We start from the raw sequence: 288,358 nt of genomic DNA, 5'->3' as shown, positions 1-288,358 counted from the left end.
GAAACATGATGTAGCCTAAGGTACTTCTACCCACATTCAAAGTTTCCATTGCCATGTTGAGTCACCAGCAAGGTTATTTTTTACATAAATTGTGATGTTCTCTCATTCATGGCACTTTCAATCCCTAGCAAAATACTGGATGAAACAATTGATTTTTGTAGTTAGGGCAATATTTGGGATCATTAAAAGCACTCTGCAATTTCCAAATGCAATCCAACCTATTGCTCTATATACTCTGTATCTATATGTATCTATGTGTAATATTTGTCCAAGATGCTAATGGACTAATTCAATTGGCTGTCATTCAACTTCATTTCACAATATGGATATTTGCAAATCCATCTTTTTTTGTATTGTTTTTTCTGCGTGATCTAATAGGCTTTTCACTTGTGAGCAGTCCAGATCTCATAGAAGAGGACCTATAAACTTTCAGACTGACACAATTGATGCAATGTCCTCATACAAGAGTGTCTAGGGAATTTTGTCATTCACTAAGAATGTTTCTTCGATTTGGACTTATCACAAGACATTACTCATGACAGTGGAAAATACCTTTGATGAGTGTATGCCTCCATATTTTTGCCTCACTTGATAACAGTTGGGTTAAGGACTCGACGGATTCATGATAAGAATCAGTAAATAAAGTTATTTCTTTTGTCTTTCTCAAGAAGTCATGTGTGATCTTAACATATGCATGGGCTACATCTTATTGGACGAGAGCTTTTACAGCTTCCTTTTAATATACTGACAAAGGGTTGCTTTTCTTTTTTAAATCAATGAACAATAGACAGAATTGGTTCTACATGCCTCTCAGGCTATTTTCTGACTGTGGAGATGTCCCCCGTGTAAAATCATCCATGGATACCTGACTATTCCCTTTTTCATATTTTCAGTAAGGTTATACTTGATGAATATATAAGCAACTCTTCAAAGATGGACAGTGATTTAGACTCATAATTAACCAGAAGGAAGAAAATTTTCAGGTTCATTTTTGGTACACTGGAAAAAGCTTTTAGTATTTCAATGATAGTACTTTCCAAACTATACATTCTGTTGAGTAAAGAAATATGGAGTGAGGAGTTGGGGGGAGTGCTTTTATATTGCTCCACTGATGCTACATTGCTGAGAACAAAGAAACACTCTGATATCAGAAGTGTCAAAACTGTAGCTGACCCAAAGAGAAATAGAAAGGCATTTGAATGGCTGGATATAAACAGACTATGGCAATTTGACAACATACCAATAATTCAAGTCATTTGTTAAATGCCTACTATTTCCCAGGAACTGGAGATCTCATAATTGACATACATATATACATATATAATGTATATATTGTATGATATATTTTATTATTATATAATGTGTTATATTTATATTTATATCCAGAAAAGGAGGCAGCTGAGTTATGTGGCAATAAATAACAATAATAAGAGCTAGCATTTATATAGTACCTACTATGGGTCAGACTCTATGCCAAGTACTTTACAAATATAATCTCATTTGATCCTCACAACAACTCTGGAAGATAGATATGATTGTTATCCCCATTTTATGGTTGAGGAAACTGAGGTTAAGTGGCTTGCCCAAGGTCACACAACTAGTATGTGTCTGAGATCAGATTTGAACTCTGGACTTTCTGACTTCAGGCCCAGTGCTCTATCCACTGTGTCATTTAGTTGCATCCTGAAAAGAGTAAGGAAGAACAGATGGACTATTCTAGCATTGTATTTCTGTCCACAAAATATTTAAAAGACTGGTGGATGGCTTCCAGCATAGTGAGTGGGTCATTATGAAAACACATGAGCAAGTCATACAGGATGAAAGGGAATAGATGAGTTGCAATCAGCCTTGGAGGAAAGAGTTCTTATACCAATGAGATGAGGATACTGAAGTGATGAGCTAAGTTAAGCACTAGAGTTGTCCAAAAATGGAATAAACTGCCTTGAGAGGTTTTGACTTCCTGATCATGGTCGGGTTTCATTTAAAGGCTGGGTGACCACTTATTTGGAAACACTGCAGGCAGGATTAATACTTTGGGTGGGTGTTGGGTGGGTGTTGGGTGGGTGGGGTGTCAGCCTAAATGACCTCTGTAACTTTTTCCAGCTCTAGTATATGACTGATTTTATTGGTAGAAGTAAAAAGAGGATTCCCTCCCATTCAAGCAGTGGATAAAAAAAAGTTCAAATTTTGTCTGTTTATATATTCAGTCAGAACTTTCATAAGGGAGATGGTTGTTGTTGTTGTTCAGTTGTATCCAACTCTTTGGGACCACATTTGCAGTTTTCTTGGCAAAGATACTGGAGTAGTTCGCCATTTCCTCCTCCAGCTCATTTTACAGATCAGGAAACTGAAGCAGACAGAGTTAAGTGACTTGTCTAGGGTCACACAGCTAATAACTGTCTGAAGGTAGATTTGAACTCAGGTCCTATGGACTCCAGGCCCAGCATTCTACCCACTGTATCACCTGGAAGAAAGCAGCTAAAAAGAAGAGAAAACTCTTTCCTTGAAGAACCCACCATTATTACCCATTGGTAATTAACTAAAGTCATCAGAGAAAGTAACATAGTACAATCAAAGGGTTACTGGATTTGGAGCCAGAGAAACTAGGTTCAGATGCTGGTTCTGTACTTATAAAATGTGACCTTTGGCAAGCCATGACTTCTCTGTGCCTTATTTCTTCATCTTAAAGTGGAGGAATTGTAATAGATGTCCTCTAAGCTTCCTTCTAGTTAGAGCTCTGCATCTGTAATACTAAAATCCAATAAAATTATAAGTGACTAGTATTGTTGACCAAAAATATCTTTTTGAAAAATTGTCAGTCTGTTTACTTTTCCATTGGCCAGGAACACATTTGGGAGTTGGGGGTGGGGAGCAGTACTCAAGCTGTCTGAAAAATCACATTTGTCCTGGTTCACATACAATTGAATTCTTTAGGCAGTTGGCTGACAGAACACTGATATCCCAGGCTGTCCTTAAGAGGATTTTAAAGAAGGTCATTTTATTTACCCAATGATTTTTTTTTTTAATGAGAAACCTATCTTTCAAAAGAGCTGGGTCATGTCAGAAGTGTCATGTTTCACGAGTCAATGACCACAAAGACTCAAAATATAATTCTTCATATAATTAGTCTGACATTAAAAGGTACGATAGTCTGGAAGACCAAGAAAGTTATGGAGGGAAGCTACTGAAAGAGCAAAGCAAAACTTGTGGCCACAGAACAACCAGCAGAAGAGTAAAATAAGAGAAATGTGAGAAATGCAGAACTGTTCAACTGTCCCTGCAGCTTCCCTCCAACATGACAGAGAGCACAGATGGACAAGGGATTAATGTCCCGCTGTAAGCCCAAGGCCACCAGGTCAGGGCCCTACAGTAAAACCAAACCGTCTTTTATGAAGAAAAGCAAATGTCCTGCTGCAAGCCCAAGGCCACCAGGCCAGGGCCCTACAGTAAGAACAAGCCGTCTTTTATAAAGAAAAGCAAATGCTGTAAGCCAAAGGCATCCATGTGTGAGCACTACCAAAAGACACGGCTGGTTGCCACGTTAGTTTTTAAAACTGGCATTTAAAATCACTCAAACAGATGGAAGAAAATTATGCAATAAAAAGTTGACATTTGATTCTACTCTGTATGTTTGTTAAGTTAATTCTTATTATCTCACACTGAGATTAGTACTGAATGACGATCAGATTGTGACAGTTTGTAGTTCATGGGAGGATTATATCAATTCCAAGGGCCAAATGGAGACTAAATGATGCTTCAGTAGGTAACAATCCCAAGTACGTAATTACATGAAGAGGTTCCAAGGATGACATAAATGGCAAGGGCAACATTTACGGAAGGAAATATGAAAATACCTGAAGCACTTCAGTTTTATTTATAGGAATAAAAAGTCGCATTGGCATAGACTGTCAGGGTTGATGTAAAGGAAAGAAGAGAATAATTAGTAGTTCCATTTTTACCAATGAAGAAATTGAGACACAGAAAGTTTAAATAGCCTCATAGTCACAAAGATGATAAGCATCAGGGACAAATTCTCCTCTATAACCCTACTTCCCTTGTGCCATGCAACTCTGCAAGGCATTGCCTAATATGTGTATTTTTGTATTTTGGATACTGTTTTATTGGAGTGAAGAATTTTGAGACCTCCAGGACACTCTCCTTCCTTCCTCAATGGGTTCAGTGTGTGACTCACAGTCTTTCCTCCCCAACACCTGGCCTCCTACTAGGGAATTTTACCATCCATTTGATATTTCTTCAATCATCCTAACTTCCCACTTACTCGTTTCTCGTGATCTACTCCTCCATAAAACCCCAGCTATACAGAGAGAGTGATATCTTTGATGTTTCTATTAACCACAAGTGTTCCACTTTCATGTTCATGAACTCTGAAATTCTTTCAATTGTTCATCTGATGTCATTCTGCTCTTCCTGTCTTGCAACTCTATACCCTGTACTTTGTCTTCACCAAGACCTTCAACCCTTCTGTTCATCAAATTTTCTCCAAGTCATTATCCTAATATTAACTATACACGCTTCCCTTTTTCATCTTGACCCTTTTGATGAACCAGTTGAACTCTATACTGTCTTCTCTCAAGTTTCTTGCCCCTGTATCCTACTTAAGATCTTGCTACAGCAAATCTCAGACTTGGGATCCTTCCTTCCTTCCTTCCTTCCTTCCTTCCTTCCTTCCTTCCTTCCTTCCTTCCTTCCTTCCTTCCTTCCTTCCTTCCTTCCTTCCTTTCTTCCTTCCATCCTTCCTTCCCTCCCTCCTTCCTTCCTTCCTTCCTTCCTACCTTTCTTTCTTTCTTTCTTCCTTCCTTCCTTTCTTTCTTTCTTTCTTTCTTTCTTTCTTTCTTTCTTTCTTTCGGGGGGGAAGGTCAATTAGGGTTAAGTGACTTGCCCATGGTTACACAGCTAGTAAGTGTCAAGTGTCTGAGGTCAAATTTGAACTCAGGTCCTCCTGAATCCAGGGCCGGTGCTTTATCCACTGCACCACCTACCTGCCTGCCCCACTTGGGTTACTTTCACTTCTGAATTTCCGAGCTGCTGAACAAAGCTGGAAAAAAATCATGAAGCCATGCTGACTGGGTCTACTATAAGTTTTTGTTATATTATCTCTAGTAGGCTCTCTCAATGGCAAGGCAATCCTTTTATATCTTCTTAATTAATTCACTATCCCTCCTACCATGGCAGCTTTTATATACCTTTCATCCCTCCACAAGCTACTCATGGTTCCCTGTCCTCCCATCCTCCCTGCTGAGAACTTTTAATCCTATTTCACTGACAACATTGAGGCCCACAGATAAGAGTCCCTTATTTTTTCCTCCTCTTCATCACACATCACTTAGATGCTTTCTGCTGCTATTTCCTCATTCACCCATCTTTTGTAATGAAGTGGCCTTTCTACTTGCAAAGGTAACCCCTCTACATGGCCAAGTGATCCTATTTCATCCCATCACCAACAGATTGCTCCCTCTACAATCCCTTCTCTCTTGCTAATCTTCAATCTCTCTCTGGCTACTAAGTACTTTCCCACCACTGACAAACATACCTGTGTCTCTTCCATCCTTTTTTTTTTTTTTTGGTGGGGAAATGAGGGTTAAGTGACTTGCCCAGGGTCACACAGCTAGTAAGTGCCAAGTGTCTGAGGCGGATTTGAACTAAGGTCCTCCTGAATCCAGGGCCAGTGCTTTATCCACTGTGCCACCTAGCTGCCCCAGTCTCTTCTATTCTTAAAAGAACTTCATTTGATCTAACTATCCCTTCTAGTTTTCATATTATATCTCTCCTCCCTTTTGTGGTTAATTTCCTTAAGAAGATCATCTACAAATACATTGCTCCACTTCCTTTCCTCTCACTCTCTTCTTAACTCTCTGCAGCTGACTTCCAACTTCATCATTCAACTGAAATTGCTCTCTTTAAAGTTCCCAATTATCTCTTAGTTGCCAAATCAAATGGCCCTTTTTGACTTCTCTGCAATTTGTGAAACTGTCAATTACCCTCTTATTGATAATCTCTTCTTTCTAGGTTTTCCAAACATTGCTCTCTCCTAATCCTCTTTCTACCACCTGTCAAACTACTTCTTCTTGGTCTCCTTTCCTGAATCTTCCATCCTGTCCCTGTATATGTAAATGTATATGTATATGTATATGTATATGTATATGTATATGTATATGTATATGTATATGTGTGTGTGTATGTGTATGTGTATGTGTATATGTATATGTATATGTATGTGTATGTGTATGTGTATGTGTATGTGTATGTGTATGTGTATGTGTATGTGTATATATTTATATATATATATATACAGGAATATTTATATATTTTTATCATTATGGTGAAGATGATGATTGGTGATCCCATTAGCTCTCATGGATTCAATAAAGATCTCTATATTAATGATTCCAGATCTATTTTGTCCTATAGACATCATAAACTCAATAAGTTTTCAGTGAACTCTTTATCTTTCCCCATGCCTTTTCCTTTTCCTATCCCACTATTTAGTACCACTGGCTATCCTCTGTCACCCTAGTTCACAATTTAGGAACTATACTCAACTCTTCACTCTCTCAGTCTTGATAACCCGTCAGTGGTACATAGTCCTTTCTTAATAGTTCAGCGAATCATAGAATTTGAGAATTAGAAGGGACCTTGGGGGGTTTTTAGTCTTTCCTAAATTGAACAGATTCTCATTTTAACATAAAAGAGAAATGTACATATGCTGAACAAATGAAGACCTCTCAGGATGAGGCTACGTCTTGAGACAATCTTATTCTACTTTTGTACAACTTAAATATGAGAAAGTTTAGTTTTGCTTTGCTTTAATTTGTTTTGTTTTCCTGAAGTCAAGCTTTAACTTGACTCTTTTTAACTTTCACTTAGTATCCTCTGGACCAAACACAAAGTCAATCATTCTTCTACTTGAACGTCCTTCAATATTGGAGTGAGCTATAAATATCTTCGCTGAATTCATTCAATTTATTATCCTGGAGAGTTGCTATGCCCAGTCCCAGGTGAGGAATAAAACTAAATGGGTGGTTGCCTTAATTAGAAGCTTTTTAAGACCAGCCTTTGGCCATTAAGCATCTATTAAAGCATAGTCAAGAGAGAACACATGGAGTTCAGAAAGTTTAAGAAGAAGCCTATCTACCCTAGGGTTCTTTTCTTTCCCTACTGCCACCACGAGGTTCCAGCCACATTAAAAGACAGAACCAGGGAGCCAGCCTTACTTCCTATTTCCTGCTTCCCTCCTGAAGAGGCAGTCTTTCAAACTGATTGGTTAGATTGGTTCGCTGGTCTCATTGTTGAATTCAAAGCCTTTAGTTTCTGAGAACAAAACCCTATTTAGGGCCAGCCAGGTGTGGTTTCAATTTAATTAACTTTAAGTAGGTTCTCAGTCAGTCTCACTTAATTCAATCAATTCTAAATCAATCTCCAGGTGGGACTTTTGGATGTCTGCCAAATCCCATTATTTATTTTCTCACACTCTCCAAAATGCATTACTTCATAGCCAGCCCTATTATGAGCCTCTCTGATTAGCCCAACTGGCTCTTTTTTGGTTTTTTTTTTTTTTGTTGTTGGTTTTTTTGTTTTTTAGTGAGGCAATTGGGGTTAAGTGACTTGCCCAGGGTCACACAGCTAATAAGTGTTAAGTGTCTGAGGTCGGATTTGAACTCAGGTACTCCTGACTCCAGGGCCGATGCTCTATCCACTGCGCCACCTAGCTGCCCCCCAACTGGCTCTTAAACAGTGTTCCAAAGTTTTGCTTGCTCACAATCCCCAGATATAGCTTTCAAGAATCCAGTATCCTATCATAATGGGACATGAAAGGGAGACTATAGCTATATAAAATTCCAAAACAAATATCTTTTATAAATCAGCGGGGAAGTCATTATCTTTCCTATCAACCTGGATCCTTTTTTATGCTCCTCCATTCTGGCAGTATCATCAGGGTATCAAGCTTCCTTTTTAAATCTCCTATGTTAAGTAGTCACCAATGACTTTTTATAATCTTTGTACACACAAGCTCTTATGGATATATTCGCTATATTGGGAAGAATAAGAGGATTAGTGAATCAGGAAAATGCAGAACAGGGTTGCTACTCATGGTAGATGGAACAATGATAGTTGAAAATAAGGGAAGGCAGCTTTATTTGCTTGCGTTTTCTCTGCCACCTTTGTATTGGAAAGAGAAAACTAAGCTAATTAAAGGTCAATTGATACCTAAGATGAGTGAGAAAATAGTAAGAGAACATTTAACTGCCCTTGGTGAATTCAAATCACTCAGTTTGGATAAAAAAGACCATTAAATAATGAAAGAAATGGAAGATATGATTGATGAATCACCGGCAATGATATTACAAAGTTTGAAGCAAATAGGAGTAGTACTGCTAAATCAGTGGAGAGAACATGTTAATCCAATTTTTAAAAGGGAAATTAAGTAATACATCAAGCTAGAGGCCAAGGAACGTTGATTCCTGAGAAAGTTCTGAAGTAGAAGAAGAAGGAAGAAAGAAAGAAGAAGCTAATATTTATAAAGAACTTACTATGTGTTGGGGCAGCTAGCTGGCACAGGGGATAGAGCACTAGCCCTGAATTCAGGAGGACCTGAGTTCAAATCCAGCCTCAGACCCTTGACACTTACTAGCTGTGTGACCCTGGTCAAGTCACTTAACCCCATTGCCTCACCCAAAAAAAAAAAAAAAAGAACTATGTGTCAGACTCTGTGCTAAGCATGTCACAATTTGATCCTCATAACAACCCTTGGAGATAGGTGCTATTACCCCCATTATACAGAAGAGGAAACTGAAGCAAACAGAGGTTAAGTGACTTGCCCTTGGTCACATAGATGGTAATTGTCTGATGCCACACTTGAACTCAAGTCTCTTCAGACTAGTGATTTATCCATTGTGTTATCTAGTTAATATCTCTACATAGTTAACATAGAGAATCAGCCAAACTAGTTTCATTATTTGGACTGATAGCTTCAGGGGAATGCTATAGATATTTTCTCCCTAGATTTTAGCAAAATGTTTGCTAAAACATTTCATGGTATTCTTGTGGAAAAGTTAGAGAGCTGTGGTCTTGAAGGTAATGCAAGGTAAAGGAATTCATACATGATTGGAGGAGCCATGACTAAATAGCAATTTAGCTAGAAAAAAAGATCTAGGGGAAAAAAATCTGGGAGTTATAGTGACTGCTAATTCAATGTTAGGCCACAATGTGGTACAGCAGTCAAAAATGCTAATCCAATTAAGGCATTTATTAAGGTAGGTATACTTTCCAGAATAGGGAGGTCATGTTTATAGTCCTGCTCTATCTGCTGCCCTGGCCAAATCAAACCTGGAGCATTGTGTTTAGTTATGTGTATAGCCAGTTGGTGCAATGAATAGAGTGCAAGTGTGGATCAGGAGACTCATCTTCCTGAATTTGAGTCTAGCCTCAGATACTTACTAATTGTGTGACTTTGGGAATTCACTTAACTCTGTTTCTCCTCAGTTTCCTAATCTGGAAAATTGCAATCACTCTAGTATCTTCACTAAGAAAACCACCAAATGGGGTCATGAAAGAGTCAAACATGACTGAAAAAAACTGAACAAAATGGGTACAATTATTTCAGTAGATTCATTAATAGAGAGCATCCAGACAATATCATCCAAATTTATGATAGGCTTTTGGGCCCATGGTATATAAGGATCAGTTGAAAAAACTAGTTCTCCTGAACTTCAGACTTAAGGAACATGGATAGATATCTTCTAGTATTTGAAGGATTGTCGTATGGAGTGAAGGAATTAGATTTGTTCTGTTTATCTCTGACGGGCAATGAGCAGAAGCATGGACAAGTTCCAAATAAGTAGATTTAGACTTTAGTAAGGGAAAAAACCAACCAAACAAAACAACTTCCTAATAATTAGAAGTATAACCAATGTATGAAGTGCCACCTCCAAGGCATAGTACATTCCCTCTTATTTTATGTCTTTAAGCAGAAGCTGGAGGAACCCTTGTCAAATGTCTTAGGGCAAAGATTCCTTTCAAGTATGGTTTGGCTGCTTAAGTTCCTTGTAACGCCCAAATTCTGTGATCCTGTGAATCCACTTCAGGTGCAGAAATACTCAGAACTAATATTCTCTCAACATTGACTCTTGAGAGCCCCCAGAACATTCCTGGTACAGACTAGTAACTCTTCCTTCATGATATAACCAGTTACCTTCTTCCTTATCCTCAGTGAAGTTTAAGCAGTCTTTGCAGAAAGCCTCACTACTTTCCACAGAAACAATTCCCTTCCCAGTGTGAAAAAAAGACCCGCAAAGTCTTGCCATAATCAGGCTGCATGCAAGCCAAGAGGGGTAACCCTCTCCACTCTCTTGGACACTTAGGTCTGGCCTGCCCATGATAGAAATATAGATATGATAGCGCAGCGATCAACGTTATCATCAATGATTCAAACAATGAGAAAACCAAAACATCTTCCACCTGAGCCAAGTAGGTCTTAGCCAGGATTTTCCACTCATTAAGGGACATGTAACCAAACTGTTATGTTTGCAGGTTTTATTATATAGAATTTCCGTTTAGAGGGATTTATTAATAAAGGTTTCAATATAATGAGGAATCACTATAACCTCCTTGAGATCAAGAATAATTTCTTATCCTCTTATCATATGCCCATGATGCATACATGTAGGGAAATCTTCATACATTGATATTGATTGATGTATGTGATCATAGGATTTATATAGGATTTCTACCTAGTCTCTTATATTCATATAATATATTATGATTTGGGTTTTCACCTATACTCCTCTATCCTGAAGCCAGTGCAGAGCTCCAGAGATTTTTCAAAGGATTTCTCCTGTGTTTGTATGGCAATTCCAAGGTCTAGTATGCACCTCCTCTTTATGTCTATTTCTCAGAATCCTAGCTTCCTTCAAGGCACAGATCAGATGCCATTTTCACTGATACTTATATTCACTTCCCTCCAGTTGTTACCAGTCTCTCCTTGTTGAAATTACTGTCTAATCTTTTATATATTACCTGTGTTTGATTACTCATGTACATACTGTTCGCCATCTCCTTGCCACTTGAGCCCCATTAAGCTGCTTCAGAGGAGGGACTCTCTTTTTTTATATTTGTATCATCAGGATAAAGCACAATGTGGCATATAGTAGGTACTTAATAAATGATTGGTGAATTGGATATATATATGTATATGTATATATATATATATATATATATATATATATATATATATAATATTATGTGTGTGTGTGTGTGTGTGTGTAAAACTACTAGAAACTACAGGAGGCTCCAGCACTGAGGGAAAGACAAGAATGGGCTGGGCTCTGAGTATACTAAGGGCTGAAAGAATGCAAGTTGCTCCATGGTTGGTATTGTCCTCTTTTTGGGGGTCTTACTATGCTTAGCATATGTCCTGGAAAATAGTAAGTATTTGATAAATGTGTTGAATGAATGAAAATATAAATGAATGTAATAAAAAACAACACTCAAATTCAATGAATCTTTGGGACATTTGCAGAACCTCTCAACCAGTTTGGGTTAGGTTTCATGAGAGAGTTTATGAGGGTTGACCTTTCAGTTTTCATTGTTCTTTTATCCTCATCATCCCCACCCCAGACCCCACTGTGACTAGGGTCTTTACAAGTTGAGTGGCATGACACAAGGCTGGGAGTAACTCAGATTGTCAGGCCCTGTAGCACAAAAGGGAAAAAGAAAGGGAAAGGAATACCTTGAAAGGGGAAAAAAACACACTCTGACTATATCCCAACACATCTGTGGGACAAGTGACACAGTCATCTCAGGCTGGGTCCAAAGCTAATAGTGGACAAGTGAAAAATTCTATAAATCAGTTGTGCTGTCAAAATAATGCCTAATGAATGCACTCTCCTCCCCCATACATGAACATTGAATTGATTTTTTTTCCAATGTCATGTAGACAAAGACTTACTGGATGTTCTTCACATAGGTGGCAATAGTAAAATTCCTGATGATTTGGTTCATGCACTAGCCAGCTAAACCCTAACAAACCTGATATTTGGCATGGTGAGAAAGGCAGGCCAGAATGGAAACCGGTCATTAGATGAACATCTTTGAAAGCTAGGGATATGAATCACAATTTAAATATTTCCACAAAAACCTGTGGAAGCTCACAAAAAAAGCATCTGAATACATTAATTGTGTTTGTCATCTTAATAAATTCCTCATTAAAAAACCTGTCACAAACTCGCTGCTCCAGTCTCCTCTTTGGACATTTCCCAGTCTCAGCATGTAAATTTTTCCCTTGCACATCTGCTAGGAAAATGCAATTAGTTAAGCCCATATGTTTCAGGGGAGCATGAAAATTGAAACAGCCAGAAAAGACCATGAAGCCCAACAAATATATCCTTATCGTCTCCCAGTTTTTATTTTTCTGTGGCCCTTAACTTATCCTCCTCATCATCATCCTCCTGTCTTGCATAGTCTTACCATTTCCAAAGTCTTTAGTGACCTTTCCCAGCAGGTGCTGTAGCCATTAAATGGTGAGGTCACTGAAAGTAGGGAGAGCATACATATGCGTGATTCTGGTGGTAGTGGTCCTTTATAGACTTCCCATTACTGTCCTGCATGTCTTAACTGATTCCAGGAAGAACAACAGGTTGTTGGGGGGGAGAAACCTCAGTCAGACAAATAGCCTTGCCTTTCCAACTTACTCTGTCCATCTAGAGGCTATTCAGAGCCCAAACATGTCTAGGGATAGAGAGCTCGATTGTGAATAGGCCCAGGAATACCTGATAAGGCTTCAGGTCATGCAGGCTTCAAAAGCTATTGTGGGAGGAGGCAGAGTCTAGGATCATTCTGGGGTCTTTCTGGCTTTTAGGGTCAGTTAGGAGAGTTCTAGGATTTCCTTACAAAACTATAGGGACAATACCAAATCTCATCCAATGAGGATAAAAACCCTGAGGTTAAACGCAGGGCTGAAGATCTAGCTTCTCCTTGTTGTTGTTCAGTCATTTTTCAGTCATGTCTTACTATTTCTGAGCTTATTTGGAGTTCTCTTGGCAAAGATACTGGACCAGTTTACTATTTCCTTCTCCCATTTATTTTACAGATGAGGAAACCAAGGCAAATAGGGTTAAATGACTTGCCCAAGGTCACACAGCTAATAAGTGTCTTGGCCGTATTTGAACTCAGCAGCCTATTACAATAGTCCAGGAATGAGGTAATGAGGACCTAGACTTACTAGAGTGGTGTTCGTGTCAGAGGAGAAGAGGAATAAATAAGAGATGTTGCAAAGGTGAAATAGACAGGCCTTGACAACAGCTTAATTATGGAGGTGGTAGTAAGAGGGAGTGAGGTATACAGAATGACTCTAAGATTTCAAGCTTGAGTTGCCTTCTACAATAATAGGGAATATAGGGAGTGGAGGCAGTTTTAGAGGGAAAGATGAGTTTCATTTTTACACATATTAGATTCAAATGTCAACATCCAGGCTAGGGCAGCTAGGTGGTGCAGTAGATAAAGCAACGGCTCTGGATTCAGGAGGACCTGAGTTCAAATTTGACCTCAGACACTTAACATTTACTAGCTGTGCGACCTTTGGTAAGTCACTTAACCCTCATTGCCCCACACACATGCAAAAAATTTTAATTAAAATTTTTTAAAAAGATGTCAACATCCAGTTCCAGATGTCTAAAAAGCTGTTGGAGATATGAGATTGAAGCTGAGCAGAGTTTGGGGGCAAGATAGATCTGAGGATCATCAGCATACAGAGATAATAATTAAATCCATAGGAGCTGATGAGGTCACCAAGTGAAGTGGTATAGAAGGAGAAGAGAAGGGGGCTCAAGACAGAGGGCATTGGGGCAGCTAGGTGGCGCAGTGGATAGAGCACCAGCCCTGGAGTCAGGAGTACCTGAGTTAAAATCTGGCTTCAGACACTTAACACTTACTAGCTGTGTGACCCTGGGCAAGTCACTTAACCCCAATTGCCTCACTAAAAAAACAGAAAAAACAAACAAACAAACAAAAAAAAGACAGAGGGCATGATTTGGAAGAGGACCCAAGAAAGGAGACAAGGAGCAGTCAGATGGGTTGGAGAAGAACCAGGAATGAGTGATCAGCAATCTCAAAGGATGTAGAGAGGTCAAGGAGAAGGAAGACTGAAAGAAGCCACTGGATATGGAAACTAAGAGATCCTTAATAACTTTGGAGAGAGCAGTGTCAGTGGAGTAATAAGGTTAGAAACTGGGTAAGAAGAGAGTGAGAAGAGAGACAGTAGAGACACTTATTGTAGATGGTCTTTTCAAGTAGAAGAGATATAGGATGACAGATAGCAGGGATGGAAGGATCAAGTGGGGGGTTGTTTTTTTTCAGGATGGGGGAGACATAGGCATATTTGTAGGCAGTAGGAAATGAGCCAGTAGTAGGGAGGAGGATTGAAAATAAATGAAAGAGTGGAGATGGCAGAAGAGACAATCAATTAGAGGAGATGGAATGGAATAGGATTTCTTGAAGAAGTAGAGGGGTTATCCTTGGCGAGGAGTAAAGTCATTTCATCATGTGAGATGGGATAAGGAGGAAAAATGGAACACTCAATTTGAATGATAGGAAGTGAGAGGAGAAAGAGTTCACAGTGAATGACTCCAATTTTATCTGTAAAACACACAGCAGGTCTCTCAGCTGAGAGAATAAGGTTGGGGAAGGGGAACCAAGGGAGTTTTGAGAAGGGATGAATAGGTTTGGAAGAGCTATTGTGGAGAGTGAGTTAAAAAGGGAGGTATAGTAGGATTGCCTAGCAGCAGTGAGGGTCCAGTTGAGGTTTTGTAATATCATTTTTTAGTGGACCCAGTTAGAGTAGAGGTATGATTTTCTCAAACTTAGTTCAGCAGCATATACATAGGAGTAAAGTTGAGTAATAGCAGGAATGTTCTAAGGCTGAGTCTGGGGTGAGTGTAATCAGAGATCTGATATGGAGGCTAGAGATTAAAGAGAGGAAGACAGTATAGAGTTTGAATGGTTTGCTTTGGGTCAAGATGAGGAGAAGAGGACAGAGTGGCTACAACAGGGGAGATGGCTTGGGAGAGAATTGAGGGGTCAAGGGATTAGTGGTCACAGTGAGGATAAGAAGTAGGGTTTTGAAAGGGAAGGCAGGGGGAGAAGTGAAAAGCCAATAGATTATGGTTAGATTAGGGGATTTCAGAAATGTTGAATATGGAGATAGTACATTTATGGGAAAGATCAAGGAAATGACCATTTTTTGTTGTGGCTGAGGTAGTGTGAAGAAGTAGCTCATAGGAACTGAGTGGTTAGGATATTTGAGAGAGAATTAATATATATGAGAGCACGAGTTGGGGAGGAGAGGAAAAATGTGAGTCATCTACTCACTGAGGAAAGAAGAGGAGTGAAATGGGGTTGTATAAACAACAGCTACCAAAATTTTGATTGGGTGATAGATATGAAAAGCATGGACCTCAAGGGAAGAGATTACTGAGTCATCAGTACTGAGTATCAGAAGGAGGAGAACCTGGAATTGACATTGGGGAACAAGGATTATTCTAATTTCAACTCCAACAGGAATCCCCTCTACAAAATTTGTAACAAAAGACCATCCAGAATTTCTTTGAAGATCTCTAATGTAGGGAACCCAGGGGCTTATTCCATATTTGTATAGTTCTAAGTGTTATGAAGGTTTTTTTCCCCTTTGTTTTTCCTGCCCTCCCAGATATGGGTTGTAATCCCCAGTAAAACGTAAACTCCATGAGGGGCTCATGGAGCTTAGGAACTATTTAACTGTTGCATTTGTTTCCTCCATGACTACCATATAGCAGATCTTAAATAAATGCTTACTGATTACTTGATTGATTACTGCAAGCCCAAGACTATTTCTATAAAATCAAGCAATCAATAAACATTTAATAAGGACTTACTGCATGCCAGGTCCTGTGCTAAGCACAAAAAGAGGAAAAAGACAGTCCCTGCCCTCAGAGAGCAGCGCAAGTAGGTGCACAGTGGATAGAGCACTAGACTTGGAATCAAAAAAACTCGTGAGTTCAAATCTGGCCTCAGACACATTAGCTGTGTGTCACTAGGCAAATCATTTTACCCTGTTTGCCTCAGTTTCTCATCTGCAAAATGAGCTGGAGAAGTAAATGGCAAACCATTCTAGTATCTTTGCCACAAAAAATCCCAAATGGGGTCACTAAGAGTCAGATAAAGACTGAAATGACTGAATAGCAGCCTTCAAAGAGCATACAATCTAAATCCACCCATTTCTCCTTGCTCTGTCAGGAAGAAAAAATCCAACACTTCTAGTCCTTCGAATATATAAAAATAATTGCTAGCACCTCTCTTCCCAACCTCCCACCCCTAATATATGAACACACAGATATCTCTAGGTTAAATACCCCCAGGTTTTCAACTAGTTTTCCCAAAGCCTTTCACCACCCTAGTTACAATTCTTTGGATGTGAAAGTCATTCAAATGTGTTTTTCTTTTTCTGTTAGGGCTTTACTTTTAGTATGGAAAAACAGTTTGGATATATTGTCTGTCCTTAGAGGCCTCAAAGTAAAATAAAACTGAATGCCACAACTTTCTTAATAGATTGTTGTAGTGTTTAAGGAAATCCTTCCTATGTCTAATCATTAATTCTATAATTTAAACAAACCTTATTTTGTAATGAATATCACATGTATATACTTATCAATATAAACAATCCTCACTCAATATAACAAACCAGTCCTGCATGAATGAACCAGAACCATCATCTTCCTTATAACCCAACAGAGAATTGAAGGTCTGTATGACACAAGAAAGCCATTTATTTGTGCTTTCTCCCTGACCATTTTTACAAGGGACTGAATAGAAATCACAAATGTGGGGACCCACTTTAGGTGTCACTACTGGATTGATAATACAATCCATTTTCTCCCTTCATTTTCAATCTCTGAGTTGACTCTTCATTCTTCATTTCAAATTAAGTACTTCAAATTCACTATTCCATCTTCACAATTCTGATTTTCTTGTCCTTTTTTCACTTTGTTGTGATTTTCTACCATATGGCCCATTAAGTCCAATATCCATCTGTCTATTCTAGACACAGGTAAGAATGTTTCTTCATTTGTGGGGTCACATCCAGAATGGAAGATACAAACATACATACACACATACATGTATGCATATATGTGCATATATGTATACAGTCATGCATATATGCTTTTGGAAACTTACTATAAACATATCCCAGAATAAGAAGCCAGAAAGTCTCTCCAAGATTTGCTTTTTCTGCACAATGGCTGCCAAACCCTGGCTGGAAACAGGGCTAGTGTTTTGGGGAGGGGGGGTATTGGGGGGATGTGGGGGAAATTATTACTGGGAATCTTGGGCTTACCTCCTCTCAGGTGGCAATTTATATCTGGTTGGTATCAGTGGTGGTAAGGATGTCAGACCCATTTTCCATAAATGTTGCTAGCTCTGTGATGACTATGAGGTTGGAAATAGGGTTAATGATCTTGGGATACTGTTATCAGGGCTCACATGTTCATGGTCCTGGGCAGTTTCCATCAGGGTTTGAGGGAAGGTGATGGTCAAGGTAGTGGCAGTCATTTGACTCACCTGGTCATTGTTATGTTGGATGCAACAAAAAAACAGAAAATACTACAAATCATAGCTTAATTTATTGCTTTGTTGATTTTCTAGACTTAAAAAATGATGGGAAAGGGGCGGCTAGGTGGCGCAGTGGATAAAGCACCAGCCCTGGATTCAGGAGTACCTGAGTTCAAATCCGGCCTCAGACAATTGACACTTACTAACTGTGTGACCCTGGGCAAGTCACTTAACCCCCATTGCCCCGCAAAAAACCAAAACAAACAAACAAAAAAATGATGGGAAAATGTTAACAATTCAGATTAAAAATAAAAGTGGGTGTGTTTTCCTAAAGATCCAGTTGTTACACATTTACCAATGCACCCTTTCACCTGGTACATACCACCTTCTAGGGAGCAGCTAGGTGGCACAGTGGATAGAACACTGGCCCTGAAGTTGGGTGCACCTGAGTTCAAGTCTCACCTCAGACATTTACTAGCTCTGTGACCTTGTGTAAGTCACTTAACCTCAATTGCCTTAAACATCCAGGTTCATCTCCAGTCATCTTGATAATGTATATTGCCACTGGACCCAGATGGCTCTGGAAGAGAGAATGAGGTTGGTGACTTTTCACAGCCCTGCCTCACTTAAATCCAATTCAGTACAAGTCATGACATCACCTCCTGATGTCATTGTTCTCTTTGAGAACAGAGGACAAACAACAACTTTCTATTTTTCTGTCAGGATACATTGCTACTTCAGCTAGGTTGGTTTGCCTGCCCTGCCAGTGTTAGTTGGTCAGCAATTTGTGGAAATGGTAGGGAAGATAGCAAACCATTATTTCATTGAGCTTGAAACCCATGAATGGTGGCTATAGGGGCCAGCGTGGAAGCAGGATTGGGGATTATAGTAATGCCTGCTATTCATACAAGACATTTGTATTGTTATAGCTGGGTTTTCTAAGATATTTTTAAAGGTTATAGGATAGTTTCTTTTTTAAAATAATAAAGTTATTTAAAGTTTTGAGTTATCAATTTTATTCTTCCTTCCCTCCCTCCTCTCTCCCCTCTCTGAGATGGTGAGCAATCAGATATAGGTGATACATATGCAATTATGTAAAACATTTCCATATTAGTCATTTTGTATAAGGAAACTTGAATAAAAGAAAAACCTGAAAGTGAAAAATAGCATGTTTCAGTCTGTTCCACCAATATCAATTCTTTCTTTGGAGGTGGATAGTATACTTTATCATTAGTCCTTTGGGATTGTCATGTATCATCATAAGTCATTCACAGTTCTTCATCAAACAATATTGCTGTCACCTTATACAATGTTCTCCGGGTTCTGCACACTTCATTATACATCAGTTCATATTAGCTTTTCCAGGCCTTTCGGAAATCATACTGTTTGTAATTTTCTTGGGGGCACAATACTATTCCAGCACAATCATATACCACAGTTTATTTAGTTATTACCCAATTGATGGGCAATCTTTTGATTTCCAATTCTTAGCCACCACAAAAAGAGCCACTATAAATATGTTTTATACAAATAGATCTTTTTCTCTTTGGGGGGAATATGTTTGGGATATAAACTTAGCAGTAGTATCTCTTGGATCAAAGGGTATGCACAGTTTTATAACCCTTTGGGCATAGTTCCAAAGTGTTCTCCAGAATGATTGGATCCATTCACAACTCCGCCAACAGTAGATTAGTGTCTCAGTTTTCCCACATCCCCTCCAACTTCCATATTTCCTGTTTTGCTATATTTTCTACTCTGATAGGTGTGAGGTAATACCGCAGAATTGTTTTAATTTGCATTTCTCTGATTAATGGTGAGAGTATTGTTTCTTATGACTATAGATAACTTTGATTTCTTTGTTGGAAAACTGCATGTTCATATTCATTGAACATTTATCAAGTGGAGAGATTGGACAGTTTCAAAATGAGTATCCTACCAAAAATGCATTTAGGATAATCTCTGAAAGATTGAATGATCCAAGTTCTCCCCTTACTGAGGAACTTACCCTTCTATCCACTCTCACACCACCAGCAGATGATGCCAAGAACTACCAGGGAATACCAGATACTCAAGCAAAAGATATACAGATTCATGTATACTTCCTTGGATATTCATCTGCCTATTGCCACACTAGGGGAGAAATAGAAATATGACTTAGAGAAGTTTCCCACCCAGAAGATGCAGTAAACCTTCCTAAGACCCATAGGCTCACCTCAGTATGAATCTTGGTTTGCAAAAAAGCAAAGCCACCTAAAGGCACTGGCATAAGTCATCTTGATTGTGGGCCAGCCACCAGTAACAAATCATTTCCATAATTTTTATTAAAATGTCTCACTTATGACAGTAGGTGATTCTGGATGGCTCAAAGCCTATTCATGTAAAGCATAAGCACTAGCAGGGGTCCATCATACTAGAAAGTTTTTGAATGTGGTTCTAGAGACAGACTGACTAATAGACTACCCAAGGACCAACGGAAGTAAGTACAGAAACACCTGCCACTAGTTTGGCTAGTAGACTGCATTTTTTTTTGTAATTACTATTACACAAAAAGGTGCTGTGTTCAAATCTTATGATCATCAAGACAGTAATGACCATTTGTAGCAGAAAGTACTTTTTTATAAAGGTGTTAGAAAATGATTAAGGAGGATGAGAGTCATGCTTCCCGTATGATAAGGAGGCATCAGCAAGGCCTCTGAGAAGCTGACACTTAGAAGGTAAATGTCCAGTATCATGGATGAAATCTGAATATGGGTTTTACCACTCCAACTAAGGTAGTTCCTTTTATTTAGACCACCCTTGGATATGCAATCTAGAGAGTCATATAAGTCATGTCAGCAGTTGCTTGAGAGTTCAGTGACAGGCAAAAATGCATCTTGGGTGTTACAGATATGGGAGTTCCATTACACAAGTACAGTCAGTGGCCAATATCTGGTTGAATATGTGTTGTGTATAGTTCCTTTGGCTGATTTCAGACAGTAATTGCTATCACATCTAGAATGTGTGTGTGCATACATGTATGTGTGTGTGTGTGTGTGTGTGAGAGAGAGAGAGAGAGAGAGAAATGGGCTTTTGGGTGCTATCTTTTCATGTAGTCTTTCACAAATTCTGTCTCTTACAATGACATCCTAAGAAGAGAGAAAGATAAAAGATGTTCTCCCCTCTTTTGTGTCCCCTTTCCTTCACAGAGTGCTGGTAGAGTCTTACCGGGCATTAAGAAACATAGTTTTTAGATCATGTATAAATATTAATTAATTTATTGATAGTCTAATGAGATCTTTGTCCAGTAACCCAAAGAATTGGCATATTATGGGAAGAACTGAATCATGTCAATACGGACATCATCATGACAAATGAAAGTGAAAAACAAAAACAAAAAAAGAATTACAGCCAAGGGGAAGAATGACTCAGAGGTTTTTCTTGGAGAAGTAAATAAAGGCACTGTGGAAGTAGCTTTATTGTGCTTCCAAAGGCAATATGAAACATCATGTCATGGGATACTTAATTATCTTTTGTGTAGGGATTATGATAAGCATAAGCAAAAAAAAATCACCATAGACATAATTGTATCTTCTCTATTGCAGGGGATGAAGAGACAGAACAACTCTAGTAACAAATAATAAGAGCATCCAAAGTATATCTACATATACTTTAATACTTAATGATTTTGAAATGCAAAGCTGGCCATAAGGATGGATAAGTAAAAGCCTGTTTGAAATTGGCTCAAATTTAAGAAATAAAGTCCAAGAGCCTATGAGCTAGTCATAAGTCTCACACAAATGAATGTTGAATACTTTTTTCAATAACTAAGTCAGAAGGTGCTGAACATGGTAAGCACTGAAAAGACTTCCCTCTCTCTCTCTCTCTCTCTCTCTCTCTCTCTCTCTCTCTCTCTCTCTCTCTCTCTCACACACACACACACACACACACACACACACACACACACACACACACACACACACACACACACCTGACTATACCTTAGTAGACAGGAAAGAACTGGTTACTGATATGAGAATAATATCTGTGTAACCTCTACTCCAACTAATTTATTTTGTTTTGTTTTGTTTAGTGAGGCAATTGGAGTTAAGTGACTTGTCCAGGGTCACACAGCTAGTAAGTGTTAAGTGACTGAGGCTGGATTTGAACTCAGGTACTCCTGACTCCAGGGCCGGTGCTCTATCCACTGTGCCACCTAGCTGCCCCTACTCTAACTAATTTAACCACAAAAGACCAAGACAGATGCAATGAAAGAATCAACCAATAAAAATATTGAATATGTATAATTAGTACATAATGTATTTTTTGAGGAATAATGCCTTTTGATCATTGGATAGAGAAAATGATGCCTCATTAAAAATATCTTATAATTGGTTAAATCAAAGCCATCTCTGATCAAGTGTAAAACAAAGAAAGCCAGTTCATAATTGCTCCTTCCAGAAGGAGAAGTGGAAGATCTCCAGTGAAGTCCCTAATAGGGAATAGATTCCACCTACCTTGAAGGAATCATGTGAGTTCTGAATGTATCTCTGAGCCATTAGAGTTCCCACCAGTAACTGGATGACTTTAATAGATAGCCCAGTCGACTGGAGAGTGGCAGCTACAGGGATCATGACCTCTCATAATAAGAGAAAAGTTCTGGCTATGGACCCTAAAATGGCAAGAACTCTTGGAGCTCAGCAGAGAAAAACACCTAATGGTAATTTCAAGAGTGTTCTACAAAAGGAAAAAAGTGCTCCTAATAACCAGGAGCTATTTGTCACCTCTGTTCTCTACATATATATTTTCCTATCATTGTATTGAATTTGAGCCTAATTTCCCCATGGATCTTGAATGCATAGGAGGACAGCGAGCCACAGGTTTGGGGTGAATATTTTCTAATACCATTCTCAATAAATTGACATCTCCTGGCTAACTGATGAAAGGAATTATACTCGTTTGGACTCATCAGTGAAAGACTAGAAACCCTAACCCCTCCTGGTTAGCTAATAGAATGCAAAAGCATTTACCTTCTAGTTACCCCAACATACAAGCACAAATGAGGTTGGAGGAGTAAAACCAGAGGGAAATGTTACCTCGTAATCAACTTTCTGTGTGCAGCCAGATGACTGACTTCTTAAAGATCAAAAATACCACAAAATCTGATCGAAAATTCATGTTAAGAAGACCCTGATTACAATTCCAATAGTCATCAAATGGACCATTCAAAAAGCAATTTATGACTAAAAGAAAAGAAAAAGAAATGACAAAATGACCTTAATGATTTTAATTTCCTGCCTAAACTCAACAAATACAAAACTAATGCAATAATGAGTCTAAAAGGGGAAAAAATACCTTAGCTAGTATCTTGTCCTCTAGGAAAAACAAATAGTAATCAAGAAAACTTTGATGTAGAATACAAATTCATTTTTTCAACATTATGAAATTAGATGGAAGGATATTATGAACTGTATTGTCTCAAAACAGTAAAAAGCAGTGTGAAAGAAAACTAGTCAGCAGAAAATTTCAATTAACACTCAGTTAAGCTATATCATCCTAAGAGCATTCTGGCTATAAAAGATGATAAAACCGGAAGGAGGAAAACAGAGACCGTAAATAGAACAGATATGTAAGGATTTCTACAACTATTTACATAATTAACAATAGGCAAATTCATTTATGGTATGTGAGAAAACAAATAGCACCTATAAAATTGGAGAAAGTGGTTATACTAGATGAAATTCTCATAGTGAAAGTATGTGCCTGGGTTACACAATCTTGAAACCACCTCATTTTTGGCATTTAAAATCCTTCAAATATAGCTTTCATACATATTCTATATTATTTCCCCTTTAAGCATTCATCTAAGATGAGTGGGAAAGAGAAAGTTGCCATTGTTTCTGTCAATCTCTCTCTATCACCTCTCATCATGATGAAGCATGAAATTTAGTTTTAAAAGATTAAATATCCACTTATGGGGCTAAATCTGTAGGGCATGTGATTACTACTTAGTCCCATACATAGCTACTATCTTTCTGCCAAATATACCTAAACATTTTCACACTAAGCTCCCTAAAATAAAGGTTCCCTCTTCCATTAGTGGCATTGTTCAACCTGCTGATTACATATGGTATTCCAGTACCTGATGCATTACAGACATGTAGGGTTGTAGCGGGAAGGCCAACCCACATGGGCCAAGAAAAGCCTTCCTCTCCAACCATCCCTGGAAAAAAAGATAGTAAAATGTCCTCTCCTCAGAAGTGGGGACCATGCTGTGGTAAGGACAGATGCAGTCCTCTATAATGCCCATTCTTGCTGGATCACAATGTGAATAATTATTGCCTTCCATTACAGTAATCTATGCCCTCAACATGTTTAACACCTGTCCAAATCTTCCCAGAATAAATGGGAGAATAGTTGATAGTTGCTATTGTTTTTGTTAGAGTCTGCTAAGATGTTCACCATTAGGTAATTTTACCCCCACTGATTGAGGATTGAGTTTACTTTGGAAATATTATATATATATGTATATATATATATATATCTGAGGACAAATTTACAGCACATATATCATTACTTAGATCCCTTCTTCAATTAAAATTTTGTCTTGATTCCTGAGCAGTATATATATAACATACATACACACTATATATACTATATATGTGTGTATATATATACACACACAGACATACACAGACTATATATACTATATATAGCATGTATGTATATATATATACATACACACACACACACACATATGTAGGACCTCACCACAGACCACAGAAGAGCCAAAGGGAAATTGACACACTACAGACTCCTATGTGACTGTTTTCTTGGGGTAGAGTAACCAGGGTCACAACCAATAACACCACCACTAGAGAAGAACACCATCACTAGAGAAGAGAGGGAAAGGCCTTGAGATCATGTCACATAAATATTATTTCAAGGAACTTGTGTTATTTATCTTAAAGGAGGGAAAATTTGGGGTGGGTTGGGGTGAGGGCCACTATTGCTGTCTTCAAATATCTTGTAGAGTTTGAGTCAGATGTCCTCTGAGATCCCTAAAGGGGAAATACCATAGAATAACTGAAAGTTTCTCATAAGCTTACCCACTGTCTAGTCTTTCATGTTTTCATATACTGCACAGAAATTTGGATAAGGGGTAGCACTACCTGACCAGGGTATAGAATAGATAGCTGTATTGAGGAGGCAGAAATACTAATTAAATCTGAATTGAATCCCTGATGCTCTAGTCTGGCCATGTCAATTTCATACTCACTTAACTCCAATGGTTCCCAGACCCTCCACGATCAAATAGAAAATCTTCTATTTGGCAGACAAAATCCTTCATAACATACTCCTCCACTCTCTTTCCAATCGTCTTATATTGTACATACTCCCTCCCCACCAAAACATGTACTCTATAACCCAGAACCACTGGTCTCCCTTGTGATTCCCTCAAACAAGATGCTTCATCTTCTGACAACATTTTATTAACTGTTCCCCATGCATGGAATGTTCTTTCTCCTTTTCTCTGCATCTTGCTTGCCTTGCTTTCTGCAAGTCCCAGCTAACATCCCACCTTCTACAGGAAACCTTAATTGATTTCCCATACTTCTCATTCCTTCTGTCTGTTGATTATCTCCAACATATTTTATATAGCTTGTTTGTACATAGTCGCTTGCTTGATGTCTCCCCCATTAGACTATAAGATCCTTTAGAGCAGGGACTGTCTTTTGTCCTTCATATTTACAGCTGTTAGCACAATGACTGAAACAGTAGGCACTAAATAAATGTGTCTTAACTGATAGTACATCCTTGGGTGAACTTGTGCTTTTTTGCTAACAGTCATTCCATGGAGCCTGGTCACAGCTGAACTATTCTTTGGGGAAAGGGGTGATATCAGAATCACTTAGGAATTATTTACCTCTAATTTTACTATTTTCATCCCAATATTTTTTCTATTTTAATGTATGTTCATTAACTGTTCTCATATTATGGGTAGAGACATGGACTTGGTCTATGATTTCATTGGTAAAGGAAATTCCTAGGTGAGGAATTCCCTCCATCAATATGTCAGAATAATCTCTGAAAATTATAGTCTTGATGGTTGCCTTGAATGTTGAGAGGTTGAATAACTTTACCAGGGTACAATATGTCAGAGTGTATGTGTCAGAGGTAAGACTTGAACCCAGATCTTTCTGACTTCAAAATTCTCTATGAAATATCCCATGCTGGCTTTTATCAGTATAGGTAAAGCTTTTATTACCTGATCTTTAAAGTTCTCAGAAAACTTAGTGAAACAAAAAAAGAACTAAGACAGGTGATATGCCAGCTAAAACAAATTATAATCCTTTAAAATACCTTCTCATTGATTTCCTAATCTGTGTGAACCTAGAATTGAGTGACATACTTATTGTAACTCATGTAAGGACTCATTACTCATACATACTCTTCTCTGGTCCACAGTCCCAGCTGAGGTTCTTCACTCCTACTCATTACTCACACTCACTTCCATTATATACTGCCAAATTGTTAGTAATTCCGTGGCCTCTGCCAACATCCTCTATCATTTTGTGAGTGTGTGTTTGATTTAAGTAAAACTGCATGGGATTATATGAGAGCCTGACCAACACATAGAAAGACCATGGTGAAACTGCCCAAGGTGTGACAGATGTGACAGGCCATAACATCTAGGTAAGCCTTGGAAACCTTATTTGAAAGTCTAATATCTGGTCTACTCAAGGGTGGTAGGCAGTTGGTGAAATCTTGAGCAGCATTATGCAATTGACACCATGAAATTACCCCCAAATTAATTCAGGCAGATGTACAGAAAGGACACCAGCAGCTTTGTTTCCCTGTTTCCTCTGTTCATTTCCCCACAATAAACATCATTGCTCATGATCCAGACTAATTACACAGCTCTCAAACATTAAAGGAAACTCCATTTTCATCCCATTTCTAACACACTGCACACTGCTGCTTCCCCCTTTAATGCCTGGATTCCTTCTCTTCTGAGGACCCCAGGCTGCATTTCCACTTCTTTCTTCAGCTTCCTTCAAAAACAAAAGGGATTCTTTCCACATATCCTCTCGTCCTCATTTCACTTAGGGTTAATCTTAAGGCAAATCCTAATTATAGGGATTTAATGTTCTTTCCAAACTGGCTATTTTAAGACCTGTTTACAAGATCCCAATCTGAAGCATCATTCAAAAGCAGCTTGAACTGATTGCCTCCTTTTTTGAGCGAGAGAGAGAGAACATCTAACAGCAGACTATCCATTTGTAGCAGGTTCATCTGCCCTATAATTAAGGCACCATTGCAGGCCTGCTCCAAATACACTGCTGCTATAGGAAAACAGCTGAGGTTCTTGAGAGAAGTCAGAATATGTTCTCCAAGCACTTCATCCAACATTTTTTTTTCTAAACATCATCAGATTGGTTACAGTACTGAATTTGGAGAGTAAGAAACAGTGATGATACAGCATCCTTTAGTCACATATGTCTTTTGTGAAGTCAGTATACCATCTTTCCTACCAACACGATCACTTGAAAATCTACCTAGTAACTACATCTCATCAGTACCTTTTGCCCCTCTGACTGGACCCTGGAGGGGACTGGAGGGGAGAGCCATAGGCTCCAGGGCATCTATTTAATATGGGAGCTTAGCACAATATTTTTGCCCATTTCCCACCAGCTACATTGCTTTTGGACTTCTCTGTAACTCTCCAATATGCCCCTTTCTCCCCACCCCTTTTCAGCTTCCTTTTGCCTGTCATCTTCCCCCTATTAGATTGTAAACTCCTTGAGGGCAGGAACTGTCTTTGTTTTTATTCGTATGTGTATCTTTTGTGCTAGGTACATGTTATGTCACTTCCGTACATGGTTAGCCAAACAGGAATGTTGTTTTTTTAATGATTCTAATTTGGCACTAAATGATATCTGAGCTCCGAGCAGCAAAGGATAGTATCCAGGTTCTTATTGAGGTATTTATCATTCAATAACGCTATATGCCAACACTTAACACAGTGCCTGGTGCATCGTAACTGCCAAATAAGTCTTTACTGACTGACTCTCAAAAATGGCTTAGTCAACCTTCTCTAAATGAAAAAAAAAATAATAATGTTGTTGAATGAGAACTGCCTCAACATGGATACTATTCTCTGATTCATTGAGCTCAGGTGGCATTTAGTGCCAAATCACAGTCATTTGGGGGGAGGGGGGGAGGAGGAATGAGGGTTAAGTAAGTTGCCCAGGGTCATACAGTTAATAAGCATGAAGTGTCTGAGGCCAAATTTGAACTCAGGTCCTCCTGAATCCAGGGCTAGTACTTTATCCATTGTGCCACCTAGCTGCCCCATCACAGTCATTTTTTAGCAGAAATTCATTTCTGTTTCACCAACCATGCATGTAACTAATATAATATTCATTTTATTTAAGAACCAAGAAAACGCTCCAGAGCCTGGATGTTTTAATGTCTGTAATGTTCCAAAGGACCTAAGGCTTCCTATTGGTTCAGGGTACAGGTTCTTAAAAAAGAAATGAATCATAAATTTAGAAGACACATAATAGAGAATTTAATCTAATCCTCTCATTTAAGAGATGTGGAAACTGAGGCCCAGAGGTGTTAAATGACTTGGCCAAAGTCACACATGTAGAGTCAAAATCTGAATCATCCAGTACTCTGTAAATGGTACCATGGGCACCAGGGATAAATTTAGGGACATAGTCTTCATCAAATGAATTCTAAGGAAGCAAATGAAGAATGTTCTAAGTCAAGTTTGGCTTCTTGCCATCTGAAAGAACATCAGTAAACTAAAGGACTAGAATTGGCAACTAAGAGCATGAAGACTAGAAATCAAGAAAATCACAGAAGTGGACCTGGGTTATGTTGAACCTGAAGAACTTTGGGCAGGGGATTCATGATAGGTATTTTCAAGCCTTTGAAAGGTGGTCATATGAAATGGGATTAAACTTGCTCTACTTGGCCCCAAAAGGAGGAACTAAGAGCAATCTGGAGAAGTTACAGAAAGGCAGATGTCCATTTAATGAATGTAAAGAAACATGTCCTAATAATTAGAACTATCCACAAGGGAAATGAGCCTCAGAAGGTATCCCCATCAGTAAAGTTTTTCAATCATAGACCAGATGACCATTTGGTGAATACATTGTAGAAGCTAGCCTTATTTGGAAAAAAAAAAAATGGACTTGATGAGCTCTGAGGACATTTCTACTAACTCCCTCATATACCCAAGGTGTGCTGGTAAATGTTTCACAACCAGCTGGAGAACACGTTGTATGATTAATATTTTTCCATTGCTTTTTAAAATTTAGACAATCAAGAAAATAATAAAGCCCTGATTTGTTAGTGTTTGCCAATTTCAGAGGTGTGAATGCTGACATTAAAAATTTAACAATTGTCTCCCAGAAATGAGAATCATGTCTCCAAGTCTTCATTATTAAAGATAGAGATAGATAGATAGATAGATAGATAGATAGATAGATAGATAGATAGATAGATAGATAGATAGATAGATAGATAGATAGATAGATGCTTTTTGTTTTCACATTTTGCTTTTTTCTGGATACCACCCCATACAGAGAGAGACAGGGAGACACACACAGAGAGAGAATGTGGGCCCCGGAACTAAAGCTTCTTTAAAGTGTTAATATGAATGTATGGATCACCTAGATTTGATGGAACTGCCTTATACTCCAAATGGATTTTATGAGACCCTAGATTAATAGGAGCAAAATGCCTTTTGCTCAAATACTTCACCCTGAAGCCAGACAGTCCCTTTTCACTTTCCTCAAGAGAATAAACAAACTTAAATGCCCCTTTGAGATTCCTTTTCACTATCTTCTTTCCCCAAGAAAGTAAATAGATCTTATTGTTCTCCGGATCAACTATCTAGACCTCCTACTCTTAGATAAAGCCCTTCCCGTTTCCACATAATCTAACCATAGCGTCTGCTTTAAGTTGAGCTGTTAAACTGATTTGTATTGTTTAACTTATTTACATTTATGGTATTTGCTTTGGGTTGATTTGTATCATGCTAATGAAGTTAACTTGTAACCCGGGAGCAAAGAAACCTTAAATACCCTTAGGAAGAGGGAGTCTTTGAGCCCTTTTGGGAAGGGTCTTCAGCATAATCATGCTATATTTCTTCTTGGGACAAAATAAATTGATATTATGTTTTTTCTCTCTGTCTCTGATCTGATTTTTCCTGTAGGAGAGACATTATGTTCTCTGATCTGTTTTGTTCATAGGACAGGTATAGAAACAAATTGTAGGAGATATTATAAAATGGATTTCTTTGATCTGTTTATTATTATTTTTGTAGGAGACAGGCAAATAAAACATATTTAATTTTTGACAGAAGAAAAAGCAGCCAGACAGTGATTGTGTATAATGATGTATAAAATGTTATGTCCTTGTGGTTCCCCACCTTGAGAGTAAGGGAGGTATGTTTCACTATTTCTTCTCTTGAACCATTATCTGTTTTTCATTTGCTTAGGGTGAAACTTCCTTTTTAATGATGTTTTCATTTACATATAATAGGGGCCTGAGTGGCATTCTGGGATTTATAATTGAGGAGGAAATATTACCTCAAAATCCTCAGATTTTGAGCCAGAGAGGCCACTTCAGTCAGACCTAGGAGTTTTAAAAAGAGACACACATTCTGAAAGAAATCAAACACAGAGAAATGTGGGGACTACAAGAATAACAGCAAAATCAACTGTGGGGACAATCTTCAGCACCATAAAAGACTTTAAAAATTGAGCTGGAAAGAATTACTGACACCGAGACAATGGGTGAAAGGAGAAGCTCAAAAGGAGAGATGAGCTGGAACAGAGAAGGGAGTGAATGAAGTGGGTCATTGTCCACTTGAATCACATTGAAAAAGAGAACTATTATCAAAACTATCAGTTATCCTTCGCTCTTTAATAACAGAGGGAAGTTAAAAAAAAAAAGGAAGCTATTCCCTAACTTCTCTTCCCCATGCTTCTCTAGAAATGAATACTATAATATACTCTGCATCTATATTATATATAGATGTGATCTATATAGAGATATGATCTATTTGTGCTCTATATAAATCATATATAAAATATAGATTTAAAATATGAAGAGGCCTGGGTTTATGTGGAGATATATGAAAAAAAATTAGTTAAGGCAGGGAGCTAAAGCTCTGAATGTAAGGAATTTTCCTAAGTGGGGGCTCTGAGCTATTAAGACTAGATTAATAATTATTCATTTGACAATAATTCCATAGAACAGCAGAGAAAAGTGTTGTGGGGTTGGGACATAAACTGGCCAGCTAAACTAAAAGACAGACACACCTTGAGAAGTAAGGGAGATAATCCTATTAGGTGTGGCTGTTGCCCGGTCCACACCAGGGGACAGAGATAACTCCAGAAATCAGAACAACCACCCCTCACTTGACTTCTCCCAACCCACCCCAATAAGGGCTCAGGTGATCACCCCATCTATCATCTATAAAAGCTTTTGCCTTTCTCCTATTTGAGGAGATAGGTATCTCAGAGAATGTCTCTCTGAACCATCTCACCTTGAGAGAAGTCTTTGACTTTTCTCTCAGTCGTTTTCTCTAGCATCTCAATAACGACTATTTTATTCTAATTGAATTTGTGTGAAAGAGGGTGTAATTCTTTAAAAACGAATATCTAAGGGGCAGCTGGGTGGTGCAGTGGATGGAGCACCAGCCCTGGAGTCGGGAGTACCTGAGTTCAAATCTGGCCTCAGACACTTAACACTTACTAGCTGTGTGACCCTGGGCAAGTCACTTAACCCCAATTGCCTCACAAAAAACAAACAAACAAACAAAAAAGGAATACCTAAGGACCCCCACCACCAATTTTCCCGTGACAAAAGAAGTAGGTGAACCTTTGGTCCTTTATATTTCCCCCAAGCTAATAATAAATTAATGTTGCAACAAAGTGTTTAATTAAATCTCTAGTCTCTGATGCATAAAAAGAAGGGAAACTGGATGAAGATGGGTAAGAACTGGGTGACAAAGACTGGTTGATTCAATTCCAACCTTAACAGAAAGTAGTGAATGCCACTTTATTGTACCCATTGGGTGCATTTTTCTGATTCTTTTTAGGATTATAAAATCATAGATTTGAATTTAAAAGTACCTAAGCAATCATCTAGTCAATCATTCAATGAGCAAATATGTAAGTGTTTACTATGTGTAAAACACTAGAGTAGGTGCTGGGAATATAAATTTAAAAAGTATAATAGTCCCTACCCACAAGGAGCTTTCATTCTAGTTTGATCCCTTCATTTTACAGATAAAAATGAGAGTTATTTAACCATGTGTCAAGGCTTAAGTGGCCTTATCTAAAAGTAGAGGTGCTTGTCCATTGACTAATTCCAAAAGAAGCTACAAAGCTACATACCTACCATACCCAAGGACTCTCTTCCACCCTCTAGAAACCCCAACTCCAAAGATTTAGATGACTCTAGCTCAGGTTAGCTCTGGGGTTTGGTTTTTTTTTTTTTTTTTTTTTTGGTTTTTGGTTTGTTTGTTTGTTTGTTTTTTGGCAGTGTATTGTAAGAACTGGGCCACTTATCAACTTTTGTTTTTTTGTTCCTTCCTAGACAAAGAACATGTGAATTAATGTGATTTCTAATCTGTACAGTTGTACATAATTTATTAGTGAGGAAATCGTGGGTGGAGGAGGGGGGTATCTACTCTGCAAACACATTTCAAAGGGTAACAAAAGTCAAAAAGATAGAGAGGACAGCTCACTGCTGAGACAGGCTTTGGGAACCCCCTGCTGGCTCAGTCAGAGGAAATTGACCCTCTTACTTCATTTGAGTAGCAGCTGCAGAATACAGATTAAAAACTTCTCCCCAGGCAATACTAGTTTAAAATATTCATCCCTCCCCCCCCCACCCCCCATAATGCCAAGCTTTGGCTGAACTGCCATCTCAATGCTTTGAAAGACCCAAACATTCCACCTTCAGAGCTGAGCTTGTTCAAAAATTCTCAGGCAATGAGGTGACAAATGCTGGCAAGGTACACGGGAAAGGTTTTCTTTAGTGCCTCAAGACCTGTCTGCCATTAGTGAGGAGGATGAGGATGAAATTGAAATAGAAGATTCTGTCCCTACTTTAAGTTTTGGGGATCCTTCCCTGAATTTCTGCAAAGACACATTTGGGGACAGAAAGATCGATCACTTTACTTCAGTAACAGATCTTTGTTGAATGAAGGCCCTAATATAAAATTAGAGAGGAAATCTCACCTGCTTTATTAACTGCAGCAGCACCAGACTGAATAAAAGGGGACAATCTAAACGAGAAAAAAATATATCAAACCTACTGTGAGTTATATATGAATAACAAAACCGGTGGAGAATCCTTGAAGTGCAGGCCTGAGAAAATTGGCCTGGAAGATGACAAAAGCAGAGCTTTGAAGTGTATTGGGGATCTAGTTATGACCTTCCAGGTAGAAAAATAATTATAATTATCACACCCAGTACTTGCGATTGTCAAAAATTAAATATCATTTTTATTTGCCTGCCTCCTACAAAAAATAATAAACAGAGCAGAGAAATCAATTTTATAATATATCCTACAATTTGTTTCCATACCTGTCCTCCTATGAACAAAACAGATCAGAGAATATAATGTCTCCTACAGGAAAAAACAGATCAGAGACAGACAGGAAAAACATAATACCAATTTATTTTTGTCCCAAGGAGAAATAAGCATGATCATGCTGGAGACCCCTTTCAAAGGAGCTCAAAGACTCTTTCTAAGGGTATTTAAGGTTTCTTTGCTCACTGCTTACAGGGTAATTTCATTAGCATGCTACTAATCAACACAAAGCAAATACTTTATTATTTTTTAAATTATGAAAGTATTTTATTATTTTCCAGTTACATGTAGAGATAGTTTTCAACATTTGTTTTTATAAGCTTTCTAGTTTCAAAATTTTTCCCTCCCTCCCCCCCTCCCCAAGACAGCAAGTAATTTGATATAGGTTATATATGTACAATAACATTAAACATATTTCTGCATTAGTAATGTTATAAGAGAAGAATCAGAGCAAAAAGGAAAAACCTTAAAAGAGAAAAAGAACAGCACCAAAACCAAAAGAAATAATATGGTTCAATCTGCATCCATATTCCACAGTTTGTTTTGTTTTTGTTTTTGTTTTTTCCTGGATTTGGAGAGCCTATTCCATCATGACTCCTTTGGAATTATTTTTGCCCTCCCCATCTAGGTCTCTGTCTCTTTGTCTCTGTTCCTTTCATTTTCCATCTCTCCCTAGATATTGGTTGTGTCTCTACTACTGACAAACATACCCAGATCTCTCTAGTCCTTAAAAATATACCTGTAGAATTTTCTTAAGCCATAATCCTGTATCTCCTTCATTTCAAAAGCCAAACTTCTGAGGGGGCAATGTTTTTCTTACTTGTTACCCACACTTCTTTCCTCTAATTTATTACCAAACCCCTTGCAACCATTTATTTCTTCTACAGCCTTGGCAACCTAGGTTTCAACCTTTTCTCTCAACTAAAATTATTTCTCTGCAAAGGCACCAAATGATTTCTCAATTGTCAAAGCTAACAGCCTTTTCTCAATCTTTATCATTCTTGACCTCTTTAGATTTCACACTTTTGACCACTAATCTCCTATACATACTCTCTTCTCTACTATGTATTTTCATGATTTAGTGAAATTGCTTACTCTTGGTCCTCCCCCTATCTGTCTTCCTGCTCCTTCTTGGTTACCTTTGTTAAATGATCACATATATTCTGCTTCCTAAATATGGATACATCCTAGGGCTCTGCCTGGACCCTTTTCTCTCTATACACACTCTCTCAGGTACTTCAATATGTAATGATTGGAGTGACACCACCTGCTGGAGAGTTACTGTAGGAAAGCTCTGCCATAAGGAGAAGGCATCTGAAGGCAAGCCATGCGGATTTTCCTTGGTGTCAGGAAGTGAGGTTTGCTCGTGGGTACTGTCTATCAAAGCTACCAGCCAATTACCTTGGAGCTGTGTGTGCGTGTGGACGAGAGGTTCCCAGTTTCACAGGAGGCCGGTGGGAGGAAGAAAGGGCAAGATTGGCTCTCTCGCTCTCTTTCGTCAGGACACTTGTGAAGAGTGAAGCAGAAATGCAGGCTTCCTGAGATAGATAGCTGAATCTAGGCCTCTTTCTCTCTCTCTCTTCACCAAATTCTTATTCTCCTTAATAAATGCTTAAAAGTCTAAACTCTTGCTAAAGCTTCTAATTTATTGGCGACTACTCATTAGATATTTTAGACAGACTAGCTAGAATTTTAGCCCCTTACAAATACATTCAATGTCTTCAATTACCACTTCCATAAAGAAATCTCTGTACCTGTAGGCATCTCAATTCAATGTGTCCAAAGCATAAATCTTTATCTTTGTGCTTAATTCTACCCTCTCTTTCTAATTTATTTCTGTCATTGGTATCATTAGTCTTCTAATCACCCAGTTCACAACCTTAGTACCTTCCTAGAGACATCCCTCTACCTCAATTATTCAATTGGTTGCCAATTGTAGTAAATTCTATTACTTCTCTCCACTTTCAAGACCAACCTCCTAGTTTAGATTCAAATCTCTTCTGACCTGGACTATTTTTAGTGCTTCCTAATTCATCCTCTTGAGTCCAGTCTTTTGCTTAGTCATTTTTTTTCAGTCATATCTGACTCTTCTTGACCACATTTGGAGTTTCCTTGGCAAAGATGCTAGAGTGGTTTGACATTTCCTTTTGCAGCTCATTTTATTGGTGAAGAAACTGAGGCAAACAGGGTTAGGTGACTTGCCCAGGGTCACATAGCTGGTAAGTGTCGCAGGCCAGATTTTAACCCAGGAAGATGAGACTCCCTGACATTAGGCCTGACACTCTAACCATTATGGCACCCAGCTGTTTAATTTCAGTCTTTCTCTTCTTCAATTGACATGGCTGAAAAGTGAAATTTGTAAAGCATTAGTCTGACCAGGTCACTACCATGCTCAAAAAGATTCATTGGCTCACTATTACCTCTATTATCATAAGAAACTCCTCTACTTAGCATTTAAGCCTCCATAATCTGGCTCTAGGAAAAAAAAACTTTAAATAAGATAGATACCTATAAATTGATGCAAATTGGAATTGAACAAATCATAGTCTATGAATGTAAGGGACTTTTATAGCACCATAAGAAATAATGAATATTATGCATTCTCAGAAAATGGAATTCTTCATTTGATCTGATGAAGGGTGAAATGAGGAGAAAAATTTATTTGACAATATCAATAATAATGTGAGGGGAAAGATCTGGGAGTTTTAGTGGACTTCTATCTCAATATGAGTCAGCAGCGTGATGGAGCAGCCAAAAAAAAAATCTGCATTAAGGTAAACATAACTCAGAATAAGGAGGTAAGAGTTCTACTGTGCTTTGCCCTCATTAGACCTTATCTGGAGTATTGTGTGCAACACTAGGCACCACAGATAAAATGTTGTAATTGCATTGTTGAGTTCAACAAACTTAAAAAAAACTAGATGGAACAAAAGATCACAGCTTACTATGAAATACTCTTTTTTGTTCTCCATTTTTTAATGTTTGTGTATGTTGATGATTGTTATGTTAATAATAATAAGGAAAAAAATTATGCCATTTCATATGCCAATATAAAAATGCCAAAAGGAAAAAATGCCATTGGTAAACTGGAGAATTCCAGAGGAGGGTAATCAGGATGGTAAAGAGCCTTGATTTCCTAATAATAACAGCCAGCACTTATGTGGGGCTTACTATGTGCCAGGCACTATGCTAAGTATTTTACAAATATTATTTAATTTGATCTTTACAATCCTGGGAGGTTGGTGCTATTATTATCTTCATTTTACAGTTGAAAAAACTGAGGCAAACAGAGCCCGGGCTCAAATAATAAATAAGTATATGAGGTCAGATCTGAATTTAGTTCTTCTTGAGTCCAGGTCCAGTGCTCTACCCACTGGACCACCTGGATGTCTATGTCCACAACATATGAAAATTGGCTAAAGGAAATTGGCATGTTTAGCTTGGAGAATGGAAGGATTGGGCCGGGGGGGGGGTGGGGGAGGTGGGGAGGGGAAGATTATAGTTGTCTTCAAGTAAGGAATGTCATGGAGAGAGAAGAAATTCGACTTGTTCTGTTTGGTCGAGAAGGTAGAACAGGGAGTAATGAGTTGAGGTTGCCAAAGAGCCATTTAAGACTCAACTTCAATTAGAAATCGTCTAAAACTATGGTTGTCCAAAAGGAAAAGTTCTACCTCTAAACATAGTGGATTTTCTCTCCATGGAGTAGTTTTCCCCTCTGGGCAATGAGGGTTAAGTGACTTGCCCAGGGTCACACAACTAGTAATGGTCAAATGTTTGAGTCTGGATTTGAACTCAGTTCCTCCTGAATCCAGGGCTGGTGCTTTATCCACTGTGCCACCTAGCTGCCCCCATGGAGTTCTTCAAGTAGAAGTTAGATAACCACTTGCTGACTATGTCCTCATGGGGATTCCTCTTAGGTATGGTCTGGTTTAAATGACTGTTGAAGTCCTTCCAACATTCACTCAAATTCTATGATCCTGTGAATGCACTTAAATAATCTGAGTCACTCAGAAGTGTTTTTCTTTACCCTCTATACAGAAAAAAAAATCAATGGATGAAGGCTTAGCATGCAACTCATGATATGCTGGTGGATTGATAGCCTATAGCTCTGGTCCATTGGGAATGATATTTCAAGTCATACACAGCAAGAGACAACAAGCAAGGCTGAGGTTTGCCAAAGGAGGAGAATATGCTGAAATGCTCAAAATGATTGAGCAGTTTCCCAAATGCATTTGGAAAAACTCCTCACTTTCTTCCCGAAAGACCCATCTTTTTTAATAATGACATTCTTTCAATGATGCTATATGTCCACAAAAATCATGATATAAAACAGTATCTGGAGAATTAAAGCTGCAATTTAAAGGTCAACAGAGAATTACATGATAAGCATAAATATGATATAATACGTTACTAATGAAGCAAAGTAGAAGATACTGTCACAAGACTTATATGCAGAAAAATAGGTGTATTGGTCAAATAGTAAAGTTGAGGGGGCAGCTAGGTTGCACAGTGGATAAAGCACCAGCCCTGGATTCAGGAGGACCTGAGTTCAAATACAGTCTTAGACACCTAACACTTACTAGCTATGTGACCTTGGGCAAGTCATTTAACCTTCATTGCCCCACAAAAAAAAATAATACACATATACAAATTCATAGTAAGGGTGAGAAGTTACAGTTTATGCTTCATTTGTAGCTATGTAATGACAATGAGGAAGGTCCATAGCACATTGAGTAGACCTCATAATAGGATGCGCATAAGGGGAATGAATGAAAGAGCACCCGCATCAAATAAATCATTTGTTTTTATTGTTGTTCAATCATGTCCATCTCTTCACGATCCCATTTGGGTTTCCTTGGCATAGATGCTGGAGTGGTTTGCTATTTCCTTTTCCAACTCATTTTCCAGGTGAAAAACTGAGGCAAACAGGATTAAGTGACTTTCCCAGGGTCACACAGCTATTACCTGTCCAAAGTCTGATTTGAACTCAGGAAGATAAGTCTTCAAGCTTAGTACTCTATACACTGTGCCACTTAGCTTCTCTAAGGAAATCATAGAACCATCCAAATGCTGATGGATCCTAACACTCTACACTGAATCTTTTGTTTTGTTTTTGGTGGGGCAATGAGGATTAAGTGACTTGTCCAGGGTCACACAGCTAGTGTCAAGTGTCTGAGGCAGGATTTAGACTCAGGTCCTCCTGAATCTAGGGTCTGGTGTTTTATCCACTGTGCCACCTAGCTGCCCCCAGTCTATACTGAATCTTATTGTTCTATAGCTGATAAGCGTTAATGATGGTCTAAGGTACAACACAGATCATTTTCATCACAACCAAGGCAGGAGCTTTTAAATGGGTTTAATTTAGGTTTTTGTTTGTTTTCTTTTCTTTTATTGTAGAAGAAGTCAATGGTGACTCTAAGCAAAAACCTAATCTGCCTGCCCCTATGATGCTACTCAATGTGCCTTGCAAGAAGGCAGTCCTCCCCAGACTTTAGTGTATGTACAGGTCACCCAGCATGAGGTGGGAAAAGCTGTGTATTCATGAGAAGTATTAAATAGGCATGTCAATCATCCTGATCATACATGACAGCTTGCAAGCCACAGCTTTCCAAGTGACAAATAAAGTATTCCTATAGCAGCTCTCATTTCAGCATACTTTTTGCTACAATTCCTAAGATATAAATTTCCTCACTAAAGCAATTTATATGAAAGGGAAGCATTGGAATGCTTGAACAGCAAATAGGATGACAAGAAATTGTGATATTTCTTGAAGTAAATCTATATACTTTGGACTTTATTTTTTTTCCAAAGTGGCATTTAAATATTTATTTTAATATTATTCTTGAGCAGCTATTTTTTTTTTGTTTTAGTTTTGTGGGGCAATAAGGGTTAAGTGACTTGCCCAGGGTCACACAGCTAGTAAGTGTCAAGTGTATGATACCGGATTTGAACTCAGGTCCTCCTGAATCCAGGGCCAGTGCTTTATCCACTGCGTCACCCAGCTACTTGGGTTAGTTTTGTTTTTCACTGTCAGCATAAATTTCATCACCCTGTTAGCTATGGAGAAATAAAGGTAAGAGAGGATGAAGGCCACAGTCCTTTTTTTATTGTAGAAACTAAGCTATATTTTACAAATATATTCTAATATTTATCGAAAGATCACAGCTTTAGATACAGAGAGGGCCTTCGAAGTCATTTAGTTCAACTTTCATCTTTTACAATTGACTAAATTGTGGCTAGAAAAAGTTAAATAGGAATAGTTAAATAGGAAGAGGGCTGAACTAGGATTTGAAACCAATACCTCTGAGTCCAAATCCAGCATTTTTCCCGTTGCTTCACTCTTTCTCCCAACTTTTGTGGCATTGTACTGTGATCTGACTAAATCCTAAACTGGGGGTTTCAACAGCACACTCTTTGTCTTCATCTAAATTTCTCACTGCCTGTGGATACCAATGAAATGCACAGACTATCTTATCACTTATCCTTCACTTTCTCTATATGACCATCCCACTGGGATTTCTGGTCATACAACTCTCTGATGACATCCTTTTGTGTGTGTGTGTTTCTCTCATGCAAATATTTGTTGGTAATGTATAATTGGTGACATGCCAAACATGAATCTTTCCATGGCCCTTTGGGTGACCTTCAAATTTAGTACTTTGGAGACTTTACCATGATGCCAAGGCATTGAATTAATAAGCCTTTGGCAACCACAAAAAGTGCCACTGTGGATATTTTGCAGGAATGTTGCCATTAAATAGTTAGCAATTTGTTTCTGGGAGAAACAAGAGTTTATTAAATGGACCAAATGATTTTCCAAAAGTGAAACAATGTACTGTCTTCTTTCAAGTAATTACTGGCCCCTGCTCATTGCCCATCTACAATGTCTGTTCAAGATATATGTATTGATGGAACAACTTTATGAGTTGCCCCTCCAACACACATCATAGTTTTGACAATAGACATTCATTACCTCTTTAGTTTTTATTTTTCCTGTGTAGATAGTTAAGTTGAACTCATTTAAATAATTATATAAGGGAATGGCTGAAAAGGTTTTGGTATGTGATTGTGATGGACTACTATTGTGCTATAAGAAATAACAAGATCAATGATTTTTAGAAAAACGTGGAAAGACTTGCATGAAATAATGAAGAGCAAAATGAGCAAAAACCAAGAGAACATTGTATATAGTAATAGCAATATTGCTTTAAGAACAACTTTGAACAAATAAGTTATTTTGACTATTATAAATACCCAAATTAACTCTAAAGAACATATGAAGGAAGATGCTATCTGCATCCAGAGAAAGAACTGATATGTAGAAGTATATATAGAATAATTTTACAGATGTATGTATGTGCAGGTATACATACACATACATATACATATAAACATACACACATATATCTATATATCTGTGTGTCACATATTTGCATTCAATGATAGCTATCTCTAGGGTTGTGGGGAAGAAAAAACAGAAATTTACATGATAATTTTATTGTATATTTGAAAAGAAGAGCAAGTTGTACATAGATTTGCAGTTTCGTGTGCAGTCATCTTTTTATAGTATTATGTTACAGAAATGCTTGTTTTATTCCATAAATTGAAAATATTTTAAATAATAACAAACATTTTTATTTAAAGTTTTGAGTTCCAAATTCTATCCCTCCTTCCTTCCCTCCCCCTTTGTCTCTGAGGCAGTGAGCAATCAGATATAGGTTATACATGCACAGTTATGTAAAACATTACCATATTAGTCATTTTGTATAATAAAACTTGAATAAAAGAAAATTAAAAATAACATGCTTCAGTCTGTGTTCAATCAATATCAGTTCTTTCTTTGGAGGTGGATAGTATGCTTCATCATTAATCCTTCATCATTAATCCTTTGGGGTTATCTGGGGTTGTTATATTGCTGAAAATAGTCAAATCATTCACAGACACACACACACACACACAAACACACACACATATATTTGGGGGGGGGCAGGGTAATGAGGGTTAAGTGACTTGCCCAGGATCACACAGCTAGTAAGTGTCAAGTGTCTCAGACCGGATTTAAACTCAGGTCCTCCTGAACCCAGGGCTGTCCACCGTGCCACCTAGCTGCCCCCTTTGTCAAACAATATTGCTGTCACTGTGGACAACGTTCTCCTGGTTCTACTCACTTCACTATACATCAGTTCATAAAAATCTTTCCAAGCTGTTCTGAAATCATCCTGCTTGTCATTTCTTATAGCACAATAATATTCCATCACCATCAGATACCACAGTTTATTTAGCCATTCCCTATTTGATGGGCAATCCTTTGATTTCCAATTCTTAGCCATCACAAAAACAAGCTGCTATAAGTACTTTTTTACAAATAGCTCTTTTTGCCTTTATTAAAATAAAATGTAATGCTTGTTCAAAATATTATAGAACTTTTTAGGAGGCAGCATTGCCTTGTAGATAAAAAAAAAAATCAGTCTTGAAGCCAGGAAGACCTAGGTTCAAATTCAAAACCTGACACTTACTGGCTGACCCTAATCAAATGTACTAACCTCTCAATGCCCCAGTGGTGTCACACTCAAATTGAAATGGTGGCCACTAATTTATAAGGATTTATAGAGGCTTCATGTTGACTTTTAAAATGAATATTATCTATTGTTTATTTTTATTTATTTTATTAAATATTTCCCAATTACATTTTAATTTGTCTTGGGATGCACTCAGGAGTATTGTGGGACATATGGCATTTGAGGTCACCGGTCTAGGCAATTTTCTAACACTAAAATGCAAAGAAGGGAGAGTGAGTTTATTCACCTGGGAGTTCCTTTTAATTAATGAAAGAATAGGTCTGGTCCCCATCCATCCCCATGTTTAACACAATCATCACAATGTCATATGCAAATAGAAGCATCTAGAAGACTGCCTATCTACAGCAAAACCCTCTTCAATGTGAACTTTGCTGGTTTAAGAGCGGTATTCCACAGCCTCAAACCAAATGAATGTATAGTCTATGATGGCATTGAGCACTTTGACTGGGTTATAGAATTACTCAATCAAACATCCAAACTATATGTGAACAAACCCAAAGAACCTCTATTAAATCAATTAATCAATGGTATAACTCAGACATGACAAAGTCTATAATCAATTTGGAAAGAGTGAAGTGTTTTACAGTCATCAATTACCCTTGACTTGATACTTTCCAATTTCAGAGGTGTTACAATATTTAACAGTTGACTCTCCTGAGCCAGTTCAAACTGTATCCAACATACCTCTCCCTAGGTCCTAGTTTCTTTGCAATAGAAAACTCCTAATAGTAAACTTCCTTTACTATCACATAGCAATCAGCATCTGCTATATAATTGTTAGTTCTAGAGAGTTGCTTCTTAAGGCACTAAGGGTTAGGTGTTTTGCCCAGGTGCCCAGGAAGTAAGAAGCAGAGCTAGGAATTGAAGTAGACCTTCCTACTTCCAAAGCTGACTATCTCCACAACACTAAACTGCTATCATACCTTCCACATGGCAGGTGCTTTAATAAATGAATGTTGATTAAATTAAGCTTTCATTTTAATTGACTTATAGATCACTGATCTTGCTGTTACTGTCATGCCCCACTCTTGCTATCAACTTGCCTTTTTCTCAACTCAGATGTCACCTCCTACATGTTTTTTTTTCTTAATCCTGTTAGTTGCCCATGCAGTATTTGAACCCAGGACTTTTTTTTTTTTTGGTGAGGCAATTGAGATTAAGTGACTTGCCCAGGGTCATACAGCTAGTAAGTGTTAAGTGTCCGAGACTGGGATTTGAACCCAGGATCTCCTGAGTCCAGGGCCAATGCTCTATCTACTGTGCCACCTAGCTGCCCCGAACCCAGGACTTCTTAAGCACAAGTCTATCCACTATACAATTCTCCCTCTAAATATAGAAAGGGTTTTCTAAAATTTTGCTGAATTTAATTGACAAATGAATGTCTCCCCTTGGTTTCCTATTGAAATAAATGATCGTTAAGGTCATTTCCAGATCTTAGGCTCTGAGGTTGACACCAGCCTGGGGAATGGGGCTCTTCAACACTAATGCACAATTCCCTGTCTGTTTCACTGCCATTCCACATGTGTGACACAATTAAATATTCAGTTGGGCTCTGCATTATTTTCTGATCTCCTAACAACTGGGTGTCAAATTTCTCCATGCACCACCACCCACTCACAACAAGATTAGACATCAGCTTCTTTGTTATCCATTTCTATTAAAGATTTCTGAAAGCTAAGAGGAATAAATTAGCCACACTGCATCTGTAACAATATGTATGTCACCATCTGACTGCTTGTGATAGTTTGCTGGTCATATGGCAATCCATATCAAAAGAAAACCTGCTTTTGTTATCTTAAAAGGATGACCAGAAACAACAAGGCATACACACTTATCTTTTGAAGGTACTATAAATTCATATTTCATTATAAAATGGAATGTGTAACTTTATCAAAACAATTAACAAGCAATAAAATAATTATTTCATATCCCAATGTTAATCACATAAAACTATAGTTTTAAGGAATTTCACTTGCCAAAATATATTTTTTCTTCTTCTGTCTCCATTGACACATAGCTCATATAGAGACTTCCTACCTTATTGTTTTTTCTGAAATTCTCTCATTGAAGGTAATGAATTCAGGAAGTACACATGAGATTATTAGGGTACCATTGGATTTAGAGTTGGAAAAGACTTTAAACAAGGAATTTATTCAATGACAGCTACTAGAAAAATGTAGAAATCACCATAAATTTGACGCTCTGGAGAAAGGACATTAAATATGCTTTTTAACACATGATTATCATTTCACTTATGCTGGTTCCTCAGGGACAGTGAATCCCAGGTCAGGTGGCAGGGAAAATTATAATCATTTGGTCGTCAGTCAAGGACTTCCAAGAGCTATTTGGATTTGAATCAGTTCAGGATTTGAGATCTTCAGCTAGCCAAAAATTTCCAAAACACCTGCAGCTTGTTGAGAGTGGTCATTACATACTTCTTTATGCCTCTTTGAGTTCTGAGTACTGTAAGCTGATGAGTTACTATGACTACGATTTTCATTTGTTCTTAAGACAAAAACAAAAAGTTGGCATTTCTCCATGCTTGCACTTGGCTTTGAACCAATCAAAGCAGACTCATAATTAATAACAGAGAGATGCAAGAGGTATATTTATGAGTAGACATTTTACACTGAAAAAAATAGAAATGTTTCCACAAGTAAATCAACCCAGGCATAAGGGGCACAAAGAACATAGGGAATGGATGAATCAGTCTTTTTCAGTCAGACAAATACCTCCATGATGATATCTTGGTTTTCAACAATCAAACAAAAAATATATATTTGACCTCAAGGGTGTTGAGGCATGAAAACTCACTGTTTATCATTTAGAATACAAGTCAGTAAAATATTTCATCCCATATATTTATGACAAGCCTATGCAAGAAGAAACTTCCTTTGGTACAGAGAAATGTGCCTCTATGGAGCAAGGGGGCTTTCTGAATATTAACTGTTTTCCAAAAGTACTTATTACAAGCAGAAAGAAAGAAGAAATAGTCATACTGGGTTCACAACTGGTCAGTCATTAGCCATGAGGGCAATTTGTTGTGGTTCTTGGGGGGTTAAGACAAATATTTTCTAATCTGCTAATCTATCATTGTCCTTGGTGGTCCCAAGCAGGGTGATCTCTGTCTATGTTTTGGTAATCCTTATACAAGAACTATGGCCACAACAACAAAAAGGTAAAATACAAAAGGAAGATGTAACTGTCCATTTACACTTGGAAAAGAGTCTTAATCTAAAGTGGTATTGCTCATATCCAGAAAAGGACAAATACAGTATCATCTTTGTCATAAAAGGCTTAGAACTATGTACATAATAAATGGAAAATGATTATTAGTAGTCTATAAAAATATATTGTAAAACCATTTTAAGTTTTAAATACTCTAATACTTTTTTTATCCATTAATAGATATACCAGGGACAAGCACTACAGGACAAAGAGTTGGACTTAGAAGAGGCAGAAGACTTAGAAGAAATGCAAAGGGCAGCTAGGTGGCACAGTGGATAGAGCACAGGCCCTGAAGTCAGGAGGACCTGAGTTCAAATCCTTCCTCAGACACTTGATACTTACTAGCTGTGCGTGACCCTGGGCTAGTCACTTAACCCCAATGCCTCACCAAAAATAATTAAATAAATAAATAAATAAACAAACAAACAAAATAAATAAATGAAAATGCAAAGCTGCTTTAGTAACCTCCAGACTTCTCGCAGAAATAAAAACCCATCCATTTAGCACCAGTATTCTAACACTGCTGCCATGTGGTTGCAAGTGATCAAACACTGAAGTCTTAAATAATTAAAAATGAGTTTCACAGAGAGGGCACTGAGTTGTGGGTGGCCAGCAACATAGAAAAACCATGAAACTTTGAAAAATTCAAATACAGTTTAAATTAGAAAATGTAAGCATCATACCACTACTAGGTATGATATCCTGAAGAGAGCAAAGAAAGGGAAAAAGGACCTGTTACAAAAATATTTATCTTTTTTGTGGTAGCAAAGAATTGAAATCAAGGGGATTCTCATCCATTGGGGGAATGGCTGACCAAGGTGTGGTATATGATTGTGTTGGAATACTATTTTGTAATTAGAAAGAATGAACAGGATGCTTTCAGAAAAACCTGGAAAGACTTATATGAACTCATGCAAAGTGAAGTAAGCAGAACCAGGAGAATATTGTACTCAGTAACTGATAGCATAAGGATTATCAACTGTGAAAGACTTGGCTATTCTGATCAAGACAATGATCCAAGACAATTCCAAAGGACCCATGTGAAAAATGCTCTCCACCTCCAAAGAGAGATAACTGATGAACTCTGAGTGAATATTGAAGCAAAGTTTTAAAATTTTTCTTTATTTTTCTTGTTTTATTTTTTGTATGTTTTCTCTTGCAGCATGGCTAATATGGAAATATGTTTTGCATGATTTCAAAAAAAAGAGAGGGGGCAGCTAGGTGGTGCAGTGGATAAAGCACTGGCCCTGGATTCAGGAGTTCCTGAGTTCAAATCTGGCCTCAGACACTTGACACTTACTAGCTGTGTGACCCTGGGCAAGTCACTTAACCCCCATTGCCCTCCAAAAAAAAAAAAAAAAGAAAAGAAAAATTATGTTACCCTGTTAATGTTTTTCACCCATATTTTGAAAGACAATCAATTTGGATTGTCATTACAAAGATGAAGGCCACTTAGAGAAAATAGTTTGTATAATGGGTTGCTAGAGGAGGGAGATGATGAAACTCCCCATGAAACATGAGAAAGACTGTTGTGCTTGCCTCCAGAAAGTATGATAATGAGTAATAGAAGTATTCTGCTCTGTAATGGGCAGATGCAGGTGCATGTACAGATGTTCTGGGGGCCAGTTCCATTTTGCTAACCACATAACAAGGAGACAAATTTTTAATTATCTGTTTAGCCAGATTTGAGGAGAGCTTAAAAGGCATTAGTACTATATTTTCCAGATAAAAAGAGTTTGGCAGATTGTTTTATCTCTTAATTTGTGAGAGTAATTTGGGTAATACAGATATGACTTATTTTTTTCTACATTGGATAGAGTTCACCTGTAAAGTCATCTGATCTAGGTTCATCCCTATCTGCTCTTGGTAATTATCTTCATACCTGGTTCAATTTTGTTTTCTGAGGTTGGTTAATAAAACATATCTTGTTCTGTTTCAAGTTCTCATATTTGGGAATATTTTTTTTTATTTTTGTAGTTAATCTGTTTCTTTTATATTCTAAGTTTTGTTGTCAAATAACTGCATATAATTACCCCATATTTTTAATTAAGTACATAGGAATTGGGTGACTATGGGGAGTCCCCTAATCTCATTGAACCTTGGTTCCTTCACCTATAAAATGGATTTAAATAGATGACCTTTAACCTCTTCCAGCTCTAAACTAGGATCAAAGGTTTGTTGTGTTTTTTTTCATATATGAATGTCAGCTTCCTACTTACATTATAAATATTTATAGGCAAAAGTTGGTTTTAATACTTTGTATACAGTATTGCATAGTGCCTAGCTCAGTTTTGTTCAATTCAATTTATTCAATGCCTATCTTATCAACAAACACTGTGTTAGACTCTGTAAATACAAAAACAAAAGTGAAACAGTCCCTGCCCTCACAGAACTTGATTTTAACTGAATTGTTCAATAAATATTTGTCCATTTATTAGAAGGTGAATTTATAATTCTTAAAGTGAGTTGTCCTCTAGGGGTTACTCAGCCTTAGAAGAAACTTGCTGCTCTAGGGTCAAAAAGTATATGTGTATAGTTAAATCAGCAGCATTTGTTTTTATGATAACCCAGAAATGTACTAAAAATATCGTTAGAGAAAAGAGATTTTGAAAATGAATAGTGACTTATCTGAGCTGGCTGATTTATTTACTGTGATTTATTTTTATTGCTGAGATAGTGAAGCTAAGATGTGCAAACAAAATTCCCAAGAGTAGTTCTGAAATATTTTAGGACTCACTTAGAAAGGGTAATCCACCCTGAAGACAAGGACAATTTAATTCCTGGATTATTCACTTCAGGAAAGTATCCTGGACAGAATATGTCACTTCATTTATATACAAGATTATAAATGTTTCCTCAGCAAAGCCTTCAGCTTAATGCTAGTCATGTCTATAATTTATTCACAATGAAATATGAATCTATGAATTATATGAATATAAAGAAGAATGTGATCCAAATGACACAGAGATCTATCCTAGTAAGTAGAGGACATGTATTTTGACTAAAAATATAAAAATATAAGAAAAGATATGTCAAGCAGTCTTCAACAGGAAGAATCAACAGAAGAGGAACATAGAAAATAATAGAACTAATGACCTACCATGACAAAAAAATAAAAGGTTTGGTTTTTACCTTTGTACCCTTTGCACCCCAAAGAGTGCCTTATATGTAGAGGTATAGCTATTATTTCATTGTTATAGAGACTGACTCCTAAGTGAGGAAATACAGGTTGACAACTTTTCTGCCATTAGAGAATTGTTGAGAATATTGAGATGTTAAGTGATTTCCCCATGATCACACAAGCCAGCATGTTTCCCAAGTGGGACCTGAACCCCAGTCTTCCTGGTTTGGATGCTAGGAATTTTTCATTACTCCAAAGTGCCCTGTCCATAAAAGGCATTAGCTAAATTGAATTGATTTGGGTACAAATTTTCCCCTCATACTTTCTTCTCATCCTTTCAAATGACTATGTGTGTGTGTGTGTGTGTGTGTGTGTGTGTGTGTGTGTGTGTGTGTGTGTGTGATGGCAGTAAGATTCCTATGAAGAATTATTTTAATCCTGAAATATCTAATTGGGCAAGATTTATATTAATAATGAGAATAGGTATCCTCAAATTCTCCTTTGGAATTTTTTTCCCTAAGGACGATGTGTATTTCTCATGTGGCTACCACAGAAATGACAAAGCATATATCAAAGAGGGTTTTTATTGAGAAACAAAGGTTAGTACTTTTAAAAAATCTTCATTGGATTTCTTCATTGGATAGTTCCATATAGCAACATTTCAAAAGATCTTCCAATCTATTGTCATCATATGCCATAAAAAGATATTTGTGGGGAGGAAGGTGGCACAAAGTGACCTAGGATACCAGATAACTAAATGCATGTCTGGAGGAGGCCCTATATTGTCAAAGATAGCATATTTGCTGGAAAAACAAATATCCAAATGAGGGGGCTAATAAATGGGGAAAGAAATGTAGTTATCTTAAACAGTGTTTAGCCTAGGTCCCATCCTTCTGCTTACATTCTGTTCTTCTTTAGTCTTGCAATGGAAGGCTCTTAGAAATGATACTTGGAGGGTGGAGCCAAGATGATGGAGGAGATGCTGTGACTCCCACAAGCTCCAGAAAAACCCATCCACTCACTCCCAAATAATGTGGAAAAAAAAAAAGAAATGATACTTACCCATTTATTATCAACTCAAGTGGGTTTTGGAATAAGCCTACCATTTCTACTTGCTAGATCAACCGACCTAATAATAAAACAATCCACAAATGACTCCCTCTACAAAGAATCTTCTATAATCAGCAGTCATCTTGACTTAGCAGAGGAGATAGTCAATCTGACTTCTTGGGTCATTTCTCTTCTAATTCCTGCCATTCACCTGCTTCTAAAAGATTGTTTGGCTGACTGTACCTTTAAGAGACAAAGGGGCAAGATAAATCCTCTGAAACATAAAAAAGAAATTATTACATATTGTGTGCCTTAAAATTTAAAAGTGGTTAATTAAAATTCCATGGCTAATTTTTGTGTGTGTGCTGTTTTAGCCTTTCATGTTGCAAATTCTAAGATGAAAAATATGCTATCAAAGCCCATGAAAGCTAATAAGAAGTAAATCTTTTTGTCTGTTTATATGAGAATTGAGATGTTTTCCATTGAAGGATGACCATTTTAATTTTACCTTTCTTTTCCCCAAATATCAGAATAACAAATTGTAATCCTCAGTATGGCAAGCCAAAATATGAGTAGCAGGAAAAATCAACATGGCAACAAAAAGAAAACAGACATTCACCAAGATGTTGTTGTCCAAAAGGCACCTAAGAGTTTGTGTCAAAGTTTTTATGTTTTCATTTTAATCAGAGAAAAAGAAGATAATATATGGTTATATGGGGGAGATAGGGTTATGCCCTCTGCATCCCTAAGCACTATGGCATCAGTGACCCATTTTTCACAGTCTATAATATTTTTTAAAAGAATAAGCTGGAGGAAATTTGGCATACTGGGTAGAGGGCCAGTCTCAGAGTTGGGGAGACCTAGGTGAGGGTTCAGCAACTGACAGAGAATTCTTGGTTACAGATTGTCTTGGGCTCAAATGATTCCCATAATCTACCATCACAGGGCATACTCATTTTTTGTTTGTTTTCATAGATTATACTAAAAGATACCTAGAGGTAGAGAAAAGTTGAAAATCTCTAGATATCCCTGAACAATCAGTAATACTCAACATAGTTCCCCTGTCCAAGGAATGTCCCACTTTCCCCTCTGCCCCAAGGATGGGTCATCCTGTTCACACAGAATAGGACTTCTGTTAAAGCTAAAGTCTCTACATGCAGCTCAGATGGAAGTAGCTAAGCAAAAGATTACAGACTTGTTCTTGTATCCGGAAAGATACCTTTAAACCCAAGGCAGCCTCCTAATGACTAAGCATATGTGACAGTGGCTCTGAGTCACAGAATCATAGAATGAGAGTTGGAAGGGACCTCAGAGGCCATGTCATCCTTAACCAAGGTCATATTGATGGTAAGCACCAAGGGGAAGGAAGAAGAGGAAATGCCTCCCCCTTCCAAATGCCAAATGAGACAGCAAGCAGAGAGCTGGACAGTAATGGGGAGGGGGAATTCTGATGACCTTTATGCTTAATTCAGTCAAGGATGGCACCCAAATGTAAATTTGGAGGGATCATTTGAAATCTACCTATTGGACAGGAGCTCTTGGGAAGTCAGGAAGCACATCAGGATTCTAATTCCAAACACAGACATAGACTGAACAATATCTGAATACAGTAGGTAGAGCCTATATCCCCTCCACAATTACTCTATAAACACACAATATATCTTATCGAGTACTCTTTGGGGAATTGAAGGTTTAAATTAGTGTCATTTTGTGAGCCAAGGTCAGAACAGAAAGATGGACAGACATTTTTAGATACTAGGCAAGGCATCTAACCAGGAGAGTGGACACAGAGTCTGACAGTGAAGCCCAAGAGAGGGCCCGCCACTATATAATTATGCAGGGAGCAAGAACAGGTGCCAACTGACAACTCCATTTTTCATACCACATTTCCAATGGGGCCCTTGGAGGGAACCTGTTCTTAGGGATGGTGAACCAGGACAAGGAACTAAACAAATATGAACTTTAACATTGTAATAAGTGAAGCTGATACATGTGTCCCCTCAAAAGCCTAATATCTTCAGGAATGAAGAAATGACTAATATAAAATAAAAGAATCAATATCAGGATGACCTGGGGTCAATTCCTGCCCTTGCCGTTTTGGGTATGTGTCCCTAGTCAAGTCCCTTACCTCTTGATCCCCTAGTGAACTCTCTAAGACAAATAAGTTGCAGAGACATGCTAACCTTCATTGATAGAGGCGGTTTTCTAATCTGGGAGTTTCTTGAACTAATTAAATCACTGGTAGAGCACCTATCCTTTATCCTAGCTAGTCCAGATAATTCCTAGAATTTAGTGAGTTTATATGCTAGTTTGCAGTAAAGGAGCACAAAAACAACTAGTATGATTTAACTCTGAACTACACACACGTGCTGATAAACACATACATACATTTATAAATGCATACACATACACATATACATATATGCATAATAGTAGTTTTTTAAAAATTCCTGTGCTATGCTCAGTTAGATGTTGGTCAAAGGGAACAAAAGTATACTGATTAAAAAGGAAATCAGTGCTGGTATTTAAAATGTGTCTCACTAGCTGTGTGCCCCTGGGCAAGTCACTTAACCCTCATTGCCCCACAAAAAAGGGGGAAATATGTATGTATATATATATATGCATATATATACATATATATATATATATAAATGTGTCTCAGATAGTTTTGGAATTGTATTGTAGCTGTTGCAGATATCATAACTGGTGTCTTTAATGCCCCATTGTGTACATCAAGAATTTGTGACCCAGAGATTAACTGAGTAGCTCAGGATTTTAGATGCCAAAATGTTTGAAACCCAATTTCCTTTCTACTTTCCTTTTTCTAACAAGGTGATCAGCAGGATTCCCATCATCTGTTTTACTACATCATCCTCAGAGTTTGGCATTCATGCTATAGTTTCATGGAGAGAGCTAAGTCATGGCAGAAGGACTTTCATTTTGGGATGATGCAATGATCTTTTATTGGCTCCTATGGCTATAGGACTCTGAGATGCCTTGTAGAGCCAACGATTTTTATCAATATTTCCCTTCTCTAACAGCTCAGTCCTCCCTTTGTTCCACAAAGATGTTCAGGCAATGCCATGGTTGTTCTAAACTTTCAATTCCAGACCCTTAGCGTCTTTGAGATAGCATCTTCTTTTTATACAGATTGCTTAGGATATGACTCCATCTCTCACCAAATAACTTTGTTTGGTTCAAGCAAGAGCGGGAAAAGGGGTGGGGAAGGAAGGTGGCAAGAAGGTGGTGAGTGGCTGAATGGGAGGTGACACATGGTCTGGTTGGTCTGAGGTGATTTAAATATAGTATAGTGAGAGAATTCGAGAATAGGGAGAGCTTTCACAGGAGTTTGGCTGGGAAATCAAGGAGAGACTTTGGGTGATAGCTTGAAGATCTACCCCAACATACTAAAGGCCTCCCTCTGGGTCATTTAATATTCTGATTCTGGGGGTACGAGGATGATACTCGTGTTATCCGTCTAGTATCATTTGCTTTTGTTACACTGTTATCTCACCATCTTTTTTAGTAAGACATTTCCTATATGATGTTATTTATATGACAACTTTTGTGTATTTCCCAACCACATGTACCAATACAAATTGATTAAAAGCCCAAATGGGATGAAGATATCAATGCTGAAATAAATGGCTGTTGTTGTATCTTTAGTGTTACCATGCCAGGTTTTTCATTTAGGAAGGAACAACAGAATTGCTTAGTGGGTCACTTTATTTTCTAGCTAGATGGTCCAGATCACTGTGAGAATTTAGTGAATTGATATGCTAGTTTGCGGTGAGGGATCACAAAAACAGTAGGCATGGTTCATCTCTGAACTTTGCTTTAATCATTAGCACTCACAGAAAACTTAAAATTCAGATCTTGCCCAGGAGCCTGCCCTGGAGCTGATCATTTCATTACAATCAGAGCTGGACAAGAATGCAAAATCAGAGCTGCTGTCCTCATTGCTAGGCTGGTGCAATGATTTCATATCTGAGTCAATAATCTGCTAAATGGTTCATGGAGTTAAGTAATGCAACACACTTGTGTGATGATTCAAATTTCCCCACTCCCCCAGCCTGCATGTAATCTAGATGCCCTCTTGCTATTTTCTTGCACCTGAGGGCAGATGTTCATGATGAGGTGAGAGAACATTCATGTCATAGGAATTCTTCAGAGACTAGTACCCCAAACATAATATAGCAATGAGTTGTCGATCAGCTCTGCTAAGAAGGTATATTGATACTGAATTCTCATCCAGTCTCATTATCCAAATGACTTTCTCAAAGAGTCACTAGGAAAATGTCAATTGAATGAAATATTCTAACAATAAGTTATCAAGGACTGTGCTGTGCTTACTAATGATCTAGGTGGCACAGTGAATAGAGTTCCAGGCTTGGAGTCAAGAAGACTCATCTTCCTGACTGCAAATCTGGCCTTAGACACTTACTGGCTGTGTGACCCTGTGCAAGTCAGTTAACCCCATTTGCCTCAGTTTTCTCATCTGTAAAATGACTGGAGAAGGAAATGGCAAACCTCTCCAGTATCTTTGCTGAGAAAACCCCAATTGGGGTCACGAAGGGTTGGACATGACTGAAAAATGACTAGTAGATAGTCTTATTTCTCCTCTGAAGAAGCTCCCACTCTAAAATGTACATACATGAAACTAGAGAATATTAGAAAGGACTCGATACATCAATAAGATCAGATCTATCAATATGGTGGCAAAAAAACTTCTTGAAGAATGTCTTTTGCCTGGATTATTATATACAGTTGGATAGAGATCCCATCGAACTAGTTTTCTAAGTACTTATATCTTGGACATGCATCATAGATGGACAATAAGCTGGGCCTAGAATTCAATAGGGAGAAGAAAGAGAACTAGACCATAGGCAGCTAGGTGTTACATTGAATAATGTTGGGCTTAGAGTAAGGAAACCCCAAACTGGAATCCTACCAGCTTCTGGACCCTACTAATAGCAAGGGTTATTTCCTTATTCTCTTCAAATTCCTGGTGGTATACTTAATGAGTTATGTGGTCTTGGGCAAATCACTTGCCTTTTCTCAGCTTTGGCTTCCCCATCTGTAATTTGGGATAATTTTAGCACCTACTTCATGGAATTATTATGACTATCAAAGGAGATCACCTTAAAAGCACTTTGCAAACCTTGACGTGGTATAAAAATGCTAGCTGATCTTATTATTTGGGTAAGGTGTAAAGTAACTTTGAAAAATCTCAAGTGCATTTCTGAAATAAAAACCCATTTTTTTAAACAACAATAATCTTTGGTGATGCTGTCTATGTGGCTAAAAAATGATAGAGTAGAATACTCTTTAAAGAAGAAAAAGTATAGTCATTGTAAGAACAAAAGAGAGGTGAAAGCTGAGCAGAGATAGATTATAGCATACTGGAAACAAGATATGTTCAAGATATATCCAGCTATAGAGATGAAGAAGGCAGGCTCTTCATGTATCACAATTAAGGAATAACAGATGGATAAACTGTGTTAAAAGCCTCCTGTGTGTTGGATGGATAACCAGGTGGAGAAATCAAGGAAGTAAATGAATATAAGGTATAACAGATGAGAGAGGTAGGTGGATTGTAATCTATACCTTAGAAGGGAGTACCATGCTGTTTTCTCATTATTCTCCTTTTAATGTGGCTGTGTCTGACTCTTTGTGACCCAATTTGGGGTTTTCTTGGAAGAGATGCAAGAGTTGTTTACCATTTCCTTCTCCAGATCATTTTACAGATAAGAAAACTGAGACAAACAGGGTAAAGTGACTTTCCCAGAGTCATACGTCTAGTATGAGACCAGATTCAAAGTTAGGAAGATGAGTCTACCTGACTCCAGGCTGAGTTTTATACACTGCATCACGTAGCTGCCCTGTGCCACATAGCTAGGTGCTATGGTAACAGCTAGATAGCTCATTGGATAGAGTGTCAAGCCTGGATTCAGGAAGACCTGAGTTTAAATCAGTATCTTTGCCAAGAAAAGCCCCAATGAGGTCATGAAGAGTTAGAGACTGCCACATAAGAAGAGAGAGGAGGAGGAAGAGGAAGAAGAGAAGATTAATAATTAGAAGTTAAATGTGCAAAGCAATTTGCATATCTTCTTCCATATGACCTTAGAATGTATTACTGTCCCCATTTTATAGATAAGGAAATTGAGGCATACATTAAATGATTTGCCCAAGTTAACAAAGCTAGTATCTGAGGTTAGATTTGAACTCAGGTCCTCCTCACCCCAAATTCAGTACAGTATCCACTGTACCACCTTCCTTCAAATACCTAAGTGTCACAAATACTATAGGCTGAATCCTATTCTTTTGGGCACAGCTAGTTGATGAGCACTAATATTATCTTTTAGGGTAGCCAGGTGACACAGTGGATAAAATATTCATCCTGGGAGTCAGGAAGCCTCATTTTCCCGAGTTCAAATCTGGCCTCGGACACTTACTATTTGTGGGACCGTGGGCAAGTCACTTAACCCTGTGTGTTTAAGTTTCCTCACGTATAAAATGAGCTGGAGAAAGAAATGGCAAATCATTCCAGTATTTTTTTTTTTTTTTGCGGGGCAATAAGGGTTAAGTGACTTGTCCAGAGTCACACAGCTAATAAGTGTCAAGCGTCTGAAGCCGGATTTGAACTCAGGTACTCCTGAATCCACGGCTGGTGCTTTATCTACTGCGCCACCTAGGTGCCCCCCTCTCATTCCAGTATTTTTACTAAGAATACTCCAAAGGAGTCATGAAAAATAGGACGAGTGAACAACATTACTAAGGTAACTAGAATTGGAATGTTAAATGTCTTGTCCAAAGAGGCATGATTAGAAAGTAGTAGACAAGGGGCAGCTAGGTGGCGCAGTGGATAAAGCACCGGCCATGGATTCAGGAGGACCTGTGTTCAAATTTGGCCTCAATCACTTGACACTAGCTGTGATACCCCTGGGCAAGTCACTTAACCCTCATTGCCTTGCCAAAAAAAAAAAAAAGAAAGTAGTAGACAACCACCTTCCACTATACTGTACTACCTATTCTATAAAAAAAAAGAATAAAATGATTTGGCAAAGTATTTGCAGACTAAGTACTAAGATAATACATATGGACACTAAATTTATGGACAACTAAAGTGTTTTTCTATATTTGATATCTTGAATGTTTTGTTTCAAATCGTAGTTAAATGAGTATAAGTTCAAATTACTATAATTCTTTCTTTTTATCCCTCCTCCCAAATATCCCATTGCCAGTTTATACCCTCTTCTTTTTCTCCCTTATTCTCTTTTAAATGAATTTAGGGGGGCAGCTAGGTGATTCAGTGGATAAAACATTAGCCCTGGATTCAGGAGGACCTGAGTTCAAATCCAAATTCGGAAACTTGACACTTAGTAGGTGTGCGACTCTGGGCAAGTTACTTAACCCTCACTGCCCCACACACGCAAAAAAAAAGTTTACTGATTATTATGTCAGTCTATTAGTCTTTATTTTCACTATTATATATCTCCTCTAATTTTCAAGACTTCTTTTTTTAATTTGTTGTTACATATTTATTGATTGTCTCACTTTTTAAAAATTGTATGCATAGGCCATTAGTACTTTTTTGCTATTTTCTTAATGTTTTTTGACATAAAGTTGTTTCATAGGATACATTTTGCTGCTTCCTATTAATTCTAAGATGTCTCATTATAATACTTTTAACACAGTTAATTGTTGTTTCCATGATTTCCTTTGACCAATTCAAGTTTTCAATACTTAGTTCTCTTTAATTTCAATATTATTTTGCTTATGTTCTCTTTAACTCTTCTTCAAATAAGGCAAATTATTATGTCATGATTTCTCAACAATCTGGCCTCTTTTATTTTAGTGAGGGTGTTTAATGCATTTATAGTTATGGTTACAACTGTTAAGCTCATATTTTCTTTTACTTACTTATTTTGATTATTTATTCATTTAAATTTTTTCATTTTATTATTCATTTCTTTTTTAAAATTCACTTTTAAGTTAGCCCTAATTCAGTAGTTTGTTGTACTTACAATATTTTTATTCCAGACTCCTTCCATAGATTCCCCATTCATCTACCTCATTCAAAATACTACTAAGAGAAACTGCATATATGTAATTTTTTGAAAGCTAATATTTTGCTTTATGATTGTTGATAGCCTTTAGTGATGTGTATTTGTTACTGTTAACTAAATTCAGAAAAAAATCTAGCCATCAAATTAAGATAGAGCTTCCTACAAAATATTTTAATTGACTTCTATATGGGGTATCAATTTAGAATTATTCCTATTCTTTTGACTCTCCCTAGAAGTATTCAGATAGAGGCTCTCTCTTTATTGCTCCAATGGTTTTGAAAGAATGTGATATTTTAAATAAAATAGTCTTTCATAGTACTAAAAATACAAAATCATTAGTTTGAATTCTAGGAAGTTTTTTTGCAGTTCAATTTCATTTAGCTTTTAAAATGTTCCTTTCAATTAAAATGATTGTTTCAGATGCCCAGCTCATTTCTACTTTCTTTTGAAATAACTACATTAACTAAATGAAAAAAATAAAATTATTTATATTTGTTTCAAGTTTACATTTTTTCAGAAATGCCAAAGCCTTGTTTAGCCAAAAATATTTTATGCAAACTTTCTCCTTCACTTTTGAAATATGACATTCTAAGTTTTTGTTTAGTCATCTTTTCAGTCATATCTGACTCTTCCTGACCCCTTTTTAAAAGAGGGATTTCTTGACAAAGATACTGGAGTAATTTGCCATTTCTTTCTCCAGATTATTTGAGAGATGGGGAAACTGAGGCAGATGAGGGCAAGTGACTTGCTCAGGGTCACATAGCTAGTGTCTGAGGCCACATTTGAACTCAGGTCTTCCTGACTCCAGGTCCCATACTTTATCCACTACACCACCTACTTGCCCCATTCTAAGTATACTTTATCATACATGAGGAAGGCGGAATATTATTCTTTGACTTTTGAGCTTTCTCTTAGCTACTTAATATGTTTATTATTTCATGTGGAACCTCTGGACTTTGACAGATATAAATGGTTGAATTTCTCCATGTTGATATCATGTGGATTCCATTTTTCTGTATTTATCTTCTGTTTTCTACTACTTCCAGGAAAAAAAAATCATTATTTTAAAAAATAATGTGTTTGGAATGTTTATTTCATCTTTTTTTTTAGGAAGAACTATATATATTATATCATATCTGTGCATTCAAGCTCAATCTTCTTGGCTTATAGAGTTCATGTGTGTTTTTCTAATCTTGTTGCCATTTGCTTTCATTTAATTAGTATTTTTTCATATCTGCTGGATTTTTTAGGTCTAAATCTATTCTTTTTTCAAAATCTCAACTTTTTTTGCTCTTTTATTTATCTAATTTCTTCTTTGGAAATCTAATTTCTCCCTTTATCTTAATTTTTCATTAGTCTTCTGGGACATTCCAGAAGTTCATCTGTTGTTCTAGCATCCTCTCCATTACATGTGTAACGATTGGAATGACGCCACCTGCTGGAGACTTACTGTAGAAGAGTTCTGCCCATGAAACGAAGGTCTTTGAGGGCAAGACCAGGAGTCTTTTCTTTGGCGTCAGGAAGTGATGCGGGTTAGTGGGAGGAGGAAGGAAGAGACTGGCGCTCGGTCTCGCTCTCTTTCCTGAGGACGCTGGTGGAGAGGGGAGCTAGAAATGTGCTCTCCCTTTAATAGATAGGAATCTAGGCCTTTTCTTCTCTCTTTACCAAATTCTTATTCTCCTTAATAAATGCTTAAAAGTCTAACTCTTGCTAAAGCTTATAATTTATTGGCGACCACTCATTAGATATTTTAGACAGTTTAGCTAGAATTTTAGCCTTTAACACATGGTATTTGTTGTTGACTTCTCTATTAACAGATTGTCCTTCTATTATCTCCACTCTCTCACTAATCTTCAATCATTTCTTGTCTACTGCCTGCTTCCATCCTGCCTATACCGGTGTCTTCTTCATCTTCAAAAAATTCTCAATCGATCTATCAATCCCTGCTGGCTTGCTATCATTCAATATCTCTCTTCATTTTCACGATTCAATTCTTTGAAAAGGAAGTCTATAATTAATGCTTTTGCTTTCTTTTCTCTCACTTCTTTTTAAGTCTGAAATCTTATTTCCCAAACTCATCAGTTCAAAATAACTACTGCCTTCAAGTAACTATCATCTCTTAATTGACAACTGTACTGGTCTTTCCTTACACAGCTTTCCTAGTTCTCCTCATCCCTCTGACCATTTTTTTTTCTTAGCTTCTTTTGCTGGTATAGGATTAGGAAGAATAATATTCCTTCTTTGCTCTTTATCCAGGTCACATCTGCTAACTGTGGGTGTCCCCTAAGGCTATATATATAGAGAGAGGAAACTACATGATATATATATATATATATATATATATATATATATATATATATATATATATATATATCATGTAGTTTCCTCTCTTTTCCTTCTATACTGTTTCACTTGGTGATCTCATTAGCTACCATGGATTCAATGCTTATCTCTATGGAGATGATCCCTAGATCTATTTATCCAATACTAACTCTCCCCTGCTTTCTAGTCTTGTATCTCTGCCTATTGACCTATAGGTTCCACAGAAATCTAATTAATATGTCAAAAATTGAGCTCATTATCTTTCACCCCATATTTTCCCTCTTCCTAATTTTTCTGTATGTTCTTGTCATGCTAATAAGGGTTGAATTCATACAAAAACTCTTGATCTAGCTTCCTTCAGGAGGCTCCCTCCCTTTTGTATCACCTATTACTGGATGCTTGTTGTTTAAGAAAACTACTCAAAGTACAAATGCTTGCCATTTTAGTTACATAAAGCAATTCGAATTCTAGGGTTTTTTTTTCCTTCTAATTACTTTCCTCTCAGGAATCACCTTTTATCATAACTCTTCTGGGGCTTAGCACAGTGCTCTATGTATGGTAAGGCTTTAAATATATTTTAAAGGAAGTAGTAAATCTTAATATGCAGCAAGATCAAGTAACCAAGATTAGCTTTTCACATTAGATATATCCACCCGTCAGTAGTCACATGTATACTGTTCAATAAGTCTGTGTAAATAAAATGATCAACTAATTCAGTTTCTTGATGTAACTGAAAAATTAATATAAACTAATCAAAATGAAAGAATACTTCAAAGTACATAATATGCAATTACTAAAATAAAATCTATTTTTAATTGTGAAGGTACAACAAAAAAGTGTGAGTTTGGTGTAAGAAAAATTTCAGTTAAAACTTCCTATTGTTCTAAGCCTATCTTGTTTTGTTTAGTTTTTTAAGAAGCTTATTATATCACACAGTTATCCAAACTACTAAGACGGCCACTTTTCATCTTATTAGAGCCATGTAATACTTCTTAACATGTCACCATAAAAATACATTATCAAAGAAACAGATTCTTTTGAGAAATATCAAGGAAATAAAAAAATGAGCATTCCCAGTACACTTGTTAACTCATGCTTAATTCATGAACAGGCTACACCACAGTACTGTCAGGTTGCGAATGTGGCATCAAGATAGTAAAAATCCTGAACAGAGAGCTACTGAATGCATCATAAACATCAGATCACACAGATTGTAAATTCTGAAAGATACTATCCAGGTTCCCAGTTTAATTTAATGCCACAGAACCTTCAGTAATGTCAACATCAGGACTTTCTGAGAAAGGCATATTTATTTAATTGGGATAACAGGGAAAGAAATAACATTGATTTCCTTCGTCAATGTAAGAAGGTCTAAGAGGGAAAAAAACACACACACGAAAAATAAAATTCCATTATTGGCACATCTTTTCCAAACCAAGGCAAATGTTGGCATAATCTTCCGATGAAAGTGAAGTTGTACAGTTTAGATAACCTTCTAGGAAAATTAAGGCTATCTTTTTGGTAATATTTCCCATCTCTAAATTCACCCAAAAGATAGAAAGTAATACTGATATTTAGATAGCACTTTAAATGCACTCTCAAAATTGATATGCCCAACAACCCTGGTATGTTGGTACTAGTTGTTATAATTCTTAATTCCCAGGGTGGATGATAGAATCACATAGTTAGCACTCAAAGGGATTTTAGAAGACATCTAGTACAATCCCTTCGTTTTACAGATGAATGATCTGAGGCTCATAGAAGTTTCAATGGTCACGTAGGAAATAAGTATCAGAAATAAAATGCAGACTGAGGTCTCACTTCACTCCAGGTCCTTTGTTCATTTAGTTAATCTTTCAGTCCTTCAAGTAATGCACACACAATAAAATTGTTCAATATCATACAAAGCATCCGTAGAGTAAACATATCTGAAATACATCCAGATTGCAGATATGAACTATCCATGAAATTCAGGCATTTCTTATTAAACTTTTTTATTCAATGGAGCCTTTACAATAAAATGTCATATCCCAGTTTGAGAATTTTTGAGAAAACAATTACTGTATGCAAATACTTACAGACAAAAATTTTGGAATAAATGAATTGAAACTAAGCAATATATATGTATACCATGATCAAAATGCAGGTGAGAACACTGGAGTACCTGAGTTTTCAAATTATTGGCTTTCCAGATGCAGTGACCACATTTTGACCCCGTTATATTAAATGCAGCCCACCCAAAAAGAATGTCTTTGGTTGGTAGGCACTATATCACCAAAGCTTAGGCAAAAAGTCCTTAGGTATGCTCAAAGTTTATCTTCAGATGTTTCTTCCAGATGATGGTCAGTTTGAGTTGTAAGGAAGGATTCCCATGTGGCAAGGCACTTTGAAAAAAGAAAACACACAGAGGTAAGATGTGTTATCCTTTCTTTAATATTGACAGAAACAACACTAGTTGATAAATGTTAAATTTCACCTAATTTACTCACTCATCTAATCTGGAAACCTTGCAATGCTTTTGACTATTCCTTCTCCCCTCACATTCACTCAGCCAATTCTGTTTTCATAATATCTCCTCCCTCTTCTTCATCTTACCTCCTTAGTTCAGGCCCTCATCCCCTCTCCCGTCCCTACAGCTTTAGTCTCTATCCTTTTTAATCTATTCTACTTCTTGATGGCATATCAATCTCCTTAAATGCTGGCTTTCTTCAAGTCCTTAGCCTGCTTTAAAAAAAAAAAAATTGACCTCCACTTGAGTCATTCATTGGTGCAGTGAACAGACTGCTGGACCTCAGAAACTTATAAGCTGTGAGACTCTGGGCAGGTTAACCTTTGGTTCCCTCAGTTTTCTCACCTGTATAAGGGGGATAATTATAGCATGTACCTCCTAGTGTTGTCGAGAATGAGAATCAAATGAGATAATGATTTTTAAGTTCTTAATAAAGCACATTGTAGATGCTTAAAAATGCTTATTTCCTTCTCTGGCTAGGAAATAAAATCCCCACTCCTTAGCCTGGCATTCAAAACCTTGCATAATCTGAACTCCAACCTATCTTTCTACCCTGTCCTATGCTATTCTCTTTCATATGTCATATAGTCTTGTTAAATTGAAATATTCACCACTCCCTGAAAACATTGTCTACCTACCTCCTTGCATTTGTCTGTACTCTTATTAATACATGGAATTCTCTCCTCTTTCATCTCTACCTGTTAAAAACAGGCTCCCAAAAAAGCCTACCTCCTCCACTCAATATTTCCCCATTCTTTTTGTCCCATCTTCCTTGTACACTGACCCAAAGATGACAAAAATGGGAACAGTGATGTTGGAAGAGTTGTTGAAGAACAGATACATGAATGCATTGTTGGTATAGCTGTGAATCAGCAGAACCATTCTGGAAAGCTGTTTGGAATTATAGAAATAAAGTGTCAAAAATGTTCCTACCTTTCCACCCAGAGAGTCCTGTAATAAGCATATAACTGAAAGAGGTAATTGATAAAAAGAAGGTATGTTCTATTCAGTAAAATATTTATAGAAACACTTTTTATGGTAGCATATAATTGGAAATAAATGTCTATTAGCCAAGGAAGAATAGCTAAATAAATTGTATAAGAAACCACAAATATGATTAATAGAGAAAAGTGTGAGAAGATTTACATGAATTGATGCAAAATGAATTCAATAGACCGCAAAACAGTGATACTGACTACAGCAATAGAAATGGAAAACAACAACAAAAAACAACAGAAAAATGAGTTACAAAATAGTAAAGAAAACCATGGTCCCAAAGAAAAGATATGACAAAACACATATTCTACCTTCCCAATAGAGAATTTCAGATTGAAACAGAATCTTAGGGGCAGCTAGGTGGTGCAGTGGATAGAGCACCAACCCTGGAGTAAGGAGGACCCGAGTTCAAATTCAGCCTCAGACACTTGACAACTTACTAACTGTGTGATCCTGGACAAGTCATTTAACCCCAATTGCCTCACCAAAAAAAAAAAAAAAAAGAATGAAGGAAACAGAATCTTAGAGGTTAAAGGAGATAAAAGTAATTTTAAAAAAGATCAGTCCTGAGAAAAATCAGGTTACTTATTCAAGGTCAGAATCCCAGACACATTTGATTCCATATAGAATCTAGTGTTCATACCACTTGTACTCAAACATTCTGTTTCACTATCAGTGTCTTCTGCTACCCAACTAGGATAACTGGTCATAAGTGTAAGGACAAATAAAATTTTAAAAGCTCAATATAAATGCATTTTAAGTTAATTCTATTGGGATTTTATTCTGACAGATTCAAGAATATTTTAGCCAAAAGGAAAATTTATCAGTGCAGTTTGGAGCAAAGAAAGTTTTAACAACAACAAAAAAACTCAAAGTTCATGAATTTTATTTAAATAGAAGAGAAAGGGGCAGCTAGGTGGTGCAGTGGATAGAGCACTGCCCCCGAATTCAGGAGGACCTGAGTTCAAATCTGGTCTCAGATATTTGACACTTACTAGCTCTGTGACCCTGGGCAAGTCACTTAACCCAAATTGCCTCACCAAAAAATAAATAAATAAATAGAAGAGAGACAGGAAAACTCAGAGGAAAGGGATAAGGTGGGTAATACTTAAAATTTATTTTCTCCTTTTTGGTTTCTCTAAGTTTCTAATCCCTGTGAAGTGTGTTGAGTAAGCAAGCAAAAGATGTACACAATGTTCCACTTGGAGGAGCCAGCTAGTGATCTTATATCTCCCTCCTAAGTTGGCTGTTTATAACACTCTAGTGCTTGGAGATAATTTTAGTCGAATTTAGTTTCAAATGCGGCACCCGAATATCATTTAGTAAACCCTGCATTAATCCCTTACAAATACCCCAACCCCAAACATTTCAGATTTCTTTGTGGTTTGAGGTCCAGAAATCTGAGCATGAAATTTATGGAAATGTATCAAATTTAGACAACTGGAATTTGGGATAAGGCACAGGGATTTAGAACTGAAAGTTGTTTTTTTTTAACTTCATACAATCAATCTGGTACAAAGCAATTTAATTGATTTTTAAAAATTGAGTAGGAATATATAGAACATGTACACATATAAGGCACCAGTGGATATGATGCTGGACCTAAAGTCAGGAAGATATGAGTTCAAATCCAGTCTCAGCCATTTATTAGCCATTTAACCTGGTTCTGCCTCAGCTCCTTCAGCTGTCAAATGGGGATCATAACAGTACCTTCCTCCTAGGGTTGTGAGGATATTTGTAAATTGCTTTGCAAACCAACTTTAAAGGGCTATTATTTAAAAAAAAATTTTAATTTTTAATTTTTTGCAGGGCAATGAAGGTTAAGTGACTTGCCCAGGGTCACATAGCTAGTAAGTGTCAAATGTCTGAGGCCAGATTTGAACTCAGGCCCTCCTGAATCCAGGGCCAGTGCTTTATCCACTGCGCCACCTAGCTGTCCAAAAGGGCTATTAAATGGATAAAGAGGTAAATATATCCATATTTATATAAACAGCTCCATTATAGAAAAAACCAGTATAACCCTACAGGCTCAAATGTACATGGCTTCTGTAATCTCCCCAAAAGCACTGAGGGACAATTGTATGCTTGCTTTTGCAAACCTTTGGAATCACTTTTAAATTTTTAAGTATTATTTGAAAAGTTCTTTCATTTAATTCACTTGGTAATTCTTATTGAGGTGCCTTTGCTTACTTTACCATGCATGGAATGTACTTCTTCCTCACTTCTGCTTCTTAGAAGCCCTAATTTCCTTCAAACCTCAGTTCAAACATTATCTCCTACATGAGGCCTTCCTTGATCCCTGCCAAACTGTTATATATTTCTTTTTTCTTTTCTTTTCTTTTCTTTTTTACAGGGCAATGAGGGATAATTGACTTGCCCAGGGTCACACAGCTACTAAATATCAAGTGTCTGATGCCGAATTTGAACTCTGGTCCTCCTGAATCCAGGACTAGTGCTTTATCCGCTGCGCCACCTAGCTGCCCCCTCAGTATATACATTTATATGGGAACATTTTGGCTCACTAATAGGATGAAAGCTACTTGAGGAGAGAGACTGTTTCCTTTCCTGCTCCTGTATCCATCCCCTGAGCCTGCCTGGCACAAACTATATATTTAATGAATGCTTGTTAAATGAATGTTTTTTTGATAAAGTAATTACTTTTCTTTCCTGTATGTATCCTATGGAAATATCATTTGGTGACAGTGGAAAAAGCAGAAAGAAATTGGGAATAATACATAGTGAAGTTTAACAAATAAATCTTCATAAAGGTTTAGCAAATATAACTGCTTTGAAGGCCTCAAGTTAATATTTTGAATTCTGGTTTGGGAGAATTATTTTTTGTTATTTTATTTCCCCCCTAAAGTATCTGTTAACTCCCTCTTTTATAAGTATGTATATACATATATATACATACATATACATACATATATTCATTTATTTATTTAAGAACTTTTTTTTTTTTTGCAGGGAGAAAGGTAATTTAGAACTCTGGCCCTGAAATGGGGAATATGAGAAAGAGTGTTCCCATGAGGGCTTGAGCAAATGTTGTTAGTCAACTACCATGGTGAATGAGAAAGAACAAGGTCTTACTTGCTATCTCTGTCTACCTAATTCCTCACTACCCCAACCACATGAAGTTCCTTTAAACAGCTATAAGAAAATGGAAAAAAAATTACACTTATTTTAGGAAAAGAAATACCTCATATAAAATTCCTCCTGCCCCCAGTGATTTTCCAATAAAAAAAGAAAAAATAAGGAAGATTGAAAATGTTTTTTTTTTAATAAGAATTGGAACAACTTTCAAAAAGTTTATAAATGCAAGCAATTAACTCTGCCAAATGACTAATGAGTAAGCTACTGGTTAGCTTAGGAGTAATAAGCCATTATTTTAAGAGATCTTTAAATAAATAAAAGTAAAATATAAAATCCTGCTTATGTAGAATTATATTGAAGAAGGGCTGCCTATACCAAAGAGAGCATTCAATAATGCTTTAGACTATATGACCTTTAAAGTTTCAACCAACTCTAAAACTGATTTTTTTGAAAGATAGGCTCACTCAAGATCACATGGCTAGATAAGTGGAATTCACATCCAATTTTTCTACCTCTAAATTCCTTATTCCTATCCTTTCTAAGTGGGTTCTATTGATTTACCCTTTGGGAGTACTAAACCTCCAGGATTCAGCTTTGTCTACAAGGTTAACTGCTTGGGTACTTTAACTTACATATAAGAACCCAAAGATAATTTAATATCCTTCCTTACTTCCTAAGCCACTCAGGTAGTAAGTGGAACCACAACTTGAAGCCTCCCCCTATAAAGTATGTTCTAGACTGGCTGTTTCTCATAGAAATCTGAGGAAATCAAGTGGTTCTAACATATCCTTTGAACAGTCAGCTCTGGGAAGGCCCAAGAAGGAAGCAAGATGTTCCCAGAAATCCAGGCAAGTCAAAAGATCATCCATCTCTGCTTCAATCTTCTGAAAAATTTAAGCTCGGTTCAGATGTGACTCACAGGGAGAGTGGTAAGGTGTGGGGTTCTGTATAAATATCTAACTTGGCTCAGGTGTCTCCAGCTTAATCCTGCTGCTCAAACTAGGGGAGTTCAAAGAAGCACCCCTCCAAAGCTGATCCCTGCATATGACTCAAAGTTTACCCTAGTTATCCATCACTTGTTGAGTAGAGATCATACTTTTAGCAAGGTTTGAATGGGGGTATTCACTTTGAGTCACTTTCCTAGGGATGGTAATCCAATACTTAGGGACCCATGTTCCATTTCTAAGTTTACCCATGTATGGTTGTAATAATCACTCAAACAACAAGCATTTATTAAGCACCACAAACATTATTAACTGTTGGTATTATGGTAATGAGGACACAAAAACACAACAGCTCCTGTCCTCAAGGAAGCTGCATTTTATGGGGGCTAAGGAGGCTGAGTATTTTGGTAAGATCAGGAATGGTTTCTTATAGGTGGTGGCAGAAGTGAGGAGGGAATGCATTCTATAGAGCCTGGGCAAAGACCTCAAAGTGGGACATATAATATTGTATGTAAGCAAAAGCAAATAAGGCCATTTGGCTAGAATGAAGAGTGCACAAAATATTGTGATATGTAATAAACCTGGAAGAGTAGGCTAGAGCAGAGTGTGAAGAGTTTTAAAGGCAGAACAGAGGAGCATGACATTGAACAGGTAACATAGAAACTCAAAGCTTTAAGATTAAAATGTTGTGGAGAAAACAGGCTATATAAATATACAATATACAATTGTTTCCACAGGGACCTGTGACTTAATAAGCTTATGGGATTCCCTCTTCCAACCTAAGTCCTACAGATTTTCTTGAGGCACAAAAATGATTAAGTGACTTTCCTGGAGTCACATGTGTCAGAGGTGGATCCAAATGCAGGTCTTTCTCATTTTAAGCTCAGTGCTCTATCCACTAAGCAATGCTACCTCTACACATATACAAGTTATACTGGTAAGGGACATGTTACAAAACAAAATAATCCACATTCAAATATAATACATAAAGTTTCATTAGTCATACATGCCTCTCCAGCCACAGCTATACACAAGAAAGCAAACAGCATCAGTGACATCACTCTTAAATTTCAAAGGGCAGAAGTATTAGTAGGGGTTTAACACCAAAATCATTGGCACTTTTCTTCAGAAAGTTAATCCAATAGCTAACAGAATTACTGACATACAAAGTTCAAAGATTCTTGCAAACCTCCCAAAAGGAAACACAAGATTTACTTGTTGAACTGGTTTGACTTGCTCACTTAACTTGGCCAGTCCTCTTACAAGTCACATAGTTCCTCAGCCCTCTGGTATCATGGTACAGTGGAGAGCGTACTCACTTTTGAGTCAGAGGTCCTGTATTCAAAATCTACCTATAATACTTATGACTCATGTGACCTTGTGCAAGTCACAACCTTAGGTCTCAGTTTCCTCATCTATAAAATGAGTGGATTGGACTAGATAGTCTCTGTGATTCTTACTGACCTTAGACTAATGATTCTATGAATCTTTTGAATGGAAAAATAAGAGGCAGCAGGTAAAACCTCAAGAAAGGGACTAAGTGACATCACAGAGACGAGGTGACAAGTATAAACAGACAAATTCAAGATATTTGTTGTTCTATTTCAAACAAAAAATTCAATAATAAAATGATTTTCTGAAATTACAATTTGAATTCTTCAATAAGGTTTCACATAATTCTTAATATTTGTTATTTATAAAATCACAGAAGCACAATTCTGCTTCTTCCTTTTCCTAACTGTTACACATTAGATAGAAGATTTGATAAATAAACCACACCAATGCAAAAGCAGGGCTCTGTAGCTCAGGCTCTCATTTTTTTCTGAATTTGAAATATGAACAGTCAGTGATTTATTTCAAGTAGAGTCTAGAGTCACAAAGTATGAAAAGTCAACACAACCAGCAAGCTCAATTTCTCTCTTTTACATTTAATGTATGCTTGTTCACTAATATTTTTGTATCAAGCCTATAGTGAATAATGGCATCTTCTTTTTAAATCACACAGTCCTGGATCAACAAAACCATAAGTTTGGTGACATTTTTTTTTTGGTGTGTGTGTGGGGGGAGTGGGCAATGAGGGTTAAGTGACTTGCCCAGGGTCACACAGCTAGTAAGAAGTGTCGAGTGTCTGAGGCCACATTTGTACTCAGGTCCTCCTGAATCCAGGGCCAGTGCTTTATCCACTGTGCCACCTAACTGCCCCCAAGAAAACCTTATGTTTGACAAAATTAAAATAATAAATGACAAGATTTAACATCCTTATATAAGTTCAGTCGAGACACTTTGGGTATTAATCTTGATATTATCATGTTGGAAAATCATCCCTTTGGCACTATACAGTAAATGCAAAAACAAAAATTAACTAAAAAACCAAAAACTGTTCTATCCAATCCCTAGGGGGCGGGGGGAGATAAGGTGTGGAAAATAATCACAAATTCAAGCTAACAAACATTAAATTCATAAATCACAAAACAGCTAGCTTCCTTCTCAATTCTCTTACCCTTCCTAAGATACTAAATTTAAAGATGGAAGTAAACGTGGAAGTCATTTCAGTTCATTTTGTTCATTTTATAGATGAAAAACTGAGTCACAAAAGGGTTAAGTGACTTGCTCAAGCCCATAAGTATAGAGGACCTGGCTTGTACCAGGCTATCTAACTGTCCATTGAGGGCAAAAACCTGAGACATTTTGAAGGACAATACTAGGATACTTCTAGGTGTTTGTGATCTCATGCATATGGGTACTCTCTCTATTAGTGTGGATTGGATAGAATAGGAAGAGGCCTGGATTTGAATTTAAGGGGTGTAGATTAATAATATGACTTTCCTATTTTACCATTTGCTTTCTCTGGTCCTCATTCATAAAAAGAAAGGACTGGGTTAGATGACCTCTTAGGTACCTTTCAGTTCTAAATCTATGACCACTATGATTCTCCTCCTATGAGATTCTTGTCTGTGTCCATACATAAATCCTCCACAGAAGTTCTTTTCAATGCATCAGACAGAGTCCATCCTCTGGGTCTGTTAATATTTGAGGGGATACCAGTGCATTGCTTAGGGCAATAAATTAAATAAAAAGGGCTCTTGAGATTAAGGGGCTGAATAAGGGAATCGAGAGAAATGGGGTAAAAGGAAAAGCAAAAGATATTTTGGATGTAAAAGCCTAAAAACATGGAAAGCTTGCTTAGAAAATGACATTTTGACTTCAAAATTAAGTTGATAATTTAAAAAGTAAGCTATTATTACTTCGGCATAAGTGCCGAAGCATTGCAGGTAAGAAGAAAGTACTGTATAAGTTCTAGAAATACTTTTTGTGACAGGGCAGTGACGATCCTTCAACATATATTTACTGATAAAGTGATGCCAAGAGAGGAAGAAGGATGGTAGAGTTGGTTGGTTGGTTGTCCTTCATTCTTGAAGAGGACCAAAATAACAACATCAGTATATTAGAGTCAAGTTGCAGTGTGTCCAACTGTGGCTGGTCAGACCAATACAAGCTTGGAATGCTCTACCACAAGTTGGACACAAATAATCCATGTGAACATTTAGTGTGAACATTTGGTGCACCTTGTGTTTCCTTTGAGGTACTTCAATTCTACTTTGTTCATAGAGCACAGCACCTTCTCTGATGGGGGCATGACATGCTGGATGACCCTCTACCAGTGTCTCCCATGTCATGTAATCAATTCCAAAATTATTTCTTTTCTTTCTTTGGGGGTGGGGGGGTGAGGCAATGAGGGTTAAGTGACTTGCCCAGGGTCACACAGCTAGTAAGTGTCAAGTGTCTGAGGCTGGATTTGAACTAAGGTCCTCCTGACCCCAGGGCTCATGCTCTATCCACTGTGTCACCTAGCTGCCCCCCAATTCCAAAATTCTTAAGAGAGTCCTTGAGACTGGTCTTATATCACTTTTTCTGACCACCATGTGAGCACTTGTCTTCTGTTAGTACTCCATAAAATAGTCTTTTAGGGAAGTATATGTTTGCACTCCTGAGTTTCACTTTCTGCAGTACAGTTTGAATGCCTGGCAGTTTAATTCGAGAGAGGACCTCAGTGTCTACTCTTATTTCTGCTATTAATAACTGTGGGCATGTCACATGGTACTTAAAATTCTCCGTTCGCACTCAGTGCCCATATTCATTCTGAAGCCAACCATGGTTGTTTTTATCTTTGTAACATCTCTCCTATATACCCCCTTCTCTTCACAGACAGAGGGACCACCCTGGTCCATGTCCTCATCACCTTTCTCTAGTGTTTAAAGGCCTTCATAACCTGGTCCCTTCTAACCTTTGGAATTTTTTTATTCTTTCCTCCTATCAAGTGTACTCTACACTCCAGATACATTAGCCTTTGTGCTGTTCCTCGCACAGAACCCTCTTTCTCCTCTTCGCCTTTGCACCGGCTGTCCTCCATGCCTGGATTGCTTTCCTTCCTCATCTCTGTCCCCTGGATTTCCTGGCTTTCTTCAAACTCAGTTCAAATCCTACCTTCTGCAGGTCTCCCCCATCTTGCTTTTAGATTCTTCCCTCTGTGATTACTTCCTATTTATGATCTATACATCTTGCATGTTTACAGTAACTTGTAGGCTGTCACCTTCATTAGAATGTGAGTACCTTGAGACCAGAAACCATATTTTTGCCTTTCTTTGTATTCTCAGTACTTAGCATAGTGCCTGGCACATAGTAAGCACTTAAATAAATGCTTCTTAATTGATTAATAATCTTTCTGAGCTTCAGTTTCCTTTACAGAAAAAATGACATGAATACTAGATGATATTTAAATCCCTTTACAAGTTTAAATCTTATGATTAGTTATAATTATGACAAAATTAGTGTCTAGGTTGGCAGGGGAGTTATACTGTTATACTATTTTCACCCTGATTAGGGGATGCAAGGGAAATGAGGAACTCTGGCATCAATTCTAGTTAACTCTGGCTTTCCACCTTGGTTGGTAGATTAAAAATTTGTATGGAGAAGCATAAAAAATACTAATTTCTAGAGTCTTCCTGCTGTACTAAGTGCCAAATGGCACAGATTTTGCCATAAATTTTCTTATTTTAAAAAACTAAGCAGGTCAGCGCTACACAATAAACACTGGAAAATTATAAACATCCTAGAAAAGGCATACTGGAGAAGCTCTAAATGAATGGTTTTCAATGGAGACATGGTACGTGCATTAAAGAGGGAAGGGGGGAGGGCCAATTCTGTCATTAACGAGGCTGGCAACCTAAGAAGCTTGCTTCTGGAAGCCTATTCCCTTTTCTCTACAAAGGGGTTGGGCTAGATGACCTCCAAGCTCCCCCTAAGGCACTATGATTTCTGAGTATTATTTTATTTAACCAGGAGGACAGCAAGCACAGAAACTTGTCAATTGGTTCCCTATGCTTGAAAAATTCTTAAAGGTAGCAAATAACCACAAATCCACATCACTTTACACCCTGAAAGATTCTTAAGGACAACAATCCAGCCATACATTTTCATATTTCCCACAGTGCCTTCCCTGATGAAGGAGTCTAGTGTAATGATTGGAATGACGCCACCTGCTGGAGATGTACTGTAGAAAAGCTCCGCCGTGAGGTGAAGGTCTCTGAGGGCAGGACCATGCGTCTTTTCTTTGGCGGCAGGAAGTGACGTTTGCTTGTGGAAGGAAGAAAGGGGAGCCTGGCGCTCAGACTCTCTCTTTTTCCTGAGGACTCGAGTGGAGAAAGGAGCTAGAAATGCATTCTCCCTTTAATAGATAGATGAATGTAGGCCTTTCTCTCTCTCTCTCTCTCTCTTTTCCAAATTCTTATTCTCCTTAATAAATGCTTAAAAGTCTAACTCTTGCTAAAGCTTATAATTCATTGGCGACCACTTGTTAGAGATTTTAGATAGCATAACGAGAATTTTAGCCCCCTAACACTAGGATTCTGTGAATCACTGGACAATATGAACAAGACTAAACAGAACTATGCCATTACTATATTTGTTATTCATTCCATTTTTAAATGATGTTTTCCTGTCTCAGTTTTTCTTTCCCAATCCACAATTTCTCTTCTGATAACTTACTATGGCATGGTAGTAGTAATGAGTTCTCAGAGAATTCCCAAAAGATTATTTCAGCAGAAAATAAGTTCCAGAAGCTTTTACTAGAATGGCTTAAAGTGTAAGTAGTCTTTAAAATGTTTCAATAAAAAAAGAAATCCTTTCTGTTTCTTTCTCCACAATTTTCCTAAATACCCACCCTGAAGGTTCTCCCTATGGTTCCAAAGTTTCCTTACATGAGTACAACTTCTTACTATAGAAAGCTAACACCTTACCCACCACCACTTTTTAGCTATCTTGTTTCTTTCTTTCTTTTTTTTTTGCAGGGAAATGAAGATTAAGTGACTTGCCCAGGGTCACACAGCTAGTTAAGTGTCAAGTGTCTGAGGCTGGATTTGAACTCAGGTCCTCCTGAATCCAAGGTCACCTGAATCCACTGTGCCACCTAGCTGTCCCTATCTTGTTTCTTTTGAATAAGTTATATGAAACCAGAAGTATGCGTGGTGTGGTTGTAGATTTCTTTCCACCATGTCTCAGAGATATCTATGAGTTCAAATTTGTCTCCTCACACTAGGACTTTCTCTAATATTTCCCCCTTAAACTTTAAGCATTTGTATACAGACATCTGAAGTCATGGGCTTTATGACTAGTTCCTTTCTTGGAGTTTGTGTGAACTTGGGTGTGTTCTATTCCTTAATCTTCCTTCATTCTATATGCTGTTGTTTAGTCAATTTTTCAGTTGTACCCAACTCTTCATGACCCCATTTGAGGTTCTCTTGGTAAAGATACTGGAGTGATTTGCCATTTGCCAAGGAAAGTGTAGGCAAATTACTTTAGAAAACAGTTTTGAGTTCAGAAGGATGATAGGGAAGAATGCCATTCATCTTTTCAAAGAGGTGATGGACTAAAGGGACAGAATGTGACACACATTTTCAGATTTGCCTTATATTCATTTGTTTTCTTTGGTTATATTTACTTGATATTTTATTGGGGAATCAGATATAGGCATTATGAGAGATGGAAAAAAAAGAACATTACTAAAACACAAACAGCAGGAAAAAAAGTTTAGAAAGGACACAAACGGATGGGATAAATTTCTTACTATCATGCTAAATTCAATATACAATAGCTAAATTATACATTAAGTTTATGTACAAATCTTTTTGTCTTCTGCATATTGAGAAGTATATGTTTGTTGATGATTGTTAAATTCATAATAAATAAGATGTTAAAAAGAAAATAGCCATTTATAACTCAGTAATATTTTTTTTAAGTTATGACTGAATTAACTTTAATTCAGAAAAAAAAACTACTATGGAAAAACAACCTCCCTAATACTGCAGAAGTCCAAATTTACACTTCATAATTTTGAAAGATTATATTATATAGACACAATTCCAGAAAGTCATCTGTTGTTTTGTAATTAAAAATACTAACATCACAAAAATAACTTGGAGTAGAATTTGGATCACATTCTTAGTCTAAAAAGTACTACTTTGTCCCACTCTGTCAAGGCTGGATATGAGAAAGGTTTGCACATATAACAATGCCAGTACACTTAGAAGAATGATTACATCAGAGTACAATCCTCAAAATGTCTTATTGGCTCTAGACGCCACCTTGTGGTCACTATCTACAATTTTGCATCTATGAAGCAAATTAGGAGGCACTCGTTAAATTGGGAAGTACCATCCATAGCTGACACTTATAATATTCTGTCATTTAAAATAAATTTTTGTACATGATCTGAAAAATTGCAAAGGTATGTTTCCATTTTGGTGGCAACTGTATATAATCTTAGGCTATTTTCTTTTCTTTTTACAAAGTCAATTAAGCTTAGGGATTATTTTACAATTACTGTGATATAGTCACAGAAGAAGCAGTAGTAATCTTATATTTTTAGTGCATACAATTTTTCAAAGTACTTTCATATATTATCACATTTTATCCTTCAGTACTTCAAAAGATTAGTGTTTTCATTTCAATTTTTTAAAAGCCATCCTGATAGAAATGCTAGTTTTCCACCATGCTTAATTCAGACATAAATTACTAGTATATTCTTATTACAAATGTAAACAAAATTTGCAGTTAGCTAGAAAAATAGATCACAATTTCTCCTTAAAGAGTTGGTTTTATTATGTGCCCCAGGACAAACATTTCAGGAAAGATCTAAGATGTTGGGGGTCAAGAGAATTGAAGGGATCCATACTTTTCCATATATCACAAAATAAATATTAAGAACCAGCATGGAATTGTAAAGCATGTATAAACAAAAGTTGAGAACTATCTTTACATGTAATGGAAAAAATAAAATATCTCATTAAAAAATAAAAAAAAATGAATAAAGATTTCTCTCCATATGTACTATCAATTTTATATTGACTTTGAAGGAGAGTGACCATAGCAAAGAATTCAAGTCTTACTGTGCTTTAAATTACATCATTATAAAGTAAATTCTGTCCAGTAAAAAAAAAAAAAAAAAAAAAAAGAACCAGCATGGAGAAGAAAAAAGAATACAGATAAAAATAGAAACCAACGAAATTAAAAAATAAAGAGAGTATGAATAGTTTGTCTTTAAAAAAATAATGGAATGCAAATAAGCAGCTAAAATAAGAGATGGGAAAACTATTACCAAAAAAAGATGTCCTTAAAAGAAAGCATTAAGTAGGAATTGGCAGTGTTAAGAATCACATGACCAAACGAAAGTCCTTAAAATAGAAATTTTTACAAATCAGAAAGGAAATTGAGAATCAAAAGATGTGAGGGGAGATATGAGCAGAATAAGTGACAAAAAATGACTAATAAAATATTTGATGGCAGGTCTTAGCTATGTCATCTTTCAGGGCTTATGATTAACATAAGCAAAACAACAACAACAACAAAAAACCACTGAGAACTTATTCAACAGCAATAGTATATCATGAATATTTTCCTTAAAAAAGAGAGGTAAAAGGCACTAGACATGGCAAGTAGAACACAAGTTAAACTAAATTCAGATATACTAGAAATCACTGGTTACTGGTGGAGGACTCATTTCAGAATCTGATGATGGAATTTCAAAGAGGGAAGATACTAGAAGAATGGGAAAAAACATGAGTGTTGTCATTATAAAAAGGCATTTGAAAAGAGATTGATAACTGCAATATATCTAATTTCTCTCTATAATATCTTTTACTGTAAAGGATCTACACATAGACAAGGGTATACTTGATGAAAATATGAAAAAAATAGTTTGATGTTTGTTTTTCAGTCATTTTCAGTTTTGTCTAACTCTTAATAACCCTGCTTGGGGTTTTCTTGGCAAAGATACTGGAGTGATTTGCCATTCCTTCTCCAGCTTATTTTACAAATGAGGAAACTGAGGCAAATAGGGTTAAATGACTTGCTCAGGGTCACAAAGCTAGTAAGTGTCTGAAGCTATATTTGAACTCATGATGAATCTTCCTGAATCTAAGCCCAGTGGTCTATCTACTGTGCCACCTAGCTGCCCTTCATAAACATTTTTTTTTTAAGTTAGATCTTCAGTTACATAATGGACTGAAAGTTATAGAGAACATAATTTTTTTTTTTGCGGGGCAGTTGGGGTTAAGTGACTTGCCCAGGGTCACACAGCTAGTAAGTGTTAAGTGTCTGAGGCCAGATCTGAACTCAGGTACTCCTGAATCCATGGCCGGTGCTCTATCTACTGTGCCATCTAGCTGCCCCGAGAACATAATATTTTAATAGATTTATTGTTTATTGATTATAAAAAGCTCTAATCCTAAAAAGTGTGTCCATGAATCTCAGCTTAAGTTCACATAAGGTTTTTTTGTATGTATAATGTGAAATATCTTTGTTGAGTGATTCTCTGATTATTAATTTTAGATGTGGTATTAAGCAGGGGGATACATGCTTACCAAAGAGTATTAGCCATTCTCACAAAGGATTTCCTGAATAGAATTCTAAAAGAAGAGGGAATCCCTGTAGATAGCAGGGGATTTGAAGGAAGAAGAGAGGCTCCAGATGCTCCTATATATGGATTACATCAAGTGCCAAAACATTACAAGGCCTTCATTATAAGATCCAGATCCACCCCAAAGAGAACAGCTTAAAAAGACACAAAAGAAAAAGAATTAATGAAGAATGTCAATTATCAAGATTATTGGGGGGCAGCTAGGTGCCGCAGTGGATAAAGCACCAGCCCTGGATTCAGGAGTTCCTGAGTTCAAATCCGGCCTCCGACACTTGACACTTACTAGTGGTGTGACCTTGGGCAAGTCACTTAACCCCCATTGCCCCGCAAAAAAAAAAAAAAAATCAAGGTTATTCCATGTAGTTGGTTGGCAGTGAATTATTTTATCAGTACAAATATCTTAGAGAGGCACTGTAGATATATGATGAGTTTGGTTCAGAAATAAATAAGACTAGACTCAGCAAGACAGCATTTGAGAAACTGGACATTTTCAATGATCCTGAACTGTTCACAGACACATAAAGCCATCTTTTTTTTAATTTAATTTTTTTTTTGGTGGGTCAATGAGGGTTAAGTGACTTGCCCAGGGTCACACAGCTAGTAAGTATCAGGTGTCTGAGGCTGGATTTGAACTCAGGTTCTCCTGAATCCAGGGCCAGTGCTTTAGCCACTGTGCCACCTAACTGCCCCCATAAAGCCATCTTTTAAAAGAGCATTTGGCTAGGGAAGCTATATGGCTAAAAAAAACATATCCCCAAAGAATCAAATAACAAGGGAGAAAGTCATGATGGGTGTAAATAGGTTGTAGTACATTAGCAATGAAGGATAATGCAAAAATACAACTCTCTCTCTCTCTCTCTCTCTCTCTCTCTCTCTCTCTCACACACACACACACACACACACACACACACACACACACACAAAAACACAAACATAAACACACATAAACACACACACACCAGAAATATAGGTATGTAGGGGAAAGAGTATGCACATGGATGAATTCACAGATACACAGAATACAAAATATTTAATACTTCAAAATACTTCTGATAATATCAGGGTCATTACTTTTCATTGAAACCCCCCAAAATCAGCAATAACAACTAATCATCTAGTGACCAACCATCTAGTGATAAGGCTGTACAAAGTCACTTGGGCTGGTACTCTTTCACCTTACATGATATTCAAAAAAGCAGAGATGTAATCATGATTACAAAAAAGTCAACAGTAAAAATAGACATGGCTAAAAGAGAAGAGCAAAGAAACTAGATTTTGCTTAAAGGCAACATACATAATTAAATAATATCTGTGCACCAAATGGCATTACTTAAAGTAAAAGCCACTTGAATTACAGGGAGAAATAGGCACAAAACTATTTCAGTTGACTACTGCAATGTGTCTTTTTCTTACTAAGACAAATCTAATCTAACGATAAACAGGAAAGAAGTTAAGAAATTGAATAGAAATTTAGGAAAAATAAATATGATAAGACTTCTGGTGACTGCTACGGCATCACATTTTAAATCTGAGAGATCTTTAGGTTTCAAGATTGTTTGGGATTTTAAAAAAATGTTCTTGTAAACAACATATTTTTGCATTCTACTTTTTAACCCACTCTGTTACCTCTGTTTTATGTAGAGTATGTCCATTCACATTCATAGATATGATTATAAATTGTACTTCTCCCATTGTCCTTTTCTTTTATAATTTCACCCTCCTTTCTACTGACAACTTTACAAAGAAAAAGGGTTGGTAAAGAAAGGCTAGGATCAACATCAATAAGCTATAATTGAAGTAGTCTAATCCATTCCTTTGTCCCTCCTCTCTTTATCTAGCCTAGACCCCAATCATTGATTCTTATACTTTTTTTTTTTTTTTTGCAGGGCAAAGAGGGTTAAGTGACTTGCCCAGGGTCACACAGCTAGTAAGTGTCAAGTGTCTGAGGTCGGATTTGAACTCAGGTGCTCCTGAATCCAGGGCCCGTGCTTTATCTACTGTGCCACCTAGCTGCCCCGATTCTTATACTTTTTACCCCTCTCCTTTTAATATTTCCTTTATCATCTATTTTCTATCCTTTTGATCTATCCCACTCCTGGCTAAAGTTTGAATTGTGACTATACTCCTCTTAAATCCTCTTCTTTCTTTCCCTGTCTCTATTGAAATTAATTAATTTCGATACTATACTCTGTGTGTGTGTGTGTGTGTGTGTGTGTGTGTGTGTGTGTGTGTGTATTCAACCGTCTTTTGCCTGATTCAGAGAAGAGTAACGTTTATGAGATGGTCACTTTCAAACTCCCCCAACTTTTCCATATTGGTATATTCTTCTTCTGGCATACTCTGATTATAAGAACTCTCAAGGTCCTTGCTAGTCTTTCTCATTTCTTCCCACTTGTGTTCCATCTTCTTTTAAACAAAAAAGAACAAAATCACCACCACTCTCTCTAATCTTGTGTTATTTTCCTTTATTCTTTCTATGACCCTTGAAGATGCTGAGCCTATGAAGTGACATAACTTTTCTCAACCTAATAGAATATATATACTCCATTTAACCCCCTTCTAATCACTTGAATAAGTTTACCCCTTGGTCTTTTTTGTCTCCAGTGCTGAATTTGAAAGATTCTACTTAATCTTTTTTTTTAAATTATAAAACCTTGAAAATCCTTGATGCTATTAAATATCCCTCCTCAAACCCATAAATTATACTCATTTTTGCAGAATAATTTATTCAAAGCCTTTTTTTCTTGTGCTTTTGGAATATTATATTCCAAGATTTCTTCTCCTTTAAAGTATAGTCTTAGGTGATTCTGTCACTTCCAGGTACCTGCATTATTTTTTTTTTCTGGTTCTTTGACTTGGAAGTTTGACGTTTTGGCCACGACATTCCTGGATATTTTAAAGTTAGGATTTGCTTTCAAGAGCTGACAAATAGATTTGTTACATTTTCACCTTGCTCTCTGCTTCTAAAATATCTAAGAACTTTTCTTTCATGGTTTCTTGGATATGGTATCTAGGCTTTTTGTTTGGTCTGATATACATCTATTTTTAAAAGTTAATTGCTTTGATAGCAGATCCCTCAAATGTTCTAATTTTCAGTTTTTTTCCTTTGCTCTAATAGTCCTTGTCATATTGAATTGGAGTTCTATCTGTTCACTTGATTTTGGTTTTTTAGATCTCCTACAACTTGTAGGAGACTTTACACTTCATTCGACCTATTGGAATAGTCCTTTGAAATGAACTCTATAATGTTCATGGCCCTGAAAACTTCATCATCAGGAAACACATTATACTGGGAAATTGCATCAGTCTAGATACTCATACCTCATCATTACCCTCAGTATATCTGATTGGAGGGCAGAGTAAAGTACTCTTCCCAAAACTTCCATTTAAAGAAAGTTCACAGACCCCATTATGATCATGCTCAGTAGTCCCCTTCCCCAATTTTCTGTCTTTCCTTTTTTTTTTTGCCTTTTCCCATTAGAAAGTGAGCTCCTTGGAGCAGCAAGGGGTAGAAGTGAATAGAGCACCAGCACAGGAGTTAGGAGGACCTGAGTTCAAATCTTGCCTCAGACAGTTGCTGTGTGACCCTGGACAAGCCACTTAACCCTGATTATCTCCTCGAAAAAGATAAATAAAGTGAGCTCCTTGAAAGTAGATGCCCTTTCTTTTTGTATTTTTATTCTTAGCACTTATCACAGTGCCTGGCACATGTTGTGCAGGCATTCAATTCCGTCTAATTCTTCATGATCCCATGGGTTTTCTGGGTAAAGATACTAGAGTGGTTTGCCATTTCTTTCTCCAGTGGATTAGGCAAAGGTTAAATGACTTGCCCAGGATCATACAGCTAGTGAATGTCTGAGGCCACATCTGAACTCAGGTCTTCCTGATTCCAGGCCCAGCACTCTATACACTAACCACTTAGCTGACTCTGAGGCAAAAGGAGATTTAAGTGACTTAACCGAAACTATGCTACAATCCTGGTTTCTGATGCTATCTCTCAGTTTCCTGACAGAGTTGCTACTATTGATGCCAATTCTGCTTCCTCCTTTTTCAATCTCCCACTAGGGAGTCTTGCTGCAGTCCTGATAGGCCTCAGCCATATAGAGGAAATCCTTCTGGTCTCAGGATTCCAAGAGGACTCCCCAGTACAAACTGGGCATCTCTTCTGCTAGCTCTTTGTCTTCTGCTATGATTCCAGCAGGAGTACTGGCTTCAGGCCTTTCTTTCTGGGGGCCCTGAGGCTACCCTGGGGATAGCTATGACCCCTGCTGCACCTTCAACCACTGTCCCTCCAGCTTCTGGCCCTGTTTATAGGAGATTCTGCTGTCCTCAGGTCCCTAATTCATGGACTTTGGGTCCTAATTGCCAGAGATCAGTGTGGCTTTTTGCTAACTGGATCATCCCGGCTCAAAATGACTTCAGGTTTCTAACCACCTCTTGTACAGTCTTTGACTGTAAGGAGAAACTCACTGCTGTTTCTCTTTGATCTTGCTGGTCATTGTTTCAGTTGGTGGCCTTTTTCATATTTATTGGGGTACTTATTAGGATACACTTCTCTAACGTCTTTCATGCTACCATCTTGGCTGGAAGTTACCATTTTTTCCAGACACTAGTCCAGGAAACCTTTGACGATATGTGGCAAGGAAATATTACAGATGATGGTATAGAGAAACAAATATTGAATGTATAATCAAAGGACCTGGATATGAATCTTGGTTCTGTTCACTCTGTGAACTTAGAAGGTAATTTTAAAGTGCCAAATGAAGCTCAGCTATTAACATAATTAATAAATATAATGCTCACTTTAGGGAAATCACATGCCCTCAGTGATTTTAAACAATAGAGTCAAGCCTAAGTAGGAGGTGGGAAGGGCAAACTCTTACCCACACTAATTTATGATACGTAATTACTTGGGCACCAAACAGACTGAAAGAATCAATGTGTACAGCTAGGTACAATATCTTCCTAGAGTCCCAGTTCTGCCTGTAATTAGAATCTTATGCAGCTCACGACTCACATCTATAATCTGATTTTCCTCTCTGCCACTTAGATATTAAAATCTGACATTCTAATTAAGCCATGAACATTCTGTTTAGTGTGAGGAAATGCAAGGACAAATGGTTGGGTCCCATTTCATCTCTTGCTTTAACAATAGGAATTTCTTTTTCACCTTATTTACATATAAAAATCAGGTTTCTCAATATGAATTTGATTGAATTACAAAGGAAATGGGAAGACTGGGAAATATTCAACTTCCCTGTCTGGGATATTTTGAACTTAATAGAGAAGAGCAGATTGTCCATGTTGATGCCTTGCAGACTTAACAAAAAAAAAATTAATAAGATTTGATTATTTAAGGGAAATGTCTTTGCAATTATGCCTTCCTAGAGTGATATAACAAACAACTTTAGCACTATCTATGAAGGTAATAACCAATAAATAACTTTAAAATATGAGTTTTGATGGTCTCTGAAGTTGGAGTTAAAAACAAAGAAAAATATTCCTACTAATTTACAACTGCAAAACTCAAGACACCTCATATTTTTATGAAGGTTTAAAGGATCATTGGGGAAGGTAGCTTAAAATTATGTATACAGAAGCTGCTGGAAATAACAAAAGAGCTACATAACATAATATTATTGGATCAATTGTTAAGGAATCTAACAATTCCAAAGAGGGGAAAATAAATGTATATGGATGATAAATGCACATACTCATATAAAGTATGCTCTAATATTCTACACTTCTACTGATAGAAAGCAGATATAACAGGGTTTTTATATGCATTTTATATAATAATATATGCATAAACAATAATAGTCCAACCTTACCTTTGAACATTTTTTTTTCAGGGCAATGAGGGTTAAGTGACTTACCCAGGGTCACATAGCTAGTAAGTGTCAAGTGTCTGAGGTTGGGTTTGAACTCAGGTCCTCCTGAGTCCAGGCCAGTGCTTTATCCACTCTGCCACCTAGCTGCCCCTGAATAATTATTTTTTTAACGAAGCATTTTCACGCAAATTATCTCATTCCATTTTCCCCAAAACACTGTGAAATGGGATAAGTGGGTGGCACTGTCTTCACTTAATGGATGAGGAAAAAAGCCAGTCCACTGACTTGCCCAAAGCTACCACAGCTAAGTGGCAAATCAAGGACTGGAAGGTAGATCTTATTCATTTTCAGTACAAACTCTTTCCATCATGTCAGCTAAATTCAAAAAGAGTCAATGAGTCATAGTGGAAAGAGTCCTCAGCTTGGAGTCTAGAAACCTAGGTTCAAATCCCCCATCCCTAAACCTTTGTAGCTGTGTGACCCTGGGCAAATCACTTAATCTTTATCTTGATGTGTATCCCAGAGCCAGCCACTTCATGGGGGGGAGAGGGGGGAAGGCAATGAGGGTTAAGTGACTTACCCAGGGTCAAACAGCAAGTAAGTATCAAGTGTCTGAGGCTGTATTTGACCTCAGGTCCTCCTGAATCCAGGGCCAGTGCTTTATCCATTTCACCACCTAGCTGCCTACCAGCTACTTCATCTTAATCTTAATTCGCCAGAAGCAGCCCTAGGACTTATCTACTAAGTCACAAGTTTTCCACCTGTATCCAAAGTGCCCCTATCATCTGGAAAATCCCATGATGATCCTTTGCATATTCAAGTAATGATGGTCAACTATTAGCATAAAGGATTGTGATGATACAAATTGTTTATTCGACTCAAATATTTTAAATTATTTTATTGCTAGAGACATTTTAGATATTTATGCTTAAGGATTAAAAAAACCTAATTAAATGAATATTAAGAAAGCATATGTACTATTTAAAAGAGGCAGTATTTTATTTCCAAACATCTTAGAAATGTTGGACATAGCAGAATGTTAAACAACTGCATATTTTGTCAATGAATCATTCCCCTGTTTTCATTAAATTCATATTATGGAATCTATTTTCCTAAATTACTTTTTTTAGAGAACTCCAATTTATATTCAGAACTGGAAAATTATTATATTTAAAACAAAATAAATGGTTGGCTCTACCCTGAATCAAGAAATTGTGTTAATATTCTTTAACTGATGTCATCATTCCTTTTAGTGTCTCTCAACTCCAGAAAAAATATGGCAGTGAAAAAGAGGAACTGGAATGGTTTTCTCCTCAATCCACCTGACAGTTCTTCATTTCCCTCCCACCTGACCTCAGATCTCCAAAATTTAAGGAAGGAGGAAAAAGAAAAAGAGGCACAAACAGGAAGAATGGTTAAAGGCATTACAGAATACTTTTTTTAAGATACCAGGAAAAAAAGAGAATGGCATTTAAAAAACTTTTCTCACCTCCCCTAAAACAAAACCAAAAAATAGGGCTAAACACATTATAATCCTATTTTAATTATTTTCAGCTTTCTGTAGCATATACTTTTTTGGGGGGGGGGCAGGGCAATGAGGGTTAAGTGACTTGCCCAGGGTCACACAGCTAGTCAGTGTCAAGTGTCTGAGGCTGGATTTGAACTCAGGTCCTCCTGAATCCAGAGCTGGTGCTACTGTGCCACCTAGCTGCCCAACACATTATAATTCTATATCCCTTTCCCATTTCCCTTCACCTCAAGCTCTGAAATCTAATTCTTAAATTTCAGCTACTAAAATAATTTCCTCTGTGTGTTTTGGCTACAACTAGTTTCTAATCTGTAAATCAGAGAAAAGTACAGGAGTTCTTAAACTTTTATATATGTAATGGAACCCTTTGGCAATTTGGCAATAACTATAAATCCATTCAAAGAATTATGTTTATGAATGAAAAAAATACATAGGATTACAAAGGAAATAAATTATACTGAAACATAATTATCTCTCTCTATCATCCATCTAATCTAATCTATCTATCTATATATCTAACAATTCATAGACCTCATACCCCATACATGGTATAGAAGAAAGTCAGTCAGTCAATAAACATTTGCTAATTGACTACTATGTAGCAGGTAGAGTGCTAAGTAATGGGGATATAAAGAAAGCTCTTAAGGAGCTGACAGTTCAGGGGGGCCACCGACCTGAGAGTGTGGTTTTATTTCATGTTTTATTTACATCTTTCATTTTTATACCACTATTCCTCCCCTTAAGTTTCCACTCTCCCAAAAATTCTGCCTTAAAACTTCAATAAATAAATAAAATGGAAGTCACCCTACCTGACAAGGTTTCCCATAGTCTGCCTTTATAGTCCCCCATACCTTTCTGTGAGGAGGGAGAAGTGTTTTCTCCAGGGGCTGAGAATGACACCTGGGTTTTAATTCTACCTCTGCTATTAATTAGCTGTGAGACCTTATGTATGTTATGTTTCCTCCATGTACTTCAATTTTCTCTACTTACCATAAAGTTCTCACCAAATCTAAAATTCTGTGACTCTGCCGATAATGATGATGATGGTGATTGATGATAATAGCCAACATTTATATAGTGTTTACTGTGTGCCAAGTATTGTGCTAAGTGCTTTACAATTATTATCTCATTTGATCTTTACAACAACCATGAGCAGAAGGTGCTATTAAATACTTTCCCCTCCTCCCCCCATTTCACAGCTGAAGAAAATAAGGCCAATGCCATTTTTTTTGAGTGAGGCAATTGGGGTTAAGTGACTTGCCCAGGGTCACACAGCTAGTAAGTGTTAAGTGTCTGAGGCCGGATTTGAACTCAGGTTCTCCTGACTCCAGGGCTGGTGCTCTATCCACTCCACCACCTAGCTGCCCCCTCGCCAATGCCATTTTACAGGTAAAGAAACTGAAGCAGAGGTTAAATGACTTGCCCACCTAATAAGTGTCTGAGGCTGGATTTGAACTCTGATCTTCTTGACTCTAGACCCAGCACTCTATCCACTGCACCATCTAGATGTACAGGTCTATATGATAGGGAACAAGACAGTTTAAATTCTGGCTCTATCATTTACCTATCTGTCACTTCACTTCTCTGGGGCTCAATTTCCTTATAGTAAAACAAAGGAGTAGCATTAGATAGCCCCAAAGGTTCCTTTTAGCTTAAACATGCAACAATTCTCTAATTGTGCCCTGACACTCAAGCTGAATTTAAAGTACAAACCAATTCACGGTTATTTCTATGCTTCATAAGCTACTTTTTGAGAATGTGTGAATTTTAGAATGGTGAAGGACCTTAAGGATCAGGGGGTGACACAGAATACTGCTGATATGTGAGGAAAGTGAGGTAAGCATTCATGACAATTACCTGTTCGTAGTAGCTGATATTTTTCTCAGCCATATCTGTAAATGCCAACTTGATATCATTTTGCATGTTTTGTTTCCATCTCCCCCAGTCAGATTTCAGAGCATTATTAGCACATTCCACCTTATCTTCTAGTTTTCCAATCTCTTCTGTAAGCTGAACAGTTTCAAAGATTAAAAAAAAAATTATGCTTTTTAAAAGATATTTTATGGTTTTTTAACCTTCAATAATATTTTGTTTTCCCCCAGTTACATGTAAAGACAATTTTAAATTCTTTAAAAAAAAAAAGATTTTCAAATGTTCTCTTTCCCTCCCTCACCACCCCCCCAAATGTAAGCAATTTGATATAGGTTATACATGTTCAATTATGCAAAACATATCATTAGAGAATTCCTGCAATTGGCGATTTCTTCTTTTCTTGGTCGAATATGAAATGAATACTGTTTAGGAATAAAATGTTAAGAGATCACACCAACCTCACTCAGGGCTTTATACTGTGGGGTAGAACTGAGTAATGGAAAGAACTGGGTTATGAGGCAGGAGCACTGAGATAATTCTACTCTTTGTGGTTTGATCAACTATTAACCCATTACATTGTGGCCAAATCCTATTCTAATTAAAACAAAAAAACAAACAAACAAAACCATTTCCCATATCCTTGAACTTTTCAAACAATACTACATTCACTTCCTAGGTTTAAATGAAATACAAAACATGTCTTCATCTTCGCCCTGGATATTTTCTGCCTTGTTTCTGCTACTATTCCCCAAGAGACCATGTCTGAGAGGAGCAAGCCCAGCTAAACCATTCAGCTTCAAACTCCCAGGGACCATGTGTGTGGCTGACCATAGCATTTCCCCTCCCTTTTCCCTCCATTCCCCTTCAGCCCTTGTTCTCAGAACTGTAATCATTTCAACATAATCAAAGTCTCTAGAAAGAGCCTTTGGCATTTCAACGGACTGCCTATAGCACCATTCCTGTGACCAATAGATAAAATATTACTCCCTTGTCAACATGGGGAAGGAAAGAGAAAAGAATAAACATTTATTAAATGCCTTCTATGTGTTTTACAAATATTATCTCATTTAACACCTCAAAACAACTCTGAGATTTAGGTATTACTATTATCCCCAGTTTATAGAGAAGGAAACTGAGGCTGAGAGGTTAAGTGACTTACTTGTACAAGGTTACCTGTGCTATTAAGTCTCTAAGGCTAGATTTGAACTTAGGTATTCTTGGTTCCAGGTCCAGAACTCTATCCTCTGCACCCCCTAGCTGCCTCTACAACCCCCAATATATGTTGTCTCCCCTCATTAGAATATAGGTTCTTTGAGGGATTGTCTGGGTTTTGTATTTATATATCACCAATACTTAGCACAACATTTGACACTTAGTCTTTAATAAATACATTTTCCTTCATTCATCCAAAACAATCAATTAATATTTATTAGGTATCTACTAGTACCAAGTACTGTATAAGGCCTTGAGGAGGTATATATACAAAAATAAGGCAGTAAGGAACTTGTATTCTACAGATGTGGTTTGACCTAACGGTGCCACAATCCAGCCACTCACCATACCCAGGATGTGTAAGGCCAAGAAGCAGGGTTGGCATATTCCTTGTTCCTAGCACTACTGCTTCCAGATCACTCCTCTACCTCTATCCCACTATACATGAAATCTCTGTATACAAATATTCAATTCAACAAACACAGTAGGTGGCTACTATTTTGTCTACATAGCAATAGATGCTCCTACAAGAATGTCTCCCTTGTGCTGGATGCTGGTCTCTAGGCTATAACTGTTATCTCTTAATTCTTAATCCACTGCTCTGAATAGGCCCAAGAGGATGGAAGGGGATATAATATAACCTAACTGGCATTCAAGAGAAAAGGCAGTGTGGTCCGGTGTGTAGGGTATTAAACTTAGTAAGATCTTGGTTTAAATCCAACCTCAATATAAAATGAGAACTTAAAAGACAGATTTGAGCTCTTCTTAAAGAGGGAAGAGCTGTATGCTCTATTGTCCTACAGTGAATGTAGGAGAGCCACAAAAACCATCAGGCAGGAGATCATTCAATAAGGAGTAAAGAAAGAAACAAAGCATAGTGCTGGACGATTCCCTGCTCAGAGGCACAGAGGCAGTTGTCAATCTGATAACAGACATAAAGAGATCTGTTTTTTTCCTGGATCATGTATCCAAGATATAACAGAGAACCTCCCTTCCTACCCCCAACTTAGTAAATGGATGGCAATTACATATGTCAGGTGATGCACATGGTTCACAAATGACACCATCATAAGGAAACTGAAAAGTATTGCCAATGATTATGTAGTCTTGGCCAAGAAACTGAACAAAGGAGCACAGATGTTTTCCTCACTATTACCCATTGAAGGCAAGGGATACAGAAGAGAAAAAAATAATTAAGAAAGTAAACAGGTAACTTAGAAATTGGTGTTTGAGAAGAGGTTGTAGATTTCTGGATCACGGCTACAATATAAGGTTGACAGATTCCTTGGAGGAATGGAATACCCCTAACTCTTGGGAGGGCTGGTAAAAATGAATTTTCTTGGTATCTTGAATGGAAAAATGAGTTGGAATAAGACTCCCTCTGGATACCCCCAAAGTTAGATACTATATCCACAGAGAGGAAAGAATAGCAGTTTGATATTCACAGGAGACAAAATCCAAGAAAGGAGCTAGTGGTAAAAAGTCATAACTTAAGTGTCTATATGCAAATGCACAAAGTTTAGGAAACAGGAGAAACTATAGGTCCTCATTCAAGGAACTATATTTGGCCTTCTCTACGTGGCTAAAACTTGGTGGGGTGAAGCCTATGAGTAGACTATAACTCTTAATGGACATACCTAATTCAAAACAAACAGGATAGGTAAGAGGTGGTGGGGATAATATAACATTACATATTAAGAAAATATACTGATATGAGGAAATTCAAGAACCAAAGCAAGGAACATGATAAAGAATATTTAGGGGAAGGTCAAACAGAAGTAATTTCGTCAAGGAAATGTACTATAAACCACATGGACAGAAGAATCAAATGAGGAGTTTTGAGGAAAGGTCACAAGCCCTTTTAGTACTATGATATGGCAAAAATGATGAGAATCTTGAGGGAAAGTGATCACTCCATCCTAAAATTTGTGATACAAAAGGAGATGACATCTGGGCATAGTCTGACATGCAAATTAAATTTTGGAAAAGCAGATTCTGAAGGATTCAAAGGAAATATAGGTAGGATCTCAGGAAGCAAGAAGTGCTTTGAGGGGAGTAAACCTGAGAAGGAAGGGGGATACTCGAGAATGACATTTTGAAGACACGATGGGAAACAATTCCACCAGAAAGGAAAAGTGGCATTTCTACAGAGACATAGGGATGCAAAAGGAACTCATCAACCAATTTAGATTTTTAAAAAAATGAATGGACAGATAGATGGATGGATGGATGGATGCATCAATCACCCAATAAGGAGATACATGAGTGACCTGGATAAAGACATATATGGTATATTCATCAAATTTGTTGATGGCACCAAACTAGGAGGGACAATTAACAGTGGATCAAAGAATCAAGATCCAGGAATAGTGTTGGGATGAATCTAATAAGATAAAATTCAAAAGGGCTAAAAAGAAAATTGGGGCACAAAAAAATCAACTTTGAAAGTATAATAAAGGGAGGCATGGTTAGGCAGCATTAGTTCTGAAAGAAATTTGAAGGTTTTTGTGGATTATAAATTCACTATGAATCAGTAGTATGACATGGTAGCCAAAAGAGCTAACGAGATCTTGGGATGCACTAAGAGAGGCATAGCTTTTAGGAATAAGGCCTCTCAAGATTCAGATAAAGAAACCAGCTTCTTAAGCACCTTGTTTATGAAATGTACTAAAAACCATGTTGGGGCAGCTAGGTGGCACAGTGGATAGAGCACTGGCCCTGGCGTCAGGAGGACCTGAGTTAAAATCCGGCCTCAGACACTTAACACTTACTAGCTATGTAACCCTGGGCAAGTCACTTAACCCCAATTGCCTCACCAAAAAAAAAAAAAAAAAAAACCCAAAACAAAAAACCACATGGTTATTGGCTGTACTTCCTATTACTTTTTTTCTTTTTGGTGGGGCAATGGGGGTTAAGTGACTTGCCTAGGGTCACACAGCTAGTAAGTATCAAGTGTCTGAGGCCCGATTTGAACTCAGGTACTCCTGAATCCAGGGCCGGTGCTTTATCCACTGCACCACCTAGCCGCCCCACTTCCTATTACTTTTTAAAAGCTTCAAGTTCAAATAAAGAAATAACTGGGCTTTCAAGAACTGCCCTTTTTTTAAATTTTAAAAGCATGCTACCAATTATATTTCTATTAGAAGTTTTCAATTTTAGGAACATTCTGAGATATCAAGAATATTGCCTTTTTTAAGAGTGTTATATTGGACCTTCTAGAAAGTTTGCACTCAATAAGTATGAATAAAAAGCAACTCATAGGACTGTTTCTTCTAGTGCTCCTCCAGGCATACAAGATTACTCCGAAGGTAAGATGAACACTTAATGGAAAACTCTTCTCTTTACATAATGATATGGAGATTGACCTCCTTCTGGTCAAAATCCTTAGCAGCAAGAAGCTTTATGCCAGTAATCAAAGGAGCAGAGCCAAAAGGCTTCTCATAACACCCAGGGTAATTTCCACCCTGGCAGCTTGCAAAGTTATTAACAAAATTCAGGCCAACAAAATAAACTATTTGTTTAAAGAGCTGTGAGGGTAAGTTGACAGTAAAGATGCTGTGGTTCTTACACTAAATAAAATCAGGCTGCAGAGTGTCATCCAGGAGAAGGAGTGCTGAAGAGCTTATATGCTGATGAACCTTCAATTAAAACTTTTGAGTATATATATTTTATGGACTGTATTTAGGCACGCCAGGATGGTGGTGGTGATTAGTGGTGGTGGTGGTGGTGGTGGTGGTGGTGGTGTGGTGGTGGTGGTGATAGCTAGCATTTCCATAGCACTCACTATGTACCAGGCACTGTTTTAAGTGTTTTGATATTCAGATCTTATTTGATCCTCACAACAACATGAGAGGTAGGTGCCATCATTATCCCAATTTTACAGATAAGAAAATTGAGGCAAAGAAAACTTAAATAACTTGTCCAGGAAAGATTTGAATTCATGTCTTCCTTCTTGACTCCAGGTCCACTGTGCTTCCCAGTTGCTAACAACTCAAACCCAGTGCTGTGGATAATTCTACACCGGTGATAACTTGGATGGCTCAGAATTTTGTGGGATGGATGTTTTCACATACTCTATCACCTTTGTATTAACTTAGAGAAAGAAGAGTGAACAGACTTATTTTACCCTTCTGGTCCTTTTGCTTTTTACCAGAGCCAACAGGATCTTCTCCAACTCCGCCTGACAGGAGGCATTAATGGCTGCCTTAGGGAAGAGGCATTTAAAAGGTAAATGAAACTTCATGTGCTCTTCTGCACATGGCATGAGAGAAGACATCCTAGAACTCAACTTCCTGACCCAACCCTCGGAAAGCCAAAGACATACACCCACGGCCTACAGAAATAGTAGCTTCTCAGGAAAAGAAATGGCAGCAAGGGCTAGACTGGGATATTGAGGGTTCTTGGATTTCAACTGTGTAGGTTTCCAGTGCCTGAGCCCATCTGTGAAGTGGCAGTGATAAAGGCACACATGACTAGAACATAGGGTAGCCAAGGAGAGAGGTACCATATGGTCTAAGTGGTGAAAGACCTTGAACCTTACTTCTTGTAGGGCTGTTATCATAGATCTGGTCAGAGTTGGGAGAGGGAGCAGAACTCCCAGAGAGTAGGAACTGACTGGGAACTGGACAATGGCAGCACCGATTCCTCTCTAGCAACTCTCAGTCGCAGAATTCTAGAGTCGGGCCTTCTTTTAGAAACAAGGAGTTATTGGGTGTTTCTGGAAAGCTCCTGAAAGCAAGAAAAGAGGGATTTCCTGGACAGCACCTTCCTTGGTAGTAGCATTTCTAGGAACCCAAATTTTAACCACAATCAGACCTTTAACTAGAACTCTGAGGCAGAGGTATTTTCTTTTTTTTGTTTTGTTTTGTTTTGTTTGGGGTTTTTTGCAGAGCAATGGGGGTTAAATGACTTGCCCAGGGTCACACACCTAGTAAGTGTCAAGTGTCTGAGGCCGGATTTGAACTCAGGTACTCCTGAATCCAGGGATGGTGCTTTATCCACTGTGCCACCTAGCCACCCCTCAGAGGTATTTTCTTAGACAAAGAAGAGGATGGTGCACATACCCTCACGCCCCAAAGCATGAAGAATGACAAAGGCCTAAATGTACAATACGGGAGAAGAAGGAACCTGGACTTCCCATTTCATTATCAGATCATATGGGCCCAATGGAAGAGGGATGCCAATGTGGCATCTCCAAGTGAATTTCTCTTCTGGGAACATTAAGACCCCCTGATCATCAGACTTGAACCACCCTCTTAACTCACTGATTAGAGAATTCTCATGATTAACCCGTACATTCAACTTGCGTTACAAATATAGAACAACACTATTTTTGAGATTTGGGGTTTTGGTTTCTTAGTCATATTGCATGTAACCATCAGGGAAATTACCATAATTATTTTAATATGCCCTAATTTTTTTCAAGTTAATTGTTTGGGACATATTTGTTTAGAAATAACAGTAGAGAATGACAAATGAACAAGCAAAAACATATAAAATACAATCATAAGTAAATAAAATAAGTATCTGGTTAAGGAAATATGAATTAAGATAAATAGTAATTCAATTGGAGAGACTGAGAAAGAGGAACGCAAAGAATCAAACTTGCCTCCTTCCCCCACAAGTACTGGGTTTCTTCCCTTAGAGCACTTAAAAATAGTTTTCTGTTAAAACAAACAAAACTAAACAGCTAAAATACTGCCCTCTTGTGTTGGGATAAGAAACATTGTATATAAAGAATATTTTGGCTGTTTATAATAGCTACATTTACTTCAAACAAACAAATAAACAAACTGTAAAGGAAGCCAATACTGGGCAGAAAATTCAAATTTGGAGAAACAGTGATTGCTTATTAAAAACAAAAACAAACCACCACCAACAACTATACTCTCAGATTATTAAAACACACAAGTACATTTGCTGTAAACATAGTTATATTTAGGAACTATTTTTGAAACAATTGTTTTGCTTTGCAATGCAATGAAAATTACATTAGGAGATGTTAGGGAGATGTGCATTTTAGGATTATAAAATATTTAAATGACTTGTCTACATTCAATTAATTGGAAGCTTTCAACTACATTTCACCTATTGAATTAAAGTACAGTGGAAAATGTGGAGGAAAAAGAAAAGGAAATTCATACAGCAACCTTGTAAGCTTTCAAGTCCTATGTAAACAGACTATTTATCTATCAGATTAAAGCAGGAATCCATGTGTTCCAGCCCTGTATCTGACACCTACTGACTCAACTGCCTTGGGGCAAGTTGTTTAATTACTCAGTCCTCTAGACAATTCTCTAAGCCAAAGCTTCTTAAATTGCGAGGTCCAGGGACATGTAACTGAATGCGGGGGTTGCAAAAAAAAATTGGCAACAGTATAAAGTTATGTATGCCTATTTTATATGGCTACATACCCGGGGTTGCATAAAAATTTCTCAGGTGAAGGGTGAAAGAGAACTCCAGTGAAAAAAGTTTAAGAAATTCTCCTCCAAGTTAAAATTTCCAGAGAAGGCAATCAGCATTGAGAGAGGACTTTCCTCAACCAGTAGTAGTTCCCTAGACTAAAGAGATCACAAGTTCAATCTCTATAGCATTCTGTCAAATCCGTGAATATGTGTGTATCTTGTTTGTACATATTCATTTGCTTATTGTCTCCCCCCATTAGATTGTGAGCTCCTCGAAAACAGAGATTGTCTTTTGACTCTTTTTATCTCTTCGGTGCTTAGCACAGTGCCTGGCACATAGTAGGAGTTTAATAGAAGTTCTTTGACTAATGCCAGAAATGGAAGGGAGTGCTACTCTAATCTCTCTGTCTGAATAAGAATCCCTTCTCCAAAGTAGGAGACAGATGCCAACCAGTGCTTGCTTAAAGAACTCCAGTAAATAGCAAACTCACTAGCTCCCAAAAGTCAATAGCTGATACTTAATAAAACTTTATTAAGTTCCTACTACATGCTAGGCACTGTGCTAGGTGCCAGGGATACAAAATGAGGCAAAAGACAGTCCTGTCCTCAAGATGCTCACAATCTAATGGGAAAGACAACAAACAAGCAAATATATATGTACAAGAAATATATGTGATAAATAGGAATTAAGGGAGGTAGGGCACTAGAATTAAGAGTATAATGGGGTAGCTAGGTGGTATAGTGGATAAGGCACTGACCCTGGATTTGGGAGGACCTGAGTTCAAATCTGGCCTAAGACACTTGAAACTTACTAGCTGTATGACCCTGGGCAAGTCACTTAACCCTCACTGCCCTGCCCCCCCCCCAAAAAAAAGAGTACATGGCGGGGAGTAAAGTATAAAAGGACAGGAAAGGTACAAGGGAGTCAAGTTATAAAGGGCTTTCAACACCAAAGAAGAGGACGTTTTATTTGATCCTGAAGGTGATAGGGAGCCACTGGAATTTATGGAGTAGGGTGAGGTGACATGGTCATACTTGTGCTTTAGAAAAATCACTTTAGTAGTTGAATGGAGGATGGATTGAAGTGGAGATACTCAAGGGAGAAATACAAAGATTTGGATATGTGGGGTGAGAGATAGTGAGGAGGTCTAGAGTATTTCTGAGATTACAAACCTGAGACACTATAAAGATCAACAAGGGATTGGGAAGGTTGGATGAGAGGAAGGTTAATTGAGAAAGAAAATGAGTTCTGTTTTAGACACACTGAGTTTAAGATATCTGATTATTGGGGCAGCTAGGTAGCGCAGTGGATAAAGCACCGGCCCTGGATTCAGGAGTAGCGGAGTTCAAATCTGGCCTCAGACATTTGACACTTACTAGCTGTGTGACCCTGAGCAAGTCACTTAACCCCCATTGCTCTGGAAAAAAAAAAAGATATCTGATTATTTACATTGTGAGACATAAAATAATGAGGTGGAGGTTTTCCAAAGATGCACACAACTTTCACACTCAAGGTATAAATGGGAAAAGTTTATTCTGTTGTTTGGAGCATATATTTTATCAAATGCTCCAAATCCCAAAACTTTATGGGTTCTTAAGTGATATGTATGAAATATTAGTCTTGCAATGACATGAAAAAACAAGAACAACCTAAATGTTTGAAAAATGCCTCTTGTCCAGACATTGACAAGGCTTTATTGATTTGATGGCCAATCCACTGAGTTACTTTTAACAGTATGTATATGAATTAGAAGCAGGCGCTGCTTCTAATGAATGCTAATTTGGATTGAGAAATGGATAGAACGAATATAATGGGATGGATTGCACCTAGAAAACTGTGTAATCCTTTTAATGATGCTCAAGCTGTTTCCTGGCTTAAAGACCTATCTTTTCAACACGTGTTCTAATGATTCTCAATGGTTACAAAGTTTAAGAATCAGTGGTAGGTGTCCTAAAGGGTAATGGATAAATATAAGGCTCATCTAAGTCAGCTGCAGCACACTGACCTTTACTACTACTGTAGATACAATAAGGGATAGTATTAAATAAATGAGTAATTGGAAGAGAAAGTAGGTCAGTCATAATGGGAGCAAACTGTATCAGTTAGGCAGCCTGAGAACCATACCAGCACTTGGAAAAGACCTAAAGGAAATTTATTGGCTGGAGCCTCTGTGGAAAATCCATGGATGAGTACATACAAAAGTCATACAAGATTAGATGAATAGATGATTGGTTGGGATCTTTGTGGACTGAGGCATCATACACATAAGAGAGACTCACTCATAGTAGAATTTATGAAGCACTTTCCTCACAAAATCTTGAAGACAGAGAGTGTCAAGTATTAATATCTCCATTTCACAGATGGAGAAATGGATGCTCAAAAAGGATAGGTGACTTGCCCAGAATTAGGAAGTCTGGAAACTAGTTCTTGAGCCTATATCTTCTAAATTCAGTCGTTTTCTCAGTTTTTTTTTTTCCACAAGAAACTTATCTACCGAGATTCCAATTCTGAAAAAATTATCCCCTTCTAAAAGGGATAACTTTCCTTCACTCCAAAAGTCATTAGTGGGCATCTAATATAGAAAGGGCTATGCTAACTACTTTAGGGAAGACAAAGAAATAAAAAGCATAGGCTTTGCCCTCTAGAATATTATGATTTCATTGAGAAGAGAAGACATGTATATTAAATAACTATACTGTGTGATGCCTACATGTGAATTGATATGTATATTTTTTAAAAAGCAGGAAATTTCTCATGGAATAAAGAAATTTGTAATCACATATATGTGTGTGTATGTACACGCGTGTGTGTGTATATGTATACATATATATGTATATATATATATATTTATATAAATGCATTGATATAGAGTACTGAACTTTGATTCAAAAAAGACCAAAATTCTCAGACCCTTATGAACAGTGTGTCCTTGGACAAGTCATAAACTCTCTTCATTATTTCAAGGATCTGTGATTTTTCTGGGGCGTATAACTTCCACTAGTATAGATTGGGAAAATTAGTAGATAAACTTCATGAGTTGCTATGGGTGAAAAATGTTCTCTTCTTCCACCATTCATTGAAACAGGCTATCTTTTATGAGTGAAATTCACTCCCTTCTTATTACCACCTTTCATATGGAGAATTGCAAGAGAAAAGACTGGAAAAGTAGATAGTACAGTTAGATGTTAGAAGACATTTTATTCCAAGGTAGGTAATAGGGTTTATCCAGTATGCAAGAGGGAGAAGGCCATTGAGCAAAGAAGTGCCATGATGAAAATAGTAATTTAGGAAGAACTAGCATCAACATCTTGGATGTACCGGAAGGGGAAGACAGTTGGAGTCATGAGGTCCAGTTAGGATATTATCACAGTGGTCCGGACCAAAGTAATAAGGCTCTGAAATAATGGGTAGTGATAATGGGAATGGAATGAAGGGAAGATGTGAAATTGGGAAATAAAAGACAGTGCTTGATTATTAATGAGGGCTGAAAGATGCAGAAAGACATCAAGGACTTGCGTAAGGCACCAAGCCTGGGTTGTCAGTGGTATTACTACAATATTTCTCACATTTACATCACTCCTGTATTCCATTCCCATTATTCTGATTCAGGTCTTAATAGCCTCTCACCTAGATTACTGTAATATGAACCTAATCATAGGTCCACTTGCCTCCACTCTTCCTTCAATTAATCCTTCATATGGTTGTCAAAATAACTGTCTTAGGGCAGCTAGGTGGTGCAGCGGGTAGAGCACTGGCTCTGGATTCAGGAGGACCTGAGTTCAAATCAGGCCTCAGACACTTGACACTTAACTAGCTGTGTGACCCTGGGCAAGTCACTTAACTCTCATTGCCCTGCCCCCCCCCAAAAAAAATAGAGAGAGAGAGAGAGAGAGAGAGAGAGAGAGAGAGAGAGAGAGAGAGAGAGAGAGCTGTTAGTATAAAAGAGAAGATGCTGGTTTCTGAGAATGTAAGAAGTGAGTCCTCTTTTGAATTCACAGTATGGTATGGAGGAGAATTCAAGCTCTTCAATGCTGAGACAGCGGAATGCATGTTCTCACAGCTCCTACCAATATGGAAAGGCTTTGCACATGAGCCTGGTGACAAATTTTATGCCTTGCACCTCAGGAGCCACCTAGCTAAGTATGGAGATGCTCACTGTTATTTATATGGTCCAGTTTTTGGTTTTGTTTTTGCCATACCAATTCTTAGACTGTCTTTTGTTCAATCATTCAGTTGTGTCTGACTCTTCATGACCCCTTGGACCATACTGTCCTTAGGGTTTTCTTGCCAAAAAGAAATGCTGTCTATGAAGCTGTAAATCTGTGTATGTGAAGGATGTTCTCAGTGAAACATTAGAAAAGAAATGTCAAAGAAAAAAAATGGAAGATGAGGATGATGCGGTCATCTTAAATAAAAACTAATAATAATTCCATCACAAAACCTGGCACTTAAAACATGATACCAACTACTTATCTATGCTAAATCTAGCTTACAAACAGCAACTGTATGGAAGCATGAAAAATGGAATTCCCATCGCAATCTATGCAGGTGTCCTGGGAAGTACATTCAAGTCCATAGGACTTCAAAGGAAACATTTTTTCCTGACTGCCCAGACTTATCCCAACCTAGACTCCCACTGTCAATTCCAAGCCAGACACAAAACAAGGGGCTTGAGATGACCCATCCATATGACCAACCCATCAGAATCCCATGGTTGTCTTAACTTGTTTTTTTGTACTCCAGATTAGGATTTATGTGTCCAACTTAATTCATGATAATAATGATCCATTAAATAATGGGTACAATTGGGAAATTTTTATGAAATTGGTCATGTGTCCAAACAAATATGTATGTAACGATTCTGCCCTGCACCCATAGTACCAACTCTGAGAAGAGTTTGTCTCTTAGTTGTTTATTTGATATGACTTCATCTAATTGATTTCCTTTTCTGTTGATTTTTGAAAACACTTTCCTTTGACAATATTTTATTTTATATGACTTAAAGTACAACATCTACTATATAATAAACTAAACACCAACTGCAAAAAGTCCTTTAAATGTATCTGTAAATGTCTACAGAGGAAGGAAAACAGTATTCATCAAACAGTACATCCCAGTGTAACCAACCCACACATGCACTGAGATTGCCTTTATTTCAACCTTAACATTGACCTTGCTTTTTCCTCCCACCTCTATTTCAATTGATCTGTGAGTCACACCACCCACTACTTTCTCCTAACACCACTTTCTTAATGATGCTTTACTAAAAACTTTCATTCATTACTTTCTTTCTTCTACCTTGACTTTTATTTTTCTTCTCTCCCCGCTCCCTCCTCTCCTGCACATATTTTTTCTGAGCCTGACATTATTTCCAGGTTCAGAGTTACAGAATTTAAAATTAAATCAATACAAACCAAAGAAGAAAAAATAATTAAGGCTTTATTATTTTGCATGAAATTGGAATGAATTGGAAAAGAAAGTCCATCCAGCAAAATAATTCCCTTTGTAAAACAATGTGGGAATGCAGTAGGCAGGGTAGCATGTTTCTTAGGTAAATGTTTTACCAAGTCAAGGTCATGTAGCAGTTAGGGAACTGGATCTAGAGTCAGAAAAACATTCTAGTTAAATCCCATCTCAAATACTCATTAGCTGGGTGACCCTAGGCAATTCACTTAACTATTCTAGGGCTCAGATTCCTCATCTATAAAATGAGGGGGCTGGACTCATTGACCTGCAAAATCCCTTTACACTCTAAATCTATGTTCCTCTGATAAGGTGATTTAGTCAATTCCTTTTTAAAGAGATCAAAATGGTATCATAGAAAGAATCTGGCTCCAGAGTGAGAGGATTGGAGTTCAAATTCTGTCTCTGACACATTAGCTATATGACTTTGGATAAGCCATTGAGCATCCCTTTTCTCATCTATAAAATGAGTGCGTTGGACTAGATAATCTCTCAAGAAATGGTCCAGCTCTCTATGATCTAGGCCGCTAGGGTACACATTGCATAGAATGCTGTTCTTGGATTCGGGAAGACCTAAGTTCAAATCCTGCCTCAGACACTTACTGGCTATGGGAACCTGGGCAAACCCCTTTCAATGTTAGTTTCCTCATCTAACCATCTAAAATGGTGATAATGGTAGCACCTACCTGATAGGGCTGCTGTGAGAATGAAATGATATCATATATGTCCATGACAATACCTCTTTAAGCACTATGGGAATGTTAGCGATTATTTCTATTATCCTATGAGTAGAATTGTACCTAAGACATAGTGAAATGTAGCTCTATGGTGGGGTTGCAGTTCCACGGCTGGCATAATCAAGAGAATCTTAACTCTCCAAGAAAACATCTATATGCTCTTCTGAGAGCCCTCTTCACCACTCTCTAGTCCCATCACTAATACATTTCTACCTCTTACTTCCTACTGTAACGACTGGATTGACGTCACCTACTGGGGAGTTAATGTAGGAAAGCTCCACCATGGGAAGAAGGAGTCTGAGGGCAAGCCATGTGGTTTTCCTTGGTATCAGGAAGTGATGTTTGCTCGTGGGTACTGTCTATAAAAGAGGCAAGGCTTGCTCTCCCACTCTCTTTCTGGAGGACCTCAGGGGTGGGAGGAGCTTGAGACACTGGCTCCCTGAGATAGATGGCTAAATCTAGGCCTCTTTGTCTCTCTTCACCAAATTCTTATTCTCCTTAATAAATACTTAGAAGTCTAAACTCTTGCTAAAGCTTCTAATTTATTGGCAACCATTCATTAGATATTTTAGACAGACTAGCTAGAATTTTAGCCCTTATGCTCTGCAACATGCATGCTTGCCATCCTGCACTCTGGCCTTTCTTTTGTCATCTCCTCCTCGACTCTCTCATCTCTATACAAAAGTATTTATAAATAGCAAAACTTCTAAATGAACCAAAGATATTTGTTCAACAAACTTTTTAAAAAATTTACTCATAATTTTGATACTTTTTCTATTGGAATTTTCTACTATATGTTAACACTGAAATGTGGACTTTATGATGTATAATAGAATGAAAGAATTTTTAATGTGGAAAAACATTTTAAAATTTTTCTGGCAAGAAAATTGTTCCAAGAAACTTCTTACCTTTCTATGTCCCATTAAGGACAACTTTTGTCCTTCTATGTGGTATTTGTTTCAAATACATGGAAAACTACTATGGTCATAGTTTATACATACTACTTACATGGTAATATTATATAATATGCTATTCAGGGTCAAAATAGCATATACATACATTATATTTGTATATATGCACACATATGCATATATAGAAATAAAATATACACACATATATAATATATATATATATATACACATACATTCATTTAATAGCTCACTATTTATTATATGGTGTTGTTTTGCAAAGTAGTCTACCTATATTATTTCTTTGCCTTCAACACATTGGGACCTTAATAAACATCAGATATCACTCCCCTGCTAAAAAAAAAAAAAAGATCCAATGTCTCCCTGTTGCCCATGGGATAAAATAGTAATACCTTTGGTTTGCATTTAAAGGCCCTCACAATCAGGTAAGGCAATGATATAGATTCAGTCTTATACTACTGGAAACCAATTAACCCTTTTTAGCATATATCTGGGTATGCTCTTTTAGCCTACCTATTGGCTATTTCACCCTGCTTCTTGGAAGGGATCTGTATCACAGAGAATATGGGGCTTCTAGGTACAAAAGTTACAGGTATCTGTAAAAGTGATACAGACTGTTGCAAATGTTGCAAAGGGGCCTATTCCCAGGAGATGTCTTCTCTATGTTAATTTCCCTATAATAATCACCGCTGAAGGGAGACTGAAGTCACATTCTCGGTCACAAACTTCCCAGTCTGCAGGGACCAAAGGTCACCCAGGCAAGTAAACTCAGCTTCCTAGATCCAGGAGAGTCATACGGTGGAAAAAGCAGTGGATTGAGTCAGGAAGCACAGTTTGAAATCATGGCTTTGCTACTTGCTACCTGACTCATTTTCCTTACCTGTAAAATGAAGGCATTGGCCTAGAAGGCCTCTGAGATGCTATCCAGCTCTTAAATCTAGGATCCTATGATCCAGGAGCTCTTTTCATGTAAACTTATTTAATTCAGCCCATGATTTTATCCTCTTGATACTTCAGATATCATTCAGTAATGTTAAGTGTCCCATCTAGTTTCAAGTCATTGGCAAATTTGACAATCATGCCATCAACAGTTTTATCCAAAACACAGATCCAAAAATAAATCCCTGAGGAATTACTTTATAGACATTACTCCAAGTGAACAGTGGCCCACTAATGCCTACTCTATGGGTCCAGTAACTCAACTAGTTCTAGATTTATCTCGATGTATTATATCATCTAGCCGGTTTAGTTGTGTCTATTGTCCTGTTAAGGGTTAAAATTCTATCTATTCTGTCTAAAATATCTAATGAGTGGTCGCCAATAAATTATAAGCTTTAGCAAGAGTTAAACTTTTAAGCATTTATTGAGGAGAATAAGAATTTGGTAGAGAGAGAAGAGAAAGAGAGAGAGAGAGAGAGAGAGAGAGAGAGAGAGAGAGAGAGAGAGAGAGAGAGAGAAAGGCCTACATTCATCTATCTATTAAAGGGAGAGCACATTTCTAACTCCCTTCTCCACCGGAGTCCTCAGGAAAGAGAGCGAGACAGAGCTCTAGTCCCTGCCTTCTTCCTCTCCTAGCCAACGTCACTTCCTTCCACCCAAAGAAAAGACTCCTGGTCTTGCCCTCAAAGACCTTCACTTCATGGGCGGAACTCTTCTACAGTAAGTGTCCAGCAGGTGGCTTCATTCCAATCGTTACAGTCCTCTTATCCATAAGATTGTCATGAAAGATTTGGGATTTTATTCTGTGATTAATGCATGTAAAATACTTTGCAAACCTTAATGTGACATAGAAATGTCATTTTTTAAATTGCTGTTTTCTTTGCAGTCAAAAAGTATTCTCCTTGGTAGAGAAATAGCAAGAATCATGTTCAGTTCTCCCCATTTGTAAAGTCTTCCCTTGTCCCTTTGCAGATCAGCTTCTATTGGATCTCTTTCCTGTCCATCACTGAAACCTTTCATCCCTTGAAAATTTCCTCCTTGAAAAAGTCATCTAAATCTGATTCCTCTGTTTCCTTATCCACATTTTCAACTCCTTGTGATCAAATGTCTATTACCAATAATATTGTGAAACTGCTCCTCAAAAGTTATAGCTCTCAAAAGCCCCCTTTTAATCCTGTCTTCTTGACTTGTCTGCCATATTCGGTACTATTGTTCGGCTATACCATTTCCATCTTTACTTGATAATCTCTCTTCAATCAACTTCAAAAACACTGGTTTCACACTTGTCTTATCAAACAATAATCATTTTGTAAATAAGCAACTATAAAATGAAGGCTTTGGACTCGATATTGATAGTCTATAAGATCCTTTCAAATGACAAATCTATGTCTTGCCCCCCCTCCCAAAAAAAAAAAAAAAAAGGAATGACTGGATCAATTCACAACTACACCAACAATGCAAGAGTGCTCCAATTTTTCCACATCTTCTCCAACATTTGTTATTTTCCTGTTTTGTCATATTGGCCAATCTGATAGGTGTGAAGTGGTACCTCAGAGTTGTTTTAATTTGCAATTCTCTAATCAATAGCATGTACCATTTCTAATGTACAATTTCTATCTTCCAAGTTTGCACATCTAGATTTAACTATAGCTAGGTCTCCATTCATATGAATCATTAATGAATCTTCTAAATTATTATTGCATTATTTGAATCTGTACTGCTTATTTCCATTGGTCTGGAACCAATTACCATATTTCACATAATTATAACTTTGAATAGTGAAAATTTGAATACATGTAACCACTTTGGGTGATTCATTATTTACACTAGTAAGGACCTCGTTGTATACCTGGATATCCCAGATTCTAATCTACAACGACCTCTAAGACATTTCAACCAGACATTTATCTTGTAATGCAGAGCTAGTATGCCTTGTGTTGGTATCATATCCTCCTATTAGGTCATAAGATGCTTAAGGGTAGGTGTCACATCCATGTTTCATCTAATCTTTGTATCTTCCACAGTACTTAAGCCAATTAAAGTCTATTATGTTGTCTTCCTTTTCAGTTGGCCTTCTACCATACAAGTCAGGAAGATGGTGGCAAACAGGATGTCAAGTATCTCTGCCTCTCATGGGTCCACCTGGCAGAATTTTCTAATACCCAGCTAGGCAGGAACCCTGGAATATTTCTCCTAGAGAATATATAAAGATGAATCAACCATATTTTCTTAGCTACTTTCTTCAGGATTTTTCCATATAGTTCATTGACAAGCTATCTTGCTTACTGAATTAATTGACACTGAAGGTACTTTTTTTTTCCCCAAGGTCTTATTGATGCTATGAAAATCACAGTTTCTTTGCATATGTATGTTCAATCAAATACATGCATATAAATAAATATAAGCAAATATATGCACAAATCACCAATGCTATCTTTCTATATAGCTTTTTCATTATTTTTCAGTATAGTAGAAAAATCAACAGAGTAATATGCTCATTCATATGGTAAAATCTCTCTGGTATTCAGAAAAGCCAAGAGATTTTTTTTTAAGTTCTCAGAAATATAACAGAATGTACAATACCTAAATATAGGGATTTTAGATTGCCACTCAATCACAAGACAATACCAATTATTTTTAAAAAGCAGCTCTAATCTGACAGTTACATGCTTCTGAAAAAAAAGGTATTAATTTAATTGTAGAAGAAAGATAAGAGCCCTCTTAACTATAAAATTATAGTATTTTCTAAAGTATGAGAGAGGATAGATGTGTCTGAAGAATCAGATCCTTGAACATTCCTGATTACATACCACTCTTTAGGCACGGACATGAATAACAAGCTGTATGTCTTTCTGAGATACCTTTCAATGCATTAGATTTCTTTTCTCATTTTCAAATAGAAGCCTTTAACACTGAAACTCACCACTTATTTGATGGAAAAAAAAAAAAAAAAGACAGACTCTGCCAGAGTCTTTCTAGAAAAGAAACAGTGATAATTCAGAACACCACGAAATATAATTCAAACTTCCAAATCACTATCCTTGACATGAATATAATTTGAAACAAAATAGTGTATTTGGCAAAAAAGGAAAAACTAAAGGACAAAAGGGCTAAGTGACTTGTTTGGATTGTAGAGAAAGTCAGTGGTGCCGCTTCCATATTTGTTTCTGCCTTACTTCTTTTCACTGGAATGTCATATTTCCTGGTTTTCTTTTGCTAAAGTCTTTGGTTTTTTTTGGTGAGGCAATTGGGGTTAAGTGACTTGCCCAGGGTCACACAGCTAGTAAGTGTTAAGTGTCTGAGGACAGATTTGAACTCAGGTACTCCTGATTTCAGGGCCAGTGCTCTGTCCACTGTGCCACCTAGCTGCCCCTTCTAAAGTCTTTAAATAGGAATGTAGTATGTCTTTAAAGGATAAAGCCTCAGACCTGAAAGTTTCCTATTTTTCTGTCTGGAAAAAAAAGTGAGCATCCAAGGTAGGCTTGGAAATGGTGTCATATATTGATTTTTGTATTTCTTACATTACTTCTTTAATAAATGAAGGATCCATTATTTTGTCTGAATGTGTATTCCTTCCAATGACAGACTGTAGCTCCCCCTTACAATTTGGTAAAAGACCTCACATTTCACAAAGGCTATGGGTGTGGTGGCATATAACTGTAGTCCCTGCTACTAATAAAGCCATGGTTGGTAGATTTCTTGAGTTTTGGAATTCAAAGCTGTAGTGGGGCTGAAGTTAATTGGGTGTCTTCACTAAGTCTAGCGCCAATATGGTGACCCCTGTGAGGCTAGGGAGAATAATCAGACAGCTTAAGGAAGGGTGAATGGAGAAAGTCAGCTTCTAATCAGGTATAGGGTTGGAACAGTTACAGCTGATTCTCTCTCAGACTTCCACAGACTTGTAAATTATTTTGTGGCTTAGTTTGAACATATGCTTTCCCAGTTAAATTTCAACTTTCATCTACTCATTGCATACCTCTTAACCTTGAGACTTGAGGGATGGAGGATAGGCTCTTCTACTCCAGTATCATGGTGGAATATTATGTTTGGACCAATTAACCAAATCCACCCCTCTCTCCATCATTGTAAACTGCTTTTGAAATGGCATCTACATAAAGTTTTCAACAAAACATGCAATTGAAAAATGGAAAGCAATTCACCCAGTGTATAACTTTCAAAATGCCTACTGCTTCCCCCAAACCATGAAATGTAATTATTATTTTACTACTACCAAATATAAGTAGGATAGAAATTGGGAATGTACCTATGATTTTGTTGATATGGGAAACTCCATGGAAAAGGGAACTCCCTCTACCAATGCAGGTAGACCTTTTAGTGTTTGGAGATTCCTAAGGCACTGAAAGGTCAAAGCATTTGCTGAGGGTCCCATATCCAGAATGTGTCAAAGCCTAGACCTGAACCTAATTCTGCCTGATTCTGAGGCCAGTTCTCTATCCATGTTGCTATGGTGTATCTTCAATTGTAAATACCTGACTTTTGATTTTCAAATGCTTTTATTGATATCTTTTGTTTTTACAACAATTGCATTTCAGAATATAGTTTCTCACCCTTCCCCTACACAGGAAGCTATCTCCTGGAACAAAGAATACAAATTAAAGCAGAAAGACAAAAATAGTAAAACACATTAATCAGTTTTAACAGTATGTGTGTGTGTGTGTGTGTGTGTGTGTGTGTATAAAATTATTCATACCTATATGCTTTGCATCTCTTAAAGAATGGAAGGGTATAATTTTTTCTGCTCTTCTCCAAGGCCATGCTTAGTCGTTAAATTATAGGGAATTTTTTCTTTTTTTTTTAGCATGATTTCAAATTGCTTTCCAAAATGGTTAGAACAAGTCCAAGTCATACCTCCCCCAACATTGAGTATGCCAATTTTCCTACAACCCCTTCCAACACTATTTCCATATTTTGCCATCTTCTAAGTCAGAGGTTCTTAAGCTGAAGGTCATGAACTTTAAAATACATACATACATACATATATATATATGTGTGTGTGTGTATTTGGATAACTACATTTCAATTTTATTACTTTTATATAATCCTATGTGTTTTATTTTACTGATTTAAAAACATTCTGAGGAGTGGTCCATAGTTTTCACAATGGGGTCTATGACAACAAAGTCAAGAACCACATTCTAAATTATTTTCATTTGTAGTGGGATTTGGAAGTTGTCAGTGATTTGCAGCAACCTTACACATGATTATTAATAGTTCCCAGTTTATATTTTTGAGAACTGTTGGTTAATTTCATTGGTACAGGGATTTTTCTAGGAGTTTCTTTGGTACAGAGAATTCCTGGGTGAAGAAACTCCCTCTTTCAAAGCAAGAAGTCACCTTATCTCCAGCTCATAGTCTTATTGTCAAACACACTTGAGCAGCCTGAATGGATTAAAATGTAACTAGGAAATATTTTATGAAATAAATAAAAATACAATAGAACATAATGTGAATGTGATTTCTAAGTCAATATATGGCCCTCAGGGATCCTTACATACAGTTTGGTGGCTTTATTTCTATTTGAGTTTCACGCCATTGGCCAATTACTGGGAGGACTTGCCCAGGGTCACACAGTCACACTATTATGTCCCTCAAACACAAGCCTTTCTGGCATCAAGGATGGCTCTCTATCCCACTATACCACATCCCCTTATATTTTCTATACCTCTGTACATAATAATATATCATATATTTATTCCCTTTATATCTTAGGTATCAGATGCTTATCAGAAATACTTGATACAAAACTTCCCCACCACCACCATGGGCAATTTCCCTAGTCATTGTTTCTTCTCTTTACATAATTCTTGTCTGTCTCTGAATACAAGTATCTAGAACAAAGGTAGATAATGTACTCTACAACAAATGCCATTGAAACTGATAGTTTGTTAGAACAATAATAATTTATAAATATATATTCAATAGTCTATATTAACAGTCCTTAAATATGAAAAAATTCTGCATAATAAGAATCTACAAGGATGGAGAGTGGGGCTTGATGTCTGCAATATGGCCATATTAAATATTAAGCTTTGTTCAAAAAAAGACATTTGAGAAGGTGTACTTCACCCTCCCCCCAAAGAAGCACATCTTTTTGGTGAAATTGGTGTTAATGGGTATGGAATACTGCAAATCACATCACATTTTTCTAATATTTTAGTTTTTTTCCTGCCCTCCCCTGTCCCTTTTAAAACTAATGATAAGAAATACCTCTTTGGGAGGGGGTAGAAGTGGGGGGAAAAGAGACATAGAATGGGAAATGAGAGTGATGGAAAATCAAAAGACTAGTAAAAACTAATTTTTTAAAAAGTCACTCCATTTTAAATGAAAATAATATCTCATTCTTGACCATGTTCTTGTCCATTGCACTGCTCATATGATAATTTGCTGTCTCATTTAACTTACAATGCTTTGTATATACAAAGTATTTAATGCATGGTAGTTCTACTGTGTTTCTCATATTCCTGTGAAATTTAAATATAAGGGGCAAAGGAAAGGATTTCTTCACAGTTCCTGTATTTTTCTCAGAACCTAGAAAGTATTCCTTCAACTTTCCTCATAGTTTTGGTCTCAAATCTCTCCCAGAAGTAAAAATCAACCAATAACCAGGCTACCTGACCCAATCTTCTGGGATTCAGAAATTTGATGATAGAAAAAAAAATCAGAATAACACATCCTTAAAGTAAATGGTAATTTGCTCTGGGGAAAGAGGTTTCTATTCCACATAGAAGCACTTAATAAATGCTTGTGGGAGGACTGCATTTTCCTTATTGTGCTCAGAACACTTCTTTTTACTTGCTAATAGACTAACAGTCAATATCCAGAAATTCACAAGAGATAAATCCAAGAAGGGAGCCCAGGATAAAGCCCATGACTCCATATGTCTATACACAAATGCATAATGTATGGGTACTATGAAAGTGAACTAGAGAGATTAACACCAGGAAGCAAATTTTACCACAGAGGCATCTCAGAGAGTTGGAGGGATTAGAACAAAGATTTGGCTCTGAAAGAGTGTGCCTTATTCAAAAGGGAAATAGGGAAAAGAAGGGATACAATAGAATTGCATAATAAGCTCTAGCATCTTGGGAAGTTATTTTGGGAAGCATTTTGACAAAATCAACAGGGTGAGGGAAGTGAGAGTTTCATAAGAATATACTCCAAACCACATGGAGAGACTTAGGAATAGATGAGGATTTGGAACATAAAATTCACAAAGAGGCACAGTACAACTAAGGGGAATTAATTTATTCATGTATCTCCTGGAACTCTCTCTTTACCTGAAGAACAGCCAGTAATTTCTAGATTCACCCTAATGATAACTTTATTCTTCAAAAAGAAGAGAAAACAACAAGGAACTACTCTTTTAGACTGACAAGAAGGACCAAGTTGCTGGGCCATAATGATAGGAACCTTGGGGGCAAAATGGCTATGGCAACTTGGAGTTTATGATATAGAAAGCTGGGCAGTCTGACATGTATCCTTGTTTTGGGAGAAGAAATTTCAGGGGGTCCATAGAAAGCCCAGAGAGTAGCAACTCTTGTGCCGAAAATTCTATTGGGGAGGGCAGAAAGGATGACAAGCTGTCAAGAATGAAATTCTGAAAACAAAATGTCTATGTTCTCAAAATTGGGGATATAATAGTCAAGATACATTTATTATACTAGTCCTAGAATAATAAAAAGGAATCAATCAAAAAATAATAGTATTTACTTTGCCCTAGGCACTCTGGAGAATACAAGATATAGCCTCTCAACTAAGTTTCTCATTCATAGTGTGAGAATTGGAATGACACCCCCTGCTGGGAGGGAGATTATGAGCTCTGGCCTGAAAAGAAACCATGTGACTTTAGCGTCCAGAAATGACCTTTTCTGGGGTTTCGAAGGTCAGTTCAGTGTCAGAAAGTGATGTTTGCTTGTGGGTATTGTCAATCAAAGTTACCAGCCAATTAGCTTGGAACTGTGTGTGTGTGTGGATGGCCCTGTTTCCTTTTTCACAAGAGGTTCTGGGAGTAGCCGCTGAAGTGTTGGGGTTTTTGGGGATTCCTAACCTTGGTTTGGTGGGTCGGATGCTGGGGTCTCTTAGAGATAGTTAGATTTTTACCTTTCTCTCTCCTCACCAACTTCTTAGGCACTTTAGTAAATACTTAAAAGTCTAAACTTTTGCTAAAGCTTCTAATTTAAGTTGACCACTCGTTAGATTTCAGACATTATAGCTAGGATTTTAGCCCCTTACAATAGGAAACCTAAATGCAAAAGGAAATTTGGCTACCTTTTGGATTACCATACACAACATCTGTGCTAAACCATCATATCTGCTTTGAGTACAAACTTGAACACTGGTTCACAGCAACCTTGGAGATATCATTTCACAAAACATAGGATGGGAATTAGCAGGCATTCTGTCGGTGCTGTTGGTAAACCATTAAAGATGTACTACCAGAAACATGCATAGCATTCATTTTCTTTCACCAAAATAGCTATAAAAATGTGACTACGCCTCTTTCCCTGCTGCCTGCCCTCCAAACTGCTTTGCCCCCACACAAATGAAGCATGCATCAAATGTAGGCTGTAGGAAGCTGGGTTTCTCTGCACATTCTAAAATGACTTGCTCTCAAATGTGGTGACTTCATAATGCAAATTTCCATTGTCTGATAAAACATTTAGAATCAGTAAAAAATGTTCTGCCTCATCCCCACATATCTCACATCCAGCTTTCTGAAAAATTACCCAAGCACTTTGAAAATTGTCATCTGTAAAATATATGAGTCAGCGATCAGGTGTTGACTTACATTATGGATGGTGGCTTATGTTATGGATGTTCAATTAGCCACCTAAAGGATAATTTTCTTTCAGTTTACAACTCTTGATCCTTGACTTGATTTAGGGAACCTAGATTCACATTTCACATTATGAAAAAGGAACATGAAGTGTCTCTGAACTTTCAGTCAGATGAATCACCAACAGAAACAAAGCTTCAGGAAGTCTCAAAGGTTACCAGGAAAATGTTTCCTTTATCTATGGGATAATCTTCCCTTTATCTCTAGGGAATTGAATTCTATGTTAAGGATATTCAGAACTGTAAAAGCTACTTTTGATTTCTTATAAACCAGGAGTTTGTACTGAGTTGAAATCTGGGTACTATTAATGTATGTGCGTACATATGCATACATACATATATGTAGACATGCATGTATGTGTGTATACATATATAGATAACTACATTTCAATATAATCAACTTCTTTTGTAATCCCACATATTTATTTTATTTAAAAACATTGTTTTGAAAAGGAGTCCATACACTTCATCATCAGATTGCCAAGAGTTTCCATGACCAAAAACGAAAAGGTTAAGAACCCCTTTTATAAGCCTTTTTGCTGCTATTGAATAAACAAAATTCTCCTAAGATTCCCCCCCCCCCCAGAATATAATTCACAGAGCACTACATTAGGGAATCCTGGACGGTGGTATAACTTAACTCTGGCACAGCTCTTATTTTCAAACTTCAAATTCCAGGTATAACACATATTTAGAGAAAAGTCATGCTTCATGCCCCTGAAGAGCTTCAATTTGTTATTTAAATATGATATATGTTCCATTAGCGATAAAAATAATCTATTCTTCTCAATTAGAATAGTAGCTCAATAATTTAGAAATCTATATTTTAATCTGCATGATACTCCTCTTTCTACTGAAGTAAGATCACAACCTCTCTCTAAGTTAGAAGAGTTGCTGGGCTAGAAAAAATGTGAACACTCTGTAGGCACTCTGGTAATGTGATGCCCCAAACTCATGCAGGGTAGACTACAGAAAAAACATGTATGACCTGGCACTGCCTTTCCACCTTGGCTGGAACAGAAAGATCTTGAGCTCTACTGAAAGAGCTTGGGAGATCCTGTGGTCACCTCCACCCCATAATAAGGTGAAGGAGAAAGACCAACAGAAGAGGAATCCATTATAATACTCCATAAATGGGAATGCCCATGTGTACCTATAGACCAACAAATAATGAAGTAACAGAATCAGAGTTTCCACCTTTAAGCTTCTGTTTGGGGATAAAATAAATATTCTATGAAAATGTCGGTTTCAGAAACATTCCCATGCTAGTCTCTACCCGATGCCATTGCTGTCCATTTCAGATCTATCATTTCCAGAAGGCAGAAGGAGCTGCACCTTGCTTTTCAATGCACTCAGGAACTTAAGAGGCACTTCTGGATGAGGCAGAGCAGGTACTGGTTCAAAGATACTGGTCAAGCAGGGCTAGAAGCTTCTGAACAAATATGGCATCTGAACAGTCTGCTGAACTTAGCTTGTTGAGCTTAAAGTCAGGAAGACCCGAGTTTCACTTCCACACCAAGACATCTATTCACTAGACAGACATGAGCAAGTCATAGAATGGCTATGAATTTCATTTTCCTTATTTGTAAAATATGGATATAATCAATGCATTAATCTACCTCACAAGATTGTTGGGAAGTTCATATGAACTAACATATGTAAAGTACCTTGCAGAAATCAAGGATACACATAGATGCATATATGTAGAAGTCATTATCATCATCATGGATCATGTCTTATATTTGATGGAATTCAGGCAGAAACAATGCAGGGACAAGTTGCTATCCCACTATAGCCCTCTTATATATAATGCTAAATGAACTATTACACAGGTAGCCAAAAATGATTTCTTCTTGTAGTTTAATAAATTATTGAGATATGAGCTCATGTTCTGTCGAAGTCTCTTTGAGACAACTCCAGTAGTGGACAGAATAAGAACAATATTTACTTTACCTATTTCCATGAGGTTTTGATTTTTTTATTGGGATGCTATGTTTTGAGGACATTCGATGTAACTAATAGTATAACAAAATTTATTTAAAGCAGAGATTTAAAATTTTATTAATAAGAGTAGTAGTGAAATCCATAAATTCATATTGAAACCAGTAGGATTATAGAATCGATTTTCCTTTAGCACAATAAATACACTGAGAAAAAGCCCAGATTTTTATCACCAGATCAATTTCTCAGGGACTCTATACATTTTGCTAAATGTCAAAAGCAGTCATTTATATTAAGATGCCTCATGAGGGGGACAAAACGAAACAGCTCATCCATTCAAAACATTGAAGTCACAGCAAACATACAGCATAACTGAACATTATAAATTTCCCTTATTTATTTTATAGCTAAATGGTGAAGGGAATAAGATATTTTCAAAACAGAAATTCTGCTTTTGAAAACTAGTAAAACTATACCTCCTTGTAGACATCTCCAAATTTTTCTTCTCTGAGTTTTTCCCATGACCTTTATTTCCATTATCAAACAACAAAAATTAAGTCATTTTGCAGGTACTACTAGCACATCCACTTTCACTGAAGAAATCCATATGCCATACTACCTCTCCATTGAATATCATTTGAAACACTCCATATCAAGCATTTTTATATTTGTTCTGATGTGACCTTATCTAACCTCATCCTACCATGCTCCTTCATGTCATTTTCTTCTTACTCATTAAATACTCAAAATTTTCAAGCAAGGTGAGACAGTAAAGGTGATAATGTCTTTAACAAAGTTGTTGTTCTTATCTTTCTATTAAGACTCAGTAGCCTTGGGAAGAAGAGGGTTTAGGGAATATGAGACCTGTCTTCATTTACTAGAAGAATTGTCATATAAAAGTGGACTTAGACCTCTCCTTAGGGTCAAATTGCAGAGATAGAAACAACAAATGGAAGTTAAAGAAAGGTAGATTTAGGATTCAATTATTCAATGGCCTTGCATGTAGTGGATAGTAGTCACTATCAATAGTCATTAAAATGATCTAAATCACTATTGATTAGAGAAACTCAAATTAAAACAACTCTGATACTCATCAGATTGGCTAATGTGACAGAAAAGGAAAATTACAAATGCTAGAGGATATGGAAAATGGGGACACTAATGCATTGTTGGTAGAGTTGTGAACTGGTCCAACCATTCTAGAGAAGAATCTGGAACTATACCCAAAGGGCTATAAAATCATGCATATCCTTTGATCCAGAAATACCACCACTAGGTCTCTGAGAGAGAGGGGGGGGGGGAAGGATCCATATGTCCAAATATGTTTATAGCAGCTCTTTATGACATAGCAAAGAATTGGAAACTGAGGGGATGCCCATCAATTGGGGAATGGATGAACAGGTTGTGATACATGATTGTGAATGAAATACTATTGATGAAATGATAAAGGAGATAGTTTCAGGAAAACCTGGAAATAATTAAATGAACTGATACAAAGTAAAGTGAGAAGAACTAGTTGAACATTGTACACAGTAACAGCAACATTGTAATGATAATCAACTGTAAGAGACTTAACTACTCTGAGCAATACAATGATACATAATTATGAAGGACTTAATGATGAAAACTGTTATCCACCTCTACAAAGAAAACTAATGGGCCCTCAGTGCAGAATAGCACATATTTTTTCTTGCTTTTTTTTTTTTTGCAATATGGCTAATGTGGAAATATTTTCATGACTTCATATATACAATGTGTATTGTATTTCTTGTCTTCTCAATAGATGGGGGAGTAGTGGAGGGATTGAGAGAATTTGGAACTGAAAAGAAAAAGGTTTCTTTCTTTCTTTTTAGAAAAACAAACTATATACAGGAAATACAGGAAGTAATCAACACATGGAAGGGACTAGAATTGAGATAGTTTGGGAAAGACTTCCTGGAGAAGAAGGGATTTTAGCTGAGACTTTAAGGAAGACAGAGATGAGGAAAGAGAGCATTCCAGGTATGGAGGGCTGGACAATGAAAATGCTGTTGTGCATTCTTCATTTCCCTCCAGCTGCTCTGCTTGTTTCTAACTCCAGGAACATCAATCTTCTCCTTTCACCTTTCAGCTGCCTTTTGTATTATCTTCCCCCATTGGATTGGAAGCTCCCAGATGGCAGGAACTATCTTTTTCTTATTTGTATCCCGAGTACTTATCACAATGCCTGGAACACAGTAGGTCCTTTGTGTTTACTGACTATTTACTCTATGTCTGAAGAAAGTGTTTTACGTGAGGAATAGTGAAGAGGCCATTGTCACTGGATTGCAGATGAGATTATGCGGAAGAGACTATAGTATAAAAAGACTGGAAAGGTAAGAAAGGTTCAGGTTATGTAGGGCTTTAAATAGCAAATAGAAGATTTTGTATTTGACCCTGAGGGTAATAGGGAGCCACTGGAGTATATGAAATTGGTGAGGTGGTATGTGCTATGGTCAGTTCTATATTTTAAGAACTGAAGTTTGACAGCTGAGTAGAGAATGGCCTGGAGTGAAGAGAGGTGAGGCAGGAAGATCAATCAGCTGGTTATTACAATAGTCCAGCAGTGAGGTGATAAGGGCCTTCAACAGAATGGGGCAGTGTCAGAGAAAAGGAGGAGTGTGAGAAATGTTATAAAGGTAGAAATGAAAGAATTTGTCAACTGATGGCATAGTGGGAGTGAGAGTGACTAAATACATATTTGTCTATATATACATATTTATATATGCACTCATATGTATACAAATACATACCCATATATTTTATATATACTTGAATACATATACACATATGCATATATCCAAATACCCCTTGAGAGTAGAAATGGGAACTCTCATTTGAAGATTGTTCTATTCAGAACTAGTTCGGAGATAAGCAAGCACATATTTGAAAATATAATGGTACAGGAAGACCAGGATAATAGGGCTTCAAAGTTTTGACTTTTGCCTAAATTTATGTTAATAAAATAATTCCAAGAGCATTTTATTTGACGAGGCAATGAGGGTTAAGTGACTTGCCCAGGGTCACACAGCTAGTGAGTATCAAGTGTCTGAGGTCAGATTTGAACTCCTGAGTCCAGGGCCAGTGCTCTAACCACTGTGCCACCTAGATGCCCCCAAGGGCATTTTTAAAGTGGAATAATAAAAAATAAACAAATCACCTCAATTGAATTACTAATGTCTTAACTAGATCTGCCAATTCTGTCTTTTAGTGTAATCAAGTGTTTATTTTGGTAAAATTAAAACAGTCAAGATGGGCCTTACTGACTCATAGCTGAAATTGACAGACACATTTATCTATAGAACTGTATGTAGATGTATAAAAGTGAAGAATGCTATTATAGAAAGGGATCTGGAAACTCGGTCTGTAAATAATAGCTAAGCCATGTGACAGAGTGGAAAAAGTTTTTCTCAGTTTTCTTGTCTGTAACATGGGATGATAATAATAAACATATTACTTTCATATACCATTTTGTTTGTTTTGTTTGGGTTTTTTTGTTTGTTTTTGTGGGGCAATGGGGGTTAAGTGACTTGCCCAGGGTCACACAGCTAGTAAGTGTCAAGTGTCTGAGGCCGGATTTGGACTCAGGTCCTCCTGACTCCAGGGCCAGTGGTCTCTCCACTGCGCCACCTAGCTGCCCCCATATAGCATTTTAGAAAGTAAAGTATTCTCTTTCCTCATTAACCTGTAAAGTCAGGAGTCTCATTTATTTGTTTTGTTACTTTTGTCCATCAAGTGACTTCACTAAAGAATTCACTTGAGGAAATGTATTCTACAAAAGCAGATCTATAACTTTGACCTTTAATTTATGAAAATTTCCTTGGGATACTGACAGGATAAGTGACTTGCTCAGGGTGACACAGACAATATATATGCCAAGGAAAACTTGAATTCTGGTCTTCCAGGCTCCAAGACATTTCTTCTATTCATTATTTCATGCTGCCTCTAAGACAAATCCATTAACTTTTCTGGGCCTCAGTTGTTGTTTCTTTTTTTATAGCATAGTGATGATAATAATAAAGTCACATTTATTTAGCATATTAAAGAAGGGAAAGCCCTTTCCCCCCTCATAACCGCCCTGTGAGGAAGGTAGTGTATTATAATCCTCATTTCACAGATAAGGAAACTGAGGCACAGAGAAGTTCAGTTATTTATCCAGATTATACAACTAGTAAGCATTAGTGAGAGACATACAGAATAGGCAGAAGGTAAAAATAGAGGAAAAAGCTCTGGAATCTGAGGAAAGCAGGGAAAAGGCCTCCTACAGATATAGGGATTTGAATTGAGTCCTAAAGGAAGACCAGAAATCTAAAGGGAAGAGGTAGGTAGGAACACCATTCTTAGCACAGTCCTACAGACTCATCTGAGAAGTAATTTTTTTCAGGGTCACACAGAATGTGTAAGAGGACAGACATGAACCCAGGTCTTTGTGATTTCAATATAAGCTCTCTCTACTCAGTATACCACATTATCTCTTACCCTTACATTGTTCAGTTGTACCCTACTCTTTTCATGACCCCATTTGAGGTTTTCTAGGCAAAGATACTAGAGTGATTTGCCATTTCCTTCTCCAGCTACCTTACCTTATTAAGCACTTCATACATTTTTGTTAGATCAGATTGGGCTTGGACTACAAAGTACCTCAGGAAACAGGAACACAATTTCTGGCCACTCATTCTAATAGAGTTGAGTCAGACACTTAAGTAAGGAAACATCAGCACTACAGGAACACTACAATGAAGAGTGCTCAACTTAAACATCTTAAAAGTCAGGAAATAGATATCTTCCTAACTAATCTTGGCTCATGTACCTCACTTCCCATAGTTCACCAACCCTGAAATTGTTGACAGATATATCTATAGAAACAAAGTCCTTATAATGCCACCAATTATATGTATGAATTTCAATAAACTAATTACTATTTTTTTTCTCAACACCTTGATTTAACCAATGCAGGAAACTCAGTGTGGAAACTACTTTCACTGATGACTTATAGTTTAAGAGACTGGGTGGTAGCTAGGTGGATTCAGGAGGACCTGAGTTCAAATCTGACCTCAAACACTTGGCACTTACTAGCTGTGTGACCCTGGGCAAGTCATTTAACCCTCATTGCCCCACCAAAAAAAAAAAAAAGATTGGAATGGAACATTGGAGGGTTAGGTGACTTGATCAGGGTAACATAACTAATATGTGGCAGAAGCAAGACTTAACCCTTGATTTTCCTAATCCCAAGGACAGCTCTCTATCCACTATGCCATTGCAGCATATCAAGCTAAAAGATACCAAGACTAAAGCCAGTTGTTATAAAAGAGTTAGGAAGTCAGGATGACCAAAGATTTAACCATTCATCTATGGTTCTCTTACTTGTCTGACAAAAGGTTGACTGATGTAGTTGATGTGACCTCTTGAAAGATGCAGCATTGTAGGACTGGGCCAGTCATTATGGCTCCATCTCTCCTTTCTTAAAGGGCTATAACCATCAGCAATGCCCCTCTGGGTATTAGTGCTTTCCTGTGAATGTGTCTATGCATACTGATCTTGCTGTCTTTGGCAGGCTTTGGTGGGAGGTCCTAAGAGCAGACCCAGCAGGGGATCTAAAGATACAGCCCCAGGGTTATCTCCAAACTAGCTCTGCCAAGGTTGTCATGGAAATCAACCAGTCTATTTGCAGTTCCTTGCCAGGGTCACCATAGTGATTACATGGGAGCTGCTCCCTCACTCAACCTTACTGGGGTGGGTTGCCATGGTTACCTACTACTTCTGAGAGTAACCAAGGCCAGCTTATTCCCAGTGTAACTCTGGTAGGCTCTTCCCCTCAGGAAAAAGGAAAGAAATGCCTTAAATGTTTGAAATATATAGATGCCTAAACACTAAGCATTTATTTGTTCCTATAAAGGTTTTTTTTTTTAATGTTTTGGGATTATTTTGATCTTGTGTTCATCGTGAGCAAAAATATGTACTGCATATATCACACTTGAAATTATCTCCTGACTTCCTCCTACTCTTCTATCTCTACCTACTGAATTTTTTTCTTTTTTTTCCTAGAGCTAAAGCTTTTGCTGATCCACATGTGATATTCCTCAAATCTTTCAACCCACTCTATTCTGTGCTTCTCTAATACAGTTAGGAAAAAAGCATTTATTAAACAGCTACTATGTGCCAATAGTTTTACTAAGCATTGTGGGTACAAAAATAAAAGCAAAGGCAATCTCTACTCTCAAAGAAGTTACATTCTAATTGGGGGAGAAAACAAATAAAAGTGAATGGTGTCAGAAAAGGGGTCTTTTGGTTTGGAAAGTTACTGAAGTTGGTTAGTGGAGTCATGGAAATGTGGGTCAATAGAATCTTCCTAAAAGTAAAGATAGTATTGATTTGATTGTTGATCTAGAATGGGAAAGGGGGACAAAGTAGGTACACAGTTACAAGGCAGTTGGCAAGGTGATGGGATAGTAGAATAAAACATGACTAAAGACCACCAATAATAGTAGACCTTGAGACATTTTCACCAAATAGTTCAGCCTTTAAGATTGAAAGGATTAAGTCTTCAGGATATAGTTTCTGGTCCTGGGAATATGGCAGATGGCAAGAAGGTTGTGAAGGGAATATTATTCTTTTTTGTTCTGGAGTGTGAAGCTGTGACTTGATCAATATAGAGAACTATTATTGTGCTAACCTCCACCAAAGCATTACCGGTTACCCATGCAATTTACCATCTTAAAACACTGAATGGGACATCAAGAAGTTAAGCATCTTGCCTATTATAATATAGTTAATGTGTCAGAATCATGACTTGAATCCAAATCTTCTTCACTCTAAAGGCTGGCCCTGTATCCAGGAAGCCAAACTTTTCTTCCACATCATAATTATAGTATATGTTTTATTTCTGTGTCATATCACCTTTCCCTAATAAACTATAATCAAGGGATGCTTTTCATTTTGGTTTTTGTACCTCTGGTGTTCAAAGTTCCCTGAACAAAAGATTCACTTTATAAATCTGTACCTGATTGATTTGAATTTGGCCGATGCATTTCATTTGGTAATCCTGTAGAGACACAAATTCTCTGGGTATCCTGTCATCTATTCAATTTGAAGGAAGACTGACCTCTTGGTAAATCTTTCAAGCCCAAATCTGAATTGTTCATAATAATGATGATGAAAAATAATTCTTTCCTGTTCTTTAAAAAAACACACAAAAAGCTCCAAACAAGGACTGTTACCAGACCCCTACACACACACCAAAAAAAAAGGCATAAAATGCTTTTCTTTGGCCATGACTCAGAGAAATTTAAGTCAAAAATACATGCTGACAAATAGCCCAAAATGCTTGGATAAGATATGTCTATATAGCAAAAGCAAAGTATCAGGGCTAGCCATAGTTAATGCAAAACATTATTGGGAGAAAAGGTCACTCTCTTTGAGTAGAGAAAACCTAACCACATTGGAATAAAACCATTTTTTCCAGTATTTGAATTTGGGGAAAATCCCAAGTACAATTTTCCTTTTCATTTGAAAAATCTGCATACTGCAGTCAGTGTTCATTGGAAGCAAATCTATATCTGAGTCATCAGAATGCCTTTTGGGAGCAAATACTTACGGTTTCAAGCTGTCTTACAGAACTTTTCTGTGAGACTTGAAAATACCCTCAGAATTACTTATTCCAGTCAAACGACAAATCTTAAATATGGAGGGGAAAAAGCAGCTTGAAAGTGCATCACCAATGAGATCCATTCTTTATAATGTCCTCTCACAAAAGAGTTGTGAAAGTATCTGAGTATTTGACAAAGAGAATTCCTCTTTTGCATAAGAAGCCCAATTGATTTGGACAAAAAAGCTCTTCTTGCTGTCTCCCTTTTCTTCCAGGCCCTACCTTTTACTTAAAAAGTGAAGTACTCCCATATGACCAAAGGAATTATATTATCATTCCCTGAAAGATTTCCCCATCTTTCATTCCCTGTTTGTACTCTGATTTCCTCATTGACACTCCATCCAAAGGTAAAACAAAAGATGATTTCTCCATCAAAGAAAATGCTTCTACACACTGGCCATACTCTAACAGTCCTACATTGTGCAGTGTTTCTCTATTCCTTGAAAACTAGATTAAACAGTTTTCTTGGCTGAGCTATGGTTTGAATCAAGTGTAGCTTGGCTGTTTTTATTCTTTCTTTTTTTTTCTTTTTTTTGGCGGGGCAATGGAGGTTAAGTGACTTGCGCAGGGTCACACAGCTAGTAAGTGTCAAGTGTCTGAGGCCGGATTTGAACTCAGGTACTCCTGAATCCAGGGCCAGTGCTTTATCCACTGCACCACCTAGCTGCCCCTGTTTTTATTCTTTCTTAACATGAAAGGATCCCACACAACTAGGATCAGAATCAATTAGTATGTTTATGATTAGGCAGGGACTTCTGTTTTGTCCTGTTGTTTGTTTCTTGTTTTTTGGTTTTTTTTTAGTGAGGCAATTGGGGTTAAGTGACTTGCCCAGGGTCACACAGCTAGTAAGTGTTAAGTGTCTGAGGCAGGATTTGAACTCAGGTACTCCTGATTCCAGGGCCAGTGCTCTATCCACTGCGCCACCTAGCTACCCCGTGTTTTGTCCTGTTTTTAAGCAACGTCCTCAGACACTCATTAAGCATAGAAGACAACTAGAATCTGGCCCCACAGAATCATAATGTAACTTTCTCATTTGATAATCAAAATACATTAGGCTGTCTGGTAACTTTTTAATCCTACAAAAAAAAAAGGCTCCCAAAATGATTAATGGAGATGGATTTAATGTATTGCTTACAAACACTTAAAGTTCAAAACTCTATATGATTAGAAGAATAAATCTGAAAACTTACCAACTCCTTTTCAGCCTTTCTGTTGGTCAAAGCTTCAACTTTGGAATCCAGTTCTGCTTGAATTTGGTCTCTTCTTTTCAAAACTCCCTTTATATTAAAACATGCATATAAAAATATTGCACTTCATTTGGTGGATTGTTTCAACAATCATCTTATGAAATAAAATTAATGAGCATTTCACTAATGTAGACTATCAGGGTAGTGGGGTGGTGTGGGGTGGGGCAGGGAGAAGGATTAACAATATAGTTCCCTGGTTGTTTGTTTTGTTCTGTTTCTAGAATTTAAGGTTTTTATCAATGCGATCCAAATTCAAATTCTTAGTTAAAGAATGCCTTTTAAGAAAGCCAGCATGGCATGGTAAATTGAGGTCTGGACTTGGAGTCAGGAAAGTTCAGATGTGAATTCTGCTTCTGACACTGAGTAGCTGCACAAACAAGGGCAAACTATTTAACTTCTACAAGCCTCAGTTTCCTCATTTGGAAGTTGGACTGTAAATGGCCTGTAAGTTCTAAATCTAGTTCTATGAACTTCTGGTGCCTTTTTTAAAAAAAATTCCCTATTAAAAAGTTAACTTGAAAATAAGGACTTCACAGTTTGTTTCTTCAAATCCATTCCATTCTAAGAGATTTTCTGATACACATATTTGTCTTGTTTGAATGTAATCAAGTGCATCTGCTTATGAAACATTGAAGTTGTCAGGAAAATGGGCTATAAGTTTCGAATAGGAATGCACAAAGGCTTTGAGGACTATCAGAAAATAGCAACCTCCAAAATTAAGTCTAATAAAAACCAACAGTATAGGATGGATTAGCAGAAGTAACTGGGCCTAAGAGGTGACTTGTGCCAATGTTGCTACTACATTAGAATAGTTCTGAACATTAGAATGGTTCTGAAACCAAGCCTTGAGGGTACCAATTTAATGTACAGTTTTTAAAAAATAAATTGTGATCTACATCGTGGTATTGAAAATAAAGGAAATGTTGCCTTGTGGGTGACAGGCACAAGCTGTGAGCTCAATTTTAACAAAAATTTATCTCTAAAACCCAATCAAGAATATCAATGTGTTTCCTAGTATCTTCTCAAGAATAGTAATAGAACATAATTTATTACAAATGAAGTCAACCGCATTGTAAAAAATGCCCAAGAGACTGTAACTATAAAAAGCACATGCCTATATATTATATGTAAAAACATTTGTATGTGTTTATTATACATGTACACACACTTGCATGATACATGTGTATAGCTACATGACACTATTATATATTGTGACGTTTAAAATCTAATGTGTGGTTGCCTTATGATGGTTGTGCCCTTGATAGTCTAAAAAGGGGCAGATTGAAAAGAGGATGAGGTCAAAGAGGGATAATGAGGTTTGGGGTTTTGGGGGGTCTTGGGGGGGGGGGGTTTACACATGCTGAGTTTGAGATATCTCCAAGACAACAGTTTGAAATGATCAATAGGTGGTTATTTGGAGATACTGTACAGGACTTAAGGAGAAGGAGTAAAACTGATACATAGTTTAGAGAGTCATTGGAATAGAAATGATAATAAAATCTGTGGAGCTGATGAGGTTACCAAGGGCAAAAGTCTATAGAAAGGAGAGAAGGCATAGGACAAAAATTCAGGGAACACCCACAGTTAGTGGTACATGAATTTATCATTCCGTGTAATCGAGAAGATTGAGAGGGAGAAGTCAGGACAATTAGAAGAGAACAATTTCATGAAAATCCAGGAGAGATTCTCTAGGACAAGATGATCAGTAGTTACAAAGGCTAAAAATGTCAGTAGATTTGGAGATTAAGAAATCATTGGTAAATTTGGAGAGAGAAGTTTCAGTTGAACAATGAGCACAAAGGCAAGACTGCAAAGGGTTTAGAAGAGACAAAGAAGAAATACAACCAATGACTGTAGACAGCTTTTTCAAGGATGAGAAAGGAAGGAAAGATATAGGACAGGCACACGTTTGGAACTGGCTCTAGGATAACATGATTTTATGGAAATATCCTTTAATTATATCCAATTCATTTTGTACTAACCACACACAATTTGGTTACTTTATAATTTAGTCTTGAAAAGGGACTCACTCATTTGGAAGGAACAGCATGTACAGCATACTAAGGTATCATCACTATGGCAACAATATTTTCCAAACCAGAAACTGGGACAAATGATATTCCTTTTGAAAAAAAGTCATCAAAAGTATACTTTCTTTTCTGAAACTGTGACTGTCCAAGAAGGTTCAGGACTGAGAGATAACACTTAATATATTTTTAAATTTGGAATTCTCAGTGGGCTGAGCAACAAAAGAGGGAAAACTTTGAGGAAACAACTGATACCACTTCTCAACTGTCATATATTCCCCTATAAATTAGTGGTAGTGGTAGCAGCAGCAGCAACAGCTCAAATTTACATACAAACTATGTATGCTTACAGTGGATGCTTACAATAGCCCTGGCAGGTAAGTGCTGCTATTATCCCCATTTTACAGATGAGGAGAAAACTGAGGTAGATACAGTTTAAGTGACTTGCTCAGAGTCACACAGCTAGTGTCTGGGGAAGGATTTGAATTCAGGCAGGGCTTCATGGCTCCAGGTCCAGCACTCTATCCACTGAGTCACCTGACTGCTTTCTGGTCCATCAATTGGCCATGATTTCTTGACCAAGAATCAATTTCTCAGAGCCTATATCTACCCTTGAGTGAATAGATAAAATCAAGTTCATAAGCCTATCAAACTAAGACCTAGAATCTGTTTTTTTTTAAGTTTTAAGCTAAACTGTATTTTATAAATGAATTGATTACTATTTATATATTAATGGCTATTACACCAGTTTGTTTGTTATTATCAATTCATATATATATATATATATATATATATATATATAAATCAGTAAGGTATTGACCATATATCTCCCTAACTTCTCATGGTCTCAGTCCTTCATACCTACATTGTCCTAAGAGGAAGAACTCTCACCAAGGGAGAGCATTCAGAGACAAGAGAGCTACCCAGGAGTGGCCAAGGGTTTTATCCTCTTTTGATAAAGGTGGGTCATTATACATTGATCAAAGCTAATTGGTTAGCATCGTTAAATTCCATTGGTTGACACAACTTGAGGGTGGTCTAAATTAAAATGAACTCTACAGATGACCTCAGGGAAGAGTATGCAAAAGGTGGAAGTGTGGAGTATCTAGGTGTGGTTCTTCACTGAGCTAGAAAAGAGTCTATCTTCATTTCTTTTGTTCCCTTGGACTTGTCCCAGACAAGAGCTGAACTTTCTGGAGTGGGGGGAGAAGAAAGGACTGAAACTGATCTCTGAGTCCCCCCAAGAAATCCATTATTAATAATTATTTTCTCACAAATCTTACCTGAGGGCATCATGCTATATCAGAACCAGTTTGTATAACTAGCTGACCTCTTTCCTGTCTCTCAATTTCATTAGCAATTATGCAATGATTTGTACTCCTCACACAGACACATACATAGAAACACACATAGATTGCTAATATTTATGGTCCGGTCACTCAACATCTCTAACATTCAGTTTCCTTATCTATAAAAAAGTGATATTATTATGTTGATTGCCTACTTCACAGGGGAACATGGATTTGAAAGTCAATGAAGGTGCTTCAAAGCACAATCCAAATTTTAGGAGTTACTGCCTATAAAAGAAAGCTATGCTCTGCCTTGAAAATCTGGGAACCTTACTGAGAAATGAAACAGTTGAAAAATTGAACTTTGATTTTAAAGGGCTAGAAACATGTTAAGACTATGAAAAAAGAGAATCAACCAGAGCCTATTTATTAAGTACCTACTCTGTGTCAGCTACTGAGCAAGATGCTGGGGATAAAAAGATAGAAATGAAATCGTCTCTGCTCTCAAGAAGCTTAAATTCTGGGTGGGGGAGGGGGAGAAACTATAGACACAACAAATTAGTATCTGACTATGTGTATATAAAAACTAAATTCAAGATAAGGTTTTTGTTTGTCTGTTTCTTTGGGGGGAGGGGGTTGGGGGGAGTAGGACTGACACCAGCACCAGAGGTTATAATGAAAGACCTTATGTTAGAGATGAAACCCAAGCTAAGATCCTGAAGAAAACTAAGGATTCTAAAGGACAAAGGGGAGGAAGGAGTCGATCTCAGGGACAGGAGATAGTGAAAAAACTGGTAGATGAGAGATAGAATTTCATGTGACAGGAAGACCGAGAAGACCAGTTTGGATAAACCAAAGAACAGAAAAGGCAGACAAGAGTCAGGTCATGTAGGGTCTTAAGTAACCAAGGAATCTGCATTTGTTTGGAAGATTCACAGAATTATTACATGTAAGGCTTATTAAAAGCTGGCAAGCTCACACTTCCAGAGAAATTTTCAGGTTGGAAATTGATAAGGCAAATGCTATATAACAAACAACTTTCCTCTTACTTTTGTTGGGCATTCTGTGTATGCTGTACTGTGGTTACACTACTAATCTTCAATTATTTGAAGGACTGTCACATGGTAGAGAGGTGAGACCCATTCTGCTTGGCCACAGTAAGAAGAATGAGGAATGATGGGTGGATTTGGCAAAGAGATTAAAAATAGACTTGACATCAGGGAAAAACACTTGCTCACAATGACAGCTATTTAGAAGTGGAATGAGCTGCCTAAGGGTCTTCAAACAGAGACTCAATGATCATTGATTACATATGTTATGGTAGGGATTCCTCACTCCCTTTTCACATACTTCCTTGCTTACTCTTCTAAACTGTAGCACTGCCCTCCTTGCTCTCCCATGAACAAGCACACTGCTGACCTCCCTAGTTACCTTTAAGTCCCAATTAAAATCCCTTCTATTACTGGGAACTTTCCCAATAGCTCTTTGTTTTTGTTGTTGTTGTTGTTTGTTTTGTTAGGGTTTTTTTGCAGGGCAATAAGGGTTAAGTGACTTGCCCAGGGTCACACAGCTAATAAGTGTCAAGCACCTGAGGCCAACTTTGAATTCAGGTCCTCCTGAATCCAGGGCTGGTGCTTTATCCACTGTGCTACTAAGCTGCACCCCCCCCCCCACCCAGTAGCTCTTAATTTTAGTGTCTTCCCTCTGTTAATTGTTCCCTATTTATCCCATAGAGAGCAGCTAGGTGGCAAAGTGGACAGTGTGCCAGGCTCATCTGGCCTCGGACACTTGCTAGCTGTGTGACCCTGGGCCAGTCACTTAATCCTGTTTGCCTCAATATCCTCCTCTGGAATATGAGCTGGAGAAGGAAATAACAACCCACTCCAATATCTTTGCCATGAAATCCCTAAATGGAGTCAGAAAGAATCCAACACAACTCACAACAAGAAGAAAACCCATCTTCTACATGAAGACCTTCCCAACCCCACTGAATTCTAGTACCTTGTCTCTCTTAATCATATCCTTTATGAGAGGGAAAGAGAGAGAGAGGGGGAAAGAGAGAGAGAGCGAGCTTGCTTTTACATTGTTGTTTTGTTCTTCCTTTTCTAAAAGAACCACTGACATCTCAGATGTCTTGACTTGCACATGAATTGAATTTAAACAGTCAGAGTTGCACAAAGTCGTCAACCTCACTCTCCCATGCAGAGTCACTGAAGTCCAATGGTAGGACAAAAGTCAAGAAGACTGGTGAAAACCAAGAATGCAGTCGATGACCTTAGCATCTTTGATGTCTGGCCAAGTTCTAAGTAATCCACAGAACCTGCATCCACCATCTTTATAGTAAACAAGTTGTTCTCATCCACCCATTCCAACAGAGGAAGTCTTCACATGTTTGGGGTAGACATCCCCTTAAGTCATGGGGTTTGAGGACTGTCAGCTACCCTCAAGCTGGTTTAGCCTGTCTGCCAAGATTTTACCAGGGTGTGGCTGCTGTGCATGGTTACAGCTTCTAGGAGCCATAGGTGAGAAGTGAGTGACAGATACCAAAGGGGGATAAGTAGCCTTGAAAAAAGCTCAGCAAACCCTCACACTAGAGGTGCTAATCTTTGAACACCCCACATACCCGTTTGTTACAGATGTGTTTGCTTGTTGACTCTCTTTAGACCATCAGTTCCTTGAGGTCAGGCACTTAATACCTGATTTTTTTTTTCTAGGGAGGCAAATTGGGGTTAAGTGACTTTCCCAGGGTCACACAGCTAGTAAGTGTTAAGTGTCTCAGGCCAGATTTGAACTCAGGTACTCCAGGGCTGGTGCTCTATCCACTGCTCCATCTAGCTGCCCCCATGATGTTTTTTAACAGACTGGTATGGACTAGACAAAGCGAGCACTGAGATCCTTCATATTCTAAAATTCTGTGAGCCTAAAGGATATTTATGGAAAAGGTCAATTTGAAACTTGGTGAAGAGTCACTAAAGAACCACCCTAGAGAAATCAGTAGGGCTTATAGGCTGTGCTATATTCTATATTAATCAAATTCCATTATTCTTTGCTTGTAGAGGAGTGGAGAACAGATCTCCCATTGGGAGCCATCTAAAGAGAATAAAAGAAGTCAAGAATCTAGAACCTCCAGCAACTAATATAACCAGAAGCTAGAATTTACAGTTTTAAGGAAGAAAGTAATTTAAAAACCTTAGGGAAAGTTTTATTTCTTCCTTAGAAATGTCTGAATGATGACTCATGAGAGAATAAACCTAGAGAAGGAGGTGGATCAAGTAACCTCAGATTAGTTTAGATCAGATATCTTCATTTTGTAAACTACTTTCAGTAAACTTTTGTAGGCTAGGGTTTTGTTTTGTCTTGTTTTTTGAGGAATAGGGGTTGACTGTTTTTCACTTTTAGCAGTATTCTCTAAAATATAATCTAGTCTTATTTTGTTGTATTTAAGAAGAAAAGTATTTTTCCCATACAAAAGTAAGGTTAAACAGAAGAGCATACCCCTGGAGGGTTATTGGGTGGTGCTGATGGTAACAGCCACATAATAGCAACTCGGTTCCAAAGAACTGGGGTGCTAGAGCAGAGAAAGTGAGAATCTAGGAAGAAAAGCATCAGAGCCAGAGATAGGTATGAGTTCCTTACTTGAGCAATTCCCTCATCTGACCTTTGGGAAAGTGGCTAATTTTTGACCATTTAAAAAGCTATATTGTTAAGGTGGTTCTAGTCAATCCACAAAAATGGATTGTATAATTGTATAATATATATATAATATATATATAATTGTATAAGTCTAAAGTTAACTTCCAGTGTTAACAAAAATATAACTTGTGGAATGCTTATGCCAAGCTTTGTGGCATTGAAAGCAAATCAAAAGTGAACAAAAAAAAAAAACCCTATTAAATAATAACACGAAATTATCTCTCCCTCTACATCCTCTAAAAAATATGCTCAGGTTTCCTTTGTTTTCAAAATCATACCAAACAAAACAAAAACAAACAAAACAAACAAACAAACAAATCCATTGCTTTAGGCATGTTACTTTCCCCTTCTCCCTCACCACCCAACTTCTCCCTTTCACCACCAAATATCTAAAAAGAAGGGTGGACACTAATTGTCTCCATTTCCTCCTTAACCCTTTACAATCTGGTTTCCCCTTCTACCACTATACTGAAACTCTGAAACTCTTCACCCCAAAGTCACCATTTATAAATGAATTGCCAAGTTCAACAGGATCAGCACAGAGTCCAACACATAGTAGGCACTCAATAAAGTATAAAAGGAATAAGAATAATAAGAATAGCTGACATTTATAAATAGCTTTTAAGATTTGTAAAAAAAGTTTACATGTATTATCTCACTTGATAATCAGAACAAACCTGTGAGGTAGAGATACTATTACTAGTCTCATTTTTCAGATGAGGAAACTGAGACTGAGAGAGGTAACAGAGGGTCACAGAATTAATATGCATCTTGGCCAAGATTTGAACCCAGGTCTTCCTGACTTCTAGTAAAGTGATCTAGTGACTGTGTTACCTAGCTGTCTGTTAACCAATTGGTTGAGACCAGCTCAGGTGAAATGTCTTCCATAAATCATGAATCACAATAACTGAAGAATTTGAGAGCTGGAAGGGATGTCAGTAACCATCTAGCCCAACCTACACATGAAAGGAATTACATTATAACACATCTTTCCATGACCATCCCAGCTAGGGCAATCCTTGAATTTCCTCTGCTAGTCTGTTTGAATTCACTTATTCACTTATTCACAAATCATATTCTAACTTGTATTCTAGTTATTCACATATTTCTATGAAATTAGAATGGAAGAAGTTGAAGTTAAATTATTTGTTGATGTTTAGTCATTTTTCAGTCATGTCCAACTCTTCATGACCCCTTTTGTTTTTAATCAGGCCTCTGATTTCATCTGTGTAGCGAGACAGAAGTAGTAAGGAATTCCTTATACTAATAGAGATATGCTTCTTCTCCCTGACTTATTTTCTTAGAGAGTTTTCTGGAGCCCTGAGAAGATAAGTGATTTGTCCAGGATCAAAAATCATTATATGTCAAAGGTGAAGTTGAACTCAGGTCTTACTCTGAGGTTACCTCTCAATCCACTAAGCTTCCTTTAAGTCTATATCATGTGTGATGCTGTAAAAGAACCTTGAATTTGACATCAAAGAAACTGGGATGGAACCCTGGCTCTGATACTGTGTGACCAGAGATAGATCATTTTATGTCTCTGTACCTCAGTTTCCTGACCTACAAAAAGGGGGGGGGTAGTAGATTAAGTAAGCGCTACAATTATTCCAATTCTAAATCCTATCATAGTTTTCAATAGTATAAAATACAAAAGTAAATCTGGACCTCCTATATTTTTTTTCAACTGCAAAATGAAGTTGTTAACCAAAGTGATATCAAAATTCCATCCTGCTCTTTTTGTTGTTCAGTCATTTTTTGCTCTTCTTAGTTGTGTCTGATTCTTCATTACCCCACTTGAGGTTTTCTTGGAAGATATACTGTAGTGTTTTGACATTTCCTTCTCCACCTCATTTTTCAGATGAGGAAACTGAAGCAAGTAGGGTTAAGTGACTTGTCCAGGGTCACACAACTAGTAAGTGTCTGAGGTCAGATTTGAACTCAGGTCTGGCTGACTCCAGGCCCAGAACTCTATCCACTGTGCCACCTAGCTGCTTGCCATCCCGCTCTAGAATCCCATAAAATGGAGGCTAGTCTGGGAGCCAAACAATTTTCCACTATTCAATTGTCTATAGAACAGGCACAATAAGCAAAGTAGGAATTTTTCTGCTCAACTGAACTGGAGTGATTGGGCCATGTGCACAGCATTTCTGCTATGAGTCAGTAAATACACAAGTAAATGAAGAAACAAATGAAAGAGGAGATACTTATGAACAACAGTGGCTACAAAGAAGCACCTAACATTCAGTCAAGAAAGGAAAGAATCTTGACTTTCTCTATTTTCTTTACTCAAAAGTTTCAGCCTCTCTGCATCACCCCAAAAAAATGAGGATTGGGCAGTAGATGGAAAGAACCAACTCAATTTAATTTGAGAAACAACACACTGTAGGTTTTTGGTGAATATTTTGAAATCCAAGGAATGTCCCTTAAAATTCATGTGAAACATACCAAAGGAGTCTCTGCCTGGAGAGGAAGGATTCCTTAAACTGCTGACCCTCTGGTGAAGCCTAGGGACCCCTTCTGTGAATAATGGTTTTTAAATGCACAAAATACTTAGTATTACAAAGGAAACCAATTGCACTGAAATCTAGTTGTCAAAAAAGAAAGACAGAGAGACAGAAAGAGGGACAGGGAGAAAGAAAGAGATATGGAGAAAGAAAGGAAGGAAGGAAGGAAGAATCTTGGACTCCAGGTTTAGAGACTGGCTATTCTTCAATAATTACTTCTTGTTTGTTTCTTTGTTATATTCACTACTAAAAAAAAAATAAACTAAGGTAAACTTACCATTAATATTTCACTATAAAGAACATATTCATGTACAACTGGAAGCAGTGTCTCAGAAAGGTCAAATATCCGTTTTTCAGTGGCCTTACAGCACTTGTCAATGCAGCTGGCCACACCTTTCAGGGAGTCAACCAGATCCTCTTCAGATGCTGACCACAAGGTGTAGATTGGTCCATATTCCTTCATTTCCTCAAAATACTCTGAAGAAGCACAGACACAAACCAAAATTCAAAAAGACATATATAATTTCTTAGTAAACACCGTGACTGAATAGAAGCTGTTAAAAAATTACTGCTCAGGCACAACATTTGAACACAAAGCCTTTCCTGATTCCTCCAACAATACTTTATGCTAGCTAGCACATTAGAGAAAGTGCTGGGCCTAGAATAAGGAAAACCTGGTTCAAATCCTGCCTCAGGTAGTCTTTTATTTTTTTTTGGGGGGGGGGGATGAGGATTAAGTGATTTGCTCAGGGTCATACAGCTAGTAAGTGTCAAGTGTCTGAGGATGGATTTGAACTCAGGTCCTCCTGAATCCAGGGCCAGTGCTTTATCCACTGCACCACCTAGCTACCCCTACTTTCAGGTAGACATTTACTAGCTGTGTGACCTCCAGGCAGATCACTTGACCACAATGACCCTCAAGATTCCTCAATTGTAAAATGGGGGGTGGAAAAGCACCTACCTCCCAGGGTTGTTGTGAGGATCAAATAAGATAATATTTATAAAGCATTAAAGCTAATGCTTGATGTATAATAGGTGCTTAATTTTTTTTCTTTTCCTCTTTACTTCCTTCCTTTCTTCCCTCTCTCCTTCCTTCCTTGAATATTTGCTAGAAAACTGAAGCATCATTCAATACATTTTGTTTTCATTCTAAAAAAAAGCATACTTTGGGGGCATTTCCTTTATATACAAGGCATTCTGATACATACTTGGAATACAAAGATGAAAGAGAATAGGTTACTTGCCCTTTAAAAGTTTACAATCTAGGGGGCAGCTAGGTGGCACAGTAGATAAAGCACTGGCCCTGGATTCAGGAGGACCTGAGTTCAAATGCGACCTCAGACACTTGACATTTACTAGTTGTGTGACCCTGGGCAAGTCACTTAACTCTCATTGCCCCACCAAAAAAAAAAAAAATGAAAAGTTTGCAATCTACCGAGATTTGGTGAGTTGTGTGGAGGAATAGGGTAAAGATAAGTATATACGTAGATAAGTATAATATTTAAACATATGGTAAAAGGCAGGGGGGTAGGGAACTATCCAGACAAAGAATTCTAAGAAAATGTGTACAGGAAATTTGTCTGGAAGCAGACTATATGAATAAAATAAATATGAAATTAGAATGGAAGGAGTTGAAGTTAAATTGTTGTTGTTTAGTCATTTTTTCAGTCACGTCCAACTCTTCATGACCCCATTTCGGATTTTCTTGACAGAGATACTAAAGTGGTTTGTCATTTCCTTTTCCAGCTCATTTTACAGATGAGGAAACTGAAGTGAAAAGGATTAAGTGACTTGCCCATGGTCACAATGCTAATTTCTGAGGCTATATTTGAACTCAGGAAGGAGTCTTCCTGACTCCAGGCCCAACACTCTATCCACTGCACAAAATTGCTCCCCTGAAACCAAATGATGGCTGGCTTTAAATGCCAGACTAAGAAACTTGTATGTTATCCCATAAGCAACAGGGATCTACTAAAAACAACAACAACAACAACAACAAAGTCTAAGCATGCATTTATCTCACTCTTATGAATTGAGGTAATATAGTTTTTTAAGTAAATATTTTAGTTAATTTTTATGATAAGCATTAAGGTAAGAAATGCTATTGCAAAACTGTGATGGATGATTAACTGGACCCATTTTATTCCAATCAATATTAACCAGTTTGATATGATTCTGTAGGGGTAGTTATTATAAGTTCTGATAGTAGTCCTTAGAGCTGTGAAATGCAGATTATAAATTCATTTGCTGAATCATAGGAAACTAACTAGAGGACCTTTGTCCTAGTTTTTTCTTGTTATGGTGACCAAACCCAGTGTGGCAGAGGTGACTTGATGACATGGAAAATCAATCCTCCAGGTATTCTTGTTGCCCCTTGGTCCTTTGTCATCCCTCTATTACCCAACATGGGGAAATAACCATCAGCACTTGGCCAATGAGGGACCCTGGTTGCCAGCCTGTGCTCTGCCTTTCTACCAGCCCAGGTGTGTGCTCATCAGTTTAGTAGGACTTCCTGAAAAGTCAAGATAAATCTGTCAAGGTCTGCTCATTAGCTCGTTTGTCAACCAATGGGATTCTGTATTTTGTGCAGACCCTCCTGGAGGGTAATGGGCAAGGTCTATCTATCAATAAGACTATATTTTTGTTCTGTGCCACCTGTATTATCTGAGTATAAAGCACTATAAAACTGAGGCCTTGGAGCAAAGGGCCCCTCAGATCATGAGGAAGATCTGAGGTTCACTGCATTAGGGGGGACGTGGACCCATTCAGAAAGTGCCATTGAGTCAGGGCTCAGCCTCAGTTTCTTTTCTGGTAGGTTAGAAAATTTCAGTATCCAACCAACTAGAGAGACAACCTTGGAAGCAATAAGACAAGGATTCCAATACTGCCTCTAACACATACTGCCTATGTGTTCTTTGTGTCACTTGATTTTTGAGTTCCCTAGACAAGTGGTGTCACATTCATATAGAAATGGGACCTCTAATCCATATGTAAGGATCCCTCTAGGCAGAATACTGATTTTGTTTTTAAATTCTTGTATTATTTATGTTTTATTGTATTTTTAATTATTTTGTTAAATATCTCCCAATTACATTGAAATCTGGTTTCAGTCCTCAGGAGTATTACAAGACTCACTCATATGGCAGGCTGTATGTTTCACACTTCTTCCCTAGACAATAATTAAACAATAGGTTGAAGAACAAGTGCTGATCCATATGCTTTATCTGTACAGGATGGTTCTGTACCAAGAATTCCCTTACCCATGAAACCACAGGCTCAGAAGCACCTCTCTCCCCATTCCCAAAATGAAAAACAGCTATATAAATAAAGATATTAATTATTTAAAAATTAAGTAAACCATTTTTTCCATTAACCTATAGATTCAGGCAAGTTAAAATGTAAAGGGTCAAAATAAAAACATCTAATTTAAAAACATACTGTAAGCAAAAAAGAGTACAACGAAGCTGGGGAAGCTAGGTGATGTAGTAGATAAAGCACCGACCCTGGATTCAGGAGTACCTGAGTTCAAATCCGGCCTCAGACACTTGACACTTAACTAGCTGTGTGACCCTGGGCAAGTCACTTAACCCTCACTGCCCTACAAAAAAGAAAGAAAGGAAGGAAGGAAGGAAGGAAGGAAGGAAGGAAGGAAGGAAGGAAGGAAGGAAGGAAGGAAGGAAGGAAGGAAGGAAGGAAGGAAGGAAGGAAGGAAGGAAGGAAGGAAGGAAGGAAGGGAGGGAGGGAGGGAGGGAGGGAGGGAGGGAGGGAGGGAGGGAGGGAGGAAGGAAGGAAGGAAGGAAGGAAGGAAGGAAGGAAGGAAGGAAGGAAGGAAGGAAGGAAGGAAGGAAGGAAGGAAGGAAGGAAGGAAGGAAGGAAGGAAGGAAGGAAGGAAGGAAGGAAGGAAGGAAGGAAGGAAGGAAGGAAGGAAGGAAGGAGAGAGTACAATGAAGCTAAGGATCTTTTTCATTCTGGCAGACACTTTTCTGGCAGACACTTTCCAAGATGCCCCACCACCACCACCATGATGATCTCCTTTGATGGCAACAAAATCAGGTTTCTATTCTTTGTTTTTTTTACCATCTAAACAAGCTAAAAGGGAAATGAAGAAGAGTCCTAAATGCCATAAGAATCAAAGAGGTGTCATAATACGATAGAAAAAGCAAAGGTTTGGAGTCAAGACCAGGGTTTGGAATAAACTTTACTACAGTAAAGTTTAACTTTGGACAAATCCCTTCCTTTCTTTGGGTCTGTTTCCTCATCTGTAAGATGAGAATGTGAAACTAGATGATCTTTAAAGGTAATGTTTTCAACTCCAAACTTACATTCTAAATATTTCAATGTTAAGGAAATAATTTTTAAAAAAGAAAGTTTAGGGTTTTTGTTGTTGTTGTTGTTGTTGTTGTTGTTTTTTTAGTGAGGTAATTGGGGTTAAGTGACTTTCCCAGGGTCACACAGCTAGTAAGTGTTAAGTGTCTGAAGCCGGATTTAAACTCAGGTCCTCCTGACTCCAGGGCCGGTGCTCTATCCACTGCACCACCTAGCTGCACCCTAAAAGAAAGTATTTTTAAACATACTTTTAAAAGATCCAACCATTCTGGAGAACAATTTAGAACTATGCCCAAAGGGCTATAGAATCGTGCATACCCTTTGATTCAACAATACCACTGCTAGGTTTATAACCCAAAGACATCCCCAAAAAGAGAAAAAGACCTATTTGTACCAAAATATTTATAGCTGTTTTTTTTGTGGTGGCTAAGAATTGGAAACCAAAGGAATGCCCATTAATTGGGGAATGGTTAAACAAGCTGTGGTATATGATGGTGATGGGATATTATTGTGCTATAAGAAATGACAAGGAGGATGACTTCAAAAAGGCCTAGAAAGACTTGTATGAAATGATGTAGAGTGAAATGAGCAGTACCAAGAGAACATTGTGCACAGAGACAACAATATTGTTTGATGAAGAACTGTGAATGACTTTGACTATTCTCAACAATACGATGATCCAAGACAATCCCAAAGGACTATTGATGAAACATGCTATACACCTCCAAAGAAAGCATGTTTCAGTCTGTTCCATCAATATCAATTCTATTTTTCACTTTCTTTCATTTTTCTAATCAAGTTTTCTTGTACAAAATGATAAATATGGTAATGTTTTACATAATCATACATGTATAACACATATCTGATTACTTGCCACCTCAGGGAGGAGAGAGGGGAGGGAGGGAAAGAGGGATAAAAATTGGAACCCAAAAGTATAAATAAAAACATTTATTATTTTTAAAAATATGTTAAAATATGAAATAATGACTTCTGAGCTACAATTTAACTCTCAGCCACATATTCAGTTGTCAGAGAAGAACCATGGGTCTTCCATTCCATCTACGTTTGGGTTTAATTGGACATTTGGTCCAAAGCATGTTCTCTTTAAGGTGATAATTCACTGACTTTTGTACCTTTGGATAGGAAATAATTACCCCTAGGTAGATTGCTTTAGTTAATGTACTCAGGGCAATTTTAAAAGCTTTATTAAAAAGCAATTTGAGATTTATGAAATTATTTTTAAATGAATGTTTAATTCCTTTAAAAAAATAATCCTCTCTATGGAGTATTCCCATGAAGATCCTAACTATATCAAAACCTAGTTGGAAATTAAAAAGAAAAAAAAAGATAAAACACTGACCCAGTATTGTTCAGTCATGTCCAACTTCTTGTGACCCCATTTGGGGTTTTCTTGGCAAACTTACTGGAGGAGTTTGTCATTTCTTTCTCCAGTCATTTTACAGATGGCAAAACTAAGACAAACAGGGTTTAGTTACTTGCTCAGGGTCACATAGCTAGTAAGTATCTGAGGCCAGATTTGAACCCTGGAAGATTAATTTTCCTGATTCCAAACCCAGTGCTCTAATTACTGTGCCACCTAGGTGCCCCACAATTCCTTTACAGAAAGCTGATTCCGAATGTTATCTTCAAGCATTGTCAAATGACGTATCACCAAACAGAGACAAGGGCAAGCTTTTTAATGTCAAGGAAATTTTTAGGGCATAACGAATAAATTTACCAATGTTCCAAATTAAATTTCTAAACACATATTCATTTACAAAGATGCAGTGGCTTCAGAATCCCAAGTAAAAATAAATATTTTCTTCAAAAATAAAGTTCACAAAGCATTATTCCCATGCTTCATCATGGCATCAGAGTGATCTTATATTTCCAAAGACAACCTCTACAGAATACAAAGTTTTAAAAAGTTCTAACATGTTAGAAAAGCTTTGAGTACTGGTGGAGCTTTCCTACAGTAAGTCTCCAGCAGGTTCTCTCGTGCTCTCTTTCATCAGGACTGTACAGTCCCACAAAAGATTATTTCCTGCTTGAGAGCCACCATAATTAAATATGGAAAGGCTCATCACAAATGTGTTGTCCCTTTAGTTATAAATTTACTGGCCTTTATTAGAACACTAGTCTCCAAAGAATTTAATTTGAAGATCACTCAAAAGGTAGTAGTGAGGTACATGGGGGAATGAGCAAACTGCTACACCTAAGGGGAAAAAATATATATATATATATATATATATATATATATATATATATATATATATATGAAAATCAATGTTTGATGGCAAGGAAATCATAAAAGAAATATACCCTGGTCACATAGACATACAGAGAGAGTAAGCAGGGGCAGCCAGGTGGCATAGTGGATAGAGCACCAGCCCTGGAGTTAGGAGGACCTGAGTTTAAATCGAGCTTCAGACACTTAACACTTACTGGGTGTGTGACCCTGGGCGAGTCACTTAACCCCAATTGCCTCACCAAAAAAAACCACAAAAAAACTACACCATCTTTTGGGGCAGCTAGGTGGCGCAGTGGATAAAGCACCAGCCCTGGAGTCAGGAGGTCCTGAGTTCAAATCCTGCCTCAGACACTTGACACTTACTAGCTGTGTGACCTTGGGCAAGTCACTTAACCCTCATTGCCCCACCCCCAAAAAACAAAACAAAACAAAACAAAACAAAAACAGAGAGAGTTAGCACTAATTCATACATAAACTATATTGCTGTTACCCTAGCAATATTAAGATAACTCATAAAAAGCACCTGTTATGTCAGGTGGACCCCTCGTTGCACATACAGTAGAACCTGAACATGAGTTTAAAAAGAGTGGTTATGATATAGATGGGTTGCAATTTGCATCATTGGAGTTAATACCAACATCGATGAGCTCACAGGTCCATTTTAATATTTGGATATAATTCAAATTGTAACAGATGCATGGACTGACCAAAGGGTGGCAGTATTAAATAATTACTCCATTGAATGCCCACATTCTAAATAAACAAGATGTGATTTTGAAGTTACCAAGGCTCTGCCTCCCTCCATGTTATTCTCTCCTTCCATCTTTGACTATGTCACCCTTTTCCTTCCACATATTTCTGTTCTTGCTTTCCACTTCTCATCAATACTCCCTCCCTCTAAAATAAATAAGGAATGTAGCATTTATAAAGCACTTTAAGGTTGGCAAACCATTTTATTTGTTATTTAATTTGATTAATATGAAAATGTAGTAAGTTTTTATCTGTATAATTAGTTAACATTATATTCTCTATTCTAAATTATAAAGCATCTAGGTGGCACACTTTTCACAAAACACACAGCCACAAAACAGTTAAAATTGCCCATCACTGTGGCAAGTAATTAATTTTGGTGGGGATAGGAGGATTCAATAGTTTGCTGAACAAATTAAATGCCTATGAAAAATTGCAGGAGAATAATTTACTAAGAGGTTTTGTAATCACTTTAGAATTACACAGCTATATATGCAAAAAAAAATCAATGAGTTAATTGTATGTCACTTTAATCATTAAAACAGGTCAGAAGGACCTCTGCTTGGCAAAACTTCTTGGTAACAAGATTTGTTCATGTTTTTCTATGTACTTGAAAGTAATAATACTTTGTTGTTGGTTTGGGTGGGTGTGTTGGGTTTTTTTTAATGCTTGAAAATTTAGCATTATCACACACAAATCAAATCACTCTTTCCTTAGGTGGAATATGATAGCTATCTTGAAGTATCTGAAAAGTTGTCATGGGGGAGAAAGGAACTGGACTTTCTTTCTGACCCCAAAGAACAAAAGTAGGAATAATGGGTAGAAATTTCAGAGAATCAGATTTGTGCCAAAAGGAAAAGAAAAAAAAACACAACAAATAAAACAAACAAAAAAGAACCCTTCCTGAGGGGATGCTAGGTGGCACAGTGGATAAAACACTGGCCCTGAATTCACAAGGACCTGCGTTCAAATCCAGCCTCACACACTTGACATTAGCTGTCACCCTGGGCAAGTCACTTAACTCTCACTGCCCTGTAAAAAACAAAACAAAACAAAACAAAACAAAAAACCTTTCCTAACAATTAGAGCAATCTAAAATTGGAACAAGCTGTCCCAGGGAGTAATGAGTACTGCCAAGTAATGGACTTCATCAAGTAAGGATGAATGACCATCATCAAGATAGGCTGTACAGGTACAGGCTAGGCCAGATATGGTGAATGTCTTTGAAATGACTAAAGTCATCGACAAGAATTGTTCCTCTTTACTTTTATGTGTTTTACATTTTCTACATTCATCATATCAGCTTTCGCACTCAGGTCAAGGCCCCTTTCCTTGGCTAAAGAATGTCTGAATTTTTCCCAGTCTCTGACCATGAAATAGTTTGTCTCTTTGTCAAGGCAAACCCCTCTACATCTAAATTTGATCTCATCTTCTCTAATCCCTTCCAGTAGATTTCAACCTCAATCATCATCTCCCCTTGCCTCAGGAACTTTCAACTTCTCCCTATCTACTCAAGAATTCTCTACTGTTTTCAAACAGGTCCTTGTCTCCCTCATTAAAATTGGATATTAGATCATAAATCTCCCCTACTTAACCTTTCCCTTAATTTATCTCCCAGACTAGTAAATGGAAGAAGCTTCTGGTTTTCTAGTTAGAGCTTTTATTGTATGGTAGTCACAAGGTGATGTTGATTAGAAGGATAGGAAAGTAGAAATACAATACAAATCATCTTAAATCTAGGCTTAGTCTATATTCTGTATAAAACTCACCAAAACCCAAGGCCACCTTTGGGGAGAGAGAGAGAGAGAGAGAGAGACCCAGTCAAGCGCGTGCTGTTAACCAAGAGCCGGGCCGAGTCGAACTCCAGTCAGTGTCTGTCTGTGTAGCGCAGCCAGGAGACCAGAGGAGCAGGAAAAAAAAGGACCCACTTCCGTTCTCTCCTTGCCTTTTAAGCTCGCACCCCGGAAGTTGAGTGCTCAGCAGGCAATCTGGCATGTGTCGCAGGCGGACTGGTGTGCGTAGCTCATGCTGTTGGTCTCCTCCCCAAAAGGGTGGTCCTAAAAAAAACTGGCGTCTCTCCATTATCTAACCGACTGTTAAAACTTTTTACCACCCTTGGCTAAAGAATGTCTGAATTTTTCCCAGTCTCTGACCATGAAATAGTTTGTCTCTTTGTCAAGGCAAACCCCTCTACATCTAAATTTAATCTCATCTTCTCTAATCTCTTCCAGTAGATTTCAACCTCAATCATCATCTCTCCTTGCCTCAGGAACTTTCAACTTCTCCCTATCTACTCAAGAATTCTCTACTGTTTTCAAACATGTCCTTGTCTCCCTCATGTTAAAACAAACAAAAACCCTCACAGGATCCTGCTATCCCTTAAAAGAACTATCATCATGTATATCTGTCTTCTTTCTCAGTCAAACTCCAAGCGGGGAATAAAAGCTGCTTAACTCCACACTCACTGCCTTTACTTCCTTTCCTCTCACTCTCTTCTTAACTTTCTACAGTCTATCTTCTGACCTCATCACTCACCTGAAACCGTTCTCTCCAAAGATTTCAACAATCACTTAACTACCAAATCTAATGGCTTGTTCTCAGTCCACATCCTTCTTGGCAGAGCTGTTGCATTGCAATCAGTCATCAAGCATTATTAAGCACTTCTTGTGTGCCAGGCATTGTGCTAAGCACCAAGGACATATTTTTATGTGAGTGATAAATACAACAATACCCACAACAAAGCTCTGTAGTGTTCATGGAAGGCAATCTCACATGAGGCATGAGCACTAACAGAATTTGAATTAAGTATTGAAAGAAATAAAGGAAACCAGGAGGTAAAGAGGAGAGGGATAGAGCATTCCAGGCATGAGGCATAGCCAGGGAAAAGGCTTAGGCTCAAGAGATGAACTGTCATGTTTGAGGAAAAGTAAGGAGGCCACTATTGCTGGATCACAGATTATACAGAGAGGAGTAAAATGTACTAAGAAAGGTAGGATGGCATCCATTCGTGAAGGGCTTTGAAAGCCAAACAGAGGAATTTATATTTGATACTGAATGTATCAAATGTAACATAAATGTAAAATAAAATGTAACAGGGAGCTGTTAGAATTCAATGGGTAGGAGGGTGAAATACAGAGACTCGTCCTTTAGGGAGACCACTTCAGTAGCTAAGTGGAGAATAAACTGGAGTCTGGAGAAATCTGAAGGAGAATAACCAGAAGATTATTGCAATAGTCTAGGCATGAGAGGATGAAAGCCTATTCCTGATTATTGGATAGAGAAAGGGAGAAAAGTTATGGTACAAGACATGTTATAAAGGTGGATATATAGGGGCAGGTAGGTGGCGCAGTGGATAGAGCACTGGCCCTGGATTCAGGAGGACCTGAGTTCAAATCTGACCTCAGACACTTGACACTTACTAGCTGTGTGACCCTGGGCAAGTCACTTAACCCCAACTGCCTCACCAAAAAATAAAATAAAATAAAATAAAATAAAGGGGGATATATGGAAAGAATGTAAGAAGAGACTCAAAAATAACACCAAAGCTGCACCCTTGTGGTTGGGAGGATGATGGTGTCCTCCACAGTAATAAGAGGGTTGGTGTGAAGGGGATAAGATGATGAGTCTGAACCAGTGTGGTGGCTGTATGAGTAAAAGAAAGGGAATAATGTGAGAGACATCATGAAGGTAGAAACAACAGCACTTGACAAAAGCATGGATGTGTACAGTGAGTGCAGGTGAGAAGTAGATGATAATAAGATTGTGAGCCTAGGTGCCCACAATGTATTTGACATTGTTGACAAAACTATCTTCCCGGATACTTTCTCCTCAATAAGTTTTAATGATACTCTTCTCCCTTGGTTCTTATCTTACCTGTCTGACTGCTCTTTCTCTGTCTCCTTAGTTGGCTAATCATATATCACACTCCCAACCAATGGATGTTGGTGTTCCCCTAAATTTTGTCCTAGGCCTTTTTCTCTCTACATTCTCCCCTTGATAACCTCATCAGTTTCTGTGTGTGTGTATAGATATATACAATGCATGTATACATGTAAATATGTGTATCATATATATATTATATTTGTACATGTACAACACATATGCATAAGTACAATTGTATACTCATTTGTGTATATGTACATACACATGTATATACATATGTATGTATAAAGTATGGCATATAGTATTACTTAATTATTGTTGTTTAATGGAATTATTGATAAAATGCCTTTTGTTATACTATAGTTATTTAGATATTATAACATGTTGTTAATTTAACTTTACTTTGGTTGTGCTTATCTATAAATAATTTTGCTAGGGGAAAGCTTCAGGTGTAACTTGAGTTTTATTTTTATATTTTATGTTATAATAACATATAATACAGAATTATATTGTAAATTCTTAACCTACACTTCAATTTAATTCCATAAACATTTATTAAGTACCCACTCGGTACAAAGTTCTGTACTAGGTGCTACAGACATAAAGATAAAAATGAAAATGTCCCTGCCCTCAAGGACTTTACATTCTAAAAGAGGGAGAGGATTCAATATATAGTCAAAATTGGTAATGCTACTATTATTACTATGACTTCTAAAGTAATACTACTAGTAATTACTATTGGGAAAACTGAGGAAGGAGAGGCATAGTAGAGGAACAGTCAATTTAAAGTAGGAAGAGGTGGGACCGATTTCTTTACTCCACTACATATGACACTAGGTTATAATCATATACTAAAATCATTCCGAATGTTACTATGCTCATTTATAATATTAGTTTAATGATATTTTCATTATTTAGTCACAGGATTATTGTGATGAGCCACTCATATGAAATAAATAATGTAATATTTTACATTAATTATCATACAGGCAACATTTTTCCCCTGAGTAGAATTTGTATATTCATTATTTTCTAAAGAATTTTCTATTTATGGCTGAAAGGGCCATCAGAGTCCAACCTCCCTATTTTGAAATGAGCAAACGGGAACCAAATTCCCACAAGTAATGAGGGGGTAAAAGCAGCCTGCCATCCCCATTCCTCAGACTCCAAATCCCTACACTGCACTGAAGCCTGAAAAGAAAATGAAGCTAATGATGTGAAGAAGAGGAGTCTGATAAAGCCAGAAACTGGTGATCGACAATGACAGGGAGCCTATCTTTCACTTTCGTGCCCATTTATCCTGGCTATCACCACAGCCATATAGTGTTCTTCACAGAGGAGCCACTCTTCAAGTGTTTTTTGATGGACTAAGTTTTTAAATAAGAGCTTTAAGGCAAAAAAAAAAACCAAACAAACAAAAAACATCTAATCCTTAGTAAAAAAAAAATGCAAGTTTTTCTTCAATTAAAAAAAAATTACCTTAAAAAAAAAAAAGGAAAAAAATCAGTGACAGTTCTAATAGGGTTCCACAGCAGATAATGGGGCACATCAAACATGATCTCCATAAGCACCTCACTTAATGATCTACAATGGAAAGAGCTAAGGGTCAAAGATTAGCAAGTTCACTTTATCTTGCTGAATAATAATAAAAATAAAAATAACACTAATAACAACAGCTAGTATTTCTATAGGGCTTTAACATTTGCAAAGTGATTTCCATGTGATTAATATTTCTTTTGAGCCGGAGCAGCTAGGTGGCACAGTGGATAAAGCACTGGCCCTGGATTCAGGAGGAACTGAGTTCAAAGCCGGCCTCAGACACTTAACACTTACTAGCTGTGTGACCCTGGGCAAGTCACTTAACCCCCATTGCCTCTCAAAAAAACAAAACAAAAAAATATTTCTTTTGAGCCTCTCAGTAACTGCATGAGGCAGATGCTATCGTTATCCTATTTATAGATCAGGAAACTAAGGCAGAGAGATAAGTGACTTGCCCAGGTTCACAAAGCTAGTGACTGAGGCATAATTGGTAGGATGAAATAAGGTAACATGGGCATTGTGTTTATTTTTTACCATAAAATGCTAAAAAGAAAAAATGTTCATTATAATTTCAATTTCAGAAACATTCTGAAACTCGTACTTCTAAAGATGCTCATAATTTAAAGTGGGATACATTAAGCTGAAAAAAATTAAAATCTCTTTCATTTGAATATGAAATAACCTATGCAGGCTGAATGGACCATCTGGGACAACAATTTCCCAGAGCTACAAAGGACAATAATCTCATCATTTTAAAAGAAATCTAGTTTCACACTCTAAAGACAAAGAATGCCCTTAAGTTTTGGATAGTGGCACTCTAATATGTTATATTTTACATAAACTTGAAAATCGGATAATATTCTCACTATACATTTGAATTCAAATTTACAAGATCTATCCCAACAACCAGTTTTCCTAGAAAACATCTTGATAAACAGTACAGCTTTCAAGGGATTATTTAAAACAGCTACCTGGGGCACATTTAAATTCTATAAATCCTTTAAGTATTGTCAAGGGATCCTAGGGAGCTTTCTGTAAGGCCATTCCATCTATGCATCAAGAATCTACATAAAAGACACATTAATAGAACATGAAAGAAAATGGCCCAATAATATAAATAGGAATAAACTAAGAAAGATTGAGAGAGTACTTTCTAAGTAATTTTACTTAGCAGTATAGCACCATAAAATACCAGTGTATTGAGAAGGAAATGAGTAAGGAGGAAGGTAGAAATGACAGGATCATAGATTTAGAACCAGAAGGATGCTGAAGACACTTGCATACACAGATTCTAAACAGAGCTAGGATTTGAACCCAAGTTCTGTGACTTGTCCCTTGAATTTGTGTCTCACCAGCACCTTACCCGACCGACCGAAGATCTTATCTTGATAAGGCACATTTCACCATTGTTGTTGTTCAATCTTTTCAGTCATGTCTAACTTTTTGTGATTCCATTTGGGGTTTTCTTGGCAAAAATACTGGAGTGATTTGTCATTTCTTTCGCCAGTGTTTCACTATTACTAGTCTTGTGTCTCTTAAGAGAATACCAAACATATTCCTAACAGGTATATATTACTAGGACACAGTTCTCTGAGGAAAATGCTATTTATGACAATGCACAAATATAAAACAGATCAATATTTGATGATTCAAATATCTTAAGGATTCTTCACGTCACAAAAGACTCAGAAAGTGTTCTTTTAAAATAGGAAGCTTACCAGTCCATGTAAAATGACTTCATTTGAAAAAAAATATACATAACATTTCAGGAACAGAAAAGTAAGACCCACTTATAAACTATGCTTTTTCTCATTGATCAAAGTGTTTTCTTTTCTTTACCCCTATAACTCCACTGAGTAAGATATTATGTTTCCATTGAACATGTATAAAATGGGGAAATTTAAACTCTGTGAGAGATGAGCTTTTCCTGCCTTGGTAAAGCAAGGCAGAATTCTAGATTATGTGCCATGTCCACAAATTACTTCCCAGGACCAAGAGTGGAAAGGAATGAGAAAATATTAAAACTCCATTCTTTTTCTTTACCTTCAATTTGGGAGACTGCTTTATGTCACTGTCATAATATAAGGGTATCCCCCAAAGTCTTAGTAGTTCAATGTTAAGTAGCTTCAAACCACAGTAAGATATTTGTAGCACCCTACAATATTATCTTTTCCTCCTACACATTTACACATCTTGGTCTCCAAATTAACCCCCATCTCCCACACATACACCCTTTGAGAAGAAGGACCAAGTATTATTTATCACTGCATCTTCCACATTGCCAACCACAGTGCCTTGCATATTTTAGATTCTCCACAAATATATGCTGAATTGAACTGGTGTTAGTGAAGAGATTCACTCAATTTCTCCTTATAAAAAAAGAAAATTATGCTTTTGCCTGTCCAAAGAAGTAGCACTGGAGTGAATCTTAAATTCCAAAGTTGAACACATTTTTAAAAGATAGGAAAATGGAATAGAAAAAAATGAGAGAAAGAGGAAGAAAACCCATTTCCAAGAACTCATAAATAAACATCTTTCTGTGATTGGGTCCCCTGAATCAGGGCACTGTCCAAGTAATTACTGGAAGATATGATGATTTCCACCTGGAAATTCAAAGTTCATTATATCTCATTTCCTTTAACTAAAATTCATTGGAGCACAGATTTAGAGTTAGAAGAGACCTACCTCAGAGGCCACCTAATTCAACTGCCTCATTTTATGGATATGTAAATGGAAGTTTAAGAGGATAAATGACTTGCCCAAGATGGCACTGGGATTCAAAGATTTGAACCTAAGTCCTTTGACTCCAAAGTCAATCCTCTTACCACACTGCCTCCTCAAGATTCAGGGAATACAGAGGCAAAAAATGCAACATTCTTGGTGCTCAAGAAATTTATATGGCAAGGGCAAAAAGGGTAAATGGGAAGGGCAACATTTATAGATAAGTGAAATACAAAATTGTGTTTGCATGTGTCTGTGTCTGTGTCTGTGTCTGTGTAGTAATTTGTGATAGGTAGGGAGGACATGGGAGTACTAATAATTGGGGGTATCAGGAAACTAAAGATTGAACCTTACAGGGAATATAGGGGTGAGGAAAGGGCAGGGGGGATAGCCTAAAGGGGAAAAATGGAGGTGGGAGACAGAATTTCATGTACATTTAACAAGTAGGTCAGTCTGGCTAGAAGACAAGATTTTGTGAAGTAGAGTAACATGAATCAGTCTACAAAGAGACCAAATTGTGAAGGAATTTAAATGTCAGAGGAATTTCTGTTTTATCATATAGGTAACAGGGATTCACTGAAGTTCTTGACAAGTAGAGGAATATGGTCAAACCCAAGTTTCACAAATGCTAATTTGGCCTTGCTTGGGGAATAAACTGGAGACCTCCAGAGATCTGAAGCAGGGAAATGGATTAGGAGGTTATTGAAACAGTCCAAGAAAAAGGTGATGAGGGCCAGAAGCAGAGTGGTAATTGTTTGAGTAATGAAGAGAGGGAAATGAGAGATGTTGTGGAAAAAGCTGTGGGGAAATGAAGGTATTGGAATACCTTTCAATCCATGGAATACCACGTATTGATCTTAATAGCCTATCAACTAAATCCAAACCTCAGGTCTTCAGTCCTTTTTGTCATCTAGTCTTCCTTTGCAAGATAGCTAGTACAACTTGTTAATGATAAGATCCTGTAAAATAGATGCCTGTAGGAGCAGCTAGGTGGCACAGTGGATAGAGCACCGCCCCTGGATTCAGGAGGACCTGAGTTCAAATCTGACCTCAGACATTTGACACTTACTAGCTGTGTAACCCTGGGCAAGTCACTTAACCCCAACTGCCTCACCCCCCCAAAAAAAAAATGCCTGTTCATATGCCTATAGATAAGCAATTAGCTTTACAAAGGACCAAGTTTTTATTTTTTTAAAAAAAGAAATTTTAAGTTGAAATTCTAGTTTTAAAATATTTGTGCCAAACAGCAATGTACCATATACTGTAGCAAGAGAAAGATTAAGGTCAGTAGTTTTACATACCCTTTTCTTCCTTGTAAATTCTATGAGATATTTTGTCTATTAAGTTTATCTCCTGGCTAAATGTTCCCAAATAATCATTCATTTCAATGAACTCATCAGGGCGGTTTTTAACTCCTCTCACTGAGGATGCTACAGCTCTGACTGTCTGCCCCATCCTGCTAAGCAATCCAGGACCTTGTTTCTTGTGCGAAGAGAGTTCCTAAAAATAAAACACAAAATAATGAAAGTGAAGTAGGTAGTAGTAGTGTAAATTTCAAGAGTTAAAACACACATACAATGGAGGAGAAAAATAGAGATTATAAAAATAATGGAACACAGTTTATAATACACAGTACAACATTTAGGGGATTTTAGAGCTTGCTACAGAAAGATCAATTTAAATATTTTTCAAAGTGTTTCTTTTCTTTCTTTTTTTTATTCAAATTCCATTTTAAATGATTGCACAAAAATATATTAGACACAAATAATGGAAGAACAGGAGAGGGGGAAGGATGATCAAGGAAGAATAAAACGTTTCATGTGATCAGTGTGTGTGTGTGTGTGTGTGTGTGTGTGTGTGTGTGTGTGTGTGTGTGTGTGTGTGTGTGTGTGTCCAGACTTTATTTCATTGATACAGGGAACTCTCAATAGGGAAAGCTTTATCATTGCTGGCCACCAACTGTTTTTTATAATGTGCAATAAAAAATTCACAAATGACAGCCAAACCTTTATATAAACGTGACCTGCACTATTTCTGTGCCTAGGCTCCATTCTGATTATAATTTAAGAATTGACGCAGCCTCTTACTAATCATTAGGATATTGAGTGAATTGTAGATAAGAGAATATGGTTGCTCTTCCAGCACTACGTTAATTCTACTTGCAACACAAAATTGTTTCCACTGCAATACATAGCCAAAAAGATACTCCGAAGAATGGGAGAAAAAGGGCATCATCAAGGAATTCTAGGAAAGGAAGAAAAGATGAGCTGGTCACACGGCAAGACAGAGAAGAGAGAGAAGTAGACATCCAGAGTGCTCCATAGGTAACCTCATGATGTCAAAAGAAAGCAAGTCTCCAGTGCATTTGGATAGCCCTGCTGTGGCAATCTTTTGGGAGAACATGGACCAGAGTAAGATAGGATAGGACGGTGAGCTTCACCACTGGATAGAACTTCCAAATCAATCAAATCAGAGATCCATTTGAATACATTAGCAAGATATCCAACCATCTGCTGTGTGAACATATTCAAGGTGAGTAATTGTAGACTTGGCAAGCAAAAGAAATTCTCAAAAGATACTCAGATTTATGGCATCAGCAATATAGTATAGACACAAACACCTTGCCAGGATTTTTTTGGTTTTAGTTTTGGCTTTATACCCTGAACAGTGTCTGGCACATAGAGGCCACTTAATAAATGATTGTTGGATAAACAATGAATGAATCTGAAAGGCTGAGCAATATAATGTTGCCTTGAATCATTTGGAACAATGGAGGCCTTTTGAACCATAGACTTTGGGTCAAATATGAGTCAAAGAGACAAACCTACAAATAAGGATAGTTGTGAAAATATGGATGCTGATTGTATCATCCATGGAAGATAAGAAACTTTAGTCATTGCCATAAAAATAAAGGGAAAGGAGGGGCAGCTAGGAGGTGCAGTAGATAGAGCACAAGCCCTGGATACAGGAGGACCTGAGTTCAAATCCAGCCTCAGACACTTAACACTTAGTAGCTGTGTGACCCTGGGCAAATCACTTAACCCTGTTTGTCTCAGTTCTCATCCATAAAATGAGCTGGAGAAGGCAAACCATTCCAGTATCTTTACCAAGAAAACCCCAAAGTAGAGGCAAAAGGAGTCAGACTCAACTGAAACAACTGAACAACAACAGTCTCTTTTACTAGCCACTAGTTTTGGGGTTCCCCTGGCATATTGTTGACTCATATAGAGCTGCAATCTATTAAAACTCCTTGTCTGTTTATTAAGTAATTAATTAATTAATTAATTCATTCATTCATTTATTTATTTTTCTCCTTATCTTGTTAAAATAAAGTTCTATCTACCTAAGCTGTCTCCATACTCTTATGTGTACAAACCACTTTTGACGTCACTGTAAAATTACTTGTGCTTTTTCTATTACTAATTTATTGATGGCTTTGACATTATTTGTCTTTCTCTAGTACATAGAAAATAATTGAACTATATAATAAAGGGTTGTGGAGAAATGGTGGTATGCTATGACCTAGATCCCCCACAAATGCTCCCAGTAAAGTTCTAAAAATATACGAGAAAGGATAGTGATTAATGTGAACTGAACAAAAAGAGTTCCAGAATTCTGCATAAGGATGGAATGGTGAGAATCTAGGGGTTTTGGAAAGCCAAATGAGAAGAAGGCTGATCCTCTAACCAGAGCAGGGATCATCATAGGCAGTCCAGGAGCCCCATCTATGAAAAGACTCAAGGCCAGACCAGCATTCAGGCAACTCGGGCCTAAATGATAGCAAGTGACAAGACCAGGCAATCCTTATGGAAGACAGAGCCTAGTTTTACCCACCAAACTCAGAATCTAGCAAAATCTAAATATATCATAAAAAATACAGAAATGGAGTTTGAATCAAACACAATGCCCCAGTCTGGAAAATGTGGCTACAAATATGAGTAAACCAAAAGAAGACAATTCTGAACATGATGAAAAAATACCTTGGCTAAGAGAAACTCATTAGGGTAGACCCACAAGAAGAAAATAATTCCACAACCAGTACAAACAGAGGAAAAAAAATGTTCTAGCCTCAAGGACTACCAGAGGATTTGGGGAAAAAAATGAAATAAGAGATACCAAATGGAATATCTAGCGAGGAAAGAGGCCATGGAAAATTAATAGTTTAGAACAGCCAGTGGTAAACCTTACCCAAGAATTAAAGTCCCTGAAAAATAGAATGGGTCAAATAAAAGAAATACTAAATAGAAGACAAAATAAAAGACTGGGGGGTAGAAAGCAGAAGGAAATGACAGCATACATTATCAAAAACAACTGACCTAGAAAACAGATCAAGGAGAGATAATCTCAAGATCTTTGAACTACAAGAAAATTATGATGTAGCAGACATTGCTAGGTAGCTCACCAGAGGAATACAATCCTTGGCCATGGAATGGAGTAGCACTAAATGGCCCAGACAAGGATTAAATTTATGACTTTGGTCTTATTAGCAACACATTCTACCACCAGCTTTCCTTTTGAAGCACTATAATTTTTGTTTTGTTTTGTTTTGTTTTGTTTTTTAGTGAGGCAATTGGGGTTAAGTGACTTTTCCTAGGGTCACACAGCTAGTAAGTGTTAAATGTCTGAGTCTGGATTTGAACTCAGGTACTCCTGACTCCAGGGCCGGTGCTCTATCCACTGTGCCAATTAGCTACCCCCCACTATAATGTTTTAATGTCACTTTCAGATCTATGAATCACTGTTTCCCTGTGAACCTCTATGCTGTCAGCCTTATAGGGTAGAACATCTGGTTTGGGTTCTGGGTTCTTCATCTTGAATGGGAGAAGAATAATTGCTACTTAGCTATACTGGAAAGATAAGATGGGAATTAATAACTCATTTTTTGTTGTTCAGTTGTCTCAGCTGTGTCCAACTCTTTGTGATCCCATTTGGGGTTTTCGTGGCAAAAATAATGGAATAGTTTGTCACTTCCTTCTCCAAACGACTTTACAGATGGAAACTGAGGCAAATAGGGCTAAGCAACTTGCTCAGGGTCACACAGTAAGTGTCTGAGGCTGGATTTGAACTCAAGTCTTCCTGACTCCAGGTCCAGTGCTCCATCCACCAAGCAAATTATTTTCTTTGAGGACTTTCTCCAGAGAAGAGACCACAAAAGTATCAAATCTTGGATTCCTCAGTGGCAACGTGAAATGCTGCCTAGTTTGTTATAATTGATATGAAGATGACTTAGGTTTGCACTTAATAGCAATGTGACCATGAGAAAGTCATGTGATCGCTCTGAACCTTTGTTTCCTCAACTTTAAAACACAAATTATGATATATAAAAGGCTATCAGTTACAGATTTTCTTTTACAACCTATATTAAAGAAAATACTAAAATAATTAAGAAACATGTTTATATCCAAGTGCATATGGTTGTTTGTGCAAATACACATGGCATAGTAAAAGGAGCACTCAATATGGAAGAAGAGGCCCAGGGTTTGAATCAAGGCTCTGCTGTCTAACTACCTAAATAACCTGAGGCAAGTCACCTAAACTCTCTGGGACTCCCATTCCCTCCCATATAAAGGGAGAATACTGCAGCAACATCTGATAAAGGTCTGATATCCAAGAAACATAGACATACTATAAATATAGTTCAAAGGCTTTATCCTAATAGAAAAGTAACCAAAGGATCTGATTGGATTGTGAAAAAAGAATCACAAACTATTGATAACTATATGATAGAATGCTCCAAATTACTAATAATAAGCAGAATGCAACTGAAATGATAGAGATTTCAGCTGAACTGCAGAAAGCTGGCAAAATGGGAAGTCAACACTGGAGGGAGTTGCCGAAATACAGAAAAACTAAGGAGCTATAGAAAGAAATGCTAATGTACTGTTTGTGAAACTCTGAACGGGTCAAATCTTTCTGTAAAGCAATTTAGAAGGATGCTAGGCATATACCCCAAGAAGGTTAAAGATAGAAAGGACCCTTCTATCTATAGCAGCATTTTATATAGCAGCAAAGGACTGAAAACAAAATGATGCATATGTATTAGGAAATGGTTAGATAAGCTGTGGTACATGAGTATAATGGGAATATTATTATGACACAAGAAATAATAAATTTGATATAGAGAAGCTTGGGAAGAGTTGTGTAAATGGAAACAAAGCTAAGTATGCAGAACCAGAAAAACAAAAAATTTACAATGATTACAGCAATGCAAATGGAAAACAAAACAAAACAAATAGAAATGCTGTAAATTAAAATTACCAAGATTTTGTATGGAAGGTGGGATAGTTAGGGTATTATGAGTGTTCAATTTTGCATATAATGGTTGGATTAGTTGATGTGTTACTTTTACTAAACTGTTTCCCATAAAGGATGGATCCCCAAAGGGGATAGGGGAGGGATATGTTGAGGAAAGTATGTAATATAAAGAAAAAAGGTTCCAATTTTTTAAAAAATGATAAGGGTTAAACTGGATGACTTCTGAAGTGTCTTCTCATTTTACATCTTTGATATTATGGGTTTAGTGATAGAAGTACTATTTGACCAAACAACACATTCATCCATTAATGCTTAAGAATGATTTGATACCATTGCTATTGTTCATTGTTTTAGGCAATGTACGACTACTGATCAGTTTCTTCAGGAACCCTGTCTTAGACAATTTCTAAGAATGCAGTATAAACTTGTAGTTAGACCATATCATCTCAAAAACAGAACAAAGGCTATCCAGATATCAGTACCTTTTGGTTTTTAATAGATTTGCCTAACCAGTAACAGGCATAAAAAATAAAATCTCAATGTCGACATAAATTATATAATATTTAAGTAACTTTAACTCATCTGTTGTTCTAAAATTAATAACAAAAATACAACAAAGAAAAAAGATGCTACACTACTGTTATAAACAAGATAATAATTTACCCTTTTATGGAACTTTAAGAATTCCTCACGTCAATCCTGTGATAGGTAATCCAATTATTAACCCAATTTCACAGATGAAGAAATTAAGGATCTCAGAGGTTAAATGACATGACCAAGGTCATACAGCTGGTAAGTGCCTGAGGCAAGATCATCTAATTAAGTCCAGTAACTTAAAAGTGTGGCCAGTCCCCTGGGGAAGGAAGTGTCCTTTGGTTGTCTTTCTGATGCCTTTCAAAAAGACATAAGGTGTCCGGGAGAACCGATACACACTGTCACATTCTTATTTCTCAAAGATGCCAAGAAAGAGAAGATTAAAAAAAAAAAAAAAGCCCTGAATATTTATTCAACACAGGCAAAGAACAACTTGAATTTTTAAAAATCATCTTCAAAGAGAGAAAGAGAACTGTATGTAGGAGGAGACACATAGTTACAAATAAAACAAAAAAGGTTTTTTGGTACTTTTAGAATTAATACAGGCTTCTGTCTAAAGGCCATTTACTTATATTAAAAACTTCATATTCATTCACCGAATAAAGAATAATGCTCCCTGAAAAAAAATCAGTATAAATAGTAAGAACAAAGTCAATAGAGCATTGAAATGTATAAGAATAATAGAACTGAAAATCAAAGATTTTTACCCAGGCTTGTGCAGTAAGAAAAACTTTGAAGTCTTCATTAAAAGTTAAAGTTGGGTGATCAGCAATTCGATTTAAGAATTTATGCAGTGCCTTTCTTCGAGTCTCAATGAAGTCATCATTAAACCGCTCCACCATGCCTTTCATTATGAATTTTTCTGGCAAAGGCTAAGGAAACAAAGCATAACAAAATTACCCAGAGTAGGTGGCAGAACGTGTTCCAAAAGTCTTAGTGCAGTTTTAAGTTATTAAAGCTTAACCTTATAAGCTTAACCTGTAAGAGAAGTTAGAGTCCATCTAGTTGTAGTCTACTCATTCTGTATGTAGAAAATAAAAAGAAGGTCCACAGAGGTTAAGTAGTGTAATGAAGATACGTAGTAAAATGGATCAAGTACTGGACTTTGAATCAGGGAGACATAAATTCAAATACTGCATCTGATACTTAGTAGCTAAATGAGTCTGAGTAAGTCACTTAACTTCTCTGTTTCTCAGTTTTCTCATCCATAAAATGAGAATTGACTAGGCCACCTTGAAAGTCCCTTCCATTTCTCTTTTTCTTTTCTTTACTTTTTTTTTGGGGGGGTGGGGAGGTGGCAATGAGAGTTAAGTGACTTGCCCAGGGTCACACAGCTAATAATATCACCTAGCTGCCCGTCGCTTCCATTTCTAAATCTATGATTCTATAATTCTAACTTACCTTCTCGCAATCATACATGTGTTATACATATTTTTAATCCCTGGGACCTGACAAATAGTTGTTTAATAAATGTTTAATAACAGACTGAAGTAGAAGACCCAGGATTTGAATCCAGGATGATTTGATGAGTTTGAAGATGCAGCCATCTATAGAAAACAAATCTTCAAAAACAGATTTAATTGTACAGTTTGAAATAGAAAGTAATAACAGAGGTTGGGTATAATGTAAAAAAAAAAATCGGTATTTCAAAGAAGTCTTGATTTTTAAAAAAGGCAAGAGCATTCTCAAAAATAAAATCAGTCTAATTTTCAAGGCCTGAAATGAAGTTTTAAAAATATTAAACATTGTTTTAGTGTATAGAGGAATGGATTGGAAACTATGAATTTATCTGTGTAGGCAATTCCCACTGTGGGAAATTCTTCAATCAAAGCAGACTGGCAATCTGTCTGTAACCTACAATCCTAAAAAGTTGCTAGGATCACTGATAGCTTAAATGACTTCACAGCATCACCCACCAGGTAGATATCAGAGGCAGGGCTTGAAGCCAGTCCTAACTCCATGGCCTTCTCTCTATCTACTACATCAGAAGTATCAAACTGAAGAGAAGCAGATTAAAATATGACTGGGAAGGGCTTAACAAAATATATAAAAATAAAATACAACATACGTAATGTTAATTTGTGGTTTTCTAAGTCACTATGTAACATGTATGGATTCAGTTTCTCTTTGAGTTGGATATCACTATATTATACTATGTTATCTTTCATGCATTAAATATTTGCAAGGAAAGAATAGTTACTGCAGTCTGAAAAACTAAAAAGCTTACAGGAATAATGAGGGTGGGATGTGCTTCTTCAAGTTTTCCCTTTAACCAAAGAAAATCTTGATAACGTCTTCGAACTTCAAATTCACTAGAATCAAATTCACCCCGAGATGTCTGAAGGAAAAAAAAAGACAATAAGTAACACAAGATGAATGGTGTTTGTTTATTATTTAGGACATGCTGGAATAAATCTGAGCCTATAAAGGAAATTAACAAATACTAATTATTTGATGTTTATCAGCTTGTATATTATTTTTGGTACAGTGAAGTATCTGCTCATATAGCAGAAGAAACAAAGCAAATTCGATGTCCTTCCTAAGAAAAAGCAAGCATCAAGCTAAAATCCCTTTAGCTTTGAAAATCAAAGCTAAAAAAACTGTCTCACAGTAGCCATCTGCCAACCATAAAATTTTATAAAATCATTATATTGGGCATGCTTTTCCTCCTAACATATATGCATGCTCTGAATATAATGTCTAAAATTACTGCTCTTTACCAACTAATTAAAATAAAAACTGGAGGAACATCTTTTGTGTTTTCCTTTTTATTATAGTCTGGTGAAGATTCTGACCTTACGTGCAAGGCACATTTCCCAGGAATTTGCTCAAATAAATCCCTTCATACAATATGATGATAGGATGTGAAAACTCTGGCATCTTGCATACTGGTCCATTCATCACTGAATTCTACTGATGGATTTTTTGCCTCACAAAGAAACATTCACTGTTGTTTCCAGGATATTTTACTGTGATGTGAATTTGTGTCTTGTAGCAGAAGTTAAAGACATTAAGGTAAATATTTTCACAAAGAAGGAAGTGTCAATTTAGAGTGACTGGCAAAAAAAATAAAAATAGAGAGGGTCCCAAGCCAAACAAAAACAAAAATCCTCTAATTAAAAAATTAAAAGAATAATATTTATCATGCCTCCTAGGAACTTGTTTATGATCTCTCTTTCTCTCTCATGAACACACAGAGTACTCTTTTTGAAAAAAGTTCTGTAGGTAGTATTTCCTCCCTCTAATTGTACTGAAATTTGAGGGAAAAGATTTTATGACAGTAATGTCATTGTTGAGATTTTTTCTGTAGGAGTAGTGGTGGGATGAAACATTGTTAAATTCCTTAAAAACAATTTAGCATGTACATTTCACACATTGGAAATGTCTATCACGTATACTGATTAAATCTACAATTTGCTACAAGTCATAAAATGCAGAATTAATTGTCATAAGGTGAAGATCAGAAAGCTATTAATGCTAACAGGTTACTCTTGAAAATGACTGCTTCAAATAATACACACTGCCAAGATATTTCCTTTGCAATGCATTAAAAAGGAACAATGTGACATCCTGATTTCAAAAAGATAATCTTGAGAAAATGTGAAACTTTCATTATTGAGTAAACACCCAGAAAATGATCAAGTAATAAAAAATAAGAAATTATATGTACAGAACACTTTTAAGTAATTTAATAACATGTATGCTGGTTGGGTTGTATACTTCCCTCACAATTTTCAACCCTGGAAATGGAAATTAAAATCATCTAGGTCCAAGTCCTACAGGAGCAGACACTATAAGAATAATTACCTATTCTGGAAGCTTAATTTTATACCTGATCTCAAAGAACTATCCCAGGAACATGTTTCTCTGATTTCTTTCTACATAGTATTATAGTTATTTGTGTGTATCTCATCTCCTCTATTTGTTTTACAGTGTTTTGAGGTCAAGGGGTGTGTCAATTATATCTTTCCTATAACAGCACAGTAAATTACACAGAATAATCACTTAGTAAATTGCTTTTAAATTAAAATAAAGTAGATTTTTATTTTAAAGTATAGTTCAAAAGGGCAGTTAAGTAGTCCAGTGAATAGAGTTCTGGGCCTCAAAAATTCATTTTCCTGAGTTCAAATCTGGTCTCAGATACTTACTATCTGGGCAAATCATTTAACTCTGTTTGCCTCAGTTTCTTCATCTGTAAAATAAGCTAGAGAAAAAAATGGTAAACCATTCCAATATGTTTGCCAAAAAATCCTCAAATGGGGTCATACAGAGCTAGACATGAATGAAAAACAACTAAACAACAACAAAATAGTTCAAAGTATTTAAATGTGGTTTGAGAAGTACTATAACTAAAAAGTAATAAAAGAGATAAAAAAATAATAAAAGAAAAAAACTTCCTAACAATGGTGACTTTCCAAAAGTGCAATGTGCTGCCTTGGACGGGTCCCCCTCGTTGAAGGTCTTCAAGCAAAGTCAGAGTGATTATTTGTCAGGTAAATTGTTGATTCTTTGCAGAGTACAGATTGGACTAGATAGATAACTGAGGTCCCTTCCAACTCTGATTCAATTATTCCTTAATAAAAATGATTGGGGGGCAGCTAGGTGGCACAGTGGAAAGAGCACTGGCCCTGGATTCAGGAGGACCTGAGTTGAAATCCGGCCTCGGACACTTAACACTTACTAGCTGTGTGACCCTGGGCAAGTCACTTAACCCCAATTGCCTCACCAAAAATAAATACATACATACATACATACACACATACATACATACATACATAAATGATTGGGTCAGAGAAATATTTCTGTTCTCTGGGATAGGATTTTATTCTGTGTGGAATTGCTATTTGTAATCCTTCTCTCCATCCCCTGCAAAGGCATAACAGGTGGATAGCAACAAATCCTGACCCAGGAAATAGGTATTTTAAGCTGAGTTAGTGTCATGGCCAATCTCTCTGAAGTAGTGAACAAGATCTCAGCCCCATCCCCATGGAGACGTTCAACAACTAGGCAGCAGGTAATGGCTTCCAAGTCACACAGATAATTCAAAGTTTATAGTAGGAGATCTCCAGCTTATAAAGGGATTATGTTCTAAAAGTTCTTCATAAATTCACACAAGATCATAAATTTAGAACAGGAAAAGGCTTCAGAGGTCATTCAGTCCATGGCCCTCATTTCCCTCATAGGAGGGGGTTGGACTAGACTATACCATGGAGCATGACTGAAGCTGGGCATGAGGGAGATACCCTATAGACTGTAGCTCCGTGCTATGGGGACTTACTCTTTGGGAAAATATAGCAACCAGAGACTATGCCAAAGAATATTGGCCCCTGAAACAAGAGAAGCCACATACTCAGCAAACTTAAAAGAAGAAAACATTTTCCTCCTCTCTTCCTTTTTTAAAACTGTCAGGAGCCTGGACTTTTTATGCACACTTTCAGCCTCCACAAACCTGAGACTATAAACATCACGTCATCAGGTCTCTCCTTGCCCCTTCTGCTTTGTGTTTCTTTCCAAAAGCACAGCAGACCAAATAGTGATCCTAAAATGAATCTTTCTAACCTTGACAGTAACCTTATGAGTCTGCTTTTTCCGAGATCACAGATGACCAAAAAATGATCTTGAGATGATTGTTTCTACTAAGTGTACAGAATTAAGAGCTCCTTGGAAGAAATGAGATAATATTTGTAAAACACTTAGCACAGTGCTTGGCATACAGTAGATGCTTAAGAAATGCATATTCCTTTCCCTTCACTTAGGTCTGGATATTAGTTGCCAAGCAGGGGTTAGCCCCCACAACAGCTTTTGGAGGCAAAGACCACTACCACAATCATAAGCCCAATCCATGCTCTGACCTTCCAGATGATAAAGACCTTGAGTAAATTCTACAGAAAGTGCAGAAGCACAGTGAGCTTGAAATGCATGTTCAGCAGCTCCAAATGTTTCATGTCTTAAGTATCACCCCACCCCCAACCCTTGAGAGTACAATAGAAGTACAATAGGGTCACTGTGCTTTAAATATATGTCAGTTTACACCCATGAGTCCTTTGGGATTTATGCATTTCTTTTGTGGTAGAGGAAATGGGTGTTTTCTACCTGACCTACTCCATATGTACTTTGAGTACCTTTGTAGAGTCACTATTATTCCTTTTATGGGAGTCAAATCTAAACTTAAAGAGGGTTTTCCCCAGACCCTGGAGTTGAAATATGAGCTACAGAGAACAAGAAGAGCCTGACTACCCTATTTCAGGTCAGGATCCTCCAAGACTGATTTTAGTCCACATGATCTCTGATAAAGAATTTTTTACTCAGGCCACTGGGGCACCATTCCATTATTCATTCTTTATGCTTCTAAACGTGCACCTGAAAAGATCTCTCTAGGTCAAGTCAGTCATTCCCTAGATGGGGCATATTTGATATGCTACAAAGCACTTGGTTCTCTAAGGAAGTTGAGGCAGGGACTAGTGCTTCGAATTCAGATGCCTCCAACATCTATTCATAGGTATTCATAAACTGGGGACTACTTTTATTAGAACATCTACCATACAGGCATGTATATATAGACAAAGGTCTGATAGTGTGGCCTTGAAGACAGGAAGACTTCAGGCTCATGCCCTGCCTCAGATACCTGCTAGCTATGAAACAAAGTGACTTCCTATACATAAACTGTATTCTCTCTTTGTGCATCTACTAGAATTGTTCATTTCTTTCAAAGTTTAACTCCAGCTCCATCTTTTATAGAAGGGATTTTCTAATTTCCCAAGCTGCTATTGTCCTCCATCTAGTAGTACCACATGTACCTTTACTTTTTATTTTGTTTTGTTTTGGTATTTTTTCCCCTGGGGCAATGGGGGATAAGTTACTTGCCCAGGGTCATACAGCTAGTGTCAAGTATCTGAGCCTGGACTTGAACTCAGGTCCTCCTGAATCCAGGGCCAGTGCTTTATCCACTGTGCCACCTAGCTGCCCCCTAGTATATACTTTTTTAGCTTGTAGAAGTTGTCTCTACTAATATAGAATGTAACCTCCTTCAGGGCAGAGGTTGTTTTATGGTCCTGGCATAACTCCTAACATAGAGCAGTGGTGTCATATTTAAATAGAAACCAAGAGGGCACTAAACCATATGTAAGGATCCCTGTGGCCCATATATTGACTTATTATTAAAATATACTATGTCTTATCGAATTTTTTTATTTATTTTGTGAACTAGTTCCCAGTTACATTTTAATCTGGTCTGGGCCAAATCTTCATTGGGACTTAATACATTTTGATCCGTTTTTTGTATAGATCAACACTTCCTCTGCCAAGGTCATTAAGCGGTTAAATGACTTTCACAATGTCACATAGCCAGTGTGTGTCAGAGAAAGGACTTGAGTCTAGGACATCCTTACTTCAAGGTCAATTCTCTAGCCACTATTCCACAATACCTGACATACAATAGGTGCTTAATAAATGCTTGTGGGTGGCTGATTGAAAACGGGCAAGCCATTTTATCTTTCAGTGTCATAGGCAACTCTCAAAGACTACAAGTTATAGACAGAATGGCAATCTTCAATGGTAGTGGGAGTCTCCTTATAACAAGCATCTCAATAATGAAATTATATATCTAGGTAACTTTTTAAATTCATACATGCCTACATGTGTATATATGTGATATTAATAAAGTAAATATCATGTAATATATATAATTATGCTTCAATACTTCTGGTTCGTTGTTTCAGTGATGTTCAAATCTTCATGATTCCATGTAGTGTTTTCTTGGCAAAGATACTGAAATGGTTTGTCATTTCCTTCTCCAGTAATTTTACAGATGAGGAAACTGAGGCAAACAAACTTAAGTGTCCTGCCCAGGATCATACAGCTAGTAAGCATCCAAGACCTGATTTGAACTTCGGTATTCTTGACTCCAGGGCTGGCACTCTATCCACTGCACCATCTAGCTGTCCACTGTAAGGGTCAACAAATACATCAGTATAGGCAAGGTAACCATCAACATAAACTATAGCACCTCTATGACTTGGTCAGATATCTTTGAGATCTGTTTTAATTGAGTATTTCATTTTGCTGCAGCTAAGATGATGAAAAGCATCTCTAAAGTTAAGCTTGCTTGGGAGACTTGGGATTTTTATTGGGGTACAGTCAAAGTAAGAAAGAGAAAAACAAGAACACAGTGTATAACAGCATCACAAGTTAATCTGACAGATTTAAAGACACTGAAATAAATCAACAATCAAAAAGTATTAAGTGCTTAACACGGGCCAGACACTGTGTTATGTGATATAAATATAAGGAAGGTAAAGAACAAAGACTCTGCCCTCAAGGAGCTCATTCTAATGAAGGAGACAATATACAAACAACCATGTGGATAAAAACCAAATACATTGTAATGGCAGCAGGTAATCAGAGCAAAGGTGCTAAGAGTAGGGGAAAGTGGCAGGGAAGTGATATATATGTATGCCATGAACTTTCATTGCTTGATTTTCTTTAAAAACTTTTTCCACCAGAGGCAGCTAGGTGGCGCAGTGGATAAAGCACCGGCCCTGGATTCAGGAAGACCTGAGTTCAAATCCAGCCTCAGACACTTGACACTTACTAGCTGTGTGACCCTGGGCAAGTCACTTAACCTCCATTGCCTCCCCAAAACAAAACAAAACAAAACCTTTTCCATGGAAAGTCAAAAGCAAGCTCTGGATCTCTCTCTCAGTTAAAATTTCTGCACAGCTCAATTTCCATACTTACAAAATGGGGGCATTATCAACTACCTCTTCTTGGTGAGGACAAGTCAAATCTGTAAAAGCCTATCAAGTGCTTTAGAATATATGCTACAGGGGCAGCTAAGTGGCACAGTGGATAAAAAAAACATCAACCCTGGACTCTGGAGGACCTGAGTTCAAATGTGACCTCAGACACTTGACACTTACTAGTAGTGTGACCCTGGGCAAGTCACTTAACCATCATTGCCCCATCCAAAAAAAAAGAAGAATATGTGCTACTATGTGAATTGATAAATGTTAAAACTGTATTCATGCGATGTTTTATCCTTGAACACTAAGGCCATTTTCTCCATGAAGGGTGTTTATAATTTTATTAACAAAAATATAAACACACATACACACATACATACATACATGCATACATACTTGTTATTACAGACTGGGCACAACTCCTTTGAAATGGATCACTTTATACTGTAGTTTCAACAGCGTATCTGAATTTAACCAAACTCTTAGGAAGCAGCTGGCTGACAGAAGAGAAAATCTGAGTCGTACAAAATGCTTAAGGCAGCGATGAGCAATTCAGCGCTAAATCCTGCCAAGATTCCAAAACGCCAAGTGTAAAATCAAGTGGAAGCACTGCTAAATTTTCAAAGAAAACACTTGTGATGGAGGAAAAAGAAAGCTCAAAAGGGTTACCTTAGTTGTAACTCTGTAGGTGATGAAAGTTTCAATCGTAGTAATGTGGCTTTCGGGATCATCGACTGTAATGAAAAGGTCCTTTGAGTCTGGCTCATCTTCAAACTTGTATTGGTTTATCATGGATAAAGGGGATGTTGGCATCAAGGGACTTAAAGAGTTCATGTCCATCAGGGAAGCATCCTAAGGAAGAAAACGTTGGAAGACAGGATTACCCATGGAAAATTCTTATGTTCCTGTGACTCCTAACCATCAACCATGTTCATGTAAAATGACAAATGCATTAAGACAATAAACTGCGGCAAATTTCACAAACTGCAAAGTAGCGGTATCTTCTTTATACAAAGATGAAGACCAATAGGAAAAATATTTTTGAGTTCCTGCCAATAATGGTAATGATGTATGCTGACCTAGTCATACTCCTTCACCTGGGATCCCCTTGTGACCAATGGCATGTTTCTGGAGAGTCAGACAAGGATCCATGGTAGATATCGCCTGTAGTGATAAAACAGACATGAGGAAGCTGAATCTAAAACCCTGGCTTAATGACCAGCTCCAAATCAAAAACTTGGTCCATCACAATAAATGCTATACAGCAAGCTGCTTATAAACACTGTGGTTCCAGGAAAAGAACACTTAGGCTAAAAAAAGCCGAGGGGAGTCCGACAACAGATGCCTCACTTCGGGCAAGTCATGGTGGGAGTCACTTTCCTCATTTTAAAAAAGAGAGGCTATGGGGCAGCTAGGTGGCACAGTGGATAGAGCACCGGCCCTGGAGTCAGGAGTACCTGAGTTCAAATCCAGCCTCAGACACTTGACACTTACTAGCTGTGTGACCCTGGGCAAGTCACTTAACCCCCATTGCCTCACTAAAAAAAAAAAAAAAAAAGAGAGAGAGGCTTAAACTAGGGCCTGGTTGTCCAAGGTGAGCCCTACTTGAGAGCTAACTTGAGGTCTGCTGAACTGTAACAATTGGAATAACGGCACCTGCTGGATACTTACTGTAGAAGAGTTCTGCCCATGAAGCGAAGGTCTTTGAGGGCAAGACCAGGAGTCTTTTCTTTGGCATCAGGAAGTGACGTTGGGTAGTGGGAAGAAGGAAGAGACTGGCGCTCAGTCTCGCGGCTCTTTCCTCTGGACTCTGGTGGAGAGCAGAGCTAGAAATGTGCTCTCCCTTTAATAGATAGGAATCTAGGCCTTTCTCTCTCTTTACCAAAATTCTTATTCTCCTTAATAAATGCTTAAAAGTCTAACTCTTGCTAAAGCTTATAATTTATTGGCGACCACTCATTAGATATTTTAGACAGTTTAGCTAGAATTTTAGCCCTTAACAGAACCCAGAGTGTATTGTAGCCTGAAATTTTGAGCAAAAGTTATTTTTCTCTAACTAGCATCCATGAATCAACCAACTACTACCTATCATTGTGGAAACTGTAGCACTTGGTCAAGGCTAGAAGTCTTAGATCTCAATTAACAACTATAATGGAAGGTAAATAGAGTTATTTACAGAATTTAGTTCAGTCATCTAAGATACATATGATACATAAAATACTTACCAGGTGGACCACTACTGAAAAACTTAGATACTCAGACCTACTGAACTCTAAATTCCTTACTATAGATGACCAACAAATGAATATATATATATATATACATACATACACATACATATATATGTGTGTATGCGCATGTGAGATATATATTATATATACATATAAATACATAAATACATATAAATACATATATATATATATATATATATATATAAAATAGCAAAAAGGCTAATTTGACCTTAGTTTTCCTACAAATCACACCAAAGAAATTAACAAGAACAGAGGTGTTTAGATACCAAGACAAAGTACAACAGAGGATAAAGCAGCCAGCTCCTGTCCTAAGAGGAACTTAAGAAACAGGTGAAGAGATAAAATACACAGGAAATAAAAAGATAAATAACCATGAAAGATGCAAACAGCAGTTAGAGATGGCAAGAGATAAGACCTCAGGAGGGTACTATATTATCCATCCCAGATTGACTTGAGGATAAAAATGATTTTAGGTTTTCCCAGGAGGGCTAGGTCACTTCAGAATAATCAGGACTTAGATTGGAAAGAAAGGTGGAGGAGGCAGCTAGGTGGCATAGTGGATAAAGCACTGGCCCTGGATTCAGGAGGACCTGAGTTCAATTCTGGCCTCAAACACTTGCAGCGGACTAGCTGCATGACCCTGGGCAAGTCACTTAACCCTCATTACCCCGAAAAGAAAGAAAGAAAGAGAAAATCATAGGAAAGAAAGGTGGGTATTTAGGTCACTGAAGTGGCATGACCAAAAAGGCACGGGTGGGAAATGTCTAATGTGCACAATGAAATGGTAGGAGAGAAAGACCTGATAGTAAAAGATCCCAACTTAAATGATGCCACTTTTTTTTGTTTTGTTTTGTTTGGTTGGTTGGTTTTTAAACCAAATAGATTAACAGGAAGAGAAATTAAAATTTATAATAGTACCCAATAGGATTTTGCAAGTCCTTTAGGTCTCTATCTCTGAAGAAATATAGATAGATTCTGCCTATTCCTAAAAATAGTCATAGGATTTAGCATAGGATTAGACCTTAGAAATCATCTAGTCAAATCCCCTCATCAGACAAAGAAACTGAAGCCAGCCAAGGGAAGAGAAATGACTTGCTCAAGGTCACACAGGTACTAATTGGTGGAACAGGGATTCAAGCCCAGTTCTTCTAAGTATGGAGCTCTTTCTCAGGCACCAAGACCCTAGGAAATTCACTTAACATCACTAGGGCTCAGTTTTTCATTTGTAAAAATAGAGGGTTGGCCTTAGATGGCCACTAAACTTAAAAATATAATCCTAAATTCTCTGTGATCTGGAAAACTCCTCAAGGGATAGATATCTCCAAATTCCATTCTAAGTAACTTGAGGGCAGGGATTGACTTTTGTCTTTTTGTCTCCCCAGTGATTAGCATAGTACTTGACACTAGTAAGCACTTAGTAAATGTTTATTGAATTTCTGAATTGAAGTTTCCCTTAAAAAGTCCCTCCTAGAATTAGTCATTTAAAAACAAAATCCAAAAGTATTTTAAAAAAAACCCTAGAAAAATTATGACCTATTCCAAAACATAGGGTCAGAAATTAAAAAAAAAAATTCCATTGAAATTGCCTCGTTTGAGTTCATCAGATTTGAGTTTGGGCCTTTCAAGTTTCATCTTCCCATCTAATTACATCTAATTCTATTTCTACTGGGTTAAATTATGGGTTCAACATTAACAATCAGTTTCTTCTAGCTTTTAAAAACACAGCCTTTTGTGGAGGAGGAAAGTATGCATGATTTTTGCAAAGTTACAGAATATAACAAGCCTAGTAAGGCATCTGAAGAATGTTTCCGTATCAACCAAAAAAAAAAAACCAAACCAAACAAAACAAAACCCAAACCAAAAAACTCTGAAATTGCAGCCATAAATTCAGAAATATTTGAGATTTCTGGAGGATAGAATGATGTCTATGGGCCACTTCATAAGCATTATTGAAGTCTTGAGGAAAACTGAAAAATGGATATTTTTCATATTAGTTTAGAAAGATTTCAATTCGTATAAGACTTGCATTGTGTTATGAACTGCACAAAAATATTTTTTGTTAATTCTTTTTTGTTTTGCTATTGTTTTTGTTTTCTAGAAAAAAATCATTAGGGAGGGCAGCTAGGTGGCACAGTGGATAAAGCACTGGCCCTGAATTCAAGAGGACCTGAGTTCAAATCCATCCCCAGACATTTGACACTGGCTAGCTGTGTGACCCTGGGCAAGTCACTTAACCCTCATTGACCCACCAAAAAAAGAAAAAGTAGCTAAAATGAACTCTTGCTAACCTTTTTGCAGCATATTCTTTTCTGAGGAACTGGTAGGATGAGTCAACAGAAATGACAAAGCTCTCTAATCTATATGAAAAGCTACATCCATTCCTTTGAAAACCTTTGGGCATGGATTCTAATATCTTCTATAAGAACTGGGAACCCCCATTGGGGTTCACATACATGTTCATTTCTCTTGAAATGAACCTGGTTTTCATATAAGTCTCATCACATTGTGATTATCTGTTGACAAAGCCAACACCATAGCTGTGATTTTATGGTGTTTAAGTGAAGAAATTTTTGCATTTTCTCTTCTAGATTTTGAAAGAAGCAAAAGAGAAAAGTACTTTTACATGAAACCAATTAGTACAATTTAAACAAAAGCAAACCATCTGAACAAAAATAAACATTTTAGTCTAATTTTGAGTATATGAAGCAGAGGGAATAAAAATCAGTGTTTCACTGGTAATACTGCCCTGTACCTTTTAATGCCAATTTTCCAGATGGTAAATTTATTTACTGCGGAACAAATTTTTTCTCACCACTACTGAGGTAAAAGGATGTGGGATGGGGGCAACTAGGTGGAGCAGTGGTTAAAGCCCCAGCCCTGAATTCAGGAGGACCTGAGTTCAAATCCGGTGCCAGACACTTGACATTTACTAGCTCTGTGACCCTGGGCAAGTCACTTAACCCTCATTGCCCCTCCCAGAAAAAAAAAATTATAAGGAATCAGAGATATTGAGTTGGAAGGGACCCCAAAGGCAAAATAGATTCATTTTCCAGATGACAAAACTGAAGCCCAAGAAAGTTGTGGCTTCCCCAAGATTATGTAATTTGAAAAATAATTGACAGATAAGGGAACTGAGGCTGAAAGAAATTAGGTGACTTGGTCATGGTCACGTGGCTACTAAGTGTAAGATTTGGGATTTGGACCTGGGTCTTCCTAAATGCAGGTTTGGCCAGCACTCTTTTGTACCCATAGAATTTCAATATTAATTCCTTTTCAGTATGGACCTTAAAAGCTATAAGTAGCATCTTAGCAAACTCTCATCATTACCAAATGAGTTTAAGATCTGCTCAAGAGACAAGTCCTGACTGAGGGGAGGAGAACCCAGTCTGGTCGGTTTCAAAGAAGGCTAAAGATTGTGTTTGGGCTGTTTTACAAAACTGGATTTGAAAACTGAGAGCACATTACAGAAAAGTGCAGCTGCACATTAGAATAATTAACTGATGATTAGCATTACTTCTACAGTATGCATTTGATAATGGTTGTCATCCCAGTAGAGCCAACATAACAGAAAGATGATAACCCCACCTTTCTAGATTCAAGCCCGGCATTGGAGAAATCTTTATCCCTCGCAAACATGCTCCTCAGGAACTTCTCATCAGTATGACACAAATCATCCAAGTTATTACTGGATCTCATAGACCATCTGCACACAAACAGCTTTTTGCTTCTCCCCAGCAAAGAGAAAGTCACAGTGAGGAGTGTGCTAAGTTAGAATGCTCACATGAAAAGACCACGCCAAGGAAAGTGCTGATGCAAAAGAAACATGCTCACCAGGCAGGAGACATCTGGCTAAAAAAGCAACTTAATGTGTGGAAGGAGTTTGAGAAACCAAGCCTGTTAAAGAGGGACACTCATCTCGATCTGTCTAAAATTAGACTCACCAGCTGTGTTTTGGTTTAAAAACCCCTCCAATCTGCCTGCTTATTACAATAATAATAATAATGCTGAGGCAGGCCAGGAGCAGACTAGGGCTGGAAGTGTGATTTAGGGAAAAGGCTGTCTGTGACATGCTGTGAAAGTGGGCATGAAGCACTCGGCCTTGCTTGGCCTAGTTTCCCTCCCATTAAAAAATAGAGCTTCAGACAATAATCAGCAAGCTGCTAGCCAGTTCCTTCTGTGATGAAAGGGCTGCCTGAGAAGTCCAGATGTGCAGGGCCCCTGGGATTTATCAGCTCAGTAAGCAACCAAGCCCCTGCTCTAGCTAAGGGTTCCCTTCTTTAAAACTCCTCTAAGCATTCGACAGCCTGGCGGTGGGGGAGGGGAGGTGGAGTTGAAGATGAACAAAAATAAAATTCTAGCATTGAAGAAAATTGCTTTCATTTTTATTTCTCACATTGTAGATTATCCTCATGCTTCTGGTGCAATGTACATTTCCACATATGTCCACATGTACAAGGATACATCAAACAAACTTGGATTCAGTAAGCATTTATTACAGGGAGGCATGTGTTAGCAAAGAAGAGAGAGAAAGAGAAAAACAAACAAACAAAGAATAGTTGCTGCCCTCAAGGAACTTACTTTCTAGGAAGGAGGAGATAAAACAATCATACAGATAAGGTAAGGCAAATGATATGCAAAGTTATGGCAAGAGATTAAAGAGTCAGTGTGTCATATTGTATAGAAAGCCACCCTCCAGAAGTTCTAGATTGGAGCCCCTTCTGTGACACATACTGGCTGTATGACTCAGACCAAGTTGTTTTACTGACTTGCTGCCAATCCACATTAGTGGAGGGAGTTCCCCACTAGGCGCTCCTTAGCCTGATGAAACATGAGGTCCAGTTTAAAAAAAAAAAAAAAAGCACTAACAACTGAGGGAATCTAAAAAGGGGGGCAGCCCTTGAGCTGTACTCTGACGGAAGTTAGGGTCTTAAGAGGTGGGGGTGTGGAGGAAATTTATTTGGGTTAAAGCCAAGAAGAACAGTAAAACCTCCTGGATCTAATGGTGTAGAATGTTATTTCTTCAGCATATTGTATTCTAAATGCCACAAAATGACAAAACTTCTTCCCCTAGTCCTCACAAAAAAGGTAGAAAATCTGCCTCTGGATACTACGCCTAACTCCTTTCAGTTTTGTTCCTAAATCCTTCCACTTTTGTGCCTAAGTCCTTCCAGTGTATCTACCCCATACCATCACCTGTAAACTTTCTATATTTTAACACAGCATGAGAATATGATAAAACAGACGAGATAGTATCTTTTCTGCTGATCTCATTGCAGATCACAAATATAACACAATGTATATTGGACCCATCTGCCATACAATACAAACACATTACATGCAACACACAAGAGTCCTGTGTTTAACAAACTAATAATAGATCAATTCTGAAGGCTTAGAGAAATTTTTTCTAAGATCCAAAGTCTAGGACAGGAAGGTTAGTTAGTCATGTCAAGTATTGACCGATGTATGGGTTAAGTTTACTGGGAAGAGGAGCAGACCTATGACCTCAATGAGTTAATGAATTGTGGGGCTAAAGCTTCCTTCTGTGGTATGGGAATATCTGAAATATCCCTGAGCCTAAGCATCCCCACTGAAATGAAGGATAGAATACTTACTATTTTATTGTTCTATGATATTATTTCAGTCTTTCTTACTTTTCCTTGGTGGTTACAAAAGTACAGGTGATTTCTGTGGCTTAAAAAGAGTTGACCAATGCTCACCCCTCAGAAGAGTAAGGTAGCACTATGAAATAGCTCAAGTTTTATCCAATGCATCTTACACAGTTAGGCTCAACACTATTGGTAATAACCAGGGACCTGGAAGAGCTTCGACATGTTCTTCTAATTCTCTATGAATATGACAATTTGATGTTGTATATAGCATGGGGGGGCATCGTTTGATTGTTTTGTTTTATTTTTATGCATGAGATGGCTGACATTCAGTAGTTACTATGAGACAAAGACTATATTCTATAAACATTCATGCAGTAACACAAAAATTGTGACTGAGGCCACATGCATAAGCTGAAAAGTTATGATGAAATTCCATTGGGGCTCCCATCCAATATCTGAAAGTTATCTTTTCCTAATTATCCTGACAGGCTAAATAGAAAGCCAAAATCAAGAAGTTTGTGATGTCTTTTGGGAGGGTGGCAGAGAGACTGTTGACAAGGCAGAGTCAAGTCAAAAACCAGGTGAAGGCTGACTTCCAGTCTTTCCAGTGGCTATGAGGAGGCTCAGAAGGAAAGAATGAGATCAAATTTATGTCATTGGTTTGTTGAGGGGTCTGGACCTATGATTTTTATCAGCATGGAGAATTTTCTGTGAGAAAATTTCCTCCACTGATGCAACTTGTTTGAAACTTGTAATTTAGAATTATTTGTGGTCATTGTGAAATTGACTCAGCCAGCATCAAGTCTGTGTCAGGAGCAGAACACAAATCTATGACCCTGTCACTTTAAGGCTGACCCTCTATAATTGGAGCAATATCCTAGCTCCTGTCCCAAAGCAATTTAAGCTGTTTTTTCTTTAAAAAGTATTGAAACTGGAGGCAGCTAGGTGGTGAAATGGATAAAGCACTGTCCCTAGATTCAGGAAGACCTGAGTTCAAATCCAGCCTCAGACACTTGACACTTATTAGCTGTGTGACCCTGGGCAAGTCACTTAACCCCCATTGCCCCCAACCCCCCCCAAAAAAAGTGTTGAAACCATCCTAAAGACTTGGTTAGTTCATGAAATTAAAGGTCAGGTTGTTGACATCACTTGCTGATTGCCTGAGTACAAAACAGTCACAAGGAGCTCCAGGAGTCATCTCTGATATTTGGCTGGTGGGAAACAATGGGCAACTCAGGTTTAGGAGGTTTGCTTAGCTGAATTAACTAACTTGGTGTCCTTAATGCCAGTCTTTGGTGAACATCCTTTCTGGGCTCATCTTAGTAAATCTCCTTTTACTAACTGTTGAATGACTGTCGAAGTGTCTCATTTTATCCCAATATCAAACCTAAACTACAAAGGGACTGGCTTGAGACATGCCCAGTACAGAACACATAGATCTACTACACTATATTACCTCAGTGTTACACAGCGATGACACGTGATGGAATCTGTCAGCCAGAGCAGGAGCCATACTTCCCACAACATCATCATGTATGCATAGGTAACAGGTGTGGAAGGTGAAAAACAGCTAAATGGCCCATTACTTTGCTATAAAACGTGTTGAGAACAACTAGGGTAAGCAAAAGATAATGTTACCAGTCTCACTGAAGCAGCAATATGGAGGGCTTGTTATACTTGTGGTCAGGTGGACAACCCAATACACAGTAATTACAAATGGAATGAAGCTTTTAGGGAATAGACAATATGGTAGATTGTGAGGTTAAAGAAAAATAGCTACAAATAGGAGCAAGTTCTACAAATTGAGGCTGTAACCACAAACCAAAGTACAGTCTTTTAAAAAAAATAATAAACATTTTTATTTAAAGTTTTGACTTTCAAATTTTATCCCTCCTTCCCTTCCTGTCTTTCTCCCCCTTCCTGAGGTGGTAAGCAATCAGATATAGATTATACATGTGCAATTATGTAAAACATTACCATATTAGTCATTTTGTATTAGAAAATAAAGTATAGTCTTGAAATTCATATGCTATGGAAATCATTTTAGTCATCCCTGTAAATAAGCCCAACCATGCTGTCAGTAGCCTCCACTCCAAATGAGAAGGACCAGAGCCTAATGTATGTGGTTGCATCAGGAATGCCATTATGCTATTCAGGCTACAAGTGTGAGTTGCTCCAACATCTAAACTCCCAAAACCCAACATCCCAGCAAGGTGGAAGAAAAATGTCTACGTCTAACGAGAGCTCCAGCGGATATCAACATGAAAGAGTTATTTTTCTAACCAAAGACGATTGTATCTCCCTTTGAGAGGCAATGTGGTTTAAGTGGATAAAGCAATGCACATAGTCAAGAAAGATCTGGATACAAATCCCATGTGTAGCCCTAGCTAAGTCACCTACCTCTCTCTGCCTCAGTAAAATAAGAGAGATGGATTCATCAAAGACTTCAAACCTTTCTCAGTTCTAAATCTGTGATCCTATGAAGTATATTTCTAAAAAATATATATCATGACATTTTATGAGTGATTTGGTAGTTGCAGAACCACTCTAAAATCTTTCTGTATGTGTTTAGCTTAGCACAACCTATAAGACATTTTTAGCCACCCTTGACGTTCATATCGTCTAGGAAGCCTTCCTTGACTAACTTGACTAGGAACAAACTGAACTGATTTAGAAATTATACAGAAATATTTGCTACATTATCATGACATACATTATAAGGTCTCCAAGGGAAGAAAATAACATTTTAAAACACGTAGCCATTGATATTCCCTGTCTCCATTTCCTCTCCTTTCACTCATTCTTAAACTCTCTACATTTGGCTTCCAGTTTCATCGTTCAAATGAAACTGTTATCTCCAAAGTTATCAGTCATCTTTTAATTGCCAAACCTAATAGGCTTTTCTCAGTCTTCATCCTTCTTGACCTATTTGAGCATTTAATATTGTCGATCACTTTCTCCTCTCTGGGCTTTCATGACACTACCTCCTCATGCTTCATTGCTTTTGTTGGATCTTATTTATGCTCTCTCTCTCTCATCAATTCCCATTGATTCAATTATTTCTATGCACATGACCCCCTGATCTTTAGATCCATCACTGATCTCCCTCCTAAACCCCAATCCAATATCAGAAATGGTATACTGGGCATTTCAAACTGCCGTTATCATGGACAATGCATCTTAGACTTAACAGGTCTAAAAAAAGCCTAATGTACTTTCCCTCCAAGATCTCCTATAGTACTAGTAATAGTAATAAGAATTAATAAGAAAAATAACTAGAATTTATATAGTGCCTACCATGTGCCAGGCACTGTGCTAAGTGCTTTATAAATATCTCGTCTGATCTCCACAACAATCTTATACAGTTATTATCCCCATTTTATAGCTGAGGAAATTGAAGCCAACAGAGCTTAAGTGACTTACCCAAGGTCACACAGCTAGATGTCAGAGGCTGAATTTGAACTCAGGTCTTCCCACCTCCAGGCCCAAAGCTCTATCCACTGTACCACCTAGATAGCTATTCTTATTACTATCAAGGGTACCATTATCCTCTCAGTAACACAGGCCTATCCTCAATATCTTATTCTCTAAAAAGCTGCCAAATCTTGTTTCTATGTTTCTGACATCTTTGGAATATACACCTTTCTCTTCACTAACCTCCGCTAGTTCAGGCCCTCATCACCTGCACTATTGCAATATCCTTCTAATGGATTTCTCTACTTCAGGCTTCTCCGTGCTCCAATCCATCTTCCAGATAGTTGCCAAAGTGATTTTCCTAAAACATAAATCTAACCAAGTCTTCCCCCTACTCATTAAACTCCAGTACTTCCCTATTACCTCCAAGACCAGATATGAAGGTGTTTTTTTGGCATTTAAAGATCTTCACCAATTGGCCCCTTCCTACCTTCCTAGTAATATGTTTTTTCTGCTACATCCACTTTACAATTCAGTCACTCTTACTTTTTGCTCCTCACACAAGATACTCTATGCCCCATCTCTGTGTCTTTGTATTAGCTGTTCCCCCATGGTTGGAAAACTTCCCCTCCTCTTCTCCCCCTCTTAGAATCTCTGGCTCCTTTTACCTTCTTCAAGAGGTTCCCTTTCATCTTCTTCCTGGTGCCCCCAAATTCTAGAGCTTTCATCTCTAAAGACATCTTCCACATTCTCTGCATGTATTGCATTTACATGTTGTCTCCCCTCTTAAAACATGATCTCCTTGAGGTCAGGGACTCTTTTTCCTCTCTCTCTTTATATTCCTATCCTTTAACTTAGTTTTTGGCACCTGAAGGTTCTTTTTTTTTTTTTTTTGCGCGGGGCAATGGGGGTTAAGTGACTTGCCCAGGGTCACACAGCTAGTAAGTGTCAAGTGTCTAAGGCCGGATTTGAACTCAGGTCCTCCTAAATCCATGACCAGTGCTTTATCCACTGTACCATGTAACTGCCCCCCCCCCCTTTTTCACCTAGAGGTTCTTAATTAAATGATTACTGATGGATTGATGTAGTAAGGCCTATTTGCTTAATAACATATAGCTCCTCCTCAAGTTAAAAACAACCAGTCTGCAAACATCCCATCCGTATTAATCCCCAATTGAACCCTGTTTCCCCCTCTACCTCCAAAGAGGCAGCCTGGTCCCTCATCCACCTTAATACAATAACCAAGCAGGCATAAATTGATCTCCACCTAGTGGCCAGTGAGAGGTACTTTCCCTCCCCATCCCTGCTTTTCTTCTGTTTCTTCCTGCACACTGTTCAAGTAAATAAATACAACTTCAGCCAATGACCTTCCACGCATTCAGAAATGTAAACTTACTCTCTTTTTTTTTCTATTGTCCAAGTAGCATAGGATAAAAATCTCTCCCCTCTTCATTCCAACTGTGGGATTAAAGAATGACTTCTAATCTCAGTTGATAAATTTAACACAAGTGGTAGTGGGTGATAAACCCTTATGAAAAAAAAAAAAGAAGAAAAGCAAGAAAAAGGAAAAAAAACAATATATGTAAATGAGAGATAAAATACTTGTACAACAACCAAGCCCTGGAAAATCACTTTCCAAATCTCTATAAAACTTTTATCTCTACTTCATCCTCCACTTAAAACTTGCTTTCCTCAAATGCCAACATTCAAGATATGATAAAAAGCTATTTGTATTCTATTGAAGTTTTCTCCCCCTATAAGTAGTATAGCTGTGCTGAAACAGTGAGAATCCTCTGCTGCTTTTTACAGCAAACACATAATATTTCAAAGGTAGTATGTTTTTTTTTATTGGCTAGTCTGGGAACCTAATGACAATTTTTAACAGTCTCTACAGCAAAGGGTACTCTGAGTACCAAACCAAGTGATTTGCAGATAAACTTTTAATACATAAGATGGTTCTGAGATGGAGATAAAAGAATGGACAACTAATTTGGCAAAACTGTTCTTGATACTCTTTTCTGGGAAACATAATGAAAAAGTAAATCAGTAGTATTCAACATTGAAGGGACTAGAGAGAAAATAGACACACTAATACAATGTTGGTGGAACTGTACATTTGTCCGACTACTCTGGGAAACAATTTGGAATTACCAAACAATCAGTAAACATTTATTAAATGCCTATTTTGTGCCAGGCACTGTGTAAAGCATTGGGGATGAAAAAAGAGGTAAAGACAGTTCCTGCTCTCAAGGAGCTTACAGTTTAATGGGTCAGACAACCAGATATACACACACACATATATAAATATATATGGCAATCTATATACGAGATACATAGGAAAAAACTTAAAGAGGGAAGGTACTAAAATTAAGAGGGATTGGGGAAGGCTTCCTGTAGAAGGTGGTACTTTAGATAGGACTTAATGGAAATCAGATAGGTCAATAGGTAGAGCAGAGGAGATAGAGAAAGCATTCCAGGCATAGGGCATAGCCAGAGAGATACAAGAAAGGGGACTATACTATTTAGACTATGAAACAAAGATCCCATTCCTGGAAATATACCTCAATAAAGTTAAAGAAAAGAGCTAGGTTCAGTATATGTCAAAATATTGGTAGCATTGTGGTAACACAGAAATTGTAACAAAGTGCCTATGGATTAGGAAATGGATGAATAAATTATGGTTTATATGTGTACTGAATATGATGATGACCTTGTGAGAAATGATGAATATAAGGAATTCATATGAGTTGATGCTGTAAAGTAATGAGAACTAGAAAAACAATATATATGTCTATAGTCATGTAAAAGGAAAGAACACTGTATATTTGTAATTATTCAATATGGGCTGCAAAGAGATGAAAAATTGAATCTTTCACTCCAAAAGTGAGAGACTATGGATGTGGAATTTTGCATATGCTTAAAGTTGGTTTTTCTTTGTCACAAAAAAGGTCCAATGCTTCGGATGGCAAGGTCAGTGGTGGGGGTACCAAGACTTAAGAGTTCAGGGAACAAACTGTAACATAAAATCAAAGAATTAAAATAGTTTAATATAAATAAGAAAATAAATCACCACAGAGGTGGACTAACCTAGTATATAGAATCAGCTTCAGAACCAGGAGGAATTGAGCTCAAGGCCTGGTTCTGACACAAACTGACCATGTGGCCTTGGGCAAGTCATCTAACCACTTAGTGGCCTGAACAATTTTTGAATAATATAATTGACAAAAAAGATACTGATTTGCATCAGTAGGAGGTTTATCTTTCAGAGAAATCACAGATCCAGTCATTCCATAGGTTAATTTAAAAGAAACACCCTCTTTAGTTATGCATCTTTTTATGGTTTTTGTACCAACAACCACCACACACACACACACACACAGGGAAGAAATTTGCCATAAAGGACGTTGCAAGTCTGAATACAGAGTGAGAAATTGATTACAGTTGCCAGGGATTTTAATGCTGAGTGTTTTCTTACTACCATACTTCTCTGCCACCTGGAAACAGACACAAGGCATAAACATGTGTATGTTTTCATTGATAATGGTTTATAAATATTTATCAAAAGCTAAGATTATGTGTATATGCAGTTCACATCACCTCAGTAAGGGAGCGTAATTTATGCGAAAATGGTTCAATAATGATCAGAAATTGGGGGATGAGGCCATGGTTCTCCCTGGGCTGTGTGGGTAATTACTCATTTAAAGTAAATCCATGACTCAGTAGACAAATTAAAATTCTGCCTTCTAAGAGGTACTAGGCGAGGGAAGCAGGGAGGGACTCTTGATATGTCTAAGTTTTACTAAAGAGATGGCATTTCAGCTGTGCATTAGGCCAAGTACAAAAGCAAACCAGCTTGAGGAAAGAATCCACTATCTCCTTTTGAAATCAGTTCACTTCTCCTCTCCCCCTACTTTCAGCTCAGGCTTGGTTGCTATGTCTCTGCTAAAGACCCGAAAAAGAGAAGTTGTTTAGAAACCCTAAGGGTAAATAAGGCCATTCTTGTCATTGGGATACCTGCTTTTCCTTATTAGAAAATACACTTTAATTTCAGCTATCCAGACTATCCAACTCATGAACGATATGGGTATTGTTCCAAAAGTTCATTACTAAGTCTCTTTGGAGCTGATAATGCATTTTCTTATAAAAACACTATTATATGTGGTGATTAGGTTTCTAGGTCAGCCCACAAAAGTCCACTTAACTCATTAAGTACCTAAAATAGACAACCAGGAGTAATAATAACAGCAGTATTAGAAATTGACATTTATATAGTTCTTTAAATTTGGTAAAGTACTTTAGACATATTAATTCATTTGTGCCTCATAATCCAGAAATGCCCGTCTCAGGTTTTATAGGTGATTAACAGCTCTGTTTTACAGAAGAAGAAAATGAAACTTCACAAGTTTCAGTGACTTGCCCATAGCCACACTATAACATAAAAGGTATGGGATTTGAAACCAAGACTTCTGCCACCTCCTTTATGAAACCTTTTCTGGTCTCTGATGGTAAATGTTTAAGAACTAGCTCACAGGAGGTGGGGGGAGGGGAATTATTCACAAGACACATTTTTAAGCTTAATCTACATTATTAACATTTTCTCCATCCCTTTAAGTCCAGACAATCAATAAAACAATAAATCATGCCCCAATTTATGTTTGTTGATTCTTATGTGTGCATGCTCTCACACTGAATACATTTACCCACGTCTTAAGGGTTCCAGTTGGCTCCAGCAGACCTTTCTGTATACATAATATCTGTTCAAGTATGAGTGTTCCTTCCCTTTTAAAATATAAGTTCCTTGAAGACAGAAACTCTCATTTCTTTTTCTTTATATTGCCAATACCTAAGATGGTGTCTAGCATATAACAGGCATTTAATGGATGCTTGTTGAATGATTCCTGATTGAGTCTTGAACTCTATCCACTGAACCAATGTGCATTTCCAGAATCTAACAAGCCAAGTGTAAACATGATTTCTGCATAAGTTTGAGTCCCGAGTTTCACCTCAGGATGCCTGGTATCCTTGCACCAGGATGAATTGTACAATAGTCCCACTGTTCTTGCCCTTGGACTCACCATCTCTAGAGTTTTCTATTCAGTTCTGGGCACCAAATTGAAGGAATGACAGTAAAAGAGGTGTCTTTGATACTCCTCACTAAATAATTACAGAAGGCCCATATTTGATGATTGAATCATCCAGAGGTATATACTAGAAGTGAACAATTTAGATATTTCTATTGAGTCAATACATTAAAGGCATTCGACAAGGTTATAGTAACCTGGTTAATCAAGTGGGTAAGGAATAGAGGACTTCAGTGCATTGACTGAAATAGAGGAAGGCTGCATAGAAAGTATACTGAGATTGGCTGAGGAAACTCTCATATCCTGTGGGCATTGCATAAAATAGTAAGCTAGTTCAGAACCCAAGCAGTATTTGAATGCCTGGTGGCCAAGAAAAGAGAGCAGTCCAACCAAGCCCTAATTAGCAATCTCTTTGGGTGGGTAGGGGGAGGAGGAGGAGGAAGAGGTTAGAGAAAACCAGAAGATGATTATGTGACCCTCAAAAGGTCAGGGGATTTGGATTTCTTATCAGTGCTCTAGCACTGGCTATGTTGGGAGCTGTAGGCAAAGAAGGCACAATGAAGAAAGACAGTTTCAGGATTCCAGGAGCTCACCAGAAAGCAACAGCATGCCTGAGGGGAATTTCAAGAGGGCCCAGTGAAAGAGAGTAAGGATTTCTAGCAAAGCAATTTGCAGAGCTGTGAGTTTATTCCTTCATCATATCATCTGCTCCAAGTTTGAACCCACTTTCCCTGGACTCTGTATGTACCTTTGGAAGAGGGTGCTCCTGGGTTGAGAGGATCCACTTAGGAAATGCCCCTTTCTAATAGCTAAGTAAGTCTATCTAGAAAGTGATATCAGGGAGCAGCTAGGTGATGCAGTGGATAAAGCACCGGCCCTGGATTCAGGAGGACCTGAGTTCAAATTCAGCCTCAAACATTTGATACTTACTAGCTATGTGACCCTGGGCAAGTCACTTAACCCTCACTGCCCTGCCCCCCTCCCCCCAAAAAAATGATATCAAGTGATGATCATTATGTCAAGTACCCTGGTAGGGATTCATTAGCTACAGTACCAGAAAAAAACATGCCAGCTGCCCTCTGGCAAACTAGCATGCCAGTGCAAATGAGCAGTGAAAGAAAGAGACTAGAGCCTTTGCTACATCAGTAACCTAGGATTTCAAAAGGATGACAATCTGCATAATGAAGGAACTCAAAGTCAAGTCATGAGCATCAGTTTAGGGAACTGGTGCTATTTAAGATTAGAGAAAAGAAGTCTTGGGGTGGCATGGGTGGGGGATGATCACTATTCTCAAGTAACTAAAGAGGGGCAATGTATAAGAAAGATCAGACTTCCTCTGGCTTGAGAAAGAAAAGTTAGGAGAGGCAAATATATGGTAATATGCAAAAACTTGGGACAAAGTATAATAATAACATTATTTTATCCCTAAAAGTTTGAATTGTTCAGTATTCATCATTTGTTATAATTACTTGTTTTACATAATTTGCCATCATCAAAAATGACTTCTCTCTGCTCCAATTTTCAGTATTCTGGGTTTTGTATTGTTTTGCCTATGGAAAGCATTTTTTTTCTTCATAACAAATGATAGCAGGGGTTCGTTCATTCGTTCATTCATTCATTCATTCATTCACTCATTCATTCAATTATTTATTATGCTAGTCCTGAAGACTCACTGGCAACGTTTCTATTTGCCAGGTCCCTCTGAAGGACTTACTTATTTTCCAAGTATTAGGCTATTTCAAAGCAAAAGCTTGTTAGTTCTTTGTATTTGGTCTTCATTTTAGTCTAAACTTCCCTTTACACTTCAATGCAACTCAGATTATTTCATGTGGCCTGTAATGATTCTTAAAACACACCTTTCCCAAACGAACAGCTTCTGCAATATCTCTAGCAGTAATTGATGTGTGCTCTATGGGAATTTCAATTTTTGCATGTTTCCATTCTGTTAATATCCATTCTTAATAGCCATAGAATTAAAAACTCAACAAAAGTGGACAATAAGCCACATGAAATACAGCAGCCAGCTGACTGCTGAACTAGCTAAAATTGGAAAAGATAATTCAATCTAGTTTCACTTGGTCAAGTTTGGAAGTTCTACATCAGCCCAATGTCAACAGAAGCAGATATATATAGATATATAGATACACACACACACACACACGCAGGCGCTGAAGTCACCAAATGAAACTATATTTAAACTGTTCATTGGAAAAAAAAAAAAACCTGTTGATTGTCTTAAGTAATTCAGATACCATAAAAAGCTGAAGAGACAGATATAAATTTCAAGGAAGAAAACTTCATAAAAACTACAACTACCCCAAGAAAGAATAGTTTCCCCCTCACCTTCAAGCAAACTAGATGACCATATGCAGTAGAAAGTATTCTTGTTCAGATACAGGTTGCATGACAAGGCTTCTGAGGTCTCTTCCAACTCTGAGATTCTATGATTAAGTTATTTTATAGACTCAGAGCTAACAAAACAACTTAACTCCTATTTTACTTGTCTTTCTTCTGCCAAGCATAATCATCTTTGGACTGGGAATGAGAGACCAAAAATAAATGGCTAACAAGGATTTGAGATCTAAGATAAGAAAAACGACAGCAAGAGACAACTTTAATGAATCCAAGACACCAGGCTAAACTTAAGGACTTAAAGGAATGGCAAATGTGATTACTGAGTCATTGTCAGTGATCTCTGAAAATCATGAAAAATAGGAAAGGTGACACAAGATTGGAGAAAAACAACTTTTTTCAAAGAAAGTTTGCAAAAAAGTGCCCTAGTGGGGCAGCTAGGTGGTGCAGTGGATAAAGCACCAGCCTTGGATTCAGGAGGACCCGAGTTCAAATATGACCACATACACTTGACACGTACTAACTGTGTGACCCTGGGCAAGTCACTTAACCCTCAATGCCTCACCAGAAAAAAAAAGTACCCTACTATGTACCAGACATAGTACCAACTGTTTTACAGATATCTCATTTGATCCTCATATTTAAATACACTTCCTAGCTTTTCTGTGTGTGTACCCAACCAAATAAACATTAGATCCAAGATCCTGCTTGATTTAAGCACTTATTAGTGCTATAAGTAATTGATTACTTCTCCATTTAAATTTCTTTCATAAATTATTCTGCAGCTGTCACACGCTTATACGCTTATGTCCTTTTGTCAACATACTCTAAACAAATGAACAATGAGATAAAGGTATCCTATAAAAGTAGCAAAACTAAGGTTTGAACCCATAGTCCTTGATGATACTTTAAAATAATTCAGGGTTTATTTTGTTTATGATTGGGTAAGAGTCGACTACTGGGCTGTGACAGATACTACCTGCCTCATAATTTTAACTTTCTGAATCACTGGTTCTATGGAATGACTTTTTGTTCTGGATAGGCTCTCTACCAATGCCTTGAGAATGGGGAATTCTGATTAATTTAGCAAACTAGTTAATAGTGAGTTAAAACCCTTGAAACACATAATTTAATTTCTTTTTACTGTCCAACTTTGCATAAGAGTCATAGTGCCCTGAACCATAGTTAGTAACTGCCAAGGTTAAAATTTAGCACATGCACACAAATTTTTTTTTTTTAAAGAACTGCTCTACTCCTGGATCACATGGACTATTTGTAAAGCAACAGCAAACTACTATGTCTTAATTACTCTAGAGTAGCACATAAACCAGTGCCTATCATGATCTGACTATTATTCAATGAATCTTCTCCAGGAGAATATCATCAGGAAACAAATAAGACAGTTTCAATATTAAGAATCCCTGGTTTAGGGGCCAGCTAGGTGGCACAGCGGATAAAGCACTGGCCCTGGATTCCAGGAGGACCTGAGTTCAAATCCGGTCTCAGACACTTGACACTAGCTGTGTAACCCTGGGCAAGTCCCTTAACCCTCATTGACCCTCAAAAAAAAAAAAGAATCCCTGGTTTAAAATTTGGGGTGATTACTCTAGTTTATAAATTATTTGAGGGCAGAAGTGAACGGATTTTTTCCTCTCTAGCAGGTAGCACAATGTGTAATACATAGGTGATTAATAAAAGTTTCCTGAATGAATCAAGAAAAGTACCAACCATATCTTCAATCCAGCAGGTAGCCTTGCAGGGATAATATCACTTCAATTTCATTCTCTTTTTAATTTTATTTCAAGCTTCTAAGAAAGATGCAGACACTTGCAAATTTCTTGTATAGTTTCATAAAAAGCTATACCTTCCCGACTACTTTTAAATAGGGGCAGCTAAGTGGCACAATGGATAGAGCACTAGCCCTGAAGTCCACTATCCAGGACCATCTCCAGATGTACTAGTGCCTATCTTGCCAGTAGACCCAGATGGCTCTGGAGGAGAAAGTGAGGTTGGCAACCTTGCACAGTCAATTGAGTGCAAGTCATGGCATCACTGGGATGTCACGGTCCTCTTGAAGAAGGAAGACAAACAACAACCTTTAAATAGTCCCCTTTTTCTTGACTAAATTATTCATCTATCTTCCATTGCCAAATTCCAATCATGAGTAGCCATTCTATAATATCCCTTAGATTGTATCTATCTCCTTGCATTACAGTTGCATGTACCTCCTTCTACTAACACTTCTTTTTCCCTTTGTTTGTTTTAATATATCAAATAAAATATTTGTAAAATGTAAAATGGACAATAGCCAAGCGAGGCTTTTAAAAAGTCTCCTGGCTCACTTTCAGTTTTGTTTGCTTTTTTTTCTCCCTGGGAATTACTAGGAACCTGTTACACCATTGTTTTTTTCTTATGTCTCTTCTGTTTCTCCCATAGTATCCAATTTTATTGTGGGTATTTATCTTTCGCTCAATTTTGAGTTTAAGTCTCTTGGTTAACTTAGTGAATGTCCTGCCAAAAGTTCTTTCTTGTTTGCATAAGATACACTCTAGCCTTAGATCTTTTTATCAGGGATCTCCTTGACCATGAAATGTGACTGGTTCTGGTAATATAAGCAAGATAGCATGTAAAAAGCGACATCTTAGTATTTTAGAGCTGATTAATTTATTCAACAACTTATTAAGCTTTTTTTTTTTGTTCAAAGTATTGTGCTAGGAGAATTATAAAGATAAAAGTAAGCATGATCTTAGCCCTTGAGGAGTTTACAATTTGGTAAGAGAGAAGATAACCAATTAAATGTGAATGAATGAATATATATATATATATATATATATATATATATATATATATTTCTTTATTTATTGGTGAGGCAATTGAGGTTAAGTGACTTGCCCAGGGTCACACAGCTAGTATGTGTCAAGTGTCTGAGGTTGGATTTGAACTCAGGTCCTCCTGAATCCAGGGACAGTGCTTTATCCACTGTACCACCTAGCTACCTCAAATGAATATTAAAGATATGCATGACACTTGGCTAAGTACAGGAGATACCCAAAATAAATATTTAAATAAAAAGATAAACAAACAAATAAATGAAACATTTGCTGATCTCAAAGAGCTTATAGTCTACTGTAAGGTATATATATAGACATATATATAATATATGTGTGTGTATGTGTATTTGAGTATGTATATGTGTATACATGTGTGTGCCTGTGTGTGCACATGCTTTGAGAATTGAAAGGAGGGAGAGGCCTTTTCTGGCTACCAGAAGGCATCAAAGAAAACGTCTGAAGGGGTTGATATTTGAGCTGAACTTTGAAATATGGATAGGACATTAACACATATGAAATTTAACACAAGGAGATATTGTTAGATTTAGAAAGCTTTGAATGCCAGGCTAAGGAGTAAGTAGTTGATTGGAAAACCTCTACAATTTCATTGAAGGCTCTCAAGAAGTGAAAAGACATCATCAGAGCTATTCTATAGCGTGATTTGTTTGGTACTGACACCAATCAATCAAACCAACCATTTAAAAGTTTTCTAAAATATTGTCCTTCAACTAGGAAATCTGAAGGACTTCTCCTCTACTAATATTGTTCTCTCCCTCACTCATATTTCTCAGATCAAGTCCCATCTCCAGCCTTGCTATCAAAGTGATTTCACTTTCTTTTGAAAATCAAACAGTAGAATTTTTAGTTCATATATTTGTGTAAGTGTATATGTGTATACAAATGTACATACACACATGCATGTATTATACACACACATACACACACACACATATATATATGAAATAAGAAAACTATTTTCCAACATAGATTTTTAAGACCTTTGAAAGCAAGAACTGTCTCGTATTTCTTTAGATCTACAGAGATTTGGTCACACTGCGGTATGCTCAATATTTGTATATCCACTGAAATATAAACAGAGGGATAACATAAAAGTCTGCAAACTGTTAATCCATGCCTGTCAGACTTTATCCAACATTACTAGATCTTGAGCCTTGACAAATGCTCCATGTCAACCCAGTACAGTTTTATATAGTGTATAATACTGAGTGGCAATATGAAGGGAAACAGAGGCCAACCAACTGGTTGTATAATTCGAACATGGTGTGTATATGGTTTTAGAGCTGACTAATTTATTCAACAACTTATTCAGCTAAATTGTCCTCAAGAGATCAGAGACCTGAGAGGCTTGCTGTATTACTTTCCACATTTAAATCTAAAGAAATTCTGATTCCCCCCCCCCCCCCTTTAGAGATTAGTGTTAATGGAAAGGTAAAGTACGATCATATTGTGACATTCTATTTAAAGAACCTAATGATCCTAAGGGCATGTGACAGGAAGAACAAAAATATAGTATTGGATGTTTCATTTTCCTTTCATTTAACATTAGGAAATTGGCTATTATGAGCAAGACTATCGAGGCCTTAGGAACAAAAAGATGTGGGATATGGGGCAGTTCTTGCCGTCAAAAAGTTTACAATGTCTTTCTTCTTTGGGACAATTCAGGCCGCAAAAATCAGGCCAAGGACCAGCTTGTCCACTTACCCTTCACAATCCTTCTTATAAAGGGCTGGTTAAAATTGAGTTCACTTACCCAGGACCTCAAAGTAGCATTTAACTGCGGCAAAAGCAGTAGTAATTAATACATTGTTTTAATTTCACCTCACTGCCTCCAGACAGAAACTTCGTAGAAGCTGGAGTTTCATTCACCCCCGCCCCAAAAAAGTATTTGTTTAAAAGAAGGAATAACTATCAGTGAAAAACAGACTTGCCTTCAAGGATCTAGGTTCTCCCAATAATCCCGCAGGACATACTGCCTGAGGGCGCATGAGACATGCCTTAGCTCTTTAATGAATATGTGAAAACCAGTTTCCAATCGGATCTCCCTCTCCATAAGTTGTTCTTTGGATCTCATTTCTACTAGAATCACCTTCTATTCCTGCCAGGCTGGTGGTAGTTGGGACAGGGCGACAGCCTCGGAGTAGGGGGCCCTTTCCCAGATGGACATTTATGTGTAAAGCTGGAACTTCCATTCCCAGTATCTGAACAAAAAAATCTAAATCAACCTGAAACCCAAGGCGACTACCCTCTCAGTCCCAGGCTTTCTTCTCCCCTGAATTCTCAGGGCAGAAGGAAAAGGAAGGCAGCGGGGCAAGGACAGAGTCAGCCTGAAGGTAACCACCCTGCCCAGGCAGGACACGGTCTGGTCCGGCCAGGCGTAGGAGAAAGGGAAAGAGTCGAGGATGCCGGGACTGAACTTTCCTTTCTTGACCCCAGTCGGACAACACAACTTTGCTGTCTTTTGAAAACGAGACACGCTCCTGAGCACAAGGGGTCAAAGTGCGGAGAAAGGGGAGGCTGAGAATTGAAAGCCCAGCTGCTTGGCTCCAGCCTGCAAACTTCTCTCCGGACAAAGGCTCGGAGGCTTGCAAGGAGCCTAAGTCTGGCTTCCAGAGAGCTGCAGGGTAAGACAATCAGAGGAGGAAAAGAGAAGGAGGAAAAGAAGGAGGAGGAAAAGGAGAAAAAGAAGCTGGGGAGACCTCCACCCACCCCTTCCCGTGGAGTCCCTCCCCTTCGGTTCTCTCCCCCCTCCCCCCAAATCTCCTGGCAGGAGCAGACAGTGGGCAGGCCCCGCTGACAACCTCAGTGCCAGCTCTAGAAGAGGAGTTAGGAAGTTTCCCCGGGACGCGCCGCCGCCGCCGCCCTCACCTTGCTGAAGACCTCCAGGTCATCCTCGTCCTCATCTAGGTCCAGCACCTCGGGCTGCAGCAGGACGGCAGCCCCGCCGCCGCCCCGTGGGCTCTCCCCGCCGCCACTGCCAGCCCCGCCGCCGCCGCCAGCTCCGCCCGGGGGCCCCGGGGAGAAAGGCTGCGGTACCCAGCTCTCGCCGTCCATCCCGTCCGTGTGTGTGAGCCCAGCCGGCCGCCCCGGCAGCTTCAACTCCCCCGAGCTTGCCCATTGGCTCGGCGCACATCCTCCGCCTCCCCTCCCCGTCCTCTCCCCAGCCTCTGGGCCCGCCGCGCTGCGCAGATGCGGAACTACCGGGCTGAAAGCCCTGCTACGCGGCGCGGAGGCTGAACTGGGGCTGCGCTGCCCTGGGCTGGGCTGCCTGGGCTGGGCTGGGCTGCAGGGAGCTGCAGCTGGCACGCTCTGGGTAGACCACTGGAGGGGCCAGAACACTGTCCCGGGGTCGGTGGGAGACGGAGAGCCCCAGGGAGAGAAGAGGCATGCAGGGCCTTAGCTAGGATGGGAGATCCCCCCAACACTGCTCCTCCAAGAAAGATCAGGCTTGGAGGCTAGCTAGCTGGGGGCCACGGGGGACCTCCAGTGTATAAGGAAGACCCGAGCTTGGTAGTGGGAGGCGTGGTGGAGGGGGGTCCGGGAAGAATGGGCTGAGGGAAGAAACACAGAGGGCCCTGGAGAAACAGATAAGTATTGGAAGAAGAGAGCATGGCAAATCGCCTATTCTCCCTCGTATCTGGTCTGGTTTACTTATGCAAAGGAAAAAAAAAAAGACACACACACACACACACACACAGGAAGCCATTTCACTCAGACAGGTGTTGATGTTTCAGTTGCAGACCTTTTTTTTTTTCCACTGGCAAATCTTTTAGTCAAATACTCTGCATGATGCAGAGGAAAGAGTTGGAAAGGTCCCTGGATTTGGAGCCAGGGAATCTGGGTTAAAATCCTGGTTCTGCACTTTAGTTACCTAAAGTAGGGATTGGACTGCACGACCTCTCAGGTCCCATTCTGTTCCAAATCAGAGCCTAGATTTACAACTGAAAGGAAGATGACTCAGTGTCCAACTCCCTCTTTTAAGATGAGAAAACTGCCATCAGAGACTTCCTTGTTCAGGAGCTAAATAGGTAGTAAATGTCTGAGTCATGATAAAAACAAGTCTTCTTGAAGCCAAGTCCAGCACTCTCTCCACTGTGTCATGTAGCTGCTACTATGTTCTTTGAGTATAGTAGAATGGAAGGAAAAATCCACAATTGATGTCTGCTGATCTGGACTTGGCAGCAGGGAAACAGACCTGTGTTTGAAGCCTGCCTCCTACACTGAGCTGTTTGACTTCTCTGGACATCAGTTAACCTAAAATCTAAAGTCCCTAACAGCCCTAAATCTATGATTTTGATTTCCTCATGGGCCAAAAGTCATGAAGGGGTTTCAATATTTAATAACTCCTTTCTTTTTAATTTTAATTTATAATAGCCAAGCATCATATCCAGTATATATAGGAAATTAATTTCCATTATGTATGAAAAATCGAATCTCATAAATAATGAAAAAATAAGTTTTTAAAACATGGTGGCTTTTGGCCCATCCTGTATATGCTGATATAACCATGTGTTGCTTCTCCCAATTGCTAACTGGAATTTATATAGCGATTTAAGGTTTGCAAAGTACTTTGCATATGCTAGCTCATTTGATCCTTACAGCAACCCTATGGGGTAGACACTATTATTAACCCCAAATTAAAGATGAGAAAACTGAGGATGGGGGAGGCTTGGTTATGTGCCAGGTCTCCCAACTCCTAAGGGGCTGAAGCAGAAGTCAAACAGGGGGTCACCCTGTCCACAGCGCCACCTAGGGACCCGTAGAAAGTAAGGTCTTTGAAAGCAGGGAGTGTTCTGCTTTTGTCTTTCTTTATATGCCCAGTTCCTGGCATATAGTAGGTGTTTAACAAATTTTTTTTATATTTAATAAATGATTTATTATGTGACCTTGGGTGTCTTATTTCACCTCAATGAGCCTAAATTTCCTCATATTTTCTGGCATAATTTCATAGGATTGCTGCAAGGAAAGAATTTTGTAACCCTCAAATTCACTTACCTGAGTGAATTATTAGCATTAGGTAGATCGACAAATGTCATAAGACCAAGTTAAAGTAAGGAGATTTCAACACAGCAATGCTCTTCAAATTGGGTAAAGCCTATATCTGGGTTGTCTGGATGGGTGAGTCAACTCTATCTGACAGCAGACCCAATCATTATCTCTAACCATTCCCCCTACTTTCAGACCTGCCACCAAGTATGGACCCTCACCTTAACCTATTCCTTCCCCCTTTTCTACCACTTACTCGGGGAACAATAATCAAATCAATACTGTTACTTACTAAAATTGTCCTATAACTCCATTAATCCCTGTGACTTCCCAGACCAAAACTCCTTCTGTCTACCACTCTCCCATATATGCTTTCTCCCCTTTTGATCAGTCATCTCAGTTGTGTCCAACTCTTTGTGACCCCATTTGAGGTTTTCTTGGCAAAAAATACTGGAGTAGTTTGCCACTTCCTTCTCCAGTTCATTTGACAGATGGGGAAACTGAGGCAGAAAGGATTAAGTGTCCAGGGTTGTACTGCTAGTAAGTGTCTGAAGCCACATTTGAACTCAGGTCTTCCTGAATCTAAAACTAGCACTCTATTCACTATACCACCTAACTTTCCCTTTATCTACCCCCCACCTCCCCACCCCCATTAGAATATACATTCTTTGAAGGTAAGAATTGTCTGACTTTTGGATTTTCATCCCCTAGTACTCACTTCATTATCTGGTATATAGTAAGCCCTTAATAAATGCTTTTTCTTACACTAATTGATTAGAGATGCGAAACCAAAAGGGCATTTTTCCTGTTCCTTGAACATAACCCTCAATTTCCAGAATTTGAGTCTTTTCACTAGCTGTCCCCATGCCTGGCATGTTCCTCCTCTTCATCTCAGCCTACTGGCTTCTCTGACTTCTCTGGCTTCTAGAGGCTCTAGATAAAAAACATCCAATTCATTACAGAGAGATAATGAATTCAGAATGCAAAATTAAATATATATATAATTTTGTGTACTGTTTTGGGGGATATTTGCTTGACTATCCATATTTGTTACAAGAGATTTGTTTTTTATTTTATATTTAATGGAGTGGGAATGGGAGTGAAAGGAAATAGATTCTGTTATTATTTTTTTTATAAGAAGGGGGTACTACATATGTGAAATGCTGCCTGCACTTTTAGATGAGGTCATTGTGTTATCAGTTTTAATTTTCTGTTTTATTATGTTACCAAAGACCTCTCATGAAATGGGAGAAATTTATAAATCTATGTAATGTGATAATCAAATATATTAATTAAACTTTAAGTAACCACTAAGAGAGCTCAAATCTCATCCTTTGTAGGAGATGTTTCTAGGTCCTCTACCTCCTGCACTTCTCTATATAATTTATGTGTAAATAATTGTTTGCATGTTTTTCTTCCTAATTAGAATGTGATCTTGAAAGCAAGGACAATTTTTTTGCCTTTTTTTTGTATAGTCATCACTTAACATCATACTTAGTACATTATAAACCATAAGTGCTTAATAAATGCTTATTGATCAACTTGTAAATTGCTATTTTTTAAACCTCTACACCAAAGAAGAGAGGTTTTGTTTTCATGTTTTCTTATTTGATTCCCCTCTAACTGAGATTCCCCACCCTGCCCCAATACCTTGGTCATTGACACTAGAACATTCCCAGTCAGCTTTAGTGACACTTTTGTTCCCTTCATCAATTAAATTAAATTACTTGAGCATTTATTAACTGTGTTAAGTTGGAGACATAGATGAAAAGAATTATCTTTCCCTCAATGAGCTTACTTTTTTCTTTTTCACATATTTTTATTTTTATTGATTGTCATGCTTTTATACAACATTCATTTGCATATACATCCTCCTTATCCATGGAGCCTTTATTTGTAACAATTTTAAAAATAATAATAAACATTTTTGTTTAAAGTTTTGAGTTCCAAATTCTATTCCTTCTTCCCTTGCCCTTCTCCCTCCCCTGATGTATTAAGCAATCAGATGTAGGTTATACATGTGCAATTATTGAAACCATTATCATATTATCATTTTGTATGAGAAAACTTGAATAAAAGAAAAAAAATAAAAGAAAGTGAAAATAGCATGCTTCAGCCTGTGTTCAATCAATATCAGCTAATGAGCTTACATTTTATTAAAGAAATACATTATGTGTGCCGATAAGCAAATTCCAGCCTGTTATAGGAGAGATTTGATCCACCTTGCTGTGGAGGTGACAGATTTTTTTATTTCTCTCTGTATCTACTAGAAGGAGTGGCCTAGACTCTGGTGAATCTAGATGTGCCAAGGAGTCCCTCCCTTCAAAAAGCTCATAAGGGGAGAGACAATAAAAAAATAATTAAGTACATATAAGATATATACAGAGTAATCAATCAACAAGTATTTAAGTGCCTACTATGTTCTAGGAACCATGCTAAGCACTGGGGAACAAGTCCAAAGAATGAAAGATGGTCTCAGAGGGGAAAGCATCAGCAGTTGACAAAACTGGGAAAGGCCTCTTATAGCAGTAGGGGTGGGATTTGAGCTGGGTTTTGAAAAAAAGCAGTCATTCTGAGAGGTAAAATTGAGAACATTCCAGGTATGGCAAACAGCCGGTGCAAAGGCACAGGGATGAAAGACAGTTTCCACGTGAGGAACATCAAATGGGCTAGCACATAGTGTGGATGGAGGGGAGGTCATACTGGTAGAAATGCAGGAAGGTTGTAAAGAACTCTAATTGTTAACCCAAGTCTGCTAGATTTAATCTTGGAGTTAATAAGGAGTCACTAGAGTTTATTGAGTACAGGAGTAATATAACCAAACCAATGATGTAGGAAAATCACTTTAGCAAGTGGAGGATGTGTTGAAGTTGAGACAGCTGATGAAGGGAAATCAATTGGAAGACTATTGTAATAGTCTATATAAGAGTTGATATAGACCTTGACTTGCCTGGTAGCTCTGTGAACAGAGAGAAGGAGATACAAAAATGTTGTGAAGATAGAAATGATAAGAATTGACAACACATTAACTGTTCCCCACACAAAAAGAGGAAAAGAATTGAAAAGTATTCTTGGAAAAAAGCAGACGTCATTTCACTGTCCCCAGTGTGCCCCCTGTAATTCCTGTGCCATAATTAACAAAATTCCTTTTGCTTTAAACTTCTCTGCCCTCTGGCCCTTTCCATTTTCTGTCCTGCACCAAGACCTTCCTACCCATCCATCCCTTCTAGTATTGGTTGCATTTTCTCTGCAACCCTAACCTCAACTCAGTGGTCCCAATGAAAGAGACAAAATACTCCTAATTCACAATCACCACTTCCTCAACCACCATTATTCAGCATCTTCTCTTTTGAGGTTTATACTATCTAAATTTATTGCCCAATTCAGATCCTGGTAGCCCTTATCTACCAAACTCTAAGACATCCTTCCTCTTTTTAAAAAAAAAATTAATTCATTGTCTTGTTCACAGTATTTTCCTCCCACTCTACTTCTGCATTCATACTAGGGAACTTCAACATAGCCTAACCTCCCATGTCCTCCATCTCCTCAAATTCTGTGATATATTCCTCCCCTCCGCCTTTCACAACAGAAGCCATAAATTTCACCCTTCTATATTACCTTCTGGTGTCCAGCTTCCACATTCAAGAACTCTGAAATTCATTTGTCTGGTCATCATCTTTTATCTTTCTAACTCTATGCCTTAATTTTCCTTCCTAAACCTTTTCTTCATCCTTAATGAAACCTCTAACCCCTCTGAACTTGTTCCTCACAAAAAACACTTTCTCTGTGCCTTAGTCTGGAATGCTTTCCCTGCCTATCTCTACCTTTAAAAGAATACTTGATTTCCTTCAAGAATCAGCTTAAATGACACTTCCTGTAAAAAGCAGCAGGCTGTAATATTGGATTGAGAACTATGGGCTTGGAATCATGAAAATCTGAGTCTCAGTTCAACCTGATACATTTACTAACTATGTGACCTTGGACAAATTACTTAACTTCTTTCAGTCTTAGTTTACTTTTCTCATCTGTTAAATGCTTGCCTTACAGGGTAGTTTTCAGTATTAAATAAGATATTTGTAAAACTTTGCAAATCATAAATTGCTATATAAATGCTAACTATTATTCCACTAGAATGTAAGTTTGTTGAGTGAAGGGACCATTTTTTTTAACCTCATTTTTATCCCTAGCACTTAGCAAAGTGCTTGACACAGAGGTAGTACTTAATCAACGCTTATAGACTGTGGCTTTTAGGGGACTCTAGCTGCTAGTGCCTTCCTGAATTTTGGCTCCCATCTACTCTACATATATTTTGTATTTTTATGTAATTGTTGTTGCTACTACTATCTTTTGCCTTTTTCATATCTCTAACACTTAGCACAGTGCCTGGCATTTAGTAGGCACTTAATAAATATTTATTGACTGATGGACATTTTACCATATTGCCTTTCAATAGGTGTTGTACATGGCCTGCTAGAATAAAAGTAATAGGGGAAGCTAGGTTGCACAGTGGATAAAGCACTGGCCCTGGATTCAGGAAGACCTGAGTTCAAATATGACCTCAGACACTTGACACTTACTAGCTGTGTGAGCCTGGCCAAGTCACTTAACCCTCATTGCCCTGCCAGAAAGAAAGAAAGAAAGAAAGAAAGAAAGAAAGAAAGAAAGAAAGGAAGGAAGGAAGGAAGGAAGGAAGGAAGGAAGGAAGGAAGGAAGGAAGGAAGGAAGGAAGGAAGGAAGGAAGGAAGGAAGGAAGGAAGGAAGGAAGGAAGGAAGGAAGGAAGGAAGGAAGGAAAGAAGGAAGGAAGGAAAGAAAGAAGGAAAGAAAGAAAAGAAAAAGAATAAAAGTAATGTAAAATAGTTTAGCCTTGATGCCTTGACTAGATGAGACTATATCTTAATCAATCAATTGTTTATAGGATTAAAGACCTTAATATTGGAATGATGTTATGTAATCATATCCAGAGAGGCAAATGAAACTTGTGGATGAGGAAACAGGCTCAGTAAATTTAGGTGAATTTTCCAAAGACAGAATCCAAGGCCTCTGACATTAATTCTAGTATGTTCAACATATTACTTCAAGATATGAAGTAATCACAATTTGACATGCTTTCAGACAGTTTCCAGCAAATTTGATGACAAAAATTTTAGCTCGTGATTAAACTTAGGTTTATTTTTTAAAAAAATAAATAAGTGAAGAAATCCTGTATTGGGGGGGGGCAGAGGGGGGGAAGTATGACCCATTGGTGAAATGTAAATATTTTGATCATACTGATCTGCTGTAAGCCAGATAGAAATTCCTAGCTTGCTATGATCTCTTAACATCAGAACATTAAGTCAGTTTCATGCTTTGTAAACAATGATCTCTCAGTAGGGTATGTATGACTTTAATGCTACTATCAAATCAAGTCCAAATGTTCTGACATTCAATACCTGCAGAAATTTGGCCCTACCCAAATATTTTTTTTTAACATTGAACATAAATTTATATTCCCCTCCTTACTTTCCCTTCTCTCCCCCCTCACTGAAAAATGAAATAAGAAAAAAAAAAACCTGCTAACAAATATTCATAGTCAAGCAAAACAAATTGCCTCATTGGCCTCATTTGGTCCAAAAAAATACGTCTCAGATTTCACCCCAAATCCTCCATGTTTCTTCTAGGAAGTAGGTAACATGCTTCATCAGCATTTCAAAGGTGATTGATCACTGTGTCCATAAGAGTTCTTAAATTTCTCAAAGTTGGTTTTTTCATATGTTGTTATTTATAAATTATTCTCCTGCCTCTGCTCATTTCTCCCTGCAATAGTTCATAGAAATCTTCCCCATAGAAACCATCCTCTACCAGATTTGAACTCAGGAAGATGAGTCTTCTTGGGTTTTCTCTTGACTAACACTAGTATCTCAACTAAGGTGTCCAACCCTCCCTGACCATTTTAAAATGGGTCTATAAGCAGATATTAGAGCAGCTAGGTGGCACAGTAGATAGAGTGCCAGGCCTGGAGTCTAGAAAACTCATCTTCCTGAGTTAAAATCTGGTCTCAGACACTTATTAGCTGTGTGATCCTGGGCAAATCACTTAACCCTGTTTGCCTCAGTGTCCTCACCTGTAAAATGAACTAGGGAAGGAAATGACAAACCACCCCAGAATCTTTGCCAAGAAAATCCCATGAAGACACAGCTATAACTAAAATAAAAGACTGAATAACAACAAAAAGCAGATATTATCATAGTTGCTTCCTGCTAAGCAGTATGGATTTCTAAATACAAAAGTATAGGACTTATTAAAACAATCAAGACATGTTTGAAAGATTTTTAGATCACAGATTACTGAATCTTAGAGCTGGAAGAGAAATCAAAAACTACCTGGTCAAAACCCTCATTTTATAAATATGGAAAATGAAGCCTGAATGGGAGGAGAGTAAGCCAGAAAGAATGTGACCTCCTCTAGTCTAGACTCTGGAAGGTTTATATTATGTATAGTATTTAGACAAGGGTACCTATACATAAACCACCAAAGAGGGCATCTTGAAAGCAGATTGAGATGGATATCAGTAAATATAAACAATCAATAAAGTTTGGGCAAAACCAAAACATAAGGCAGGGGGCAACTAGATGGCTCAGTGGTTAAAGCACCGGCCCTGAATTCAAGATTACCTGAGTTCAGATCTGGCCTCTGACACTTGACACTTACTAGCTGTGTGACCCTGGGCAAGTCACTTAACCCCATTGCCTGCAAAAACCCCAAAAAACAAAACAAAACAAAACAAAAAAACATAAGGCAAACCCAAAACACAATCTTGGACGGACTTAAAATAAGCCTTGGGTGAGTGGACCCAAAATATAAATGTTTTCAGTGAATATAAAACCAGGGGTGCCCAAAATTCCTTGTCACCATCTCTAGCATTCCTGAAAGTTACTGAAATCAGGGTTATATTCTGGGTTCAAACAATCTCTAATCACATAAAGTTAAATTTAAACAGTATAATAATTAATAAATTTTCTGAACAATATAATAAAGCATTTTCCACAATAGTCCTCAACTCCCTAGAAATATCATTTACATTAGTAATATGCAAGGAGGAGCTAAATTCCTCTGGAAAGAGGAAGCCTGTCAACATAAGCCTCTTTTTTTTTTCTTTTTTAACTCATATAATTAAGGAGAAAATGTCAGTCTGCAGAGGAATCAAAATAAAAGCAGGAATGCAACATTCACATTCAAGTCCTCCTGCTGTACAATGATGTTATATCTCTTAACATTTCAGATAAAGACAGATGTAAGTGATCTCCCATCTCTATTAACACCTTAAGTCATGCAATTGTACCACACCTTCTAGAAAGAGTCTCTCTACTGTTTTTTCCCCAGCAGAAATCTAATTTAGGTTTGCAAACTAGATGGTACAAGCCTTTTGAAATTAAAACCCAAATCCAGTTAAGACAGTAAAGTAACTTTGCTTTGTTGATATTCATAAATTCATAGATACATCTAAGCAATTAATTCTAGGTGATTTATATGAGGCAGAGAGAAGCTGATTACCAAGAGCAGAGCTGATGGAGGGACCATAAAAGCAAGCCTATCATTAATCCCCCAGACATGTTCTAAATCAAGGTTATTACTCTCTTAATGAATTATGCATCTCTATTTTAAAGAGGATGCTATTGACTAGGTCCAGTATTTGACCTAATATTTGCTACTTGGTTAGATCATTTAGATAATAGAGAATTCCTTTGAAGAATAATCTTTCTTGCTTCTTCCTAGTTTCTAGAAGCATGTAGGTGATTTTATTATAGACCTAGGTAAGAGAACTGGGGCTTGAAATAAATAACGGGACAAAGTTTTTAATTGAATTCTTTTATTCTTTGAAGCTATGTAATTCTGTACCAAATGCTTATGATAGAGCTATGATATGAAGCTAGCTAGCAGGTTTCCCATAAGTTTTTTTTTTTAATCACTGCTTTAAAGAGTAATATAGTAAGTTGTTGTCCAGTTATGTATTACAGCAGTGCAGTACTTGAAAATCATTTTTACTTATATTTTTAAAGTACTTTCTCCTACTTGGGTGATTTCATTTTTTCCTCCATTTCCTACTTAATTTAATAATAAATCACTTCCTGTAGGATAGCATGGCCATCCAATTTTGTTGATATTAGAATTTTTAAATTCTCAGCACATTGCTAGGGTTGCATCTTCTCAAGCCTCAAAAACCAGAGCCCAGTTCCCTGTGGTGTATAAGCAAGTTAAAAGCAGCCCCCTGAATCTAGTATCGCAAGGGTAAAAAACTTCTAGCCTGATATCTCCATCTGGCCCTCAGCTGAAATTCAGCTGGTTCAAGGGACGGCTACCAAGAACTAGTATTTATACCTTCTTGGAAAAAAAAAAGGTAATATGGCTTCACTGGGTTTTAGTAGCAGTACCCCACAAGGCCACAAGTTAGGGATATTACTCCATGAAAGTAGATGACCTTTTTCTTTGTAAAATAGATATGACATTCAATTTCCAGAGAAGGAAATTCGATTTTGTTGTTGTTGTTGAAAATGAGGGAAAGGCTTTGTAGAACATTTGTGCTAAAGAATATAAACAAGTAGAACAGACACGTACAGATGTCACAAAAGCCAGAATGAACTTAAACTTATGAAAAAATGTTCACGTCATTTTTACAACCCCCACCCCCTTTTTTTTTTGTTTTTAGTGAGGCAATTGGGGTTAAGTGACTTGCCCAGGGTCACACAGCTAGTAAGTGTTAAGTGTCTGAGGCTGGATTTGAACTCAGGTACTCCTGATTCCAGGGCCAGTGCTCTATCCACTGCGCCACCTAGCTGCCCCTCCCCACCCCTTTTTAAATCATGAAATGTCCTCTCTGGGTCAATCCCCAAACTCTTCCGGATGTCAGTTTTCCCTCGGGGATTCTATTTCTTTTCTTGAGGCTGGATAAGGGGCCTCTCCAAACATTAAATTCTTCAGATTATACCCAATGTTAGGTCCCCATCTTCTTTTATAGAACATCTCTCTTTTTCCACAGGAGAATTCATCAGTGCTACTCACTCCCACCACAGAGAGATTTCTCCCTTCTCTGCTTCCCCACCCCAACATTCCATTCCCTCTCTTTGCCTCCTTGCCCATTTTTCCTAGAGACTCTGTCCTAAGAGACTCTAGGAGTTATTTTCATTTTATTTTTTAACCTTTGACTTGATTAGGATGCATCACATATTCCCTTTTATCTTCTTCTGCCCCTTCTCCCTTCTATGTGTATTCCCCACCCCCATTCTGTAATTTATTCCTACATAGCCACTGTAAGTAGGGTGGTGTGATGGTCAGTACACAATGTTCCAGACGCATTTCTCCATCATGAATTCTTTCTAACATCTGCTCCCCACTAGTTACTTTGTGTTCTTTTAAAAATAAATCTCTTAATAGTCTGTGTTATTTTGTTGTCCTTGGTTTCTGTTTCTGCTGTCTGGGGTGTTTACGAAGCAAATAACATATACAGGTATAGTTTGTTTGTCTGTTTTTCCCTAGGATTGCTTCTGACATGGGGGTTAGGGCTATTAAAGTTTAAACTGGCCAACTATCTATCAGGATGGACACACCTAAAAAATAAGAGGAAGAGGCAGCCAGATGGCGCAGTAGATAAAGAACCAGCCCTAGATTCAGGAGGACCTGAGTTTCAATCCTTCCTCAGACACTTGACACTTACTAGTTGTGTGACCCTAAGCAAATCACTTAACCCTCATTGCCGCCCCCCCCCAAAAAAGGTAAGGGGATATTATATTCTATAGCTGGAAAGTCAGTAAAGCGTGGCTACTACCTGAGCTATGAGACAGAGATAACTCCAGAGTTCAAGACCATTGTTCTCCCTGACCCCCTGGAATCTTTCCCCAAACCTACCCCCAAAAGGGAATTTTCCATAGTCAGGTGGTCACCCCATCCATGCCCCTACCATCTGTCCTCTATAAAGGCTTTGGCCTCCCTCCCGATTGAGGAGAAAGGTATATCAGAGAATCATGTTTCTGAACCATTTCCCCTTGAGGAGAAGTCTGATTTCCCTCTTAGTCACATTCTCGAAGTGCCCAAATAAAAGACTATTTTATTCTAATTGGATTGTGTGCAAAAAGGTGTAATTCTTTAAAGAGGAATACCTAAGGACCCACACATCACCTGTTTTCCCTGTGACCCTTCAAACACCTCATTTAAAAAAAATAATTGAATGTCCATCCATATTTATTAATGGTTAGGCTTAGATTCACAGAGAATATCACTTTGGGTTACATTCTGAACTTGTTTATGCTTTGGAACACATCATTTCATCCCTTCTGTGGTGTGGAGGAGGTACAGGACAGACTTTTCTTATTCAAATTTCCTTTCTTTTTTGTTTAGAGTTATTTCTCCTGGTCACTTTTAGACTTTATCTTTGTAATTGCTAAATTTAACCATCATGTGTGCAGAAGTGTGGAGCATAGTGTTTTTGCTTGTTTTTTTAAATTTGCAGGTGATCTGTGGATTGTTTGGATTTGAACTTTATTTTCTGCGTTCAAAAGTAGTTCAGGCTGTTTTCCTAATCTTATTTCTTACACTAAGAGATTGAAAATTCTGGTAGATAGAGTGCAGGAATCAGGAAGACCTGAATTCTAAAAATATTTAGTTTTTATTATTTTGCATTATATTGTAAGGGCCATGTTTAGTATGGGGAGAGTTAATTGCGTGGCTGGCCATAATATTGGGGTAAGAAAGGAGAGTAACAGCTTCTTTTCAATAAACAAAACAGGGTTTATTAATGGGAACAAATTTAAAACACAAGTGAGGTTAATAGAGCTAGGGACAAAGAAAAAGGGAACAGAGGAAGGAAAAAAATACAACCCACAAGCTCACCACCTGGAATCCTCAGTTTCAAGGAGAACCAGCTGCGCAGCATCTCTCTCCCTCTCCCTCATCAGAGTGAACTCTTTCCTCCCCCAGCTTTCTCCCAAAAGCCCCCTCTTCCACAGGAAACAGGGCTGTCCATGCACACAGCCCCAAGGTAATTGGCTGGCAGCCCTGATTGACAGAACTAACAGGAGGCTCTACAAATGCAAGCCAGCCAACTTCTGGATGCTGAAGACCACCTGACTTGTCTTCACTAGGCTTCATATCATGGCGGGGCTTCCTGACAGTATCTCTCCAGAAGGGGGTGGTATTCTAATTCTCACAATATCTTGTATCTGACCCCATTTCACTACTTACACAACCACTTCCTTATTATAGGAGTTTAGACACTTCGGTTTACGGCAAGTCACTTAACCTCTGTTTGCCTCAAGTCTCCTCAATGAAAAAATAAGGATAATAGCACCTACCTCCTAGAGTTGTTGTGAGAATTAGGTGAGATATCTATAAAGTGCTTAGCACATTGCCTAGCACAAGTATGTGCTATATAAATGTTAGCAATTATTATTATTATTATGTACTTGTTCAGTTTTTCTTCTGGAAGACTTATAATGCTTAAGTTGTCTCTATGCAGCTTATATGTTTTCTTTTAATCTTGTAGCTTTTTGTTTCTCTTCTTCCAGATTGTCCTTTACTTCTGGGTATTTGCATGCCCAATAAGTTATTCTCTCTTTTGATTCTTTGATTTCACTTGCCACAATAGATTCAAGTTTATCTATACTGCTGATTATTTGAGCTCTGTAGGCCATACATTCTTTTACAATTTTTATTTCTTCTTTAAACCATTCAGAAACAATCTGCTTTTGTTTCATTCATTCTTTGGAATCCATAGGGTGTTCTGCATCATCAAGCATTGATTCACTTCCCTTTGTTTTGTAATATTTATGCTTAGATTTCTTGATTCTATTAGTTCATCTGGAGGCCATATTTCTTTCTGTCACTGATATTTTACCTGATGGTTTATGTTCAAGGTCTTTAACTGAATTGTTTATTTTGAGGCTTTAGTTATGATCTTAATGGAGGAGGCTAAAAAGGGTTAAGTGACAACCTAAGATCTGAGCTCTAAAAAGGGTTAACAGATAAACTAAGGTTTGCGTTCTTACAGTAACCAAGAAGTTTGTCCCTATCAACCCTCAGCATCAACAGAGACTGAAACTAAGTACCTTAACTGTTAATAGCCATTAATATTACTAGATGACAGGACATCGGGGAATGCGCCCACCAAATCAATACTTGGGACTCAAGAAGAAAGGAGGCCAAAGAATAGAGCTCATTTCTTCTTCTTCTTTTTTTGAATAGAATTTTATTTTCCAAAATATATGTAAAAAATAAATTTTAACATCAATTTTTTAAAACCTTTGTGTTACAACTTCTCTTCCCCCCCTCTATTTGCACCCCCCACCCACAAGAACTCAAGCAATTCAAAATAAGTTATACATGAGTAGTCATGGAAAAATTCCCATATTAGCTACTTGTGAGAGAAAACAGTCAAAAAACCCAAAACTTCATATTAAGGAATTGTCAAAGAGGAAATGAAAAAAAAATTTTTTAATGTGTTTCTATCTGTTTTCAGATACCATCAGTTCTTTCTCTGCAGATGGGCTGCAATCTTCATAAGTCTTTCAGGGTTATATTGGATCATTGCCTTGCTGAAAATAACCACATGCTTCCCAGCAGATCATCCTCCACTATTGCTGTTATTTTGTATATAGTACATTTCACTCTGTTTCAGTTCATGTAGGTCTTTCCAGGTTTTTCTGATAGTATCCTGTTCATCATAACCTGTATATAGTACCTTAAGCTTGAAAGAGAATTTTCTTTATAAAAGCCCAGCAAAGTAGGTACCATATGTTTTGCCATTATAATCAATTATCATAACTATTTCCTTCCATCCCACTCCCTTACCATGACATTTACTCGATCTTCTTTTTACCTATTCCTCCTCAGAGGTGTTTTACTTCTGACTATCCTCTTCCTCACTCTGCACTCCCTTTTTTCACCCTTCCTTCCTTATCCTCTTCCCCTCCTATTTTCCTGCAGGGTTAAATAGATTGCTCCTCCAATTGGGTATGAAATCTATTCCCTCCATGAGCCCACTCCAATGAGATCAGGGTCCCTGAGCTAATTCTGTGTTCTAAATTTTTCTTCCTCCCTCCCTCCTCAACCCTCCCTATGAGATCAAGCAATTCAATATGTCATACTGGTGCAGTAATGCAAAACATCTTCATCTTCCTTGAAAGTGTTTTGCTTTTTACTGCTCTCTCCCCCAATCTGCCCTTTCCTCCTTCCCTTCTTCCCCCCTCCCCTTTTCTCCCTCCCCCCCCACACCAGGGCAAAAATATATTACTATACCTACTTGAGTATGTATGTTAGTCCTTCTTTGAGCCAATTCTGATGATATTAAGGTTTACTCACTCCCCAACTCTTTACCCCTCTTCTACTCTCCTCCATAAGCTTTTTTCTTGTTTCCTTCATGTGAACTACCTCTCCCGAGGCCATTTCTCCCCTTCTCCCTCCCCCAGTTTATTCCTCCTACACCTCAACCCTATTTTAATGATGTCATTATGGATTAGTTAGGTGGCACGGTGGACAAAGCACCTGTCCTGGACGCAGGAGGCTCCAAGCCCAAATCCAGCCCCAGACATAAGACACTCTACCCTGTCTTCCTTACAAAGAACAAAACATAAATGCTTTACAGATATCATCCCTTCATATTCAGTTCAGCCCTGTCTTCTGTGAATTTCTTACTGAGATAGTTCTTATGATTTCAAAGTATTATCTTCCCATGTAGGAATGTAAACAGTTTGATCTTTTAATATCCCTCATGAAGTCTTTTTCCTGTTTACCTTTTTATGCTTCTCTAGCGTCTTGTATTTGAAAGTCAAATTTTCTATTCAGTTCAGGTCTTTTCATCACAAATGCTTGAAAGACCTCTTCCTCATTGAAATCCCATTTTTGCCTCTGAAAAATTAGACACAGTTTTTCTGGGTACGTGATTTTTGGCTGAAGTCCCAGTTCATTTGCCCTCTGGAATATCATATTCCATGCCCTTCGGGCCTTTAATGTAAAAGCTGCTAGATGTCGCTTTATCCTTATTGGAGCTTCATAGTATTTGAATTCCTTTTTTCTAGCTGCTTGCAGTATTTTTTTCCTTGACCTGGGAGTTCTGGAATTTGACTATAATATTCCTGGAGCTTTTCCTTTTGGGATCTCTTTCAGGAGGTGATTGGTGGATTCTTTCAATTTCTATTTTAGCTTCTGCTTCTAGAATATCAGGGCAATTTTCCCTCACAATTTCTTGGAGGATGGTGTCTAAGCTTTTGTTTTGGTCATGGTTTTCAGGTAGTCCAATGATTTTCAAATGATCTCTCCTAGATTTATTTTCTAGGTCAGCTGTTTTTCCAAGGAGATATTTCACATTGCCCTCTATTTTTTCATTCAATTGGATTTGCTTTACTGTGTCTTGGTTTCTCATAAGGTCACTAGCTTCCATTTGTTCAATACTAATTCTTAGGCAGTTATTTTCATCAGACAGTTTTTTAATCTCCTTTTCTATTTGGCTTTTCAAACTGTTGACTTTTTTTCATGACTCTCCTGCATCACTCTCATTTCCCTTTCCATTCTTTCCTCCTTTTCTCTACATCTTCTTTCTATTTCTCCTACTTTCTCTTCAAAGTCCCTTTTGAGAACTTCCATGGCCTGAGACCAGTTCATATTTTTCTTGGAAACTTTGGATATTGGAGCTTTGACCCTGTTATTATCTTCTTCTTCTGAGGTTGTATTGTGGTCTACCTTACCCCCAAAGAAGTTTTCAATGGTCTTCTGCTTTCTCTGCCTACTCATCCTGGCTTACTATTTCTTGGCTTTTAACACCTTCTTAAAGTGTGACTCTGCTTCCAGGATACCCTGTTCAAGCTACAGCATGGCCCAGGGGATGGTTGGGCTTCTTCTCAGCCTGCCTGGCCTTGCTTTCATTTGATTCTAGACTCTCCACTGGGGGGTGGGGGTGAGGGGGGCTGCTTCTCAGCTACACTCCTGTTCTCAGCTTCAGAGGGTCCCAGGTGTTTTGGGTTGAGGGGGGTCGGGGCAGGTTTTAATCTCACCTGGCCTGTTCTCAGGTCCAGAGATAACCTCAGGCATACATACTAAGCAACCAACCAGCAAAGCTTTCTGTGGTGTGGTTCTCAGCTTCCAATGAGACTGCTCCCCTGCTCCCCTCCCCGACCTGGGTCTCCTGCCACTCAGGATTTCTTCCTGGTTGTCCGCTGGGGTGGGACAGTTGAATCCTCCCCCCCAGTCCACTGGTACCCCTGCACTTACACCCCCACCCCCCACCCCGGGCCAGCCTTTCAGTCCGACCACGCACTTGGTTCCAGAAGATGCTGGTGCTGTAGCCGATTCAGAGGCACTGGGGCATATTCCTCTGTCGGGTGTCTGGTGGGTCAGCCTGATTGCAGGGTTAGGCTTTATTCGTGGCCCAGCACGGCCCTCTGAAATCTATCTATAGCTGGAGAAAACTCACCCCGTACTTGTGTGTGTTTTTCTGCCCCAAGGGTTCTTTTATTGCTATTCTTGGGGTGATTGTATCAGGAGCCCTGTGGGTTTAATGTCTTTCCTCCACCATCTTGGCTCTGCCCCCTCTCATTTATTCTTTTGAAAGAAGGTGCCCATGCCCCCAGGACATGTGACACACCAATGCAATAAGTCAAGCAGTTTTTATACTTTTTTTTGCAAACAAGCACAGGATGTGATAATGAAGCTGAGACCAGATGGTCTGTGACACATTTTTCTTTCTCAGAGCAGAATCCCCTTGACCCTAGAGTCTCAACAATAGGGTATTCTTTTATTCTTTATTCAGTCAAACCTTTGATTTCTTTGATTTCCCAACATAGCCAAAAATAAATTTTAAGCCTGTCATCCTTCTAAAATTAACACGACTACAAAACAATGCTGAAATACCTGAGTTACTCTTCCTGTTATTCAAGTTGAACACCTTTAGAGATGGGGGGGAAGGCCCGGAGGGGGGGGGGTCAGTGGGAGTCATGAGATCTGAACATAATCCTCTCACCTAGAAACCAGATCTTAAGTAAAGAGATATCATAAACACAGAGACCCTCTCCGTCTGACAAGTTTAAGCATGTCTTTAGGAACATGTGCAGAAAGGGCTAAATGTGTCCTTAGGTTCACCTTATGACATATAAACCCCAAAATTGAACTCTAAGGAAAAAGGTACATGCCTCAGGGGTCGGTTTAGGAATCCAGAAACTCCAAATTAGGATAAGACCTCCCCTGTACTTCCTTAAGGTGGAGATTAGGATAATGAGGAGATCAATTTTTTCTTGCTATAATTATAACCATCTTTCTTTCCCTATCTGAGATACCTTAACTTTTTTTCTATGTTATTCTCCTTGTGGCCTCACAGTATTCTAATAAAACTTAGGAAATTGAGTCGCTGAATCTTGTAATTCTTTTGGGACACCTCATGATCAGTTTGATCAATTAAATCCATCCCTACTACTATCTCAGAATTTGAAGGGATATCACACTTCTACTCTCAACTATATCTGACAAGGCTTATCCTCTTTACTGTCAAAATATTAAAATATAGCTTTTGTATCTGCCTGCCTCCTACAAACAGATCAGAGAAATAATGTTTAATCTCTCCTACAAATTAACAAACAGATCAGAGAAATTACAACATTTTATATCTCCTACAAAGAACCAGATCAGAGAACATGATATATCTGCCTATCTCCTACAAACAGATCAGAAAAATAACATTTAATTTATCCTACAAATCAGAGACAGACAGAAAAAACATACCTGTCCTCCTAAGAAAACAGAGACAGACAGAAAAAACCATAAATATCAATTTAATATTTTATTGTTCCAAGAAGAAAGATAACAAGAGACATGATCATGTGGAGACTTCCTTTCTAAGAGAGAAGCTCAGAGGATTCCCCATTTCTGAAGGTATATAAGATTTTAGTCCACTGATTACAGGGCGTTGTCAGTTTCAGTAGTATGATACAGAAATCAACCCAGAATCAAAAAGTCGTTTAACAATTTCAGTTTCAACAAGTATGGAGGAAATACAGAAGCATCATGACTACATCATGACTACATCAAGACTACAGGATTCCAAAAAATGGTTTGTCAAGGCTGAAGAAACTCAGATGTTACCATAAGATAGAGACTTACTTTCCTGAGGGAAAAGAAGTCACCAGGTAGGGTCTTTTATCTGCTAGCTATCTGGGTTCAGATTTGGAGTTCAGCTGAAGGACATTTTGCTCCCATTAATCCTATTAACCCAGGGTTTCATAAAACTATCCTTGGATAATAAGGTACCTCCATCAAATCCAAGTGATCCATATATTCATATTAACAATACCATTCCCTTAAAATGATCACTTAGTTTCTACTTAAATACCCCCAGTAAAAGGGAGCTTCCTGCTTTCTAAGACAGCCTCTTTAACCTTTTCATAGCTTTAATTGCTGTAAGATTTCCTTCCATTAATCTATAATCTGCTTTTCTACAGTTTCCAAACATTGCTGACTTCTATCTTCTGAGGTTTTGCAGAATATACATCTAGTCTGTCTTCTTTAACATAGCCTTTCAAGTATTTGAAGTCAGCTATCATGACTGCCTAAATTTTCTCTTTCCCAGGCTCCTTCACCACCACTTACTTTTTGAAAAGATTGTAGTATTTTTGGAACTGATCCTAGTGTTTCAAATGAGCCCTAGATCTCCTTTTGTACCAGTCAAATGGGTCGGTCACGGAGGAAAGTCACTGGATAACTATTGCTTACACTGATTAGGGCAAGGGCCTAGTATGTGGGTAAAACGTGAGGGGGGGGGCGGGGCGGGGTTGTAGATTTACTTTGACCTTTCTCATTCACGGGACACACCCTGCCTTATTTGCTATGTACTTCTCTGGCAGTATTGGAGATCAGTAGGTGATACTGACAAGGATGGATAAAAGGATAGATGGAGAAATAAATAGATTAGTGGTAAAGGGAGTCATTCAGTGTCAGAGATAGAGGCAAGGGAAATGGAAGCCAGTGGCATTCCAGTTTGGGACATGTTGATTTTGAGGTTATGGTAAGACATTTAAGTGGAAATATTCTAAAGGAGATAATTACTGGGAAACAATTGAAAACAGAAGTTTGAATTTGTGCTACTTTATCTTGCTTTAGATGTATTGCCTATTTAAAAAAGAAAAAAAAAAGGAAAAGGGGGGAAAAAGAACCAAAATGGGAGCAATTATTAAATATCCTACCTAAAGCAGGGCTTCTTAAACTTTTCCCATTCGTGACCCCTTTTCACCTGAGAAATTTTATGTGACCCCTGTGGGGACCAATTTTTAATTGAGGAGTGTTAGCTAAGCAGCTCACTGCAATATTGGGGCAAGGAAGGAGACCAGCAGCCTCCCTCAAAACAGAACAGGATTTATTTTAATAAGAACGAACTTAAAAAAAACACACACAAACAGGATCAGTAGGGTCAAGGGAAAGGAAATAAAATGGGGAAAGGGAAATTATACAACCTCAAAAGATACCACCCCCCAGGAATCAGCTGAGAATACGCAGCAGAACGCCTGTTGCTTTCCAGCTTCCACCCAGAACGCCCAATTCTCCTCCCCTAATCCCAGAAAAACCCCCACACCGCCCCAGCCAATGGAATGGCTGCTCTGACAGTCACATGCCTGCCCTCACTAGGCTTCCAATCATTATAATTGTGCCAGGCCCACGTAGGCATCGGCGAGTGGTGATGACGCGAGGTGCCAGCGCCATGGCAATGGCTACAACCAGTGGGTGGAGCACCGTGAGGTTTGTGGAGCCCCAGGCCAGTGCGCACTGAGGCATAAAAACCTCAAATAACAATTAATTCTTTACACCCCACGTATATAAAATACAATATATAAAATAGATTTTACTGTTGCCAAATTTTTCATGACCCCCACATTCAGATACATGACCCCATATGGGGTTGAGACCCACAGTTTAACTATATGCTAGAGCAACCCTAATTCTAAACCTTTTTTTTTTCTGTCACTTTATATGGATGAAAAACTCACAAATAAGATAAGACAATGACATATCAACAATTTTCCTCATGGAAACCAAGTTGAATAATGTTCCCAGAGCAAAATCCTCTGAGAAATCAGTGTAAGAAAAATTGTCAGATGATTTATTATTATTATTATTATTATTATTATTATTATTATTATTATTATATTGGATCTAGAAGAAAAAAGTTACTACTTACTTCCTAAAAACCTACCTTCTTGAGTTACTTTGTGGTTGTAAACAACAGGGCTACAAAATAAATAAATAAACAGCATTCAAACTGCAAGTTTTTCTCCTCCAGGAGAAAAGCAAAATTGGTGGTGAATTATTAATGTTCTTTGAGGACATAGGAAATGATGGTAAATGTTTAAAAGTAATTGACAACTGCTTTTACCTTGACATCCTGGTTTTACAAAAGTAATGGCTCTCAACATCCCAAATTATCTGCTGGCTTCTGGGATATGGTTCTGAGTGTTGGCCAAACTTTCTAGAGTCTTTCATCAGAAGGTCAAATCGAATATACTTTTTTAAGAAGGAAAAAAAAAAAAAGACCAAAGTCAATAGGAAGAAGCTATATTCTTGACAGCATTCCTCTCCCTGATTCTAAATAAAATCAAACAAAAAACTATAATAAAAGGCACCTGTCCACAATAAAGTAGAGCTACTTATGATAGACATCTATCTTCTCTTCTCTTACTGTTGGAATGCAGAGCTGTAAAATGTTCCCAATAGTGTAAGGGATCAGTATAATTAATAGTGAGGCATTTCTTGTTTTTTTTTTAACTAACAAAATTTCAAGACTAATCTACTACTTTTGAATATAATTCATTATTCAAAAGGGAGTTTACTTGCCTATGGATCGTCATTTTGTCAATGAGCACAAACAACCCCTCTCCTTCCTTTTAAAGGGTTTTATTCTTTAGTCTGTGGTTGGACAGCCACAATAATTAGATTTTGATCCTGCTTCAATTTGCTTTAACGGCCATTTATATCAATGGCCTCAGACTGGCTGAATTTAATTCAATCTTGAGTTTCTTATTGCCCTCTTGTCATGTCAGAAAAGAGTTTGCTTCCTACTGGGGGCTTCTCAGTACATTCCAAATTTAATTACTAAAGACTATTTGGTTGTTTGGGTAGAATCTGTTTTGCTTTGTCCCTGGCAAGTAGGCCAATTGTAATACATAGAAATATTGTTCTAGGATAGCTTATAACTACTACATAGATGAAAGTCACTTCAAAATTATCACTAGGGTAGCATGACCCAGAACACGTCTAGAAATTATTGTAAAAATAGATCTAGAATTTAAATTGGCTAACTGATGACTGTCGCTGAAAAAGTAGCGATGTGCTTTCTCTATATTAGCCCATTGGAGACTCACAATTCTGTGAGGTAAATTGTACCAGTATTAGTATCCCCATATCATAAATGAGCAAATGGAGGCCAAGAGATTAAGGAACTTGACAATCATCATATAGTTAATATGAGAAAATAATTATTAATAATGGGTTTGGGAGAACCCAGAGACATCCCCCCCTCCCCACCAGGAACTCTGGCTGGTTTCTCAGAGCCAACCCAGAGACAATAGAAATGTAAATCAAACTCTCAGTAGAGGGTCTGTCTTTCATTAGACCTTGAGCTCAGCATGGTACAGCTCATTTCGATATGGACCACCCTCAGGTCCCATAAACCAACAGAATGGAATAATGCTAGCCAATTAGCTTTGAGCAGTGTGTAAGAGCTGCTTCTCCTCTGGGCCTTGGGATGCTTATACTTACTTGCCCTGGAACCCTGGGTGAACCAGCCACATGTTTTCTCTCCAAACCCCTGACTGGGATTTTCTCTATCTAGGTAATAGAGGGCTTCTGAACTCTACTTTGGAGTGCTCACTCTCTCTCTCTCTATGGTGCTGGGGGCTTTCGGCTTGCCTTAAATTGCAGTCAACTCTTTGCTAACATTTAATATGATTTAATAATAAATGCTTGCTGCCAAAACTGGTGCAATATCCTCTAATTTATAAGTAGCAATATATTAGAGACCCCAGCTAAATTCTGCAATAACTTAGAACAGCAGCAGGCTTCCCCCCAGTATATCAAACAACACACTAATAAGTATCCCGTAGAATCTGAATCCAGATCTTCCTGACTCCAAGTCCATCAAGTGGTTCACTGCGGCTCCACAGACATTCAGTCAGCCATACAACATCAATCAATAAAACAGTTTTTGAGTGTTTACTAAAATAGACCAGGTACTCTGTTAAATAGGTAGCTAGGTAACACCTTGGATAGAGCAACAAGACTGGAGTCAAGAAAACCTGAGGTCAAATATGACCTCTGACACTAGCTGAGTGACCCAGGGCAAATCATTTAAACACTTTTTGCTTCTGTTTCTTCATCTGTGAGTATCAAACGAGGTATAATTATAAAGCACTTAGCACAGTGCCTGGAACATAGCAAGCACCATATAAATGTTAGCTATCATCATTATTCTTGTTAGTTGGATACAAAAAAAAGAGACAAAAGACAATCTTTGTCTTCAAGGAGCTCACAGTCTAATCCCTAACTCATAGGTCTGAAAAGTGACTAAGGTGGGCAAGGCCCCAAACAAACAAATAAACAAATTCCACCCTCATCCCCTCAGAATCCCCCTAGTACTAAACTGATGTTCCATAAATTTGTCTTCTGGCTTTTCATTGGGACATGGAGGCAATCCTGGATTCTCAAAAGCTGTATGAGAATAGCATAAAATTGGTAGTTTCTGTCATGCTGGAAAGGCCTTAGGTGCAATCCTAGTAACAGATTGCAGATTGCATTTGTTTTCTGAAGACCAGTCTTAGCTAAATGGGAAAATTCATCAGTAAGCTGACCATTTGGTGATGATTTTTTGTTTTTTGCCAAAGAATCCCATCAAATAACAAAGACCATGAAACTAAGATGGAGACAGCAGCTAGAATAAAATGTCTTCACAACCTCAAATTGAGATGAGTATTTCCATATGAGAATTGAAATTAACCAACTATTTTCACTGTAAATGCTCTTTTAAAAATAATTTAAAAATTAAAATGTGAAAAAATGTTAAGTTTTCAAACACTAACCATCACTGTGAGGATAAACTATTATCACAGCAGAATTACATAATTTCAAATGTTAGAAATTATGAACACAGAGAAAAGAAAAGAAATTTACTTTCTATACAGTTAGTATCAAAACTAAAGGAATAATCAGGTCAATTCTACCCCGAACACACATTGTCCTAATTGGTAACTGAATCATCTGGCATACTACTTCAGATAGGCAAACCTGCTTCACTTGACTCTATTCTCCAGTCATTTTCTTTTAAGCTTTGACAACCATCCTGCCAGCCTACCCCCACCCCTACCCCTATTGTCACTGCATTTCTGAAACTGTGATGAAAACAACCATGCCATTTTTCCTGGAAGAGTTTGTCAATCAACTCCCCAAGGCTCCAAGGCTCACTTTACCAGCACTATTCCGTGAACATGTTTTCTATCAAAAAAAAAAAAAAAGGTTAAGAATATAAACTACTTGAAGGAAGGGACTACCTTTGCTCTTGCCTTTGAATTTCCTATGATGAGTACAATGCTTATCATCTAGTAAAGTGCTTAATAAAGGGCTTTTCATTAAGTTACAAGCACTTAATATGTGCAGTGCAAAGCGGTTTTGTGAGCAGGACAAAGAGGCTCTATATAAGGAAAACTCCAATGATAATTTCTAATATTTTTCAACAATTATTAAAACAAATGATCAAATATAATTTTAATGATTTTTTTAAGTTTCAACTTCCCTTTACTATAGAATCATAGTAAATTGCATAATTCCAATGGAAAATAGAGACTTGTCCTCAGATCCAGGGAGACTTGCTTTCAAATCCTACATTTGACATACCTACTGTATAAACCTAGTCAAGGCACTTGACCTCTGAGTAGTCTAGGCCATTCTCTAAGGATATAACTTGCTGAGAAAGTGTCAAGTTGTACTGGAAAGGGGGACTTTTCTCTTTTGGATCCTATATCAGTGAATCATTGGTTTGGTTCTAATTGTCATGGAATCATAGAAATTACACCAATTTCTATAGGATAAAAGATTGAAAAAAATTTCATCACCAAAGGCATCAGGATTATTAGCCTCATTTTACAGATCAGGAAACCAAGAATCCAAAAGACTCCTGAAGTAGAAGGAATACTGACCTTTCAGTCCGAAAGACTTAGTTTCAGATCTGACCTTTAGGACTGACAGTGTGACCTTGGGCAAGTCACCTAATTTTCCTGTGCCTCACTTTCCTAATTCATAAAATGTAGATAAGACCTGTAAAAGTTGTGAGCTTCAAATGAGATAACTCATGTGAAGCATTTAGTTTTTATTATTTTACCATATCTCTTATATCTGACCCCATCTCTCTACTTACACAACTACTTCCTTTTTATAGCAGTTTAGTACCACTCACCTGGACTATTGCAGTGGCCTCCTGATCAGTCTTCCTACCATATAGATGGCACGATGATTTTCTTTAAGTACAAATATGGCTATGTCAATCTTTATATTCCATAGATCACACTGGATCTCCATTGCTTCTGGGGTGGGGGGAATGGGGGGAATATAATTTCCTCTGGTGTTTAAAACCCTTCACTTCTTAATCCTATACCTCTGTAATTGTCTAAGTACCTAAGTGCCTAAATGTCTAACTGCCTGGTCACCTAATTGCCAAGGTATCTAAGTGGAGCTACAGATGCCTAAGCAGAGAGAGAGGCTGGCTTTCAACAACAGGCAGACAAAGCCAGAAAGAGAAAATCACTCATTTTCTGCTCCATTCAATTAAACAAATGTTGACTCATGTTTGAAGTTCTAGGAGGAGTAGAAATAAATAAATCCAAGGCCTGCCCATGAAAAATCCCAAACCTCTGACCCTCTGAAGTTCACAAGATCTTTTGTGGTTCTTCTCCTCTCCCTTCCCCACTCTGGTTTCCCTCTGAAGAGCTTGGCTGAACGTGCTCGCTTACCTCTTCCCACTATTTCATTTCAGATGTGGCAGGTGCATGAATGTGGAACACTGCACATAGATTCAGATCTTTTTAGATGCACTGATCAATTTTACTTATTTTTTTCCTTTCCTTTCTCTTTTTCTTTTAAAAATTCTTGTTTTATAGGATAACTCCCAGGAAGAGGAGAGAACGAAGAATACAGGGGGAAATTTAAATGATGCAACAACAAAAGAAATCAATAAAATTTATTTTTTAAAAATAAATCTAATGGACAGGGTAGGCACCTCAAGACTAATCCAAGCAAAATGACTGCTTTCTCTCCAGGTCATATTGAATCATGGATTTCAAGCAGGCAGGGACCTTTAAGGTCATCCGTCTTGGTCTTGGATGAAGGCCTAAAACCAACACAGCCCCTAGGACAGAGAAACAGCCAGTAGAATGCACATCTGTAGTTGAAATGGTGCCATCATTTCAACCTTTCTTTGGAATTGTTTTGATTTAAGATTGTAATATAGTTACCAGTAGTCAGGCTAAGTCTACCAATTGTAAGGGGAAAAAAGTTAATACCTATAGTGTTTAGGGATTATAGATTTAGAGGTGGAAAGGAACTTGGAGGGCATCTAATCCAATCTACCTAATTTATAGATAAGAAAACTGAAGCCCATGTCACAGGGAAATAGGTGGTGGGGGTCCTTAGGTATTCCTCTGTAAAGAATTACACTCTCACTCACAGTCCAATTAGAATTAAAATGGTCCTTTATTGGGTGCTAGAGAAAATGACAGAGAGGGAAGTGAAGACTTAGTCTCAAGGGTAGGAGATGGCTTAGAGACATCTTTCTTCTCTGAGAACAGAAGAAAGGCCAAAGCTTTTATGGAAGATAGATGGGGTGTGAGATTTAAAATTGGATACAAGAGCATTAAACTCCCCTTTAACCTTTCCCTTATATATCTCCCAGACCAGTAAGAGAAAGAAGCCTCTGAGTGTTAGTTAGAGATGGATTACTTAGCTTTTATTGTTTGGGAATTAATTAGCCAATAAACAAGGTGAAGCTGATTAGAGAAATAGGAAAGTAGAAATACAAATAAATAGTCTTAGGTCTAAGCTTAGTCTATATTCCGTATAGAACTCACCAAATTCCAAAACCACCTCTGAGGCTGAGAACTGGCGTCTTTCAGTTATCCTAACTGACTGTTAAAAGCTTTCACTTTTTACCACAGGGGTAACCACCTGACAATGGGAAAAGTAGCCAAACCCGATTGACTTATCTCCCCTTACTTCTTAGGTGAGTCCATCCCTTAACTTTGCTTCTCAAGGAGAAAATTTCTGAGTTATCCCAGGCCCATATCACCCAGAAAGAAACATTCTGTTCAACATCCCACAGGTACTAAGGAAAAAAAATCAAAATTTGAACCCACAGCCTCTGACTCCAAATTTAGCACTCTTTCCACTGAGCTGTTTATTGTTCTGAAAGCTATTTTAAATAGCAAACAATTTTCATCTCTTATTCTTCTTGGATCTTTAAATGCCAAAGGCTAAAGATGGCTAAGGGTAGAGAGGCTGGCCTTCAAAATCAGACAGATAAGCCAGAGAGGATCACTGATTTTCTATTCCATTCGATAAAATAAATGTTGCCAAATATTGCAGCCATGGGAAATGTAGAAGCAAAAGACTCTTCACAACATGTCCATTTCTTTTCATACTTATTTTCTTAAACATTACTCAGGTCCAGAACTACTTGTTGTGCTTCACACACAACATGTACCATTCCCCATCTCCATACCTTTGCACTAGCTGTAGCCCCTACCTGGAATGCTCTTTACTCACTTCTGCTTCTTGGAATTCTAGACTTCCTTCAAGATTCAGATCAAGCCTCCAACTTCCAAGGGAGGAGCCTTTTCTGTTTCCACCTTCTTTCCCCCACCCCCACTGCCTCCCTTCTCCTCTGAAGTTATCTAGTATTATTATATCTACTGTGTGTCTTGTATCTGTTGATGCACACAACATACTCTTCTTGAGGGCAACGACTGGCTTACTTTTGTCTGTGTACCCCCAGGGCTTAGTAGAGTGCCTAATACTTGAAAAACTAGACAATAAATGTTTTGAAAGGCCAGCTGAAGAGGTGCAGAAAAAATAGGAGGTAGGGAGAGACCCAAGTGGGCTATAGTTTCCAGGAAGGCTTCATGGAAGGTAGACCTTGAGCCTTGGTGGTGTTCCAGGCCTGGAGGAGACTCAGCAGAGAAGGCTTAGTGCCGTGGTGCCCCCAGGCACTACCTTGGGCACCACCCCAGCTTCTTTATTGTCTCCTTAAAAGCCCCTTCCTCCACACTTTTGAGGGGTGACATACCCTTCCAGACCTCTGTGCTCCTGCCCTAGTGAGTCAGGTTTGGCCTTTCAAAAATCATAGAACAGCTTGATTTCAAAGAGAGGCGGTTATTGAGTGGCAGTGGGAATACAGGGCTCGTACCTTCCCAGAAAGTACTCTGGTGTCATTTATATGGTTTATAACTTCATAAGAATTCCTTCTGATCTCTACTTGAAGACAAGGCTGAAAACAACCTGTAAACACATTCCTCTTTGCGAGCACTCTCATTGTTAGAGGTTTTCCCCTTCCCTAAAGCGCAAATCTGCCTGTTTCTGATTTGGCTTTCTAGGGTTCGGCAGAATAAGTCTAAGCTTTTTTCTCCCATGATAGCCCTGTAAATGCGTTCAGACAACTACCACTGTTTGTGCAAACTCCTATGAATTCTCCAGACCCTAGCTTCTTAAACTGTGGGTTGCAACCCCATATGTGGTCAAGTAACTGAATGTGAGGGTCATGACAAATTTGGCAATAGTAAAAGGTTATGTGTACCTATTTTATATACCTATGTAACCAGTGTTACATAAAAATTACTTGGGCAAAAAGTGGAAAAAGTTTAAGAAGCCCTGCTCTAGACCCCCTGCTGGTGTTGGTGTTTCTCTTTGTCTCCTCCGAAACACAACCAGAATAGCATTCCCCTTCCCCCACCCCTCCAGTACCACTCTTCTACTCTATGGTCCAGACACACTGGTCTTCTAGCCATTATTCAAATATGGCATTCCATTTCTCATCTTCATTCTTTTGAATTGTCCATCCCTTTTGTTTAAAATATATCATTTCCTTACATCCATGTTACAGAATCCTTCATTTCCTTCAAAACAGTGCTATATTTGGCACAAAGCATCTTCTGATTCCTCTATTGTACTAGTGCTTTCCCTCCCTTGTACATATTTTTCTACATTTTGTTCTTTCTTTTCTTTTCTTTTTTTTGGTTGGGCAATGAGGGTTAAGTGACTTGCCCAAGGTCACACAGCTAAGTAAGTATCAAGTGTCTGAGGCTGGATTTGTACTCAGGTCCTCCTGAATCCAGGCCAGTGCTTTATCCACTGCACCACCTAGCTGCCCCTACATTCTGTAGATCTATAGAATATAAGTTCCTTGAGAGTAATTATTTACTACTACTACATTTTTTAGAATCATCTCTTCCAGACTTACTTATCATAAAAAAAGGTGTTGATTTGAGATCTTATTAGACCCTACCAAATTTAAAACTAGATTTTTATCCCTAGGAAATGTACTAAAAAAGAGGGTTGAAGGCTATTTTCGAATCTTGAACCAAACCTCGGGGGTCTCATCTAGGTATAGTTCTGGCTGTCAAATAGATTAAAAGACAGAGAGAGCTAACTAAAATGATCAAGGAGATAAGTGTCTTCCATATGAGGCTAGAACCTTAAGTAGGATGAAGATGAGTCATAACTAGGGCTTTTCTGTTCAGTAGGCATAAAGGACTGGGCCTAATGAGTGGATAGCAAAAATCATTAGGTAAAGTAGGAAGGTACCATATGGGGGTGCTTCCTTCTAAATCTCCATCCCAGTGAAATACTTGAAAGGCCCTCCCTGTGCTGTCCCCTGCTTTTGTACCCAAGTACCTGTTAAGGGCTAAAATTCTAGCTAGTCTGTCTAAAATATCTAATGAGTGGTCGCCAATAAATTATAAGCTTTAGCAAGAGTTAGACTTTTAAGCATTTATTAAGGAGAATAAGAATTTGGTAAAGAGAGAGAAAAAGGCCTAGATTTCTATCTATTAAAGGGAGAGCACATTTCTAGCTCCCTTCTTCACCAGAGTCCAGAGGAAAGAGAGTGAGACCGAGCGCCAGTCTCTTCCTTCCTCCTCCCACTAGTCCGCGTCACTTCCTGAAGCCTGGTCTTGCCCTCAAAGACCTTTGCTTCATGGGCAGAACTCTTCTACAGTAAGTATCCAGCAGGTGGCGTCATTCCAATCGTTACAGTCCCCCCTGTTGTTCCTCAAGAAACAAAATGTTTCCTTGACGGAACAGTAAAAACAATATAATAACTATTGCTAACTAATAATATGTGAACAACAATATAGAAAAGGAAGAGAGGAAAGTTTTGTCCAGAGGGGCGATTTTTTTTTTGTCCTCATGAACCGACGCTTTGACATTAGTCTTGCAAAGGGAGGGCCTCTGCAGAGAATACACGTTACAGATGGTGTATATTATAACAGAAAGAGAAAAGAGAAAAAAAAAACAACAACAAAACAAAACTGTTCATTTAAAGTCTCTGAAAGTCTTTTCTCAGATGTCCTCTAGGTGTAGTCGTAGAATGGAAGTCTTTTCAGGGGTTGATGTGTGGATGCTGGTAATCAGCCAGGAAATTTCCTACAAAATTGAGCTTAACACAACTTTAAAATAGCTTTGTCAATAATAAAATCAAACAATGAAAGTTCTCAAAAACATGTCTAAGGGAATACAGAATCTTAGTTGTTACACATGAAACATATAATAAAACAAAAATTGAAACATTCTTTAAAATTATAATATTACTATAGTCCCCCCCTTATGGAGGGTAATTGAGAAGACAATTGCTGCGATATTAATTTTTAAAAATAATTTTTATCTTTGTTTCATCACTTTTTGCATCATCTGCCTAATTATCCTCATGCCATTATGAGAAATTTAAAAATCTAATATAATTGGTAACAGGTGTCAAGGCCAAATTCAACACTGTATTTATCATGACACCTGAGATAATTATGGGGGTTACCATAAAAGAACAGAGAAATGATGGGATATGAGCATTCCCACACTTGAGCAATATGTACTGCCCATACAGTATGCCAGGCTTAAAATAGGTGGATGGAATATATGTCCATGCCACCGAACATATTGGAAGAAACTGAGTCAGACTTAATCAGATGCATGGGATTGAGATGTCCATGGCATCAGGCATATAGGAGGGAGCATAGAAGCCAGGTGTAGAAGTGAGATGGGTGGGATGAATACTTCCAGCCATCTGTACAATATTGTGGGGAAAAAGAGAATAAAATATTAAACCAAGAGAATCCAACCTCAACATTTGTCAAAAGCCGTTCCCTCGGCCATACCTTGACTTCATGCATGTCTCCCCTCATGTAACAGTTCAGTGTCTGCTCTTGCATGTATTCCTCTTGTGATTGGATGGCATCTTGGCCAACTGGCATCTGATAACTCAGAATAACGGCAATTAATGTCTTAAATGATAAATTCCCATAATTTAAAATCTCATATGGATTTAAAAATTGAGGATAATAAATGATTGCAAAAAATGTGAATACATCTTGACTCAGAACACAATATATAATTATGCAACAATTTCAAATAATACCCCTTTTTTACTTAGTATACAATTACTTTTGTGAAAAATCAGAACATATTTGAATACAAGTTAAAGCACAACACAATCTCAAAGACAACTTTTACAAATGTTCCTCTCTTTTTTTTTTTTTGGAATATGCTTATCAAAAATAATACTTCTAGAATCAATTTACACTTGCCATGGCAAACAATTTGCCAGGTAAATGCTTTAAAGAGTTTGATCAAATAATCAGTTGAGAAAAAATAGCAAAAACAAATAACTCAGAATATGGGAGCACAATACTCCTAGAATTAACATTGTATTATGAAATCAAAACCATGTTTCAAAATTAGATAGATGAATGAATAGAAGAAAATACACGTGGAATAATAAAAGACAATGAAATTCAAACTAGGGAAATCTAAATGAATATGAACTTAATATTAATAAGAGTATTACAAAATATAAACTTGATCGTATGACTATAAAAAGCTTTTACAAATATTCTCCTTGTTTTAGAAACTAAGTATAAGACACAATCTCAAAAGCATTAAAATCTCTATGAAAATAAACCTATACCATTAATTCCAAAATGTATATGTAATAGCATAGAAATCCTATGTAACCTCTGAACTGACATTAATAATCTGAGTGAATTCAGAACACTCTTGATTCCAATATCTAAAATCCCCAATACTCATATCAATACCTTGCTGCTTACTTCTACATTTCTGTAAAATATATACCCTTCCATGGCAAAAGAAGCAGAGTCTTGAACTATGTTGATTGTCATTCTTATTCAGCTTAAGTTTTTCTTCTTTAACCCCTCTATATTGTCTGTCGGGCTTTTCACCATACAAGTGCTTTATAAGATTACTAATTAAAGACAAAAGCAGGTTAGCAAAATTATGAACAAAACGAGCATATCTGGAATTTAAAGAGTTTTCTAAGATTGTCTCAAAAGCACAGCCAGGCTGGGGAAGGGCTGAGCCTGAAGCTGCAAATGTAGTTAGACAAAGTTGAGCATGCGCATCAGATCTCTGGACTTCCCAGGCAGGGGAAGCAATGGGCTTGGCCATGGGAGGAGTAGAGGGTGGGGTCTGGAGAGGAGGGGAGGGACCAGGGCAATTTGAATCAGACTTGATTTTGAACTCAGGCCTGGATTCCTCTTCCCCCACTTTGCCTCCAGGTGCTAGGGAATTAAAAGCTTCTAGAGGGTGGGTCATTGCCTCCAGGCATGCAAAATTAAAGCAACAATTACTGTTAGAACTGGGAAAAGCTGCGGGAATCTCTTCAGGTTTCTCTGAAAAAGCATGGTTGGGAGAGGGAGAGATATTTCCTTGTGTGAGTAAGTTGCTGGCTCTTTTAACAAAAATAAAAAGAAAAATAGAAAATCCACAAAAACAAAGCATTAACATGATCTTATCTCCCATTTGTCTGGTTAAACAGACTAAAATCAAAAATAGGATAATTAGGGAGTTTAAAAGGTCCATTCGAAAAAAAATTTAAAGGAAAACACAGCCAGTACACCAGTACTTAGCAGTTAAAGGGAGAGGGAGGGGAAATTTCTTACCCAACCAGAAGATCAGAAGAAGACTGAGGGTTAGCTTTCCTCTTCGTGGTCAGCCATCTGTTAAGGGCTAAAATTCTAGCTAGTCTGTCTAAAATATCTAATGAGTGGTCGCCAATAAATTATAAGCTTTAGCAAGAGTTAGACTTTTAAGCATTTATTAAGGAGAATAAGAATTTGGTAAAGAGAGAGAAAAAGGCCTAGATTTCTATCTATTAAAGGGAGAGCACATTTCTAGCTCCCTTCTTCACCAGAGTCCAGAGGAAAGAGAGTGAGACCGAGCGCCAGTCTCTTCCTTCCTCCTCCCACTAGTCCGCGTCACTTCCTGAAGCCTGGTCTTGCCCTCAAAGACCTTTGCTTCATGGGCAGAACTCTTCTACAGTAAGTATCCAGCAGGTGGCGTCATTCCAATCGTTACATACCTTTACCCTGCTTGTAGCAGGCAATTTTCTATGATTTCTCTTCTTAAATGAGATGTTTATAATTAGTGCTTGGCACAGTGTTTGACATATAGTAGTAGCTTATTCCCTTACCTTCTTTCCTTCTCACATTGTCTTATATCTTAATTCCCCAGATTTCTTATTCCATCTCAACTGAATTGTCTTTAAAATTGACTTCAAAACTTCCCCAGCCATGTTTAATGACACTTATTACTGGTTCTGAGTGGCTGGAATAAAGGACTTGAGACTTTTTATCTTGGATAAGATAAGATATGATAACTGTTTAGAGATGGGACTAGATTTTATTGATGATTAGGAAGAGAAGGGAAAGGGAAACAAGCATTTATATAATAGCTACTATTTGATTTTCACAACAACCCTGTAAGGTAGGGTTACTTGACCAGAGTCACATGGCTATCCATTAAGAGTCTGAGGTTGGATATGAACTCAAGTCTTCCTGACTGTAGACCTAGCACTCCATTCACTAGGACTCTATCCATTCCATTCACTACCTCGCTGCCTGGTTTGTGGGCAATAATATTGGTTAACCTTTTTTCCCCTATGCAGCCAAATACAATCCTTTCCAACCAGTATACACACTTAAATGATGCTGCTGCAGTAGCTTCTTCCTCCTCTTTGCTTTGGTTTCTCTCTCCTTCCCAACCCCAATCTAAAGCACACAAATTGAACAGCTTTATAGTATTGTAGCCTGAAATCTTTCAGCACTCCATTCCACCTACTCCTCCAATCCTGGGAGCTATGTCTGATTCTAGGAATGAGATAGATGAGAATCTTTTCCAAACCATAGTTCATGAGCCTCAACCAGTGTGCTTTATTTCTATCAGGACAGAGATTTCATAACAAAGGCACTTACCTTGGTAGAAATGTAATTAAACAGAGGCTATCCCTCTCCGTAAACATTAAACTTACTCTCCCACACATCTATACCCATTTAGCAGAAATACTGGAACTTTATAGCATTTATGAAGAACATGAATACAACCACAGTGAGAGATTCATTTTATTAAATGCATCCCGGAAACCTAGAGCTAGATCAGGCATGTATTAGGTGCTAAATAAATGCTTATAGATAATGTACAAACAGAATACATATGGCCAAGGAATATCCACAGGGGGACAATTCACACCTTTGAGTCTGCAAAGCTACCAATATTGGTTGCTGATTTTAATCATTCCAATCCTTGCCAGCCATTACTTTCTGTTGCTTTCCACACAGGGTTATTTTCTGATGTTTCCCACAAAGCATTTCTTGCTCTTTCATATCAGATCCCAATTTCTACCACCTCCCATTCAACTGATCATTATATTTTTAAGAGTTTCCTAATACTTTGTACAAACATGAAAGGGACTGTAAGGGTAAAAACATGGGTTTTTTTTTTTGGTGGGGCAATGAGGGTTAAGTGACTTGCCCAGGGTCACACAGCTAGTAAGTGTCAAGTGTTTGAGGCCAGATTTGAACTCAGGTCCTCCTGAGGGGCCAGTGCTCTATCCACTGTGCCACTTAGCTGCCTCCCAGGTAAATACATTCTTGACCCCACCCCAAGAATTCCATTGTTCTAAACAGAAAAGAAGGAATTGAAAGATCTATAGCTTCTTCTGTATAGGGAAGAGGTAATCCCAAGTGGAAAAGATGGTGATCCTAACAACTGAAGCTGAAAACCAACTGGAACAGACAACACTTGGTAGTGAAAGCAACAGAGAGCAGCAACACCTCTAGGTAGGGAGAAGTAGAGGACAGAACCTGGTGAATAAAATTGGGGAACATAGCTGGCAAAGAGGTCATGTCAGCAAAGGGCATCGTGATGACATTTATGTTGGCTAGATAAGTCTGAGAGTCTGTTTCATGACAGTCTTCTGGCACAACAGAGTCCCCCCTGGGAGGTGGTAAGGTTCTCCTATTGACCCTTGATTTCTATGATTAGCTCACAGTATCATATTTCCACTGTGTAGTTACAGCTGTCAATAAGTTAAATCCTGGTTTATGCCTATAAAGAGGACTATGGGCCAGCCAGAGACATCAAGGAAAATAACCCATTAATAAGTTTGGATGCTGAGAAAAACATATAAAACAGTGGGAATCAGTTCAATGCAAAGCTTTATTGAAAACAATAGGGAAGAGGGAGAAGGGAGAGAGAAAAAGAGGTCCCAATATACAACTCAGGCATACACACTACCACAGAGGATAACTGAAGGGCAACGTTGTATTGAAGAGCACAGAGAAACAGGTCCACTAGCATGGAGCAGGTGCTGTAGTGGGAAGGTGTCCTCCAAAGTCCTCTTTTAAGAGTGGAATTATTATACTTTGATTTTGGGTGGGGGCCAGGGAAAATACTATTTTGGAGGTTTGTTATCAGGGAAAAAACAAGCTGTCAGTAGATAAAATATTATTTGAGTGATACAACTGTACTAACTTTTAAAAAATATAATTGTCAATATTTTTCCATGAGCATGTTCTATAAGCTTACAGGCTCTCTTAAGGAGAAACCATCATGATGCCATCAGGACTACCAGGCCTAATCTTATAGCTATGGTTTCCAGGCATATATTCTATAAATTACAGAATTTCTTATGGAGAGACTGTCATGGTGTTCTCAAGACCACCAGGTCCTATCTTAAAACAGTCTCACAGTAAGCAGTTTAATGGCAGGGCCTGCATCCACTATCTTCTTCCCCATACTCAATCTTTGAACTGCTTATCAAATCCAAGAATACTGAAATAAGAATGCATGCCTCGAAGATCAGAGGAGACTTTTTTTTTTCTTTAAGGGCAGACAAAATGAAGATGAATCATAAGATTTGGAACTGAAAGGAGAAAGCAGAAATCATCTAGTGAAACCTTTTCATTTTGTGGTCAAAGAAACTGAGGCAGAGAGAAATTAAATGGCTTGTCCCAAATCCTACAGGATGTAAATTCTGCACTGGATTTTGAGTACCGGTTTACTGACAATAAAACCAGGGTTTGTTTTTTTGTTTTTTTGTTGTTGTTTGTTTGTTTGATATAAGCATGCTATGCAAACTTAGGGTACATGTTACTTTCTAACTGATAATGCCTGAAGGATCTGTGATTTAGACAGCTTGGGGAATTTTCAGTATAAACTCTTACTCCCCCCAACTCCTCAATCCTTCTCAAATTTGTCTTTTATATATATATATATATATATATATATATATATATATATATATATATATGTATGTATATATATATGTATATATATATATATGTATAGATAGATAGATAGATAGATAGATAGATAGATCTAGATCTAGATAGATATCTCTTTTAAGGGGTTGCCAAAGAAACATAGAGGTTAAGTAACTGGTCCAGGATACACAACTAATAATTGTCAGAGTAGAACTTCAACCTAGATTTTCCTGACAACAAATTTCTATCTAATGTGACACAATGTCTATCTCAAGACATAATTAGCCTAAAATCTAAATGAATTCAAGAAAGGGTTAAGTAAATTAATCAATGATACATGAGAATATTAAAAAATTTGGAAATGCAACTTTTACCTTTCAGAATGAAGTTATGGAGGGCAATTATCATGTTTCCTCATTATCCCTTGTGCCATTGTCAGGGCCAGAACTCTGGGGGGTATGTCCCAATTTGTTCTCATCCCACTTTTGATATCCTTATAAAGCAGTTTTCTCCATTCTTTTGTATCATTACATTCTCAATATGACAACTTCCACTTTGATTAATTAAAAAAACTTTATCTAAGGAATATTTGAGTGATTTATACTGTTATTTGATGCACTAATTAGGCTATTTTTCATGTTTCATAAAGAAATTTTCTGTGAATTTGCAATTATTCATCTTCCTCCCCCCCCCCCCCCGCTAAAAAAAAAAAAGCCATTGACTACAAAATCAGTGCCTCATGCATTCTATGGTGGGTATCATTTGTCAGAATGATCCAAGCTCTGTTGACAACAGGGAAGTTGAAAAACAACAACAACAACAACAAACCCTTGGCAATATTGGTACCTTAGGGATTTAAATATTGTAAAACATCATGAGAAGAAGTAAAGTGGTTTGTATTTTTCCATCATGAGTAGCATACTGAATAGAGTGCTTGACTTTGTATCCCCAAATGTGGGTTCAAAATCTGAGTTAGATTATGAGTTAGTCATAAAAACTTGCCCCAAACTTCAGTTACCCCATCTGTAAAATGAGAATAATGATTGCTCTAGGTACCTCTCAGTGCTGTTATAAAAAGGACTTTTGTTGTTATTAAGTCATGTCTGACTCTTTGTAACCTTATTTGGGAGTTTCTTGGAAAAGAAATTGAAGCAGTTTGCCATTTCCTTCTCCAGCCGATTTTGCAGATAAGAAACTGAAGCAAATAGAATGATGTGACTTGCTCAGGGTCACACAGCTAATATGTGTCTGAGATCAGATTGAACTCAGGAAGATGACTTTCAGCCTGGTACTCTATTCACTGTACTATTTAGCTATATTCTATAAACCTTAAAGGATAGATTATTATTCCTGTGATTCCTTGGTATATTGAACGTCCAGATGAAGAAATGTCCTCTAACAATGGTCAATTCTCTTTCTATAAATTCCAGCCTTGAAGAAGTGCCTAGGACATTTAGGTTTGCCTAAAGTCATACAACGTATATCAGAAGCATAACTTGAATCTAGGTTCTAGGTTCAAGACCACCTCTCTATCCACTTTACCAAGCTGCCTACCAGAAGCCAAGCAACTCATTCTGAATATAAGAGATAATGAAGTATTAGTTTATACTTGGATTTAGCCAGCAAAGGGAAGGCTTTCTCAAGACAGGAGGAAGTCACACTAACTCTAGGCTTTAGGCAAAGACAAGTAGGAAGAACAAAGTCTGTAGTTCCTATGGAAGCCTAGGGCATGGGCCAGATGGAGTTGTCATTGGTGTTGATCTTGGAAGGAATAGCAAGCTTTAAAACATTATAGTAGAAATGTCAGTTATTTTATCATTAGACTGCAGATTTGAGAAAACATACTCTAAAGATGGCATAATCTGTGGCTTACATTAGATCCAATTACATACAAATGTTTGCAGAACAATGAGGTTTCTGTTTTAAGTTTTCTTTAAAAAAAAATGTATAGCTCCAATATGGGAATAATTCTGAAGGTTCTTTTACCCACTTAAGTGAAACTTTGTGCTTTCAAGGCATCCCATAAACATTTTATTTCAGTTGCCCCTGCCAACTTTTAAATAAATTTGGAATCTGAAAAAATTCAGTTTAAGAGTGAAACAGAACAACTTTGACAGGGAAGAAAGGCCAGGAGCATTCAGTGCTGTCTGTTGAAGGTAGACTGAAGCATCTAGAAATTATGAGAGTACATACAGTATGACATACAAAAAGTTTGAGAGACATAATTTCTGGGTAATTAATCATTCTATCAATCATGTTATCATATAATTCATAAATGTGGTCAGTGATACTCTCAAATGCCAAAGAACCCTCATAGAACCCAGTTAATTCTTAAATGCCCTTGGAAGAGTGGGTGTTTCTGAAGATGACAATTGATTCTCATTGGTTAACAATTAATGAAAATTAATGAAATTAATGAAAATAAAAAATTATAATCAAAAGTGGACCTATTCTAATGAGGGTCTGGGGGAATGTGACTTTGATGATTTCATTTACTTACAAATTGTGAGGGAAAACAATCCTCTTCTCAATAATTCTTGGGAACTCAGCGATATGACAAAGGCTTGTTTATTTCCTTCTCATGAGAAAGGGGCACCCTGGTGTATAGCTAGTGGGTGCCAAGAATGGGGGCTCACAGTCCCTGTTTTAAACCCTAGTCCCTAACAGGAATGGACCCTCCCCTTTTTCATCATTGGTACGATTATTCAAGGGTTACAGTCTACACACAAAAACTAGGTAATCAGAAAGCAATATTGCCATCCCTAATCAATTCTTCTTTATATGTACATAACTCAGGATCTTATTGAGACCAACTCAGTGCTCCTTGTTAGCCAGAGAGGGAGGAGGGGATCTGAGACCTTTGCCCTAAAAACAGATCTGGTGGAGTATGATTTACTGTTATAGCCTCATTGAGATGAGACAATTACCCATTTTCTCACACAAATCATCTCTACCCTTGGGCAATCTATACAAAGTATCTATCACCTTGCCAAATCTGCCTATATAGAACACATTGGGTTGAAATTTACCTTAGAATAAATTCTTTTTAAGATTTTCTAGTTGGGTCCACCAACAACTCCACCTAGATAAGATAGTCTGGGGGGGGATTTTGGGGAAAGGACAGGGATCTCCTCAATAATTTATTATTTGATAATCATTTCTCTCAACAAGATGACAGAAGGAGTCAGTACCTTAAGGAGCATTTGTTAAACTCCAGCTCTAAAAATAAACACCATAATTTTACCTACAGCCAACCTAGAAGATCAAAGGCAACATTTTTTTTTCCTTTTAGAGGAATATACAGTTGGAAGAGATGGTAGTAGTAATAATCTAGTTTAGACTCCTTCTTTTATAGATTAGGAATTTAAGGTCCAGAGAAATTACATGATTGGCCCAAGATCTCATTAGTCACCTTGTATACTTGGGTATATAAGCTCCTCTATGCATCAAGAGAAGAAGCAAGATGTGCAATTAAATACTTTTGATCTTGGGATGTTTCTATTAAACTATGATCCTTCTATTGTATTCAGAACATATTTCAACTATCCTCATATAATTGTCAGGCTACATGTAATCATGGGAAAGTATTTTATTGGAAAAGGGGAAAGGATTTGGAAGAAGACAAGGTTTCTGGTCACAATGGGTGAGAAATCTATTTGGTAATGTAAACATCAACTATTAGGGCTATTATAAGTACTATAAAATTTAGAGAGAAAGGGGGAAAAGTCCATTATGGTTGGAGTTAGCATGAATAATTAAGGGAGGTAGGCTTTGAATTGACCCCTGAGGTAGGTGAGACATGGATTTCCAACATGACTTGGCTGATAAGAAGGGATAGGGAGCTCTTATAAGTGGCAATAACATAAGCAGAGGGATGAAACAGAAACAAGTATGCTGTCTTTGAGGAAGAATGAGAGGAGTGTAGTTTAACAAGGGCAGATGGCTCTTTAATTAGGAGAAGCAGGTTTGGTCCCAACTCTACCATTAATTAGCTATACAACTGTATCACTTGCCGGCTCCCCAATTTCCCCACCTATTAAAGGGGTGAAATAGGTTGATGTAGGAGGGAAAAAAAGGGGTTAATAGAAAAACCTAAGACCCGAGCTCTAATTTAGATCTGAGTCTCAAGAGGGGCTATAATTTACAGGCCCCAGCTCCAAAAGGGATTAATGGATAATTGAAGACTTGGGCCCTCATCAAAGACAGGGCCTAGATTCTTGTTAACTGGTACCTTGAGGTCTGGCCTCTATTAATTACCCCACATTAATCACCACCCACAAGAAAAACATAAAGAAACAGGTCATAGAGACCCTAATTACAACAAGCTGAATACCCCAAAATTAGGCCTAAGAATAAGAAAGAGATCAAAAACACCAAGACACTGACCTTGGCAAGTTTAGGTATGCTTTTTATGAACATGCACAGAAAAGCTCAGATTTGTCCTCGTGATGTGGGCTAGAATTGGGGGTCCAATTGATTGTGAGTCCCTCCAAAAGAATTACAAGACACAGTGACTCAGTTTCCCAGGTTTTATTGCAATGCTGTGAGTGACCACAGGGAGAGAACCAGAATATTGGAAAGGTATCTCTCCAATAGTGAAAGGAAAGAGAGTTATATTTATAGTATGGATAAATTGATTATCAGTCTCATTATAATAATCTCCACCTTGGGGAGGTAAGGGGAGGGCCTGTCCTACTCATTATAATATTCTCCACTTAGGGGTGTTTCAGGGGAGGGCTTATCCTAATTTGGAGTTCCTGGGGGTCCTAAGCCAACCCCCTAGGCGGGTACCTTTTTCAGTGGAGGTGTGTTTTGGGGGTTTACATGTCATAAGGTGAATCTGGGGACGGATTTGTCCTTTTCTGCACGTCTCTTTCTGATTCCCATGGCTAGTTTCAAAATATAATCATTTTTCATTAGAATTTCTATAGGTTGTCTTTTTCCTTTATTGTTATTTTGACCTGACCTGTTCTGGTCTGTTATGGATGTTGATTACTCTGGGTACGAGAACCTAACATAAGTTATCCATTAACTGAGGTCTGACTCCCTTTTAGAGCTAATATCTGAATTAAAGCTTGGGTCTTAGGTTTTTCTATTAACCCTTTTTTCACTTCCTACATCATTCCCCCCTTTTCATATACCCTGGGAAGAAGGACAAAGATCATCTCTTCTGTTACTGCTTCCTGCTGAGTAGGGGAAAAGTAGGGGCCCACAGGGGGTTTATGAATTGAGGGAGATGTAGGAACTAGTGTTACAAATGCAAGAACCACAACACAAAACACAAATGATTTACAAACAGATCTAAGTTCAAATCCTGATATATACTAGCTTCATAGAGTGAGAAAGTCACTTCAACATCTAAATGTGCCCCAAAGCAACTCTCTTAGACAGTCAGGCAAGAATTCCTTAATTGTATCTGATGGAGGGAGCTGCCACACCTTTATGCAGGGAGTTTCCTCCCTTGAAAAAATCATTCTTCCAGACCAAAAACAAACATTCAAGCTGAAAGAAAAGAAACAAAAAATCCAAGAGTCACAAAATATTCTTTAGGCATGATCAGAGGAAAGAAGCAGTGGACCAACCCACTTCAATTGTACAATGTTGGTATTTGTCCAATTTGTTAATTTCTTACAATATGGGAATGGAACTAGATAATAGTAAACATGTCTTCATTATTGTTGGAGCTTCTAAAGCACAATTTAAAGAAAAATAATGTCATGTAGAGGAAAGACCACTGGAAAAGGACTCAAAAAACCTTATTTCTATTTTTAATTATTTCACTTCTCTGGATTATAGTTTTTTCATTGACAAATGTAATAATTGACATTGATATAACACTTTAAAGTCTTCAGAACATATTTTAATGTGTTATCTCATTTAAGCCTCACAACAACTTGGTGAAATAAATATTACAACCCCAGTTTGACCCATGAGGAAATGAATTCTCAGAAAAGTCTTATGACTTATCTAAGGTCATACAGCCCAGAAGTTCTTGAGGCAGGACCTTGAACTATGTCTTCTTGACTTCATGTCCAGCACTTTGCCTGTTAAAACATACTACCTTTCATAGACAACTGGGTGCTATGAAATAAATGGACTGGAATATATAATCTCCAAGATCCCTTCCAGTTATGAACATAGTTCTATGGGGCTATATAAGTGCTCAGAATAGTGCCTGGCACATACTTAGTGCTCGCTAAATTTGCATTGAATGAATCAATGTGCTATAAATTTAAATTCTATTCAAAATTCCAACCAATATGTTTTCCCCCTGAAGCTAAGCATTTGCATGTTAATAGATGCTTTGTCATGGGATGAAGTATGTTACCCAGGTTAGTTGATCAAAGAGAATTAAATTTTCTCTGTGACAGTAGACAGAAGTCCTTTGAAATACATGATCAGGACATATTCAGGTTGAGAACAAAACCAATATTTGAAAGTGAGAAAATTTAATTGCTTGTTTTGAAGAGTCAAAGAAAAATTACCGATGTGTTAGTAAGTCAATTAGGCACTGTATGTTCATGTATCATGTATCAGAATCCACTTTAACTGTTGAAAGCCAAAGTGAATTGACTTTTCCAAGATGATAGGCAACATGTATATTAACAAGTATTTCCCTGATGTTTACTCTTTCTCCCTGCATACAAAAGAAAGGGAGATTTGGAATAGGGAGAAGCAGAAGGAAAAGATAGCTTTTGAATTTTTTTTTTGGCAGAAAAAAAAAGGAAAATGAGGCATTTCACAAGGTTGCAAGTACACATGATAGAGGGAAGTATGGCTGTCACTAATTTTCAGTGTTCATTGATTAAATCCCTAGCATGTACAAGGCATCTCACTAAGTGAGATGATAATTAAAAAAGAACTTGGATTCTGTCCTTGGGGAGTTTACTTTCTAAAAATTAAATCAGGATGAACAATGGATGACATGATAAACTCATTAGAGATATGAAACGATTGGGAAGAGGATAGCAAACCTCTTCAAAGTATAGCATCTTCCCCTTGTTCCTGTTAGGTGAAAAGATTAGGGAGATCTTTTGGAAGAGTGAAAGGAAAATCCATGAAGAGACTTGAAGAACAAGAAATGCTGGGTGCCTTGGTTAAGCTTGTGACTTTTAGGTTCATGTGTCTTCAAATGGGGTGCATATTTTGACTAGGTGGGTGTCTTTTTCTTAGAATAATAAGATACAAGTTGATATCAGAATATATCGTTTCATAGGAAAGTAGAAAAGGTTCTGTTGGAGGAGAGGAATGTTGTTTTAGGCTCAAGAAAAAGTACAACCTATAGATTTCTAGCTTCATTGTCCAATCCAGTTCATCAGAGTCAAAAGGACAACAAAAACTCATTGTAGACATTGTAAAGTAAGAGAGATTTCACAACAGGCCAGCTTCCTTGTATTGTGATTCACAGGAAATTAAGCACTATGACTGAGGTTATGGTATTGTAAAATTCATACTAATACAATAAACAACAGATCTGACATTTGTAAAGCACCTTAAGGTTTGGAAAGATGTGTGTGTGTGTGTGTGTGTGTGTGTGTGTGTGTGTGTGTGAAATCTCACAATAGCCCTGAAGTAGTTTCTATGGACATTCTTATCCTCATTTTTACAAATGATGAAACTGAAGTGCAGAGGTTAAATAACATGCAATTGGACATATAGGTAGCAGTGAAAATACGATTTGAAACCAATTCTTTCCTGGCTCTAAGGACAATGAGTTAATGATAGTGACTTTTCAAGAAGAGAAATAGGTTTCATAGCAATTATTCCTCATCCCTAGTTGATTCTGATATCATCTTGTCAGCTTTTTTTCTTTTTTAGTGCTGAATATATGCAAATCATTGTTCTGAGTAGGTCTGATGGGGGCTAAAAGGTCACAGTCCCTGCCTTCATTGGGGTTGCAGTCTAATAGTGGAGCAAACATATGCACAAATTGTTGTTACATATAGCAGAATGTGAGACTACTACCAGAAGAGACACCACTTCCTACTAGGATGAATCAGAGGAGTGTTAATAAAAGAATTATCATTTAATTCTGTAGAAAGGTAAAGCTGTGAAGAACAGGAACTCCCAGAAAAAGATTTGGCATGAAGAAAAGTACTGGAAATTTTTGAAAAGCAGAATAGTCTTGTTTTTGTGTAAAATAGGAAATACCTAAAAAGTTGGCCTCAAATCATGAAGTGTCAAATATGAGACTTAGGAATAACCAGTGAAGAGCCAATGACAGTTCTTGAGAGAAATGATGTGATAAAACTGTGCTTTAAGCAGATTGATATAGGAGTAATATGTCTAAGATGGACTATGGCATAGATAAATTGGAAGTAAGATGAATAACTAGGAGATTATTGTTGTGTTCCAATCAGTCAACTAGCATTTAATAAGTGTCTAATATGTGCCAAGTATTGTGCTAAGGAATAGGTATACAAAGCAAGGCAAAAACGCAAATACTCTGTTTTTAAGGAGCACACTATCTAATGGCAAAAAACAACGCATATATAACCCTTGAATAAATTCTAGTTCTTAGGGAGTGAGAAGAGGAAGGAGAACCAGAGAGGTGGGAAGAAAATAAGTGCATTGTCATAACAAGTAAGAAAGAAAGGAATTACAAGGTTAGAGGGAGGCAGAAAGTCTCTCATTTAACAAATAGTAGCAAAATGATTCTCAGAGCAGGTAGGGGAGGTAAGGAAAGGGAAGAAGCATTTACCAGCACCTACTACAAACCAGGCACCCTGCTAAGTGCTCTTTACTAATATTATCTCAGTTGATCCTTTCCCAGTTCAATACTTCACAGACATGAGGCACTTTATCAAGTGGAGGTTGATAACAAATGAATAATATAACAATTCAAGAAATTTAAAGGTTGTGATAATTAAAGCACAATTTTGGGAGTTAACTGATCAATTTTGATAAAATGATTGAATCATAAATTTTATAGCTGAGAGAAAAGTTGGAATTTCTTTAGTCCAGAACCCTCATTGTGTTAGATAAAAAGAATCAGAGAAATGATAAATGACTTGTCTAGGTTCACACACTTAGTTAAAGAGGAACTGAGTCTAAAACATCAGATCTTTGGCTCCCCATCTAATACATTTTAATAAACCAAGATGTCAAAATATTGAAGAAAATCATAATTCCAAACAGAAGTTATATGAAGATTGTGGGTGAGGGGAAACCTTCTCAACTAGATGGAATAAATTTAATATTTTAAGGAGCTACTGTAACATTTTGTCAGGTGCTATTTCCAATGTGTCTCATCATGCATCAGGTATAGAACTGAGGAATTCAATCTTGGTAGCTTCATCATTACTTATAATGAGAATGGATCACCTTGGAAATGCAAAGAATTGTTTCATTTTATGTTTATTTGTTGTCTTGCTTCCTACTTCATCTCTAAATGCTCTTGGGGTGAACTTATTTTTCTGAGTATCACATCCAATTTTCTGTAGGCTCATTCCCTGTCTTCTTTCCTTTTTTTCCCCTCTTCTCTCTCTTCCCCTCCCCCAAGGTAATGTTGTTTATGGTCTTCTGTCATTCTTTGTAATGTTTTACAAATGATTTTTTATATTAAACCCGCATTTTCCTTGACCAATAGGTCCATACTTTTCTTCTATGGATATAGTAAATTATAGTAGATTCTATAATGGATGTAACCTAACAAATCACTTTGTTCAACCATTATCTGAATATCAAAAGTAGCTTTACCATTTAGACACGTCACCTTTGAAAATAAATTAACTTACCATATTAACGTTTTAAAATTCATCGATTGGGGCAGCTAGGTGGCACAGTGGATAGAGCACCGGCCCTGGATTCAGGAGAACCTGAGTTCAAATCTGTCCTCAGATATTTGAAATTTACTGGCTGTGTGACCCTGGGCAAGTCACTCAACCTCAATTGCCTCACCAAAAATAAATAAATAAATAAGTAAAATAAAATAAAATTCATCAATCAAGTTAGGTTTTCATTAAATTTTTCAGTATTCACAACTTTTATGCTGTGGATTACATTTTGAAGATTAGATAATGCTTTTAATTACACCCACTATGTTCCTTGCTGCAAAAACAAAAATAAATTTAAAAGCAAATTTTTTTACACCAGTAGTATTGTAGAGATTCCTGACAATCACAGAATATCTCAACTGCAGAGGAGTTAAACAATTACTGATTATCCAAAGGACAATAGACAGATTAGCATGGTGGCTGTAAGGAAAATGTAGCACATTATTAACAATGACTTGAGTATGAGAAGTGTCCTAAAAGGAACCATCTAGTACATTAATGGCCATAAAAGGAAGTGGACTATTTATGTGTCTCAAGAAGATAACTGAAGAACCATAGATTTTGAATTAGGAGAGCCATTAGAAGACAGTTCAAACCCTTCATTTTATAGATGAAGAAACTGATGCCACTGATAGATATTATGTTTTACAATTTCCTTATGGTGCTTTATGACCTTAGATAGCTACTATTTCAAAAATTTTGGGGAAAAATATGAAGAATTTCATAGAAGATGAATGAGACAAATGGGTTGTGATCTGTACCAGATGATAGAATGCCTTTTATCAATCAGATCATGAATACACAAGAAATATAAAAATTGTCTACATACAATAGGATGGGCAATAAATTTTCTCAACCAAATGAAAGAATATGTTGATATGTAGGCTTATATACCATGTATTTAGAGATGAAATCTATATCATTAATTATAAATGGTGAAATTTCTGATAAATTGAATTTTTTTTTTGCAGGGCAATGAGGGTTAAGTGACTTGTCCAGGGTCACACAGCTAGTAAATGTCAAGTGTCTGAGGCCGGATTTGAACTCAGGTCCTTCTAAATCCAGGGCCAGTGCTTTATCCACTGCACCACCTAGCTGCCCCCTGAATATTTTTGACCTATTAATGTGAGTATTTTTAATGTTTCCATCCAATTGTTGCCTGAACCACGTCATAGATTTAGAGTTAGAATGGACCTCAGAGAACATATAATCCTCAAACTTTTCATTTTATAAAGAGGAAATTGAAGTCCCATTTGGATAAGTAACTTATTCAAGATCACAAAGGTAATATGTGTCAGAGTAGGGTTTGGAACCAGGTCCACTGGCTTTTTAGTCAATTCCCTTTCTATAACAGTCAATGTATATCAAAGGTGTCCTTACATGGCGAATGTAACAAATTCCATTTATAGTCAACTTAATTAGCCATTGCTTTCATTAATTCACTTTACAATTTGGCATATTTCTACAAAACCAAGCTAGCTTTCTATTAAAATCTCTGGATTGAGGGAATGATTTTTCCTGGGTGAATTGGTTTGTCTATTCCTTTCTTGATACGGAGCTGTGGTTTTTAACAATGGTTCATGTTGCTCTGATAGCAATGAGAGAAATACAATGCCATACTTTTTGTCCCAGGTGGATATAGCCATTGAAGCATCAGGCAATAGCAACTTATGAGAATCTTTCATAGCCTTTAAGTTAATGATATACATTATCTACCTGAAGTCCTATTTTTTTTTAATTTAGTTTGACAATTTAAGGTATATGTGTTTTTGCTAATGTTAGAAATTACCTGAGTACCAAAAGCAGCATTGTCATTCAATGAACTACAATTCCTGGAACTAAGAGAAAGCCTGAAAATTAAACTAAGTGCTTCCTTTAATATTGTATTAGAAAATAAAAGATGGGGGCAGCTAGGTGATGCAGTGAATAAAGCACTGGTGCTGGATTCGAGAGGACCTGAGTTTAAATCCAACCTCAGACACTTGACACTTACTAACTGTGTGACCCTGGGCAAGTCATTTAACCCTCACTACCCCACCAAAAAAAAATAAATAAAAGATGCTATCTATATTTTAACTATAGTTCTTATCCCTATTAAATAGAAATGAGAATCTTGACTGAGATCATGGTAATAATAATAATCACTAATTATAATAGCATGTCTTTATATAGTGTATATGTTCCAGGCAATGTGCTCAGTGTTTGTAAATATTACATAGTTAGTTCTGAGGATTATATTAGAAATAATCACATAGCTTCTTAAAGTGTGACTTTATATAAATGTTAAGGACAACTAAATCTAATAAAGTGTATGGGGTTTATACCTCTGTTACCTGTTGTGTTAAAGACTTGAATATTCCATGGGCAAATCAATTAATCTAATCTGTTGTAGAAACAATAGAAAGCATAGAAGAACGTAATTAAAAGATATTGTAAGTAGAGATGAAAATCTTTGCCTTAAATGAGCAAACCGAGGCTGTTTCCTCATGTTTAAACACTCATGAATGATTAATATTGAGGGTCAGTTAATATTTCTTTTTCCATGTTGTAATAATATCAAGGTAATGTGGCATAGTAGAGTGCTAGGACTCTGGTTGAGAAATTAAATTCAAGTCCAAAATAGATATAGAAAGTACTTTCTCTATACAAGCCATTGTTTTGCTCCTAGGGATAAGGATCTCTCTTCTAGGAAGACCTCATTTAAAATACTGTCCCTTGGGGGCAGCTAGGTGGCACAATGGATAAAGCACCGGCCCTGGATTCAGGAGGACCTGAGTTCAAATGCAGCTTCAGACATTTGACACTTACTAGCTGTGTGACCCTGGGCAAGTCACTTAAACCTTGTTGCCCCACAAAAAAAAAAATTAAAAATTAAAAAAAATCCTCTCTGACAGTAGTTATGCCAAATCATTTAATCTCTATGTGTCTCTCAGACAATTCCCTGTTGTTTAGTCATGTTCAGTTGTGTTCAACGCTTCATGACCCCATTTGGGGTCATTATCTTTTCTGGAGTGGTTTGCCATTTCCTTCTTCAGTTCATTTGATAGATGAGGAAACTGAGGCAAATAAGGCTAAACGACTTGCTCAGGGTCACACACTCAAGTGTCTGAGGCCAGATTTGAATTCTTGAAGATGAATCTTCCAGACTATAGGCCTAGTGATCTGTGCACTGTACTACTTAGCTGCCAGAAAACTTCCTCGGTCTGATCTATTAAATCATAAAGAGATTCCTATCTATAGCTGTGGATAGAGGTCCTGCTCAAGGAATTCCATATGCTGAAAAATCACAAATTTTGTATCTGAGTCTAATAATATTAGTATTCTTCCAACCTGCCTCAACCTTAACTCCCCAAACTACTTTCTTACCTCTTATCTAGTGGTTTTCTTATGATGACACCACCTCCATGATTTCAACCTCCTTTCCCCAATGGTGAGTTCATCTCTAGAGCCTCCATCTGAGGAGGTATTTGCCCGGCCACCCTCTCTTCCAACTTTGCTCAGTCCCATGATTCTCCAGACTCTCTTACCTTGTCTCCCTCATTATCTCCCTGTATCCCCTCTTTTCTTGCTTCCCAGCTCCCTTTTATGTGTTATCTTCCCTCATTGGAACAAAACCCCCTTTTATTCCCAGGTTTTATTATAGTATCTACCAAGGAAGAGTTTAATAGATGTTTTATCTAATATAATCTGCAATGAGGTCAGAGCCACAGATGAGATCACCCTGGCCAGTGTTTCAGCCTTATTACCCATGACTCTCCTTCATATACTCTTTGAATCTGCCATAGTAACATTCAGGCTGTTCTTCAAATATGACAATCCATCTTTCATGCCCCTGCCTTTACATGGCTATCTCCCATGCTTGAAGTGCCCTCCTGCCTCCCCTCTGCCTTTTAGAATCCCATGCTTCCTTCATAACAAAGTTCAAGTACTACTTTCTACATGAAGCCTTTCTTATTGCCCTAGCTTCCAGTGCTCACCCTCTCAAGTTTCATGGTACCAATTTTGTGCATATACTGTATTGTTGAATATGAGATCATTGAGAGCAGGAAATGTTTCACTTTAGTATTTGTACCCTCCTGTGGTTCCTGGTACATATAGGCAGGTGTTATAAGTGTTTCTTGATTTAGTAGTTCATTGATTCCAGTTGTAATGCCTCAGTTACACACTGGGATGCCATAGTCTTTGTTAATAGTATTTTTTTTTTTTCAGAAGGAAGATAAGATCATAGGATCACAGGTACAGATTTATACCTGGAAAGGAGCTGAGATGTCATGAGGCTTAGGCCCCTCATTTTGCAGATAAGCAAAGTACAGATAAAATAAATGACCATAGTCACATGAATTGTAAATATATGATTTAAACTGAGGTCCTCTGATTCTAAAATCTAGCAGTTTTTCGGCTGTAAGGCATAGGACATGATTTAAAATATCACTCTACACTGTATGTCTTCTCCTTTTACCCTATTTTGCTGATTTTTTCCCCATTCAAGCTTTTTTTTTAGTATAAGGAGACAGATTCTTGATTCATTCTCCAAGAACAAGGCCTTCTTTATGATCTCAGAGTTGTAGGTCACTTCTTAGAGATTGGGAGTATCTATTTTTCTTCAATACTATTGCCTTGATTCCCCTCCCCATTCCCTTCTGATGTATTCCTCCTTATGGGTTGCCACCAGTGATTAGTATCCAGTTGCATTGAACTAACTAATAGCTTTTAAAGATGGATATTTACATTGAAGATATGGCAAGAACTGAAGTTAACTACATCCTCTCAGCCCCTAACATTTGTGAACACACTCTGTGTCTGTGGAGAATGTCCTTCAATTTAAGGCAGTTTCTACATAATATTCTCTCTCTACTCCTCCTTCCCACATGCACTTCCAAATTTGCCTTAGCTGATGGTGAATTGCTGTAGCTCTCTCGACTGCCTTTATATATGCTGGTTCTAATAGGTTGTTTATGACTTCACTCTATATTGTCCGGCTTTGAGTCAAAATCCAGTTCCCAGAAGTTCTGGTGTCTCACCATTCTGACCTTTTGAAGCTCACAAATATATAGCCAACCATCTAGATTATTCTTTTTTTTTTTTTTTTTTGCTGGGCAATTGGGGTTAAGTGACTTGCCCAGGGTCACACAGCTAGTCGGTATTAAGTGTCTGAGGCTGGATTTGAACTCAGGTCCTCCTGACTCCAGGGCCGGTGCTCTATCCACTGTGCCACCTAGCTGCCCCAGTCAGTACATTTTGAATGCACTTCTGCTCCAACCCCAATGTTAATCAAAAAAGGTTCCCTTTTACCATGTAACTAACAGACAAATACCAGTTATAGAATGTTCATGCAGACTCCAGAGACCACGTGAGGATTTTTATCACCTTGGCATGTTATGCAGTATTATTAGGACTGGGTTCCTTAGCCAGTATCCTCTCCTCTACGCATCCTCTACCCCCCATTGTTATACTAGCACTATGATTTTATTTAATTTATTCCCACTTCTACATCTTTTAGTCATTCATGAAAGCAAGTTTTCTGTGACCTGTCTGGGTATTATCCGATAGACATGCTAAAAAGTTTCTCTTTGTTTACAAAGTATTCTGTACCAATTGAAGCTTTCTCAAGGTAGGTTACGTTTATATAGCACTTTACAATTCTCAAAATCCTTTATGTATATTGTTTTTGTGGGCTCAGGTGAACTCTACTCAATTATTCCCCAGTTGCATCCAACAGGATTCTGGTGCTTAACTGTAGGAGAAGAATGCCAGCTTGTCTCTCTGTAGGAATGGGAAACTGACTGTAGGAGGGATTTTGAAGCAAAGGTGGGAAAAAAAAAATGGACACTAAACTGAGCATAAATGTGCATGCTCGTTTAGGTTTTGTTTTTGTTTTTGTTTTTTGTTTTTTTAACACCTCTACCTTTCCCCAAGGAGTCCAAGATTAGATTTCAGGCTTTTCATGAATTTGGATAGTATAAAAAATTACATCTTGATTCTCACTAACCTTTCATGGAAATTTAGTTATTTAAATTTAATTTAAATATTAAAATATTAACTGCACTAATTAATTTGTTTTTTGGTTTGTTTTTAACTGTATTCATTTAAAAACATTATTCTGAGGCTCAATATTCTGGTTTCATCAAAGGAGTTCATGACACAACAAAAGTTAAGAATCCCTGTGCTCTAGGAGCAACTAGGTGGCACAGTGGATAAAGCACAGACCACTGGATTCAGGAGGACCTGAGTTCAAATCCAGCCTCAGACACTTGACACTTACTAGCTATGTGATGGATTCCTTTTGTTCCTGTGTTCATGTGATCAATATTGTTGTTAATATCTTGAATCAACAAATATATTCACATCTTGCTAGTGACATCATTGTATCTAGATAAGAAAAAGTCAAACTCTGTGTGTGCAATTTTATTGTATATGTTTCAAAATGAAATGTGTTGTGCTATGTAAAGTTTATATTTAAAATTATTTTTTTAAACAGATCTGAGATTTTTGTGATACAGTGAATTCCTAGTGGAGAAACTTCATCTACTAAAGCATATTAAAACTTACTCTGCAACTTGTAGTCTTAGCAATTTGTCAGGGACATGGCTTGATTAATTGACTTGCCCAGGGTCACACAACAATTATGTTTCAAAGGCAAGGCTTGAGTCTCAGATCCTCTTGACTCCTAGACCAGCTTTCTATCCACTATGGCAGGCTTCTTCTCTCTAATGGAGTTTACGTTTTTAAAAAACAAAACAAAAGAAGTCATTTTGGTCAGCAAGAAAAGCCCAGCTGAGATCATGCTCAAACCAGCAACCTTGTTGGAGGGAAGAATTTACAAAAAGATTGTAGTCCAAGTAACACAGGAAAGAGATTGAACAGTTTGAGGAGCAGTTGTTCATAAAAAGAATAGAGGTAAATGTTGATTCAAAATAGGCATACATCAGACATATGACACAGGGTCTGGGACAGATATTTTCTCCCCTAAAATTTCAGCTTGAGTAAGAATTAGGTAATAAATGAAGGCAGAGGAGAAAACAATAATAACAACAACAAAAACAACAACACAGTATTAATATCTTTCCAGGGGCAAGGAAAGACCTCTTTAGAGTGATATCTTTAAGCACTCCATTAGTTAATGAAAAGGAAAATTTTATATTAGTCTGTACCCACTTTCAAAAGCAACAAATTCAACAGATTTTTTTTTAGGTGCATTGAGAATAAGAAAGTGGGCAAAAAGTACCACAGAGATTCTGCTTTCACAGAACTTATTATATGGTCTGCATGTATGCAAAAGATTGGTATATAGTTAAGAATCTCATCTGTATTATATTGTATAAAAAGAATTGAAGTGAATGGTATGAGGCATTCCAATAACATGAGATTACTTCTAGTTAGGGTGTGAGTTGAGTTGGGAACTTTGTGGGAAAAACAAAATTACACCTGAGCTTGACCTTGAAAGACAAGAAAGTAGAGAGTGAGAAAAGTCTATTCCAGACATTTATTGTGTGAGCAATTCACGTTATATATTTGTGTCATATATAGTAGGAATGAGCAAGAAGAAAGGGAAAGGAACAAAAACTTATCAAGTATGCCAAGCATTGTACTAAGAGATTTATAAACATTATATTAATCCTTACAACAATCCTGTGACATGGGTTTAATTATGATCTCCATTTTATAGTTGGGAAAACCAAGGCAGATAGAGGTTAAATGACTTGTCCAAGGTCACACAGCTAGTGTGCATCCAAGGCTGGATTTTAATTCAGGTCTTCCTGACTCCAGGCCCCCAGTAACCTATCTACTCTGCTACCTAGCTGCTCAAAGGAAAGAGAATACTGAGGTTACAAACCTTTTTCACTGGGAGAAGGAAGCCAAAAATGAGGAGGGAGGCTTCAGAGAGAGGTGATTATAATATTTTAATGTTTAGAGCTGGAATGGATCTTAGGCTAATTATTTATAAAGGACCTAGAAGAAATCATATAATGGAACTTCCTTATTTTATTAAGAAAATAAGTTCTCAAAACCTTAAGTTAATTTTCCAAGGTCAAAGAGGTTATAAGAAGCAGAGTCAAATTTTAATACGTGTCATTTAACTGTAAAATCCAGTGTATTATATTGCCTCACATTAATTCTGTTCAACAATCTGAGTTTGTGGGGATGGTGGGATGATGAATACACGAAACTATTCAACACATAATTGAAAATTTAGCACTATAGCTCTAGTTAGAGGTCATGTCCAAACACTTATTATATCTGGGTGTCATCTGCATACAGATGGTTATTGAAACCATGTTAGTGGATGTGTCAAAAGCAAAGCAACTAGCAGAGTACAAGGGGTTACTTGGAGCTCAGAGGGAAAAGAGGGAGAAGAGATGAGTAATTATATTTCAATAGATAAACCCTTGCTGATAAATAGATTCTGTTTATCATCATATGGCTGATGAGGCTTCTGTTTATGTTGAGGATAGAGAAGCTAAAAGTGAACCAGAGGAGAAGAGAGAAAGAAGACTACATATATAGAATCATAGACTCTCAGAGCAGCAAGGTACCACAGAAGCCATAAAAATCCAACCTATAACTCACCATGAATCTTTTCTACAACATCCCCAGTATAGTCTCCAACCTCTATTTGAAGACATGTAGTGAGAAGTAATCTACTACCACCTAAAGCAATACGTTAGACTTTTGTAAAACTCTTTTAGGAAATTTTCCCTTATTGTGAACTCAAACTTCCTATCTGTTATTCTTTTTTTGGGGGGGGTGGCAATGAGGGTTAAGTGACTTGCCCAGGGTCACACAGTTAGTTAAGTGTCAAGTGTCTGAAGCTGGATTTGAATTCAGGTCTTCCTGAATCCAGGGCTGGTGCTTTATCCACTGTGCCACCTAGCTGCCCCCCTATTTGTTATTCTTAATTTTGTTCTCTGGGGCCAATTAAAACAAGTCTAATCCCTCTTCCATATGATAGCACTTCAAAAATTTGGATACAGCTATTGTGACCCCATATGTATTTTTTTTCACCAAAGGAAAATTCACATCTCTGAAGAGTTCTACTATCAAAATAGAAAAAAAGGGATCTCTAATACGAACATGCAATTAAAATACTAGAAAGCAAACACATTAGTAACTTTTAAAAAGTAAAAAAGAAGAAATCTTGAAAATTAAAGGAGAAATAGAAAACATTGAAAATAAAAAGAATATATTGAACTGATAAAAACTAAGATATATTTTAAAGATTAACAAAATAATCTATTTTCTAAACTTATCAAGAAAAAGAGAAAAGAGAGATAAATTTGCCAAATAAAAATATGAACCAGGAAAATTCAGAACACAAAGAAAATAAAGAGAAATATAAGAAATTACTCTTCTCAATTAAATGCTATAAAAACTGAGAATTCAGTTTTTCTACACAAAATTCTACACAGAAAACTAAGCATGAAAACTAAAAAAAAAATCAAGGAATGGATATCTTTAACTATCTAAAATTAGAGAATTAAGCAAGCCATATTGAAATGTATAAGTGTTTGTGTGAGAAACAATAACCCTAGGTCATGTCAACCTGTTAGTGAAATCTATCAGATATTTATAGAGCAATTAATAACTATGCTGTAAAAATTAATCTTCAAATAGAGGCAGACAGAAAATACCCTGTCAAATTCCTTTTGTGAAACAATATAATCCTGATAATTAAAACAGAATGAGACAAAGAAGACAAATATAGAACAACACTGCTAACAAATATTGAAGCAAAATTAAAATAAAATCATCATAAGGACACTATAACAATATATTCAGAAAATAATTTATAGTGATTAAGTTGTATTCATGCCATTGATACAATAGAACATTCAATTGTGTTAAAAATATTGTTAAATACCATTATCATGGAAAGGCCTTTCTCTAATATTAACAAAAGCACATATTTAAAAACAAGAATTTGCATTACTAGTAATGGAAAAAAAACAGAAACTTTCTTTGAATAAAGAAGAACAAAGCCAGGATATTGCCTCTACTCATTATTATCTGACAATTCAAGAATTGTCAAGCTATAGCAACAACAACAACAACAATAGCAATAAGACTAAATAGTAGCAGCAGCAGCAGCAGCAGTTTCTTCATAGAGAGCCTCCTATGTTGCAGATACTGGATTAAGTGCTTTAAAAATATTATCTCATTTTATCTTTACAACAACCTTGGAATTTAAGTGCTACTATTATTCCAATTTTACATTTGAGGAAAATGAGGCACACAGAACTTAAGTGACTTGCCCAATTTCATATACTTAGTAAGTACCTGAGGTCAAATTTGAACTCAGGTCTTCCTGACTCCAGGCCTGGGATTCTATCCACTGTATCACCTAGCTGCCTAGAAAAGAAGTGAATAAAAGTAAATATTACATAGAAAAAAAGGAATAAGTTAACAAAATTATAGATATAAACACTATCAAAGGGTAGACAAACTTTTCTCTATTGGTAGATGACAGGGGTACTTAGAGATCCTCCCCAAATGAGCAAAGGAACTAATTGAGACAATAATGTTATTAAGGTAGCAGGATAGACAATAGATCCTCTCAAACATCAATATTTTTATATGTCATTTAAAAATCAGGAAGAAACAATGATCAAAGTTTCATTTAAAATGACTATATAGGGGCAGCTAGGTGGCACAAAGGATAAAGCACCAGCCCTGGATTCAGGAGGACCTGAGTTCAAATTTGACCTCAAACACTTAACACCAGCTGTGTGACCCTGGGCAAGTCACTTAACCCTCATTGCCCCACAAAAAATAAAATAAAATAAAACAAAATGAGTATATAAACATAGAATTACCTGAGAGTTTTTAAGGTTTACATAATCACAAATATAAAACATTAAAGAAATAAAGAGACAAATATTTGGAGAAAAATTCACAATTAATGATTGTGAATGATAAAATGATGCTACCTAATTTAATTTAAATATATTTTTTATTTTTTGATGGGACAATGAGGGTTAAGTGACTTGCTCAGGGTCACAAAGCTAGTAAGTGTCAAGTGTCTGAATCCAGAACTGGTGCTTCATACACTATTCCACCTAGCTACCCCTGAATTTAAAGATTTATTGTTACTCTAATCAATTTATTAAGGGTTTACTTTTTTAGAACTAAACAATTTAATAACAAAATTCATTTACAGGATCAAAAGGTCCAGATTCTCTAGGGAAATCATGAGAAAAAAGTACAATTGAAAGAGGGCACAATTTATAACAATTAATATTATATTCTATATAAAAAAGTTAGAAAATTATTAGGTTCCAGGTTTTTTTTTAAAAAGATAAATCTAGGGGAAGCTAGGTGGTGCAGTGCATAAAACACCAGCCCTGGATTCAGGAGTACCTGAGTTCAAATCCGGCTTCAGACACTTGACACTTACTAGCTGTGTGACCCTGGGCAAGTCACTTAAACCTTAATGCCCTGCCAAAATAAAAAAAAAAAAAAGATAAATCTGCGGAACTGAATAGATTCACAAGAAACAAGCAACCAATAACAGTAGCACATTGTTTATTAAACTCAGGAACACAAATAACTGGAGAACTCCTTTTTTTGCCATGAAGTGCCATCCCAAACTGTAAAGCAGTCTGGTGGAAATAGGGTTTAAAATGATCATTTGATGTTATATGCCACAAAAAAACCTTTAAATTGGGGATTGGTAACCTGGTATCTGTGTACTCTCCAGCAATTTGGATGAGGAAAAAATATAAATCTTTATTTTCACTAATCTCTAAGTGAAATTTAAAATTTCCTTTAATTATTAAAACAAAACAGAACAAACTTATTCTGTAAAGAGGTCTATTAGTTTCACTAGACAGCTAAGGGATGCATGACACAAAAAAATTAAGAATCTCTGCTCCAAATGGATGTATGATCAGAGTATTAGAGCCCACATCATTTAAAAATATAGAAGAGGTCAAGATCAGGCAATTCTCACAATTTTGGTTGGGGATAGATGAGATTTCTTTTTAAAAATTTTTAAGCAAGAATCATGCCTAGAGATTTTATTTTTTATATATAACATTTTATTATGTATGGTATATAATATTTTATTATATAATATAAAGATGTAATATTTATATATAATATTTTCTTTCCCCCAATTACATGTTAAACAAATTTTAAGCATTTTTTAAAGTTTTGAGTCCCATATTCTATCTCTCCCTCCTTTTTTCCCTCCCCCCCTCCCTGAGACAGTATATCTGGTATAGTTTATACATGTGCAATAATGTAAAACATCTCCTTATTAGTTACTTAGTACAAGTGGACTTGAATGAACAAGAGAGAGAGAGAGAGAGAGAGAGAGAGAGAGAGAGAGAGAGAGAGAGAGAGAGAGAGGAAGAAAGGAAGAAAGAAAGAAAGAAAAAGAAAGAAAGAAAAAGATTATGCTTCAGTCTGTATTCAAACAGTATCACTTCTTTTGAGGTGGATAGCATGCTTCATCAGAAGTTAGGGGAGACTTCTCAATCAACATTTATTTATCAGCTATGGGCCTGACACTTTCAGGTCGCGGTATACAAAGACAAAAATGAAGCAGTTCCTGCCCTGAAAGAACTAACATTCAATGAGGTGAAGACACATACACACATGTATATATATATATATATATATATATATATACAGATATGTTTTTATATATTCATATATAAACATATACATGTAAATATATACAAAAAAAGTATGAGGTGATTTTTAGGATTCACTAGGAGCTGAGAGGAACAGGAAAGCAAGGTGTCATTTTGAAGGTGTTGATTGAGTTAAGTAAGATGAGTAGGGAGTGCATTCCAGGCACAGGCATGGGGGATAGCACAGAGACAGGAGGTGGATTGTGAGGCACAATAAGAAGATAAATTTGTTTTGATTATAGAACCTTATATCAAATAGGAGAAAGAGAGATAATCTTAAAAGACTAAGCAATTTTAATTACACACAATTTAAATATTTTGCCCAAATAAAGTAAATGGACTACTATATAAAGAGATCACTACAAGGTGAGAAAATATTTGCAACAAAATCATCAAGACAAAAATTGATTTTCAAGATATTAGATGTCACCTGTAGCTCTGACTCTGGACTTGGATAGATTCAGGTTCATTCTATGTGGTCTGATCCCAAAGCAGGGTAGGGGGAGGGATGCTCTGCACTAGGGGAGGAAGTACCCACATTAGAGGAGATCATGGATATAATGAAATATATACATTACAAAGTTATTCCTGTTCTTCTATAACTGATATTTTTTCCTTCTCAGGCTTTAAACATTTGTATTTTCCTCTATGGCCTCTTAAATTGCCCTCTTCTCTTCCTAAAATGGTCCAGCATTTTAAATGACCAGATAGTTTAAAGAGCCTAGTACATAATTTAAAACAATTTTAAATAGTCAGGGCAGCTAGGTGGCACAGTGGATAGAGCACTGGCCCTGGATTCAGGAGGACCTGAGTTCAAATCTGGACTCAGACCCTTGATACTTACTAGCTGTGTGACTCTGGGCAAGCCACTTAACCCCAATTACCTCACCTCCCCAATTTTTTTTTAATAGTGGGAAAAAAACTTCTAATAGCCTTCTAATTTTAATAAATTATTTCTATTCATTCGTTCATTCATTCATTCGTTCCTTCATTCATTCATTCACAGGCAATGAGGGTTAAGTGACTTGCCCAGCGTCACATAGCTAGTGTAACGATTGGAATGACGCCACTTGCTGGAGAGCTACTGTAGGAAAGCTCCGCCATGAGGAGAAGGCGTCTGAGAGCAAGCCATGCGGTCAGGTCCTTGGCGCCAGGAAGTGACATGCTAGAATTTTAGCCCTTACACTAGTAAGTGTCAAGGGTCTGAGGCTGGATTTGCATTTAGGTCCTCCTGAATCCAGGGCCGGTACTTTCTCTACTGCGACACCTAGCCACCCCCCTTAATAAATTATAATAAAAATGAACAATAATTGTTTACCCTGAGTTTTCATACAATGGACAAAGATGTGGGAACAATTAGGTAGACTTAGAAAGTAAGATGATAGAATCCTAGAGTCAACTAAAATTAATTGAAATAACCAATAAGCAGTAAAGTGGTGGGATATAAGATAAATCCACATAAAGTATCAACATTCCAATATACAATCAACAAAGCCAAGCATTGAACTTGAAATTTAATTCAAAATAACCATATGAGCTATAAATTACTTGAAAGTATGTCTACTAAGAGTTATCAGGAACTATTTGATTGAGACCTCAAAATACTCTGCAGAAATACAGACCTGCATAATTGGAGAAACATTAAGTATTAATAGGCAGGAAGGACAAATAGAACAAAAATGTAAATACTGTCTAAATTTAATTACTTAGTGAGTAGTGTACCCATCAAACTTTCAAAAGAACATTTTGTAGTTCTGGAAAAAATAAAATTCATATGTAGGAACAAAAGTTCAATAATCTCAAGGGTAATAATGAAAACAGTGAGAAAGAATAGGGTTTCTCAGTACCAGATCACAAACTGTATTTCAATGGAGCAATCATGAATGTGATTTAGTAAAAAAGGAGGTTAATCAATGTAATAGGTTAGTAATATAACATATAGGACCAAATAAACACAGAAACATGTTTAATAAATTCATATGCCTCTCTTATGGGAGACAGACAATATTAGTCAAAATCTTCTGAGAAAAGTGGATCACAGGCAGCATTTAAGTGTAGAACAATACCTCATACCATAACAAAGGTAAGATTCAAATGGATATTTGAGCTAGATAAAAAAAATCATATCATAAATAAATGAGGGGGGGAGGCAGCAAGATGGCACAGTAGATAAAGCACTGGTCCTGAATTTAGGAGAACCTGAGTTCAAATCCAGCCTCAGACACTTGACACTAGCTGTGTGACCCTGGGCAAGTCACTTAACCTTCATTGGCCTGCAAAAAAAACCCCAAGAACAAATAAATAAATTAGAAGAGTAAGAAGAAATTTTTTAGAACTTTGGGTAGAGGAAAAGTTCATGACCAAACATGTAATAGAAATAATCTTATAAGGAAAAATCCACAATTTTGATTTTATAAAATTAAAATATTTTCCTCATAAATTATTTATTTAGTTTTTAGTGAGGCAATTGGGGTTAAGTGACTTGCCCAGGGTCACACAGCTAGTAAGTGTCAAGTGTCTGAGGCTGGATTTGAACTGAGGTATTCCTGACTCCAGGGCCGGTACTCTATCCACTGCGCCACCTAGCTGCCCCTCCTCATAAAATTTTGAAGGGAAACAAGTAAATGGTAGAAAATATTTGCAACAAGTTACTTTTATAAATATATTATTTCCAAGATATATAAGGAATCAATTCAAACTGATAAGACTAAGAGCTATTCCCCAATATCTAAATAGTCAAAGGCCATGCACAATCAGTTTTCAAAGGAAGAAATTCAAGCTATTAAAAATGTAAAAATGTTCTAAATTACTGATAGAGTAACACAAATTATAGCAACATTGAGATTCCACTTCACATCTATCAGACTGGAAAAGATGGCAAAAGAGGAAAATGATAAATGTTGGAAAGGCTATGGAAAAATAGGTACACTAGTGTACTAATTAGTGAAGTTGTAAATTGGGCCAGCCATCTTGTACAACAATTTGAACTCTGCCCAGAAAATTAACAAACTGTGTATATTCTTTGATCCAGTTATACCACTACTAGGTTTATATTTCAAGGAAATCAGAGAAAAAGGAAAAACGTGTGTATGTATGTATATATACATATATGTATATACACACACAATAAATACATATATATACATAATTCATACATACAAATATATACACAATTCATATATATTTGTGTATTTATTTATATTTTATATTTATATCTATCTAACTAGATATAGATTATGAACATTTATAGTAGCTCTTTTAATTGTGATTCGAAATTGGAAACTAAGTATTCTCCTAAATACCTTTTACCTTTTATTCATACTAATTTCTGTTTATATTTTATCTCCCTGAGTCTACTGTTAACTCCTTGAGAATAGAGACAATATTTTTTTTTATCTTTGAACAATGGTATACCCATTTCACATTTTGCTGATCAAAAAAGCAAAGTTAATGTGAGACTTGCATAGTAAAAACACTAAGAAAGTAGCCCACACAGACAAGACACTTACAAAAATAGCTATAGTACATTGTTTCTCAGTCCAGCACTAGAAGAGCAGTGGTACATCCACCAACAGAATACTCTAGCTAGCAACTTTCTTTTCTTTTCTTTTCCTTCCTTCCTTTCTTTCTTTCTCTTTCTTTCTTTCTTTCTTTCTTTCTTTCTTTCTTTCTTTCTTTCTTTCTTTCTTTCTTTCTTTCTTTCTTTCTTTCTTTCTTTCTTTCTTGCATTCTCATTCTTTCTTCCTTCCTTCTTTCTTTTCTTTTTTTTTCTTTTTTTTTTTTTTTGCAGGGCAATGAGGGTTAAATGACTTGCCCATGGTCACACAGCTAGTAAGTGTCAAGTGTCTGAGGCTGAATTTGAACTCAGGTCCTCCTGAATCCAGGACCAGTGCTTTACCCACTGTGCCACCTAGCTGCCTCCTAGTTAGTAACTTTCAAAAGAATATTTTGTAGATCTGGATTTCAATCATGTCTGATTTTTCATGATTCCAATTGGAGTTTTCTTGGTAAAGATACTAGAATGATTTGCCATTTCCTTCTCCAGATCATTTCACAGATGAGGAAACTGGGGCAAATAGGGTTAAGTGACTTGCTTAGGGTTACACAGTTAATAAATATCTGGTCAGATTTGAACTCAAAACTTCCTTACTCCAGGCCACTGTGCCCCCTGGCTGCCTTTTAATGTAGGATATGTTTTATCATAGTTCTTTAGTGACCCAAACACCAAACATCTAATACCTAAACACTTTAAGAAACTAAAGTTCAATGACCTTTTGAGGTTCAAATATTAGTGATGGCCACATAAGCCAAAAGAGTGAATCTAGATATTGTCTTAGCTAATTGGGTAGCTGGGGAGCTGTGTAAGTGTGTGTATCTTTCAGTATTTGTTACAAGTCCAACGAATGAAGAGGTTGGACAAATAATCTCCAAAATCCACTCTTGCTCTAAACCGTCTGCGTACCAGAGATCTCCTCCCTTTCCCTGTCAATTTCCAGTGGTAAATTGAACTAAATTCTGTTATTTACAGTACAGGACAACATACATTTCTTTCTCTGGGGATTCTTTTTGGGTGCCAGATGTTTATTTTTATTCAGTTTTTATGTTCTGAGGAGACAGGTACAGCTATAATTGTTACTTTTTGTATAGGCAGAGGTTTTGCTGTTAGAAAGCTATAAAACTTGAAGTGTAACAGAGTATGACATTAGATCTGGCTTACATATTAGCAGTGGAACTGCCTAATAAACTTAAAAATGGTCAAGTAGCAAGAACATAAGAATGATATATTCTCAAGTACTGAGATTGTGTCATCGTCTAATCTCAATTTTCTGTTTTACAGATGTTGTTTATTGTTGTCATGCTTTATTAGAGTCCAAGTAAAAGCTCAGGGGGTACTTGAACATGATTGAATTTTCCTGTTCTAACTTATATACCTTTTCCTAAACCATTTATCAAATTTTATATTATTTTTGAAGATTTCTAGTTAATATTGTTTCTCTTATAGAATTTTCTTCACAATGTAAGATGCATTTTGGAGGATTACAACATATTTTTTTCAAAACTGTCAATCCTATCATGAAGTCTTGAGAAATCTTAGTGCTTAGGATTTCAAGCATAAAAAGGATCCTTAGATTTGGGAAGGGAAATTACAGGAGGGAAATAATAGGTCACAAGCTTTTTTATGGGCAAAACAGTGTTAGTTACCTGAGATTTTGCAGTATATCAGAAGACAGCTAGCCCTTTCATTACTGTCTTAGTTGTATCCTAAATGAATGAACTAAACAACTGAATGTACACTAGATATATTGGGGAGGGGGAGATATTAAGTTTGATAAAGTATTATATATCATCATATTTTAAAATGTTGCATTTGAAAGCAATGAAATAAAAAGAACTAAGTTTTACTTCTGAGTGCTACGGTAATGTCATAAGACATTTGTTATCCTTTTATTATTTGTTGTTCAGTCGTTTCAGTCATGTCTGACTTTGTGACCTCATTTGGGGTTTTCTTGGAAAAGATACTGGAGAGTTTGCCATTTCCTTCTGCAGTTTATTTTACAGATGAGGAAACTGAGGTAAACAGGGTTAAGTGACTTGCCCAGGGTCACACAGCTATTGTGTGAGGCTGGATTTGAACTCACATCTTCCTGACTTCAGGCCCAATGCTCCATCCACTGCATCACCTTGCTGCCCATTATCCTTCTTTGCTTGTTAGTTATCAAATCGACGATACTATAATTTTGTTGAGAGTCAATTCTCTTGGCAGTTTTTGCTCATTGGCCACAAGAGTGCCTTGAAATAGAGCCTTAAAAATAAAGACACATTTGGATCAAGAATGGAAAGTATTTAATTAAAAAGATCAAGCATATGGACTTCATTTGAAATTTTTATCCCAATGATAAACATACAGACTCAAGTACAGATTGAGACTTATCAAACACATGTACAATCAGGGAAAATTTCTAGCTCAAGGAAAACATACAAATCTAATAAAAATGACTCCTTCATAAGCAGAATAGAATACTTAACTATGATCCTAAAATTATAAGGTACATAATTATTTCTGAAAGGAGGAAACAAACAAATTACCTCTTCTGAGCCCAGTTAGATCAGCCTCGACACGAGTCTACATAGACTTAGCAATCCCTAGGAGAAGAAGAAAAGAGAGAAAAGGAAAGAGAAAATCAGTTTTCTATTTATATCTGCTTGCACGGAAGTAGAGGAGCCTCTAGGCTAAGTATTGCTCTCTCTTGTAGAAGACAAGAGGCAGAATAAAGAGAATATAACCTTAAAGCTTCTGTTGTCTTGACCAGCAAGGAGAAGAGAGTAGAGCCAAAAAAACTGCCACTTTTTTGATCGACCAGTAAGGAAAAGAGAGGGAGGGAGCATGAGAGCAAAAGTAAATCTCTATTCCCCTTGTCTCCTACCCAATACTAGGGAACAAAGAATTCCTGCAACACTTGGATTATAAATCCTCACTACTTCTGGTCAAGTCAGGTCACAGGCTTCTAATTATATATCTATATCTATGTCTATGTCTATCTCTACATCTACATCTACATCTATATTGATATAGATATATATAGATATATAGATATAGTTTTTTGCTTGTATCTGTGCCTTATATTGACCAATCAAAAGATGATTTTCAAGTATAATTGGGTTGGAAGTCTACTGGCACAAATATTCCATGACTGGGTCTAGTCCAAGTAACTATCAGCCTAGATCTGGCTATGATGATTCAAGAGTTTGTACTGTGTGATAACAAAGATTTCCTGATTAGTTGTATAGCTGGAAGAACTGATGACAAAGAGGTTTTGGAGGCAAAACCTAGTAGATTTACAAAATGTGACCTACCCTTCCTTCCTCCCTCCCTCCCTCTGTCCCTCCTTTCTTCCTCCCTCCCTCCCTCCCTCCCTCCTTCCTTCCTTCCTTGCTTGCTTTTTGTTTGAATAGAGTAAGGATTCAAGTAGAAGCAAGGGTCTTCCAGCCAATCATTGCCATTGTGAGCACATGGCCACTTCTGTGTCTTTTTTGTTCATTCTTTCCCAATCTTAGGTCCTGGAGGCCTTTTTCATTTGCAAGATCTAGTAGTCCCTTTTATGGTAGAAACTCAGTGGCAGTATTAGGAACTGTGGTTACTAGAGCTAGTAGCACTGTCCACCAAAGAAGGAGTGGAAGACAGAAGGGGAAGAAGTTGCGGATGTATGAAGAATGGTAGTCATTTGGAGAACACAATAGCCTCAGGGAATGTGACCCTTCCTAGCAAAGAGAAGTGCCACTATGGACTCAAGTCAAGTACAAAGCAGGGGTGCTAGCAGAGTGCTCTACCCAGAAGAGAGCTACATTTAAAGGGAACTTCATGAGGGCAGGAAGAGAGAAAAGGACTTGCTGGGCCAGGAGTTCAGGGATACCATTTTGCCCTGAAAGTGGCAAGCTAAGTGGCAAAGCAGATAGAGTGCTGGGCCTAGAGTCAGGAAGATCTGAGTGAAAATCCAACCTCAGTCACTTTATAGCTGTATGACCTTGGGCAAGTCACCTAACATTTGCTTACCTCACTTTCTTTAATTGTAATGTGAGGATAATAATAGCATCAACTCCCAGGATTAAATGAGTATATAATTATACTTAGTGCTTAGTTATACTATCTGGCAAATAATAGTTGTTGTGACCTCATAGTGACTAGTATTTATAAAACCTATTTTACTTGCTAGAGTGAAGTGAGGGAAGGATGGGTTATATTAAATCTTCCCCCAGCAAGGAGTTAATTTGTTATCTGTTGTTATGAAGATATTGCCAAGGATTGTTAAGTAGGCAGCCATGTAAAGTGCTATAGTGGATTTGGATTTCATTTGAACTAAAAAAGAATGGGAAATGTGACACACAAATATAGATTATAATATAGACCTACAAATGCAGCAAAGAAGATCAGATTCCTAACATTATATTCCCTAACTTTTTAGATAAAAAAACTAAGTGATAAAGAGTTTTTAGTTGAAGTAGGACATAGATAGAACTCAAGGTGTAAGTAGGGCCTGGGAGACATAAAACATTTGTCTTATGCCCAACAGAACTAATCAATCAATCAATCAATTAATTAATGAGAATTTATGAAGTACCAAAAATAGTTGAGTCCTGGGGATACAGATTAAAAAACAAAGATAGTCAAATTTTATTTTACTTTCATTTTTTTTAACTTAGGAGAATGATCTTCAAACTGAAGAGTGTTGCATAAAAATATTTAAAGGAAAGAAAGTCAAAGTAACTGAGTTGACTTAAATGAGATTGAGTTATTAGGTATGGATGTTTAGGACCTTGGGTGCTGAAAGAATTGACATGCAATTACTGATATGATCAGCTGTGGATTATCTTAGAAAACATTTGGAGGGGGAGGAGTACACATAATTATTGGCAAATGTTTTTCTGATTTCCAAAAAATAAAGTTCTTAAAACGGGTAAGCTTGATGCCAATTAGTTCTGGAGAAAAAGTTCTAGAATTTACTACTAAAGAGATGGTTTGTGAGAATTTGGAAAAGGAAGCAATGCTCAAGAAAAGCTAGCATTGTTTTAGTGAGAGAAAATCATGCCAGTGCATCTTCACTTGATTTATTGACTTGGTTATTAGCTTGCTGGATTGAGAAATTTGTTGGTATATCATACTGGAATATGAGCAAAGTATCTGACAGTGTTCCATGACATTCTTACTTACAAGATGGTGATAAATAATACAGTTAGGTGGATTAAGAACTGGCTGATTAAACAGATTAAAAAAATGTTTAATGGATCATTGTCAACATGGAGGTAAATCTCTAATGCTCAACTTCAGGAATATCTTTCCAGACCTTTGCTGGGCAATATTTTCTATCAAGGACTTTGATGAAGATAGAGGACATATTTGTCAATTTGAACAAAAGAACCTGGGATGGCTTTTCTCAACAATGTCCCGGGAGAGGTAGGACCATTACCTCTAGAGGCAGAAGATTTTACTTTTAGGTTTATGGGTGGGGTTTTCCACCCCAAACCCAATTAATGTAAAAGCATTATAGCAGCAAGCTACTCCCAAGGTAGATCAAGAAATTGCCCTGAAGGTAGAGGGTTAACAAGTTGCTCCTTCCCTGCTCCATTGACCACTCATGAATTTAGAAAGATGGAAAGATATGGATTTCTGATCAGTGTCAGCAGCAGTGTCCTTGGAGTAGCAGTGGCTGATATCAATGTCTGCAATGGGAACTAAGAGATATACCAGAGACAAACTAGATACATTGAGGAAAGGCAATTTCAGCACTCTAAAAGGGCCTTGGACTTCAGAGCCCAGCCATGAGCTATACCAAGGAGGAATTTCATGAGGTCTCGAAACAGAATTATGAGTTTGCCCTTTGGCTGCATGTACTCTCTAAGTTTGAGACCACTTTCCTCAGGAAACTTGTGTATGCAAGGATGATTATTTTATAACTTTATGCTATATCTTAGTAAATATTCCTTTAGTAAAAGTTAATGGAGGTCAACTAGTTGGTTGATATTGGGGAGCACAAGAGATCATGGCTCATTAGTGATGGTATTATAAACTATAACCCCTCATTTTTATACCTAGAAACATGAGAAGAGAAATGGTTAGCTACTTTCTGGGGATCCAACCTGCCAGTGCTAGTGGGAGTTGGAGAAGTAGCCCCCTGGGGGGTGTTATATAGATAATATTAGAGATTAGGAAGCTTTTCTTTATATCAAGCTCCAAAACTGCTTCTTTGCAACTTCTACACATCATTCTTCCTACTTCTGCCTTCTGAGGACAAAAAGAACAAGTCTAATTCCTCTTACATGGTAGTCCTACAGAAACTCGAGTACAACTTACATCTCCACCTTCAACCCAACTCCTGACCTTTTCTTCTCTTGGTTCCATATTCCCAGTCCCTTCAAAATTTTGTCATATAGTTTGGCCCCTGGACCTGTTACTATCTGGGTTTCCCTCTTCTGAATGAACTCCATGTTACCAGTGCCCTTCTAAAATGTAATGTTAGACTTTAATATAATACTCCAAATGTGGTCTGAGAAGGACACTGCTCTTTAACTCTGCTTCCCCCATTTTGAAATTTAAAAGTATAGAACTCCCTTGACCTTTAAAATTTAATAACTATAATGGAGTTATTCATTTTCAAGTTTACTAAGAAATAATGTTAGCCTGGAATTAACCATTCTTAATGAAGCCATCTTGTTGCATTGTGATCTCAGCTTTCTTTTCTAGGTGTTCACTAACTGTTCCCTAATAATATATTCTAGAATTTTTTCATGAATCAAAGTTAAGGTCAATAGTATATAGATTCTAATTGATTCTTTTTTTAAGTGGTGATAATAGTTGACCTTATTGAGTGCTGTGCACGATGTACTGTGTAGTGTGCATATTTGTTATTCCTTGAGATTTATGTCATCTGAAAATATGACAATTATGCCATCTAATCTTTTATCCAAAGAATTGGTGAAAATGTTGGCCAGCACAGGGGCAAGAGTAGATGCATGGGTTAATCTAATAAACATCTTCTCTACTGTGTCATTGTTTCAATGAAGATTATTCTTTGGGTGTCATCATTCACTATTATTTAATAAGTTCCAAATTCACTTAACTACTCTCATACAACTCATTTCTCTCCATGTTATCTAGAAACATAGCATAAGAAACTCCATACAGTGCATTGCTGAAATAAAAGTATACAATAGGGAATGTGCCATATAATAGCTGTGTGACTGGGGAAATAACTAAACTACTCTGGGAATTTTCTCATCTTTAATTTGAAGGAGTTGAACTGATTCTATATCAAATAGATATAAGTTACCATTTATGTAGTACTTTATGTATAACCTTTTAAAATTCTTTAAAATCTGCAAAGTATTTTATATGTATTATCTCATTTCATCTTCACAAGCCTGAGATATCAGGGCTGTTATTATTCTGGTTTCAGAGGTGAAGAAACTGAAGCATAGGGCAGCTAGGTGGCACAGTGGATAAAGCACCAGCCCTGGATTCAGGAGTACCTGAGTTCAAATCCGGCCTCAGACACTTGACACTTAACTAGCTGTGTGACCCTGGGCAAGTCACTTAACCCCCATTGCCCTGCAAAAAAAAAAAAAAAGAAAAGAAAAGAAAAGAAAAAAGAAACTGAAGCACATGAAGTTTAAGTGACTAGCCAAGGGTCACACAGTATGTGTCTCAGTCAGGGTTTTAACTCAGGTCTTCATGACTCAAAGCCAAAGCCTTCTCCAAGTTGCCTCTGGTGTCTACAACTTTATCCCAAGATATATAGCTAATTACCATGCCAAAATATATTGAAATAAAGTAATAACCTCATGATCTCTTCTTGATGAAGTCATGCTGGCTTTTAGTAATCACAGCTTTCATTTTTTTTTTTTTTTTAGTGAGGCAATTGGGGTTAAGTGACTTGCCCAGGGTCACACAGCTAGTAAGTGTTAAGTGTCTGAGGCCGGATTTGAACTCAGGTACTCCTGACTCCAGGGCCGGTGCTCTATCCACTGCGCCACCTAGCCGCGCCGTCACAGCTTTCATTTTCAAGTGTTGACAAACAGACCTTAAATAATTCATTCTGGAGTCTTTCCAAGATAAAAATTGACTTCATACAATACTCTTTTTTTAAAACTTGGGATATTTGCCCTCCTTCCATTCTATAACATCTCTCCTTTCTTCAAGAGGTTTTACAAATGAGTTCAATAGTCATGTGTGACTTTTAGTATTTTAGGATGTATTTCATCCAGGACTGTTGACGCAAACTTATACTCTTCAGTTGTATGCTATTCATTCATTTCAGTTATCTTGGGTTTCCACTCCTTGTTATTTTTTTCCCATTATCCTCAGCCCAAAGATTTTTTTTTCTTGGAAGAGAAAGTAGTAGTAAAATAAATCTTGAGTAATTTAACCTTCTTGGTGTTGTCTGTGATCATAATATCTTCTGTTATTGATATCCTAGGCTATGCCTGATCATCTTTTTACCTCCAATACAACTTTAATGAATCCATCCTTTTAGTTCTCAGCATTCATCAAAACTTCAATCTATTCTGGGCTCTATCACTTCTGCCTGTTCATCTTTCCAGCCTGTTTCTTGATTTTTGACTCCTTTTTAAAGTGGGGTACTACCTCCAGGACATACTATCCCGAATTTCAGGGGGTCCCAGATGGTAAGGTTTAAGGCGAGGCACGTTCTCAACTTACCTGGCCTGTATTCTGGTCTGTAAGTAACCACAGGCTGCTTGCTCTTTAACCTGGAAACAAATCTGGTTCACTTTGGTTGCAAGTATGGATTGTCCCCCACGTGGGACTACCACCCAAGATTGTGTACTGTATACAAGCCCGGGCAAAACATCAGAGTTCCACCTCAGTTCCAACAGATATACGTATAATTCTCCACCCCTCCCAACTGCTCAACCATCTCACTTGACTGTGAGCTGAATTAGCCACAGCTGAAACAGATTCAGAGGCTCTGGAAGTCTCTTCCTCTGGTGCAGCCTGGGGCTGAATCTGTGTCAGCACAGCTGCTGGTTGGGTTTCACTTCCATCTGGGTACGGCAGATCCCTCCTGCTGAACTTCTAAGCTGTCTTTGGCTGGAAAATAGTCTCAGCCCATCCTTTTGTGGGTTCTGCTGCTCCAGGAATTGTTTTATGGCATTCTTTGGAATTTTTTGGAGTGATTGTGTAAGGAGCTCTGAGAGCTTACTGCCTTTCCTCTGCCATCTTGGCTCTGCCCTTGGCTTTAGCACTTCTGACATGATTCTTATATATCTATGCTACTTTGCTATTGTTGTTATTTATCATCATCCTCATCATAATTATAATGAACTTCATCTTTATCATCATTTGATTGCATTTGCTTTAATATTTTACATATTTCTTTTTAAAATCTGAGTTTGTTATTGAATTCTCAGTTTTTCTACATTAATCTCTTCTGGCAGGTTCCCTTTTTTTTTTCCTCATTGGGACTATTTCTTTTTCTATCTCCAGAATTTCATTCATAAGTGTTACCTCTCTTTTTCCCCAGTTCTTTTTGGAAAGGAGCCCCAGGGACTTTAAATACCTCAGCTAGCTCCTCCAGAGGAATTTAGCTCAACTGAGATAACTGGACAGAGATTGAAATGTGGGCATCTCAGAACTGTTCAGTGGGTAAGAGATGCTAATATGGTAGGAATTTCAAACCTTTTTGTTATTGGGAGAGGAGAGCAAAATATGAGAATTCAACCTGAGTCAATATGAATTCAGCTCTTGTATGTGATCAGAGGTCAAAAGAGTCACAGTTCAACTAACAGAAAACTACACAAAAAACTACACTTTTGGAACTGTGATACAAGCAGTCAGGGATTCTGGAGGCTAGCTGGTCCCCTGGGAAAGTGAATTCATGCCATCTTCTGAGAGCTGAAGAGAACTGCAGGGCATGTGGGCTATAGACTGTGCAATGGAGTTTGGAGAAAAAAAACAACACGTAATGGGGAGCACCAACCAACTCCATCTCTACTGGGAACTGGAAAAATGTAGAAGTCATTTAATCAAGTAACAGCAATGCCACACAAATACCTATAGCATTTCTAAAATAGGGTAATACCATGAATTAATGACTTTTGGGGACCCTGTTCTTTAACCTTAGCAAGAGTACTAGTAATATAAGGAATTAGAACTATTCAAGCCTGTAGGAGAAAGTTGCAGGTTTATAGGGGAATTGGACAGATTAGCTGAGTAGAGGTGATATATCAAGCAGTGAGAAGTCCCCCAAATGTACCTAGACCCTTATGTTAAGATAAAGCCTTTGACATGAGTTATATTTGATTTTTAAAAAATTAGTACAAGCCACAAAGAAGCAAGATACTTTTGTCATGGTATAAGAGAAAAGACCAACTATGTTTGGAATAGAGAAGAACAAAAAGATAACTCATAGTTTGATTTATTGTTTAGACTAAGCTGTCCCCACTAAAGACAGGAGTATAGAATAGTGCTTATGAGTTTTCTAGTTTTATTCCTTCTTTAGGTAGCATGTGGATATGAAAAGAATTATGGATTTGGAATCAGGTGATATGAATTGAATCCTGGCTCTGCCACTCACTAAATTTGTCCCCTTAGACGTCACTTAGCCCCTTTGGGTCTCAGTTTCCCCATCCATAAAGTGAAGAAATTGGAGTAGATGACCACTAACATATCTTCTAGTCCCAAATCTGTGAGCTACAGTATATGTACACAATTTGCATTATGTATATCTTAATCTTGCTATGTACTACATTACCCTGTGCTTCTTGAGATGCTACTCTTTGATTGATCTTTGTATATCCATTGCCTAGCACAGAACCTTGCTGAAGCACGTAATGATCATGTGTTGGATTGTGATGGATCTATGATTCCATGAAGTCATGTTGCATAAGTTGTGTGCTTGGATTCTCCCAGAAATTAAAGTATATTCACATTTAAAACTGAACTCTAATGTCTTTGATTACATAAGAATATTTTAGTTTAAAAGAATTTCTCTTATTTCTAGAATAACTTAAGGTTTACATTCAGAATGGGAATGGATCTCAGAGACCATCCAGTCCAAATGCTTAATTTTGTCATATGAGGAGACTGAGCATCAGCAAAATTAAATGTTATACTCTAGGTCACACAGAGAATAAGTATAACATTTAGAACTGGAACCCTAATACTCTGACTGTAGAGTATCAGTGCTTTCTATTGTGTAGTATAAGATTTGTTTCCATTTTACAGATGAGATGAGCAGACTGAGACTCTAAGAGGTTACGTGATTTTCCCTGTATCACACCCTCAAGAGGTATGGAGTAAAGACTTATATACAGGCCCTCTGATTGCATAGCCAACATTATTTCCTCACTTTGTGATAATGCATCTTGAATGATTGTCCTTCACAGTGAAAGTATAAACTGGACTCAAATGCATGCCTAAAAAGTTAGATCTAGTAGAATGAATACCTGCAAAGGTGGCATTGATATTTGAAAGGTTAAAGAATTGGGTTTCAAAATGAACCTGTACTTTAATGAAATATATTTTATAATGGTGTATATTATAGTTATAGCATATAATTGAAACAGCATCTGACTCTATGTGGCAAGGTGCCTGTCCTCAAAAGGAAGGCTCTGTTAACTCATAGATAAACAAATGGACCCTTAAATAAGCAATATGTAGTAAGAGAAATATATGGCCCCCTTAAATCAACAGCATGCTGCCAAACTGTTTATTGGAAAGCGATCCCAGAAATAGTGAGGCTGAAATAGGGCCCCAAGGACAGACAAAGGACAATCAAGGTGTAAACTCAAAGGAGATTGATACAATAGGTCAGTCAGGAAACTTTCAGCTGATATTAAGATGGGAGCTAGCAGAGTGTGGTTTCTTACATTATGTATGTTGATTGTATGATGAAAAATAATTTTTATGTTATGTGGAAGGATATAATGTTGTGAAATATAATTTTTTGAAAAGGGGGTTGGAAATGTCTAATTCTTTTAAGTGACTTCATCATAAGAAATGAACACCACAGACTGTGCATTTTGTAAACAATGGAAACTTCTCTTTCTGTATAATTTTGTTTTTTATCCCTTACCCCAGCAACTAACCTCTGTCCAATGAAGATGATGGTGGTGGGGGTGACATCACTGTTGCTTCCAGGCGTTAATTTCTTTGCACATCCAAGAATGTGGTATTTAGAGCAGCTAGTAAGCCATTCCAGAATTCTTGAACAAATAGAATGTGCAGACATAAAAACTGAATAAAACATCCCCCAGAATCCTATGAACAAATAAGCTACATATGATTACCTCATGCTATCTTGTTACTCTCACTTAGGGTTTTACTAGCTAGACACACGTTTGCATGATTAAATCTTGTTCTATTTTCGTCTGCTACAAAACCACAGTAAATAATGTGTAAAAGCTCAAAGGGTTACCCTTTGCTCGATTATAGAAGTCAGTGCCTTGCATTAGAAAATATGTTGGTGTTTGGGATGCTGGGAAAATAGGAACACATTCCCTTCAATTCAGAATAGAATACCTTTGTTGGCTATGTCAGAAAATTTAAACTATTCTCATCCTGAACCAGGTTATTTTAAAAATGAATCCAAGAAGATTTGGATATTTCATTCTTCAGTTTGCCACAGAACCTTCCCAAATATGTTTTAAAAATAGAATTTGCTGTTTTTCCTCAGCTCACCTTTCTATAGATATCAAACAGAAACATTGAGGCACCATGGAAAATAATGGGCTGGCATCAATTCTGAACTAAATTATCAAATATGTGAGTGGAATATTGGCTACCCCTAGGAACTGTTTTACTCTTAAAAGTGAAAAGGACTTAAAAACTCTCAGGAAATTGAACATCAGTGCTAATCTGTTAGGAACTAATTCAATTAAGATTAGCATGGAAAATTGTTTTATTTTTCACAGAGCAGAGAGAGAATATTAGGAAACTATATGCATTTTCCTTACCAACTAAGGAAATTTTAGAGACAACACTGTGCTTCTTGTTTCCATAGTTACCATTTTAAAAATATTTGAGCTCTCAAAATTCTTTGTCAATCAATACTTAGAGGTTTTCCTCCCTCTTAAGTTATGCAATTCTGCCAAATCTTAGACATAAATGTATGCCAGGTAAAATATTGTTGAGTCCTCCATTTTGTGTGTGTGTGTGTGTGTGTGCACTCATACACATTCAAGATCTCAAAAAACATTTGCCAAGACCCCCTAGGGCTGAAGGTATTGATCTCCTTAATGGGTACACTTTTCTTAAATGGAATATTGCTTAAATTCAGCATCCATTTCTTAGTTGAAGGAGCAGTTTCTTGTTTCCAAGCAATTATCCTTCTTCTTTTCTCTCAGTAATGCCGCATTGAGGAATGTATGTATTTTATTGAGGAAATATAATGTTGGCTGTCTATTCCAGAAAGCAGAAAGCCAGTCCAAAGGAAAATCTTAATAACTTGGTGTAACTTTGGTATGGATACCTAGATTTTTGTTTTTTATTTTACATACTGCTTATCCTCCATGGGGTAGGTAGTGAATATAATAATAACTAGCATTTATATAGCACTTTAAGTTTTGCAAAACACTTTGCAAATATTATCTTATGATACAGGTGTGATAGCCAAGATAAAAGCAGAGTGATATGAGACGAAGGAGGGGTGGGAGAGGGAACTCTCAGGCAATGGCCTCATTGTTTTTTCAGTGAAATATGAGGCAAGGTCCTCTGCTGAGAGGATGGGGGCAGGTTCATGGGAGCTTTATGGAAGGATGAAAAGGCTTGTAAAAGACACTGGTGAGTTGTATAATCAGTCAATTAGGGAGGTGAAAAAGGATTTCTAGGCAGCAGTGAGGGCCCAGTCGAGATAGCATAATCTACATTTGTAGTGACCCCAGTCAGTATGGTTTTATGCATTTCTCCAGTTTCATTCTTTAGCATGTAAATAGAAACAAAGATATTAGATGGTGAAGGTAATCAGAGGATGAAGTTTGGAAAGGCAGCAGCTTCAATTGGGAAAGAACTGAAGAAATGGAGATCTTGGTGAGGAGAAAATAGGATTTGAAGTTGCAAGACAGAGGAAAATGTGCAATGAAATGAGACTATGATCAGATAAAAGCATTTCAAAATTCATGAACATGGATGTAGTACATTTGTGAGTGATTGCAAGATCAAGATGAACGGCTGCCGTGAAGGAATTGGTTAAGGAAAATGGAGAAGTTGAACTATGAGACTAGATATTGTAGAATCAATATGTATGTCAAAGTCTTTTATCATGAGGGTATGAGTTGGGGAGGAGAGAAAATTAGATGAACATAAACTAAAGTAACTCCCAGGTTTCACTTCACAATTGCTGTTTGACCGTCTTTTTTAATTTGGCACATAAAAGCTGCCTTTGTCCCTGACCTCAGGCCACAGTCCTAATTTTGGATTGAGATTTACCTCAAATACCAGGTCCTCCCTTATTGATATAATATGTATATTGCTTATATAAGGAATTTCCTAAAATCTTGCTTTTATTATCCTCTGGTTCTTTCTAAGTAGATCAAGTGTAAATTTCTTTTCTCACTTTCAAGTATATATGTGTTTTGTTTTGTTTTGTTTTGTTTCGCAGGACAATGAGGGTTAAGTGACTTGTCCAGGGCCACACAGCTAATAAGTGTTAAGTGTCTGAGACCAGATTTGAACTCAGGTCCTCCTGAATCCAGGGCTGGTGCTTTATCCACTGTGCCACCTAGCTGCTCCCTGCTTTCAAGTACTTATAATCTAGTTCAACAATATTGATCAAAACATGTCCTAGTATTTGTGAGTATACTTTCTATACTCTAGTTTAGTTGCATGACTCCTCAGTCTCATATAGATAGTCAAAGTATATGAACATGTATATTTTTAAGGAAGAAATCTACACTATCAACATTCATATAAAAATGATCCAAATGACTAATAATTAGAACAACAGAAATTAAAACAGCTCTCAGGTTCTTCTTCATAGCTGTTTAAAAAAAGAAATGACAAATGTTGAATAGTACCTCTATGGCCTGAGACCAATTAATATTTTTCTTGGAAGCTTTAGATATAGGGGCCCTGACATTGACATCTTCCTCTGAGGGTGCACCTCGATCTTTCTTATCACTGAAGAAACTTTCTATGGTCCTTACTTTGTCTGCTCATCTTGCCTTTCTTTTACTTAACTTTTACCTCCTTAAAGTGGGGCACTGTTTCCAGGCTATTGTATCCCAAGCTTCAGAAGTCCCAGGTGGTATGATTGAAGGAGGATGTGCTATTCAAATCTTATGTTGCTTATATTATATTTTCCAAGTGAAATATTTGAACTGAAAAAGAGAAAAAATGAAATGAAAACCAAGGAAAACTGAAGAGATGAGTATCATCAGTTAATTGCTCTCAATCAACTCCTTATCTCCTGAGGTAGTCCATTACATTTTAGGATATCCCTACTATTAGGAAGTGTTTATTTTAGCTCTGAATATTTTCCATTTATTTAGCTTATAATGGCTCCTCTGTACCTGGAAGCAGCAGTCCTAACTCTACTTTATAGGGCAAAGGAGAATGTCTAATCCTTTTTCAACATAAAAAGTCTTCAAAATGTTTAAAATCTATTTACATGTTCTTTCTAATTCTCCTTTTCTTTAAGCTACACATCTGTACTTTCAACAAGAGATCCATACATGGCTTGGTACTGAATTTGCTCACCATCTTGGTCATGCCATATCATGTGAATTTCCTCCATACAATTTGACTCTCAAAACAGAACCATCAATTCAAATAATTGTTGGAGTTTTAAAATATTGTGTAAATATTTTTTTCCTTGAATAATTTGTTAAACTCATGACTATACTATATAAGCTATATAAAATTGCTGCTGTCCCGGGGAGGAGGGGAGAGAAGGAAAGGAGGGAGAAAAATTTGGAGAACAGGATCTTCCAAAAACGAATGTTAAGAAGTGTCAAATAAAATGAAATAAAGGTAAAAAAAATAATTTGTTAAACTGAGAAAATTTCTCTCTCTCTCTCTCTCTCTCTCTCACACACACACACACACACACACACAATCTAGACTCAACAGTTATCTAAAATGTCAGTCAAGTTCTTCTCTAATACACAAATCATCAAAGGATATGAACAGTAAGTTTTCAAAGAAAGAAATCTAAGTTTAAAAAAAATCATATAAAATGCTTCAAATCACAAATAATTAGATTCAAATTAGGAACTTTGAAGTTCCATTTTGTACCTATCAGACTCACAAATATGACAAAAGAGAAAAATGACAAATGTTGGAGGGGCTTTGGGAAAATCATCACTAATGCACTGTTAGTGAAGCTATGAATTGATCCCAGGATTCTGGAAAGAAATTTGGAGTTATACTTAGAACATTGCCAAACTGTTTAGATCCCTTGCCCCAACTATACCACTACTAGAGCCTTGCCACAAAGAATTTTTTTTTTGAAGAGCAAAGGGGTCTATATGTACAACAATATTTATAAGAGCTCTTTTCATTGTTCCCCAGAATTGGAAACTAAGGGTATATCTTTCTATTAGGCAATGGCTAAACAAGTTATGGTAAGTGAATGTGGTTTATGAATGTGATATGATATTATTATTGTGTCACCAAAATTATGCATTGGAATGGTTCAGAAGAAAATTGGAAGACTTCTATTAAGTAATGTTCGATAGAGTGAGAAGAACTAGGAGAACAATTTGTATAATGATTACATTATAGAAAATCAACTGTAAAAGATTTTAGAATATTGATCAACATGATGATAAATCATGGCAAAAGGATGAAAATTAAACAAGCCGTTCATACCCTGACTGAGAGGTGATGAACTTGAAATGAATTAAGACATGCATTTTTCCAGACATGGCTAATATGGAGGACTCTTTTATTTTAAAATTTTCATTTAATTTAATTTTTATTTAATTAATTAAATTTTATTTTAAAATTTGCTCAAAAAATTTGCTCAATTTGGATGATGGCAGTGATGGGGAGAGTTATGGGAGGAAGAGATTAATTAAAATACTTATTAAATTAAAAATAACAATAATGACTTATTAAAAATGTGAGAAAATAATAGGGTTTTGGGAAAGCCCAAAGGCCCCAGGGGATTGATTTGTATTGGCTTTTCTGATTGACTCACTTGGAGTTAACTTGATTAGAAATACTGGTCACAAAAATAAAATGCCAGCCAATTCTGGATCCTTTGATCTTTAGGCATGATGCTCTTTTAAGTCTGAAGCTGCTTTTCTTTGCTGCTTAAATTGACTAAATGCACAATTTAAACACACATTTCCTTCTAGTTTTCATGAATCCAGAAATTCAATCTGAGGTCATTTAATTGTTTTTTCCCCTCACTAAAAGGACAGTAGTGGTAAAAATGAACTCTGAAGAGTGAGTATATTCTAAATTTTCCAATACCTCTTCTGGCCCTTTTAAATATGATTCAGCTTATTTTCAGTGAAGACAGCTCTCAAAATTAATCAGGCTTTCATAAACCAATGGCATTTTAGGTTATATCAAGGAACCTCTATCTACTGTGACTTTAGTAAAAGGGAAAGTCACAAATATTTTGACATCATTTTTTTTTTTTTTTGGTGAGGCAATTGGAGTTAAGTGACTTGCCCAGGGTCACACAGCTAGTAAGTGTCAATGTTCTGAGGCGGGATTTGAACTCAGGTACTCCTGACTCCAGGGCTGGTGCTCTATCCACTGTGCCACCTAGCTGCCCTTGACATAATTTTTTGAAGGGAAATAAGAATAATTTTTAAAAAATCATCATTAACATTATCCTATGTGCTTTTTAATTCTATGACCAGAACCACATTAGGCCTTAGTTCTGAGTGAGATAGTCCTTTAACTTTTTTTTTTCTGGGCAATGGGGGTTAAGTGACTTGCCCAGGGTCACACAGCTAGTAAGTGTCAAGTGTCTGAAGCCGGATTTGAACTCAGGTACTCCTGAATCCAGGGCCGGTGCTTTATCCACTGTGCCACCTAGCCGCCCCCCTAGTCCTTTAACTTTTAAACATAAGATTTTATCTGACATATGGGGTCTTCCATCATTTGGAAAGATGATATGTTTCTTCATTGGATTCATCTATTAAAACCTGGAAATATAGCTTAATTTTGGAGAGATGTGGGAGTTTCATTCATATATAGGGTGGTTTCTGGGGGATGATCATAAATTTACATATATATAAAATACACATATATAGTTGTAAAGTACATATACATATATCAAAATGTAATATGACATATATCTATATATTCAAAACTCATAATCTTTTCCACCAAAATCCCCCTTTTCTGAGTTTCCTTATTTCTGTCAATGACATCTCCCTTCTTCTAGCCTCCCAGGCTTATTAACACCATCTTATACATGACAACTCACTCTCTCTCATTCTACATTCTCATCAATTACCAAATTTGGTCATTCCCACACCCTCAACACCTCTCATATCTAATTCCTTTTTACCACTTACACAGTTATAAACTTAGGTCAGTTCTTAGCCTTGAATATGAATTTGTCTCCTTGTCTCATCTCTCGTCACTCTGATCTGTCTTCCATATCGTTGCCAAAGTCATTTCTGACCATATCTGGTCATATCTGACCATGTCATTACCCTATTCAATAAACAATAGCAACTTTCTATTAATTCTGGATAAAACACAAGCTCATCTATTTCATATTCAAAGCCCCAACCTTACCTGAAACTACTTTTCTAGCTTTACTCTATGGGATTCACCTTCACACACTTTGTGATTCAGCTAAACTTACCTTCATGCTGTTCCTCAGACAGGACACTATCTTCTGTCTCTATGTCCTTGTAACTGTCAGTGTCTACACTCCCCAAACTCTCTTTTGTCTTTTTTCTATATATTCCATAAAGACCTGTATATGTACATTTTGTCTCCCCTATTAGAATATCAGTTTCTTTAGATAAGAGGCTGTTCCACTTTTGTCTTTGTAATTTGAATACTTAGTGCAATCTGTTACAGTAAAGGCACTTATTAAATGCATAATTAGATCATGAGTCAAGAATCCCATTATAGCAACAATAGTAGAATAATAAAACAAGTTGGCATGTCAGACATGGAGGAACAAAGACTAAGAAGAAACGTAGTAATTAGACAGTAATCAATAATCGTTTACATACTGATACCCAGATACATGTATGTATGTGTATATGGAATTTTACTGTTATAAAATAAGATAACAGACTTAGAGCGAGAAGGGATATTAGAGGTCACATAGTTCAATGCACTTATTTTACTGGTGAGCAAATTGTAGTTTCACCAGTACCCAGTGGAATGATGGACTCATAATAGGCATTTAATAAAGGCTTGTTGAGTTGATTTGACTAGGGTAGAGCATTGGGTAATCTTTCTTATTTCATTTTAACTGAATGATTTTCTGAGTGCAAAATTTTTTTCTTAGAGCTATGGGACCTGTTTCTTTGACATTGTCTTTAATTAGCAGTAAATGTGATAACATAATTTCTAATTAATGCCTTACGGCATCCATAAATTAATAGGTGAACTAGCAAGAGGAACATTTATGTCAAAAAATAGATTTATGTAATTTTGTCTAAAGGGACTAATGCGAATCCTCATAGCTTTGAATTTTAAAAGTTTAACTTTTCCCTCTGGAAGAAATAAACTTGAAAATACAATTTTCCATAAGGAGGCCAGAGCAGGATAAGAGGTTCATCAATATTGTGACATACAACTCAAATTTCACTGGCATAAGAAAGACTAAAAATATAAATTCTGAATAAATATATAAGGGAAACTTGAAAACAAAATACCTGTTTTTTTGTGCATGGCATGGAATTTCTTTCTATTAGCATTCATTTTAACACAACATAAGTAATTTCACTGATATAAAGGTTGCAACAGTGGGAGGTAACCCAGTATTGCTCAGTTTTAATCAATATCCAATCAAAGCAAACAAATATGCCATTAGAGTGAAAAACAAAACAAAACAAAACAAAACAAAACAAAACAAAAAATAAACAAACAAAAAACACCTTGTCTGGAAGGTCAAAGCAAAGTCTTTTTAAAAATGTCTCTATTGGCTATGCCAAAACCATGAAATGAAGTAATTGAATAGAAGACTTCTGAATGGCCTTCAAGGAATTTTGCAGTATAAGATTCCAGGCATTGTTTTCTTTTAGTGTGCACTCATGGAACAAATATCAGCAAGGTACCGAATATAACTCTATAAGCATTTTTGTGGTTTGGGTAGAATTAGAGTACTTCCTTTAGTCCTAATTGGGGTTACTTAGACATGAGGTTATTCAGGCTTCAGAGCTCCCAAACAGAAAGACAGATAAATTGTTGGAGGGAAGGAAGAACTGGAAAAATAGAAGAAGGAAGAAGGGAGCGTAGGAGGGAGGGGAGAGAGAGAGGAGAGGATGGGGTGGGGGGAGAGAGAGAGAGAGAGAGAGAGAGAGAGAGAGAGAGAGAGAGAGAGAGCGCACAAGGGATAAAGTATAGGAAAGGGAGGATAGAAAGGAAATAGACCTGGGGTTGGAAAATCTTGGTTATGTGTATTATGAGAACTGTTTTTTAAGACTATGTAGAAGGGATTTGACTTATTCAGTTTTCTCCCAAGAGCATAATAAGGATCAAAAGGTAGAAATTGCAAAGAAGCAAATTTAGGCTGGATGCAAAACAAAACAAAAGCTGAGAATAAGAGTTATCTCAAAGTGGGTTGGACTGCTTTAGAAGCTAGTGATTTTCTCCTCATTGGGGATCCTTCACCAAACAATGGATGGCTCAGAGTCACATAGCTAGTAAGAATCTGAAGCCAGATTTGCCTGGAAGATGGCTCCTAGGCACCTAGGAAAAATAGCAGAGCTAGTTTTACAGGATACCAAAAGGCAAAAAGAAATATCATTTCATGGGACATTGGGTCATCTCATACTGAAGTGTTTGCGGCAGGTCATCCATAATAATAACTGTAGCTTCTGAAACAACATCAGGTACAGATGACTAAAAGTTCCACAAATTCTACGAAGGATGTGCTAATGCCTTACAAATTAAATCTACATGGATTTTGATACTCAGTGACTACATAATAAAGATGAAGATGGTAAGAAATATTAGAAAACATTGGTTGGAAATAAGGAATGAAGAGGTTCAAAATTTATAACAATACAAGTGTAGTTATACATTTCTCGGCATAATGACTGCTTTGATAAAAGAGTCAGCCTCCAATGGGCATAGTAAGTATCAAATAGCCTCACAAAAATGAAATTGGTTATAATTTAACAGGCAGAAAATGATTTGTTACTGATATGGGAGTCATTTATGAATCATCTGGCTGTACAATCCCACTATCAATTTATTAGAGCAAAGATAACATTTGCACAAAGCTAGAATAAAGAATAAATATGAGAAAAAGGATACAGCACATGACTGAAACAAGTCAATCCAGAAATATGAAACCAAGTTATTGATAACAACATAGAGGCAATCAATGGAAGAAAGGATATTAACACTGATTAAGAACATTTCATACAGATTAGCTGATATAAATCAGTTGTCATAATGAAGAGACAAAAAAAATCAGCAAACACTTGACATAACTGCCAAGGTGGTGCTTTAGAAAATAGAGGATTTTCTTCTTTCTTAGAGGAAAATGGCTGCAATTGGAGTTTGAATTGAGGAAGAAAATGATATTTTCACATCTGAAGAACATAACTTTGACAACTTTGTCAAGTAGGGCAGAGAAACCAAGTAGGAGACCATCACAGTAGTCAAGAAGTGAAGTGAGGAGAGCCTGAACCAAAATGGTGGCTGTGTAAGGAAAGAGGAGTCAGATATGAGAAGGAAGGAAAGAAACAGCATTTATTAAGTTCCTACTACCAGGCATTGTCTTTAGCATTTTGAAAAAATTATCTCATTTTATCGTCACAACAACCCTGGGAGTAATATTATTATCTCCATTTTACCATTGAGGAAACTGAGATAGCAGTTAAGTGACTTGCCTAGTGTCACACAGCTAGTAAATATCTGAGGCTGGATTTGAGTTCAAGTCTTGACTCCAGAGCAAGCATTCTACCTACTATTCCACCTAACTGCCTCTAGGTGTGAGGACTGCCCCCCCCCAGGCAGCCCCCCCAGGTAGAAATGAAAGAATTTAGCAATGGAATTGATATATATATTTACTTTAGCATTTATTTAAAATTTTAATGAATATATAGATATGTATATGTATATGTGTGTATGTGTATGAAGAAATAATCAGTGATGTCAGTCAAGAACAAGCATGATTTCAAAACCAATATTTCATAGTAGATGAAATTTTTATCATTACATAAGTCCCTAAAAGATGTAGAGAATATAGGCTACCACAGTGCTTTTTTCTTATAAAAATAATATTTGATTCAACAGAGAAAAATATAGGATTAAAAGACAACTTTCATAACACTACTTGGCTTACATTCTGCAAGGATCAACAAAAGAGGAAAAAATACTTATATATGAAAAATATTAACAGCCCCTTTTGTGTTGGCAAAAAGCTAGAAACCAATGGGATACCTATTAATTGGGGAATGTCAAAACAAATTATGGTATGTGCAAGTAATGGAATATTTTTATGTGGTAACGTGAAGGGAATGATTTCAGAGAAACTAGGGAAGACTTGGATGAGCTAAAGCTGACTGAAGAAGCATAACCATAAAATAATTTATGCTATAATATCAATATGGGAAATATGAATAATTTTGGAATACTTTAGAAGTTTGATCAATGTAGTGAACAACCATAATTTCAGAATACTGATGATAAATAAATCTACCCACATCTTCCCAGATAGGTAATGGACCAAATGAGTAGAATGAGACACACATTTCTGGACCTTGCCAATGTGAGAATTTGGTTAGCTTGACTATGAATATTTTTTTGCAAAGTTTTCTATTTTAATATGGGTAAAGAGGAGGAGGGAGAGAAAAATGCCTGCTAATATAAAAATGTAATTTTTAAAAGCTAACTTCAAAAAAGATATCTCCTCTACATACGCCAACATTATTTAAAATTACTTTAAAGAGAGAATAACATAGATAATATTCAATGACATTCTGATGATATATTTAAGATGAGAATGATAAAACATGTCCATTAACACTGTGAAGAAAGCTAATTTAAAGACAGATTCTCTATGGAATGGTGAGCTCCTTCAGAAGTTTTTGTTTGTGGTTGACATCAGGATTGATTCATCAAAACTTGAGACATTGGAAAGGCCATTGGAAGAGTTTCATAATTGCCCCAAAGAGTTTGATCTAGCCATTTACACAGAAGAAAAAACAAAATGAACAAGAGGATGATGAATATCTGTTGCTCAGATTATGCAATGTAGGTACATTGTACCTAATCTTGTGCCCAAGCATCTTGTGAGGTAGATGATATCTTGTTAGGTAGGTATCTTGTACATCAGAATATATATCTGCAGGGCAGCTAGGTGGCCCAGTGGATAAAGCACTGGCCCTGGATTCAGGAGCACCTGAGTTCAAATCCGACCTCAGACACTTGACACTAGCTGTGTGATCTTGGACAAGTCACTTAACCCTTATTGCCCTGCAAAAAAACAAAAACAAAAACAAACAAAAGAACATATATTTGGGACAGGACAGTGTTCATGGGCCATAAATAGGGTGCAGATTTTTGTAGGAAGAGAACAATATAGATCACCTTCAGGAGACTGCAGAGCTACTTTAATGGCCTGATCTTCTTCTAGATGAAAAGGCTAGTCTTTAAGTCTCTTGGTGTTGTTATATCACTATGACAAATGGATAACAACTGTCTGCAAAGAGTTACTACAAATGCAAATTATATAAAATGCAATGAAGAAGCACATATTGACTGTGTACACGCAGAGCCATATAACAAAATCAAAAAAGTTCAAAGGAAACAAGAAGAGAATGCCATGAGGAACTTAGAATCACCATAGTTTTACATCAGGAAGGGACGTCTGAGATCATCTTGTCGGAAATGTATAACTATAAAAGCCAGAGTGTGGGTGATGTGGTGAAGGTTAGAGATAATAGATATCCCAAATGCTCTCCTGCTATCTTTGTGATGTCAGAAGAAAGTGACGAAAGCTGTAGCACAAAGAGGACTCCTTTTGGTGATTTTAGGGGAGGATATGGACAATAGATAGGTAGGCAGAGATGAGCAAATTGGGATCTGCACTGCTGGAAGGAATATAAAAATTAATGAAACCATATTCATTTTAGCATTTGAAGACAGATGTTTATAAATCTCACTAGAATGTGATGCTTACATGTAATAATAAAACCTATATTTGGTAATTATCCTCTGAAGATATTTCACCATGCAAGAGTGTTTGCTTGGAGTCAGGAGAGACTTTGGTTCAAGTTCTGATTCTGACATTCATTAGTTATGTAAATGATACAAGGGTATTCTCAATGTCTTCCTTCCTTCCTTCCTTCCTTCCTTCCTTCCTTCCTTCCTTCCTTCCTTCCTTCCTTCCTTCCTTCCTTCCTTCCTTCCTTCCTTCCTTCCTTCCTTCCTTCCTTCCTTCCTTCCTTCCTTCCTTCCTTTCTGTGAGGCAATTGGGGTTAAGTGACTTGCCCAGGGTCACACAGCTAGTAAGTATTAAGTGTCTGAGGCTGGATTTGAACTCAGGTCCTCCTGACTCCAGGGCCAGTGCTCTATCTACTGCGCCACCTAGCTGCCCCTTCTCAACGTATTTCTGAAAAACTTTGGCATTGATTGTGAGACATGGGAGATGCTGGCAAAGGACCACCCAGCATGACATGCCTGCATCAAAGGAGGGGCTGTGCTCTATGAGAAAAGCAGAATTACAGTAACTGAAAAGAAATATGGGATGCACAAATTCAGAGACAATTCCACTCCAAATATTCATATAAATGATTTGTTCCTGACTTGTGGCAGTCTTCCAAGCTCATATTGGTCTAATCAGTCATAGTTGGACCTCAATATAGGGATGTCATTTTGATTCTCTTTGAGCATGAAGGACATCAGCTATACACACATGCACACAGAAGCATACATGTTTGTGAAGTTAGCAAGCTAGCTAGCTACTATATGGATAGAAATCTTTACAAACATAAACACAAAGGACATAGGTAGATATTATCTGCATTCAGAGGGGGGAAAACTGATAAATAGAAGTATGTATAGGAACAGCTAGGTGGCTCAGTGGATAAAACACGGGCCCTGGATTCAGGAGGACCTGAGTTCAAATCTGACCTCAGACACTTGACACATACTAGCTGTGTGACCCTGGGCAAGTCACTTAACCCTCATTGTCCTGAAAAAAAAAAGAGAAGTATGTATAGAATTATTTTACACATATACATTCACATATATGTATTTGTGTCTAATGATAGCTATTTTTAGGACAGGGAGGAAGGGGAAAAAGGAAAAATATATTTACATGATAACTTTATTATATATTTAAAAGGAATAGAAAGTTGTACATAATAGATTTGAAGTTTCATGTGTAATCATCTTTTTATTGTACTATGTCATTGAAATGTTTGTTTTATTCCATAAGTTAATTAAATAAATAAAAAAGAAGATAAAAACAAAAGCCAGACATGCATATAGCTTTTAGCACATGTATACACCTATAAAATGCTTTACAAACTTTAAAGTTTATATATATGTATATATATATATATAAATGCCATATATTATTAAATGCTATATAAATGTCATCTATTATTAAAGGAAAATAAGGGAAAATGTTAAATTTCCTTTGTTCCTGTCACTTAAATTAATTAAAAAGTGCTCATAAATTATCTTGTTTGTACCCCCTTGACTCTTCACTTCCTCAAGTAGTACTGTTTTAGAAAGCATAAACTTGAGTTTTCATTTTTTTTTTTGAACCAGATTGGTGTTCACATTGGGCCACATTCCCTTTCATAGTCTGTGATTAATCAAAACTGCAAAAAATGTTTGACACAATCAAATGATTTCTCACTAATCACTGACTGACAGCATGCAATCTCCTTAGACCATGCTGCACCAAATAATAATTTTCCAAGTTCTACTGACCACGCAGTTCATTTTTGGTCAATTCAGTCTTGTAGCCATTTTAGGAATTATGGGGTGAATTGTAGCATGTATCACCACACCACTGCTGAAATACAGAGCATTGTCACAAGGGGCAATATTGTAATGCGCTGACATGAAAGAGAGAATTCTTATCTTAGCAAAGTACTAAACAGTGACTTTTTTTTTGATCCTATAAGAATAATCTTACATGCTACTAAAAGCTCATGCAGTTGTCAAAACATGTAGTTTAGTAAAAGGAATAAAAAACTGCCCTTTCCAATAATATTTATGAAAATGCCATGTATTTCAAGGTTTTATTTATGACTGAAGATTTCTAAGAGGAAAATTTTATTCTACAGGGTTTTTTTTTTTTGTTTGTTTTTTAGTGAGGCAATTGGGGTTAAGTAACTTGCCCAGGGTCACACAGCTAGTAAGTGTTATGTGTCTGAGGCTGGATTTGAACTCAGGTACTCCTGACTCCAGGGCCGGTGCTCTATCCACTGTGCTACCTAGCTGCCCCCTATTCTACAGTTTTTTATACCATGTTAACCCTTGGATGGTAGGGACTTGTCATAATATCTGTGTCTTAATAAATATTTCTTACATGGCTAGATGGATGAATTTTGACTTATATGTTTTAGAAATGTACAAATGGTACAGCATTTAAACATTGAATAAAATTAATATACACCTGGCATTTTTAAATAGTCCTGTAATAGAACTGTTAGATAAAATGTCTTCAAAATCTTTGGCTTTATAAATAAAAGCTCTGCCTATAGCTCTATCAGAACCTCACTACTTCAGGAGCAACATCATCCTTTAATATCAATATATTTAAGTTTACTTTTAATTACAGAGTGAATTAAACAAGATTTTTAATACTTCAAGGAAGGTGTGATTTTATTTATTTATTTTTTTGTGGGACAATGGGGGTTAAGTGACTTGCCCAGGGTAACACAGCCAGTAAATTTCAAGTGTCTAAGGCCGGATTTGAACTCAGGAACTCCTGAATCCAGGGCCAGTGCTTTATCCACTGCGCCACCTAGCCGCCCCAAAGGTGTGATTTTATTGACCATTGATTTATGTGTTCCTGTTAAGTGACAGAGATCATAAGCTCATCCTATTCCCTCATTTTGACAACTTTTCTCTGGATTCGACCAGAAATCTCCTCCAGGGGCCCATGATCCATTGTTCTGGCAGTATTCCTTTAGTTCCACTGACATTGCATGGATTCCAATAGAGCTTGAGGTCTCTCCTATGGCAATACATCACTATTGTAAGGAAGGAGTGTTTTTTCAAATAAAGAAACAAAAACACTCTAAAACAAATACAAAACAAAGAAGTACGAAATACAAGGGGCAAAATAGAGGACATAGAAAGAATTTTTTTCCCCTTTACACTTGGCGTACTTTCCCAGGATTGTAAGAATGCATCATTAGACATGTGTTACTGAAGGCTGATGGTTCTGTGAGAAATTTCAAGCTAATTTTTAATAAGTCTCAGATAATGAATCTGAGACACTGAAGTAGTCATTTATATTCAATTCATTTATACATACATTAAGGCCTACTATGTGCAGAACATACTAAGGAAGATACATAGTTTAGATAAAACAAAATTCTTGACCCTGTGCAGCTTACAGGCCATTCTTTTTTAATCTGCCTTTTCTTTCTGGTAGAAGAAACATTCTTATACACATGCTATGGAGGTCAAATATCTTAAGGGAACCTTGTCATTGCTAAAATGAGTTTACAGAGCACAACGTTTTTTAATTGAAAATATTAGCTGTTCCAAGGGACAGAAATTATTCTTCAAGAACTATTGCTACAGTCAAAACAAAATATTCCTTTCTTTGAATTTGGCTTTAGGGCTGAGTGACCCAATAAAGAATTAAACGCATTCCTTTTCTGAAATAAATGTGGTTATTAGCCATGAACAAACAATTCATCCATTTGCCATTTGGAAATTTCGTTTGTTGTCTATATGTCAATAGACAGTGATTTTGTGGCATGTTAATTTAACTGGTAATTCCATGAAATTTCAATTCACCAATTTAGAAAATTGGATGATTTTTTTTAATCTGGCAGACTGACACAGCAGTCAAAGTTCAGTAGCACCATGATACATTTTAAATCTTTTTTTCTTGGTTTCATGGAGTAATTATCTCTTTATTCTAATAATCTGCTGGACAGCAAAGAATGTGTCTTTGTCACAATGAGGTTAGTGCTTCCTTCAAGAATTTTTCATATTTATCTTGAATTTCAAAATGTTAATATGTGTGTTTTGCAAAACAATTTAAATGTTATGGTTGGGTACCTTTGCTCTGTGACTTTGACTATTGAGGAATATTGGGGTATAGAATAGAGCAGACTATGACTGGAAGAATCAGGTCAGAAATGTCCTTGAGACAGACTGAGCAGTCTGATGGAAAACCAAGTAATTTAAGAACCACAGTGCTAAAGCAACATGGAATATAGTTGGAAGGGGGTGGAGAAGCCTTGGTCCCACCTTCTGGATTAATATGCACTATCTTGGCCTCTAATTCCTCTGCTATAAGAGAATGCCAACAATGCATAATGTGCTGAGATACCCTGTTAAGGAATACTCAAGGAATTTTGAGCCCCATACCAACTTAGGGCAAAATCAGTCAGTACTGAAAATAATCATGGGAGAAACAGAGCAATATAAAAAGTGAAATATCAAATGGAAATAGAAGCCTAATTTCCTTTAGTCAATAATCATTTGAATTTCTTAAACAGTTTTCCTTTAAAAAATCTTTTATTTATCTATAGGTGGTACCATGTCTTAACACTTTATAAATGTTTATTGAAATATGACGTGTTGGATATTTCTAATGTCTTTGCCTGTCTACTGCTTTACTTTGATAGCTCTGAAAGGAGCTCAAAGAATTTGACTAAACTTTAAACATTACTAATGGGTATCATAACATATGTGAATTTTGATTTTTGGTTAAATTTTCAATCCTAAAGTAGAGTGGCAGCTGTTCCCACTTTTCAAAGGGCAAATCTGTATATTTGGTCTTCAGTGAAATTTTGTCCATGGGCAAAAGCTATAGAAATGGTTATATTTTGATTTTAGATTAATTTATTTAAAATTATAACATTGCTTATAGCATTTAGAATCATAGACTTATAGAAGGTTAGAGATGAAAGGGATCTTAGAGATCATCAAATCCAAACCATTCTTTTTTTTTTTTTAAGTGAGGCAATTGGGGATAAGTGACTTGCCCAGGGTCACACAGCTAGTAAGTGTTAAGTGTCTGAAGCCAGATTTGAACTCAGGTACTCCTGACTCCAGGGCCAGTGCTCTATCCACTGTGCCACCTAGCTGCCCCAAACCCATTCTTTTTACAACTGAGAAAATGATGGGCTAGAGTGACTTACTCAAGGTCACACAGATTATTTAAGGGCAAATCGAGGTGTGAATTCAGATCTCTTATCTCCTAAACCAGTGTTCTTTGTACCAAAAGTTATCACTTGTAAAAAAACAACAACAACAATCTAGTCCCTTAACTGACCAACTAATGTAGTCTAACTGATAATAACTATGAGTATCTGATGGGGAAGTTGCTGGTATAATGGATAGAACTCTGAGACTGGAGTCAGGATACCTGAGTTTAAATGCAGCCTTATATGCTTACTAACTATGTGTCCCTGGACAAGTTCCTTCACCTCTGTTTCTTCATCTATAAAAAAGAGAATAATAGGGGCAGCTAGGTGGCGCAGTGGATAGAGCACGGGCTCTGGAGTCAGGAGTACCTGAGTTCAAATCTGGCCTCAGACACTTAACACTTACTAGCTGTGTGACCCTGGGAAAGTCACTTAACCCCAACTGCCTCACTTAAAAAAAAAAAAAGAGCATAATTATAGCACCTACCTTAGAGGTTATTGTAAGGTTCAAATGACATAATATTTGTAAAGCATTTAGCATAGTGCCTGACATATATTAGGCATCATATAAATGTTATCTTTCATTATTATTCTTAACCTAAAGATGAGACAAACTAAAGTGTTTAGACATTGTCACTTAGTCCTCATCACATAATTAGACTGGGGCTGCATAGGTGAAATAAGCAGGCTGCCATTACTTACTTGCTTATAGGATGATTATGTTCAACCTAATCAGTTTGAGTGGAGGGAGTAGTTTAAAAAAACATGGCTAACATTTATATAATGCTTTGAGGTTTGTAAAGCAATCTGCATACTTTTTCTCATTAAATCCTCAGGACAACCCTGTGAGTATATGCTTTTATCATTCCCATTTTAGGAGGTATATGAAGGAACTTAGTCTGAAGGAAGTGAAATGCTTTGACCAGGGATCTCAGAGTGAGTAAACCTCTGATGCAGGATTTGAACCCAGATGATCCTTATTCTGAGTCAAGAATTCTATGTAGAAATGCCACACAGAGAAGCTTCTTCATTGTACCTCTTTAGGAAAAATGAAATGACCAGAAGGGACCCGATATAGGCTGCTAGTACATTAGAAACACTTTTGTCCTGGATAAGAATCCAGGTTTTCTGACTCCACATCCTGAGCCTTTTACTCTGTTTCCTTGGACTTTTGATGCCCCCTATCTGTAAGTGTTATGGTGGTAGTATTCTTTATTCCACTATGCAATATTCTTTCCAGAAGTTCCCTGAATAAAAAGTTTCTTAGAAAAAATTCTGTAGAGTGTCCAGTAAAATCTTAGTACTATTATCATTTACCATTCTACAAATAACAATAATAACTCAGTGTCTTCCATTTTATGTTACAAATGAAAGCTGATTGCTTAGGAAAACATTATCTTTTTAATTGAATTGGATTTTACTTTCCATTAATAAGCAGACTCAGGCAACCATGACAATATGCTAAGCCCACATCCTAAAAAATGCAGAGACTAGAGTGAGCATAAAGGAAAATAGATAGTGGACTTCATGAAAAATTAAATATATTCTGCCATCTCTTTTCTCCAATTTCTTTTACTCGCTATTAGGAGAATATTGAGGAGCTCTGAGTATATTTGCTGATGATAGATACTTAAACACCAGCTATCTAGGAAGGAGGGAGAATGAAAAGGAGGGAGACAGGAAAGATCTGTTCAACAGGATATTTATTGAGTCAGATACCATGTCAGCTGAAAGGAAGTTGTATCACATAGATGGGCAGCTCAGGGGATTGTTAATTGGATTTTTCTCACATCAGAAGAGTTATATATGAGGCCTGTCTACTGACACTTTAGTTCATACATTCATATTTATTTGCTCATTCATAAGGAGTTGTAAAAGGAAGGGCAGTTGACAGGAATGACTGACATGGCTCAGTAGGGAATTGGCTAATGCACATTTTAGGAACCAAGTGGACAATTTGAGAGAGTAGGGAGGAAAGGATGAGAATGGTTTTTTAAAAACTCTTTGAAAGGATGGATAAAGGTGCCAAATTTAGCATTATTATGTATCACCAAATAGACATGTCTAATGAACAGGGATCTATTATCTATGCAGAGAATACTGCACTGGTTCTCAGGAATTTATTGCTCCTTTCCACAAGGAAGTCAAATCCCATTACTTTCCCTTCAGTATCACAGCAGAAGAAAGTCTCACCATCTACTAGTGCTGCTAGTCTCCGAAATAATAACCTGAAATATATTTCCTTATACAAACCAATGTTATAAAAAGCAGTTAATTATTACAAAAATACTAGTAGAATTGAAATACTACACTTGAGGTATACTGGTCAAATAGGCCTGTGTATTGAATGATGGCAACTGCATTTCATCTACTGATGGAACAAGTTCACAAGAACCAACTTACACCTCTTTTCTAAGTTGGAGGTTTCCTGGGAACATTATTTTGACATGAAGTCCTTGACCAAAGGTTTACAGATATCAAAGACTTCAATAGTAAAGGACATATGCTAGTGTTCTTGTTAGGTCACATTTGGTACCTTTAGTTACAAGTCCATGTGAATAGACTTCTCTCATAGGGAACTTGCACATCCAAATGTCTTTTCAGGAAAATTCTTATGTTAGAGATGTCTACATGATCAATGGATTATTCTTATTTTTGGATAAAAATTTTGGCATAAGCTGAGGTCATAATGAGACTCCATTAAAGTCATCACAGAGCCTCAGGGTTGGATGTGGCTTCAATGGTCATGTGGTCCAATCTGTGCCTGAACAAGAACCCCTTACATAGCAAAAACCTGAAAAGTTTGCATCTCATCTCTGCTTTCAAACCTGTAGTAAGCATGAATCTAAGATTTCCTAGAATAGATCATTATTCTCTTAGATGGCTTTAATGTTTGGGAAGTCTTCCTTGCATTAACCGTAAATGTACTTCTTTGCAACTTCCGCTAATTTTGCCCTACAGAATCAAGTAGAATAAACCTAATCCTGCTATCCCATGGAAGCTTTTCAAATACTTGACAACAGCTCTTTATCCTAATTAACTATAAAGGACATACAAAGAAAGATGCTATCTACATCCAGAAAAAGAACTGATAAATAGAAGTATATGTAGAATAATTTTACATACATACATACATACACCACTATCTGTGTCTGATGGTAGCCATCCCAAGGGCAGAGACTGAGAAGAAAGGAAAAAAATGAAAAAGATGAAAAAAAAAGAAATTTAAATGAGAACTTTATTACATATTTAAAGGAAATTACAGTTTTTACATAATAGATTTGCAGTTTCATGTGCAATCATCTTTTTTATTATACTGTTATTGAAATGCTTGTTTTATTCCATAAATTAAAAATAAATAAGTGTGAAAAATAATAAAAAAGCTCCAGCTTTTATGTTTCCCCTTAAGTCTTCTGGTATCCAGGCTAAAAATCCCAGTTCCTTGATCTAATCATCATAAAGCATGATTTCAGGACCCTTTACCGTTTTGATTACTCAACTCTGGATAAACTCTAGCCTTATAAATATGGGATGGGATTTCAACCTCTGATTTCATTAGTATAAAGAATCTAGGTTGAGAAATGTCTCTCTACCAATCTAGGTTAAGTGGCTTCTCTCCAATTTATATTCTTGGAAAGTTGCCTGGGAGGTTAATTGTCCAGGGTCATAACCAGTATATATTAGAAAGAGAATTTGAACCCAGGTATTCCTGGCTTCAAGGCTGTGTCCCTATTCACTAAGCCTCACTATCCTTCCTAAAATGTGGTTCCCAGAATGGAACACAGTATTTCAGATTTGAACTGACAAGAGAAAAATACAGACTCTCTTTATGGTATCAAATTCATGAATTTACTATGTGGTTGGTTATTTCTTTCCTTTTAGATTTAAAATACTTTTAAAAATTGGATTTCTGAGGCAAACACTATCATAGCCATTGATAGAAGAAATCTGTCCTTAACCAGATGTTCATTTCCCAAAATCTACCTCTGCCTTTAGGACCCCTCATGTGAGATTGTAACTTGTGATGAAAATACCCAAGAACATAGTTTTCTTTCCTCCCTTTTTTCTTAATCATATTTTATTTTTCCAATTACACATACTTAGTTTTCAATATTCATTTTTGTAAGATTTTGAGTTCCAAATTTTTCTCCCTCTCTCCTTTCCTTCCCCCTCCCAAGACAGCAAGCAATCTGATATAGGTTATATAGTACAATCTTCTTAAACATATTTTCATATTAGACATGTTATAAAAGAAGAAACAGAATGAAAGGGAAAAACCGCAAGAAAGAAGAAACCCCTCAAAATGAAAATAGTATGCTTCAATCTGTATTCAGATACCATAGTTCTTTTTCTGGATGTGGAGAACATTTTCCATCATGTCTTTTGTAATTGTCTTGGATCATTGTATTGTTGAGAAGAGCTAGGTCTATCACAGTTGATCACCTTTTTCTTCATCTTTTTTTCTTTTGTGTGTGTGTGTGTGAGGCAGTTGGGGTTAAGTGACTTACCCAGGGTCACACAGCTAGTAAGTGTCAAGTGTCTGAAGTCGGATTTGAACTCAGGTCCTCTTGACTCCAGGGCCAGTGCTCTATCCACTGAGCCACCTAGCTGCCCCACACAATTGATCATCACACAATATTGCTCTTACTGTGTACAATGTTTTCCTGGTTCTGCTAACTTCACTCAGCATCAGTTCATGTAAATCTTTCCAGGTTTTTCTAAATTTACCTGCTCATCATTTCTTATAGTACAATAGTATTCTATTGCATTCATATACCACAACTTTAGCCATTCCCCAATTGATTTGCATCCCCTTAATGTCCAATTCTTTGCCACCAGAAAAGCTGATATAAATATTTTTATACATGTGGGTCCTTTCCCCCCTTTTAAGGATCTTTTTGGGATATAGACCTAGTAGTGGTATTACTAGGTCAAAGGGTATGCACAGTTTTATAGCCTTTTAGTCACAGAAAAACATAATTTTCTTGATCAACTCTATGCATTTTTCTGAATGGACACTTGGAAAAGACCACGGACCAGTTGAGTGTTTTCCAGGACCTAGACATGTTATGCTGTTGTTATGGACTCTTTTGAATTTGGGAAAGTGGTCCTCAGTGTGGGGGGAACTATTTGCAGGGGGCAGCAAGAGCCCTAGACCTTGAAGGAAAAAAAATAAGGTGGTGGCCTAGAGTGTGCTAAGAGGAATTGCCATGCTTTTTTGCAGGAAGTACAAACCAGGGAGAACTTACTCCTGGTAACTTCAACTTAACCCTGAATTCCTTTTTTTTGTTTGTTTTATTTTTGTTTTGTTTTGGCAGGGCAAGAAGGTTAAGTGACTTGCCCAGGGTCACACAGCTAGTAAGTGTCACGTGTCTGAGGCCAGATTTGAACTCAGGTCCTCCTGAATCCTGGGCCAGTGCTTCCCTGAATTCCTTATGGCCATGGTCTTAGAAAAGTTTGTCGTACAGTAACTCTAATATGGTACCCTAGAGTATTAACTTATTATGACATAATCATTCTGTCCTATTTAATAGTCCATTCATCATTCTGTTCCTTTATTCTAGTCTAACTATTCTATTCTAATTTCATTTCAATTTTCACCTAATTCTATAAATGTATTGTCTGGGCAGTCAGGAATCAACTTACCCTTCTATCCTTTGCCAATGAATCTCAAATCTTTATATCTAGACTTATGCTTGTTCCTGAGAACCAGTACCACATTAGCAACTGTCTATTGAATATTTCACAGTGGTTATTCTATAGACTCTAAAAAATCTACACATCCAAAACAGAACTGGTTCTATTTCCCATAAATCCCCAAATTTTCTCCACCTTAATTCCTTATTTCTTTCAAAGTCACTGTCATTCTTTCAAGCAAGCATGCTCACAACCTATTAGTTCTCTTCAACTTCACTTTCGCTCACCAGGTATACCCAATTACTTTGGAAATCTTGTCAATTCTGCCTCCTTGCATCTATCCCTCTTTCTCTACTCACACTCCAAACACTCTAATTCAGACCTATATATCATCCCACTTGCACTTGTAAAATAGACTCCTAATTGGTCTCCTTGCCTCAAGCCTCTGCTTCTCCAATTGATTTGTTCAAGTGATCTTCCCAAAGTTTAGGCATGACCATGTCATAACTTATTCACTCAGCTCCAACAGCTTCCTGTGGCTTCTGGAAGGAAGCATAAACTCCACTACTTGACAATTAAGAACCACTGCTCAATAGATAAATGATCAAGGGATATGAATAGATAGTTTTCAGAGGAAGAAATGTAAGCTATCAACAACTCCATTTTTTTTTTTGGTGTCAACGAATTTGAAACTGAGAGGGTGTCCATTGATAGGGTAATGACTTCACAAGTTATAGTATATGAATGTGAAAATGAAGAAGTTTGAGAGAAGCCTTGGAAGATTATATAAACAAATATAGACTGAAGTGGTCAGAACTAGGAAAAGAATTTATATAACAACAATATTGTAAAGACAAACAATTTTGAAAGATTTAGGTATTCTGAGAAATTAAGAATTCCAGAGGACTCGTGATGAAAGATACTACCCACCTTGAGAGAGAGAGAGAGAGAGAGAGAGAGGTGATGGACTCAGAGTGAAGAGTGAGGTGGGAGGCTTTTCTTGATGTGGCCATTATGTGGAAAAAAAAATATTTGTCTTGACTATGTGTGTTTGTAATAGGTTTTATTTTTTCTTATTTTTTCATTATGGTGAGGCAAGAGGAGAGAGAAATGAAAGAATTTAGTTCTGAACATAAAATAAAATTGAATTTAAAAGGATTAAACATTAGTCCTTATCACAACTTGGTCTTCCAACTAAACTGACCTGCTTGTTATACTTTATATATGACCTTCCATCACCTGCCTCCTGCCATTGCATGAGTTGTTTCCCATGCCCAGAATGCTCTTCTTTCTCACCTGTCTCTCATAACCCTTCCTTCTCTTGAAGACTCAATCTAAATGCCACTTTCTTCAATAGGCTTTTCCTGATTCAACCATAAATCACTGCATTTGTTTTGTATATTTTCTGTATTTACTAGTTTCTGAGCATGGCATATCCTTCTAATAGAATGAAAACCCTTTGAGGATATGGAGTATTTCATTTTTGTCTTTGTATCTCTAGTGGCTTATATAATTCTGGCTCATAGTAGGTGGTTAATAAATGCAGCTGAATGAATTCAGTGATTGATTAAATGAACCCTGATTGCACTTTTAATATTTTTTTATTGATATCTTTTGGTTTTCCTTACATCTTAATTGGTTCTACCAGCATCCCTCCCAGCCCTCCTCCCAGAAAGCCATCCCATGAACAAAATGGCCTATAAGGTCCTTTCCAGGTCCAGATCTATGATGATCCAAAGATCTTACTCTAGTGTATGGACAGTCCCTATTCTCCATTTGTATCCTCACAATGCTATGAGAATTTGAGGACGGTTATTCACTTATTGAGCAGACCCATGTTGCAAAGTTATAAAAGGACATGGATGAACATTCCATGAGATAAGCAGGAATGTTGTTATGTTGTAATCTGTATCTTTGGAGAGGATACTGTGTGATGTTTGAAAAGGTTTAAGGGGCAGTGAGGTGGCCCAGTGCATAAAGCACTGGCCTTGGATTCAGGAGAACCTGAGTTCAAATCCGAGCTCAGACACTTGACACTTACTAGCTGTGTGACCCTGGGCAAGTCACTTAACCCCCATTGCCCCACAAAAAAAAAAAGGTTTGAGAGACAGTTTCTGGGTAATTTAATAATTTTATTAGTAAGGTCAGCAGGTTATTAATAAAAGGATGGTCATTTGGTCATCTCTCTTAGACCAAAAACTCCTAATGGAGGCGGAGGTCACAGTTTATATGCTATTGGAAAAGGAGGTGTTCCCAAGGGGTGACAATCAACTTAGATTGGCTAACACAATGAGAGTTGTGGGCTATATTAAAATGAAGGTCTTGTGGTATGTGACTTAAGTCAGTCAAATCTTGGTCAAAGAGACAACAATTTCTGTATCGCCTGTCTTGATAATAGGGAGAATAAGCATTTCCCCAGACCTGTCTGAGCAAACACAATGAGCAGGAATAAACCCATTAGCCTAAACTTAGAATTTCTTTTACTGTCTGATTAGATCTTGTCCTGGGTACACATCTAAGGGAGATTGATTTCATATACTAGTTGATTACTGGATGGGGAAGTACAAAGGGGTAAAAACCTTGGTCCTAATATAATAATTAGTTGTTATATATGAGAGAAATATTCATTTCTCACAACCTGAATTAGTAAAATAATGAATCCACTAGAATATTGGAATGTAGATACTTTTCCATATAATTAATTTTTACATAATGAACAATAATAATAATTCTATTGTTTACTTATTTTACAGGCGATTAGAAAGTTTTGAAATTGCTTGTAGAAGCATTTGACATTTTTGTATATTGCAGCCCTCATATGTTGCCCTTCAGCAAGGGCTAAAGTTTTGGTAACAAGATTTATATCACAATATTTGAACTAAACTCCCACAATTCTTCTGCATACTTTATAGCAAATGTAACCTCTTCTTTGACACATTAAACTATTTGATGTATTGTATTGAAATATGACTGCATTAGCTCTATTCTAGCATGTTAGAATTTCCCTGTTGATAAAGGGAGATAAAGATAAGAAAACACAGAGAACAAGATAAAAAAGACTTTGTTTAAGATCTGAATATGACTGCATATTTGCTGCTATACAAAAAAAGCATGTAGATATGAATTTCTCATTCAGAGCCACGTTGAGGTATGTGACCTCTTTGTACAAGCTTTTTATGCAGCCCCTAGATTACTGAAGAAAAATTCTGTTTCATTGTAGCATACAATGATAACACAGGCAAAGACACACAAGTTTAGGCCTAGCTTGATCTAATATGCCTATTTTCCTTGAAATCCAACCTGAAAGAATTTTACACTTAGGAGGAATATCATATTCTAGCAGTCAAATGAAAAATGAACTACAGAGCCTCTCATATGAATATGAGCTTTATATTGGGAGCTAGATGCAATCATTTCTGTTTGAGATCACTTCCTTCTACATTTCCTTTATAAAATACTTTTATCTAGCAAAAGCCAAACCTCATAGATCTGAAACCTAGCCGAGATTCACATTTTGTGATGCTGTGTGACATTAAAAGCATCCCCAAAAAGGTACTGTACTTTATTTATTAGCCTCGGTAGACGGTGTGCCAATCAGTCCTAAAAAATGCAAGAAATCTGCCTTAAAGAGGCTTTTAACAGTACAGAAACAGGTTTGGTCAAATGAATAAACTTTTATAAAAAGAAAAAAAACAATCCATGTCTGGG

General features: G+C 37.2%; 1 protein-coding gene across 2 annotated transcripts; it reads right to left on the bottom strand.

Moving 5' to 3' along the window:
* Positions 1-61,387: 61,387 nt before the first annotated feature.
* On the bottom strand, positions 61,388-186,921 carry SNX7 (sorting nexin 7). 2 transcript variants are annotated; one of them, XM_043964145.1, is made up of 9 exons: positions 186,709-186,903; positions 162,950-163,132; positions 155,767-155,877; positions 154,247-154,411; positions 147,992-148,190; positions 131,499-131,698; positions 121,652-121,738; positions 86,302-86,454; positions 61,388-61,954 (listed from the first exon to the last, which is right to left on the bottom strand). In XM_043964145.1, the coding sequence occupies exons 1-9, from the start codon at positions 186,892-186,894 to the stop codon at positions 61,877-61,879; spliced, it is 1,362 nt and encodes a 453-aa protein (XP_043820080.1). In that variant the 5' UTR covers positions 186,895-186,903; the 3' UTR covers positions 61,388-61,876. The 2 variants fall into 2 exon arrangements, with proteins under 2 accessions (XP_043820080.1, XP_043820081.1); XM_043964146.1 differs by lacking the exon at positions 86,302-86,454 and having other exon boundaries at positions 186,709-186,921.
* Between the last annotated feature and the right edge of the window lie 101,437 nt (positions 186,922-288,358).

The sequence above is a fragment of the Dromiciops gliroides genome, chromosome 4, assembly GCF_019393635.1.
Source record: "Dromiciops gliroides isolate mDroGli1 chromosome 4, mDroGli1.pri, whole genome shotgun sequence".
NCBI classification, from domain to species: Eukaryota; Metazoa; Chordata; class Mammalia; order Microbiotheria; family Microbiotheriidae; genus Dromiciops; species Dromiciops gliroides.
This window is presented reverse-complemented; position numbering and strand designations above follow the sequence as displayed.

What these genes read in the sequence shown, in the direction of transcription:
- SNX7 (XM_043964145.1), bottom strand. Translation starts at nt 186,894, where the DNA reads ATGGACGGCGAGAGCTGGGTACCGCAGCCTTTCTCCCCGGGGCCCCCG. An exon ending in TTCTTACTGCACAAGCCTGG is followed by an intron (nt 148,191 to 154,246) that starts GTAAAAATCTTT and finishes TTTTATTTTTAG; the next exon opens with GAACTCTCTTCGCACAAGAA. An exon ending in GAAAGGCTGAAAAGGAGTTG is followed by an intron (nt 86,455 to 121,651) that starts GTAAGTTTTCAG and finishes GAAACTGTTCAG; the next exon opens with CTTACAGAAGAGATTGGAAA.